General features: G+C 42.9%; 4 protein-coding genes across 16 annotated transcripts in view; 1 reads left to right on the top strand and 3 right to left on the bottom strand.

Annotated features, from left to right (window-relative positions):
* Positions 1 to 36,387, bottom strand: part of LOC135242604 (diacylglycerol kinase zeta-like) — a 152,977-nt gene extending 116,590 nt beyond the window's left edge. Inside the window, exons 1-3 of the mRNA XM_064313754.1 lie at positions 36,161 to 36,387; positions 8,689 to 9,775; positions 6,516 to 6,624 (exon numbers count right to left, since the gene is read on the bottom strand). Of these exons, the coding sequence (XP_064169824.1) occupies positions 6,516 to 6,624; positions 8,689 to 9,719 (1,140 nt within the window). The 5' untranslated portion in view covers positions 9,720 to 9,775; positions 36,161 to 36,387. The remainder of the gene's footprint in view (positions 1 to 6,515; positions 6,625 to 8,688; positions 9,776 to 36,160) is intronic.
* A 30,996-nt stretch (positions 36,388 to 67,383) lies between these two features.
* LOC135242406 (NACHT, LRR and PYD domains-containing protein 3-like) lies at positions 67,384 to 117,630 on the bottom strand. 11 transcript variants are annotated; one of them, XM_064313468.1, is made up of 16 exons: positions 117,426 to 117,630; positions 115,583 to 115,728; positions 115,234 to 115,344; positions 114,608 to 114,718; positions 113,836 to 113,946; positions 113,000 to 113,110; positions 112,735 to 112,801; positions 110,589 to 110,928; positions 107,999 to 109,853; positions 104,219 to 104,392; positions 101,240 to 101,413; positions 85,387 to 85,560; positions 81,804 to 81,977; positions 70,393 to 70,554; positions 69,399 to 69,445; positions 67,384 to 69,122 (listed from the first exon to the last, which is right to left on the bottom strand). In XM_064313468.1, exons 2-16 carry the CDS (start codon positions 115,639 to 115,641, stop codon positions 68,524 to 68,526), a joined length of 4,269 nt encoding a protein of 1,422 aa, XP_064169538.1. In that variant the 5' UTR covers positions 115,642 to 115,728; positions 117,426 to 117,630; the 3' UTR covers positions 67,384 to 68,523. The 11 variants fall into 11 exon arrangements, with proteins under 11 accessions (XP_064169538.1, XP_064169539.1, XP_064169537.1 ...); XM_064313469.1 differs by having other exon boundaries at positions 115,583 to 115,671; XM_064313467.1 differs by lacking the exon at positions 117,426 to 117,630 and adding an exon at positions 117,121 to 117,417.
* Positions 117,631 to 130,445: 12,815 nt separating this feature from the next.
* On the top strand, positions 130,446 to 240,819 carry LOC135242603 (SH3 and multiple ankyrin repeat domains protein 2-like). The gene is made up of 12 exons (XM_064313753.1): positions 130,446 to 130,808; positions 146,472 to 146,553; positions 159,345 to 159,427; positions 163,478 to 163,602; positions 170,989 to 171,124; positions 183,578 to 183,720; positions 193,633 to 193,639; positions 194,201 to 194,325; positions 196,357 to 196,398; positions 198,436 to 198,550; positions 200,538 to 202,950; positions 237,385 to 240,819. The coding sequence occupies exons 1-12, from the start codon at positions 130,502 to 130,504 to the stop codon at positions 237,890 to 237,892; spliced, it is 4,086 nt and encodes a 1,361-aa protein (XP_064169823.1). The 5' UTR covers positions 130,446 to 130,501; the 3' UTR covers positions 237,893 to 240,819.
* Positions 240,820 to 257,918: 17,099 nt separating this feature from the next.
* LOC135242422 (src substrate protein p85-like) lies at positions 257,919 to 283,848 on the bottom strand. 3 transcript variants are annotated; one of them, XM_064313504.1, is made up of 17 exons: positions 283,688 to 283,848; positions 282,029 to 282,112; positions 281,496 to 281,569; positions 278,375 to 278,504; positions 275,714 to 275,824; positions 275,392 to 275,446; positions 272,984 to 273,094; positions 272,082 to 272,192; positions 271,271 to 271,381; positions 268,772 to 268,882; positions 267,384 to 267,439; positions 265,995 to 266,064; positions 264,732 to 264,880; positions 263,365 to 263,460; positions 262,118 to 262,259; positions 261,477 to 261,548; positions 257,919 to 259,994 (listed from the first exon to the last, which is right to left on the bottom strand). In XM_064313504.1, the coding sequence occupies exons 2-17, from the start codon at positions 282,110 to 282,112 to the stop codon at positions 259,858 to 259,860; spliced, it is 1,620 nt and encodes a 539-aa protein (XP_064169574.1). In that variant the 5' UTR covers positions 283,688 to 283,848; the 3' UTR covers positions 257,919 to 259,857. The 3 variants fall into 3 exon arrangements, with proteins under 3 accessions (XP_064169574.1, XP_064169575.1, XP_064169576.1); XM_064313505.1 differs by lacking the exons at positions 268,772 to 268,882; positions 283,688 to 283,848; XM_064313506.1 differs by lacking the exons at positions 272,984 to 273,094; positions 283,688 to 283,848.
* Between the last annotated feature and the right edge of the window lie 4,510 nt (positions 283,849 to 288,358).

The following is a 288,358-nucleotide window of genomic DNA, read 5'->3' as shown; positions in this document are numbered from 1 at the left end:
TATGAATAGCCATCTTGGTATATGCTGCAGAATCTTGTGCAACAAAAATAGATTTTTTCCATATATGGAAATCCAATATAGCGGAAAGTCTTAATTTGTCTTTTCTTCTGACAAGGGAGGGCTGTTCTGATAAAAATTTTCAGGATTGAGCTACATAGGCCAATATTGACATGACACTGAAATACTTCAATTAAACTGAATTACTGAAATTTAAAAAATTAACATAGTATTTATTGCTGCTTTGGTGTCAGTGGCTTGTGTTTGAATATAACCAACAGAATATATTATTGAACAGAAATGACTGAATTTTGGCATGCATTTATTGAATTAGTCAATATATTACAGTATATTATTAGTATGTGTGAGGTAAAGAGAGGCTCAAACCACTAAGGTCCGAATGACAGAAGATATTTCCCCTCTGTCACCACGTCCACTCTGTCAGTCTCATTTACATTACATTACATTACAGGCATTTAGCAGATGCTCTTATCCAGAGCGATTTACATTGTATCCAATTATACAGCTGGATATATACTGGAGCGATGCAGGTTAAGTACCTTGCTCAAGGGTACAACGGCAGTGTCCTACCGAGGAATCGAACCTGCAAACCAACTCCTTAGCTATTATACTACACTGCCACCCGCCTGCTTGCATTGACTTGTTTGCATTTTACTTTTATTTTCTGATGTCTTTTTACTCCACTGACAAGCACTTTGAGCTGCTTTTTACATAATGACAAAGTGTGTTGTAGCTGCTGATGATTTATTTATTTATTTATTTATTTTAAACACAGAATGTGTGTTTAAGCAGTAGTTAGCCAACATGGGCACACAGGGTTAAGTGTATCGTGTTTAGCTGGAGTTTAAACTTCAGGTTGAAACCCCTAGGCCACAGAATTGCAATACAACTCGAACAGTTGTTTCCTTTTGTCACAGATTTGGATAGCCGTTCCAGTTGTGCTGCAGTTCTGTGGTCTAGGGGGTTTAAACGTGAGGGTTAAACTCCAGCTAAGCACGCTGCAAATCACCCAGAGTTTTAGCACATTTAGAAAAATCACTTTCCTGAATGATGTGTCATCACATTACTATCTAAGCAGTGTTTCACAGCAAATTCTGAGTTTTCTGAACATCTACATATGGTTTACAAAGGTCAGGAAGCTGCTTAATCTGGATTACGTCAATTCTAATCTTGGAACTCAGAGACTGTGTCTCAGGACTCTGTTTTCCAGAATCAATGGTGATTGGCGTATTAAGCACAGTCAATGGTGCAGTACGTGGGTGTACAGGGCGTGGCTAATGAATGTCGAAAATTTCATTTACATGCATACAGTGAGCTCCATAATGTTTGGGACAAAGACATATTTTTATTGATTTGGCTAGGTACTCCACAATTTTAGATTTGTAATTATGCAAATCACATGTGGTTAAAGTGCAGATTCTCAGCTTTGTTAAAATGTATTTTTATACATTTTGGTTTCACTGTGAAGAAATTACAGCACTTTTATACATAGCCCCCCATTTCAAGCTATCATAATGTTTGGAACAAATGGATTTCACAGGTGTTTCTGAATAATCAGGTGTGTTCAACTGCTTCCTTAGTGCAGGTATAAGAGACCTTTCAGTATCTTGTCTTGATTCTTGGCTTTTGGAAGTCTGTTATTGGTGTTTGCCAACAAGAGGACCAGAGTTAGTAAAGTCAAGGAAGCCATTAAGAGGCTGAGGAATAAAAAATGAACAGTCAGAGACACAGGCCAAACCTTAGGCTCACCAAAACAAACTGTTTGGAACATCATTAAGAAAGAGAGCATCAGTGAGTTCAGAAATCGCAAAGGGCCTGGTAGACTAAGGAAGACCTCTACAGTTGATAACTGAAGAATTCTCACCATAATGAAGAAAAACACCCAAACGCCTGTCCGATAGATCAGAACACTCTTCAGAAGGCAGGCATGGATGTGTCCATGACTACTGTCTGCAGAAGACTTCACAAACAGAACTACAGAGGCTACACTGCAAGATGCAAACCACAAGTTAGTGGCAAAAACAGGATGGCCAGGTTAAGAAGAACCTAAAAGAGTCTGCAGAGTTATGGAAAAAGGTTTAGTGGACCGATGAGAACAAGATTCACTTGTATCAGAGCGATGGAAAGAGTAAAGTGTGGAGGCCAAAAGGAACTGCCCAACATCCAAACCAATCCACTTTTCTGTGAAACATGGTGATGGGAGTGTTATGGTTTGGGCATGTATGGCTGCCACAGGTACTGGCTTACCTGTCTTCATTGATTATATAACTGCTGATAGCAGCAGCAGAATGAATTCTGAAGTGTACAGAAGCATCTTATTTGTTCAGGTTCAACCAAATACCTCTAGACTGATTGGACGGTGGTTAATCCTGCAGCAAGACAATGATCCCAAACATACCGCTAAAGCAACAAAGGAGTTTTTCAAAGCCAAATACATGAAAATTCATCCCTGGCTAAGCCATTCACCCAATCTGAATCAAACAGAAAGTTTGTGTTTCATATGCTGAAGAGAAAGGGTAAGGCAACTAGCCCCCGAAACAAACATGAACTGAAGATGGCTACAGTACAGGCCTGGCAGAGCATCACTAGAGGAGATGCTCAGCACCTGGTGATGTGCAGAGCATCACTAGAGGAGATACACAGCACCTGGTGATGTGCTGAGCATCACTAGAGGAGATACACAGCACCTGGTGATGTGCTGAGCATCACTAGAGGAGATGCTCAGCACCTGGTGATGTGCAGAGCATCACTAGAGGAGATACACAGCACCTGGTGATGTGCTGAGCATCACTAGAGGAGATACTCAGCACCTGATGATGTGCAGAGCATCACTAGAGGAGATACTCAGCACCTGGTGATGTGCTGAGCATCACTAGAGGAGATACTCAGCACCTGGTGATGTGCTGAGCATCACTAGAGGAGATACTCAGCACCTGGTGATGTGCTGAGCATCACTAGAGGAGATGCTCAGCACATGGTGATGTGCTGAGCATCACTAGAGGAGATACTCAGCACCTGGTGATGTGCTGAGCATCACTAGAGGAGATACTCAGTACCTGGTGATGTGCTGAGCATCACTAGAGGAGATACTCAGCACCTGGTGATGTCTATGGGCAAGTTGTGAGGGTGAAAGGTATAGACACAGATGAACTTGTAATGGGAGAATGCCACAGAGTGTCTGAAGGTAAAACTGCATCCACAATTTACTATATACCCTACTTGAACGCATACACACAGCAATTGTTTCAATACAGAACTGTGTTTTTCTGCTAACTTCTAGCTGATGACTTCAATAGAAGTCTTGTGTCCTTTCAATAAAACGACCAGAATTTCATATTAAATCTGAAAATAAATAAAACGTAATTATTAGAAACGTGTGTGAAACATATTTTCAATCCCGTCTCCTTTCCAGAGTGCTATGCTACTATACCCCATGTAGCCCACAAGGGAAAATGATTTGACTGCCAAGGATGTGCATACAGACTGACAACCTTCTCCGTCATCCAGTGCTTGAGCTATAGGCCATATCAGCACAGACAAATTACCACCCGTTTTCAGGAGTTCTAAAAATTCTCACGCAAAGAGGGGAGTTGCAATGAATGCATGTTTTATTAAATTAGACAGAATACCTAATTGGACTAATTTACATAATCTCCACCCTGTTTTAGCACATTCACTGAACATGAACACATTTAACTATGCATCAAAAGTAAAGTCACAGAGTGACATAATTCCTGGAAATTACATCCTAATAGCAATTAGTACCCATTCCAACAACAGATAATGCAGTCTTGCAGAAACTGCTTCTGTGTTGGAAAACAGTGGCAATCCTTCAGTAAAACTGGCCCTGACTCTGAATGTGAACAATCCATGCAAAAGGAAACCTGAACAACAGTTAACACCTCTCAGTCATCCGTTAACTTAATTTTGCACCGGGACTCAACACAAAAACAGCTGGTTCTGTACAATGGTAAAACATACACATGTCAATACCTTGAAATAAAAGCTGATTGATTGTACTTTAGCCTCATATTCATCTGAGCATCACTAGAGGAGATACTCAGCACCTGGTGATGTGCTGAGCACCACTAGAGGAGATACTCAGCACCTGGTGATGTGCCGAGCATCACTAGAGGAGATACTCAGCACCTGGTGATGTGCTGAGCATCACTAGAGGAGATACTCAGTACCTGGTGATGTGCTGAGCATCACTAGAGGAGATACTCAGCACCTGGTGATGTCTATGGGCAAGTTGTGAGGGTGAAAGGTATAGACACAGATGAACTTGTAATGGGAGTGTCTGAAGGTAAAACTGCATCCACAATTTACTATATACCCTACTTGAACGCATACACACAGCAATTGTTTCAATACAGAACTGTGTTTTTCTGCTAACTTCTAGCTGATGACTTCAATAGAAGTCTTGTGTCCTTTCAATAAAACGACCAGAATTTCATATTAAATCTGAAAATAAATAAGACGTAATTATTAGAAACGTGTGTGAAACATATTTTCAATCCCGTCTCCTTTCCAGAGTGCTATGCTACTATACCCCATGTAGCCCACAAGGGAAAATGATTTGACTGCCAAGGATGTGCATACAGACTGACAACCTTCTCCGTCATCCAGTGCTTGAGCTATAGGCCATATCAGCACAGACAAATTACCACCCGTTTTCAGGAGTTCTAAAAATTCTCACGCAAAGAGGGGAGTTGCAATGAATGCATGTTTTATTAAATTAGACAGAATACCTAATTGGACTAATTTACATAATCTCCACCCTGTTTTAGCACATTCACTGAACATGAACACATTTAACTATGCATCAAAAGTAAAGTCACAGAGTGACATAATTTCTGGAAATTACATCCTAATAGCAATTAGTACCCATTCCAACAACAGATAATGCAGTCTTGCAGAAACTGCTTCTGTGTTGGAAAACAGTGGCAATCCTTCAGTAAAACTGGCCCTGACTCTGAATGTGAACAATCCATGCAAAAGGAAACCTGAACAACAGTTAACACCTCTCAGTCATCCGTTAACTTAATTTTGCACCGGGACTCAACACAAAAACAGCTGGTTCTGTACAATGGTAAAACATACACATGTCAATACCTTGAAATAAAAGCTGATTGATTGTACTTTAGCCTCATATTCATCTGCTGATCGTGAGTCCAAGTATATAGCAAAAAACCAACCAAATTTCACTCTACTGTTAACATACTTGTGGAGGGCATTGTACATCGGTAATTGTTATCACCTCTGCAGACGTTGCAATGATGTTCTGCAATGCAGGTTTTGAGGCATCCGTGAGTTTTGCCCATGTACACAAGTCCACAAGGACATTTCATCCCATAGGTCACATTTGTGGTCTTGCAGGTGATCTCACCGTTCATTTTCATATTTCTGACCAGAACTTTGGATGAAAATAGTTGCATTCAGATGTAAAGCTGCATGGTGCACAATCTTCGTATCTGTAGTTACCTGCTGGAATATTGCACAGAAAGTTCTGGTGGTGTTTCTGCTTCAACAAGCATATCTGTTAGATTAAGAGGATATTTATAGACCGGAGTCAGAGTGGACGATTTGCCAGTGTTTATTATCTGTGGGAAGTGTATACCAAGAGGAGAATATTGAATGATGCATTTTGGATTTTTAAAATTCATTAAATACTGCATGCTGAATAAGATGTTGGACATCGTTTGACTGTCTTTTGTGATTGTGAGCCACTCCACTGGCTATCGGTTGCTGCAAGTATCAGGTTCCAAGTCTTGACCCTAGCCACTGCAGCCAACAGGATGGCCCCCGCCTACTTACAGGACATGATTCAATCCTACATGCCTGCTCAACCACTCCGCTCTGCTGCAGCAGGGCGACTTGAACTCCCCACCATCGGGGTGAATGGTTCTCGCTCATCCCAACCACGGAGGTATTCCACCCCAGTCTACACGGCTGCATATCTGTTGGTCAGGGGCAGAATTATTCACACTCCTGTCCATACAGATCCATATCTGTCAGTCAGGGGCAGAATTATTCACACTCCAATCCATACAGACCCATATCTGTCGGTCAGGGGCAAATTGACTCACACTCCAGTCCATACAGACCCATATCTGTCGGTAAGGGGCAGATTTACTCACACTCCAGTCCATACAGACACGTATCTGGTAGTCGGGGGCAGATTTACTCACACTCCAGTCCATACAGACACGTATCTGGTAGTCCAGGGCAAATTTACTCACACTCCAGTCCATACAGACCCATATCTGTCGGTCAGGGGCAAATTGACTCACACTCCAGTCCATACAGACCCATATCTGTCGGTCAGGGGCAGATTTACTCACACTCCAGTCCATACAGACATGTATCTGGTAGTCCGGGGCAAATTTACTCACAGTCCAGTCCATACAGACCCATATCTGTCGGTCAGGGGCATATTTGCTGACACTCCAGTCCACACAGACCCATATCTGTTAGTCAGGGGCAGAATTACTCACACTCCAGTCCACACAGCTGGGTATCTCCCGGTCAGGGTTGTGCTTAGCAGTGGCCAAGGCACTGGGCTGGGCAACTAGGTGATGTAGACCTGACTTTGCGATGGCTTTCCTGAAAAGACAAAAACACAAAACCATTTAACCCCTAATACAGCTGAAAAATGATCATTTAAACCCAGTAGCAACCACAAAGCCATTTAAACCAAAACACAACCTCAATTTAGAGCTGGCTGATAAATCATTACACTAATTACTGAATTTACTTTGAGTCAGATAACGATCATCGCCACATTGTGGCATGTTGACTTTATTTGTCTTCTTTCCTGTAATCACACCTGGCGGCATAGAGGACTAGAGGGCACGGGAGACACTTTCGAAGGAAAAATGTGATTGGAAAAGACTCATCACATGATCACGTTGAAGCTTTGTGTCCCTTCTGATGACTGGATGTCATATCAACACCCAACAGACATGAATGGGGATATTTTTCCTGGAAGAATTTCAGGTGGCCTCTGAAGTTCGGGGTTTTGCTCAAGTTTTACACTTTTTCATAATGCGTCTCAGCCTTAACGAATGGTATCATTTGGACGTGGGTGTACAATTGTTGGTCAGATAATCAGTGTTTTGAGTGACTCATTTTGCTCATAACAGTGTCTACCTGCTAACAGAGATGTCCGACAAGGGCACAGTCTTAACCTAAGGAGATGCACGTGCATGGTTACCCAGGGAAACGGAATCCGAGACTGCCATGCTACAAAGCCCAGAGAAAAGGAAGGATCTGGAACACACATTTAACACCTGGTGCGTTCTGGGTAACCTTCTGTGTTCTTTGGGGTGCAGAACCTGTACCATTTGTTCCAGAACGAATCAGCTGTTTTCAAACTTTCACCTGAATGGTGCTTCACCTGAAACACTTGTCTTTCCTCAAACTATCTCTATACACAAACATTTCTAAATGGCATAGTAATGACAAAAAGTTAAAACTGATCTTAAGATCTGCTTTGCCAACCAATTTTTTTTCTTTGATTTATTATTAAATAAATCCAACTGACATATAATAAAGAAAATTTTGAAAATAAAAATTCACATTTGATCAAAAGGCACCTGTTCTTTGAAAGAATGAAATCAATCATTTATTACAATTACACAGTTAAACACATCACTTGAAATTGAAAATGGGTGTAAACAGTTTCTGAGCTAAAGTCCGCACAAATTTGGGAAGAAAAAAAAAAACACTGGATAAGCCAAGGACCCAGTAAGTAAGGTTCTTTCACCATGCATTCCAATGTGCCTGTTAAAGACTACAGACTCAGAGAGAAAATGCACGGACTGCAACGGGCTCCTGTTTAACATTAAAGTTTCACAGCAAAACTCTCAGGTGATAAAACTATTTCGTAACCGGAGGCAAAACTCTACACTCCATTCAGAACAACAGTTTTTCTTTGAGTTGAAGACGTGCTAGAATGGGTTACCTGCTTCCACACCCTCTTCAAAGTACTCTTTGTGTTCCTGAAGAACACTCATCTCAGCTAAACTGGGTCCATTACTGTCGTGGTAGAGACTGCTCCAACAGCTGAGTATATGCGCCAAGCAGTGGGAGAAATCAGGACCACACTTTCTTTGAAGGGTTCTTCATGAGAGCTACATCGATCATTTATAAATACTTCACAGCAGCTTCTTAGCACTCCATAGACAGTCCTGACAAAAGCACTAATGAATTTGTATGCAGTTTTTATGTAGAGGCTATATCCTGCTCATCTGTAAACTCTAGGTGCATCTAAAGAAAGCAATGGCTTCCATCTCATAGCTCTAGGTTCATTTGCCCCTACGGTGCAGTCAGAGCTGTCGATATGTCCTTTTCCCACAAGAGAGACAATGTAGAAATGTCATGCTAAATTTAGCCTAAAGACATTCCTCCAGGGAAATGGATTGCTCTAAGACTACATACTGCATGTTGTATTACATCAGGGTGTTAACTATAATTTTAAGGTCTGCAACTTGGCAACTTGCAGCCGAGACACCAATGACAGCTCTGTACCCGCACACTTCCCTAGCCGGAGCACCCGATTGGACTACTCTAAGTGCACATCCACAGACCCAGGCACACCGCTTCCTGCGCCCAGCGGGTGATGGGACTTCTGCTAACCACCCCTTAAGGAAGTAAGGGTGTACATACGAGAGGAACCCACTCCATGTTTCCAGCTGGGGGTCGTAGTAGGTTCCCTGCAGGGGGCTCAGGGACCCCCGTCTGGGGGAGCCCAGCCTCCAGCAGGCTGAGCAGGTCTGGTACGGGGACAGCGAGGGACGCCTACGGCTGGGCCCCCCCCTGCTGGGCCAGGGCCCGCGGGCCTTTGAGATCGGCGTGGCGCGGTGCCGTTGGGCACGGCGGTGCCCTGCGTACGGGGCGCTGGAGAGGAAGGCCTCGGCCAGCTGCGGGTGGGAGGAGTTTCGGCGGAGGCAGCGAGGGGTGCGGATCAAGGCCCGGGAGTGTGGGTGCTTGCTCTCCTTCTCCTCCTCCCGTGCCTCCTCCTCCTCTTTCTCGGGAGTGGCGCCCCGGTCCCTCGTGGCAGAGCCGTCCTCTGGCGATGATTGGCAATCGAGGGCGCTCGCTCGGCCCAAGTCGCTCGGCTCTGGCGGTCCGCCCTCGCTCGCCGCCTCCTCCTCTTCTCCAGAACATTCGGTTTTGCCGTCGTCCTCATTGCTGCTGTCCCAGTCCCCGCCGCTGTCGCCGTCCGAGTCGGACAGGGACGGAGCGTCCCTGCAGCCCTCTGTCGGCTCCCCCAGCAGCGTACGCACGTTCCCGCCATCCTCCTCCTCCTCCGTCATGCGGACGAGGCTGGCCAGCAGCAGGGACGAGCCCAGCAGGTGGGCGTCAATGGTTCGCGGCCTGCCCGGTCTTCGGCGGCGGACGGCGAAGCGGGGTTGGAGCCTGGGCGCGGTGGTGCTGGAGCGGCGGCGGCCATGGCAGGCCCCGCCCCCCAAGCAGCAGCCCACCGGGGCATGGTGCAGTGCCTGCAGCTGGACGCTGGAGCGCCGCCGCTGGGCCAGCATGGATGACGGCAAGCCGGCGCTGGACCGCCGGCGGGCCTTGCTGGTGGCTACGGCGACGGCGGGCCGCTTGTGCCGGCAGCACTCGGCTCCACCCCCTCCTGCTGGCGCCCTGCCCACTTTCTTCCTCTTAAAGTGCCGTCTGAAAAAGGTGTCCATGGCGACCGCAGGAATCGGCTAAAGGCACCACCTGTATCGCACCTCCACAGTGGCTGCTGGGAAGAAAATGAGCCGTGTTAAGATGGGTGCTACACAGAATAAGTTGGGCTGTCTCAGAGAATGCAGTACTGTTCTTTTCACCTCATGTAGCGAGACCTGGAGCAGACACTTTTTCAACAGCTGGACGATTTTTAATTAGCTTGACTGTAGTCCCTGTTTCAGGTACCTCGAAAGAACAACTGACTCTACATTTCTGGAGTTCACATACAGTAGTTTCTGAAGATAACTGCCACTGTTTTAACTGTTAACATGGAGGTAAAAGGCATTCTCACAATGTTGGATTTTTACATTGTCCTGCAGTCTATGAACCTTTGACTCATAAAATCCTTAACAATCCGACCTGCCATTTCGGGCAATGGAAAGAAACAGCTCATGACCTCTGACTCCAGCCTTGCTTAGTTTGTGTAACTATTGTGAGGTGACCAGAAGCAGTTAATCCCTAACACAGTGGAGCGTCTAAAGGATGAGTAATGAAAAATGTAAAACAGCCGTCACATGCAGATGACATCACAGTGGTGATCGCCATGGCAGGTTTAACTGTATTGTGTAGGACCGACACCCTTTTCCTCTGCACTTCTCCAAGTGATTTTGCTTTTATCAACTTTTCTCATTTTATGATCACTTTGATTATCTTGTGGAGAGTCAGTTTAACTGGTTTAGGAGGAACCATTTTAAAACCAATACTAGTAACTTATACTGTATATCTACAATACAACAATGATAATGCAGCATGCCCTTAAAGTGACAATCTGGAAGATTTCAGTTTCATTCCCTATGGCGGTGCAGTAATTGCAGGTGTGTTTTTGGACCTCGCTTCTCATAGATCCAACCGGATCCAACCAGTGTCGCCTGTGTGACGTCAGTCAGTTGGCACGCCAACTATAACACTTACTATTTACTGAATTAAAAAACGGTTGTTATAAAAGTAACGTTATGTACATACTCATTCATTGTCTAACATTAGGCTAACTCAAGATGTCTTTACACTGCCGAGCCGGGTTAAAATGCCGTAGCAAACCTGGGGTAGAATTAGTGATGATCAATTTCTGCAAACGTTCTTTATCCACCTTTTGCCCGGTATGAACATCTTTAAACTGCAGAGAAGAATTTGCGGGATTCGGTGTGGCTTGTGCAATTATGTACCTCGTGCACAATAAGCAGTCTTTTCGTGAATGATTGTCGTCTGGTATTTTTGAAACAACTGCCTTGCAAAATGTTACCCCTGGTGTTCCTGGTTTTGCTAGCTAAACTGTTTGAGAATAAAGCTGAGCTGGGTGTTAAATTAGCAATCAGAACAAGAAGAATAAAACAAAACCAAAGGAGATTTCATCAAAAAGGGCATAAAGACTGAAGGAACATATGAGGAAGCGTAATAAAATAACAATGCTAATCCATACTGCCGTATTCTTTTATTTAGTTTTCTCCTGCATGACGTCTTCAGAAATCAGACCCGGCTCTGCTCCACATACCCCGGCTTTATTCCGATCATTATAATATATTGATGAACTTGATGGCAATGTAAATAGCGGTAACGTTAAGGCCAGTTCAGATCAATGATTCGCAACGAGGCGAAACGGTTTTAGAATGTTGCAGAGAAAATTGCAGCGGTGTGAACTGGCTAGTAGCAGAGCCGTTGCCTGCCCTGAGGTTTTAAAAGACCGTCCTTGTCAAATCGCCAAGTGCAGTTTTAGAACGTTTACAATCAGACGTCTTGGAATTTTGCAAGTTGCACCCAGTCTCGTTGCGAATCATTGATCTGAACTGGCCTTAAGTTAGCTACACTACAACGTTGCAACAAGGTAGCATTGCATTCGAGAGACGGTTTGCGAGGTCGGTACCGGTCGGTAGCTAGCGTTTTTTTCTAATTGTTAGCCGACATTAGGTTGTGTTAATTACATTAGCTAGCTAGCTAACGCAACATTACCTGATATGAGAGATGGATACCTTGCGCAACGTTGTCTAAACTAATGTTGTCTTTCTTGACATGGTCTGGTAGCTAGCGTTAGCTGTGCAAATAGCTATGTAATTTAGTAAAGTTACATTGTCATTAAATTTAATATGAATTCTACATCAACAAATAATATGATCTCTCATGTTACACAAAAACATTTTAGGGTTCCATAACTCCCCCAACACCCCCCCCCCCCCCCTTCTCTGTTATTGTATTGTAATGCATGCAGACAACGGAAAAAACAGTAGGCCGCTCACACACAAGTGAATTGAAGAGCGAGCCTGTTGCGTTAGTTCCGCCTACCCTCTCTGGCGGACCATGAAAAATCGGTGATGAAAAACGCGTCACTAACTGTGCGCCGCTTGTGATTTTTTCCCGGGAATGTCGCCACAGACACCAAGTTTTTTAATCATGAATTATAATAATAATAATAGATTATTAAATATATAAATTAATATAAAAATAGGCTCAATCACCATTGTGTTACCCAATGCAGTGATAGATAGTGACTTAAAAGACATTTATTTTAATGAAAATCTTTGAGATTATTACTTTAAATACTGTAGCAATGTAATACTCTAGCAAAATACTGTAGCAAATTAATACTGTAGCAAAATACTGCAGTGATTTAATACTTTAGCTAAATATTGTAGCGATTTAATACTGTAGCGATTTAATAATGTAACGATTTAATACTTTAGCAAAATACTGCAGCGATTTAATACTGTAGCAAAATACTCTAGTGATTTAATACTGTAGCGATTTAGTACTGTAGCAAAATACTGGAGCGATTTAATATTGTAGCAAAATACTGTAGTGATTTAAAACTGTAGCAAAATACTGGAGTAATTTAATACTATAGCGAATTAATACTGTAGCAAAATACTGGAGTGATTTAATACTGTAGCAATTTAATACTGTAGAAAAATACTGTAGCGATTTAAATACTGTAGTGATTTAATACTGTAGAAAAATACTGTAGCAATTTAATGCTGTAGCAAAATACTGTAGCGACTGAGAGAAAGCAGATCTGGGATAACACTCGTGCAGATTCAGACCAGAATACAAGCTTTTTAAAATTTGAATTGTATCCCTGATCTTATCCCATTTTTCCAAACCCCTACCTCAACCAAATTGTGCCACTTCCTGCCAACACCAGGAGGATATGGCAGACACATGACTCAAATTCATGTGATGTCCATTCTTACTATTTTCCACATGGCAGACGCACCTTCAGTCATATCTTGCCCATATGGTCAGAGATTAACGAGGTCAGCATATTCTCTGTTTGTGCCTCGTGGGCGCCTGGTCTGACCAGTAGCGTCCGCTACAGAGTGATGAGACCAACAGAACTAGCTGGTTTACCCCGAGCGTCTTACCCATGAGCGTCTTTGCAGTGTGAGCCACCCACAGGTCCCAGAGTACCGGTTTAACAAACGTCTACCCATGCAATCCCATCTACAGTTACAGCCACAAAACACACAAAGGGGCATCAGACAAAACATCAGAGCCCATAACTGCAATCCGGAAACCACAACTGCCAGCTTCTGGTAGTTCCAATAAAACCTTTTAAAGGTCAAGCATTCAACAACAGTTAGCTTAGCTAAAGCTCATGCGAAGGCTTTGCTATTGCTAATGCACATGGCCCAAATATTAGCTTTGCTAATGCTTCAATGTATGGGCAACATGTTAGCTTTGCTAATACTCAAACACATTGTCCATAAGTTAGCTTGCTATTGCTCATATGAAAAGAAGATGCATTAACTTGGCTGAAGCTTATTCATGCATCCTGCACATTAGCTGTCTAAGCTAACGTTCGTTGGCTATGTAGTTAGCAGCTGGGGACTGTGAAACAGGGCTGCTGAGGCCAGGCACTGCCCAAGTGCTGAAACCGCAACCACCGTCTCCCAGAGTCCTCCTGCCCAAGTAAAGGTTAATTACATAACTACAGATTCAGTTCCTGAGACAAAGCAGACATCCAGCTACAAAAGAGACGCCACCAGCTTCCTGGGCTAACGTGCTAAACTCTGACAGCCCAGCTGTGAGGCCAAGTACACAGTGCATAACTCATAAGAATAAATAAAAAATATGATCCAACCCCTCATAGCATAGGGGTGATGTCATAGTGTAAAGAAGTTCAGCTTTGCTCAACAAATCCCTACTGCCATAGCATAGAAATTCACGATAGTCCTAAATGTTGGAGACACAATGCCACCTACATGCAGCCACTGGTCAGATGTTCTTATCCAGAGCGACTTGTATAAGTACATATTTTTTTTCAGATGTCTAGTTTTGGAGCAGAATGTCCGCTTTTCAAATAATTTGTACAGGTTCGGTTTGCATTATTGTATTATTTGTACAAATAACTCCGGTCTGAATAACTGATTAAAATTTGACCGCTGGTTTGTAATTAATTTCTTCTGTCCCCATCCAATCAGAGAGAAGCCAGAGCTATTCTACAGTAATTTAGAATCCAATTAGAGAGAAGCCTTATATCAGAGCTATTCTACAGTCATTCAGCATCCAATCAGAGAGAAGCCGCATATCAGAGCTATTCTACAGTCATTCAGAATCCAATTAGAGAGAAGCCTTATATCAGAGCTATTCTACAGTCATTCAGCATCCAATGAGAGAGAAGCCTTATATCAGAGCTATTCTATAGTCCTTCAGCATCCGATACCAGAATACTGAGAGGGCAAAAGCAAATTGTGATACAGACTTAAACTGTTCCCACTTTAGTGGTGTGATGGTATGCCACAATACTCAAATATGAAATAGTGCTACTATAAACTAAATGGTACACCAGAATTTTAATTTACTGCATGTCTGAAAAATTCCAGTCATTATAATAGAAATAGCCATAGAAGAGAAAGAGTTAATGAATGAAACAATGCAACCGCAGAGCAGAAACGGTGATATGGTCCAGCCAGGAGACTGGGAGGGTGGCGGCACACCCAGGCCTTGGCAGTTATTAGCCAAATTCGGTGTGGTTTACCGTGGTAGACCAGACTGAAGGGTCTCTCTCATTTCTCAGCCTCATAATGACTTGCTTGGCTTTCATTGGCACAACTCTGGTCCTAATGTTGACAAATGCCAATAACAGACTCCAAAGGAAATCAAAGGCCTAGAATGAAGACTGGATACTGAAAGCTGCCTTATACCTGCGCTGAGGACACAAGTGAATACACCTGATTATTCAGAAACATCTGTGAAGCCATTTGTCCCAAACATTATGGTGCCCAGAAATAGGAGAACTGTGAATAAATAGTGCTGTAATTTACACACAGTGAAGCCAAAATGAATTAAGAATATGTAAACCACATGTGAAATGTTTGATCACAAATCAAAAAATGTGGCGTATAGACCCAAATCAAGAAAAAAAAACATCTTTGTCCCAAATATTATGGAAGACGTGTTGTATTAGGAAAGACGAAATCAAAATTTTGACGGAATCTAAATTTTGTTGTTGTTTAATTCTGTATTCTATGTTTCATCAAATGGCTCAATTTATCTTGTAAACATACGATAATCTGCTGACCTGGGGAGTATTTCATGAAGCAGGATTACTGTGTTTGGTGGATAACTGTGCTGAGTAAAACCTGGAACAGCTCTTCTTACTTCCACCCGTGTTCCAGATTTGGGGGTTACTCAGTGCAGTCATCCAGTTTACCCGTTCATCCTGCTTTGTAAAAAAAAAAAAACCAGGGGTCCTGGTTTTAGTTTTTATTTAATATTTGCATTAAGAAGAATGATATTTAAATCCCTAGCTACATGTAAAATATTTTAGTCCTTTCCATCACATTTTAAATGCAAATTTCTTTCATTTGAAGTATTGTAGCTAAATGGTGGTTAGCTGCTAGCTTGCAAAGCATAAAATACTCTGGTGATGGTCCCATTTTACTGCAATGTATGACTGGGATTCCAGTGTCTGTAATTGCAAATATTGAGAGCAAAATTACACATTTAAAGCAGATTATAATTTTTTTCCTTAATAAAGTAATGAGTCTCAGTGCTGCCCCAGGCTGTGAATCTCGAGCACCTAGAGACCCACATTACACTGCACTCCTTCTATAGGCGTCACCATAGAGACCCACATTACACTGCACTCCTTCTGTAGGCATCGCCATAGAGACCCACATTACACTGCACTCCTTCTGTAGGCATCGCCATAGAGACCCACATTACACTGCACTCCTTCTGTAGGCATCGCCATAGAGACCCACATTACACTGCACTCCTTCTGTAGGCATCGCCATGGAGACCCACATTACACTGCACTCCATCTGTAGGCATCGCCATAGAGACCCACATTACACTGCACTCCTCTGTAGCATCGCCATAGAGACCCACATTACACTGCACTCCTTCTGTAGGCATCGCCATGGAGACCCACATTACACTGCACTCCATCTGTAGGCATCGCCATAGAGACCCACATTACACTGCACTCCTCTGTAGACATCACCACAGAGACCCACATTACACTGCACTCCTTCTGTAGGCATCGCCATAGAGACCCACATTACACTGCACTCCTCTGTAGACATCACCACAGAGACCCACATTACACTGCACTCCTTCTGTAGGCATCGCCATAGAGACCCACATTACACTGCACTCCTTCTGTAGGCATCGCCATAGAGACCCACATTACACTGCACTCCTTCTGTAGGCATCACCATAGAGACCCACATTACACTGCACTCCTCTGTAGACATCACCATAGAGACACACATTACACTGCATTCCTTCTGTAGGCATCACCATTTACAGCCCTGGATTATAATTGTAAAAATAGTGAGCGCTGTGACATCATCCGTCTGCACCGCGTGCGAGAGACCTGCGAGCGCTGTGACATCATCCCTCTGCACCACGAGCAGGAGACCTGCGAGCGCTGTGACATCATCCCTCTGCACCGCGAGCGGGAGACCTGCGAACGCTGTGACATCATCCCTGTGCACCGCGAGCAGGAGACCTGCGAGCGCTGTGACATCATCCCTGTGCACCGCGAGCAGGAGACCTGCGAGCGCTGTGACATCATTTCCGGCTCAGCGTCGACTTTTAATGCCAATTGCAGAGCATACTGGCAGGAGAGAGAGGGAGGGGATTACGCACTAATCTCCTGCTAAAGAGCTGCTCTAGCACAGAGTGCATTCACAGAACCAGCGCTACGGTATGCAAAGGATTAACCCCAGATTAAATAAGATTATACGAGGCATATATGTTTTTTTTTTTTTTTTTTATAAATGTAGAAAACTATTACATCACATGAATGCATTACGTTTTTCTTCACTGATCACTTTTTTCAAGACATTTTTCAAGCTAGAGAACTGGAAGTTAGGACTGCACTAGGGGTCATGCAATGTTTAAACCAAGATTTAACCCTTGACCCTCAGGTCTGTCTTTCTGGAACACAGCAGTTATCCACAGGCCAGGAGAAAGCTTGTGAATTTTTTGTGCAGCTCTTATTTATGCAAACACACGTGACTGCGCTCGTGCAAACACACGCACACACAGGCAAACACGTGCACACACAGGCAAACACACAGCAACACGCAACACAGGCAAAACCGCACACGCAACACCGCAGGCAAACACACGGCACACGCCCAGGCAAACACACGCACACCGCAACGGCACATACAGCACACGCACACCAGGCAAACGCACACACACAAACACGCAGGCAAACACACGCACACACAGGCAAACACACGCACACGCAGGCAAACACACGCACAAGCAGGCAAACACACGCACACGCAGGCAAACACGCGCACACACAGGCAAACACACGCACACACAGGCAAACACACGCACACACAGGCAACCACACGCACACACAGGCAAACGCACTCAGTCTGCACTCAGCCTCAGTCTGCACTCATCTGCACTCAGCCTCAGTCTGCTCTCAGTTTGCACTCAGTCTCAGTCTGCTCTCAGTCTGTACTCAGCCTTAGTCTGCTCTCAGTCTGTACTGAGCCTTAGTCTGCTCTCAGTCTGCACTCAGTCTCAGTCTGCTCTCAGTCTGCACTCAGTCTCAGTCTGCTCTCAGTCTGCACTCAGTCTCAGTCTGCTCTCAGCCTCAGTCTGCACTCAGTCTCAGTCTGCACTCAGCCATATTACACTACATTTGTTTAGCAAGCGCTTTTATCCAAAGTCTCCAGTAAACTTCCCCACAGTGGGCAGCATGCCCTGTGACAGATTTGTTTCACCAGCAAACCTGCAGCAATGAGAAAACCCCAGCTCTGGGGCCGTATGTATCAAACATCTTAATAATTACACTTAAGAATCTCATGAGAGCTTACTTTGGAGTGAAATAATTCTTCGCTTAAAGTGGTCGGTAAAACATAGTTATCAAGCAGCTCACTTTCTCATAGATAAGTCTTGAGAAATTCTCAAGAGTAACGCTTAAGTATGTTTCTGCGACAATCACAGGTGCTGCAAACAAAAGGATTAAGATGATGTCATCAATTGCCGAAATTGCTAAGAGACAAGAACCAATTAGCTTTTGGGAAATCTGTGTTCTATTGATGGGTCAACACAAGTTTTCAATAAAGTTAAACACACCCTCGTTATGAAAGCTGCCTTGTTGTCTAATGTTAGTCTAAGCAAAATGGATGTGAAAAGAAAGCCGAATTGGACTGTGGAAAAAATGGTGATGTTGGTAAAGAAGTGGAGGCAAAGAAGGAAATAATTAAGGGAAAATTTAGCCCCACACTTACAAGTCAACACAAAAAAAGAAGTTTGGAAGCAGATCCCAGACTGCATTAATGTAAGCTCCTCCACCATTCGCAGTCCAGAGGAATGCAAAAAGAAATGGCACAATATTTTATCCAAAGGGCGTCAGGAAATCTCCGCTTTCAAGAAGCCAACATCTGGCACTGGTTCGTAGTCTACGTTATTTATTTATTTATTTATTTATAAGACACATTTGTTACATATTGCTGATGAACATTAATGTAGTTATATTTTTTTATTCAGGTGGAGGTCCTGCACCTAAACCTTTAAGCGCAGTGGCAGAAGTAGTTCTCTGCATTCTTGGAGAAAATAATGCCACAATCAGTGGAGTGGGCGACTGTCAGGATGCTGCACTACTCAAACTGAAAACTAGTAAGGTTGGCATGCCATTATAAAAGAACTGTAGCTCAATACTCAATACTTATTTTATTGATACAAATGCATATTCACAAGAATCAACTAACTTAACAAAATGAATTCTGTTTTTCAGTAATGCAGATGAAAACACCATCTCGTCCCCTCATGAGCTGCCTTTAGAGGAACTCCCAGCTGCAGCAGCACTGCTTCCAGGCCCATCTTGCATTCCCTCTCCAGTATGAGGCCCAGAGCCCCTGCTCCCTGAGCCCCCACTGGCCACTGCCACTCCACGGCTCAACCCGGATGAGGTGGAGGATATAGATTGACTGCAGAGAGAAGAGTTGCGGATGAGCATAAGTTTTAAGGATGAAGGAGCATTATTATGAACTAAAAATAAAAAATATGAAATCTTGACTATTGCTGTCTTTTTTTTTTAATCCACTCAGCATTTATAATCAATAGATTCGGGGCTGGAGTGTGACAGGAGCAAAATAATAAAGTGGTTCTTACCCAAAATTAAGGTTGGCAAAGTGCTGCCTAAACACAGTGGCATCAGAGGTAAATGGGATGCTAGGCGGGTGGTCGTCATCATCATCATCATTATTATGATCTCCCTCATCAGGGGGGAGAGGAATGTTGCACATTTTGCATATGTTATGCGAGACTGCACATGCCATAATAATATTGCTGGCCTTCTGTGGTGTTTGGCGGATTTCCCCATGAAGGACATGGAACTGGAGTTTCCATTGGCCGATGCCCCTCTCCACAATGCTTTGGGTGCATTGGTGAGCCCTGAAAAGTTCAATTATGTTTAGATGACCATCAAACATAATTGACCTGGTTGTGGTCTTGGGAATGGTGTGAGAAGTCAGCATAATTATGGGTAGCCTTTATCTCCAAGGAGATGGCACCCGGATGGAACAATGTTCCTGTCAAACAGCTGTTGCAATCCACTTTCATTCAGGATGCGTGCATCATGGGTAGATCCTGGCCACTTGGACACAACATTGAAAATGTTGTAATCTGCGTCAAAGACTACCTGGGTGTTGATGCTGTGGTACCTCTTCCTGTTTACAAAAGTCTCTTCATCTACGCTTGGAGCAATTATACGAATGCGGATGCCATCAATTACTCCAACCACCCCCGGGAAGCCCGCTAGATGCATAAATGCACCTTGCTTCTGGTGGATTAACTGATGAGAGGCTGGAAATTTTATAAACCTCCTCACTATGTGAGGTGCTTCAAGGGCTGACACAGTTTTTGCCACCACCCTGCTGATGGTGAATTGTGATGGTCCCAAATCATCAACATTACATAACTGCATAACTGCAACTACATTTTCCCTGTGGCTAGGAAGTGCAGCGTTAAAATGACTTGCATCTCTGCCGGTGTTGCGCTACTTCTCAAAGTTGATGGTGATATTACATCCCGCACAAGATCGGTGACAGATGATTCCCTGATGATCTAAGCAATAATGTTTGATTAATTGTGCATAATCAAACATTTGTAAAACATTCTTCCTGTCTCGGAAGGTGCGTGCGTGTCTCCGTCTTCGCAGCTCTGCCATCTTGCCTACTCCTAGCCAAATTAAGAGAGCCCCAGAGGTCTCTTAAATACCTGACAGGTTAAGAGTATTCTTAAGTCAAGAGAAATTTGATAAATCACTTTTATTCTTAAATGTGAGTGTAGGAGTAAAAGTCACCAATTCTTACACTTAAGTTACACTTGAGACTAATTTTTTACTTTGAGCGGCTTGATATATACGGCCGCTGAGCTCCCCATTTACCACAATCACATGACTGTGACTTGGCTGGAGGTTTTATCACAAATTCTGACAGTGTAGCAAAATGTGCTTATTTGTAAAACAAAAAGTTCCATCATGCTTGCCTGTTATTTTGAGGCTGACATGTGCTATGTGCACGTTTCAGCAAAGGAGACAGATAGCTGGGAAGAAGACATTCGGCTGTGACATGTACACCCACACACACCCACACACATGCACACACACACCCACACACACCTACACACACTGTGATGACCCTCCCCTACACTGCTTGCTTTGCTTGTTGCTGGTTCCTTGTCTCTATGTTGCAGGATTGGTGGGCGGAGCCCGCAGGGCAGAGCTGGGGAGGGCCATCAGTGCAAATGGCGCACAGCTGGGCCTGGTGTGTCCCAGGCCTTAAAGTGCTATGGCTCCTTCCAGTCTGGTCTTCCTCTCTCTACCTGGTTGTTCTTTTGTTTGAAAGCCTTTCTTTGCTTTACACCTTACAACATTCATGCTGCACATACACTGTCATCCATGCACTGCTTACATACTGATACTCATCCATATTAGTTGGTATGTTTGTTCTTTTCTACTTAGCATATTCTTTAATAAATATCTATTTTGTTATTCCTTCAATTGTGCCTGTGTCTCCCCTTTGTTGCAAGCCTGAGCCAGTTTGTAACAAATGGGGTCTCATCCGGGACTCTTTTGGGGAAGCCCTGGAATTGTTTGAAATAGTTTGTTAGCACTTTGGTTCATCTGTACTCCCTGCATTGGGCCCTGTGTGGGAGTTGATCTATGCTGGACTGGTTTCCAGTGTGGTAAGTACCTGGAAATGCTACATAATAAGTGTGGTGTTATCTGAAACTCAATTTGATAAGTGTTAATTTGTGGGAGATTCAGGTGCAAATCAGAAATTTGAGTTGTCAATTTGGTTACATACTTAAAGTAGGCTTTAAGATTGTTTGGTTTTGCCCTCTTTCGGTTGTTACTTTATTGTTGTGAAATACATTTCTTTTGTTTGTTTTTCGGTGGAGAGAGGACTATGTTGGTCTCTGGCTATAGCTCATGTCAGAGACACTTCAGTCTGCTTGCTACCGGATTAAGGATGATAAGTGCCTGTCTCCTGGTGTGTACAAGGAGGGATAGTCAGAGCCAAAAATATTCCCCAGGTAGGTATAAGCAATGTGTCCTCCATAGGTGTACTCTTTGGTTTGTTGTTTTGTAGCTGGTTTATTGTTTTTCAGGGACACCGCCGTAGCCTGGGTGAAGCAGTCAGTTTCTCCCAGTGCAAGCAGTATACTGGTGTATAAGTATCCACTGCCAGTATACACATGAAGACTAGGGTTAAGTTAGCCAGTTAGTTGATGGGTTAAGTAAGTAGCCAGGTGGGGAAGCTCCACCTCTGTAATTGGGCCGTCTTGTTTGCACCAAGGGGTTAGGTACAGGTCAATTTTGTTTCCTGGTCTGGTGTGCTCAGCCGGGGGGAGAGCGAGGTAAGTATGCTGCAAATTGGCCTTCAGGTTATCATTGATCCTTGCCAGAAGTCAATTTGGTGAAGCTATGGCTTTGGTAGAAGATTTTTACCATTTTTGACTCCATCTGAGAAGCTGTTAGACTGCTACACTAAAGATCAGTTGCTAAAAATTGTAGAGCATTATGGGGTAGAGATTCCTGATAAACGGCTTAAGGATAGTATTAAGTCCATGTTAAAGGCACGATTAGTGGATTTGGATATTATTCCTGCTAAAGAGGAGCCTGCTAGTGCTGTCAGTGACACATTGAGGGCTGAGTCAATACTAAGAATGAGTTCACCCATGCATTCCGTCTCTACCTGGCCATAGTGTTGGGCTAAATTTTGAACAGCAGAAAGAGCTAATGATGATACAATATCAACAGGAACATGAACGTGAAGAACGAGAATAATTACGTGCACTCGAGTCAGAAAAACTCAGATAGAATGCTCATCTGCATGAAGTTGAATTGGCACATGAGCAAGATTTGCAAAAGATAGAATTGCAGCGGTATCGTTTAGATCTAATTAGAGATGGTAAACTTCCGGTTGAATACTCGCTTGATGAGAAGTCAGAGGCCCAAAGGGCAGTGGTATTTCCCTCGTTTGATGTTTCTGCTAACCTGCGCCAAGTTCCCAAATTCAATTAAAAAGATCCAGACACCTTTTTCTTGTTGTTTAAGTGTTTGGCAAATTCTCGTAAATGGTCAGATTCTGACCAAACTTTGCTGTCACAATGTGTCTTGACGGGTAAAGCTCAAGAGGCTGTTTCCGCCTCTGATGAGAGTGGAAACTATCTGACTGTTAAAAGTGCAGTATTGAAAGTGTATGAATTGGTTCCAGAAGCTTACCGTCAATGCTTCAGAAACTTCAAAAAAGGGGGTAAACAAACCCATGTTGAATTCGCCAGAGAGTTAATAACCCAGTTTAATCGCTGGTGTGTTGCGTCTGAGGTTGAAAATCTGGAGTTACGAGAACTTGTCATTCTGGTACAGTTTAAAAATACCCTCCCTAAACGTGTAGCCACATATTTCAATGAGCAATGAGCGGAACGTGCAAACTGCCTCTGAGGCTGCCATGATGGCAGATGAGTATGTTCTAACTCACAAGGGAAACTTCGGAGATCGTGCGCGGGGTGATTGGGGTCGCAGAGAGAATTATTTTGGTAATCGCCAAAATAAAATGTCTGGGGGTGAGGTAGAGGCCTGTTCATACAAATGTGACCTGGGCTCACATGGTAAAATGGACTCTAGTCAGGTTTGTCATTACTGTTTGGGGAAAGATCATTGGAAGAATGAATGCCCTGTTCTTAGAGCAAAACAGAAGTCTCCTAATGATAATCGCCAGGTGAAGCCTGCCGCGTTGGCCATACCCGCTCCTATCGGTATTAAGGCTGATGCTATTGCTGCAGTTCAGTTTCATACCAAACCTGCTGTGTTAGCTGCCCCAATATCACCCCTCACTAATTGTGTTACCCCTGCTGAAGTGCAGGCGCAGCCAGAGTTGTGTTTGGAAAGTGACTCTGGTTATTCGCCTTACATTCCAAGGTACCTGAGAAAATCTTGTGCGATACAGGTGCATTGGATTTATTCATTTTGGAATCTGTATTGCCTTTTTCCTCTGAGTCAGATACTGGTCGTAGTGTGCTGATTCAGGGGATGGGGCTGCAGGTTCTGTCAGTCCCTCTTCATAAACTCATGTTCTCCTCAGATCTGGTGCAAGGTGAAGTGTCCATGGGAGTTTTCCTTCTCTGCCTGTTGAAGGAGTGGTTGTGATTTTTGGGAAAAACCTGGCTGATAAGCGTGTCTGGCCTGACGTGCCGCCTTCAATGGTGGTTACTTCAACAGCTCTTGTGAGGGAGCCCAGCAAGAGTGAGCAGAGTAACCCAGAAGTGTTTTCAGTCTGCGCTGTGACGCGAGCTATGTGCCATGCCAAAATTGATCCAGGTAAAGCTATGAGTAAGAACACAGGAAATGTTGCTTTCCCTGTGCCTGCTTTCCCTTTGTTTGTTTCTCGTAGCGAGTTGGTGAAGGAACAAAAGGATGACCCCACATTGCAGGAGTTGTTTGACCGGGTTCTCCCTGCTGATGAGATGGAGAGTGCCGCTCAGGGGTATTTTATCCAGGAGGGTCTGTTGGTGAGAAAATGGCTGCCTCAGGGTGATCAGTTTGTTTGAGATGCTATCTTTTAAATTGTGATGCCACTTAAGTTCCGAGATGTTTTGCAGACTGCACATGATGACATTGCAGGACACCTAGGGGTTAAGAAAACGTATGACAGGGTCTTGTGGTATTTCTATTGGCCCCGTTTGAAGAGGGACATTTATCACAAGACCTGCCATACTTGCCAACTGACTGGTAAGCCTAACCAGCCCATAAAGCCTGCCCTCCTGTATCCTATCCCAGCAGTCAGTCAACCCTTTGAGCATTTGATTATTGATTGTGTTGGTCCCCTGCCCCGGCCCAAAGCTGGTAGTGTCATGGTTCTGTGTTCCTGTCTGTGTTTTCCTTGTTGGGCCACCAGATGGCGGCACTTCTGTTTTGTGTCCTGCTCCCCCTGTTTAATTGTATTATTGTTTTCAATTGTCCAATCATTGTTTTCTGGCTGTCTCGTTTTCCCTTCCCCTTCCATGGCCTGATTGTTCATGGTGCCCTCCTGTGTCTCATCAGTGTCTGTCTATTTAAGTTCCCTTCTCCTGGACGCAGGTGCTGGATCCTTGTTGATAGTGTCGGTTGTGTCTGGTTGTGTTTGGTTGCTTGTCTCTGATTGTGTTCCTGCTCTGTGTGTTCCTGCTATGTTCTGTTTCCCACGTCCTTTGGACTTTTGGTTTTCCTGTGTACCCTGTGTTTCTGAAGTTTTCCTTTGTTTTGAAGAGTTGCCCAGCAAGGCCTTTTGTTCCCTTTTTGTTTAGTAAAGTCTTTTGTTCTTACCTTTTTGGAGTTTGAGTTTTTCCCCCTCCACATTTGGGTCCTAACCCTCCACTGCACCCTGACAGGCAGTACATATCTGTTGATGGTAATGTGTCAATCAACCTGATACCCTGCTGCTTATCCACTCCGCAACATCACTACTAAATCTGTTGTGAAAGCTTTAGCACAGTTTACTTCTCGCATGTTTGCAGAGATTTTGAAGCAGGTCCGAGTTAAACATGCTCAGGCTAGTGCCTACCATGCACAAAGTCAGGGGGCCCTAGAGTGCTTCCATTTCACACTGGAATCACTGTTGCGTGCCTGTTGTACAGAATTGGATTGTGACTGGGAAGAAGGGTTGCCATGGTTAATGTTAGCTGCTAGAGAGGTGACCCAAGAGAGCACTGGATTTAGTCCAAATGATTTGGTGTTTGGACATGCTGTACGTGGTTCATTGGCAGGATGATTGGAAAAGCATCTGCACCCCCAGTCAACCTGTCAGACTATGTAAACGGTTTCAGGCGGAGGCTGTATGAAGCCAGTAAGATGGCAAAAGAGAAGTTAGAAACTTCTCAAAGTAAGATGAAGCGCCTGTTTGATCGCCGGGCTGAACGCCAAGATTTTAGCCCAGGTGATCAGGTTCTTGCAGTTCTGCCAATTGTTGGTTCTGCCTTTCAGGCAAAATATACTGGACCTTACTCTGTTGTTCGACAAGTGTCTGATCAGAATTACTTGATTGCTCCTCCAAATCGAAGGAGGTCCACCCAATTGTGTCATATCAATCTGTTGAAATCCTATTATGTCCATCCTTCTGCTTTAGACTCCATACCAGAGGTGAAACCCGTGGCTTTGGATGCTGACGTGGGGTGTTCTCCTCCATTCCTGGTGGCAGCCGGTGTTGAGGAGGAGCTGACTGCACCTGATGACTGTACGTTAAGAGGTAGATTGAGAAACTCTGAGTCACTGGGTAAGCTGGACACTATTCTAGGACATTTGCCTGACTCCAAGCTTAGAGAGTTAGTGGGTATCATAAGGCAGTTTCCATGTTTGTTTACAGATGCACCTTCTCGCACACCTGATTCAGCATGATTTTGATGTAGGGGATGCTGAGCCTATACGCCAGCAGTTCTACTGTGTCTCCCCTGAGAAACGTGAGAAGTTAGATTCAGAGGTCAAATATATGCTGGATAACAACATTGCCGAACCTTCCAGTTCCAGCTGGGCTTCGCCATGTCTGTTGGTGAAGAAGCCAGATACTACCTTTAGACCCTGTACAGATTACCGCAAAGTCAACACAGTTACTAAAGCTGACTCCTATCCACTTCCTTGCATGGAGGATTGTGTGGACCAGGTTGGCTCAGCAAAGTTTGTAAGAAAATTTGACCTCCTAAAAGGGAGTCCCTTTAACCCCACGAGCACAAGAGATTGCTTTATTCATCACTCCTTCAGGACTGTATTCTTACACTGTTATGCCATTTGGTTTATGGAGTGCACCAGTGACATTCCAGCGTCTTATGAATAAGGTAGTATCTGGGTTGGAAGGATGTGCAGTATATTTAGGTGATGTGGTAATCTATAGTGACACTTGGGAAGATCATTTGCAGGGTATTCAGGCTCTGTTCAGCCACTTAGCCCGGGCGTGTCTCACCGTCAATCTGGCCAAGTGCGAATTCGCTAAGGCAACGGTGACATACCTGGGTGTAACGGTGACAAGGTGGTTGGCTAGGGTCAGGTACGCCCTGTAAGAGCAAAAGTGTTGGCTATGGGTCAGTTTCCCCCTCCATCCACCAAGAAAGAGCTTGCAAGGTTCTTGGGTATGGCCAGGTATTACCAAAGTTTCTGTGAAAACTTTGCCCCTTACTGACCTCCTCAGCTCAAAGGCTAGGTTTGATTGGTGCCCCAGATGTCAGAGAGCTTTTGAGGATGTGGAGGCTCTGCTCTGCTCGGCACCTGTGTTAGCTGCTCCACAGATGGGTCAGCCTATTAAGCTGTATGTTGACGCCAGCAGGAGCTGTGCTTTTACAAGCTGGTCCCGATGACATTGAGCATCCTGTTAGCTTCTACTCAAAAAACTTTAATTCGTACCAGTTGAACTATTCTGTAGTAGACAAAGAGGCATTATCATTGATCGGGGCACTGCAGCATTTTGAGGTCTATGTTGGGGTCTACACTAACCACAACCCCCTTACCTTTTTACACTCGCTGCAGAACCCAAATCAGCATCTTATAAGATGGTGTCTGTTCTTGCAGCCTTACCATCTTGATGTCCAGCATGTGAAAGGCTCATAATGTCATGGCAGATGCGCTGTCCTGTGCGCTTTCCCCATGAGTCCTGTTCTTCTCACCCATGTCTGTCTTCTTCCCATTCTAGTTTGTTCAATCCTTTTCTCTTAAAGTGCTTCTCAAAGGCACCTGAGTTGCTGGGGCTGAGCTGGCTGGATAAGGAGTTGACAGGCACGTCTGTTGTGAGTGAGACAACTAGTCAGGTACAGTTGAGTGGGGTTAGTGAAATAAGTGGGAAAAGTAAGCTGGTAGTATATCTGTAGCTCAGATGGGTCAAATGTTAATAAATGTTAATGTATTGTGATTATTTAAGATTGTAGTAAAAGAACATTTTCTTGAAGGGAAATCTATTTCTTTATTTGTTATTGATTGTTTACTTGAGTTAGTGGTAAGTATTTTGGTTTTGAGGAGAGGTTGTCCCAGTGACCCTAGGGTCCCTGTTTTATGGGAGACACACATGCACACACACACAAAGCACACGCACACACAATCCTCTCCATCAGAGCACATCTCACACGAACAGCGGATGTTCTGAGATCTATCTGCATCAGCCCAGGCCCTTGGGGATTACTGCTGCTCACCCTGGGGTCTACACCAAACTGCAACTGGCGATTACGTAACCAATTAACCCTCACACTCCCAAGCTCAGTGTGGACTTATCAGCTGCAGTTGAGGAAAGTCTACCAGAATTACATTTTTAAAAATGTTCCCGAGTAAAAAAATACACAGTCCACATCAAATTGACAGCTACAAAATTAAGTGTCCATCTGCATTACAATGAATTATTACATTTTTGAGCAGATGTATGCTGTCTTTAACTTTGACATGCTGAATCTTGGACATCACAGGAGCAGCCCAGCAGATATTCTAAAAACTGTGAGCTTGCAAACATTCTTTTAAAAGCACTATAACTGCTTTTAAAAGAATAGAAACACTATAACACCAACATCACGGTTAATGTGTGCTTTCAACCACAATTTACAACCATATTTACTGATGTGTTTCATAGTCCTAAATGCAAATGTCACTTTAGTCACTGCTCCTATTGACACACTAACCAATTGAGCAGTTTTTTGTAACTGAAGCTCCTTCCATCTGCGCCCCAATAATGAACCCTCTTCAAAAGTCACTTGGATCTTTTCCTCTTGCCATCTTTATCCAAACTCGACGTCAACAGGGCCTGCTCAGCATTTTCATATATGCCACAGAGCATGATAGGATGTTAGCTGCTTCATTGCATCGTGCAGTACACATGTATGGAAGCATCTGCATTCGTTATGTTTCTCCACTCATTTATTAAGGTTTTTCCTTCAATTTGTAACCTGTCTGTATATCTATTTACGGCAGTATTATAACAAAGTTGTTGTACAGCATCATATGGATTTGCATACTCAAATATTTCCATGGCATTATACTGTACAACATGAACACACTGCAGGCAGGTCACAACATGAATGCAAAAATGGGATGGATATTTCCATAATGACCAGAGTGAAAACCAGAATTTGCATTGGACTGTCTTTGCTCCATTCGTACTCTGTCTGGTGCTGAAAAGCCAGTCTGTGTAAAGATGCTCCTTACTGTCCCATGACTCACTTCAGGCAAAGGGACACAGGGCCTACATTAGTGGGTCCCCCTCTCGTGTAGCCTGTCAGGCTGCAAGCTAACAGCTTCAGCATCCTGTTCCTATTGTGGCCCAGCACTCTTCAGAGACTGGACACTGAGCTAATGCTAACATTTGCCAAATGTGGCCAAGCTGTGCCAAAATGTTTCAAGGACATTGAAACTGGTCGGCTGTGTAAACTGGTGGTGGCTTTTCATTAAGGAGTGAAGTGAAGGAGGGAGGAACAGTGATTAGTGGGACCCGTTTTACCCAGGACAGTTCACTATTTTTAGCCACTCCATAGACAGCAGCATTTGTTTCCTTAGCAACCAGCATTAAATCCGTGCTTGGGTAGGGGAAGTGGGGCAGGGTATCCCTTAATACTTGATAGGGCCTGGGAATTGCCACAGTGAGAGTCGGTTCATCCAGCAACAAAGCACTCATATTAGTGTGTCATAGGTCTGCTATTACCAGTGCTGGTGCAGCCTGGCTGAAATCGATGTGTGTGGACCTCAGGATGAGGGGCCTCCACACTCTGCCTCTCTGAGAGGGAGTGAGAGAGAGGCTTGGCGGGGTAAACACACACCATGTCCTGTGGAAGCACTGCCATACCGCCTGGCAATAGTGTGTTTTCATGCTGCAGGGCCAGAGCAGCAGAACACTTTCTAGAAATTTCCTCAAACACATGATGTCCAAACCAAGAACCTCTTTTTGACAAACTATAATCTGGATACAGTTTATCAGACCGGGGTGTACCTGAAGGGGAACATCACCCTAAAGTAAATTAATTAAATAGTGATTAACAACATAACTACTATTTATAAATCAGATTTATACAACACTTTAATCCTGATTATTGACCATGCAGTTTTCTGATGAATCTTTTGAAATAATTTAGTTATTTGACCCACACATATGCATCTGCAGTGATCTGCAGACCCTTGCTGTGCCAACATGGGCCCTGTGTCCACTGAACAGTGAGGATTCAGCATTAAAAATCCCTGTGCAGTAGTAATCCAGGACAATCATGCTTATTATTTGGAGAAAGATGTAGAAAGGGCTTCAGTCTGGAAACAAAACAAGACTGAGTGACATACTGGTTGATGACCATCATACGCATGTTCTAAGTTGAGTGACATACTGGTTGATGACCATCATAAGCATGTTCTAAGATATTCTCTTTGTTCCCTGGGACCAAAGAAGCAGGGATAAATGCTGTTTAAGTAGTTTGGTGCACTAACTTCATGAAATGAAGTCTGGTTAGTGGATAGTGGACTTGAAGCAGTCTGGAAAAAAGAAGCTATTCTTCCAGTGGAGGCTGCACCCATTCAGCCACGAGAAAAATCCAATTTTAAAAAATGATCAAAGAATCTTCTCCTTAATGGTTTTAACTTTAACAGCAGTCAGGCCTTTTAGCATCAAAGGTTAAATTAAATCCTTTGCAGTGCCACAGGAAGAGAAGCATTAATCTGGACACAAACAGATTAAACTCCAAACCCCTGCACTTCACACAGTGAACCCTGTCATTCCAGGAACACAAGGCTGACTTTATGACTTTGGAATCTGTCCCAAATCAGCTCTTACCCGAATTCTCACTCTCCTGAGATCCCTGAGATTTATCATGTCAAACTGCTGAAGTTAAGCAGCAATACCACCATGTACCCTTCTCACGGCTAACTGCTGAAGCTAAGCAGCCATACCACCCTGTACCCTTCTCATGTTAAACTGCTGAATCTAAGCAGCCATACCACCCTGTACCCTTCTAATGTTAAACTGCTGAATCTAAGCAGCCATACCACCCTGTACCCTTCTCATGTCAAACTGTAAAAGCTGGAGCTAATCAGGTTGGTGCTCGGCTCAAATTTGGATGGGAAGCCTTCAGGAAAAGCTGTTGCTGCTGTGCTGTCGAAAGTACCAGCCTTCGGATGAAATGCTACACCTAGGACTTGTCTCACTGTCTCACTAATCATTCCCTACATCTGACTGGCTGCATCATCCCTGGCATTCCTTTACCCAGATTCCCAGCACAGTACCTGGCATTCCGTTACCCAGATTCCCAGCACAATACTTGGCATTCCTTTACCCAGATTCCCAGAGTTGCCGCTGTGAGAGAATTGCACTCTCAGCCGGTAAAAACAATAAATAAACGTAACAAAATAAAATAAGCCTGTCAGGTTATGTAGTAGAGGCAGCGACCCTTGGGGTGGTAAAAGCTTGACACAGTGCTGGATACTGCGTAGTCTGCAGGCAAATTAATGGATTGTCATTCTCGTTATGTATTCTTATGTTCTATATGGGCTGAGTGGCCTGTTCTCTTCATTATGTTTTCTTCAGTCTGTGCAAGGGGACTGGGATGTGACCCAGATGTCCGTGTGATTAGTTGTCATGTCCCCAGGGAGCCTAGAGGAGCATGGGAAAGCCAGCATCTTGCATACACATACAGGCAGTGTGCAGAAACAGAGTCCCATCACCCCTGCACATACAGGCAGTGTGCAGATACAGAGTCCCATCACCCCTGCACATACAGGCAGTGTGCAGAAACAGAGTCCCATCACCCCTGCACATACAGGCAGTGTGCAGAAACATCGTCCATCACCCCTGTACCCCAAAACACAGCCATCAGCAGACACAGTGCAAGAACTCCAAATCTTACAACTAGCATTATTTGACATGCTTATCATTCATTTCATTGTATTTTTAAAAATGATTTGTAAATTGTTCATTTATAATTGTCTCTTTTCAGCACTGTACATTTGACACTAGTTTAATTTAATGCTTATTTCATGCTTTTATTGAGCTTTCTCTACTGCAATAATAATAATAATAATAATAAAAATAACAATAATAAAGTAGGGATGGGATTTTGTGGTAAAAAAAAGAATATGTCTAGATAGGAAAGTCATAAGACATCATTTTAACTAAATTCCATATTATATTTAAAGAATTAAAATGGTTCATTTTGTATTTTCTGACTTGGCCACCACATTTGTTTGAGGCATTTTCTTCTTGTTTATCACTGAATTTGAGGAGCAGGACAACTATCGCGCTAAAGCCCTAGGCTTTGATGAGCAGGACAGCTATCGTGCTAATGCACTAGGCTTTGAGGAGCAGGACAGCTATCGGCTAAAGCGCTAGGCTTTGAGGAGCAGGACAGCTATCGGCTAAAGCGCTAGGCTTTGAGGAGCTGGACAGCTATTGCGCTAAAGCACTAGGCTTTGTCAACAGAACTCTGAGGCGCTAACCACACTTTCTGTCCCCCGATGAATTAAATCACGGATACGTTAAGAGCAAGCGTAGGGTAAGAAGCTAACATGCCGGATCCTTCGCGATCGTACGGCAAGCCTGGATTCAGGCGACGGGGTGACGCCATGGCATGAAGCTGTTTATGCTGGGGTTTTTCCATGGGAAAAACACAGACAGACAACTCCCAAGATGGACCACTCCCCCACAGCCCACCGGCAACAGAAGAAACGCCGTCCGTTAGCGGTCGAGTAAATATTTACACAAAAAGCAGACTGGAGAAATGAAAAGGCCAGTGCACTGCTGCCATTCACCTCAGTGACGAGATAACAAGCTCCTCCTGAGCTGTGAATGTTGGTTTCCAATTCAGATCAATCACACGTGGCATACCTCACTGCAAATGTGACTTCTTATTGCCCAGTATCTCCCTCCAAATCTCCAAATGCGGAAGTATTTTACTGGAACGAAACGCAGCACCCGCTGCGGTGTGCTGTTTTATTCTCTGAGTAGTGCTGCGATCAGGGGGCCGTGGTGAAGAGCTTTAGAGACAGAGTCCCTCCTCAGTGATGTATCTCTGTCATTCTCCAAGGCCCACAGAGCTGCCCCACAGGAACACACCCAACCAACTCACTCCCAGTCCACAGTAACCATGTCACATATGACAGCTATTCAGAGTCAGGGGAAGTGAGGCCTCGAGAGAGCTAAAGTGGGTATAGCTTCCACATGCAGCCAGTAACTCAGAGATTTGATCCAAATGAGAACCAAATGCGAAAACTAGCTTTCCAAAACTACGCAAGGAAAGAAAAAAATAAAAATAAGCTGCCTTGTCGCCACATAATACAACATTAACCAACCTGCTAAACTCTACTGACCATTTCTCCCCATTATGTGTTCTTATGGTCTTATATTTTATATGGAATGAATGGCCCATTCTTATTATGTACATTCACTGTTTGAGTCCCTGTTGTTTGAGATTCTGGATGACTGATGATTCTTATCCTTATGATTCCACTGTGGACTCTTACAGACTGTAATCCTGTCCATACTCAGACAGCAAAAAGCTTGCAAATTAATTTTGGACAGTTAAATATGAACTCCACCCAAAAAACATAATTTGGTGTATTCTATTTTATCCTCATGATTGATTATCCTGGTGTGACCTACACTTTGTGTGTCAGAACCAAATGTTTAATCTGTATCTGTAAAAGACCATGATGATGCCCGCAGAATATAACTCCTCCACTTCTTATTGAAGTGAATGGAGGTGTCTTTTAAATTGGACAGCACTGTCCAATGGCAACATTTTTTTCTCTATATTTCTGAAATCTGATTTCTGATTTAGTACAATCTAAACAGCAGCCGACACTGAATTTTTTTAATTTACTTTTTTCTTTCATTTGACATGTCATATGTGACATGCTGGAAATGAGAGATAAATTATTCTTAAGGTGAAGGCCAGCATTTTAAATAATGACTTGGGGATGGTATCATTAGGATTTTATCGATACCAATAGTTATCGATACTCTTATTATTGATACTACTCTCCATAATTTGGTGCAAAAAAATGACATGTTTCAAAAAGACTTAAAAGGTATTTTAATATTATTGTATGATTGATTATTGTATTATTGTTTTTGAGCTTCTCACAAGCAAACGTGTCCCTGGAATGGGGGTGGTAACTGGGGTTCAGGGCCATGGTCATCTCCTTTCAGGTTTCCAGGACAGGGTTGCACCAGCTCATAAGTCCAAACTTTGCATGGTTAAGTGTTTCCCCAACAGAAAGGCTGCTGCCTTTTTTTAAAGCTATGCTCTGAGACATGGGTCATTTGGCACAGAATATCTTTGTTAAAATAAATGAGTAAAACGGCAGCCTGTGTTATTGTGTAAAAAAATTCCTGGACACTACTATCATTAGAACTTGAATCTTGTGCCATGCTGTTCATATTCAAGGATGACATTTGCATAAATGGTTGCGTGAGTTTACTTTCGCTTTTAAGTCAGCTTGCAATATGCAACATCTTCAGCTTTATTGGTTGTTTCAGGGGGCGTTACGGGTTCCTCTTGCAGTGTTGTTCATTACACAAACTCATCCGTACCGAGTGGATGACTGGCTTTATGGTACGCGTGAACGGGATGCAAGCCTGAACATCGATAAATCAACTGAGAGGTACAAATCAGCTGTAGTAAAGGTGTGTGCACGCTTTGCATCACACTTGCTTTGTGTTTCACTAGATTGCTGGTGAAAATAAAGCTACATTACCTCCGTCACACGGAACAGCTTTTTGACATAAATTGCGTGTAGCTTTATTTTCATCGTCTTTTTTAAAGTGGGCCCACACTTTCCAGCGTTTTAACCTGTCCACTTTGACTGGATTGCACAATACATAAACAGGCAATGAACGTAGTAGTGTAGGCCATTCGAACGTCGTCATTATGGTCAATAATAGGCTTCCAGCTATTCTTTAAAATAGTAAATGTTTTATGGAAAGATTAACTTTTTACAATAAAAGAACATTTTCAATGCACTTTTCAGCTATGTTAGAACTAATTAAAGTGGATGTAATGAATACATCACGTGGTGTAAATACCGATAGCAGCACAGTTTGACCAGGACCTTATTGGTATTTCAGTTCTGACCAATCAGCAACCAGTACTAATTATATATACTAATTATATATATATATTATATATACCGGCTCCCGATATCCATCCCTATAATAACTACTGTTCAGCCTGCAGTGGCAGCGGCGAGAGCAGCAGGAGGCAGTCTGTCTTTTACACATATAAAAAATGAACACAAGAAAATCTGTTTCTCCATTCAGCTCAAAATGGGTAAGGTCAGGTTACAGGTAGGACGAACCTGAACAGACATCAGCATTCCTACTCCTACACGTTGGGTCTGGAGGTGACCCTGGACTGACTACTCACAGGCTGCGTACAAAAATTTGCGCCCCTCTCTTAAAAGCAGATGCTTCTAGCCTTTCGTGATTGTAAAAAGCTACGGATCACACGTGAGTCTTCGTTCAAATAAATAATAACTTCATTGTGATTCTCAGAGGGAATACTGTTGTTACAATTCCGAGTGGCCCTTGTATGGAAATAGTAAAAATAAATAAACAACTCTACAGCAACCTTGAAGCAATGTCTCTCACCACCTCTGAAAGGTCCAAAGTAAACACAGGCAGACATTTTCCCCAAGGGTAGATTTTAAAAACAAATAAATAAAAACTCACACTGTTGTAATAAAGTCTTTACTTGGCTCTCTATAACATGCCCCACACCAAACAAGGATCTTGGCTTCTCGCCCTAAAATGTGTGTGCTGGACAGCATCTCTGTCCATGTGTCCGATTTTGTTTGTTTCTTTGCTGGTGTGTCCAACGTGTTTTTCAGCTTATAAACGCAAGAAGCGTGAAGCAGCATGATACAAGTGCAAACGACCTGTATGCTCAGCACATAACCTGCCTTAATTCCTTAATATAAACTCTGCTGGATACTTCCTGCAACCCCAGTTTATAAATGCTAGTTGTAAGTTTGGCAGTTATTCTTGCATGTCAAAGTCAAAAGTGCATACGCATTTTGATCATTTTGTAACCCTTGTAGTTTTGTTGCTTTTAAACAATGGTCATCAAGTTCTGGTTAAAATTAGAACTTGAAAATAAAACACTGTCTTCTGGCAGAATTTTTAAAGTAAAGCCAACGACCTCTAAAAAAGGACATATTTCATTGTTACTTAAAACAACCTTGTTTTGCCAGTGAGGTGCTCCTGTTGTGGCAACAAACCTGACCTACAGTTGAGCTACTTTCTCAGGGACTTCTACAGCCGCTCTGGAATCTCGCAACATTTCGGTACTCGCCACTCGCAAACATTACTCAGACATTAGATAAGTTATGCGTCAACCCCCAAGCCTTTCCACCAGTAGATTAAAAGATACAGGACTGCATTCTGGGCAGCACCTAACATCACAATATGAAGTGACAGTGACAGAAAAGAATTAAAAGTGATAGTTCATATACAACCTGCGCGATGAGAGTAGCGGCTCATCCGAGCTTTGCTCTGTGCGTTTACTGGAGCTGCAGACTCCGCTCGCGGTTTAGAAAGGATGCAGGTGGAGCGCGACACGCACAATCAGACCACTGTAACAGACTAGCTGGAGAGAGAGAGCAGGGGGAGGGGAGGCTCTGCGACAGTATTAAAATAACCCTTCCTCTATAAGCTAGCGAGCTCGCTGGATCACACGCACACACGCATGCTTATCTGTGCTCTAAGGACAACCCACAGATTAACTCTGACCTGACACCTTTCTTCCAGTCTCATACACATAAATTTTGCTCTTTCTTTCACCTTCTGACTCTTCCACAATGTTGCACATGTTCACTCTGGCACATTAAGTACCCTCTGTTTACCACACACTTAATGTACATGTACTGTATGGAACACTATCTACACAAAGACACTTTGCACTGAACACTATCTGCACAAACACTCTGCACTGAACACTATCTGCACAAACACTCTGCACTGAACACTATCTACACAAAGACACTTTGCACTGAACACTATCTGCACAAACACACTCTGTACTGAACACTATCTGCACAAAGACACTTTGCACTGAACACTATCTGCACAAACACTCTGCACTGAACACTATCTACACAAAGACACTTTGCACTGAACACTATCTGCACAAACACTTTGCACTGAACACTATCTGCACAAACACTCTGCACTGAACACTATCTGCACAAACACACTCTGTACTGAACACTATCTGCACAAAGACACTTTGCACTGAACACTATCTGCACAAACACTTTGCACTGAACACTATCTGCACTAACACTCTGCACTGAACACTATCTACACAAAGACACTTTGCACTGAACACTATCTGCACAAAGACACTCTGCACTGAACACTATCTGCATAAACTCATACTGCGCACTAGGGCTATCAAAGGAAGGTTTGATATTCAAATGCTATATTCTAATTGTAAAAAAAATAATTGAATGTGACATTCTCACATGAAAATGAACATTTGAAAATGAAAGAAAAGAAATGCAGCATGTCTTTATTGCAGTTGGTTGCATTAAACCATTTGTGCCTCCTCTGTTGATCATGGACGTGGTCGGATTCTACAGGTTATTCCTATCATGCTGTTACTTCACAGACACGGCCCTGGTTCCTCAGTGTGATCGGAATGTGCCTTTTCCTCAAATAACCTTTAGACTTGACATTGGCATAAAATGCTAAACCAGTAAAGTTAATTTTACCTTTTTTTCCGGGCTAGTGTTTTCGGAGTTTTAGCATTTTGGGAGGGCAATGTGAAAACTATACTGATCATAAGACTTTTCCCAAAAGGTCCAAGAAAGTAATTTTTAGTTTTTAATAGCACTCTATTGTAAATTATCCTTCAGGATCAAAATTCTTTTAGTAGGATTTCTCAAAATTGTGTATCAAAACAATTATTAAAACAAAAGCATTCTAAATTGACTTTTCCAAACTGACTGCTTTGTTTATGTTTGAATAAAATGTACCTGTGCTAGTTATGTCTCTTTTTTCATTGGTTTGCAGTCTTTTGGACATAACACGCAATAACACAGTCCAAAATGTGGTCAAATTCTGACATGTAATTCAACTTTTAAAACTGTAATATATATTAGAATATAATAGAACTCGTGTTTTTTAGAAGGAATATTCAAACATCATTTTTAGCCATAGCCATGCTGCATATAACCTGCAGAAATACTGTACTGAAGACGACCTGCACAAACACACACTGTACTGAACACACCCAGCAAAAGCGCACACTGTACTAAATACACCCTACACAAACACACACTGTACTGCACGCACCCTGCACAAATACACACTGTACTGAACACTGCCTACACAAACACACTGTACTGAACACTCCCTGCACAAACACACATTGTACTGAAAACTACTTACACAACCACACACTGTACTGAACACTGCCTGCACAAACACACATTGTACTGAACATTGCCTGCACAAACACACACTGTACTGAACACTGCCTGCACAAACACACATTGTACTGAACACTGCCTGCACAAACACACATCATACTGAACACTGCCTGCACAAACCCACACTGCACTGAACATTGCTTGCACAAACACACACTGTACTGCACGCACCCTGCACAAACACACAATGTACTGAACACTGCCTGCACAAACACACATTGTACTGAACACTGCCTGCACAAACACACATCATACTAAACACTGCCTGCACAAACCCACACTGCACTGAACATTGCCTGCACGAACACACACTGTACTGCACGAACCCTGCACAAACACACACTGTACTGAACACTGCCTGCACAAACACGCACGCTACTGAATACTCTCAGTCACTGACTGATTAATACTCAATATGAAATATGGAGGCTCTTTCTCTCTCTCTCTTGATCTCCCTGTCTCATCCCCATATCCCTCCAGCAAACACACACACACACACACATACAGGTGCTGGTGGGATAAATAATGTATATCACTTCACTGAACATTTTCACAGTGAATGAGGTATAATCAAATATGTGCAGCACCAGCCAGATATCAGATGAAAGTAAATGAATGCCCTTATCATCAATGCTGATCTGTAGCCCATCTTTATGGCTCCCTCTGAAGGTGACAGCTCCGAGCCCCTTTGCCTTTTGATTGAATTAACCTCTTAATAGCACACAGCCTCAAAAGCAGAAAACACAAAACAGTCATTCATGACTACAAATATGAAATCAAAACTGTCGTGTTTTTCAGTGTAGAGACCGAGAAACTTTGCTCTCATGCTTGGGGACAGCCAGTCAGGGAAATACACACAGGTTTGTGTGGTGTGCCATTACAGCTAAATTACATTGCATTACATTACAGGCATTTAGCAGACGCTGTTATCCAGAGCGACTTACACAACTTTTACATAGCATTTATACAGCATCCATTTGTACAGCTGTATGTATACTGAAGCAATGCAGATTAAGTACCTTGCTCAAGGGTACAACGGCAGTGTCCTACCCAGGAATCAAACATATGACTTTTCGGTTACAAGCCCAGTTCCTTACCCACTGTGCTACACTGCCGCCTATATACAGTACAAAACCCCATAATAATTATTTGTGTATTTATCCATATATTGTAAAATTTTGCAGTATCTTGATTATATATTTTCTCAGTATATTTGTAGTATATTCCATTTCCATAAGGCTCTCTTAGCTATTGGCTGGCATTTTGATAGACAAGCATGTAACTTCTGGAAATGACCAATTTCTAGGACCATCTGAACAATCCTCAAAAGCTGACCTGGGATCAGCCAACTCAACCCTAATCCCATTTTGCAGCAAAAGCATAGACTGATCTAATCCCAACCCCTTCCATTTTGCAGCAAAAGCTTAGACTGATCTTAGGTGAGCTCTTAAGGGTTTAATCTACCTGTGTGAGTTTTACACAGGAAGCATTACGAGTTTGTTGTCACGATGTAATGGAAAGAGAGAGGGATAAAGAAAGGTATTAGGGTGAGGGAGAACAGACAAAGATGGCCACAGGTGACCTATATCCACTATAAAAAGGGGTCAGAAGTTGTCCATTCAGTGTAGGGGCTACAGAGCTCTAGAGGCTTCTAGACTCCATAAACCAGCAGTCAACAAAGTCACTCCCATCTCAATTTAGTCAATTCAGGAAAATTCAGAGAGTAGAAAAAAATTCCACTGGTCCTCATTTTGGTGACATCGGAGAATCGCCAACAGACCTGCATGCATTTCCCCTGCTGCAAACTCTGTGCATCTCACCTCTGCCCTGTCTGGCCATTTGGCTGTCTGAAATACAGGCCTAGGTGCCAGTATGGCTTGGACAGAACACAGGGGTGTGTCAAAAACATGGTGCTCGGGAGATCTGGTGGGGAATAATTTGCGCTTTAACACACCCAAATGAGCTTTGGACTCAAACACAGGCACTCTGTTCAATGCTGATGACATCACCAATGAGCACATATAAACACTGAACATATGGGACCGACAGGAGATCATGGAAGACTGTGGATATTGAGAGACAGAGAGAGAGATGGGGGAAGAGGGAGAGAATGAGAGGGGGTGGGAGAGAAAGTGAGAGAGAGCCTCACTACACCCATCAAACTGTGTAAGATTGACTTTTGTTGAGTAAATATACCACACGTATGTACAGAAGAACCATGCACAAACCGGTGTGATGCCCCTAGGAGGGAGATGTGACAGTTCTGGGTGTGCAAAGTACCCACACCCTCATCCTTCCCCCTCAGGCTCTGGGCAAAAACAATTAAAACAACAAACTAAAATTACAAAGACAAAAGAAAGCAAAACCCAGTGACAGCTTTTCAGTTTCTTTCTCAATCTTTTTTTGCTCAGACAAACAAACTCAAAGACTAGCTCTCTGTGTTTACTCCCAGTCTTGGCCCCGAACTGTGGAGAGGATCACACCTTTAAGCACCTGGGCGTTAGTGGCATTGCAAAGACCAATCCACTTCTCCCAGACTGAATGCTACAAACATCTAATATAAAGTACATAAACATGCTTTACATCCTTTAATAAAAATGACATGCATTACTATTACCGTATTTTTAAATAGGCAATTCCAATTTTGTAGACATAAATCAATATTTAAACCAGCTGTAATCAGGATCTCATTAGAGCAGTTTTTTGTCCACCTGTTTTCTAAACACACATTTTTCAGCCACCTGAAATCTTTTGTTTTCTTTGTGAACTGTTTGATTTTATCTTATTCTTTTTATCGGCAAGTTATCCAGTATCTAGCTAACCCTCCTTTCTGGGGCTTCTTTCTGCAACAGTCTGGGAGAATGGTCTGTCTGATAGTACAATAAGGCTATGAGCAGCCTGGTCAGGTTCATACTGCAGGAAGGCTATGAGCAGCCTGGTCAGGCTCATAGTGCAGGAAGGGTATGAGCTGCTTGGTCAGGTTGATACTGCAGTAAGGTTATGAGCAGCCTGGTCAGGCTCATAGGACCATAAGGCTATGAGCAGCCTGGTCAGGCTCATAGTACCATAAGGTAATGAGCAGCCTGGTCAGGCTCATAGCACTGTAAGGTTATGAGCAGCATGGTCAGGCTCATAGTACTATAAGGTTATGAGCAGCCTGGTCAGGCTCATAATGCTTTTAGGTTATGAGCAGCTTGATCAGGCTCATAGTGCTGTAAGGTTATGAGCAGCCTGGTCAGGCTCATAGTACTGTAAGGTGATGAGCAGCCTAGTCAGGCTCATAGTACCATAAGGCTATGAGCAGCCTGGTCAGGCTCATAGTACCATAAGGTAATGAGCAGCCTGGTCATGCTCTTAGTGCTGTAAGGTTATGAGCAGCCTGGTCAGGCTCATAGTACTGTAAGGTTATGAGCAGCCTGGTCAGGCTCATAGTGCTGTAAGGTTATGAGCAGCCTGGTCAGGCTCATAGTGCTGTAAGGTAATGAGCAGTCTGGTCAGGCTCATAGTGCTGTAAGGTTATGAAAAGCCTGGTCAGGCTCATAGTGCTGTAAGGTTATGAGCAGCTTGGTCAGGCTCATAGTGCTGTAAGGTTATGAGCAGCCTGGTCAGGCTTATAATGCTGTAAGGTTATGAGCAGCCCGGTCAGGCTCATAGTGCTGTAAGGTGATGAGCAGTCTGGTCAGGCTCATAGTGCTGTAAGGTTATGAACAGCCTGGTCAGGCTCATAGTGCTGTAAGGTTATGAGCAGCTTGGTCAGGCTCATAGTGCTGTAAGGTTATGAGCAGCCTGGTCAGGCTCATAGTGCTGTAAGGTTATGAGCAGCTTGGTCAGGCTCATAGTGCTGTAAGGTTATGAGCAGCTTGGTCAGGCTCATAGTGCTGTAAGGTTATGAGCAGCCTGGTCAGGCTGACAGTACATTTAGAGTTTGAAGAACCTGGCCTGGCTCATAGCACTGTAAGTTTATAATCCTGACAAGTAAGGCTGTAACTCAACAAACAGATCCATAAATTATGAAGACTATAGCTCCACTGTTGGGTGCTCTGAATACCACTGTAAAACATATCAAAAAGAAAGTAACCAGACTCCTGCGAGCAAGCTTGGAAAAGCTCTGTCATTTGGTGTACCCTAGCAGAAGATTCCAACAGTAACCGGGTCACTTTACCCAAATTAAACCAACAAGTGAACTATGCATCCACTGTCGTCTATTAGTAGTGTTGACATATCTTTCTAGTTGGAAGTGGCACACACTCAGAAGCATATTTCTGTATTTTGAGACTGCAAAACTATTTCATGGGAGGGCAAGTAAGTAGGGCAGCAGTGCCAGCCTCGTTCATCATGCGCAGCGGGACGTTTGGGTGTACTTCTGCACAGAGAAAGCTTGAGACTGCACTGCTGTAGGAGACAGCGACACAGAAAGCATATACTCATTCATTAACAGCATGAGGCCATGATATAAGGACACCAACGGATTGAGAGCATTTTCTTCTTTTATTATTACATATATACATTTTAAATTTTAAATTGTTATTATTATTATTATTATTATTATTATTATTATTATTATTATTATTGGAGGCTGAGAATTCACATGGCAAATACCAGCAGGCCAGGGTTTCAGCATGGCGATCGAGTGCATACGGGGCCACTGTGAAACTGTGTGATCGTCACACAACACAATCTTAAGCGGACACTTGGCCATTTGTAGCGGCTTTTCCTTTGCCCAGACAGAGTCTTTAATGCTCATAGAGGCCAGCGGACATTTCAGTGATGATCAGTCCTTTCCATGGACATGTGGGACACATTATAACAGTGTGGGCAGGACGGAAGCACTCCCCAGCGAGACCCATAAAATGTATGTTCTGATGGATGCGCAGTTGCTCTTCCTAAATAAGGACTTTGCAAGGGACAGTTTTCCTGTTGCTTAACCAGACCTCACATGACCCAAAGAAGAACAGGAACCTTCAAGTTTTCCTAAGGTCAAAGGTCGACAGGGGTTATAGCACATGGAACTCGTTGTACTTTAGAAATGAAAGAAACATGAGGAAAATGTCTTTTGTTGGGGTGAATAGAGAGGGGAGAGAGAGCTGAATGGATAGAGAGGAGAGAGAGAGAACAGGATGGATAGAGAGGAGAGAGAGACAGAGAGAGCACAGGCTCAGTGACCACAACCTAGCCATTGAAAAAGGCAGGCATAGAACATAATGCTTGCCAAAAGAACTGAGAATACGTGATCACAGTACAACAGGGAAGTTTGAAACTGATGTGTAATCTAAAATGTCATAGATATGACAAAATTATGGAAAAAGAGTTTAATTGAAAAAACATATCCTCAACTTCCTGAATCTAGAGGAGAGCAACAAATTGCTAGTAGTCCTGTGGGAGGGGGACCAACCATATATATATATATATATGTATATACATGTATGTGTATACATATATATACGATTACATTATTCTGTTATTACGGTTTGTGATCTGACGTAGAGGGTGAACAGGAGAGAGAAAGAGCACCGGGTGAATCTACACTCCAACCCTAGCAGCGCACGCCTCATTCACCAGCAAGAGAGCTCATTGAGCTGCTAGTTACTAAATTCAGGTGTGCCAAATTATGGTTGGAATGAAAACCTACAGGACAGTAGATCTCCAGGAACAGGGTTGGGCAGCCCTAGATTAGTGTCTGTCAATTCAATTTTTTTAAATGTTGGATCTCCAAACAAAACAATAAATCAATCAATAAATAAATAAATAAATACACGCTGCTTCTGATTAAATAAAATAGCCTAAAAAAATTTAATTGACAGTGCCAATACTGCTCCTAGATCACCACTTCAAAGGTTTGATCAGCCAGGCCTTGCAACAGGATTTAAGTTATACAATTTTAATAAAGTCTTCTACACACAAGCAGACGTTTATAGGCTGAAATATTTCTAGCTTGGCGCCAGGCCTATGCGAGAGGGGAAGAGGCTCGGTGAGCTCTGCTTTTAATCCATTGCCATGGCACGTGGGCACCAGCACTAATTAATTAAGGCTCCATTTCAGTTGCGATGACCTTGGCCTAATTATTCCTCCCGGCTGTGAGATGAAAAGATCGCGTGTGGTAATAGTGATAAATCAAATGAATGTGAAGCAGGATATCTATTCCTCTGGGAAATGGGACAGTCGGCTACAGACCCCTCGCTCTCACACTGCGATGTAGTGATATTTCAATCACAAGAGAAGACCTGTTGCTGTAGAAAAAACTCTGGTTCCAAATAAAATTTAAAAAGCTGGTCACATGTAGGCTAGTTATTTGAATGAATTCAGGAAATGTGTGTGTGTGTGACAGGTGGGGTACATGTAGTGTGTGTGTGTGTGTGTGTGTGTGTGAGTGGAATTCAAGGGAATTCACGCCAAGATAGAGATACTATAACACACACCATAACATATTTTAGGAATCCTTGTTGTAAGTAACCACGTTGTAAATAACATACTAATCTTGTAAATAAAAAATAAAATTGGCAAAAGTATCCATTAACAATGTCAAAGAGAATATTTCTGATCCCTCACATCATTATATTTGGAGGTACGCACTCCATATATGAATGAAAGTTAAGCAGTGTTGTCATCTGATTTACATGTGGTGACTAGATATTCAAAACATTTAACCAAACATAAACAATCCAGCCATTTTCCACTGGCAAAAACCCAAATGCAAGATTTAAATACACACACTCTATCAAAGTATAAAGGGAGGCCTTAGCAAGCATAGACTAGCAGGACAGTATACACACACACACACACTGCATCACAGTATAAAGGGAAGCCTTAGCAAGCATAGACTAGCAGCACAGTATACACACACACACACACACACACAAATGTATATATATATATATATATATATATATATATGCACTCACTGGCCACTTCATTAGTGGCACCCGGTGTGGTCTTCTGCTGCTGTAGCCCTGCTTCAAGGTTTGACATGGTGTGCATTCACAGATGCTCTCCTTGGTTGTAACGTGTGGTTATTTGAGTTACTGTTGCCTTTCTATCAGCTCGAACCAGTCTGGCCATTCTCCTCTAACCTCTGCCGTCAACAAGGCATTTTCGCCCAGAGAACTGCCGCTCACTGGATATTTTCTCTTTTTCTGACCATTCTCTGTAAACCCTAGAGATGGTTGTGTGTGAAAATACCAGTAGTAACAATTCAGTTTGTTACTTTTGACATGCTGAAGAAATGCATTTTGCCAGAAACATTTGTGCAAATTATATTACATTACAGGCATTTAGCAATGTAATGTAATGTACAAGCATTTTACACAATTACAGCTGAAGCAATGCAGGTTAGGTACCTCGCTCAAGGGTACAACGACAGTGTCCTAGCGGGGACTCAAACCTGCGACATTTAGGTTACAAGACCAACTCCTTACCCATTATACTACACTGCCACCCAAGCTTCCCAATAATAAAAGATATATAAAAATATTTTATGGTAGTGCAGTCCTTATCTCATTTTTACGGTTCCACTTCCAAATCAGGGCGGTACAGTGTAATGTTTTTACACAAGAATGCAACCCACAAATGTAGAACAGCAAGTCTTATCGTGGTCATGTTCGAAGACTGTAAATTTCTGCCAGTTTGCAGACACTAGAATATTTTTTAAATGTTTGTGTAACCCGTTAGAAAAATAGCAACGCTTTAAAGGAGTCCTGTAGCTTTAAGAAAGGGAGGCTCCCTACCTAACTTGTTAGGAGGACTTGTTTTGCATCTCTAATTAGTTTTATTGGCTGTAACAGGCAGTAATGTTTTAAGATTATTCTGGAAAATAGTTAGCCCCGCCCACTCTCAGGGACTTGGTTGAGACTGTTTGTCGCACAGGAGAGTGCATAGCAAGAGGGGAGAACGGGAGAGAGGAAAAGACGATCAGAAACACAAAATCATAATCGTTAATTTATGCAGTAAACCTAAAGAGTAGCTCCGTAAATGACCCAGGGACCAAATATTTCCCAGATCGCACACTTCAATCTCTTTCCTTGGGATCTTGGTGAGTTTAAATTTGAAATTTAGCTAAAGTATCGTAACTGTAGCAGCAACACGTGTGCTATTAACTCTGTGTTTCCTTGAAAATAGCATTAGCCACACGTGGCGTTTAATATTTTTCAGTTTGCACACTTCAGTTTCTTCCTTTGGGATTTTGGTGAGTTTAAATTTGAAATTTAGCTAAAGTATCACCATTGTAGCAGCAACACGTGTGTTATTAACTCCCGTGTTTCCTTGAAAATAGCATTAGCCACACGTGGTATGTATAGCTATTGAATTTCTCTCATATAAAGTTGAATGTTGCTATTTGAAAGCGTGAATGGCACTGTTATAGTAGTTCTATCATACGTGTATGAATGTGCCATGCAATAACCTTGTGTTGATTTTAAGTAGGCTATAGCTCATTCAAGGTAGCTATTAGTTGAGCCTGTGCACTTTAATGAAGTTAGCTAATGCCTAGAAACCATGCACTAGCACTTAGCAAGTGCACTACAGTGGGGTAGCCTATATGATGTAGCCATATCTTCTATTGTTCATGACAATGCAAGAGTGTTAGTTCACATGCATTTAAATGATTTTACAATCAACTAATGATTTACCTGATTATTAAAGGTTTATTGCCATGTATTTGTATTGAGTTCATGGTTTAAAAATTATTTGCTATAGTTACATGGAAAATACCTTGATCATAATTCATGATTAATGGTTAAAGAGTGATAGAATATTTGAAAAAATGAAACTGTACAGTTGAACATTTATAAAGTGTACTATTTGGTTTATTAGTAACACTTTTACACTTTTGAGGTTACAATGATGCCTTAAAGAAAAAACTAAGATTGAGAAAAGTATTCAGTTGTTATAATAGCCTGTTGTCATACAGGCTGGGTTTTTTGGATACCCGAGAAGAAACCTGTGAACCTAGGATTCTCTCCCTGACGAGGGAAATGGCGAGCCAACCAACTTGATCAACTTGATTCATCTTCATCCATTTGAGGAAGAACCCCCTGATACCCCTTGTTTCTCCCAACCCCACTCCGGTGTGGTAGGATTGTGACTGAGCAATTACATTTTATTTGATACTTTATTTTTTGTAAAAAGGGTGCACCCAACCAACAAAACTGACTTGAAACTAACTAAATTGAACTTGACCAATTGAACTGAACCAGACTGAACAGAAGACATTCAGAACTTAATGGACAGTGAATACAGTTACAACACTCAGGACATTGATATGAAAACAAATTAATGTGTTTGAATGTGATAAGTAAATGGCGACTTTACCTGTTGTCATTACATTTTCTTTAATACTGTTCTAACCATTTTGCACTTACTTTCTGGCTCCGGTTGTTCATTGTGTCCATCTCTTCATTCATAACCTCTCCTTACGAACCTAGCTTTAACCTGAAAATATTTACCTACTGTTAACTGACCCTTTAGGTGGGTTACATTTGCAAATGAAAAGGTTATGAGGAATACATAATGAACATTCATGGGCATGTACAACAATATTGGCTATGTGCTGGAAAGCTGAACATGACAGAATGGCGTAGGGTGCAGGAAGTTACTGGGATTATGTATCGTACCACCGATCATATTTACACCCTACACACCCTAATAAATAAACACGTCCACCAAACAAAAAATGGAAAAATCTTTGCATGCTTCATTGATTTCAAGAAAGCATTTGACTCGATTTGGCATAACGGATTATTCTACAAAATTCTCCAAAGTGGTGTAGGGGGTAAAGTTTATGATATAATTAAATCAATGTACTCAGAAAATAAATGTGGAGTGAAAATTGGCGACCAAATAACAGAGTTCTTCACACCAAAACAGGGAGTGAGGCAGGGCTGAACCTGAGCCCAACACTGTTCAATATGTACATCAATGAGTTAGCGGTGCAGTTGGAACAGTCTACAGCCCCGGGCCTCCTCCTACATGACATGGAAGTAAAATTCTTACTCTGCGCAGATGACCTGGTTCTGCTTTCTTCCACTGAAGAAGGGTTACAGCAGAACCTAGCTCTGGTAGAAGATTTCTGTCAGAACTGGGCACAGACAGTAAACTTAAAAAAGACAAAAATAATGATCTTCCGGAAAAAAGTCAGATGTCAGGAAACCAGGTTCCAGTTTTTTCTAGACAGCACTGCCCTAGAACACACTCTAAATTATACCTACCTTGGCCTGAAAATTACAGCATCAGGGAGTTTTAGCAATAAATGCTTTAAAAGAAAAAGCTTGAAGATCACTCTATGCTATAAAAAGAAAACTTCAAAAAATTGTTATACCAATTAAAATATGGTTAAAAATATTTGATAAAGTTATTCAGCCCACTGCGCTGTATGGAAGTGAGGTATGGGGTCCACTCAGCCAGCAGAACTATTCCAAATGGGACAAGCATCCAATAGAGACCCTGCATGTAGAATTTTGTGGAAACCTCCTACAGGTACAAAGGAAAACACCAAATAATGCATGCAGGGCAGAATTAGGCCATTATCCGTTAATGATTCACATCTAAGAAAGAGCATTAAAATTCTGGATGCACCTCGATTCAAGTCCTCAAGACACATTTCAATTTAAGGCAATGAAAGCCCAAGAGCTCAGTCATGAAAGGAGTCCCCTCAGTCAGCTGGTAATGAAGCTAACTAACCCATTAACCCAAATAACACAAATCACAGACCAGCTTCATACCAGCACTGCTTACCAACAAATCAAAGTAAACCAAGGAATGAAACAGACCAAAATCTCTTATCTGGAATATTGGGATAATGCAACCAAAACACAAAACAAACTAGATTGTTATCGGACCCTAAAAAGAGACAAATTGGCTGAGTATCTGTTCTCTGTCAGAGATACAAAGCAGAGGCAGATCCTGACCAAGTACAGGCTCAGTGACCACACACTTGCAATTGAAAAAGGCAGACATCGGAATACATGGTTCCCAAAAGAACAACGCATATGTGGTCACTGTAAGACAGGAGAGGTGGGAACAGAGATGCACTTTCTCCTACATTGTGAAAAATATTCAAAAATTAGAACACATTACTTCAACAAATCTCTAATTATAAACGACTTCCTTTCCCAAACAAATGAGAAAAAATGCTAATACTGATAGGAGAAAGGCCAACAGCTCCACTAGCAGCAAAGTACATCTCGGCCTGCCATAATCTGAGGGACACTGGTTGACCATCAAAAATATATTTATTTAAATTATTAATTAATTTTACATTACATTACAGGCATTTAGCAGACGCTCTTATCCAGAGCGACTTACACAACTTTTTACATAGCATTTTACATTGTATCCATTTATACAGCTGGATATATACTGAAGCAATGCAGGTTAAGTACCTTGCTCAAGGGTACAACGGCAGTGTCCTACTCGGGAATCGAACCTGCAACCTTTCGGTTACAAGCCCAGTTCCTTACCCACTGTGCTACACTCCGTCCACTAATTTATATTTCTTTTTTCTATTTTCTTTTTTCTACATTATTATTATTATATAGTCTAATCACTGTGGCCATTACCACACTGTTGTTTGCATTGTTGTTGTTACCACAATGTTGTTTGTATTTCATGTTGTTCGTATTCCTATTCCTGTTTCTGTGTGTATGCTTTGGCAATATCTATAGATGTATTCCATGCCAATAAAGCATTTTGAATTTGAATTTTGAGAGAGGGGGAGAGAGAGAGAGAGAGAGCAGAACACAGAGAAGAGTCCCCTCAGCCAACTAGTCCTGGAGCTCACTGAACAGATCAACACCACCATCAGTCAGCTTCAGGACAACACCTCAAGCACACCTTCAATAATAGTGAACCAAATTATCAATCACCTCAAAAGTTCTTATTTGGACCATTGGCATGCAACTATTAAAACTCAAAACAAACTGGAATGCTAGCAAGGCAAGGCAGCTTTATTTGTATAGCACATTTCATTCAAAGTGCTTTACAGAGTAAAAAAAAAAAAAATACAGTAAAGGTAAAAGATTTACATTTAAAAATGACAAGACAAGAGATACAAAAAAATAAAATACTTAACAAGTAAACTAGTGTAGTTCAAATCAAGTAAAAAGATAAAAGAGTTTGGATCCTGAAACAATTTAAAAGTTTAAAAACAAGTTTAAAAACTATTTAAAATGAAGGCTATTTAAAAGCTAAGCTGAAAAGTTTTTAGCCATTACAGGGTAGAGTAGGCAGTGTAAAATAGGAAAGTTTTTAGCTTTGACTTAAAAGCTGGCCAGTCAAAAGTCAGTCAGGGCCTGTCTAATATCATCTGGGAGGTTATTCCAGGTCTGTGATGCATGATAACAAACGCTGCTTCACCGTGTTTTGTTGTAACTCTCGGGACAGCCAGTAGGCCAGCCCCAGATGTCCTAAGGGTCCTAGAAGGTTCATATGGCACAAGTATGTCAGAGATTTGGGCCCAGAGCCACGGAGTGATTTGTAGACAAGCAGTAAAAATTTTGTAATCAATTCTCTGAGTGACTGGTAGCCAGTTTAAGGATTTTAGAACTGGTGCAATGTGGTCATATTTCCTAGTTTTCATCAGGACCCTGGCAGCGGCGTTCTGAATAAGCTTTTTTTGAAAGCCCTGTAAATAGACCATTGCAGTAATCCAATCTACTGGAAATAAACTCACGGGTAAGCCTTACTAGGTCTTGCTTGGACAATATTCCTCTGACTCTTGCGATATTTTTTCGATGTTAGTAAGCTAACGAAGTTAGCGATTTGATGTGGCTATTGAAATTTAAATCTGAGTCCAGGATAACGCCAAGATTTCTGGCTTGACTCTTAAGTTATGAGAGACAAGGAGTCAAGGTGGGAGCCAACATTCGGTCTTTCTTTCTGTGCTCCAAAGACAATTATCTTGGTCTTATCTCTATTTAGGCTAATTGGAGAAAATTTTGCCGCATACAGTCATTGATTTGTTTGATGCAGTGACAAAGAGATTCAACAGGTCCATAATTACCTGATGTAAGTGATATGTAGATTTGCGTGTCATCTGCGTAATTATGGTAGGCTTTATTATTTTGTATGATTTGGCCTAAAGGAAGCATAAACAGAGCCCTAAACAGAAAATATAAATAGTCAGAATATCTAGTCACCATTAAAAATTCTAAACAGAGGGAGATCCTGAGAAAATATGGTGTCAGTGACCACAGCCTGGCCATTGAAAAGGGCCGGCATAGGCAAACCTGGCTAGCCAGGGAGGACAGGCTGAGGGGTCCGTGCACATAAACAAAGAGATAGAGACAGAAATTAATTTATTTTGTATTGTACCTACTATGATCAAAAAAGGGAGGGGTTCCTTAAAAATGTAAACAATATGTTCCCCAACATTCAAAATAAGAGTGACAATGAAAAATTATCAGCAATTTTAGAAGGGCCTACAGCAACCCCAAGCAGCCAAATATGCAGATCACAAGCCACTAGATGTGGGACATGAAGAGAACGCTCTCTGCATCGAATATATATATTCAACAATAAATATTTTAAAAGGTAATTTACCATAATTGCTATTTTAAAAAAAAAGCCTGTACTATAAATATTTGTTTGTTAGAATAAATGCAATATCATTTTCATGTTCTTTTTTACACTATGTGACTATTATTATTATTATTATTATTATTATTATTATTATTATTATAGTGTTTTCGGGTTCATACTTATTCATGTGATATCCATGTTTCTCTGTGTTGCTTTGGCAATATGACTGTAGTTTTCCTGCCAATAAAGCAAATTGAAAATCACACTTCACCATAAAAAAAAAAAAATTGCTATGGCTAAGTTCATACTGCCTTGGTAAAAGTGACCCAATTCCAATTTTTCCCTCACATGTGGCACAGATCGGATATGTACTATGAACCTGTAAATATGAGAGAAGCAAATGGATTCGGATATTTGCTTTGGGCCAGATTCATATTTGGACGTAAATCAGATAAAAATCTGATATCTGCCAATGTGACTGTCATCTAAAATGCAGAGGTTGGAGTTTCCCAGGCATTGCGATTTGCACATCACTCGTACTTCTTTCGCATGTGAATTACGTTTAACATAATTACATGCAGGTAACGTGTAACATAATTACATGCAGGTCCACTCTCTGCTGGTAATGTTAAATGTTAAAAGAAGTTAAATGGAGGACGTAGGCTCAGGCCCCTGAACCAATACAAAGATTACATGCCTTTTAACCCGTTCATTAGAATCAAGTTTTTTTTTTTTTTTTTTGTTCCTGGAAGGCTATAGAGTCTGCAGGTTTAACTCCAGTCCTGGAGGGTCACAGTGTCTGCAGGTTTAACTCCAGTCCTGGAGGGTCACGGTGTCTGCATGTTTAACTCTAGTCATGGAAGGCTATAGAGTCTGCAGGTTTAACTCCAGTCCTGGAGGGTCACGGTGTCTGCAGGTTTAACTCTAGTCCTGGAGGAGCCACAGTGTCTGCAGGTTTAACTCCAGTCCTGGAGGGTCACAGTGTCTGCAGGTTTTTGCGGATTCCTTTCAATCAGCAGGCAAGTTAGGCCTCAGGAACAAGTTGTGGCATCCTATTAACCAAACAATGGATTAAACAGTGCTTAAGTCCTGAAACACTCTGAAAACCAGAAAACCCTACAGCCCTGCAGAGTTTGAAGCCCCTGACCTGTACCTAATTTAACAGACTAACAGTGTGGAACTGGGGTATGTAAGTACTTTATGCGGGTTTTTGTGCTAACCAGTTATTCAAATTGTTGTTTGTATTTCATGTTTCCTATTCCTGTTTCTATGTGTACGCTTTGGCAATAAGTACAAGTGTATTTCATGCCAATAAAGCATTTTGAATTTGAATTTGAATTTATTCTGTCTAAACAGTGCTATACACCAGAGCTGTCTCTCTCTTTCACCACAGAGACACACGCAGTCTACAGCTATAGCTCACAGCTTCACCCAAACTCAGATAAAATACACTTTTTGGCTAATTAAATAACTGAAAGCAGTCAAAAACTAAGCCATCAAAAACAAAACACAAACACAGATGTTGTGAAGAGCTTATTTTGTGCACTGCTGCCCTCTACCTGCAACTGATGACAATTACACCCACAAGTCTAGTTAACACGTTAGACAGCTGGTATAGTTTGCACTGCAGACAACATGCATTTCACTAAAACCAGCCAACAGGGACCATAATGTAAGTGATGTAAATATATTACAGCACAAACAGAGCCTTTTAAATCTTTCAGGTGTGTTAGGAGTGGAGCGTCGGATGAGGCGGTGCTGCTGTTCACTGCACAGCTGTGTGTCCTTTGCTTTCCCTGCACTGAGAGGCAGTTTCTCAAGCACAACAGCAACCACGCCTTTAAAACGGTTCACAGACCCATCAAGAACACACAAGGAAGTCCACGTTCACAGACCCATCAAGAACACACAAGGAAGTCCACGTTCACAGATCCATCAAGAACACACAAGAAAGTCCACGTTCACAGACCCATCAAGAACACACAAGGAAGTCCACGTTCACAGACCCATCAAGAACACACAAGGAGGAATGCAAAATCAAATAAACGGACACCTTCACCCTTCCCCCTCATGGATTCCAGGCAAAAACAATTAGCTAAAATAACAAGCTAAAATAAAGACAAAAGAAAGCAAAACAGAGCAGCAACTTTTCAGTTTGCCTGCTCTGTTGCTGACCCGCCTTCCTGGCCAGGTCCAGCTCCTCCAGCATCCCAGTTGAGGATTGCTTTATTGGTCTTCAGTGATCAAACAAAAATAAAACGAAACTCATAATTGTGCTCTCGGTGTGAGCTCCCGGTCTCGGCCCCGAACTGTGGAGAGCAGCACACCTTTAAGCACATGGGCTGATTAGCCAACAAAGCCCAGGTGCGTGTGCTCTCTCCACCAGCCGGCACAGCTGAGACTAATCCGTCTTTCAGGCGGACTGACTGCCACAGTAGCTAATAGACGTTTTGTATTGTAAATGGTACAAGCTAATAGCTGCTATAACATTTTTAGGAGGAGAAGCTCGCTGCTCTGTGCATCTGTATGTGTTCAGTGCCTCGGACACAGGGACCAGCCCTAATTCCGAAACTGCTCGTCCCGTCCCTATTCCCCTCCGCCCTGCTCTGTCCAATCAGTGTCCCCCTGCTCTAACTAAAAACGCAATGAGCCACAGGAGAGACAGCCACTGAAACGGTATCTGGGCCACCTCGGGTCCTAGTGCGTCAGCCGCGCATGGGGGGTCATCAGTGTCAGACGCCGCTCACCTGCGACAGGTCACCCGAGATGCCCACACACACAAAGCTTAGCGTTTAAAAAAATAACTGTGTGGATAAGCTACAGTAACTGGAACAATTAAACAATATTGTCCTCCCATGTGCAGAGATGATAATCTGTTTAAATGCACATTCGAGGGAAGATGGCTAACTTGGCAGACTATGACTAAACTCGGTTGACAACTTTGTTCTGACTGCAATTTTAATCCAGTCAGAATACAGTCATGACCTAATGGAAACTAAACTTGCAACAAACAGCTAGTGACTTTGGCTGAGCACAGTCAAAGCGAATTAACTTTCTGAGCCAATCTGCTTTAGGTTCTCTGCAGGTTACTGTGGGGGCGGGGGCAGTCTGCTTTAGGTTCTCTACAGGTTACTGTGAAGGGGGCAGTCTGCTTTAGGTTCTCTACAGGTTACTATGGGAGGGGCAGTCTGCTTTAGGTTCTCTGCAGGTTACTGTGGGAGGGGCAGTCTGCTTTTGGTTCTCTACAGGTTACTGTGGGAGGGGCAGTCTGCTTTTGGTTCTCTGCAGGTTACTGTGGGGGCGGGGGCAGTCTGCTTTAGGTTCTCTGCAGGTTACTGTGGGAGGGGCAGTCTGCTTTAGGTTCTCTGCAGGTTACTGTGGGAGGGCAGTCTGCTTTAGGTTCTCTGCAGGTTACTGTGGGGGGGGCAGTCTGCTTTAGGTTCTCTGCAGGTTACTGTGGGGGGGGAAGTCTGTTTTTGGTTCTCTGCAGGTTACTGTGGGGGGGAAGTCTGTTTTTGGTCCTCTGCAGGTTACTGTGGGGGGGTAAGTCTGCTTTAGGTTCTCTGCAGGTTACTGTGGGGGGGTCAGTCTGCTTTAGGTTCTCTGCAGGTTACTGTGGGGGGAAGTCTGTTTTTGGTCCTCTGCAGGTTACTGTGGGGGGTAAGTCTGCTTTAGGTTCTCTGCAGGTTACTGTGGGGGGGGTCAGTCTGCTTTAGGTTCTCTGCAGGTTACTGTGGGGGGGGGGGGAGTCTGCTTTAGGTTCTCTGCAGGTTACTGTGGGGGGGGGGGGGGTCAGTCTGCTTTAGGTTCTCTGCAGGTTGCTGTGGGGGGGGGGTCAGTCTGCTTTAGGTTCTCTGCAGGTTACTGTGGGGGGGGGCAGTCTGCTTTAGGTTCTCTGCAGGTTACTGTGGGGGGGAGGGGTCTGTCTGCTTTAGGTTCTCTGAAGGTTACTGGGGGGGTTGTGTGCACATGATCCTGTGAGCAGACAGCCTGGAAGCCTGGAAACATTCAATTGCAACAATCTCCAGCTGCATCAGGAATCATTACCTTGCTGCACAAAGAAATTAAACAATATCAGAAGAGAGTACGTTAACTTTAGTGCACCAGGAAATGCTCAGAGTGATCTGCTACGTTATGCTGAGAGAAAATTTTGCAATGATGAAAATATACATTGAAGGGGGGTGTTAACCTGAATTAACCGGAATTCATTGTCTAATTTGTTGCCTTTGGGCAAGTGTGAATTATGAATAAAAAGAAAGCACTTTACATGTTTATTGTGTGCATGTTAAATGGAAAATATGTTTGAGTGTGTACAACCCTGGGCCTTGCTATACTGGCATGTGTCTGCCTGCAGGTGGGTGACGGTGTTTAGTCCCTACAGCAACATTATCAAAACCGAGATGGGAAAGACAATGCAATATTACATCACAGACAGAGGCCTTTTAGAAACATGCATAAGTCACTGTCAGAAGCATGTATAATCACTCTCAGAAGCATGTATGAATCACTATCAGAAGCATGCATAAGTCACTGTCAGAAGCATGTATGAGTCACTGTCAGAAGCATGCTTACAGTAAGTCAATGTCAGAAGCATGTATGAGTCACTGTCAGAAGCATGTATACAGTAAGTCACTGTCAGAAGCATGCATGAGTCACTATCAGAAGCATGTATAATCACTCTCAGAAGCATGTATAAGTCACTCTCAGAAGCATGTATACAGTAAGCCACTGTCAGAAGCATGTATGAGTCACTATCAGAACCATGTATAATCACTCTCAGAAGCATGTATACAGTAAGTCACTGTCAGAAGCATGTATAAGTCACTGTCAGAAGCATGTATAAGTCACTGTCAGAAGCATGTATACAGTAAGTCACTGTCAGAAGCATGTAAACAGTAAGTCACTGTCAGAAGCATGTATACAGTAAGTCACTGTCAGAAGCATGTATGCAGTAAGTCACTGTCAGAAGCATGTATGAATCACTGTCAGAAGCATGTATGAATCACTGTCAGAAGCATGTATGCAGTAAGTCACTGTCAGAAGCATGTATGAATCACTGTCAGAAGCATGTATGAATCACTGTCAGAAGCATGTATGCAGTAAGTCACTGTCAGAAGCATGTATGAATCACTGTCAGAAGCATGTATGCAGTAAGTCACTGTCAGAAGCATGTATGAATCACTGTCAGAAGCATGTATGAATCACTGTCAGAAGCATGTATGCAGTAAGTCACTGTCAGAAGCATGCATTAGTCACTGTCAGAAGCATGTATGCAGTAAGTCACTGTCAGAAGCATGTATACAGCAAGTCACTGTCAGAAGCATGTAAACAGTAAGTCACTGTCAGAAGCATGCATAAGTCACTGTCAGAAGGATGTATACAGTAAGTCTAGTTAACATGGTGCCTAATTCATACAAAGCAAATATTTACATACAGCATTTAACACATTAGAAATACTATTATTATTATTGTTGTTGTTGTTGTTGTTGTTGTTGTTGTTGTTAGTAGTAGTAGTAGTCCTTAGAAGTATGAAAGTAATCATAAACAGAAAAATAATTTAAGATAATATAAAATAATAATAATAGCTTTATTTGTATAGCACTTTTCAATACAGGAGACAAAGTGCTTCACAATAGTCGATACAAAACACAGAAACAAATACAAATAATAAAATAACATTAAAAAATAAATAAATAAATAAATAAATAAATAAATAAAATAAAAAATCACCCAATAAATGCTTTATTATAGAAATATGTCTTAAGAAGTGAAATAAAATAGGGAACTGACTCTGCAATCCTGATATTTTCTGGCAGATTGTTCCAAAGCCTAGGGGCTCTGACAGCAAAGGCCCTGTCGCCTTTGGTTTTCAGCCTTGACTTTGGAATGGCTAGCAGCGCCTTACCCGAGGATCTCAGTCTGCGTCCTGGCTCATAGGGGGATAAAAGATCAGAAATATAGGGAGGGGCCATCCCATGCCTGGCCTTTAAAGTAATTAAAATAATTTTAAAATCAATCCTAAAATAAACTGGCAGCCAATGCAAGGATGCTAAGACAGGGGTGATAGGATCACATTTTCTGGAATTAAATGCTGAAAAACCAGAGGTACTTCTAGTGGGCCATAAGTCAAAAAGAGAAACGCTGCAAGCAAAGATGGGAAGCCTGGCTGAACAGGCTAAATCTGAGGTCAGAAACCTGGGAGTGATCTTGGATGCTCACCTCAATTTAAAATCTCACAGACAAGGTGACCAAGACTGCATTTTTTCACCTCAAAAACATAGCCACAGTAAGACCCTTTTTAACTCACCAAGATGCTAAAAAACTTTTTCAAGCACTTTTAGCTGCAGTATATTTGAAAGGTGCCATACAAATAAAGTTATTATTATTATTATTATTATTATTATTATTAATAACATGTACCGTATGTTGTTCAAGACACAAAGTTTTTTTGAACGTATTGTTTGTGTTTGTTGCAGATACACCACGAAATGAGGCTGCGTTTCGGCCAGGACTTGGAGCTAAACCTTCAGGATGCTCTAAAAGTGATGACGCCCCACATCATAAGGTTGGCTCATAGTGGGAGTCAGAGGGGCCTCCTATCAAACCTACTGGGAACTGAGGGTAACAAAGATGGTATGTTACACACACGCACTTGCACTCTCACACAAACACCTATTCCTGTGGTTGCAGTTCCTCTATAAATTGTATTGATAAAACCTCAAGGTTTTATAGTTTTATGCAGGGATAAGTTATTATTTCTTCTGATATTTCAGATCTGGAAAGGAGCGCAGCAATACTGACTCTCACTGCTTTATTCAGAGAGAGCTCCATGTTCCTCTACTGTTTAGATGAGGTATGTGTTGAATCTCCACATAGTCACCGACATTTTCTTTGTATTGTCAATTTTTTATAGATTGAATAGCCTACTGCCAGGAGGTTGCTTACATATGTTTCCCTTGTATAGAAATCAACAAGCTCATGTCCAACCATCATCTTCCATGATGCAGCGATTCCCCTCCTTGCTGTGAAAGCAACCATAAAGATGGATGGAGTCACCATCACGAGTGGCGAAATTGATGTGGCACAGGCTCTGCAGTGTCTGCTTGGAGTATATTTCCTGTTTAGTCTGGAGTACCCCAAACAGATAACACACACATTGTCATTCATAGAACATCATTTGTTCAAACTGGGAAATGGTAAGAGTAGAGTGTCTATTCCTGTGCTCAAAATGTACAATCAACTTTCACAACACACTGCATGAATTGATGGAAATAGTTATTTTTAAGAAAATGTTTTCCAGTGCTAGATATCTTTACTATTCTTTTGTTGGTTGAATTTAATCCAACCATCGCTACTTGGAATATTCATTGGTCCAATTCAAATGTTGAGGACTGTCCAGTGATACTTTTGTTTTTAAATGATTACAACTGGCTTTGAATATTTAAAATCCTCACTGAAATTGTATTTGCATTTTATTTGTGGTGCTGGTGTATTTTATGTGTTTTAAATACTGTGTATGCATGTAATATTTTGTTGACTGGAATTTCATTTTATAATACAGTCCATTTGACACCACCTCTCTCTCTCTCTCTGTTTCCTGAATCTACAATAGTGTGGTGGGGTAAAGGTGTTATGTTAAGATTGCTCCTCTCTGGAGCATCACCATGCAACTGAAATCTGCTGAACCACTCTGAATCAAACTTTCCATATTCTGCCAAAACTTAATTCTGTCTATGATGTTTTTCTGAGACAGCAATGGCTTTTTAACATATCTTCTAGGCACAAAACCTGCATTAGATAACCTTCTGGTTATTGTTCTTCTCAAAAGAGTCTTGTTTTCCAAGGTCTTGAATTCTGCTGACAGTTTTTGTAAGCTTTTTTTTCCTGTCTTTGAGAACTGTAAATTTCAGCAGGTGGTCATCCCTGCATAATGAGTCTTTGGGTCTTCCAGATCCTTTCTTTCTGGCAACATTACCTGTTGTTTCTTTTAATAGCTGGTAGAGAAATAGGGATTTCCTCTGCCTTTAGGGTCTTGTAAATTTCAGAATAGCTACAGTTGGCCTGACGAAGACCAGCTATGCGGTTTCTGACAACATCCCAACAACAAAAATAAAAATTGGTTTGATATTGAATGCAAAAATATTCGAAAAAACCTAAGAAAAGTATCAAACCAAAAACATAACCAACCATAAAATTCTGATTTACGCCTCAGAGTCAAACTCTTAAAGAATATAAAAACACCCTAAAACAGAAAAAACAAAAATACATAAATACAACTCTGAGTGATATTGAAGAATCAGTTAATCAAAACCAGCACAGCACAGCAAAACAACACAAATTAGCCATTAATGATGGAGCCATCTGGAAACAATATTTTGTGAAATCAGTCAAAAACGCACCATACTGTTATTAATGAACACTAAACAAATTGGAATCAACCATCAAGGATAATCAAAACCCACTGGATAAACCAATCTCCCACAAAGAACTAACCGAAAAGCTCCAGTCTCTAAAATAAAAAAAAATCATGTGATCTTGATGGCAGTGAATGCTTTAAAAGAAGAAGCCCGAAGAGCACTCTATGCTATAAAAAGAAAACTTCAAAAAATTGTTATACCAATTAAAATCTGGTAAAAAATCGTTGGTAGTGTTATTCAGCCAATTGTACTGTATGGAAGTAAGGTATGGGGTCCACTCAGCCAGTAGAACTATTCCAAATGGGACAAGCATCCAATAGAGACCCTGCATGTAGAATTTTGTGGAAACATCCTACAGGTACAAAGGAAAACACCAAATAATGCATGCAGGGCAGAATTAGGGCATTATCCGTTAATGATTCACAGCCAAAAAAGAGCATTAAATTCTGGATGCACCTCAATTCAAGTCCTCAAGACACATTGAAATCTAAGGCAATGAAAGCCCAAGAGCTAAGTCATGAAAAGAGTCCCCTCAGTCAGCTGGTAATGAAGCTGACTAACCCATTACATTACAGGCATTTAGCAGACGCTTTTATCCAGAGCGACTTACACAACTTTTACATAGCATTTTACATTGTATCCATTTATACTGAAGCAATTCTGGGTAAGTACCTTGCTCAAGGGTACAACGGCAGTGTCCTTACCTGGGAATCGAACCTGCGACCTTTTGGTTACAAACCCAGTTCCTTACCCACTGTGCTACACTCCGTCCTGTGCTACACTCCATTAACCCAACTAACGCAAATCACAGACCAGCTTCATACCAGCACTGCTTACCAACAAATCAAAGTAAACCAAGGAATAAAACAGACCAAAATCTCTTATCTGGAATATTGGGATAATGTAACCAAAACACAAAACAAACTAGATTGTTATCGGACCCTAAAAAGAGACTACAAATTGGCTGAGTATCTCTTCTCTGTCAGAGATACAAAGGAGAGGCAGATCCTGACCAAGTACAGGTTCAGTGACAAGGTATATGTGGTCACTAAGACAGGAGAGGTGGAAACAGAGATGCACTTTCTCCTACATTGTGAAAAATATTCAGAAATTAGGACACATTACTTCAAAAAATGTTCTCTAATTATAAAGGACTTCCTTTCCCAAACAAATGAGAAAAAAATGCAAATCCTGCTAGGAGAAAGGCCAACAGCTCCACTTGCAGCAAAGTACATCTCGGCCTGCCATAATCTGAGGGACACTGGTTGACAACCACAAATATATTTATTTCAATTATGAATGAATTTATATATTTTTTTCCCCATTTTCTTTTTTCTACATTTTATTATATAGCCTACTCACTGTGGCCATTACCACACTGTTAATTGCATCGTTGTCGTTACCACAATGTTGTTTGTATTTCATGTTGTTTGTATTCCTATTCCTGTTTCTGTATGTACGCTTTGGCAATATGTACAAATGTATTTCATGCCAATAAAGCATTTTGAATTTGAATTTGAATTTGAGTCCTTTAGGTGCCTTTTTGCAAACTTCAAGCAGGCTGTCATGTGCCTTTTACTGAGGAGTGGCTTCCATCTGGCCACTCTACCATAAAGGCCTGATTGGTGGAGTGCTGCAGAGATGGTTGTCCTAATGGAAGGTTCTCCCATATCCACAGAGGAACTCTGGAGCTCTTTCAGAGTGACCATCGGGTTCTTGGTCACCTCCCTGATCAAGGCCCTTCTCCCCAGACTGCTCAGTTTGGCAGGGACAGCCGGCTCTAAGAAAAGTCCTGGTGGTTCCAAACCTCTTTTATTTAAGAATGATGGAGGCCACTGTGTTCTTCAGGACCTTCAATGCTGTTGAAATGGTTTTGTACCCTTCCCCAGATCTGAACCTCGACACAATCCTGTCTCAGAGGTCCACGGACAATTGATTCAACTTCATGGCTTGGTTTTTGCTCTGACATGCACTTGCCAACTGTGGGACCTTATATAGAGAGGAGTGTGCCTTTCCAAATAATGTCCAATCAACTGAATTTACCACAGGTGTACTCCAAGCCAGTTGTAAAAACATCTCAAGTATGATCCATCTAGACAGGATGCAGCTGAGCTCAATTTTAAGTGTCATAGCAAAGGTCTGAATATTTATGTAAATGTGAAATTTCAGTTTTTTATTTTTAATAAATTTGCAAAAAATTTCTAAAAACCTGTTTTCACTGTCATTATGGGGTATTATGTGTAGATTGATGAGAATAGCAATTCATTTTATCAATTTTAGAATAAGGATGTAACATAACACAATGTGGAAAAAGTGAAAGGGTCTGAATACTTTCCAAAGGCACTGTATTTCTGGTATCATAGCGACAAGTTTCCCAGGCAACAAACAACAAAGAGGTTGACTTGTGTTTCAGAACAGCGTCCAGCAGGGGCATCCAAGCACAAATGATTGTTGATTCTCAAATGTTATTTTTGGCATTAAAAAAAGAGAAGATTTTGTCAGTCTGCTAGCAATTATACAAAAAACACTGAACATGGAAAACAAAGTGCAATTATATTGTATCTGACAGGCAAATGAAAACCAGTTATTTGAATACAAATAAGCAATAGACATTTTCCTTCTGATTGATAGGATAAAATCGAAGCTGACCATTAGTGGTTCTTATTGGCTAATTCATTGGCAGATGCCGATGGTTGGCCGATACATAGGTGCATCCTTAACTAATTTGATAATGGCTTTAAAAAGAATCAGTATAAATCAGTATAAAATATCAGCCAAGCATTTTGAGATGGTATTCATTACACTGACAGTGGAAAACATTGGATAATTTTGTAAATTACTGGTTTTGCACTTTGCACTTTGATTTACCGGACTAGCACAGGTTACCTGAGAAGGTGAGACGTGTCACTGTGAGCTCCCGCGGTTTCCCGCAGTTTTATCTATTTTACCTATTCTATTTTACTTCTTTTTTTCATTTTATCATTTTATTTAATTTTTATTTTCTTAGCCTTTTCAGTCTTTTACTCGTACATTCTACGGATTGCCGTAAATTCAAGTTCGAGAGAAACGAGCGCAGAGACTGGTTTGCATCGGGTAAAACACCCTTTTTCAGCCAGAAAGAAGCAGGTCTGTCATGCCAACACTCACCTCCCCTCCGGAATGTGCGAACTGTTCCAAGCTGAGCCAAAAGATCGCTGAGCTCGAGGGTAGAGTATCTGTCCTCCATCAAATAAGGGATGACAAACAGCTGCTTGACTCCTGGGTAGCGGCTGCTGCTCCCATGATCACTGGAGGATTAGAGACCACTACACTGGATCCTGGGCCGTGCACTGCCCCATCCCAAACAGCAGAGTCCTGGCTGCATCTGAACCCTGGACTGTAGCCCGTGGGTCAAAAGGCGGTCGAAAAGCGCCCCTCCATTTCCCCTCCACCAAACTTTATCCAGCTAGTACATGCTTTTATTAATAGCAGGCTTGATTATAGTAATGCTTTTTTTTCTGGTCTCCCCAAAAAAACTATTGGTCGATTACAACTCATACAAAATGCAGCAGCACGAGTTCTGACCAGGACTAGGAAGACAGCACATTACACCTATTTTTAAATCTTTACATTGGCATCCTGTCAGTTTTAGAATTGATTTTAAAATTATTTTATTAGTTTACAAATCCCTAAATGGTTCAGCACCTAAGTTCATGTCTGACATGCTTCAGAAGTATGAACCCACCAGGTCCCTCAGATCCTCTGGTACCAGCCTTCTGGTTGTTCCAAAAGTAAGGACTAAAAAGGCTGGGGAACACAGAAACAGTAGATGGTTTTAAAAACATACCTCTTTAGCATGGCCTTCACATAGAATGCTCTTATATGCCCCCGATTTTTAAACTTTTAAAATTTTAAATTTAACATTTTGAATTTTACATTTTTAAATTTAATTTAATTTATTTTATTTTGTTTTATTTAGCTCTCTCAGTATAATGTTTTTGGTATCTCTATTTGTATTGTTTTCTATTTTTTCCACTGTAACACCAATTACTTCTTTCTTATTTTTATGTACAGCACATTGAGCTGCACCACTTGTATGAAATGTGCTCTATAAATAAAATTTGTTTTTGTTCTTGAACTGCACAGACCATAGTTGTGTTCTTTGATAAAACAGTTTTCCCAATTCAAAGATTATCATATAAACCTTGATGTTCAAGGAATTATTGTGCTACAACCCTGCGTTGTATGTTAGGTACTGTAAAAAACCATGTTGGACAACGTCAAACTGACATCGAACTGAAATGTTTTGGCTTTAAGCTAGTGATGAATACCATTTCATAGCCAAAAGCAAGTAGATTATCAGAAAATATTTTGCTTATTATGATAGCAATTTCTTATGTCATAAACCCTCTCCAGACAACTGTGCACAAGGTTAAATACATGCAATGGAGTCTATCATAATACAAGAAAGACACAAAAAGCAAGACCGTGTGTCTATAAAATTGGTGTGTGGGATATCTAGTTTCTAGATTGCTGCCTTTGAGAAACAGACAATATAATTTGAGCAGGCAATATAACCAGCTCTGTGACCATAAGCAGGTGTCTGTCTTCCTTACCCTCACAGACAGGGAAAGGAATGTATTTGGGGCATTAGGGCCACGCTGGAGCTAGTTTAAATGTAAATAAACCAGGGGTGTTCTGAAGAGTTTCCTCTCCTTAGAAAGTTTTATGACTTTACCCCCCTCCAGAAGAGACACAGGACATCCAAACTATGGACTCAGAAACCCAGGTGGCGAAGGAATGCTAAAAACATCACATTCCTTTTTTGAATGTGATCTGTAACAGTTAATCAAAATCCTTGATTGAAAATCTTAAGTTATATATGGATAATGGTTGTTGAGACCCAATAGTTGAAATCTACATTTTTAGAACCAGTTCCAGTTCAAGGAGAAACCAACATAGTATGATTTGGTTTTGTTACATGGAAAATAAGTAAGTTTTTACTTTTGATACATTTTTGACTACACTCAGTATTCAGAGTTCTGGAAGTTAAAATGAGGGTGTTATCTGGTTAAAACTGCTGGATTCAGAACTTAAAAAGTTTACTCAATCCTCACTGTTTTGACATGAGCTTCAGCATTGATCACTGTCATTCTCTGCAATAAAGACACATGAGGATTACTAGGACCCATTATTTGCAGTATGTACTCTATATGCAAAAACACTGCTACTTAGGTGCATCATATTCATATCACTACTGTAACATCTCACTGTAATACTGTAATGATATAAAATTACACCAACATGAATGGTAAATGGACTGCATTTATATAGCGCTTCACAATTGATGCCTCTCATTCGCCAGAGCAGTTAGGGGTCTTGCTCAAGGACACTTCGACACGCCCAGGGCAGGGTTTGAACCGGCAACCCTCCGACTGCCAGCCAATCGGTCTTACCTCCTGAGCTATGTCGCCCCCTATGACATGACATTGCCGTAATGTCATTAAAATATGTTTTGCAGTAAATTATCGACTTATCTCTGTTCAGACCAAAAACTCTTATTAGAGGCCACTGTTGACCTTTTTAAGTTTGGCTGTACAATCCTTCCAGCTTCTCCCATTGTTATGCCTGGATTTATGACATGGTCAATCACCGTGGCTCCAATTTACTTAGACACAGTAGTATTTTTGCTACAGTACCTGCTTGATCACAACCTCAGCCACAACCCGTCCATCAATGCCAACTGCTCATTGCTCCAGGTTGTCAGAAACTGCCATACAGGCTTTCTAACAGCCTTTTATTCAGTGCTGAAGGGATTACCAATCGTGTTATAATGCGACTCACCTGGGCAATGTTGTTTGAAGTGATGAGACAGGTTTGCAAACATGCTGACTTTATTTAATAATCAACATGTCGAGCAATAAGCATTGGAACATTGTACATGAGGTGACTGTATTAGAAAACTTAGTGTATGATTTAGAGTTTTGCACTTTGTATGTTGGTAGAGCAATTTGTGACCCTGATTTTGGCTAGTGGTCTAATCCATTCAACTGACGTGCAGCAGATCCAGGTTCAAACCTACAGGAAAACCATTTCTGTGAGAGGTAACATAAACATACCAGCTCAATAGAAAAGCAGTGACAAAATGTACTGAATTGTGGTTAAACTACAGTAACAGAAGCAGCTACTCACACGCATAACTTGTGTTTCTTATAATGGATTTAATTTGCACTAATGTAGATGAATGTCACTGCTTCAGCCGTGAAGATAAACATAATCCCATATGGAATATGAAATAAGTACTATTGTGTCACAGGAGTTCAATACATCACACAATAATAAATCAGAACAGCAAATCATTTTATATTTGTAGAATTCAGGTTTAATCGCTGAAGATATTTTTTTTTTAAAACAGCAACAGGATCAAACAAAGCAATTATGACACAATAAATAAGGGAACTCAACCTATTGTTTATAATAATGAAAAGAAATGACACTGCAGTGATCATACTGCATTCTCCCTATCAGCTGTATTTTCCCATAGAAAATTTCACATTGCAACTCTGAAAGCAGCTGTAAAAGCAGCTGTAAAAACTAGTAAAATTAACTGGAGGAGTTTGACACTGGCTTTTTTTATACAAACATGCAGATACAGGAAACTGAAGTATTACTTCAATAGCATTTTACCCTGCCGTCAACATGACACTCTTATTATTATTTTCATGTTTTAATAATTAAAAGTACATAAATACATCTTGAATATTCACTATATAGTTTAAAATATACCTTATAATATATTATAATTTTGTATGTGCATGTGTGAGTGCACTGCTGTGTGTGTACAGTACGTGTGGGTGAATATGAGAGTGTGGGTGTGTGAGACAGTGGGCTCTGTTTTCAGGCTGGCGCATGGCATGCTGCGAGCCATCGTACTGACGGAATGGTATTTTGACGTGCCTGAGCAGTTCGGTAATTTCGGGACTTGCCGTGCACCGAAGTGGGAGGGGAGCGGCTGTCGGGGGTGTGCCGGTCAATTTCAGTCAATTTCAGTCCATTTCAGTCAATTTCAGCCTGACGTTTGTGCCATTCGCCACCCGCCTGCCCAGACCATGTCTATGGAGTATGACGCAGGCCATCGTCCAGCGGATTGCTAATTTACCATGCAATGCGAGCATGTTTTACAATCTATTCAAAAGCCAATCAACAGTATTCATGGATCATATGCTGTCTAATTTGATTTTGATATAAATCCTAGAAGCTGGAAAAATGCATACTTTTAATTTATTGTTCATTGTCTTTTTTTCTATTTTTATAATTTTAACTGCTGTATTTAAAAAAAAAAATTAGTTACTGCAGTTCTTATACTGCGTTGTGCGCCTGTATTTCATTCTTTTTCTTACACCCATCTGTAATGAGAAGAATGACACTAAACTCAACAATCTTTGACAGCAACAGTACTGGTACAAATTCTGGACTGGCTGCCTTTATAAACAGAGTTTGATTATTAATGCAATATTTTACAACAATCTCTCTTTTTGCCATAATAAATGTAATATGTATCAAACATAAAATCAACATAACACAAAAATGTAGAAATAATTATCATTTGCGTGAAACAAGTATTAATCATTACTAATATCTATGTATATGTATTAATTCACACCAACATAATTGAGCGATTGCAAGTCTAACATATCTAATGTATCTTACTGGTGAACATTTTTTAATCAGCTTGTACATGTACTGCTTTGTCCAGTATTTTGATACATAAAATAATATTCACAGAATGTCATTACCACTTGATTTTGAGAGAGAGTGCGTGTGTGTGTGCATGTGTGGGTGAATATGAGAGAGTGTGTGTGTGTGTGTGTGCATGTGTGTGCGTGTGTGTGTGTGTGTGGATGAATGAGAGAGAGAGAGTGTGTGTGTGAATGTGAGAGAGTGTGTGTGTGTGTGTGCATGTGTGTGTGTGTGTGTGAATATGAGAGAGTGTGTGCATGTGTGTGTAGGTGCGTGTGTGTGTAGGTGTGTGTGCATGTGTGTGTATGTGGGTGAATATGAGAGAGTGTGTGTGTGTGTGGATGTGTGTGTAGGTGTGTGTGTGTGGGTGAATATGAGAGAGTGTGTGTGTGTGTGCATGTGTGTGCGTGTGTGTGTGTGTGTGTGGGTGAATATGAGAGTGTGTGTGTGTGTATGTGAGAGAGTGTGTGTGTGTGTGTGTGTGTGTGTGTGTGTGAATATGAGAGACTGTGTGCGTGTGTGTGTGTGTGTGTGTGTGTGTGTGTGCATGTGTGTGTAGGTGCGTGTGTGTGCATGTGTGTGTATGTGGGTGAATATGAGAGTGTGTGTGTAGGTGTGTGTGCATGTCCGTGTATGTGGGTGAATATGAGAGTGTGTGTGTGTGTGTGCATGTGTGCGTAGGTGTGTGTGTGCGTGTGTGTGTGTGTGTGTGCGAATATGACAGAGTGTGTGTGTGTTTTTCTACTCCACATGGCAGAGGGACACTGAAGAGCCACACACTCTGAATCCAGCACAGAGGAATGTGTGTTGAGTGAAATGTGTGCGGAATCTGTGCAGGAGGGTCAGTGTGTCAGAGTCAGAGATGCTGTAGAAGGACAGAGTGCCGGTCGGACAGTCCAAACACGCTCCTACCCTGTACAGACACACATTTTTACCAGCACCATCATCACCCACTCCTGCTCTGCGATAGGGGGAGGGGGGGGCAGGTATGAGTGTTTGGTTTTTATTGTGCCAGACAGAGTAACTGCGTTTATTGCACTCAAGACTCCAGGAGTTTTTATTCCATCCAAACATACAGTCAGAATCCCGTCCTTTCCTGCTGATTCCTTTGTATGTCACTGCTACTGAAACTTTTCCCCACTCACTCAACTCAGCCTCCCAGTAACAGCGCTCACACACACTGTCTCTGCATAAAACCTGTGGCTCGTATGCAAATCTCTCCGGATGATCAGGAAATGGCTGCTCCCCTATCTCCCATGCGTATGTCGCCTTCCTGTTCCCCTCAGACAGAGACAGGTATCTGTTCGCAGTGTCTGGATCCAGTGTGAGCTGACAGCCGTCTGCACACCAGGGACATTAATGAGATCAATTATCATTATTAATATTCACCTCATTATATGTGAGACAGAGAGAGAGAGCTGTGATAGTACCTGAGAGTTTGTGTATGTGAGATTCTTTCTTACACACACACACACAGTAAAGTGTGTATCTATGTAAAGTGTCCTGTGTTGATACAGACTCACATTTCCTGGGTGCTGGTTTGTTCCTGTTCTTACACACACACATACACAAGAAAGTGTATCTATGGAAAGTGTTTTGTGTTGATATGGACTCACATTTCCTGGGTCCTGGTTTGGTCCTGTTCTGTCCTCCATGGTCCACACTGAAGGAACAGCAGAACAGAGTGAGTGTGAGTGTGTGTGCTATGATCCCCATTGTAAGTTTGTTTACATTGGTCTTAGTCGCGTGTGTTTCGTCCTTCCAGTTCGTCATCTGATTGGTAGTTTGCGGCTCCGGTTACTCTGTTAGAAAAAGCTGCCAATGGAGACTAGCTCTTTGAACTTGTGCTGGGAGTGTTGTGTATAGTGATTGCTTCATTTGAGTGTATTTGACCCTATTTTGTTTGATTCCGATTTCTAGCCCTTCTAGTAGTTTGCTGATTAGATCTCATGTATGACCACTGATTCATTCCCTTCAACACCGATTTTGCCTCAGCCTTTCTAGTTTGTTTTCCCCGTGATTTTTGTGTGTTTGACCATTCACTCTCGTATCCGACTCCGATTCTCGCCTAGCCCCTCTGCTTTGTTTGCTCCTCATGTTTGACGATTTACTCATTCTCGACCTCGACTCCTTTTCTCCTCCGATCACCATGTAGCTACTCAGGTTAGTTTGTGTGTTCCCAGCTGGACTAAAAATCCTTCCATCAGGATACTACTTTGTTATTTTTCCTTTATTATTTCTGAAGGTACTCTGGGTGGATATTGTACATTACGTTTGGGGTAAGCTATTTAGACTTCAGGTTCCAGACGATCGGCTAACTGTCTGAAGCTCAGCGTTCAAAGCTGCCCCGTGCCCAGTACCCTTCAAAGACTTGCCAGCTTTCAGTTAGATTTGCATAGGCAGATAGGTACTTGAGTTACTGGTCAGTCTGCAGTACATTTCTGTTACACATACCCCACTCATTTCCCTTATCATTAAAACATTCAATTGTAACAGTGTGTGTGTTTGTGTGCATGTGTGCTTGTGTGGTGGAGTAACTGTACTTACAACAGTGTGAGTGTGTGTGTGTGTGTGTGCGTGAGGTGCAGTGTGGAAACTCTCTGTACTTACAGCAGTGTGAGTGTGTCCAGTTTAGCAGCAGACAGTGCTCTCACTCCTGAGTCTCCTGGGTGATTGTATCTCAGATCCAGCTCTCTCAGGTGTGAGGGGTTTGAACACAGAGCTGAAGCCAGAGAATCACAGCCTCTCTGTGTGACTCTACAGCCTGACAGCCTGCAGAGAGAAAGACACACACACCTTACATTAATATAAACTAACAAGGCTGTGTGTCAAACACATAGCAGTGTGTTAAAAACCATCTACAGCTCAATATAGAATAATAAAACCATTGAATATTAAATATCACTGTTATGCCGACGACACACAACTCTTTCTCTCCTTCTCCCCATCGGACACACAGGTCCCTGCCCGCATCTCCGCTTGCCTGAAGGACATCCAGAGCTGGACGGACAATCAGCACCTGAAGCTCAACCCAGGAAAGATGGAGCTAATCTTCATTCCTGCTCTAACCTCTCCCCTCCTTAATTTTTCCATTTCCCTAGGGGACACCTTAGTGACATCATCACCCTGTGCCAAGAATCTCAGAGTGGTGATGGACAGCAGGTTGTCCCTCTCCAAGAACATTGCAGCGGTAAGCCGGGAGTGCAGATTTTTCCTGTACAACATCCGGAGAATCCACCCCCTTCTCACGACCTACTCAACCCAGCTCCTGGTACAAGCAATGGTACTATCCCGCCTGGACTACTGCAACTCTCTTCTGGCTGGTCTACTGGCATCTGCCATCAGACCCCTGCAACTCATTCAGAATGCTGCAGTTCGACTGGTTTTCAACCTCCCCAGACACTACCATGTCACTCCCCCGCTCACTACCCTCCACTGGCTGCCTGTTATGGCTCGCATCAAATTTAAAACATTGGTCCTAGTTGGTCCTGGTTATGGTTATACACTTTGTTGTACATCGCTCTAGATAAGAGCGTCTGCCAGCATCTGTACAAAAATGCCAAGTTACTCACACATACAAGACATACACTGTCTATAACTCATTCATTCAGACTGCCAAAATCCAGGCCTGCCATTAAAAGTATTGATATCAAAATGACGCCAAGTTATGGTACTACAAACAATATAGGCTATCTTGCTTCACCCAAATTAAATAAGATGTATTCCAAAGCAATGCTACCCAATATTTAAAGTTAAATATTTAAATATCTACTTCAAAGTTACTGCTAGCCGAGCAGCGAAGTGTGCCCTCCAGATGCGAACCATGCACCATAAATTAGCCCATAGTCTTCCTGGTCTTTTTGTGGAATTGAAGAATGGCAGAGTAAAATTATGGCAGTCTGAAAAAGCAAAAGGGACGATTACTAGAATTAACCTGTTATTTTACCCTGACAAAAAGTGCGGAAGGTGATTTCCAGTTTGCTTTTACTGTATCACCAATATAAATTATGCAGAACTACCGCATAGGCCTACCTCACATAACTGTATCAAACGTTTTGAGTCAATTACAACGGGCTAACAAAGAAAATCCGGAAGAAAATATTCAGCAACCGAATTAAACCGTTCAAATGTTTTGGTACGTAATATGCTGTCCCAGCACGATTGCTGAACATTTTATAAAACGAATACTAAAGCAAGAAAAGAACAGAAAAGCACACATGATATAATTCCAAGACGTTGGCAGGCTATAACCAAAAGTAGGCTACTGAGCCGCATAACATACAAGTTTGATTTCAAGTTATTATGAAAATAAATTGGTTTGCGGCTGCAGATTTTTAAAAATGGTGGTTGAAATAAAACACTGCGAGTAGTCGACTAATCGGAAATTTTCAGCACTTGCGCCCCACCCCAAAAGTTCCGGTACTTTTGGAAAGTACTACCCCCCGAGCAGGGACTATAAAATAAAGTTCCTGGAACTTAATTTAGACCCTAGTTCCTGTGGTCGAAATGCACTGAGTTTCTCAAAAGGTTCCTAGTTCCGGGGTAAAGTTCCTGCGGTGGAAACGCGGCTTCCATGTTTGCACCACAGTGGATAAAGTAGGCTGTCCTAGAGTAACTGCAAACAGACTATCAGTGGAAAATGTGGAAGAACTACTGCTGAAACAATACAATCAGGACTTCTCTGAAAGATTCTATGAGGATAAAAGGGAAACGTCACAGGAAGACTGCTAGTTCATGGCCATCGCATCCAGCGCTATAACTTTCAAAAATGGTCATTACTACCTACCACTGCCTTTTCGTAATAAGGATGTCTGAGACATGGATCACCCCAGAGAACACTGCAACCCCTGCTGCCCTCTCCTCTTTCTTTTCATTCTCCCACACTCCCCGACCATCAGGCCGTGGTGGTGGCACTGGTCTTCTAATCTCTCCCTCCTGGAAATACTCAGCCCTATCTCTCTCTGACCTACCCCGATTCAGTTTTGAATACCATTCTGTTTCAATCACCTGTCCAACTAATCTATACATTGTTGTCATTTATCGCCCCCCAGGTCCACTGGGAAACTTCATCGATGAGCTGGATATCCTACTCAGCTCTTTCCCTGAGGACGGCACCCCACTGATCCTGCTTGGAGATTTCAACCTCCACCTGGAAACATCTCAGTCTTCAGCTGTCCTACATCTCCTCCACTCCTTTGACCTCTCCCTACAGTCATCTCCCCCTACCCACAAGGCGGGCAACCTCCTCAACCTGGTTTTTCTGAGGAATAGCCCTTGCACCGATATCACTGTAACCCCTCTGCACACCTCTGACCACCACTTCGTTTCCTTCTCCCTCCCCCTTGCTCCCTCTCACCCTCCTTCTCCCCCCACACCCACTGTATCTGTCCGCCGCAATCTCTGCTCCCTCTCAACCTCCTCTCTTGCTTCATCTGTCACTGCTGCCCTCCCTCCTCTCGAATCCTTCACTACCCTCCCCACTGATTCTGCATCCACCTCCCTACTTTCCTCCCTTACATCTGCTCTTGACTCCCTCTGCCCCACTGTCTCTAGGCCAACACGTCCATCTCCTCCCCGCCCGTGGATGTCCAATGCCATACGCACCTCCAGGGTTGGACTCCGTGCAGCAGAGAGGAAGTGGAGGACATCCAGAGATGCTTCAGACCTCTCTGCCTACCAATCCCTCCTTGCAGCGTTCTCCTCCACGGTGACTGCTGCCAAGGTAAACTACTATCAAACCAAAATCCATAACTACCGTTCTAACCCTCGGCAACTGTTTTCTGTTTTTTCCTCTCTCCTCAGCCAGCCATCTGCACGCCCTCAGTCCTCGCTCACTGCTGACGACTTTGCAACCTTCTTTGACGAGAAGATTGCAGTCATCCGCAACTCCTTCTGCACTCCACCTCACCCTATGCTCCCCTCCCCCTGTCTCTCCACTCCTCTGCTTACGGTCACTGGCTCCCAACTCCCCACCCCTCAACCTGTACTCTCCCCTCCCTCACCATTTCCCCTTGTTTCTCCGACTTCTCTCCCCTCACCGATTCTGAGGTTTCACAACTCCTACTTTCCCATCGCCCCACAACCTGCGCCCTTGACCCCATTCCCTCACCACTCCTCCAGGCAATCTCACCCGAGATTCTCCCATTCATCACCTCCCTGGTTAACTCCTCCCTGACATCCGGCTGCTTCCCGTCAACCTTCAAGAAGGCCCTCATCTCCCCCCTCCTGAAAAAGACTACACTAGACCCCTCCATCATTGGGAACTACAGACCGGTATCTCTCTTCCATTTCTGTCAAAAACCATTGAACGTGCTGCATCAAATCAACTCTCTGTGTTTCTTTCACAGAATGAGCTCCTCGATCCCCATCAGTCTGGATTCAGACCAGGCCACTCGACAGAGACCGCACTCCTCTCTGTCAACGAAGCTCTCCACGCAGCCCGAGCAGCCTCCCTCTCCTCCGTCTTATTACTTCTGGACCTATCGGCAGCCTTCGACACAGTCGACCACCCCACCCTCCTGTCCTCCCTATCTGCAATGGGGATCTGTGGCACAGTCCTCAATTGGATTGAGTCTTACCTCTCAGATCGCTCCTTCCAGGTAGCCTGGGCTGGTAAAGTATCTGCGCCACACCCCCTCACCACCGGAGTCCCACAGGGCTCGGTCCTTGGTCCTCTCCTCTTCTCTCTCTACACCCAGTCCCTTGGCCCTGTCATCACAGCTCATGGTATGTCTTACCATTGCTATGCTGATGACACACAACTGTTTCTCTCCTTCCCACCCTCTGACACACAGGTCTCAGCCCGCATCACTGCCTGCCTGAGTGATATTCAGAGCTGGATGGTCCGCCACCATCTCAAGCTCAATCCAGGTAAGACAGAGCTCATTTATATTCCGGCTCTTAACTCCCTCTCTCTGATCTCTCTATCTCCCTAGGTAATACCATCCTCACACCATCACCCTCAACTAGAAACCTTGGCGTGGTGATGGACAACAGACTGTCCCTCACCGAGCACATTTCAGCAGTGACACGTTCATGCAGGTTCTTCCTGTATAACATCCGGAGGATCCGCCCCTTCCTCACAACTTACTCGACCCAACTCCTCGTCCAGGCAGTGGTCCTGTCCCGCCTGGACTACTGTAACTCCCTGCTTGCTGGCCTCCCAGCATCATCTATCAGACCCCTGCAACTCATCCAGAACGCAGCAGCGCGTCTGGTCTTCAACCTCCCCAGACATTCCCACGTTACCCCCTGCTCACCACCCTCCACTGGCTCCCCGTGATGGCTCGCATCAAATTTAAAACATTAGTGCTTGCCTTCAAAGCAGCCAGGGGGTCAGCCCCTCCCTATCTACGTCAACTCATCAGACCCTACACCCCAGCTAGACCTCTCCGTTCTGCTGCCACATGTCGCCTGGTCCCTGCCCCGGCTCGCACCAGCACCCGGTCACGCCTCCTGTCTGTTCTAGCCCCACGGTGGTGGAATGACCTTCCTGTGCAAGTCAGAACAGCAGAGACCCTGGCCGTCTTCAAACGTAGACTGAAGACTCACCTCTTCAAGCTACATCTCACCTCATCACCCCCCATACCCTCTAACATCCATTAAACCTCAACTGAGTAACCACACGTCATGTTATTTTCATGTAACTAGGTTCATCTACAACTAGGTGGGTGGGGGGTGGGAATTTATATATATTTAGAAAAAAAAAAAAAAAAAAAGGGTACAATTCACACTTTTTGCAAAGTTATACCTATTGTAGCTCTCTTGCAGGAATGTTGTAAAGCGCTTGTCTCTGAGTTTTGTAATGCACTTGTTGTAAGTCGCTCTGGATAAGAGCGTCTGCTAAGAATCTATAATGTAATGTAATGTAATGTCATGATGCCTAACAATCAACAAATGGCAGTGCAGCGTGCTCTAAGCCTCCTTAAAAAATTTAAAAAGGATGAAGCCTATTACAAGGACTACAAAGGCTTCATGAGAGAAATGATTAAGAAGGGTTATGCAGAAAGGGTGCCACAAGATCAACTGCATAAGGAAAATGGAAAAGTTTATTTTGGAAGGTACCCAGGTATCACAAATGCGCATATATTTCACAAACGGACTGTCCAAGACAATATATGACCACTCAGTCTCAAAAGGGGCATCTCTACACGTAAAACCAACAGTAAGGTTGTATATTTATTCAATATTTAGTCCCAGATGTTGACTGTAGAATGACATGGTATCATTTTTTAAAAATGTGTCTCGTTTATTTTGTTATTCAGTGAGCAGCGTTTTCACTGCTGTTGGCATATCTTAGGGCTATTGTTGATTTATCTTGTTGCTATGATGGAATACGATTTTTGAGTGGCATTTTTATTTATATTAGCTTCTCTACCGACCTATCTTACGGAAGAGGATGTGAAGAGACTGTAAAGGTACGGTGGCTCACAGCAAACAAACAGGACAATCATTCAACCAAATGATATACATCCCTTTTCTTTAGCTCACACCTCACATACAGTCCCCTCCAAAAGTATTGTAACAGCAAGGCCAATTCCTTTGTTTTTGCAATACACTGAATACATTTGGGGTTGAGATAAAAAGATGAACATGAGACAAGAGTTCAGGATTTCAGCTTTTATTTCCTGGTATTTACACCTAGATGTGTTAAACTACTTAGAACATAGCACCTTTGGTATCAAACCATCCAATTTTTAGGTGAGCAAAAGTATTGGAACAGAGAGCATTTAAGTAAATGAAAGCAAATAACACTTAATATTTGCTTGCAATAACTGCATCAAGCCTGCGACCCATTGACATCACCAAACTGTTGCATTCTTCTTTTGTGATACTTTTCCAGGATTTTACTGCAGCCTCTTTCAGTTGTTGTTTGTTTCGGGGGGGTTTTCCCTTCAATCTCCTCTTCAGGAGGTGAAATGCATGCTCAGTTGGCTTAAGGTCTGGTGATTGACTTAGCCAGTCTAAAACCTTCCACTTTTTCTCCCTAATGAAATCCTTTGTTGTGTTGGCAGTGTGTTTTGGGTCATTGTCTTGCTGTATGATGAAGTTCCTCCCAATTAGTTTGGACGCATTTCTCCATATGTTTGCAGAAAGAATGTTTTTGTAGACTTCTGAATTCATCCTGCTGCTACCATCATGAGTTACATCATCAATAAAGATGAGTGAGCCCACTCCAGAAGCAGCCATGCAAGCCCAAGCCATGACACTTCCTTCACAGATGAGCTTATATGTTTTGGATCATGAGCAGATCCCTTCTTTCTCCACACTTTGGCCTTTCCATCACTTTGGTAGAGGTTATCCTTGGTTTCATCAGTCCATAAAGCTTTGTTCCAGAACTTTTGTGGCTCATCTCTGTACTTCTCTGCAAATTGTAATCTCGTCTTCCGATTCTTACTACTGATGAGTGGTTTGCATCTTGTGGTATAGCCTCTATATTGCTGTTCTCTAAATCTTCTTCGAACAGTTGATTGAGATACCTTCACCCCTGTCCTGTGGAGACTGATGTCACTGACTGATGTTTTGAGGTTTTTCTTCACAGCTTTCACAATGTTTCTGTCATCAACTGCTGTTGTTTTCCTTGGTCGACCTGTTCGATATCTGTTGCTCAGTACGCCAGCGGTTTCTTTCTTTTTCAGGAGATTCCAAGTTGTCGTACAAGCTATCCCCAATGCTTGTGCAATGGCTCTGATTGATTTCCCCTCTTTTCTAAGCTTGCTTTTCTCCCAGACAGCTCTCTGGTCTTCATGTTAGTTTATCTTTTATAACACAAATGCAGTTTTCACAGGCAAAACCCAAGGCTAAAACCAAGAGTAGACATTCAGAACTATTTATTGTTTAAGCAATCAATCTAACAGGACACATCTGGGCAACAAGAAACATCTGTCAGTCACATGTTCCAATACTTTTGCTCACCTAAAAATTGGGTTGTCTGATACAAAAGGTGATATGTTCTAAGTTGTTTAACAAATCTAGATAAAAAATACCAGGAAATAAAAGCTGAAATTCGGATCTGTCATCTCATGTACATCTTTTGACCTCAAACTCAATTGTCTTCAGTGTATAGCAAAAACAAAGGAATTGACCTTGCTGTTCCAATACTTTTGGAGGGGACTGCATGAAACAAATTATTTACTTAAACCACATTATACACAGGAAAGTATAGCAGCCCATAGATTTTTTTATTTTTATTTTTTTACTGCATATATTTGGGGTTTAGTCTGCAGGTGCATTGTTGGCCGGAGAGGGGACGCGTGTTGTGATTGCATGTCGTTTGGCTCTGGTGTTTGTGGTGCGGTGGGAACACTGTCCATCGTGGAGGGGCTGGTGTTCTGGGAGTCTGGGTCCTCTGCGTGGAGCTGTGGCGGCAGCAGCTCTGCAACAGGAAGGATGTGGCGGCGATTCCTCCTGTATGTTCCTCCTTGCTCATCTCCTTCACAGTCCCAAGTTGGTCGTATCCTTTGGGGGTCTGCATTCGGACCACTTGTCCCTCTGCTAAAGGCTGTAGTGGGCAACGTGACTTATTGTAGTGGCGCTTTAGAGTGAGCCTTTTGTTGAGGAGTTGGGCGTTGACTTGCTGGGCGTTCTTCAGGGCTGGTTCCAGTAGTTTGGTACTCACCGAATGGCTGCGTGTGTCTGTCGTGACATCAGACGTTCAGCGGGGGAGCCTAATGTTGGATCATGGGGAATGTTTCTGAGGTTCAGGAGATTGAGGAAGACGTTAGTTCCATCTCTGTGAGATTTCTCCATCAGCTGCTTGGCACTGCGAACCGCTCTCTCCGCAAGCCCATTTGACTGGTGAAACTCAGGGCTGCTGGTGGCATGCATGAAATCCCATTGTTCAGCAAAATCTTTGAAATGCTGACTGGTGTATTGCCTAACATTGTCAGAGAAGAGTGTGTGCGGTGTACCATGGACCGAGAAGTGTCTCTTCAATTTGGAGATCACAGCTGATGATGTCATGTCACGGAGAAGGTCGATTTCAAACCATCCGGAATATGAATCCACAAGCACTTGGTAATGTTTGCCACGCCAGTCGAAGATGTCTGTGGTCACTGTGGACCATGGGAGGTCTGGAACTGGGTGAAGTTGAAGAGGTTCTTTTTGCTGGTGAGACTTGGTGCTGTTGCACGCTGCATATGAGAGCGGTGATGTCGTTTGACATTGTCAGCCAAAAGATTATGCTTCTAGCTCAGCGCTTGGTTGCTTCAGCACCTGGGTGGCCTTTGTGCACAATGTTGCTCATGATACTCTCAGAGACTAGGGGATGACTGCTTTGTGGCCTTTCATGACGATCCCGTCCTCCACTGCAAGTTTGTCCCTGTAAGGGAAGGAGAGATTTACAGCAGGCTGGAGCTGGATTTTCCTGGTGAGCCATCCTCATTGAATGACTGCACTGAGGGTTTGTAGCACCTCATCCTCTGCTGTGTGCTTTCTGAGTTCCTCGAGATGGGCTGTGGAGATGTAACTCATCAGCATGACTTCAAAAGCGTAATTTTCAGCAGGGTTCTGGGAGACTTGTGTGTTTGGAGCTCTTGAAAGAGTATCCGCCAGATGCATGTATTTACCCTTTTTGTACACCAAGCTGATGTCGTAGCTCTGCAGCCGGAGCAACATTCTCTGGAGACAGGCAGGGGCAATGTGAATGGGCTTCTTGAGGATAGTCACCAGAGGTTGGTGATCAGTTTCCACGATTGTGGGCTTTCTGTATACGTAGTCCTTGAATTTTGTGCAGGCAAACACGACAGCTAGAAGCTCCTTCTCTATTTGAGCATATCGTGTCTCTGTGTCCGTGAGGGTACGCGACGCAAACGCTACTGGTCTGCTGATTTGCATGCATGCAGCTCCAAGTCCACAGCATGACGCATCACAGGTAAGCGTGACTGGCTCCCTGACATCGTAGTATGCCAATACTGGTGGGGTGGACAGGCATGACTTGAGGCAGTCAAATGCCCCCTGGTGCTGTTGGAACCAGCACCATGCAGTCTCCTTGTGGGTCAGTTTCCTCAGTGGCACTGCGATGTCACTGAAGTTCTGGATGAACTTGCCAAGGTAATTAACCATACCAAGGAAATGCTGTAGTGAAGTGACGTCTGTGGGGACTGGCATGTCAGTGATTGCTGCAGTTTTAGAAGGGTCAGCTTTTAGGCCTTCGCTTGTGAAGATGTGGCCTACATAGCCTACTTAGTCTAGGCAAAATTTGTACTTATCCGGATTTAACCTGAGGTTAACCTCTCTCAGTCGTTTGAGCACCCTCTTCAAGTTGTCGTCGTGTTCAGCTACTCCACGGCCTCCGATGATGATGTCATCGACGATGACTGAGCATGGATAACCTGCAAACAGCTGTTCCATAGAGCGCTGAAACACATCACTTGCGGAGTTAATGCCGAAAGGCATCCATAGAAATCTGTAGCGCCCAAATGGAGTGCTGAATGTTCTCAACATTGAGGATTTCTTGTTGAGAGGTATCTGCCAGAAAGAGTTTTTCGCATCCAGGACAGAGAACACTGTTCCCCCTGACATCTGTGCTGCCACCTCCTCAACACTGCGTATGGGGTGATGGGGCCTTTTCAATGCTGTGTTGAGGTCTTTTGGATTGATGCAATCTGATTTCTTGCTCATCCTTCTTATGTGCTGCTACCATGGAAGAGACCCAGTCTGTAGGCTCAGTGACTGGTGTTATGACACCTATGCTTTGCATGCGTTCAAGTTCAGCTTTGACTCTTTCTTGCATCGCGACAGGGATGCGGTGGACTGGCCAGACCACAGGCTGTATGCTGGGATCCACCGTCATGGAATATGTGACTGGGAGTTCTCCAAGCTCGTCACTGAATTGGTCTTTGTACTGTGTGAGAATCTGTGTGCTGAAGTCTGTGTTGCTCTCCATGGTGACTTGATGGACATAAGGACTCATTTTGACGATTCCCATGTTCATGCACGCACAAAATCCTAGCAGTGGTTGCACCTCTCTGTCCACTATGAAGAAAGTAACAAGTGGTGCTGCGCCTTTAAGCAGCATGACAGTGTAACCAATTGGTCTCAATCCTGGTGCCCCCATAAGCAACAAGGTTTGCAGCTTTCTTCTGCTGCTCAAGTTGCGCGTGCAATACAAAATAAGTTATGTCAGATTGTTTAAATATGTAAATGTATTAAATCTTTAGACTGTCAAGCTCATGAAGCTGATAGCATCTGCTACCAATGTGCAAGATGATAGATGTTGATAGATAGATGATAGACTAGCTAGATGTGTCAAGCTAGTGATCTAATTTATCTATCTATGTAAATATCCAAACACTAAATGTATCTTGCACAATTAACTTTTTTAAATGTTATGACAGTTGGTAATTAATTGTTGATGTTGCACATATATTCATCGTTGTAGTATGTGGACTTTTTGTAGTTCAATGTAATCATATATTTTTAGTTTTCCAGTACATAAGTCTTTGTCCCAAAAACATCCAGGGCTGTGGATTCTTACAGGTCAGCGAGATCTGGCTAAATAACAGCGTTTCAGCACGGTAGTACAAAGAAGGTCCTCTTGCTACGAGCTCTTGACTACGGTTCTGTGGTTGCACCATAGACCGTATTAAAATAGCTAGGTTACTGACATAACATTCAAATGAGTGTTCGGGTAACATTTTTCACCTAAAATTACCGCTGGTCTGTGTGGATACCATCAATACAAGTCAGCGAGATCTGGCAAAATATCAGCATTTCAGCACGGATGTACTAGGAGAATCCTCTCTCAATGAGCTGTTGATTACAGTTCTGTGGTTGCCCGGACACGCTCGTATTTCAGACGTGAGCGTGTCTAATTACCATGTAAGGTAGTTGGGGTGGAATTTCCCCGTAGTCATGGACTCCACTCTTTTGCTCCACTGCGCTTGCATTGGTTGCAACGGGCAATGGCTGCACCCTAGTTTGGGCTTCATGCACCAGTGAGCACTAACCATTGCAAATCAGTGGGTGACATCATGAAGCACTTCCTCCATATCTTTATACGGTCTATGGTTTGTACTCACCCCAGTCTGTGCAGTTTACAGTGTGGGTCCTTCAGTCCAGCAGAGAGCGCTCTCACTCCTGAATCCTGCAGCTCATTGTCCCTGAGCTCCAAATCTCTCAGCTTTGAGGGAGGAGAACACAGGACTGAGGCCAGAACATCACAGCAGCCCTCTGTGAGTTTACACCAACCCAGCCTGTAGACAGACCACACACATAAACACCAACACACACACACTGTGCATCAGCATTGTGTTTGCAGCCTACTGCAAGGATTTCTCTGCCAAACCCTTTCCATATAATGATCTGATGATATGGGACACAATCTGATTTGCAAACATATTAATTCCATTTGCAAACATAAAAGCAGCATTAGTATGCTCACTGTGGTACCTCACCTGAAATGTTCTTTATTCCACAAACATAAATACATTTTTAAAACATTCAACAGTCATCACTATGAATTGATAAATAGAAATGTTAGATTGTACACGTAAAACCCTTCAGCTAAATGTAACACTGTTATTATGAAATAGTTTTCTTCCAAATCTTGTAACCATCACGTTATCAAATAATTTCAGTACAACTAATTATAAATTATGTTTGTATTCTTGCCATTCATTTTTAAATATTTATTAAAGTGAACTGAAAAGCATTCAATACAAAATCTTGCTCTTCCTTCTTTACCTTTCGCCAAAGGAATGCGGTGGTAACCATGACAACACTGTTTACAATGTGCCAGTTAGTAGAGTCATTTGGATACCATGGCTATGGCAGCTCACGCCATTTACGGTTACTTCAGCTAGTTCATTCTTAGAAAATATATTTATAATTACACAGCTGCAAAACACAATTACCTGACAATAACTATTAACACTCAGCTAATATATGTTTAACCTAACCTAACTTAACATTACCTAACCCATAAACCAACATGGCTAGCAGAGCTAGCCTAAGACTAACTGTAACCTGCTTAACCCATTTTATCTGCAGTGATAGATCCCTTGTAGCATTTCTGCTACATTCCATTCTACTGTTACTTTACACCAGGCTGGCCAGTGGAGGATGGGCTCCCCCTCTATAGTGGGGTTCCACCGTTTGAGTGTTCTTCCCCCACACTGGGAGTTTATTTACCTTATGTACTTGCTATTTGGGTGTTCAGGCCGGGTGTTTGCTCTGCGTGCTCTTTTCCCTACTCTGTAAAGTGTCCTTGTGACAGTTTTCTGTAAAAAGCGCTATACAAATACATTTTTTATTGAATTGAAATAGTTATTACACGCTGCGCAGTATTCCATTCTGATTGATCAGTTGAGCCAACTGTTTCAAAACAAGACCACTGTTGATAGATGGTCTGAATTCTTTACTGTATAAAAATGCCTAATAACGAGGAGCAGACGTGGGGTCACAGCTGAATCGTCTAATCAGCTTTACCTATCATTAATATTAACCTGTCATTGACTACTGGATTGACAAGTGCGACCAATAAAGAATACAAAAACACAGATGCACGCTGCTTTGTGTAACAGCAAATTTGATTGGACCAGTTTCCATCCTCCTCTCACAGTCTCCCTTTCCCTTGTAGATAGTAACTGTTCGGACCTTTTTAGCAGCAATAACCTCCAACAAATGTTTCCTATTGTAGGATATGTAGTGTTTAGATTTTGGCCTTAGAGAGGGAAACAGTGAATAAGAATGTGGCCTGGTCTCCCTGTCACAAGCATCAAAGCAAATGTGATTGGGGCAAATTTAAATTCCACTGATACCCTAATCTAGGCAGACAATCTATGGGTCTCACCTCCTCAGAAGAGACAAACCAGATGACACCGGACACCATATTGGGGGTTGGAGACCCTAACATTTCCCATTACTTTTAGTTTGAATGCAATTTTTTCTCCTAAACCTTAACCCGGCATCACTCAATCAGGGCAAACATCCTCAAGCCATGCTGGGTAAGGTATTTAAGATTGCCAAAGGAAAAAGGTTGTTGTGCCTTGAAGAAGAGTTTTCCTCTTTTTATTTTGGTGGTGGTTCATTGGTTGTGTGTTTTTAGCTGGTTTCCTTTCATCCTGTGGCACTTGTACTGGAAGTGGGTGATACCTTGGCAAGGTCTGGCTTATCTGTCTCTCTCTCTTTTTTCTGGTATTTTATAATCAACTGTTTAATGTTTTGTTGTATATCTTCTGTTTTGTAATTTAGAAGTAGTGTGCCTGCATTCAATAAAGAATGTATGATTTCAATTAATTAATCTAATTGATTGCTTCTTACTAAATTCAATTATTTAGTCTTGAAACCAGATATACAGCTTGTTTTGACTTGTTGGTTGATTCTACCAGTGCACTGTAGACTGACCTATCAATGAATTTGGCGATTTAATTAATAATTCTAATTTTAAACATAATTATTAAATTAAATCAAATAAAATATATTTTACATGTAGGTTAAGTGAGGGGCTCTAGCACGCAATATCGCTTGTATTCAGTATTCAGAGTGCTGAACATTTTAGCAAGTGCATTTACTGTTGGAGCCGCTGGATTCAGAAAATAAACATATTCTTAATTAATCCTTGCTTGTCCATCACTATAGCTGTCAATCAGACATCCACAATGGTTAAGAGCAATTCTAAACCATTCCTCTTCACAAAACTGCTTCAGTTCCTTCATGTTTCTTGGATTTTTTTTCATGAGCAGCCTTCTTCAGGTTATGCCACAACATATAATTTGGATTAAGGTCTCGACTCTGAATGGGCCATTCTAAAACAGAACAATTTTCTCCCCCCAAGCTGTACACACAGACACTGTCACCAAGAGTTGATGTCTGGATTTACCAGCAGAATAAAATCCCATTTTATTCACAGTCCTTTCAGAAACAGCACAATCCTGCAGCGCACACAAGTGCTATGGGGCGACACAGCTCAGGAGGTAAGAGTGGTTGTCTGGCAGTCGGAGGGTTGCCGGTTCGATCCCCCGCCCTGGGTGTGTCGAAGTGTCCCTGAGCAAGACACCTAACCCCTAATTGCTCCCAACGAACTGATTGGTACCTTGCATGGCAGCCTTTCACCATTGGTGTGTGTGTGTGAATGAGAGGCATCAATTGTAAACAACTTTGGATAAAAGCGCTACATAAATAAAGTCCATTTACCATTTACACAGGTATGTGATGAAGGAGTAAAACTCACCTTTGACCTCAAAAGGTCAGGGTGTGAAAGAGAATGGGATAAATGTATGGAGTTCATAGCAGGTAGTGAATAATGGAGATGGATGAAGACTGCAATGTGTGACAGACTTGAAACATTTTACAATACAGGTGGTCAATCTTATACCATGTCAATCAGACATTCAGCATCCAGTCATCACCTGTGATTGGATCCTACAGACTCCATTGACACCTTACATTCTGCTCAGAAATCACAAACCTGGCAACCCTCATAAGGTTTTATCCTGCTTTTATTTGCTTGTTGTGATAGAGGAATAAGGTATATATGGGCAAAGAAAGAATGCTGCTGGACAGAGGAGTAAACTGAGAAACAGCTTTTTAATATTTCACTGTATAGAACCATAATTACAAATTCTATTTAGTTAAGATCACACAATACATATCACTACTCACCCCAGTCTCTGTAGTTCACAGTTTGGACTCATCAGTCCAGCATAGAGCAGCTCCACCCCTGAATCTCCTAGGTTATTGTAGCTGAGGTCCAGATCTGTCAGGGGTGAGTTTGATGACTGGAGAGCTGAGGCCACAATATCACAGGACTTCTGTGTGAGGCCAAAGCTGTTCAGTCTGCAAAGAATAGTTGAAGTATCATGATATAATTATATTAGGTACACATAAAACATACGATGTTAAATGTAACTATGAAAGTGTTCAGTGATGAAGAGTGAAATTGAGGATTTAAAGGTTGATGATGTTCTGTGGAAGATGTCTGTGCTACACTCTCCAACTGCAGTATTTAGACATCCTGCTGGACTGAACTCTGACAGTTCTACAGATGCAATTCTGACCCAAATGGCCCCTTTTGTTATACTGTAAGTTATCTGAATTGGGGCAAAGGGCCCATCTACCTTTTCTATGCTTTTTTCTCTGGGCTAAACACTCCCATCAGAGTGGACAGTGAGTTTGCTTCTTAGTTTTATTTTTCTGTGACAAGCTTCCCACAGCATTGCAAGCTAGCACACAGCTAAAGGCAGATTGGGATGGCAGGTATGCCATCCCGCCAAGTTACGCCCCATACCTATACAGCACCGAGAGTTTGGCACTTTTCAGGGTTCCCCACAGAAATAACCACAACAGCCACAGACACTCAGCCCTTAAAAACAGTAAATTCTGTACATTCTGACCCCATTTCAACAGACAGAATTCATAAACAACTTCACATGTCCACACAATAAAGCCCCAAATTAAGGGGATTTTGCGTTTTCTCCTTCTCCTTCTTCTTCTTCTCATTCTTATTTTTCCTGCCGCCTATCCCACTAACAACTAATAGTGTTATGTCTCCCCATTGGACATTTTACCGACATCAGCCAAATCCTCACCCTCACGACCCAATCAAAAACTTGCATACACACGCAAAATACCCATACCTTCTTACTCTGAAACATTTCCACTTCAAACAGTTAATCTGCCTGTGGCCTAGTGGGTAAGGTTGCAGTCTTGGGGCCATGGGGTCTTAAGTTCAAACCCAGCTAGGGACACATTTCTTTAACCTGCTTTTACCCTCACTAATAATTGTCTACTACTTCTCAATTATTGCTTTTGCACCATATCTACCCGCCGTTCACCGAACGTATACACTGCATTATGACGTACCGTCTGCACGTTCAGTTATTAAATGGCTACAATATTGCAAAGCCATATGGATTCAACGGGAGCTCTTCTGTGCTTACTGGCCTGTGTTCTTCTTTAAAACCACGGACAGGTTTGCTAATGATATTTCACGCATTGCATAGCTATGTCATGGTGCTGCACTAACAAAGTCACAGACTGGTAAACCTCCGGTTTAAGGATTGAATCCCGCCTCGCCCTCAGGCAGATAATTTCCTCCTTTACACTAACGTTTTCTTACGCTTTTATATTTTCTTTACCAAAACTCACTCACGGCCACCCATATGCATTTCATGACGGCAAATGTATTTATTTTATTTAAAAGTTACACCGGTTCACCACTCTGCCATTTCTACTAACTATATTTCTTCACTTGGCTACCGTACAAAACCTTCTTATCAGCAAACGCCACATTTCTACATTCATGTTACCTCGCCCTGTTCTCTATCTAGCCACATACAAACAATTACTACGTATGTACGTTCTGCAACTCCCCATTAAAACATTACATTTAAAAACATGATTCTCTCATAATTATAACTACTAGTACTGAACATGAAAAAAACACAGCAGTGCAATAGATTTCACACGTTACTTAACCCTCCACTTTAACAGCTGGTGTTTTATAGCGACTGTTATATATACCGTTAGATAAGGAATATAAGCTCGCTCATGGTCACTCCATTTACTTCGCACTATACTCCATGATCATGTCAACCTTCACCTACATGCCCATTCTGCTAAAAACATATTGTTTCAACTACGCAATTTCATAATTTCATCCTAATTTCTCTCACACTGTTGTTATTTCCTCATATGCAAAGCCTGCTGGGACATATGCGTCTGCTCCTATTCTCCACTATCATGTTTTCCGGTTCTAGTTTAGCAAAACAGCGAAGAGGATTCCTACCTGCAGATAAGCCTATCAAAATGCCTTACAAACCTTACAAACACTAAAAGTGCATCCCCACGAAATAACAGACAACGGAGCAGGACAGGAGGGTACACAAGTTGCGACCTCTAATTCTACGGGCTTGCTGATTCTTTTCTCAATCAAGGCTCGTTGGATGGCCGTCAAATCCGTAGTACATACATACACTGGCCATATTTCACCTGCGTTTCTGTTGCGTTTATGCTTACGCCACCACACCCTTTGTCACAGCCACTGTTTTACATATATAGCAAACCGAAACTGCTAAGCAGTACACGCTCATCATACTGTACAAATTCACACAAGGATAGCCATAATCCACAACCGTTTCTTACAGGGTCACTTCGCATTTCTCACTCTCATAATAAAACGCTTTGCAAAAAGAAATGATATCTCATAAAAAACACGTTTTCAACGTACAAAAATGCCAAGTTACTCACACATACAAAACATACACCGTCTATAACTCATTCATTCAGACTGCCAAAATCCAGACCTGCCATTAGAAGTTTTGATATCAAAATGACGCCAAGTTACGGTACTACAAACAATACAGGCTATCTTGCCTCACCGAAATTAAATACGATGTATTCCAAAGCATTGCTACCCAATATTTCCACAATTCTTTCAAGTCACTTGGCCTTGTTATGTAACTTGGCGTAACAAATGTAAAAACACAAAAAACGGGACATCAGCAAAGCAGAGGTGGCAATGGAGTATGGTAAATGGACTGCATTTATATATAGTAAATGGACTGCATTTATATAGCGCTTTTATCCAAAGCGCTTTACAATTGATACCTCTCATTCGCCAGAGCAGTTAGGGGTTAGGTGTCTTGCTCAAGGACACTTCGACACGCCCAGGGCGGGGTTTGAACCGGCAACCCTCCGACTGCCAGACAATCGGTCTTACCTCCTGAGCTAGTATGCCTTGGAGTGCTTAAAAAGACAAGAACAGAAGCCGGAGACAGTACATGCAGGATTTTTTAAATATTTAGATGAATGTCTGCAAGAGGTGCCGGTGGAGAAACTAAGGAGTGTGAAGAGGAAGATTATTGAAGTTGTACATACCAATATAGAAGAGTAATCTCAGATAGAACTAGTTAACCAATGAGTTTTTTTTTATTACACATTTTATTTAAGTAATAACATACAAGAGGAAAGACTATACTGTAATTAATGTTCAATAAAATCTAAAAAAAAATTCAGTTTATAATCACCTGTTTACTTGTTTTCATTACTTTTCTATGTGTAGTGAGAATTTGAATTAAAAAATATTTTGAATAAATGTGTAATGAATTAACTGAATAAATATAAATACATACGTGCTGCGTCTAACCAACTTTCCTCTTTTCTTTCTAAGCATAACCTCCAAGACCCTCAGCAGTCTGGTTTCAGACCCGGTCACTCGACGGAGACTGCCCTGCTCTCCGTCACTGAGTCTCTCCACGCAGCACACGCAGTATCCCGTTCATCTGTCCTAATTCTTCTTGACCTCTCAGCTGCCTTCGACACCGTTGACCATCCTACACTTCTGTCTTCCCTGACAGAATTGGGAATTTGCGGACCAGCCCTCAACTGGATTGCGTCCTATCTCTCCGGCCGCTCCTTCCAGGTTGCCTGGGCCGGTGCAGTATCAGCTCCTCGTCCCCTCACAACTGGGGTCCCTCAGGGCTCTGTCCTTGGTCCCCTCCTCTTTTCTCTGTATACTAGGTCCCTTGGCCCTGTTATTGCCGCCCATGGCATGTCATATCATCTCTATGCAGATGATATTCAACTTTTCTACTCTTTCTCTCCCACAGACACTCAGGTCTCCGATCGCATATCCGCCTGCCTGAGTGACATCCAGAGCTGGATGACCAAACACCAGCTCAAACTCAACACAAGCAAAACGGAACTTCTCCATATTCCTTCTCTTACCTCTCCCACTTCTCATCTGCCCATTTCTTTAGGAGACACTCCCCTACACCCTTCGCAGAGTGCCCGAAATCTTGGAGTTGTGCTGGACAACAGGCTGGCACTCTCTGAGAATATCGCGGCAACCACCCGGTCGTGCAGGTTCATCCTGTACAATATCCGCAGAATAAGACCACTCCTCACCAATTATTCCACACAGCTCCTGGTCCAGGCCATGATACTGTCACGTCTGGACTACTACAACTCCCTCCTGGCTGGCCTCCCAGCATCAGCCACCAGACCCCTTCAGCTCATCCAGAATGCAGCAGCACGTCTGGTTTACAACCTCCCTCGTGACTCCCACGTCACTCCCCTCCTCATCTCCCTCCACTGGCTACCAGTGCAAGCTCGCATCCGGTTTAAGACACTGGTGCTTGCTTTCCAAGCAGTCAAGGGGTCAGCTCCTGGTTATCTGCAGAAGATGATCAGACCCTACAAGCCGGCCAGATCGCTCCGATCGGCTACTACAGGGCGGCTGATTCCTCCCCCTACACGAGCAGCAACAAGGTCTCGACTCTTTGCAGTTCTGGCCCCACGATGGTGGAACGATCTTCCAGTGGAGGTCAGAACAGCAGAGTGTCTGAGCACCTTCAAACGGAAACTCAAGACGCACCTCTTCTCTGTGTACCTCTCTCCTCTTCCCTAAACCCCCTCCCATAACTATTAAAAAAAAAAAAAAAAAAAAAAAAAAAAAAATTTTTGGTTCAGACTATCTTGTTTCTCCTTACTGTATGCTACCATAGTAAAGGCTTTTTATCTGCATTTTGTTCAATGGACTTAAGTGGACTTGATCCTGAGTTTGGTTACACTGTTGTAAGTCGCTCTGGATAAGAGCGTCAGCTAAATGCCTATAATGTAATGTAATGTAATATAAATTAATTCAAATTAATTTAACAAATACACTTAATTCCCCTTCCTTAATTTGAATTTGGTAAATAAGTTTTACTTCTAAAATCTATAGTATGTTGAGGAACATCATGCACTACAAGGAAATGGCACTGTTCTGCCAACTGACTGCTCCATTTGTATAGAAGTAGGAGGTAAACTCTTGTTTGATAGTTTTGGCATCTGTAGTTGGGTTTCTGTCATGAGTAGGTTCCAGCTGAAATAGGCACTCTGGTTCTTCTCTCCAGGATCCTGGAATTACATCTCCGGTTTCCTGGTCCACCTGATCTACTAAGGTGTTTGGGGAGTACACCTGTCGTGTGGCATAATGTGTGCGAAGGTAGTTATGCAGTGCACAGGCTGCCTTGGTGATACACACCACTTTTTGAGGTGCAATCCCAATGGGCTGTTTGAAGACTCGCAACCTGTTGGACAAAACCCCAAAGGCGTTCTCCACACATCTTCTTGCCCGAGAGAGAAGGTAATTAAATATCCTCTTATCATTGTCCAGTTGAGTGCTTGGATATAGCCTCATGAGGTGTAAGGTTTCCCATCTAAAGCCTCGATGCAATTGGTAAAATCCCATCTTCGTTCAAACTTCTGGGCTACAGCCTCCCATTCCTTTGCTGTTGATGGTAATTTCATAAATTCAGGCTGGAGGCTTTGATAAAATGCCTTGCAGGTATCCATGACAATATGCCAAATGCTGTGACAGCTGATCCTGAACAGGTACTCCATGGAGGAAAAAGTTTCAGGTCCTCCATTTTTATGCTTAACGCCTCCAAGATAATATCCCCCAGGTAACAGAATATTATGTTCTGACAGGTCCAGGTAAGGTTTCAGAGGCATGAATGTGCAATTTGAATGGTTATTGGTTACCGAACATTCTTTTTCAGTTACGTTGCCCATTGCCCGTTGCCACTCCATTGCCACCAGTGTATCCGGGCAACTTGAGTTGCCGGCAATATTGCCGGTAAAATTGCCCAAAGAAGTTGCCCATGTATCATGGCCTTTAGAGTCAGTGTTTAGATGAATCCTGACGTTGTTTCATCAAATTATTGAGAATTCTGGTCTATGAAGTACCAAAAATTCCAAAATTATAAATCAATAAATGAAGGAATGAATAAATAAAAATGCAAGGATTAATCTGAAATGTACACAAATAAATGAAGAGATAATTTCTTGATTCCTTCAAGTACAGTACTATGCAAAAGTCTTAGGCACCCTAGATTTTTAAATATAATATATAGTATATATTTGGTCTTAGATGTTTACTTTTTGTTTTCTGCATTAGTGTGTCAGTAGAAAAAAGCAAAAATTGAGATTTCCAAACATGAATTTTCCAAAAAATGAAATTTTACAGATACATTTTTGTAATATTTTAAGTAATAGACTACTTTTCAGATACAAACTTGATCAAGGGTCTCTGGGATTACCTGGAGAGCCAGAAGCAAGCGAAGCAGCCAAAATCTGCAGAAGAACTGTGGCAAGTTCTCCAAAATGAAACAACCTACCAGCTGATTTTCATATAAAACTGCAGGACAGTGTACCTAAGAGAATTGATGTAGTTATAAAGGCAAAGGGTGGTCACACCAAACATTAATTTTATTTAGTTTTTATTTAGTCTTTATATTTATATTATTTTTCGATATTTATAACCTTTAATTTCATTATTTTTGAAAGCATCTTAGCTGTACAGCATTTTTTTACAGGTGCCTAAGACTTTGGCACAGTACTGTATATGTATTTCTATATTTATTTACTTCTGTATTTATTTATTTCTGTATGCCTTCATGCATATGATAATGAGGGGGCTTGGCGTTTACATTCAGGCATAACAATCATGTCCCGAGTAGCAGAGTAGGAGGCTGGATATGTAATCTACCAGAACAACAGTCTGTGGCCCAAACTTGAGCAGTGCACCATACTACAGTAGCTTAAATCCAGTACATACATCTAGGCTCGCTTGTTGCCCCCTGATCTCAGACTGATCTTATGCCATGCTCTGCCAGTCTACGCTGAACTGTTCTCTCACCCACCCTAAAAAGAGCTGCAAGGTCGCAGACAGACAAACCAGCTAATAAATAACTCCCCACTGCTTCCTCAGGCAGTGCGTGACAAGGGCATCTCACTGAACTGGCATTAGGGGTGTAAGAAAATATTGATACACTTGAGTATCGCGATATTATGTTTTGCGATACTGTATCAATTCTCAAAAACACTGTATCGATTTTTAATTAATAGTTCACATGCAAAGATTCGTGGCAGTGGTTCATTTTGTGTTGTGTTTAAACCCCCAACCGCTAGATAGCAGTGTTGTAATCTATCTTCAGCCATTTGACTCTTCCACTCCAACGTAACAACGTAAACTGAGACAGGGGTCTCAGCCATAGACATGTATAGAGGGTATGCATTGACGTCACTTTCCCACCGGAATATGCCCCCTCAGTCGGGACTGAGTGGCAAAACATGCTGTAACACCGCTGCCTTTAGTAGAGGAAACTGCAAAACCATGAGTAAAACAAACGATTATCTGCTTAAATTAAAGGCAGCTGGACTCGACAGTGATCCTTACAACTTACCAAAGAACCAGTGGTCCATGGACATTCAACAAGAAATCGGAGCTATCTTTTTACAGACTGCCGAAAGCTAAAGAAAAGAGAAGCAAATGGATCGCTGCAATTTGCAAAAACAACTTGAATCCAGGCACCGAAACGTGGCATGTTGGATTTTTGGGTAAAATCATACCCAAATCATTCAGTTGAATTCCTTCAAAATCAAAACACGACTTGCAAGAAAACATTGGTAGGTAGCAAACAAGCAAAGCTAGCCTTACAATCAAGGTTATTTGATGCTTACAATCCTACTCAAATTAGCTAGCAAGCGAATAGCAAGAAATCAAGTAATGTTAAATTTATTGTGGTTATGTCCACTGCAGCGTCAAATATCGTGTGTCGACGCGTCGCTTCACATTGCCTGGCTGCTTGGGGGCGTGTCAAAAAAAAATGTGATGGGCGCTGGTGGGTGTTACAAAGTCCTGCTGAAAACAGCAACACAGCCTTCACCTGATTTGCTCAATGAAACGCACTCGACGGATTCATTTGCATAAAGTTCAGCTCTGCTCAACTTTTTCGTCGCGCTGCTACCAAGCGGCCAAAACCAGACTTCGTTTTTGAAGCTCATTTCCTGGTGTTGTAGTTCCTGGTTGCTCACTAGCGCCACTACGGATGGCTCCAGTATAGGTGTTTTCATATCCGGTTTCCATGTAAGTCTACGGTACAAATGCGATCAAAATACAAAGTCAATAATTTTTTCTCACAAGAACAAATAGTCATAATATGTGTATTTTATTCGTCTTATGACTGTCCATGGGTCGATTTCATGATTTATTGCGTCATTTGGGCACAGTGCCAATATTTGTTCTGGACCAATGAGGTACAGCTTGCGTCACTTCCGGATTACTGCGGAGGACTGAGCTACAGTTGGGGCTACAGTCTATGGTCACTGGGGTGGGCGGTGGCGCTTCTTGGCCTTGACATTACGGCTCCGGCCACGGTCCACCTGTGCGAAGTCAGAAAATGCAGGCATCCCATTTCGTGGTGATTTCATTATGGCGTGTTATTTACAGCTGCACTAGATGACCATAAAATAATCCTCCTCTTAAGTTTTTCGGTAGCCGAGTCATTTTTACTATTTCCTTTAGCCTACTTAACCAAATAATTAGTTGGCAGAAAGCGTAATCAGCTTGCTATATTTGGTAGTCTAGTAGCCTATGCTAAAACAGTTCACAACTTCGGCTACTAAGCCATTTGACTAGCTAGCTAACCTTAACTGGCAAACATTCAATCTGTCAGACGTGTTTGACGGCTTGTCAGTCGTGTACATTCCGTAAATGTCTACCTGGGCCATGCTTCATGCATGTGACAAAGCTACTATAATCCCGATTTTGGGATAAACACTTTTTGAGTTTCACGAAGCGAATTAAGAGTCTCAAGGTTCATTTGCTGAATAACATACAACACACGATGAAATCACACACAGTATTTAACGAAATTAACCATCTTGGCATTTAGAAAGGAACATGTTTTTAGCATTTAAGAGACCGACAAGCTAGGCATTTAAGACAGCGGTTCTCAGAATCGGTCCTGGGGGCCTTGCGTATATTGGCTTTTCTCCATTGGTTTTGATGATTTACAAGAAAAAAATAATAGCCTAATAATAATTAGAAATTCAGTGTAGGCTACATTATTTTTGTCTTCATGCAACAGGTGGAAAACTTGCTGTACAAATTGCGTTGTCATATTTACACGCCTGCAGATCAGTTATTAAAATACTTGGTAGATTTGTTAATCACCGCTGACAGTGTTCATTTTTATTCGGTACAAAGTGATTTGCGAACGATCGGTCAGCTAGCGTCACCCAGCAAGTGAACACCACAAACGACGATGGAGTAGCTAGTAGCAGTTACTGACTCATTAACTGACTGTGGCGAAAACCTACGACGATAACTTGCTCGGTTAACAGCAGGTCTACCAGACAGTTATACGAAAATGAGCCTATCGATGTTCTTCCCCTGTGGTTCATATTGCTAATGCGTGAGCTAACCACGGATAGCCTACCTAGCTCACTGGCAAGCTGATATGTTAGATAAGCATATTCGCTTTGCTGAGAAACATAAATTGAAGATAACTGAACATAATTGTATTTTTAATGCCATACATATAACGTGATTACATGACACAGTACAGTCACGGATGGAAATTAAACTGCGTAAACATCTGATAATATATTTTAAAACATAACAGCAGACAGTCAGCTAGCCTCAGGTTCGTTCTGCAATCGTTCGTTCAGGTTGATGGGCTTTTCCGCACCGGACTGTCAATCACATTGTAAAAATCACAGAGCCGCCTAACTCTATGGTTTTGGCTCCAAATCGACAACATGGCCGCGCCCGCCATTGAGCTTCAAAACGTGTTTTAGAGACCCACGGAGAGTCAATGGGTGACGTCACAGTAGCTTTGTCCATATTTTTTACAGTCTCTGGCTGCTACACGTCGCTTCAGCGTGCCGCTACCAGAATGCACTGCGGGGCAGATTGAAGGTTGTCCCATAGGAAATTAATGGGAGGCGTCTAATTGCGCTGCTTTAGACGCTGCAGTGGACATGCACCATGAGGTAAAGAGGAATTCTGCTAGCGTGTCGCGATTATACGTCTTAAAATCTTTACTTTTGTAACTTTATCGGGAACTATGGGGAAGTGTAAGTTTAACAATACGTGGTTGGAGAAAAGCACGTTTAGTGCTTGGTTGAAACCAGTAGAGGGGAACATTTTTGAAGCCCAGTGCACCTTATGAAAGAAAAGTTAAACTAGGAACATTGGGGGCTTTAGAATCGCATGGTCAGTCAGAGAAACACAAGACCCAAGTGAAAAACCAACAACAAACACCTGCCATCTCTTCTGTGTTCACCCCTGCTTTGGGAGCATCAAGTGTGTCCAATGTAGTGTCGTCATAAAATTTTCCCGACCGTGAAGAATGCCTTACTTGTTTACATTTTGAACAGATATGGCTCCTGGGTAAATCTATTGTTGTTTTCATCGCAGCACTTTCGACACAAGCAATATCGGAAAACAATTCTTACCGTGAAAAGTGCCTGACCCGCAACCGTAGAAACACGGCGAGACAATTACATCGAGAAATACCATTTTTGGAAAAAAGCGCTGTATTCTGTAACTGAATTTAGATCAAACCTACCATGCACAAAAATGTAAAAAATAAAATAAAAACTGTAGGCTACTCGTTAACTTTAAATATAGGCCAACTAGTCTGATTTTGACAACTTTGTGATTTAACTGATTCACGTTTTAGTGTATAAAACTCAGAAGTAACTTAAACATCCACTGAGCATTGTGTCTCACTACTAGTTAAGCATTTTAGTATAAATTCTGCAGCCTGCTTGAGAATACTTGGTGTACTAAATGTTGCAAAGAAGTATAATCTTGAGTATTTTCCCCTGATGTGTAGGCCTATACTTGTTCAAAAGTGAACGAAATAGGCTTCCTTAGTTTAAGAAAGAATGCTATATTAGTGTGCTTATAAAACTTTATGGGGTCCAACTAGTCAAAGTTTCTTTACTCAAGTAGTAGGATGATAGGACAGCACCTTATTCCCAAATTCCCCTCCTCAGTCTGTGAGAACTATTTTAAGAGCTCCAATCCTGTAGAAAAATTCCACAATGCATTATGCTACATCTTCAGCTTGGTTAGACTTTAGTGGATATCCCTTGACCCACATGGTTTTGTGGGTTTTCTTCTTTGATAGTAATTTTCCTTCATACTTTTCTGCCAATATGGCGTGAAATAGGTATTAAATTCTATTCAATGTGGTCTTAAAAAGGTCTTCAAAAGTCTTAAATTTAACTTGTTGAAACCTGCAGGAACCCTGCTGAGACAGGAAGTAGCGTAAGGGCGCACAGCTAATATTAGCATTAGAAAAAAGTCGTAATATATCTCCTTGGTTACAGTATCGCAATATCTAGCAAAATAATGAATCGTAACCCCTTTATCGTGATACGTATCCTATCGCCAGATTCTTACCAATGCACAGCCCTATCTGGCATAATATTAATTGTGGAGTAAAACATTCAGGCGATGACCCACTTACTCCAAATCGCTGAACACTACAGGATCAACCTCTGAGACGCAGCTAACTGGAACAGACCATCAAAGCATCTACACGAAATAGTAAATAATCAGCGCTAGCATGTTTAGCTATGTTAGCCAGTCTCAAATCTCTGGCTATCTCTTGCCAGTTTTCATTCCCATCATTCCAAAAACCTCCCTAAAGACCCATTAATGGTTCTCTTTCTATTTATTATTTTCCCCAAACAAATACAGAGCACTGTTTTAAGTTACCTATTCTGCACTGTGTAGCTATGTGTTTGTGTGTCTTTCATGCTACTATGTGCATTGTAGGGTATGTAGATGCTTAACAGATTTCATCATAGAGTCTATTAAAAACACTTCAACTGGCCTACTATATTCTGTCATTGGCAGCATAATATTTATTAGTAGAACACTCTGCTACAACTGGTACGTTCTATCACTGGTGGCATATGAAACACAGCATTGGGTTTAACCCGTCTGGGGTGTGTCTGCACTTTTGACTGGCTAGCAATCCCAACAGGCTAACATGCTATATCAAAACTATAAAACTATAAACTGTTTGTCACTAAATAACTGTTTATGATTAGCTACATACATTTGAATTCCTTGAAATACATACACAGTACAGCACCCGAAAAATACTTTGAATCGCGTACGCTCTGTTGGAGCAAAGTGACCATTGCAAAGGTGACTATAGACTAACATAGCAAATAATTCCCATTATTGCAGCCAGTCACCCGACCAGCCTTGTAGTTAGAAAATAATCATGACGTCAGATGACGAGGATACTAACAAGGAGAGAGAGAGAGCAGCAGACCTACTAAAAAGAAGCGAGTCCATGCCCCCCAGAAGTTCCTCGCAAAATATCAGGAGCAATGGCTGTGCCTCCGCCCCTCAAAACGTCCGTTTTGCACATTGTGCAATTATGATTTTGACTTTAGCCACCAAGGAGCTTCAGGTAATAATTTAGCTAAACCTCTAGTTACAAAGGCCTACATTCCTAGATAAGTTTTCAACTGAATACTTTTTCCCCCATTAGGCCTATATGATGTGTGCCAATATAAGCTGATTCAATTAGTTAATTATTAAATAAAAATGGAAATCATGAACAGAAACTTTATTCATAATTAACAGTGTTTTACATCGCAACATAAGTTTTTTTTTTTTTTACATTACAACATAATTTTCTGTAAATACTTGAAAATGAAAACATGTTACGATGTACAAAATAAATAATTTCTATTTTTATAAAATAATTGAATGCAATTCACTTAACTGATGGTTATAAATTTGTATATGCACACATATCATATAATTAAATATTAATCATGAAAAAATTGTTCTAAGCAGGTGTACTCAAACTTTTGACTTGCAAGTGAATCATAATATAGCCCAGTGCAGTGCAAGTGATATTTTTGAATTATTTTTTCAAATTATACAATTTTGCCTGATCACTTCAACAGTCAAAACTAGAATTATTAAGAAAGGCTTGTGTGTGCGTGTGTGCGTGCAAAGCGAAGTGGTGCGAAATCACGTGAACTACGCGTTAAACTGACTATTGTGGTACTCAAAATATTTTCCTAAGATTGGCAGGTCTGAAATAGGCATAGTACACTAGAGGAGGCTGGTCCATAGGGGCAGAGGAGGTTGCTTCGCCTCTATTTTTGAGAGGCATGAGGGAGATCAAAATATTAAAAAAAGAATAATTGGTTGAAATAAACCATTACCAAATCTCAGTATCATTTATAAAATATTTTTTCTCTCTTCTTGGGAAAAAATCCATTATTGAAATTCTGATTAAAATGCTTCAACAGTGACACCTGCAGGGCACGCAAGAAGGCAAATGGCAGTCCCTGTGAAGTGGTGGTAGTGGGCAGAGGAGGACGGGGTTCTGCTGTCCTCCTTAGGGCGGGATCTCATATCAATTTAATGTACTTCATTATTTTTCATGCTAATCTGTTATTGGCCAAAACACATAAAATGATGCTCCAACGGAGGATGTAGTCCCTAACCAATCAACAACCAGAATACAATATTGACATTGCGTTGGTCCAATGATAATTTCATCTTCAATTCTCTACTATTGTATTGTATTGTATTATAATGTGGAAATTGCAAACTACTTTTAAACACATCACTAAAAAAGTACATTTTATTTAAGCTTTTTTAACCAGAGGAGGCTGGTCCATAGAGGCAGAGGAGGTTGTCCAGATTTCCTTTTTTCAGATTTCCCTTTTTTTATCGAGCAGTAGCTAGCTACTTGCGTTAGCCAATGCAACAGTTAGCTTGTTGTAGCAGCCCTGAAGGACTGCTAAAGAGCATCTTGCAGGTTAAATTTGTTATTAAATGTATACTTTTCAAATGACTATTTGAAAAGTTAATGCAGGATCTAATTTTTTTTTTTTACAGGACATAAGGGTACAAATTTGTAACAGAAGGGAGTCTGCCTGCCTTAGCCCAGTGTGCAGTAGTAGATGGTAGTGAGTCTGAGTGGTCGTGATATAGTGAGTTAGTCTTTTTACAGTAGTTTTACATTTTTACATTTCCTCAATAATAATAGTCTTTTACTGCTACCACAGTGAATGCAATGATGAGAAAACTTTTGGTTACGCTGACCTCTAAAATGCTATTCCAAAAGAAAAATCAGACATGTTATACATCGTTAGAAAGCTTATACTCTCACCTACTGAATAAATGAATTGTCAATAAAGCCAGACTGTACTAAAAAGGGCAACAACGCCGTAAACAACACGTGTGGTATTACGCACAGCTATTTTGGAAGGTACCCAGGCGTCACAAATGCGCGTATATTTCACAAACGGATTGTAATACAATATATGACCACTCAGTCTCAAAACGGATATCGCTATGCGTAAAACCAATGGTAAGGTTGTATATTTATAAAATATTTAGTCCCGGATATTGGCTGTAGAATGGCATGGTAATGGTATAATAATCTTCTTATTGTTCAGCAACTCGACCGCAGAATAGAGGGTTTCTCACTGTATCAATATTGCTTGTGTCTAAAGTGCTGCAATGGAAACAACGATAGATTTACTCCAGAATGTAAACAAGTCAGGCAGTTTTCACAGTCGGGAAAAATTTTATGACAATGTGGTCATGCAACTAACTTAACTAGCTAGCCAAACAGTCAGTAACACAGATACTTCCTTTGTGCCATTTAAGGATAATGTCAAGGAGGAAAGGTAGGAAAGGCACATTGGACACAGTAGTGAATAGGTAAGCCTAAAATAAATAAAGCTGCATTAAATGTGATTTAATTCATATCGTGGAAAAGTCAGCACTCCTTGGCCAGAACTGGTACGGACCTGGTCTGGCGCTGGCTATCTGGGTAGCCTGATAGCTAAGTGAGTAGCTATTGAAATGTACACTTGCTTTAGCTAACTACTAAGCTTGCGGTGCTTTAGCAAGCAGGCTAATAAAGCCAGTTTTCACGGTCGGGAAAATTTTTATGACAACGTGGTCATGTAACTAACTTAACTAGCTAGCCAAACAGTCAGTAACACAGATACTTCCTTTGTGCCATTTAGGGATAATGTCAAGGAGGAAAGGTAGCCTACTGTAAAAGCCAAAAAAAACAAAAAAAAAAACTGCCTGGCTTGTTTACATTTTGGACAGATGTGGCTACTGAGTAAATCTATCGTTTTTTCCATCGCAGCACTTTCGACACAAGTAATATCGGAAAAATCCTAAAATTTCTTCTTACCATGAAGAGTGCCTGACCAGCAAACGTAGAAGTGGCAAAATTAGGCTATATCTAGAAATACCATCTTTGGGGAAAAAAACGCTACAGTTTGGACCTTCTGGGACTATTTTTAGGGGAAACAAGCTGTGATTAGGAATTTCCTTTCATTTAATTCCTTCTGTGGCTGTGAGGCAACAGTGCTACCCACTGCACCACTGTGCTGCCGTATATTTGATCATTTTTAACAAATTAGACCGATTATCAATTTAATTTCCACTCGATAGGTCTTTCCGCCCATCATTTCATATGAATGTGCTCATACAGTGTGTAAACTTATATTCACACATAAACATTCATTTTACTGATTTAGAAAATGAATGAATAGAAAATTAATGGAGTCAGTAATTTTGTAAAAAATGAAAAAAATTCAAAACCTTACACAGCCATGATCACTAATTATATCCATTTAAAGTCACACAGTACAGAGCGCTACTCACCCCAGTCTCTGTAGTTTACAGTTTGGACTCATCAGTCCAGCACCGAGCAGCTTCACTCCTGAATCTCCCAGGTTATTGTAGCTGAGGTCCAGATCTCTCAGGGGTGAGTTTGATGATTGGAGAGCTGAGGCCACAATAGCACAGGACTCCTCTGTGAGGTCACAGCTGTTCAGTCTGCAAAGAGATAATGCATTATAGTATAACTACATTATACTGTTATCATGACCAGGGGCATTTTTACATTTGGGGCATGTGGGGCAGTGCCCCACCAAAGATGGCGCTGTGGTGCAAGATTCTCATAACATCTTAACGTTGTGGCATAATGGATTTTATATTTAATACAAAATAGTGATTCAGTGGTGAAATTGGCATGTATAAATATGATACACTTGACACACAATCCTTATAGTGCTGTTTTGGAGTAATTTCCTTTGTGTGTATGTGTGTGTGCTCGCACTGTGGACTGCGCTCCCTGTCCTATCTCTCTGCTGTGGGGCAGCGGAGCACTCTGCCCCATCGTTGCTAGGGGAACAACGTGACCGTGATCTGCGTAAGCAGGGAAAACCTCCCGCAAATTACGCTGGGCGGAGGGGCAGAAACTGCCCCTACGAACTCTGCCTAGCAACAGGTGAGCCACCTCAGGTGGCGAAAAAATAATAAACGTAACCGTTAATCGGTTGATGTACGTCTATCGCTAATGCTAGAGTGAGAGTACCTTAGACAGACAAGAAAACGTAAATAGATTTGAACTATATATGAAATAGGTGAAATATCGGTAACAACCTGTACCTAGTTATGTAGGAAAAAATGTCCTTGTTATCCTTCAGTGGTTATTTTTTCAGTACTTTAGCAATTTTTTTTCTGTGCCGGAAAATAAGTCAGAGGTGGTCCAGCGCTAGCTATGGGGACGTGTATCGACTACCCCATATAAATGAATGGAACTTCACATAAATTTTCTAGCATACTGTATAAGTGTCCTATCTTGCGTATTTGAGGTTAATATGAGAAAGGGTGGTAGCTATCAGCACGTTTAGGAATCTGTACATATTCACTGTTGTAACCCAAGTCGCAAAATGCAAAATAGCCGTTAGGAAAGCAGTTTGAAATTATGAAGCAACCTCTGCGCCTTTGCATTTAATGGGTCGCAATGAGATAATTCCGAGCGTGTTGCTTATCTTAAAGTTGATATTGTAAATAAGGCTGTATTAATATAACTAAATGTATATGTATGAAGTTAGTTTTTTTACATTTAGACAGTAAATACACTAGCGGTTAGGGTGGTCGATACACGTTCCCCCCCCCCACCCGTCCCCTCGGGTGGTCGATAATAGGTGCTCTCACTCTAGCCAGCTAAAGTTTTCAATTTCAAGGCAAGTGTGATTTTATTTTAATTTTGAAGTTTCTTAAGTTCAAGTTTGAATGAGTCTTTATTTTATTATTCATTTTGTAAATCTTTCTGCTCCCTGGTACTTACAGAGCAGTCCATATAATAGAATAGGCCTACCATAGACTAATTGGCTACCTTTATTTTTTGTGATGGTGACGTCATACAAAACTGCCCCACCAGAAATGCTATGCTAAAATCGCGACTGATCATGACTCCTAGTGTGATTTTCGAGTGCTCATGGCCATTGATAACTGTTACATAATGAGCATTGTACCTTATTGGACTTGTGTATTGTAGTTGTTCCAATGAATTTCAGTATGCACTTATTGCACGTCACTCTGGATAAAAGCGTTTGTCAAATAAATGTAATGTAATCTAATATTAGGTAAATAAAAAAACATGCAATGTTAAATGTAACAATGGACCTGTTCAGTGATGCAGAGTGAAATCGAGGATTTTAAGCTTGTTGATGCTCTGGGAAAGATGTCTGTGCTACACTCTCCAACTGCAGCACTTTGGAGCTGAGAATTAGACGTCCTGTTGGACTGAACTCAGACAGTTGCACAGATGTCATTCTGATCCAAACGGTCCAATTTCTTATATTGTAAGTTGTGAGGTGGTGGCACCTCTCACTCTGATTTCTGTGGGTTAATTGACCCTGAGGAGGGGCAGGTGTGTGAGTGCTATGGTGAGGTGATGGCACCTCACAGGCATTTGCTCTGAGCTAATTGTCCCTGATGATGGTCAGGTGTGGGAGGCCTATATCTAGCCCCTGATTTCTGGGGTTCAGCGCAGACTCATTGTTTGTCATGCTCTTGGTGTGTAGGGGTGTAAGAATCGGCAGAAGTTACCATATTGATCCTATCTGCCAGATTTGATCACCATTTAGTTTCTTCTCGAGCTGATTATCTCTTTGCACTGTGGAGGACATTTTGCCCTCTTCTCTTTAGCTTTCCTTTTGTTTTCTACCTGCCAGGCTGCGAGTGTCCTTTTTCTTTTGTAAGTGACTCCACTCTGTTTTTCTAGTGGGGTTTTTCTTTCTGGGTAGCTACGCTGCGGCAGTGTTTCATTTCTTTTAGTTTTCTGAGCCCACTGACAGAAGTTTCAGTGAGTGGAGGGAGCAATTATCTAGCTCTTTATTTGGTATTTCCCCTGTCCCTTTCTATCGCTCGGCGATTTTGTGGTTACCCCTCAGGGTTAACTTTTTTTAGATCCCCTTGGTCCGCAATTGCGTCCCACCCTCCTCAACCGTGACAGTACGTACTCTGAAATGGGACTAACGCCTCTTTTCTATGATTTTCTCTGGGCTTAACCCTCCCATCCCATCCCAGAACTGCAGCTACCATCTTACAGAGTGGACAATCAGTTTGTACAGCTACCAACAAAATGGAAAGATGTAAAAGATAACACATAAGAGTGAACAGTGAGTTTGCTTTTTTACTTTTGGTTTTAGCTGCACACAATTCCCACAGTATTGCAAGCAAACACACAGCTAAAGGTGGATTCCCTTTAGAAACAGGAAGCGATACATTACAAAACCAGGATCACTAATTCTATTTATATAAAGTCACACAGTACACAGCGCAACTCACCTCAGTCTCTGTAGTTTACAGTTTGGACTCATCAGTCCAGCATAGAGCAGCTTCACTCCTGAATCTCCCAGGTTATTGTAGCTGAGGTCCAGATCTCTCAGGGGTGAGTTTGATGACTGGAGAGCTGAGGCCACAATATCACAGGACTTCTCTGTGAGGCCACAGCTGTTCAGTCTGCAAAGAAGAGTTCATACATTCAACTCGCTGAATTATTGGCACCTTTCATAATATTATAATTATAATTTTATAAAATAAATAGAGCTAAAGATTCAAATTTTCTGATCAAACATTTGGAGAAACTGCTTACTTTGACTCTAATAAACAATTTTTTTTTAATTGTTTATTAGAGTTTTTGAGAATTGTGTATTTTAAGTTTGAAGATGTTCTGTGCTACACTCTCCAACTGCAGTGCTTTGGATCTGATAATTAGATGTGCTGCTGGACTGAACTCTGACAGTTCTACAGATTAAATTCTGACCCTTTTCTTATACTGTAAGTTCTATGAATTGGGGCAAATGGGCTCATACTTTTTCTATGATCTTATCTCTGGGCGTAACCCTCCCTCCCATCCCATCCCAAAAGTCCAGCCACCCATCTTTCAGAGTGGACAGTGAGTTAGTTTGCAATACTGTGGGACTTTTGGCACAGCTACCACCAAAAGAAAAGATGTAAAACACATATCTTTCACAGTGGACAATGAGTTTACATCTTTAGTTTTGGTTTTAACTGTGTTCCCACAGCATTGCAACCTGAATAACTAAAGATAGACTGACTTTAGAAACAGGAACTAGTACACCATACAGAAGAGGAAGGAAATGGAATTGTTAGTTAGAAAACCACATTTAGAAGGATCATCACCATAGACCCTTGCAGGAGGACATGAAACATTTATAGAACTGATAGATTTGGTCATAAGGGCACGCCAGTCAGACAAAGTCCCTTGTTTAGAGCCTGCGGGAGAACTAGAAAATGTAAAGTAGTGTGGAATATGGGATGGCACTTAAGGGAATCTCAAACAATGTACTTAATTATCCTCATACCAGGGTGGCACGGTGGGGAAGAGAGTAGCACTGTCTGGTGCAGTTGGTAGTACTGTTGCCTCACAGCAAGAAGGTCGTGGGTTTGAATCCTGGGACTTTCTGGGTGAAGTTCACATGTCCCTGTGTCTGTGTGGGTTTCCTCCAGGTACTCCGGTTTCCTCCCACAATCCAAAGACATGTAAGTAGGCTAATTGGAGACTCTAAATTGCCCATAGGTGTGAGTGCATGAGTGAATGGTGTATGTGACCTGTGATATATTGGTGACCTGTCCACGGTGTATTCCTGTCTCTTGTCCAATGCATGCTGGGATAGGCTCCAGTACCTCCCCTAATCAGGAATAAGTGGGTATAGATTATACTTGTTTCATATGAGCATTTTGGGTATGGATTACATTGTCAGGGTGGACATTGAGTTTGCAGTTTTGTACAGCTACCAACCAAAGGGAAGATGGAAAAGGTCTTTCAGATTCATTTTTCTCCTTTACTTGCGGTTTTCTGTGACAAACATCCCACAGCACTGCAAGCTAACACACTAAAGCTGGACACACATTACATCCTGGATGGCAAGGAGGTGATCTGTTTACATATAACATAGGTCTGCTGGTGTTACATGTAACCAAGAATTCCAAAGGTCTGTAGGAACTCAAATCCTGCTTTACCCTGAGATAAGCCTCAAGAACTCAAGAACAGGCACTGGGTGCAGAGGTCATTTTAACAGTTCCCTGAGTAGACCTCACTCTGGCACCCATTATACCCTACAATTCCTCAACCTTCCTATTTTCACTCTATCAACAAGAACTATGTTGGAGATTCTGGGTCAGGCCATATCAGAATAAAGCAGAGACCAGAGTGGTACTACACTGCTTCACATGTGCAAACAGCAATGTCCAGCTGCAGTGTAAACATTACTGTCACAAATCAGCTTTACTTTATGAAGACAAAAGAGACATTAAAGATTAATATAAAACATGAATTTGTTTTAACTAAAAAACAGAGCTTTTGTTGATTAAACTTTGTTGATTAAAATAAATATACGTAATTGTACAATGTACAGTTGAGGCTAAAGGTTTAAATACGCCTAGGCTAAAGACATTTAAACTGAATTTTTGACAACTGCACACATTTCATGTTACCATACATCTCCTGTGTTAACTCAATTAGGGCATCTACTTTTATTTCCATAAGATCTCATTTCAAAACAATAACTAAGAGAGATTTATTTAAGCTTTTTTATACTCTATCAGATTTTACACTTTGTTAGTATTTGGTGGCATTGCCATTTTATTGCTTAACTTGAATCAAATGCTTGGAGTAGCCTTCCACAAGCTTCTCACAATACTTTGCTGGAATTTTTGCCCATTCCTTCTGACAGAACTGGTGTAACTCAGTCAGGTTTGTGGGCCTCCTTGCTCGGACGCGCTTTTTCAGTTCAGTCCACAAATTTTCTATGGGATTCAGGTCAGGGCTTTGTGATGACCACTCCAATACTATCACTTTGTTGTCTTTAAGGCATTTTGTTACAACTTTGGAAGTATTCTTCGGATCATTGTTCTGCTAGAAGACCCAGTTCTGACCAAATTTTAACTTTCTAGATGTCTTGAGGTGTTGCTTCAGTATTTCTAGATAATCCTCCTCCTTCATGATGCCATCTATTTTCTGAAATGCACCAGTCCCTTTTTCAGTAAAACACCCCCACAATACAATGCTCCCACCCCCATGATTCACAGTTGGGATGGTGTTCTTCAGATTAAAAGCCTCAACCTTTTCCTCCATACATAGCGCTGATCATTATGGCCAAACAGTTCAATTTGTTTGTGTTTGATGCTGCAATCATTGTCACTGCTGTCTTTTCAGAACCGGAAAATATGAATCTACGCTCTCCCCTGCCGTAGTGTCACTAACCGAATACTTTGAAGCCACAATAAGAAAATGTACACACATTTTTGGATGATGCGCCGTGTTTGGATGTTTGATTTTGGCCTTATTCACCTTCTCCCACTGAGGGGAAGGCGAGAGTGAGAGGGTAAAGTGCAGGGTCAATGGGATGAGCACACACTATCCACACAGTGGTCATGGGAGTTGTAGTATCATGTAGTATTACCATGAAGAGACTGAACTATTTCATCATAATTTTAGTTTTTAATTTTAATTTTGTTTGTTGCTCCCCCCCCTTATTATTGTGTTCATGGCCAAATTTCGCTGGTCTGTTTTAACCGCTCTTGTATTAACACAAAAACCATAAATCATCACCAAATTTTGTTTAACAGTGGGGGGCACGGGGGGGGGGGGATGAAAGGGTGGGGTGCAGATGGGTGGGGGTGAGGGGGTTGTGGTTGTGGATGTGTGGGTGAGTGGGTGTGTGTATGGGGATGTTTTCCATCTGCTGGATGAACATAATGTAGTCTTACCCATTCATTTCCTATGGCAGTCATTTTAGACCCGGAACACCACAGGTGTGACAAAGTTGACTAAACCACTCAAAATTCAATGAAAGTGGTGATCAGCAATTTTATATGTTCAAATACCTAGTGTGGAGGGAAACATAAGGTCTTGAGGCAATGAAAACAAAAGTTGTAAATCGGTCAGATTTGACCCAAAAACTGGAGGAAGGTTAAGCAATGATTTCTTTTTAAACCAAATTTTCACTTACCCGACAATTGATTGCACTTTATTCTGACCAGGAATATAAAGGGTGAAAATATGCAGTCAGACATCTATATTATTAATGGTGTAATACTCACATGGCCTTCCTGCAGCTCCTGACTACTGGTACCAGTCTCTGATGACCTGCTGCTGATGTGTTGTAGGTCTTCAAGTCAAACTCATCCAGGATCTTCTCTGACATCAGTAACACAAAGGCCAGAGCTGAACATTGGTGTGGTTCCAGCTCTTTATCAGAAAGTTTTCCTGATGCCTGGGCATTCATGATTTCCTCCACAAGAGAGTTGTCATTCAGTTCATTGAGACAGTGGAACAGATTGATGATCCTCTCGGCTGAAGATTCCTCCCTGATCTTCTCCTGAATGTATTGGACTGTTATGTCAATGCTCAATGATCTGCTTTCAGACCATAGACTGAGAAATAAACTGGGCCTCGTTTTGTATCTTCCTCCATCAGATTTGCTTCCTGTCTGTGTCAGTAGACCTCCTAAAAGAGTCTGAATGGAGTCCAGTGAGAGGCCAAGAAGGAATCGGATGAAAAGGTCCAGGTGTCCATTCTTACTCTCTAAGGCCTGATCCACTGCACTCCTGTGTAACTCAGACAGCTCAACTCTCTCACTGAGAGATTTTGATTCTTCTGTTCTAAATACATTTCTGTTCTCATTTACACATGAATGAAACACAAACAAGGCAGCCAGATACTCCTGAATGCTCAGATGCACAAAGCAGTAGACCTTCTCCTGATCCAACCCACACTCCTCTTTAAAGATCTCTGTGCACACCCCAGAGTACACTGAAGCTTCACTGACATCAATGCCGCTCTCTCTCAGGTCCTCTTCATAGAATATCAGATTGCCCTTTTCCAGCTGTAGAAAAGCCAGCTGTCCCAGTTTCAGGATTATTTCTGTATCTGATGCTGACATCTTCTTTGAGTTTGTCTCATTGGTGCCATGATACTTCTGTTTCTTCACATTAGTCTGAATGAGTAGAACGTGTGTGTACATTTCAGTAAGTGTTTTGGGCAGATCTCCACTCTCTACTTTACCCAACATTGTCTCCAAAACAGTAGCAGAAATGCAGCAGAAGACTGGTATGTGACACATGATGTAGAGACTCCTGGATGACTTTATGTGTGAGATAATTCTGCTGGCCTGGTTCTGATCTCTGATTCTCTTCCTGAAGTACTCCTCCTTCTGTGGGTCATTGAACCCTCGTATCTCTGTCATTCGTTGGACGCAGTCAGGAAGGATCTGACTGGCTGCTGCTGGTCGGGAGGTGATCCAGAGGAGAGCAAAGGGAAGCAGATTTCCCTTAATGAGGTTGGTCAGCCACACATCCACTGATGATGATTCTGTTATATCACAGCAGAACTTATTGCTTTGGAAATGAAGAGGAAGTCGACACTCATCCAAACCATCAAAGATAAACACAACTTTGACTTTATCACCTTCAATACTTTTTATCTCTTTCAGTTGTGGAAAATAGTGATGCAGAAGTTGCATCAGACTGAATGCTCTTTCCTTCTTCAAATTCAGATCTCGGAAAGGAAGAGTGAAGATGAAATCAACATCCTGATTGGCTTTTCCTTCTGCCCAGTCCAGAATGAACTTCTGCACAGAAATAGTTTTCCCAATGCCAGCAATGCCCTTTGTAAGCACAGTTCTAATGGGTTTCTTTTGTCCAGGTAAAGGCTTAAAGATGTCATTGCAGAGGATTGCAGTCTCCTGTGTGGTTTGTCTCTTGGATGCTGTCTCAATCTGTCTGACCTCGTGTTCATTATTAACCCCCCCACTTCCCCCCTCTGTGATGTAGAGCTCTGTATAGATATCATTCAAAGGGGTTTGGTTGGCCTGCTTTGCTAAACCTTCAAATATGCATTCAAACTGCTTCTTCAGATGAGTTTTCAGTTCCTGCTGGGCTCTTTTTATGGGTTCATCTGAAAAGGGAAATATAATTAATTACCTTTAAAATATGGTAAACATTTCCCACTCAATAACAGATTTTAAGATGGAACGGTCAATAAAAGTGTTAATGCACTCAGTTCTCTCAGTATTTTACATGTATCAAAATGCTAAATACCTCTAACAGTATGTTACACACCTCACACAGCGATGCACACCTCTGTCAAAGTGTGTAACACACCTCACACACAGTATTGCATACCTCTGAATTGTAATCCATAATAAATCCAACATCAGCGAAAAACAGAAATGCATGCATTTGTACAATAACGATGAAGGAAAAACTTAAGCTCAATCGTCCTTTTACATTTCTTTTTTTTGGGTTTATAATGTAGATTTGTCTTTGTGGTAAATACTGTCTTCAAAGGTCACATGGTTATTTTACAATCTAATATTTTTTTATCCTGAGAGCTCTTTAGCCCTGGATGCTAACTCAAATTTATGGGACAGCGTTGTACTTACCAGCTTTCGAGCACAAGGTTCCTGTTTTGAATCCCCCTCAGGGACATTTAATCTCATGTACATTTGCTTACCCCCATAATCACTGCTTCATTACATAGTTTGATTTTAAATGCCTTCGTGTGCGCATTGCTTGTGACGTTTTCTATTTGTAATATTGTAAATGTAAAACACTGTTATGGATGTGTAGATGCTATAACTAATTTCAATATTTGAATGGACACACATTAGCAATGAGAGAGAACTCTTACTGTGCTGCTCATCTCTCTCCAGTGAGTCGGCGATATCCTTCTGCTTCATGTTCTTCAGGATGTGGAGGGTGATCTTGAGAGACCTCTCATTGCCACAGGTCTCCAGCAACTTCTCAACTATGTACAGGGCCTCAGGAACCTCTTGCTCTCTCTCAGTGCATTCAGGGTAACCTTCAATTCGATGACTTTTGAATAATTCCTTCATCTTCATAAACTTAACCAGGACAGAAGAATCTTCAGACAGACTCTTAAAGCATTCTGGGCAATCCTGACTCAGATGGCTCTGAAACAGTTTCAACTTTCCATCCTTCTTCAGCTTCATCAGAGTGCGCAGGAGAGACTGAAATAAACACAGTAAGAAGTGTGCTGTATCAGAGTGAAATAAACACATGAAGAGGTGTGCTGTATCGGAGTGAAATAAACGCATAAAGAGGTGTGCTGTATTAGTGTGAAATAAATGCAAGAAGAGGTGTGCAGTATCAGTGTGAAATAAACACAAGAAGAAGTGTGCAGTATCAGTGTGATTAAGGTCAGGGTTTCCGCCAGTGTATTGCAAGCCCGGTGGCCCGCCGGGCCTAAGTTGACCCCCCGCCGGGCCTGAGCATCAGGGAATTTTTTTTTTTTTTTTTTTTAATGTATTTTTAAGATGTTTTTTAAACTACAGTTACAGTGGGGAGGCTCAGTTGAAAAGCTCACCAGCGACATCTGTTGGTTAAAATATGAACGCACAATAGGAAAACAGCAGGTCTGAGATCAGTGTTCTTTACCCTCATTGTGACGTTCAACACTTGATGCTTCCAACTATCACAAGCTAACGTTACCTAGCAAGCCACCATTTATTATTTAGTTGTCATAACATTTTTCCCGACCGTGAAAACTGTCTGACTTGTTTACATTTTGGACAGATTTTGACACAAGTAATATCGGAAAAATCCTAAAATTTCTTCTTATGGTGAAGAGTGCCTGACTGGCAACCGTAGAAATGTGTTAACACAGCGGCAAAATTAGGCTATATCTAGAAATACTATCTTTGGGGAAAACAACGCTACGGTTGAGGGTCAGGCACTCTTCACGGTAAGAAGAAATTTCAGGATTTTTTCGATATTGCTTGTGTCTAAAGTGCTGCAACGGAAACAATGATAGATTTACTCAGGAGCCACGTCTGGGCAAAATAAACCAGTCAGGCAGTTTTCACGGTCGGGAAAAATTTTATGACAACGTGGTCATGTAACTAACTTAACTAGCTAGCCAAACAGTCAGTAACACAGATACTTCCTTTGTGCCATTTAGGGATAATGTCAAGGAGGAAAGGTAGCCTAGTGCAAAAGCCAAAAACCTTAGAGAGTTTTTTAAATGTTTAAATGTGCACAGCATTCCAAGGCTTGTTGTCAGATTCAGTAGCCAATCAGGACTTGAATACAAGTTTTTGTAGAGTGCAAAATACTTGATATTATTTATTTTAATATAATTTATTTTGTTGTTGTTGAAATGTGCCCAGCATTCCAAGGCTGTAAGAATCAGTAGCCAATCAGGACTTCTTTCAAGTTTTTTGTTCAGCGCAAAAACTTTGATATTATTGAATTTAATTGAATTTAATTTGTTGTTGTTGTTGAAAATACAGCATTCCAAGACTGTACATGGTTGTCAGATTCTTTGTAAGACTTTGTTATGCTGTAAATAGTTGTTGGTTTTTTAAAAATGTGTGTAGAATAAATGACTTATTTATAACAACATTCACATTATGTAGTCATATTTTCAAATCTCCAGTCAGCTTTTAGCACTGACTTAATGTAGGGCCCTATGGAATCTATAGCTTTTTTAAATTCTTAATTCCGTGATTCCGTCCGTGATTCTGTTATCAAAGAAACTATAGGGCCCTACCTTAATGCTGCCATCAGTCTGTCGCTGGCCCGCGTCGACCCCCATCAAAAAAGACGCTTGGCCGCTGGGCCGCGCTGGGCCCTGTCAAAGGATACCTCCTACCGGGCCTAACAACTTATCTGGCGGAAACCCTGAAGGTTATGTGCCACATTAGGCACTTGAAAACATCTATGTATTGCATATTACATACACATTATATAAATTTACTGTACGAATAAACCTATAATTAATTACAAACAATGAGATAAAAAATCAGATCTCACACCTGTTTTGCGGAAAATGATTTCACTGAACTCTTATCTAAAGAGTGGGACTCCAGTGACTGCTGGATACTGTGAATAAAACATGGAGAAAGAGGTTCCAGTTAAACTCGACTGCTTACTGCAGGCCTGTAACTCACAGCATATCTGAATATCTCATAATACACCCCACTTAGGAGTTGAATATGATATAATACACCGACTTACACCTGGAATGTGCCAGTGACATATAATAAAGGAACAGTGTCAACATAAATATGTTTGATTAACCTTTGATCAACAGTGGACTCTCCTTTGAAGTTGATTAAATGACCCAATGATTCTTCACTCTTCATAGACAGACAGCTGGGTGCAGGTGACCCTGCTCTTTCTGCCTGGACCCTGTGAACAAAACATGGAGACAGAACTTCCAGTTAAACTCATCCTCGTACTGCAGTTCTAACTCACAGCACATGGAGACAGAGCTTCCAGTTAAACTCATTCTCTTACCGCAGCTCTAACTCACAGTACATGGAAACAGAGCTTGCAGTTAAACTCATCCTCTTACTGCAGCTGCAACTCAGTTAAACTCATCCTCTTACTGCAGCTCTAACTTACAGCACATGGAGACAGAACTTGCAGTTAAACTCATCCTCTTACTGCAGCTCTAACTCACAGCACATGGAGACAGAGCGTCCAGTTAAACTCATCCTCTTACTGCAGCTCTAACTCACAGCACATGGAGACAGAGCTTCCAGTTAAACTCATCCTCTTACTGCAGCTCTAACTCACAGCACATGGAGACAGAGCTTCCAGTTAAACTCATCCTCTTACTGCAGCTCTAACTCACAGCACATGGAGACAGAGCTTCCAGTTAAACTCACCTTCTTACTGCAGCTCCAACTCAGTTAAATGCATCCTCTTACTGCAGCTCTAACTCACAATTGGAGACAGAACTTCCAGTTAAACTCATCTGCTTACTGTAGCTCTAACTCACAGCATATCTGAATATCTCATAATACACCCCAATTACGAGCTGAATATGATATAATACACCGACTTACACCTGAAATGTGCCAGTGACATATAATAAAGGAACAGTGTCAACATAAATATGTTTGATTAACCTTTGATCAACAGTGGACTGTCCTCTGAAGTTGATTAAATGACCCAATGATTCTTCACTCTTCATAGACAGACAGCTGGGTGCAGGTGACCCTGCTCTTTCTGCCTGGACCCTGTGAACAAAACATGGAGACAGAGCTTCCAGTTAAACTCATCCTCTTACTGCAGCTGCAACTCAGTTAAACTCATCCTCTTACTGCAGTTCTAACTCACAGCACATGGAGACAGAGCTTCCAGTTAAACTCATCCTCTTACTGCAGCTCTAACTCACAGCACATGGAACAGAGCTTCAAGTTAAACTCATCTTCTTACTGCAGCTCCAACTCAGTTAAATGCATCCTCTTACTGCAGCTTTAACTCAAAATTGGAGACAGAACTTCCAGTTAAACTCATCCTCTTACTGCAGCTCTAACTCACAGCACATGGAGACAGAGCTTCCAGTTAAAATCACCTTCTTACTGCAGCTCTAACTCACAGCACATGGAGACAGAGCTTCCAGTTAAACTCATCCTCTTACTGCAGCTCTAACTCACAGCACATGGAGACCGATGTTCCAGTTAAACTCATCCTCTTACTGCAGCTCTAACTCACAATTGGAGACAGAACTTCCAGTTAAACTCATCTGCTTACTGCAGCTAACTCACAGCATATCTGAATATCTCATAATACACCCCACTTACGAGTTGAATATGATATAATACACCGACTTACACCTGAAATGTGCCAGTGACATATGATAAAGGAACAGTGTCAACATAAATATGTTTGATTAACCTTTGATCAACAGCGGACTCTCCTTTGAAGTTGGTTAAATGACCCAATGATTCTTCACTCTTCATAGACAGACAGCTGGGTGCAGGTGACCCTGCTCTTTCTGTCTGGACCCTGTGAACAAAACATGGAGACAGAGCTTCCAGTTAAACTCATGCTCTCACTGCAGCTCTAACTCACAGCACATGGAGACAGAGCTTCCAGTTAAACTCATCTTCTTACTGCAGTTCTAACTCACAGCACATGGAGACACAGCGTCCAGTTAAACTCATCTTCTTACTGCAGCTCCAACTCAGTTAAATGCATCCTCTTACTGCAGCTCTAACTTACAGCACATGGAGACATAGCTTCCAGTTAAACTCATCCTCTTACTGCAGCTCTAACTCACAGCACATGGAGACATAGCTTCAAGTTAAACTCATCCTCTTACTGCAGCTCTAACTCACAATTGGAGACAGAACTTCCAGTTAAACTCATGCTGTGAGTTAGCTGCAGTAAGCAGATATCTGAATATCTCATAATACACCCCACTTACGAGTTGAATATGATATAATACACCGACTTACACCTGAAATGTGCCAGTGACATATAATAAAGGAACAGTGTCAACAGAAATATGTTTGATTAACCTTTGATCAACAGTGGACTCTCCTTTGAAGTTGATTAAATGACCCAAAGATTCTTCACTCTTCATAGACAGACAGCTGGGTGCAGGTGACCCTGCTCTTTCTGCCTGGACTCTGTGAACAAAACATGGAGACAGAGCATCCAGTTAAACTCATTCTCTTACTGCAGCTCTAACTCACAGCACATGGAGACAGAGCTTCCAGTTAAACTCATCCTCTTACTGCAGCTCTAACTCACAGCACATGGAGACAGAGCTTCCAGTTAAACTCATCCTTTTACTACAGTTAAACTCATCCTTGTACTGCAGCACTATCTCATATCACATTGCATATCTGATTCAAGCATGTATACCTCTTTCTGTCAGTGCTGAGGATCTCTTCTTTGGTCTCTGGCTCCCCTGAGAGGCTCATTTTGGAAACAGTTCCCCCTATCTAAGGAGACTGGAATACATCAGACCAGGTTAGACCACATGTGGGTCTTTACTTAAAATAGGCAATCTGAAAACACACAAAATGAGAACACATTTAACACACACACACTAATCCAAACAGAAACACATATTTAAAGAGTATATTTACTGTTGACTGGAAATTAATTAGGCTCTATTTCCAGAAATTATTTGCCACAATTCTTGCCCCTCCCTGTAGTCAGGACTTTGTGCACCCTCCCCTTGCAGGAATAATGGAGTCTTTTTATATCGAGTTTTATTAGACTGGAGAACACATTGGGAGAGATCTTAAACCCTTCCTACAACTAGAATCTTTCCATATACTTAGTATTTTTTTAACTGTGTTTATGTACTGTCCTCTTCAATTAAAACCACAAGTGTTGAATGGACTTCAAATCTGGAGACTCCAGCCATTTCTAAATGATGTTTCTTTGGTGGTTTAAGCATTTATTTGTAAATTGTACTCTGTGCTTGTCACTGTCTTGCTGGAAGATCTATAGTACTTGCAGCTTTCAGTCTGCTGACAGAGGCAACCAGATTTTTGGCTAAAATGTCCTGGTACTCGGGCAGCGTTCATGATGCCGTTGTCCTTAACAAGGGCCCCAGGACCAGTGGGAGCAGAACAGCCCCATAACACTGAAGATTCCCCACTGTATTTCACAGTTCGTACAAGCCTATAATCTGTCTATGCATTTTAAACAATGTCATTTAGAGAATTCTAGGTGCTTGTTCTGAATAAAGCCATTTTGACTGAAATCATTCTAAACAGACATTTGTTATAGTGGTAGGATCCAACTGTAAATATGGAGCTTCTATTTGTCGATTTTGAAACTTCGGTGTACAGTGGCTATGAAGTGCAAAACACAAAAACAAATAGAAAACGCAAAAACAAAAGCTTTCGGCCCTGAGGTGCAGATGCAACATACAAAAACAAAAAGCCCTGAGGTGCAAATGTTTTGCACTTCTGGACCACTCCTTTTTGTTTTTGTAACAGGTCAAGTTCAGAACATTCTGCCTATATTCTACATTTAATCAAACCCAAACTGACGATGGAACAAAAATCTAATTTTGACTTTTTTGTCCACACAAGATTCATACAAGTATTTGATGTGCCCATCAAACTGTTATTATATCCATCAATCTTAATTAAAGATAAATAGGCTTATATTGACCTATTATTAATGTGTCGGAAAAGCTATTCGTTTCAAATGCGTCTGTTAAAAATAAAAAGTTCAAAATAAAATAAATAAAAATAGGAAAAAAACATTTCCTACAAAACCATGACGTTAAACACACGTAATGTCTGATTTAATATAAACGTTTAATAATTACAAAAGTAAGAGGCCTACGTCCACGAACGTATCCACGTAATACAAATTAATGCTGAACCGTAACTTCGATTTTTTGTTTACCCACGTTTCTTCTATGTATTTATGTTTACCTGTATTGATACCAAGTGATAGCTTGGTTATCGTCTTCTTGATATAAAGTCATCAGACCAATAAGCACTGAATGTATGCTGGATTCAAATCTGATTTCATTGCAAAGTCGATGCCTGTTCGATACTGTCTGGCAAAATGTTCGATCTGTTTTTCTGCTGCAGTAGCAGCTGACAACATATAGCCTACCCTACACTATTTTCATCAAACATCAGGGCCTGTGACTTCCGTCATATCCAACGAGGCAAAAATTGTAATAAGATATCAAAAATACTGAAATTAAAGTGAAAATTTTTTTTTTAATTACCTTTTGATTCCCAAAATGGGACATTGGTGACTAGCGTAATACACCTTGGCAAAATTGCGTCAGGTCTGCGTTTTACTGAATTAAGCTTGTAAACGCGACTTATAGTACAAGATTCTCATTCTTTCCCACACCCCTTCAGCTATACCTTCCTTCTTCTACTCCTTCCTGTTTTCTTCCGTCTTTAAAATGGAGAGGAGTAGCCCATCCCCCGTCTTACTTTCAGTTTCTCGTTTGGACTTTTTTTTTACTGGCTCAAGCGGTTTTTATTTACTTTTTATTGGCTGAAACATTCATTGTATTTAATTCGCAAAACAGTCAGCTAAAGGCGAAATCACCCCTAGCCAAGGGCAATGGCGTTACTTTATAGTTTAAGGGTTGCATCACTGTTATCTGCTACAAGACTGTTGCTTTACCAAACCTTTACTGTGCTTCACTAGCAAACTACCCGAGCTAAGTTAACTGAACATTGTGGTGCTGATGTAAAAATCACTGCTGGTAATTGAGTACAAATGAGTTTTATAACACAGACTTTTTGAAGAAAAAAAACATTCAAAAACATACTCTTCAAAAGGTTTTAAAAAGCTATGTCGTTGAGAATAAAAAGCAAGAACCGTGGCCTTGTTGCCTTCAAGAATTCATCAGTTAACAGTAAACAGCAGCTAGTAACTCCAAGTACTTAACTGACCATTATTCAAGTAAACAATATTGTGCTTGCATTCAATAATATAGGCCAATGCAGGGTAGTGTGTGCATAGTAGTGTATGCATGTGAGCTCGACAATGCATTTCTCGCAGAAAATGCTGTTTTACTACACTGCAGTGGTGATAAAACTTACGAGTAGGCCTAAGTGCGTGTGTGTTGTTAGCCTTTCTTGCACACTGCATGAGGTAGTATGATGTAGCCAACACAAGCCAATAGCCCTAACCCACAAAATTGATTTTTAAAAGTGAAAGCGTTCAATTATGGTCAGCGTCACCAAAAAGTTTCCACAGCCTGAACAAATGGCAAAAGCCGCAGTAGCAGATGGAATTAAATTAATATTGAAACTCATATTTTCTGAACCCACATGGAAATTTATTTTTGCAATACATATAAATATAATATATGTAAATATACTTGTAATGTACAAATTCACTGCAAAAGGACTCTCACAAAAATTCATTGTAAAAGGTCGCGTCTGGTTTCTACTTGTGTTCCACTGCTACACACAAGTGGGGGGCCATAAATGCCTACAGGATGAGATCAGCAGCTAGGAAAACCATCAAGGCATCCTGCATGGGACTGGTCACGACACCGTTTATTGCACGAGAGAAATCTTCTGCATCCTTCAGACATCTTGCCCTTTTGAAGGTAGGGCTATGGACATACCAACTGGGGGATCAGTTGACATACAGCTCACCCCCCTGCTGGTTGGACATGCCAGGCGGACAACGCGAGGCTGGACACCACTCATGGACAGTGCCACAGCGCCTCCATGTGGCATCATTGGGTCAGGTCACCCTCAAACAGAATCCTTAATAACTCTGGGGCATGACGTTCTGTAGTTAAATAAAGTGTGAGCTTTTATTAAAACATTTGAGGCAATGTAAAATGTAATGAGGTGGAGATCGCGCGCAGTCATACAAAGTATCTTAATACTATCATTTGGATAATGGCTCCCCTGTATCTACAGGGGAAGAAGGGGAAGGGGATCTCTGGTTGGTGGCACCACAGTGTTCTGTTCGGCCTTATTTGGGCAAATTAAGGGAAATATGGAGTTTGGGAGGTGTGGTCGGGATGTCATTTAAGGGGAGCAAGGAAGCAGATCTGGGAGAAGCCTGCTTATCAGATTCTCTTGTCTGTACGGAAACATCTTGGTATGTTGCTCTCATTTAATTTTGTCACGTTGTGACTTATGTATGTGTTTATTAGGATGTATCTATGTTGGAACTTATATGTGTGTAAAGACTCTTATGTTTCTGTTTTTTTTATATATAGCGTGACAATAAACCATTATGTTTCAGCATGACCCATAATTTCTTTAATAACCTCACTTTGTCCAAAGCACCACCAGCCATATGCTAACCAGTGGCGGTTCCTTAATGCGGGGCACTGGGGCGCCGCCCCCCTAAATGCGAAATAATTATTAAATACATTTTTTTTACTCGTACAATGCGCCGGGTAGTCTGTCAGCGCCTGTCAGCATTCATTAAAAATTGGTTCCAAAATCAAATTGTATTTGGTTAATTTCTGTGTGAATACATATACTTCCTGGGTGAAGGGCGCCGGCCAAATGAGTGTGTATGTAAGGCTGCGTCCGAATAGTCTTTTTTGCTTAGGAAGGTTCCTAACTGAGTGAAATGACCCAAAAGTATTTAAGTGGCAGCCATGATACGAGCTGTTCAAATTCTCTAAATGCTAAGGAAAGGTGTTTCAATGCTTCCTATCTTATCTCATTTAGCATAGGGCACACTGGACCATCCTTTACGAAAGGAAAGGAGATAATGCCGTCCCACAATTCCTTACGGCAGCAACATTTAAAGCGAAGCACAATTCGGCCGTTCACGAAAACGAACGATCAACATGACTGAGTTGTGTGGTGGTTCTTTAAGCTATTCTATGCATAGGCTTATAATCAGATAATAATCAGCATATTAACCATAACACGGAAGTCTGTGTTTCAAGAAAAAAGGGATATGAGACGTTTTAGCCAGATTATGTTTTTAATTCCTCATGTTTAAAACTTACGAATGATAATATGTACAGTAGTACATTTGTAGGCCTAACATGTTATGACTATCTTGCATTACATTTAATGAATTATTTTCATACAATCATACTAATTGGGATTCATGTCGATAAATATGAGTGGACAGGAGGGTGAGCGTGAGCAACCATCTCAATGTGACAACCATTTAGTTTCACTTTTGTGACTGTTAGCCTATATTCCTTTTTTATTTCAATTCCAACCATGGTAATGAAGTAATACTTTCCACCAGGTTGTCCACGTTTAGAGGGTATGCATTGACGTCACTTTCCCAGGGGAATACGTCCTCTCAGTCTCGACTGAGTGGCAAAACATGCTGCCACATGGCTGCATTTAATAGAGGAAACTGCAAAACCGGGAGTAAAACAAATGATTATCTGCTTAAATTAAAGGCAGTTGGACTCGACAGTGATCCTTACAACTTACCAAAGAACCAGTGGTCCATGGACATTCAACAAGGAATCGGAGCCATCTTTTTACATTCAGCCAGAAGCTAAAGAAAATAGAAGCAAATGCATCGCTGCAGTTCGCAGAAACAACTCGAATCCAGGCACCGAAACATGGATTTGCGGTTGTTATTTTGTGTCAGGTGTGTTGGATTTTTGGGTAAAATCATACCTTAGTGTTGGCTAGCCAAGCATATAAATTATCTAACCATCTCCCCTTTGTTTGTAGAACACAAGGCTCATCATCATGGATGTTTTTCAATAAATCCTGACAAAAACTTTACAGTTACACAGAATATAAATGAAAGATGCTCAATATTTAATTGATGAGTAGTCAATACAGTATAACAATCTCAAAGATTTCCGTTTTTTTCTCTTTGGCGGTACCAATGGCGAGAAGCGGTAATTGCATGTGTGTTTTTGGACCTCACTTCCCAACTTCCAAACAGTGTCGCCTGTGTGTGACGTCAGTCAGTTGGCACCTGGACCACGGTAACGATAACACTTGCAATTTACTGAATTAAACATGGTTGTTATAAAAGTAACGTTATGTACACATTCATTCATTGTCTAACATTAGGCTAACTTAAGCTGTCTTTACACTGCCGAGCCGGGTTAAAATGCTGTAGCAGACCTGGGGTAGAATTAGTGATAATCAAGTTCCACAGACGTCTTTATCCACCTTTTGCCCGGTATGAACATCTTTACACTGCAGAGAAGAATCCGCGGGATTTGCTGTGGCTTGTGCAATTATGTATCTCGTGCACAATAAACATTGTCTTCCTCGTGAATGATTGTTGTGTGATATTTGTGAAACAACTACCTTGCAAAATGTTGCCCCTGGTGTTTCTGGTTTTGCTAGCTAAACTGTTTGAGAACTGTTAAAGCTGAGCTGGGTGTTAAATTAGCAACCAGAACAAGAAGAATAAAACAAAAACAAAGGTGATTTCATCAAAAAGAGCATCAAGGCTGAAGGAACATAATGAGGAAGCGTAATAAAATAACAACGCTAATCCATACTGCCGTATTTTTTTATTTTGTTTTCTCCAGCTTGACATCTTTACACAGAAATCAGAACCGGCTCTGCTCCACCTATACCCCGGCTCTGTGAAAATACGGCTTTATTCCGATCATTATAATATGTTAATGAACTTGATGTCAATGTAAATAACGGTAACGTTAAGGCCAGTTCAGATCGATAATTCGCAACGAGACAAACCGGTTTTAGAATGTTGCAGAGAAAATTGCAGCGGTGTGAACTGGTTAGTTGCAGAGCGTCTGAAGCCTTTGTCTGGGGTCTCAAAAGACTCACCTTGTCAAATCGCCAAGTGCCGTTTTTAGAACGTTTACAATCAGACGCCTTGGAATTTTGTAAGTTGCATCCAGTCTCGTTGCGAATCATTGTTCTGAGGTGGCCTTTAGTTAGCTACATTGCAGCGTTGCATTCGAGAGACGTTTGCGAGGTCGGTACCGGTCGGTAGCGTTAGCTACATTAGACATGAGCTGGCATTAGATTATGTTAATTACATTAGCTAGCTAGCTAACGCAACGTTGCCTGATATGAGATGGCTACTGTGCACAACGTTGTCTAAACTAATGTTGCCTTTATTGACATGGTCCGGTAGCTAGCGTTAGCTGTGCAAATAGCTATGTAATTTAGTAACGTTACATTGTCATCAAATGTAATACGAGATCTACATCAACAAATAATATGGCCTCTCATGTTACACAAAAAACGTTTTATGGTTCCATAACGTTAGCAGACATCGGAAAAAACAGTAGCATACGCCGCTCTTCTTCGGTGTTGTTTACCGGCAGCTTGCATCCTTGAAAGTTGCATTACTGCCATCTCTCAGAGTAAGTTAACGCCTACAGTTTATTGACTGTAATGCTTAATCTTAAATAATTCCAGATCTACCCCCACACTTTCTAACTCCCAGACAGGTCTAACAGGCCACACCACAGTTTCGCCAAACTCTTTATCATAGACTCCCATATCTCTTGCCACTTGATCTCCTGCCCATCCGAAACTTGATTTTTCCATCCTCTCCTTCTCCTAGCTTGTCTGCAGTACCCTTTTTGTTGGATGACTATCTCCATGCCCCCTTAGATTAACCCAGTAGTTAGCCACCAGCTGTTTCCGACGCAACCACAGTGGCATTTCACCTGCTTCCACTTGGAGTGCACACACTGGGAAAGTTTTAACTGCTCCTAAACACACTCGTAAAGCCCGAGATTGTATAACATCTAGGTCCGCCAGCACAGATTTTGCTGCTGATCCATATACGATACTTCCATAGTCTAATCTTGATCTAATTAAGGCTACATAAATATATTTCAGAGATGCTATATCAGCTCCCCACTCCAATCCTGCAAGACACCTCATGACATTTATCACTTTTTTACATCTACTAACAACATATCTAATATGCTTCCTCCATGTTAACCTCATATCAAAATATACTCCCAAAAAACGAAAACTCACAACTTTCTCTAAATTATTTCCATACAATTTCAAATTGCATTCCCTGAGTCTCTTTCTTGTAAAGAGCATCTCATAAAAAACACGTTTTCAACGTACAAAAATGCCAAGTTACTCACACATACAAGACCTATCCCGTCTGTAACTCATTCATTCAGACCAAAATCCAGGTGTGTTTACCCAATATTATTGAGGAAATATTGGGTAGCATTGCTTTGGAATACATCTTATGTCATTTCGGTGAGGCAAGATAGCCTATATTGTTTGTAGTACCGTAACGTCATTTTGATATCAATACTTTTGAGTAACTTGGCATTTTTGTACGTTGAAAAAGTGTTTTTTTTATGAGATATCATTTCTTTTTGCAAAGCGTTTTATTATGAGAGTGAGAAATGCAAAGTGACCCTGTAAGAAACGGTTGTGGATTATGGCTGTCCTTATGTGAATTTGTACAGTCTGAGCGTGTAGGCTACGGTTTAGCAGTTTCGGTTTGCTATATAGCCTATGTAAAACAGTGGCTGTGACAAAGGGTGCGGTGGCGTATAAGTGTAAAATGTATCAGAAACGCATATGAAATATGGCCAGTGTATGTACTCACGGATTTGACGTCCATCCAACGAGCCTTGACTGACAAAAGAATCAGCAAGCCCATAGAATTATAACTCCCTAGGTCGCAACTTGTGTAGCCTTCTGTCCTGCTCCGTTGTCTGTTATTTCGTGGAGATGCACTTTTAGTGTTTGTAAAAAACATGATAGTGGAGAATAGGAGCAGACGCATATGTCCCAGCAGGCTTTGCATATGAGGAAATAACAACAGTGTGAGAGAAATTAGGATGAAATTATGAAATTGCGTAGTTGAAACAATATGTTTTTAGCAGAATGGGCATGTAGGTGAAGGTTGACATGATCATGGAGTATAGTGCGAAGTAAATGGAGTGACCATGAGCGAGCTTATATTCCTTATCAAACGGTATATATAACAGTCGCTATAAAACATCAGCTGTTAAAGTGGAGGGTTAAGTAACGTGTGAAGTCTATTGCACTGCTGTGTTTTTTTCATGTTCAGTACTAGTAGTTATAATTATGAGTGAATCATGTTTTTAAATGTAATGTTTTAATGGGGAGTTGCAGAACGTACATACGTAGTAATTGTTTGTATGTGGCTAGATAGAGAACAGGGTGAGGTAACATGAATGTAGAAACGTGGCGTTTGCTGATAAGAAGGTTTTGTACAGTAGCCAAGTGAAGAAATGTAGTAATGGCACAGCTGTGAACCGGTGTAACTTTTTAATAAAAGGAATACATTTGCCATCATGAAATGCATATGGGTGGCCATGAGTGAGTTTTGGTAAAGAAAATATAAAAGCGTAAGAAAACGTTAGTGTAAAAGAGGGAATTATCTGCCTGAGGGCGAGGCGGTATTCAGTCCTTCAACAGGAGGTTTACCAGTCTGGGACTTTGTTAGTGCAGCACCATGACATAGCTATGCAATGCGTGAAATATCATTAGCAAACCTGTCCGTGGTTTTAAAGAACACAGGCCAGTAAGCACAGAAGAGCTCCCGTTGAATCCATATGGCTTTGCAATATTGTAGCCGGTTAATAACTGAACGTGCAGACAGTACGTCATAATGCAGTGTATACGTTCGGTGAACGGTGGGTAGATATGGTGCAAAAGCAATAATTGAGAAGTAGTAGACAATTATTAGTGAGGGTAAAAGCAGGTTAAAGAAACGTGTTCCTAGCTGGGCTTGAACCTGGGACCCTGTGTTCCCAAGACTGTAACCTTACCCACTAGGCCACAGGCAGACTAGCTGTTTGTACTGAAAATGTTTCAGAGTAAAAAGGTATGGGTATTTTGTGTGTGTATGCGAGTTTTTCATTGGGTCGTGTAGGTGAAGATTTGGCGGGTGTCGGTAAAATGTCCAATGGGGAGACATGTTATTAGTGGGATAGGCGACAGGAAAAATAAGAATGAGAAGAAGAAAGAGAAGAAGAAGAAGATGAAGGAGAAAACGCAAAATCCCCTTAGTTTGGGGCTTTATTGTGTGGACATGTGAAGTTGTTTATGAATTCTGTCTGTTGAAATTGGGTCAGAATGTACAGAATTTAATGTTTTTAAGGGCTGAGTGTCTGTGGTTATTTCTGTGGGGAACCCTGAAAAGTGCCAAACTCTCGGTGCTGTATAGGTATGGGGCATGCCCCCGCCAAGGCGTAACTTGGCAGGATGGCATACCTGCCATCCCAATAGATTTTGTTTTTTCAACTGAAAATTTAACTCCCCACTTTGTTCCCCACTTTTCAACTTGATTAATTCCATCTTGCACTTTCTTCACTATGTGTTCAACATTTCTCCCTCTTTTCCACAAAGCCCCGTCATCTGCGAACAATGACTTCCCCATATCCATAGGGATATTCATAAATATGCCGTTTATCATGATGGAAAATAAAGTTGGACTTACTACACTTCCCTGAGGTGTCCCGTTTTTCACAACATATTGGGTTGATAACTCTGAACCTGTCTTCACCTGAATAGTCCTTCCATCTAAAAAGTCCATAACCTAATTAAACATTTTCCCTCAGACTCCCATTAAGTGCAGTTTGATTAGAAGTCCCTCTCTCCATAGCATATCATAAGCTTTCTCAACATCAAAAAACACTGCTACCACTGTCTCTTTATTTACTTGCGCTTTCCTTATTTCATTCTCCAGACACAACATTGGATCCATAGTATTCCTTCCTCTCCTGAATCCACTTTGATATGACGCCACCTCCTTTTTCCAAAAAATACATTAACCTCTCATTTATCATATGTTCCATTAACTTACAAATGTGAGATGTCAAGGCAATTGGTCTATAGTTTCCAGGCCTGCTGGCATCTTTTCCAGGTTTCCTTATTGGAATAATTATCGCCTCCTTCCAGCTCCTTGGCATTCTTCCCTCTTCCCATGCTTTATTATACAGTGTTACGCCCCTCCGCGTCAGGTGGGGGCACTGGCCGTTTGGAGGCCTGTGTTTTTTTGTTTCAGATAATTGGAAGCACCTGTGGTGGTGCCCATAAAAGGAAGCCTGGAGTCGGCTTCTCGGGAGGGGGCTTGATTTTCTCCTCGCCGTTGGACCAAGGCCGTGTCGGGATTTTCACCTTATGTTGTATAGTTATTTTGTCCTTACGTATGGTGTCTAATAATAAAAAGTATTGGTTATTATTGGGAAACCTTGGTGTCGGCATCGCTTATGTTTGCGGGTGTGGAGAGCAACCGTAACATAATTGGGGGCTCGTCCGGGATCTGCTGATCCGGTAGGTATTCTGTAGCTTATCTCGCTGTGGCACAATTTGTCAGTAAATTTGACCTCCTCAAGGGTTACTGGCAAGTCCCGTTGACGCAGAGAGCGAAGGAGATTTCTGCGTTTGTAACCCCACAGGGTTTATACTCTTATTCCGTCATGGCTTTTGGTATGCGTAACGCCCCCGCAACTTTTCAGCGGTTAATGAACTGCGTGCTGTCTGGTCTCGAGGGGTGCGCTGCATATCTAGATGACGTCATTGTGTTCAGTGACATTTGGCCTCAACATCTGGCGCGGATCAGAGCCTTGTTTGCTCGTCTCATAGATGCAAACCTTACTGTTAACCTGGCTAAATGTGAGTTTGGACAAGCCACGGTCACATACCTTGGCAAGGTGGTTGGCCGTGGTGAGGTCTGGCCCGTGCGCGCCAAAGTCGAGGCTATTGACCGTTTTCCGGCTCCGACTAGTAAAAAGGAAGTGATGAGATTTTTAGGAATGACTGGTTATTATCGTGGGTTTTGCCCAAATTTCTCTGCTGTAGTCGCCCCCTTGACTGACCTCCTCGGGGGTAAGGTCCCGTTTCATTGGTCCCTCGCTTGTCAGATCGCTTTTGAAAATGCCAAAGCCCTTTTATGTAATGCTCCCGTTTTGTCAGCCCCTCATTTTGACAAGCCGTTTAAGCTCGCCATTGATGCTAGCGACGTAGGTGCTGGTGCAGTCTTGTTACAGGAGGATGAGCTGACCATTGATCACCCGGTGTGTTTCTTTTCCCGTTGTGGTGTGGGGATGGCTGGTTTAAGCAGCCACACCTGCCCTGGGTCAAGCTAATTAGACCTGGCCAGTTGGATGATTGGTTGAGAATGAGAGAATTGGCCAGGCTAATTGGACCCAGGAACAGGAGTGGCTGCACCTGTGCATAGTGAGGTAATCAGTGCACACAGGTTAAATCTGCCATCCCCACCCACACAAGGGAGCCTCTCTGTCATGACAGTTTTAACATCTGCTCCTTGGCAGTAACATCTTGCCAACCCTTGTAAATAAATCTGGACTGCTTGAACATCATCTCCCTGTGTCTCTGTGCTGGAGGGCCCCAAGGAAAGCCACTTTGGTGGCCTGTGGCAGGCGTGTTTGCCACAGTCAGTCACCCCCTGCAATAAACGCGCAAACTTTACGAGTGCTCCAGTATCTTACTTCAGGTAGTTTATTTGAAGTGCCCAGGTAAAAAGCCTTGCTTACATATATATATTGTCCTCTACTGTCAAGCACCTAAAAACTACCTTTTCATTGGAAACTTGGCTGAAGCGTGTTGGACTTTACTTTTGGGTTTTCTGCTTTTATTGTTGTTTCAGTACAGTAAATCGAAGGGTAGGAACTGTCCAGCTCGGCAGTTTAGGGTTGGGGAATGGTGTCCCGCCCTGACGGAGGAGCGTAAGCCCTTTCCCTGAGGTGGGTATAACTGTCGAAGAGATACTCATGGCAGTGGGAGAACAAGTAGGGCATAATAGTATCGACTCGGCGTCGAGGATGAATAAGGCTGTCCTGTTTCTAAAAAACAAATATCTTGTCGGTCAGCTGATTGAAAATGGTCTCTGGGTGAAGGAAATGTTTGTGCAAATAACACCACTGTCAGCACCGGCCACAAAAATAGCCATTTCAATTGTTCCACCCTTCATTAAGAATGGGGTGATGGAGAAGGAACTGAGTAGATTTGGCAAGTTTTCAAGCGCAATAACAATGATTCCACACAGGTGTAAAAATGCTACGCTAAAACTTGTAATAATTAAGTTTTCTAATAATAATAATAATAATAATAATAATAGCTTTATTTGTATAGCACTTTTCAATACAGGAAACAAAGTGCTTCACAATAGTCAATACAAAACACAAAAACAAATAAAAATAATGCAATAACAAATTTATTTTAAAATTTATTTATTTCTAAATTTTTGTCTTTTCTCAGGCAATTATTTATGTTTTTAAGTTCGTCCACAAAACGTAGATGTTTCATTCTGTGTAAGTCACAGAGAAATATCATATATGATATTTATATGATATAAATAAAGCGCAAAGCATTATGATTGATGGCATCCAGTGTCTTAAGAGCAGAGGTGTGAGCATGCAAATGAATCACCATAATCTAGCACTGGCATGATTGTGGCTTTATGATCATCTTTCTGTTCTCCATAAATAAACAAGACCTGCACGTTTTTGTTGCTTTAAATTTGACTTGGTTGTGATTTCCCCCTTTTTGCATGCAACTTTAAAATTGTTCTAATAGGAACCACTAATGAATATAAACAAGAATGTTTTAATGCGGACATATATTGCAGGGACTACTAGATGCATCAAAGGGTTAAATCGAGTATTTATGAAGTACATTAGAGGAGATTTCAAAATATTGAGATATATATCGTGTATCACGATATAGCCTAAAATATCAGAATATTATTTATAGGCCAAATCGCCCATCCCTACGTACAGGCGTACCTGGCCATGTTTGAGGGTACAGCGGCTGCCTGCGGGTGGGCTACAGAGGAGTGGGCTGAGCGTTTGCTTCCCCTTCCCACCAGGGAAGCTCAGCAAGCTGCGCACAGCCTGCCGGCGTCCTCGAGATCCATCTATGAGGACCTGAAGTGGGCAATTTTAGACTGAGTAGGTCAAACGACAGAGGATCACTGTCGCCACTTCAGGTCTCTTCAATATGAGGACACCGGCCACCCCTTTGCTCTGGCTCAGCAGCTCACTAGATGCTAACTAGTGGCTCCAGCCAGCAGTACACTTGGCAGTGGAGAACAGCACACCATGCTCTGTTTACAGAATAATAAATTATTATTATGAATAATAATAATAATAATAATAATAATAATACATTTATTTTATACAGCGCTTTTCATGAACTCAAAGACACTTTACAATAAGTGGTACAAAGTGGTGTTTACAAAGCGATCAGGCCCAGAACAGCACACCATGCTCTGTTCACAGAGCGCTCAGACCCAGAACAGCACACCATGCTCTGTTCACAGAGCGATCCGTCTGGTTCCCAGAACAGCACACCATGCTTAGTTTACAGAGCGCTCAGACCCAGAACAGCACACCATGCTCTGTTTACAGAGCGCTCAGGCCAAGAACAGCACACCCTGCTCTGTTTACAGAGCGCTCAGACCCAGAACAGCACACCTTGTTCTGTTTACAGAGCGCTCAGACCCAGAACAGCACACCCTGCTCTGTTTACAGAGCGCTCAGGCCCAGAACAGCACACCCTGTTCTGTTTACAAAGCGATCAGGCCCAGAACAACACACCCTGCTCTGTTACAGTGTGCTGTGCTCAATGCAGCATGCCTGTGTATATGTAGTACAGGTCAAACATAGGTGCAGGCTTCTCATGTTCTGCCGGAGAGCAACTGCCTCTCTGCCCAGACCCTCATGAATTCTGAGGGGGAGAAATAATTATATAATAAACTGTATATGAATATATTTACTTGTTGTTTTTAATAATTTTACACTGGAGGAAAATGTAGCTTTGTTTGTACATACTTTGCATTTATACACTGGGTATTCTTTAATGACAACTATTACTATTTGCATCAATCAAAGGATTTTTCATCTCAGATTAATTTAATCTTTTTTTAGGATGTTGTATTTATTGTCCTAGTTGCAATTCTGTGGTGCCTCATATAGGTTTGTTCATATAGGTCGAAAACAGCACTGCACCCACTAAATCCTTACAGTCAGAAAGTATATCAGTGTGGCTGGCTAGCGTAGAACACATGCAGTACTGTGGATTTCTGTCATCTGGTCGACCTCATTGTGAAGTCCACACGCACGTGTGCATTCAGGTTTCCAAAGATTATCACTGACATGAAAATGACACTGGCCAAATCCAAATGGGAGAGCATAAATGGGGAGTGGTGGGATGGTTATGGGGTGGAGGGAGCAGGTCTCTCCCCCCTACCCCCCCACCCCCCCCCGGCTGGGTGTTCGTAGTGTGCACAAGTGCCCCCCTCCCCCGTCTCTCCAGACCCCTTCAGCACAGCACTAACCCACATTCTAGATTGATGCATTTCCATGGAAACATCCTGGACACCGTGCAGCACGGTTGCTATGGCGTGGGCCTTAGCATGCCGGTTCCTTTCTCTGCCATTGCGCTGTATCCTCTGTTCCATCTCTCCTGGAGTGCAGAGCTGTGTTTCCTCCTTCCAGGCGTCTGTCATTGCAACACTTCATGCCGCGGAACATGGCTGCTCACCCACAGCTTTCAGGACGCTTTGTGGGAGCTTCTCAGCGGGCATTGTAGTCCCGGGGGTGTAGTGGGGAGAAGGGGGAGCATCTGGGATTCCGGAAAATTCCAGTCAGCCCACGGGGAGGCACACTCGCAGGACCAAATGGAAGAGACTCCCAGAACCAGGAAGAAAGTTCACTTCAGAGGTAACATGAGTTTGGGGACTGGGAAACAGAGGGAGGGTGAGGGAGGAGCCAGTGATGTGATTGACAGGGGTTGTGTTTTAATATCAGAGCCAACAGACTGAATGTGTTGTTTTGGCTGGCTGGGTTTCTGCTGGTTGTACTAGCTGTGGCTATCTGTAGGTGGATTGGTGCACAGCATACTTTAGCTTGGTATTGCTGCGCTCTGTACCTTCCCTCTTCTCATTTGTATAGGGGCTGCCTTGCCGTGGCTGTTATATTTAACCTGAATAAAATGTCTGAGTGTACACGTGGGTACAAAATGTGAGATGATATATATAGAAACATTCAAATAATTTATCCTTTATCATTTTAAGAAACAGTAGTATTCCTTGGCAATGGGTATATGATAAATATGTGAGCTTTTTGATTTATCCATGAAAATTTCAGAGCTAGCTAGATCTGATGGTGTTAGCATTCATTGCTAGCTGTCCAACGCTACATCCACTTGAGTCAAGCAGTTTTTTCTGTTCTGTACATAGCTGTCTATGTGCTCTCCCTTGCTTTTATAGGCAAGCTGCTGTAGTCATAACCAGTGTAGGGAATCTGACAAGTCTTGTTATGGCTGCACACTGCCACTGTAAACAAAGAGAAGCCAACACCTGGTTTATACGAAGATTAAATTTTATTTACAAAAAAAAATTGTTACAATGGCGGCACAGTGGTGCAGTGGGTTGCACTGTCGCATCACAGCAGGAAGGCTGTGGATTTGAATCTCAGCTTGGGCCTTTCTGTGGGGAGTTTTGATGTTCTCCCCGTGTCTGTGTGGGTTCCCTCTGATTTCCTCCCATGGAGAAAGAGAACCGGGACTCCTTCTGGAGAGCTCCTAATGCAGGGAGAGCATCACGTTAGTCAGAGCTCCTAATGCAGGGAGAGCATCACCTCAGTCAGAGCTCCTAATGCAGGGAGAGCATCACCTCATTCAGAGCTCCTAATGCAGGGAGAGCATCACCTCATTCAGAGCTCCTAATGCAGGGAGAGCATCACTCATCAGGCTCCAATGCAGGGAGAGCATCACCTCAGTCAGAGCTCCTAATGCAGGGAGAGCATCACCTCAGTCAGAGCTCCTAATGCAGGGAGAGCATCACCTCAGTCAGAGCTCCTAATGCAGGGAGAGCATCACCTCAGTCAGAGCTCCTAATGCAGGGAGAACATCACCTCAGTCAGAGCTCCTTATGCAGGGAGAGCATCACCTCAGTCAGAGCTCCTAATGCAGGGAGAGCATCACCTCAGTCAGAGCTCCTAATGCAGGGAGAGCATCACCTCAGTCAGAGCTCCTAATGCAGGGAGAGCATCACCTCAGTCAGAGCTCCTTATGCAGGGAGAACATCACCTCAGAGCTCCTTGAAGGCCTAAGCAGGAGACATCACCTCATTCAAGCTCCTATGCAGGGAATCTCAGTCAGAGCTCCTAATGCAGGGAGAGCATCACCTCAGAACTCCTTACTGAGTATCCCACAGGTGAGCAGAGTTCCCTGGAAAGAGATCAATACAGCTGTAGGAGACCAGTGCCCCCATTTGGGGCAGAAGGATGTAACACCTGCACCACCAGCTGGGGGCACCAGTCTCCACAATTCTTAAGCAGGTGCATAGCAAACATAATATTCCATAGCATGGCATTTTTGTACAATATTCCATTTTCATGACTTAGCACAGTGCCACTCCAACCATCCAGATTGTAGCCAGTCATAGATGGCAGGGTACACCATCTAAGAAAAAAACAGGCTCCAGGTCTCAGACAGCCCAGCACTCCACTACATCACTAGACTAGCTGATGCCCAAAAAAAGGGGGAGTGAAAAAGGGGAAACAGACTGGGGGACAGATAGGAAGAACACTAAAAACATATCGCCCTGTCAATTCAGGTCATCAATTTACAAACCGAAGTCCAGGCACATGCACAGGACAATGCAAATGCCAATGCATTCTCTTTTCACCGGATGTGCCCAACGCACAAGGTATTGATTCTTGTCCTGCATGTTCTGCAAAACACCAGTGGGCTATGATCCATAAGTACTACCACGGGCATATGAACAGACCCAGGATACAAATCAAAAATTTGAACTGCCCATATGAGAGCTAGTGTTTCTTTCTTAGTGGCTGAATAGTCATGTTGATGTTTTTTGAACTTGTGAGAAAAAAACACACTGGATGATCAATTTGCATATCTTCTTCCTGCAACAAAACTGGACCAGCTCCCACGTCACTAGCATCAATACCAGTTTAAGTGGCTTATTGAAACGAGAGGCTGACAGAACGGGAGCACTACACAAAAGGGCCTTAATGCTCTCTAATGCTAGTCAACAAGTAGGGGACCAGTGGAAGGAGACCTTTGTTCTTAGGAGTCAATCATGGGAGTCACGACGGTAGAGAAATTAGGGCAGAAACCACAATAACAGCCTCCATTCTTCAGCCTCCAGTGGATAGCAGTTGGCTTTAGTGACAGCATTAACTTTGCAGTCTGTACAGAACTGATAGGAACCATCCAGTTTTCTAATTAATAAGCATGGGCTAGACCAGTTGCAAGAGCTGGGTTGTGTACTGTTATTTATGAGCATGTAATTCAGCTCTTTACAAAGATGTTCTTTTTGAAGATGTTCTTTCTGGAGAAACACTGTGAAAGTGCTGATTAATAAGCTGTGTCACCAACATCAAAATTGTGCTTCACGAACGTTGTCTGGGAGGGAACATCGCGGCACAGACACCAAATGGGTTTTGTTCAGATGGACAAGATCAGACTGCTGGGCACTAGACAAATGTGAAAAATGTGTTTTGAGATGTCTTGGAAATTCTGAATTGTTTAACCTAGCCTCACATACTGTCTACCGGCAGAGTCTCGCCTTCTTTTTTTACCCCAAGACAAACTGACCCAAGAACACAATCGTAGGTTTTATTTACTCCTGCCCTGCAACACCATCATGAGAGATTGCTCAGAATCTGCTGTTATTATTATTATTTAATCTTATTTACTTCATTTTATCTTGTTTGTATTACTTTTATGATTGTCTATTGTCATAATGGTGCTGGTGTTTGGTATTATCGTGTGATGATAATGATAATAATATTAGTATTGTTGTCATCTTCGTCGTCATCATCGTCATCATCATTATTTTAATATTATGGTCTTCTTTTCTTCAAATTAAATCATTCTACATACAGTCTTGATTTAGTCCATCATATGATGAACCTGTGGGTGGCGGTATTCTGGCCAGTTTTTATTTGTTTTTCTTTTTTTCTTTTTTTTGGTCGGCATGATGGGGCAATGCGCTTACCAATGGGAAAGTAGGTACAATACAAGGAAAATGTATAATGGAATTTATTTTGGTAATGGGAGGTTGTCACATAGTTAATTCAGATGGCACAGATGCTTTGAGACATTTGTCTACCTGGCGCTCCCCAACAATGTTGCACCGGGAGTTGACCGGTCCATCGCCACCCTATGGGACTTTAGGGGATGGGCCACCATTTGTAGCTATGCTGCAACCCTGCGATAGTTATGCAGGGTGGGGAGGATTTGCTGGGAGGGACACCAATCACCATTATATTTATGTACTTTTTTATTCCTATTTTTTAGTTGGGTTACTTTGGGCGTGGACCAAGGGGTGGTACTTATTATGGCCCTTTTTGTTTGTTTTGAATTTAGGATCCTTATTAACAAAGAAAGAAATATTTAATCTATACTTTACTCCTCTAAATGAAATGTCCTCATTAACTATTTTTTCATGGAACCTTAAAGGTCTTAACAGTGCTATTAAATGGGCTAGCTGTCTGGACATTTTAGCAAGAAATGGAATTGAGATTGCCATGTTACAAGAAACTCACTTACGTGAAAGAGATGTACATAGAAGTACATAGAAAATCACAGCTATGAATTAGCTGGTTTCGCCTCACCCCCAAACAAAACTAAGGGAGTCGCTATAATCATTGACAAGAAGCTAATTGCAGACAAAGGTAATGATCAGGAGGGCAGAACTGCTTTTCTTAAATGTATTTATAATGGTATAAAAATTGTTTTTGTTAGTGTGTATGCACCTGATTCCTATGAACCAAATTTCTTTCAATCGTTGACCAATATATTGATGGATCTAACTGAATTTCAACAGGTTATTGGGTCAGACATGAATGCTGTTGTAGATCATATGTGGGATAAATCTAAGGCATTCAACCATCATTCTCGGTCTACAAATGCATTAAGACATTTGCTATCTGATTTTAACCTTATTGATACCTGGCGTGCTCATAATCCAGGCACCAGGGAATTTAACTTTTATTCTAATAGACATAGATCATTCTCCCGGATTGATTTTATTTTAATATCTTCACCATTATTTTCCTCTGTTAAAAAAATAGAAATTCGACCCATGAGTCTATCAGATCATCATGCCTATTTCTGTTAATTTCAATTTTCCAAGTTTAAGAAAAAAAGAGCCACCAGATGACGCTTTAACTGTACATTATTGGGCAACCAAACATTCTGTGAACAATTTCAATCTGAGTTAAGTCATTTCTTAATGATCAATAAAAATTCAGTTGATGATTTTTAGATACTTTGGGATGTCATTAAAGGCTATATAAGAAATAATGCAACTGCATTTGCTTCAGGTCACAACAGAATAAAATATCTGAATTAGAACACCAGTTATCTGTCTTAGAGCTCTCTCAACAAAGAAATTATTCTCAACATGTAGCCTCCACACTGGCCAAGGTTAAGACTGAACTAAATAACCTGATCAGGAAAAGAGCTGAATTTGCTATCCACAGAGTTCGAGTCAACTATTACTTCCATGGCAGTCGACCTAGTCAGTTATTGGCTAATAAATTACGTAATAGTGACCATTATTACTTATTACTTGAGATGATTAATACAGCCATCTCTAAAGGTTCATTTGAGAGAGATGTGAATATGTCATTAATCTCGCTTCTGTTAAAAAAAAGACTAGGAGCCGAACCAATGTTCCAATTTCCGCCCCCAGTCTTTGATTAATTCCAATGTCAAATTATTCTCTAAAGTTTTATCTCATCATCTGGAATAGTTTTTCCCTAAACTGATTCACCCAGACCAAAGCAGTTTTGTGATGAAAAGGGTCTCTTCAGATAATCTACGCCGTCTCCTTCATATTGTTAATTCTTCCTCTAATGCTAAGGTTTCTTCAGCTGTTCTTTCTGTTGACGCTGAAAAGGCTTTTGATCGTCTAGAATGGCCATATCTCTGGTCTGTCTTAAAATATATGGGACTAGGTGCAACGTTTATAAACATGATTTAAAACATATGCTAATCCGTCAGCTAGTGTTATAACAGGTAATATCTGCTCTCCTTCATTTAAAATTACCCGTGGCAGTAGGCAAGGCGATCCAATCTCACCTATACAGTTTATTTTCTCCATGGACCCATTAGCTCAGACTATCCATCAATCTAAAACTATCAAACCAATTACTGTTAATTTTTCTGACCATCATATTTCTCTTTACGCTGATGACATTTTGTTGTACCTTGAGGATATCGCTCGATCTCTCTCTTGATATTTTTAACAATTTTAGCTCAATCTCAAATTATAAAATAAATTGGTCCAAGTCATCATTAATGTAGCTTAAAACCCCTTCCAAAGATATCCCCACTCATGAGATCCCTACTGTATCTCACTTTAAATATTTGGGCATAGATATATTTCCTTCTATTGAAAAAATTGTATCAGTAAATTATAATAGAACTCTTGAGGTCATCTAGAAGTCAATCCTAGATGACCTCAATAGATGGTGTAATATACCTGTCTCTTTATCCGGAAGAATCTCTATCATTAAAATGAATATATTACCTATTACCTAATATATTATAAGTTAATTTTTGTAGTTCTATGATTCCCATTGCTCCACCCAGTGGTTACTGGGATAAGTTGCATAGAAGTATATCAAAATTCATATGGAAAGGTAAGCGAGCTCGTATAAAACTATCAACTTTGCAGAATGGAAAACAATCTGGTGGACTTGCTGTACCAGATTTTAAACTGTATTTTCAAGCTTTATCATTTCGTCCTTTAGCAAGTTGGTTTGATTCAGATTGTGAGCCCCCCTGGATAAACATGGAGAGAAATATGGTTGCTCCTACCCCCCTACAGGACATAATTTTCATAGATATCTCATTGAAACAGTGTAGATTACATTTTGGCCCAATAATTGCTCACGCAGTATCAATCTGGCGTAAATACGAAAAACTACTTAATTGGGATACTAAGTGGCATGCCCAGACTCCCTTATTCCACAATCCCTCATTATGTAAAGGAGGCATCTGTTTTGTGGCTCATCAGTGGGCCAATTCTGGTATACATGCTGGTCATGGATGCACTTTCTTTTATTTTATTTATTTATTTATTTATTTATTTATTTATTTATTTATTTATTGTCTTTAATGGTGGCTGGTGATGGGATACAGGGGTTGATGGGAAGGGAGAAGGGGTTGGTGATTTGATACGATTGAAGAGTTAAAGAGGGGGGGTTGTATAAGGAGATGTGTAGAGGGAGGGGGGGTAATGGGTATGTGTACATGTATGTGTATGTATGTGTGTATGCATATATATGTATATATGTATATATATATATATATATATATATATATACTGGCCTTTTGTTTTATTTTTATTTGCTATTTGCAAGGTAACAATATTATGTATAATGTGCAATAATATGCAAATATGCGCAAGAAGCTATATGTGTATGTGCATGTTACATTATTATTATTATTATTTATTTTATTTTTTTACATTATGCTATATGGAGTGGCAGCCAGCAGGTACATTCAGATATCATTTCTCCTTACACGTGAATGAATGTAACTTTTTGGGTTTGTACCTGCAACCTTCCTCATAAAAATTAAAAAACGGGGTAACCACCTGCTAAACCACATCATCTGTTTTGCCACTAGACCTCCATTTCCTCATTAACAAATAATCTTCTTTTTTTGCCGTTTTTTCCCCCCATTTTCTGGTCGTTAGTCGTTATACCAATTCCCCGTGTGGACCAGCCACAGTCCTGGTCGATGCGTTATCCTGTGTTGGTCTGGGGAGGGTGTAGACTGCCACATGCCTCTTCTGATACATGTGTCACCAGCCGCTTGTTTTCACCTGACAGCGAAGCAGAGGTGTTACTAGGATGTCATCTTTGGGTGGGCATTTAGATTATTTGGGTGGGCAACAACAAAAATGTTGCTTTTCCTAAATAGGGTATGTAAACACGGGCATAGTTTAATTTTGAGAAGGGGGGGGGGCAAAAGGAATACAATTACAGCATCCAATTTTTGTAATAATAATAATAAACTTCATTTGTATAGCACATTTTTTAAACAAAGTTTACAAAGTGCTTTACAGAAAATAGCACAAAAAACTGTAATTAATTATTATTAAAAAACACTGCTGACAGTGTTGATGGCTGTGGCAAACACGCCTGCCACAGGCCACTGAAGTGGCTTTCTTTGGGGCCCTCCAGCACAGAGACACAGGGAGAAGATGTTCAAACAGTCCAGATTTATTTCACGAGGGTTTGGCAAGATGGTAACAGCCAAAGTGAGCAGATGTAACCCAGTCATGACCGAAGCTCCCTGGTGTGGGTGGGGATGGCAGATTTAACCTGTGCGCAGTGATTACCTCACTACGCACAGGTGCAGCCACTCCTGTTCCTGGGTCCAATTAGCCTGGCCAATTATCTAATTCTTAACCAATTATCCAATTGGCCAGGTCTAATTAGCTTGACCCAGGGCAGGTGTGGCTGCTTAAACCAGCCATCCCCACACCACATACCCCCAACGCCAAACTGAGGCCAGGGAGAATCACTGGCCAAAGCCTACCCCCCGCCACCCCCGCACTCCCAACAAAGCGAAAGACAACAAATAAATAAAAACACTCTAAACACGCTAAAAAAAAGTCAGGGTGGGTGGCCCCGGAACAGTCCAGTACATGCTGACCCTCCCCCGGACGACAAGGCGGCCCTTCTTCCTCCTCCCTCCCGGAGCACGGGAAGTCCTGGGCTGCTCTGCTGGCTGGTGGGGGCGTCACCGGCTTGGGCTGTTCCAGGGGCTGTGGTGGGGTGGCTGGGCTGGTGGGCTGGTGGGCTGGTGGGCTGGCCTTCTTGTGGCACTGGGGACCAGGAACCCTCGTGGCTGTGGTGGCCGCCAGTTGGCTCTGCTGGTGGGCGGCTGCAGGCTTATCCCCTCATGGGCTCCGGGCAAACCAACCAGGCCAAACAAAGAACTAAAAACAACCAAACGGACGAGAAAGGAAGCAAAACGGCGCGGCCACCGCTCGTGCGCCGCACGTAGCTGACCCGCCTTCCCGGCCAGGTGCAGCTCCTCAGCATCCCAGCTGAGGGTCGCTTCCTTCCCCTCCCTGGTCATCTTCCGCTCCCTGTTTTTGGCCTGGAGGATCCGCCCGAAGCCCTGTCGGGAACACCTCAGCCGCCCTTCCTCCAGTGTGCTTCCTGGCTGGCCCTCCTGTGCCTCTTTCCTGTGCCGGAGAAGCCCCACGTTGGGCGCCACTGTGGCAAACATGCCTGCCACAGGCCACCGAAGTGGCTTTCTTTGGGGCCCTCCAGCACAGAGACACAGGGAGAAGATGTTCAAACAGTCCAGATTTATTTCACGAGGGTTTGGCAAGATGGTAACAGCCAAAGTGAGCAGATGTAACCCAGTCATGACCGAAGCTCCCTGGTGTGGGTGGGGATGGCAGATTTAACCTGTGCGCAGTGATTACCTCACTACGCACAGGTGCAGCCACTCCTGTTCCTGGGTCCAATTAGCCTGGCCAATTATCTAATTCTTAACCAATTATCCAATTGGCCAGGTCTAATTAGCTTGACCCAGGGCAGGTGTGGCTGCTTAAACCAGCCATCCCCACCCCACAATGGCTCTAAGGTTTTCTGGGAGAAAATTCCAGAGTTTGTGGCCATAGGAACTAAAAGCAGATTCCCCACTTTCCATCTGGGTTCTAGAAGGGGGGTCTGAGACCATTACCCCATGAAAAAGAAAAAATTATCAAACTCTGTGACACTAAACAAATGTTTCATTTGGTCACTGGCTACAAACAGGTTTTGCAGTTCACTTAATCATGTCTGTACTGTGACGAAGTGTTGTGGTTTGGTGATAATAAGGAGCAGCACTGACTAAGCACACCCACACCTTCAAAATTGTCAGTAGGAAAGCAGTGCATTTTGTATGACCAATGACAAAATTACCGAAAACTATGAATGCTAAAAAAATAGCTATAACGGTGATTTTTTCAGAGTTTTCATTGGATGGGCAGATGATTCCTCTGGGTGGGCAAGGCTTATCTCTGGGTGGGCAATGCCCACCCCAGCCCACCCATAGACACGCCCCTGCAACAAGGAGTTTCATTGGAGAGCATAACACGCGCGGAGGTTCATGCTGTCTCCCCCGGATCCCCTCCCCGCTGGACAGGCACCCCGACCAACCAGCAGGAGTCGCTAATGCAGCGATCAGGACTCATACCTTCACCGGCTTCCCACCCGCGAACACTGCCAATTGTGTTCGTAGGAACATCTGACCAACAGGAAGTACCACTTCCGGGGATTGAACATTACATTACATTACATTAAATTTATTTGGCAGACTCTTTTATCCAAAGCGATGTACAAAAAGTGCATTTCATGGTCACGGACATGACAACTACAAAACACAGGTGTGCACTGGGGCGTACATCCTCTGAACCCGGGTCTCTGCAGTGGTAGGCGAGTGATTATACCTCCACATGACTCAGACGGCCTCATTAACAAATAATCTTTAAGAAAATCTAATCAATCAGTCTAGCTCACTATTAGAAGGAATAGTGAGTTGGAATCAGACAGGGAAAGATCAGCCTTCTGAACTGAAATCAGTTTCTCTCAGGACACCAGCAAACCGCTTAACGCACCCAAAATTTTTTCCTCTGGATTTTAGCTGTTCGGAAATCTTGGGGTGGAACACATGCTTCAGGATTTAGCATAAACATGTTCCTGAGATTATAGCTGCAGGGTGAATCAGGCAAAAGCAAAACTGAGACTGGATCTCTCTTGCGACTCATCGCTCAAGTATCGCCACTGGAAAAGCATCGGGGAATATCTGTGCTGACAAATCCGGCTCAGTGGACAAGTTGCCCCAGGCCCAAGCCTACTTTAAGATCTTATCAAACCAGTCTCCCCCAGATTTACTATATATCAGCTATTTGTTGTGGTTTGTATTACTTGCCCTAATCAGACTGGAACTCCTTCAGATGAGGTCCTTATGTAGAAAAAAGATCACCTCAGATCTCCTTACATGGGTCTCCTGCAGGTGAGCACATTTCCCTAAAAGCTGACAGATCGACCATATAGCTCTCGGAAGCCAGCGCCCTATTTGGGCAGAAGGATGTAACAAACAAAAATAAAAAACTGCTTTATTTCTGTCAGTGTTGGCGATTACATTATTGCACTGTGTGCTGAAGGAAATAAAATGAAGTTTACTGGCTACATGGCATGTGTGTCATATCCAATTGGAGAACAGAAAATGGTGGATCCGAATAGTGGCTTCCAGACAGTGAATGGTTAAAGCAGGTCGGAAGGAGGTGGCAAATCCCACGCAGCCTTCTAAGAGTTCATATCATCACACATCCGCAGCAGAGAGGCAGGATGCCAGTGGGAAGCCATCTCAGCATCTCTGTAGTGCTGCACCGAAGTGCTGTCAGATCAATGCCCCAAGAACATCATACGTTAGCCTAGCGCACATGAGCAGGGTGAAGTTTCTCCAGCTCGGCATACATCCTCTGGGGGAGTACATGCACTGGGGGTGTACGTCCTCTGGGGGAGTACATGCACTGGGGTGTACGTCTTCTGAGGGAGTACATGCACTGGGGGTGTACGTCCTCTGGGGGAGTACATGCACTGGGGGTGTACGTTCTCTGGGGGAGTACATGCACTGGGGGTGTACGTCCTCAGGGGGAGTACATGCACTGGGGGTGTACGTCCTCTGGGGGAGTACATGCACTGGGGGTGTACGTCCTCTGGGGGAGTACATGCACTGGGGGTGTACGTCCTCTGGGGGAGTACATGCACTGGGGGTGTACGTCCTCTGGGGGAGTACATGCACTGGGGTGTACGACCTCTGGGGGAGTACATGCACTGGGGTGTACGTCCTCTGGGGGAGTACATGCACTGGGGTGTACGTCCTCTGGGGGAGTACATGCACTGAGGGTGTACGTCCTCTGGGGGAGTACATGCACTGGGAGGTTACATCATCTGGGGGAGTATATGCACTGGGAGGTTACATCTGCTGGGGCGTACATGCACTGATGGTGTACTGTACATCCACTAGGGGAGTACATGCACTGGTGGGCTACGCTTCAGATACTTCAGCGTAAAGTCATTTCACACTTCCAAGCTTTCCAACTGCTTGTAATTATTTACCGCCTTGGAGGTCACCTAGGCCAAGCCACTCCCTGACTCCCAACCGTCAACTGGGTCCTTCGCTACTTCTTCGCTCAGACCTTGTGAGGCAGTACAGTAAACTTAATGGTTTTCAGTTAAGTTTACTTTTTAGACAATGCGACTTTGCAGTAGTGAGGCAAATTTTATGGGTTTATATCAGCAAAGGAAGGAATTTTTTTGCCTACCACAAGATGAGGGTAAGACAAAACAATGGCTGACTGAAATTGGCAAGGCCAAATATCCTCCGGATACACCTGAGACGAATTGCAGAAGTGACTACTGAAGACTACTGAACGAAGTAAGAAATTGTCTGTTGGCCCGGTCAACCCCTCCTTTGCCTAGCATGGGATGTTGGGGGGAGGTATTTCCAAATTCAAATTACCCGCCCATTGTAGTTTTTCAAAAATGAGAAAGGGTGCAGTGATTGCTTGAGCTAGCCACCAAGAGAGACTTAATCAGTTATCACCTGTAGGTGATAACTTATTAAGATGTTTGTGGAATAGACAGAGTGTTCTTTAAAATGTTCAATGAGTGCATATCTGATCTCATAACAAACTTAAACAGATAATGTAGGGGTCTTCCCAAGGGCATGGAAGATAGCCATAATAACACCCATCTTTAAAACAGGTGACCCATTAGATGTGTGCAACTACAGACCAATTAGTATACTCCCTGTGGTGTCAAAGGTCATAGAAAAATATATGGCAGAGCAACCTACTGCCCATCTCAACAACAGCCCCTTCAGATTGCATCCTATGCAATTTGGCTTCAGAGCCAACCACTCAACGGAAACAGCTAACTGCTATTTCCTGGAGAGTATTAAGTCCAAACAGGATAAAGGGGGGATTGTTGGGGCCATATTTTTAGATCTAAGGAAGGCCTTTGACACTGTCACTCATGGGGTCCTTGTTGCAAAGCTGTCCTTATTCAATTTTTCCCCTGATGCCATATCTGGACGGCAAGGCTCAGAGGGTTAAGGTGAATAGAGAGTTGTCATCTGCCCTTAGCTGTGATGTGGGCATACCTCAGGGATCCGTTTTGGGTCCTCTCTTATTCAGTCTTTATATAAATGACCTGCCCACTGTTTGCAGTGAGTCTGAGGTGTCATGGTTCTTCCTTTTCTGTTCCGGTTATTCCTTTTTTGGCCGCCCGTTGGTGGCAATCTTTGTACTGTGGTTCATTTGTCTCCTGTGTTGATTCTATTATTGGTGTCTCGTTATTCAATCATTGTGCCCACCTATGTCTAGTTATCCCTCTCGTTATCCCTCTCCTCCCTGTGTTTTGTGTATTTTGAGGATTTTGAATTCCCCTGCTTGTTTTCTTGTTTCAAGTTTTTTCAAGTGTTTTGAGTTCTTTGTGTTTTTCTGTTACAAGCATTTTTGGAGTTTTTTGGAATTTCCGGTCGTGGCTTTATTTCGGTTCCATGTTTGTTATCTTGTCAAGTAAAGGTTTGGTTTAAAATTTACCTTTTGGACTGTCCATGTTTTTACTCTGCGCTTGGGTCCTACCTCAACAAACCATGACACTGAAGTACATATGTATGCAGATGATACTGTGATTTATGTACATGCAATGACCAAACAGCAAGCTGCACATAAGTTATCTGCAATGATAGTCCATGTCACACAGTGACTCACTGACTCTTATCTTCATCTCAATGTAAAGAAAACAGTTTGTATGTTCTTCACAAAAAGAACAACCGATGATTCTGTATCAGATATCTATGTATCAGGGGAAAAGCTGAAGGAAGTGTCGGACTTCAGTTGCCTTTGCATTACAATTGATTCTAATCTCACCTTCAAAAAGCAAATCAAGAAGTTAACGAATAGTAGAATGTAATTTGTCCGATTTCCATTATATTACAAATTCTTTAATCACTAAGGCAGCCATATTAAATTTTAATGCATTGATCATTCCACACTTAACATACTGTCTGACAACCTGGGCTTAAGCCACTGAAACCTGTACAGTCAGCTTACCACCAGGCTCTTAAGGTGCTTGACAGGAAGCCCAATAGTTACCACCACTGGCACTGCTTAAGAAATCTGAATTTATTGAGCTGGGACAACTTAATAAAATTCACAGTTGTCTGTTTTGAATTCAATATTTTGCTATATATGGCTTGGCTCCCCCCCTCCCCTCAACTAGATCTGTTGTCAAGGGGGGTTGTATTATTCCTATGAGGAGGACTGCTTTTGGACAGTCAGCTTTTTCAGTGAGGGCAGCTCATATATGGAAAAATCTTATACACATATACACATGAGAAACTGCAACACATATCGTTCATTCACAACTTACCTGAAAGTATGGTTAAAAGACAACGAGGTGTGTTACCATGCTCTGTAATATCCCAAAATATGTGCTGTCTGTTTTATGCATAACAATCTTTGTTTTAACTTATTTGTATTATGTCTGAATTTGTATTTTGTATTTGTTGTTTTTAATGTACCTGCCCAGGGACTACAGTTGAAAATTAGCCATGCTGGCTAAACTGGTACATTTACAGAAATGTTCATTAATGTGCACTGTCCCTGTAAAAATAAACTGAATAAAATAAAGTAAATAAACTATGTGGCCCGTAGGTCCAGGGTTGGGCAGAATTGACCTGCAGTATCTCGCCTGTAGGTCCAGGGTTGGGCAGCTTTGACCTGCAGTATCTCGCCTGTATGTCCAGGGTTGGGCAGAATTTATATACAGTATGTGGCTCGTAGGTCCAGGGCCCCATGTGCAGGGTGTGGCAGACAGTCAGGCTCCTGTGGGCCCCGTGTGCAGGGTGTGGCAGACAGGCCCCGCCCCTGTGGGCCCCGTGTGCAGGGTGTGGCAGACAGTCAGGCTCCTGTGGGCCCCGTGTGCAGGGTGTGGCAAACAGGCCCCGCCCCTGTCGGCCCCGTGTGCAGGGTGTGGCAGACAGTCAGGCCCCTGTGGGCCCCGTGTGCAGGGTGTGACAGACAGGCAGGCCCCTGTGGGCCCTGTGTGCAGGGTGTGGCAGACAGTCAGGCTCCTGTGGGCCCCGTGTGCAGGGTGTGGCAAACAGGCCCGCCCTGTCGGCCCGTGTGCAGGGTGTGGCAGACAGTCAGGCCCCTGTGGGCCCGTGTGCAGGGTGTGACAGACAGGCAGGCCCCTGTGGGCCCTGTGTGCAGGGTGTGGCAGACAGTCAGGCTCCTGTGGACCCCGTGTGCAGGGTGTGGCAAACAGGCCCCGCCCCTGTGGGCCCCGTGTGCAGGGTGTGGCAGACAGTCAGGCCCCTGTGGGCCCCGTGTGCAGGGTGTGACAGACAGGCAGGCCCCTGTGGGCCCTGTGTGCAGGGTGTGGCAGACAGTCAGGCTCCTGTGGGGCATCGCGTGCAGGGTGTGACAGACAGGCAGGCCACTGTGGGCCCTGTGTGCAGGGTGTGGCAGACAGTCAGGCCCCTGTGGGCCCCGTGTGCAGGGTGTGACAGACAGTCAGGCTCCTGTGGGGCCCCGCGTGCAGGGTGTGGCAGACAGTCAGGCCCCGCCCCTCTGGGCCCTGTGTGCAGGGTGTGGCAGACAGTCAGGCTCCTGTGGGGCCCTGCGTGCAGGGTGCGGCAGACAGTTAGGCCCTGCCCCTCTGGGCCCCATGTGCAGGGTGTGGCAGACAGTCAGGCTCCTGTGGGGCCCCGCGTGCAGGGTGTGGCAGACAGTCAGGCCCCGCCCCTGTGGGCCCCCGTGTGCAGGGTGTGGCAGACAGTCAGGCCCCTGTGGGCCCCGTGTGCAGGGTGTGACAGACAGGCAGGCCCCTGTGGGCCCTGTGTGCAGGGTGTGGCAGACAGTCAGGCCCCTGTGGGCCCCGTGTGCAGGGTGTGGCAGACAGTCAGGCTCCTGTGGGGCCCCGCGTGCAGGGTGTGGCAGACAGTCAGGCTCCTGTGGAACCCATGGGCAGGGTGTGGCAGACAGTCAGGCCCCCTATGTGCAGGGTGTGGCAGATAGGCAGGCCCCACCCCTGTAAGCCCCATGTGCAGATTCTGGCAGACAGAGTCTGTGGGGCCCCCTTCATCTGGAAAGGTAGTGGCAGGGAAGGAAGCTCTTTTCTTTGCCAAAGGGAATAATTACAGTGCTCGACGCCCTGGAGAACGATTCTTGGAAACTGTCTATGGCTCTGGCTTGCTTGCGTCTCACAGAAACGTGATTTTTTTCTGTCAGTGAATGATCCTTGATGCTCTCCCATCTGCAGAAACACGAGTGGACAGATTGGACCGAAGGAAGCTCTTTCGACATTACACCGTGGGGTCCTATGACAGCTTTGATGCTTCCAGGTAGGGGCAGTCTACTTGTAGATCTGGGATATGAGCTCTCTTCTGTGCTGTGTACAGGATGTTAACCCTAGGCAGTCTTTCTATTTGCGGACAGCACAAAATCAAACCCCCTGCATTTCACTGACTTTGGCATTGATTCATGTAGAATCTTGTGGTCATTTTTATTCTGAGATTCCCACGTAGAGTTGCACGTACAGTTGAGGCCAAAAGTTTACATACACCTAGGCTAAAGCCATTCAGACTCAATTTTTCACAACTCCTCACATTTCATATTACAATACATTTCCTGTGTTAAATAAATTAGGTTATCTACTTTATTTCCATAAGAAGTCATTTCAAAATAATAACTGATTTATTTCAGCTTTTATGTTCTATTTCAGATTTTCAGAGGGTCAAAACTTTACATACACTTTGTTAGTATTTGGTGGCATTGTCTTTTAATCGCTTAACTTGAATCATTTGGGGTAGCCTTCCACAAGCTTCTCACAATACTGTGCCAGAATTTTTGCCCATTCCTTCTGACAGAACTGGTGTAACTCAGTCAGGTTCGTGGGCCCCCTTGCTCGGACACGCTTTTTCAGTTCAGTCCACAAATTTTCTATGGGATTCAGGTCAGGTCAGCACTCCAATGCTTTCACTTTGTTGTCTTTCAGCCATTTTGTTGCAACTTTGGAGGTATGCTTAAGATCATTGTCCTGCTGGAAGACCCAGTTGCAAGCAAGTTTTAACTTTCTATCTGATGTCTTGAGATGTTCCTTCAGTATTTCTAGATAACCCTCCTTCCTCATGATTTTCTGAAGTGCACCAGTCCCTTTTCCAGCATGATGCCCCCACAATATGATGCTTCCACCCCTTGCTTCACAGTTGGGATGGTGTTGTTAGGATTAAAAGTCTCACCCCTTTTCCACCATACGTAGCACTGATCATTACGGCCAAACAGCTTTATTTTTGTTTGATCTGACCAGAGAACTCTCCTCCACAAGGCTAGGTCTTCATGCTGGTGATTACCTGCAAACTTCATTCTGGCTCTTCTATGCAGTCTTGAAGTAGGGGCTTCTTCCTTGTGTGAAAGTCTTTCATGCCATGGCGATGTAGGATTCTCTTAATGGTGGATGTAGATACTTTGGTACCTGATGCCTCCAACTCCTCCACCAGTTCCTTTTGTTGTTGTCTTTGGGTTCAATTTAATCTTTTGGATTAAAGTTCATTCATTCCTGGGAGTTAATTTGTGCCTCCTTCCTGAATGATGCAGTGTCAGTGTGGTTCCAATATTTTTATATTTGCATACAATTGTTTGTACAGATGCTCCTGGCACCTTCAGTTGTTTGGAAATTGCAGACTTGTGGAGGTCCCTAGTTTCTTTTTCTGAGGTCTTGGCTGAGTTGCTTGGATTTTCCCATGGCATCAAGGGCAAATATGCAGTGGCTCTAAAAGTAGGCTCTTAAATACAGCCACAGGTGCCAATTAACTCCCAATTAACTCCAAATTAACTGCTAATTATGATAACTGGCCAATCAGAAGCTTCTAAAAAGTAATTACATCAGTTTTTGGAATCTTCCATACTGATTTAGTCACAGGGAGGAAAACATGTTTATCTAACTCCATTAACTTCAAATCCTGTAAAGTGAAGATGTATGTGAATACAGGTTTGTGTATACGTGTATTGGTTGTTCTGAAAAAGGGAAAAAACTGTTTATTATGACACAATATGACCGTTGGCAATAACCGAGGATAGGCAGTTTTATTGATGGAAAAGGTGAACATTTTATTTTACAAAGCAAGACAAAAGACTGCTATGAAAAGAAAAGACATACAAACTAACAAACTAGGACAAAGAAAAGGAACACAAAGTGAGTGTTGATGGATGCCCAAATATTCTGTACAGCAAAGACTATGGTACCAGGAGAACTTAAGCAGATTCTCCCCGAATGTTTCTTTGGACTTCCCTTAAATCCAATCCTGAGAAAGCCTTCCACACCCCACAGCTCCTTTGGTTTGCCCAAATAAGATCTGGACACAAATAGGCCGGTAACATCTGCCCAACCAAGAGACCCCACTCCTACTCCTCCAGGAAGAGAGAAACTGCACTTCTCCCCTCCTCTGTAGACACAGGAGAAGCATCAAAATCCAGTGACAGTAATAAGATACTTTGCACGATGGTACGTGATCCTATGATTTTACCTATCAATTCTCCAAATACTTCTCTATGGGAGTCCATGGTGGTGACCCATCTGTGACCCAGACAATTATGTAGCTATACCTGTGCATAAATATACTCTGCTTTACATATACCATTTCATACCTGTTCAGTGTGCTTGTCTATGTATGATATTATTCACAGTCCCCCACATTTATCATATCATCCTTAGTTATCTGCATGCAAATACATATGATGCATTCTTTCAGTCCATGGTAGTAGGTTTGCCTGACCCAGGACAGCCTAGGCCATTGTACATGGATTGCAGAGCAGCAGTTTATGGCCCCAAATTGAAGTTCTTCTTGACCCTCCACCTGGTATGGCCATAGCTCCAAGAGGGTAATATCCTGTCATCTGATTCCTCCAACTCTTCCAGGAGGATAAGCCATTTGAAGATTGCTTCCCCTCAATAAATGGGGCCACAAAGGACAGTCCCATGCAGCTTTCAGCTGCTCTCCCCATCCTGGGGCATTTTATGGCTCCATTCAGCTCCACTCGTACGGCAGTGCAATTTTACAACTCCACCAGTGTGCGCACCATGGAAGAATATGTCCCGTTGTCAAGGGACAACAGAGTTGATTGGGAAAATTGAAATTTTACCTTACACTGTTCAAAGGGACAGTCAACTTGGTGTATGTAAACTTTTGACCCACTGGAATTCTGATATAGTGAATTAAAGCTGAAATAAATATGTCTATAATCGGTTGTTTTAAAATGACGTCTGATGTGAACAAAGTACATGCCCTAATTGACTTGCCAAAAGTAATGCATGGTAACATGAAATGTGCGGAGTTGTGAATAACTGAGTTTTAATATCTTTAGCCTCGGTGTATGTAAACTTTTGGCCTCAACTGTAGGGCTGTGCTCAGAGCATTTCTAGACCAATCAGGGGCTTTGCCGTGTACTGGCCAATCGGAGGCAGGCTGTGTACATTACAGTGCAACCGACATCATTATCATATGGCAGAGGCTCTAATCCAGAGTGATGAACAGTAGTAGAGAACATCAGTGTGTAACTCTCAAATATGCGCATCATATCAGTGTGTAAGGTCAAATAGGCAGATTCCCCATTTATCATCACTGAGTGTAATGTACACCTAGTAAACCACAATGTGCAGTGTAACAGGAAGGTACAACTAGAGAGAGAACTTATGAGTTCTGAGATCTCAGGGGAGCCAAGTTCCTGCCGTTCAGACTGCAGTGGGAAACTCATTCCACCACCAGGGGGCATAACAGACAGGAGATGTGATCTGGCTCATCTTTTAAAGATATAACAGAGCTATCCTATTAGCTGCCTGACAGGCTAGCACACAGTAGGTTTGAATTTGAAGTACTTACAGCCCCTGGTATTCCCAGGTGGTCTCCTGTTCAATTACTAACCAAGCTTGATCCTGCTTAGTTTCCCAGATCAGATGAAATCAAGTACATGCAGGGTGGTCTGGCCCTAACCAGTCTGGGCATTAATTGCTTTGTAACACACTGGACAGACTGTATTGCCATGCCATTCACCTATCACGTCTATTGTGTATACAATAATACAGTGAGCTCTGTAATGTTTGGGAAAAATACATTTTTTCTACAGTGTATCAAGAATAATAATACCTCAGTAGGAGAAATCAATTTTAATGTTCTGGTCATTTCCAGTACCATATTTTTAGATTATTTGCTGAAGTCAGCCTATTACGTTCAATGTACCTTCTACACAAAAATATAAACATGCTTTTTGTTGCTCTTTTTCTTCTGTGTCAGTGTCCATTATGGTAGTGCTCCAATTAAAAGTTCTGAACTAGCTAGCTACCATTCTGAACGAATGCAAAACATTTAATGCTGTGACATAGCTACCATTCTGAGCTAATGAAAAACATTTCATGCTGAGAGATATCTACCATTCTGAGCTAATGAAAAACATTTAATGCCCAGAGATAGCTACCATTCTGAACGAATGCAAAACATTTAATTCAGAGAGACAGCTGCCATTCTGAACGCATACAAAACATTTCATGCTGAGAGATATCTACCATTCTGAGCTAATGCAAAACATTTAATGCTGAGAGACAGCTGCCATTCTGAACTAATGCAAAACATTTAATCCTGGGGGATAGCTTGCATTCTGAACTAATGCAAAACATTTAATGCTGAGAGATATCTACCATTCTGAACTAATATAAAACATTTAATGCTGAGAGATAGCTACCATTCTGAATTAATGCAAAACATTTAATGCTAAGAGATAGCTTGCATGCTGAACTAATGTAAAACATTTAATACCGAGAGATATCTTGCATTCTGAACTAATGCACAACATTTAATGCCAAGAGATAGCTTGTATTCTGAACTAAAGCAAAAAACGTAAAGGTCAAGGAAACTGACATCTGTGACTTATTTGCTATTGTGTTTTTTTTTTTTTTTAATCCTTTTTTGCACTCATAAATGGCCCAGAAGAAAACCTTGAAAAGCCTGTGCTAAAATTGGTTTGCTTTACCCCATGGCTAAATGCCAGGTTTTCAGTAGGTGGGGTCGGCTGGGTATAACAAGACCAGTGAAATCCTTTCTACTTGTAATATGTAAATGATGCACTTTTCACTTTTGTGCGACCAAGCTAAGTTGCGAATGCTGAAGTATTGCGCTTTCTCTGGATGAAGAAACACCTTTTTTGTTTTTCCAAGAAATGAAGTCATTTCTTGCAATAACCCCAACATTTAATATTTGTAGTTCCCATTTTTGCAAGAAAGATTTCACCAACTATCTACAAAAATAGTGTGGCTTTGCTAATAAGCTAGCACTGGTGCATGGTCTACTGCCTTCCCTCCCTTCACCCCCCTCCCAAATATTGCTGCTAGTGACACCCCCGTTTGTCATAGAAAAGACTTGTGATTGATCAATAAATAGGCCTATTGTTAGCTAGCAATAATTAAATACCTTGAAGCATAGAAATGTGGTATCAAAGCCTTTCTTTATTTGGGTGTGATGTCCGGAGTTGGAAACTGCTGTTGGAGTCTATTGTTAAAGTACAGTAGCACAATGTGACAATGTTATTTCACATTGAATGACCTGCACGTTTAACTGTATGTCACGGATTGGGGGGTTAGGACCCAGGCACAGAGTGAAAACACACAAAACTCAAAAGGTTTCAAATAAAGATTCAAACAAAGACTTTTCTTTCAAAAAGGGAGGCCACGAAGGGCAATTATCAAAAACACAAAAAAAATAAATGCCGGGCAGACAACAGAACTCGGTAGACACAGACAGGCAGAACATTGGCAGGTCAAAACACACATGCAGGCGGAACACAAAAACACAACATGGGCAGGACAGGACAAAGGCAGGTCACAGGCAATCAGATACATACAGAGGCAGAAACACATAGGAATGCAAACACACAAGGAACCAGCACGCGAGTCAGGGGAACAAAGAAATTAAATAAACTAGACAATAACCAGACACAGGTGAACTCAATTCATAATCAGACCAGAGAGGGAAGGGATAACGAGACAAACCCAAAAAACAGTAGAATAATTGAAAACAATCATACAATTAACACAGGGAAAAGCAATAATGGAAAATGAACTGAACTACAAAACTGAAGTGCCGCCATCTGGCGGCCCTAAAAAAGGAAAATCAGAAACAGAAACACAGAACCATGATAGTATATGATAGTAAAGCCTAGCTTATGTTGCTGTCTTGCATGAGGAAATAATACCAATACCAAATGATGCCAAATCACATGGGTTATTATTATACTGCAGTGCAAGAGAGTCCACAGTAAACGAACAGTCAAAAAATTATAATCAAATGAAATAGTAATAAAATAAAATAAAACTCCCCACAGCAGCCATGGGTAGCAGCTGGGCTAACGGCAGTGAGCCTCTGCTGCCACGCTGCCTGTGAGTCGGGCTGGCGCTGCCCCCAGGTGGACAGCATGCCATTTCCCTTCCTGGCACCATAAAACATACTCATACCCATTAGAGTCTAACATGCATTATGTAAAAAAAACTGTTCTCTAAAAAAACAAAATATAAAGTGTCAATATAAAGTGTTTTGCCACATGACATAATTGTGATGATTCAGTACTCTGCACTTCCTGGCCTACTTGTTCTGATTTGCAGTCCCGAAAGAATAGTTCACTTAAAACAGGGGTGCCCAACACGATGATCGCAAAGGTCATGCTGGTAGATTGCATGTAATTTTTGAAAATGCCTCAGTTAAAATTCTAATTCTTCCTGTTTTCATCCCCCTTTCACGTGGCTTCTGCCTGAGAGACAGATACACTTTATTGACAATAAATGTGGCCAATCTGCTGCTGTTGAGATCTTTGTTACATTAATCCCTTTGAGCAATCCCCCTAATGGTCAGGACACTGGTGTCCTGAGATTGCTCAACTCAGGCATTCACTGCTTCTGCAAACAAACTATGAGTGGAAACAACAAGTTCTGTGCTCTAGCTTTATTAGTAGATGATACAAGAACACAATGCCAAATACAGAGTTTCTTAGTGCCCCCATTGTTGCGTAGGTCGTCCATTTAACAACCCCCTCCCTGCAGTCTCATCTGCAACTAAACCCCTAAGCATGATACTCTGGACAATTTCTACCTTGGTGTTCATAAAAATATTCTTTCACCACCAAAAATTTGTGTTCTGTCAGCAACAAGATAAAACTAACAATGATCTCGAAGGTATGCCGATACAATGGTGAAAAACGCTGCTCACTGTATAGCAATAATAAAAAAACACAGTAATGTTAAGTTGATGTGCTAGCTTGCAGTGCATCTCTCTCTAGTCTGTCTGTCTTGCTAACCTACCTGGAAATAATGTACGATGGGGGTGGTGGTGCGGCCGAGGTGAAGACAAGGGTCGCTTAACCTGCCCCAAAGTACATTATTTTCCAATAACGGGACAGCCCGGAGGGGTTTATTCCACTTATAGGCTACAACGGGTTACCAACAATGACTATAAACGGTTACTTTAATATTTATTGATTTCACCTGAAATTGAAATATTCTTCCGTGGCCGTTGGGGCATCTTGTTTTACCGTTGTCAAGCAAAACTCTCGTTGGTAGTTATATTTGGACCGGTGTTATGCAAAAACTCTGGTTGGTAGTTCTATTTGCGCCGTTGTTAAGCAAAAACCTCCGGTCGTTAATTCTATGAAAACAACAATTCTATCAAGAAAAAATAGATCCTTCTTGTTTTATACCATAATTAGCATCAATTTTGGTCATTTTTGTCATTACATTATTCAAGAAAACTGCATGAAACCATAACTCAATCAAATTCATCTCCCTACCTCTGTCTTGCTTTTTAAAATGGTGCGGTCACGCAGTGTAGACATAGTGTCATTCTAAAACCCTCTGAAACTGGGTTTGAATGCTAGTTAGCGTTATGATAGGTTCACCATCACTGGTAACCTAGCTAATATTAAAATTCTGGGTTTTAGGTCAGAATCGTCTCACGGCATGCTTGTTACCCTGGCTAGCTAGCTAGCTAAGTATTGAACTGTATTCAAAACAGCGGTTACTATAAACGCAATCATTCACAAAGATGCAGATGAAAATGCGTCCCGTAGCCATGAGTTAAATACAAAACGCCTAGTCTACTGTCCAAGGGACGATTCCATATTTTGTGGGATGTTGCCACATCTTTGAAATATTTGCTATATCTGGTTGCTAGGTTACCATGGCAGCACAGCGCTTTAACGGGAAGTGAGAGAGGGCATTAATCTACTGGATAACGTTGCTCCTGTGCTTCAGCCTCAACCTGCTCAGGATCAGCTGAAGGGTGTGCATCCCTCAAGTACTCAATAACCGCCCCTTCTCACGAGGGACAGTGCTGCCCCCATAGGTATAGAAAGATGCATCTGACAGTGCGTGAATGTGGTGCAGTTCGTCCATCAACTGCGTGCTTCCGCAGGACTGAAACTTGAAATGGACGGAGGACGGAGTGTAGCACAGTGGGTAAGGAACTGGGCTTGTAACCGAAAGGTCGCAGGTTCGATTCCCGGGTAAGGACACTGCCTTTGTACCCTTGAGCAAGGTACTTAACCTGCATTGCTTCAGTATATATCCAGCTGTATAAATGGATACAATGTAAAATGCTATGTAAAAAAGTTGTGTAAGTCGCTCTGGATAAGAGCGTCTGCTAAATGCCTGTAATGTAATGAAATACTGTATCATTGTGTATATTCTATACCATTGCAAAATTATTTTTAAATGGTTTTAAAATGTTTTTTTTTTAATGATAAAAATGTATCCTTTTGGATATATCACAAAAATGTTACTATCATGTTACTATGAAGATCGGATACTGTGTGGGCGGGGTAGAGGGTGTACTCCTTGCGTTTTGAGTGACAGCTAGTGGGCGGACCATCTGAGGCTGAGATTACAGAGTGACAGCCGGTTTTTCCCAGGGCGCACAGAAAAATACTTTAAAAATACATTTTAAAAGGACAGGAAAGTAGACAGCTGAAGTCAGCATTCCCTCACAGTAGGCTAGTACAATGAACTTGGGCAAATTCAAATTACGATTTTTTGAATTTTTAAAACACAAATTTTTATAATTCAAAACAAAAAATTATAAATTGTAAATGATTTGATAATACAACTGACACTGCCTATTTTACCACCCAGGGTAGTACAAAATATAAGCGAAGCAATTTCAGTCCGACTTTAAATGAGGATTGGGATATAGATCGATCGTCCACACCGAGCAAATTCAAAAACATGGAAGTACAAGTATAAAAATGCACTATGCTCAGAAATTGTGTTCACTAGTCTATTTTCAGGATTTGGATGTTTAATCTGACTTCAACTCAAATTTGCTATTTTGATGATTTATTGAGTTTGAACAAGCCTTTATACATCTGCAGGTGGGCTGGGGTCAGCTACGTGCAGACTTTCAAAATTTCAAACTTTTTTTCCTTTGAATTCAAGCTTGAATTATACAAGAAGCGAGCGAGCTAGGTGCTGCTATTTTCACCTTAAATTTATCATGTTTTAGCAAAATGTATATATACACTATATATTTGTGTTTACAGAAATATGATTTAAAACATATTTTTCCAAAACACTATTAAATGATAGGCTACTAGACACAGCACAAGTTTTAAAGCAAGTCTGATGATTATATGCAAACCCATAGTAGGCTACCACCTTAGAATTTCCAGTAGGGACCATGTGCATGCTGAGTCGATTTAGAACTGCATAATTTACTTCTACTAATTCTACGTTTCTGCAACAGTATTGCTGTTGGCGCTTCAAACATTAATAAGTTGGCTATCGTATGTTTTAATATACAGAAGGTTTCCATGAATCTATCGTGAGGGCCGGGGCAAACTTTCAGAGACAATTTGTTAGTAAATAGAGTGTGGCAGTCGTTAGGATGAGGACTCAATGTCGGTCTGTGTAAATGCCAGAGGGACGAATATTCTGAGGCTGCATGTGCGTGACACTGAAGCAAGTTTAATATAGTACAATCTACAGGTGAATGAGAGGGGTGGCTGAACCACAAACAATGTAGCAGGTTACATAATAATAATAATAATAATAATAATAATAATAATAATAATAATAATAAATATAGCTGCAAGCAGCAATGCGGGACCCTACGAACATGTCCAATCTGGGTAAATACAAGGCGAAGGAGAAAAGAGTCAAAGCAGCATAGATTTCAAAAGTTTGGACGATCTACATACCCGTGCGTGAAACGATCCAACTTTCGGTTCATGAGAAACATTACTTCGAAATATGAATGTGCATTAGCATAAAGTGCTAACTTTGTCACGCCACAAATCACCCAATTTTTAATGAAACAACTTTTCCTTATCACCCTTGATGGAGAGAATACCCAAGAGTACACATGTGTGATGGTGATGGAATCAGGTAAAGCGTTCATCAGAAGATGAGTTTTAAAGCGTTATATTGGCGTTAGCTTCCTGCCAAAATTTCCTTTTTTTGTTGCTGAGATATCTGCAACTTCATCGACATGGTACAACATGGTAGTGCCCTCTTCATGCCGAGTCCGTTTCAAGTCCCTAGATTATTGTTGTAGAAACTTATTAGCATTTGAAATATGTGGCCAAATTTTTCTTTTTTTTTAAAATACCAGTTTCTCCGCCATCTTAGAATGGATCTCTTAGCTGTTAACACCCTATAGGGAGACATGCACCATACACGTTCATGGGCTATTTTGGACCAACCCGACTTACAGTTTATTAGAAGAAATTTTCCATCATGGCGGACTTTATGGGTTCTTGAGACATATTTGTTCCTCATGAGGAATGACACAAGTACACCTGGTTTCATGAATTTTCATCAAACGGGGTGGAAATGCCAGCATTGTGAAACTTGCTTTTTGAATCGGTTACTATAGCGCCACCTATGGACGAATCGTGGTAATTCCTACTGGCATAGTTACTCATGGTCTCTAGTTTCGACCTGGCAATTTATATCATTTTTGGTCAAGGTTGTTTTGAGTTATTTGACCATTTCCAGGAAAATAATAATAATAATAATAATAATAATAATAATAATAACAAAAACAATAGGGTTCCTACTTCGTAGGACCCCTAATAACAAAAACAATAGGGTTCCTACTTCATAGGACCCCTAATAATACTAACAAAAACAATAGGGTTCATACTTCGTAGGACCCCTAATACTAATAATAATAATAATAATAATAATAATAATAACAACAAAAACAATAGGGTTCCTACTTCGTAGGACCCCTAATAACAAAAACAATAGGGTTCCTACTTCATAGGACCCATAATAATAATAATAATAATAATACTAACAGACACAATAGGTTTCCTACTACGTAGGACCCCTAATAATAATAATAATAATAATAATAATAATAATAATAATAATAATAACGAAAACAATAGGGTTCCTACTTCGTAGGACCCCTAATAATACTAACAAAAACAATAGGGTCCCTACTTCGTAAAACCCCTAATAATCGAATTCGGTTATCAGCAGGCTGAGATTTTAATAACCTTGCTCTGACGAATCCATGGCGTCCTCTAAAAACAGATTGCGTTACTACGGCAACCCGGCATGCAGCTATGCTGTGTCCTGCGCTGTATGATGCATTTCCTTTCCAGTCCAGGTTTTTCGGCATTGGGATATTGCCAGAAGCATGCCCCAAATTCCCACGCGCACGTTTTTCCCTGTTGCACACTTAAACGCGGAGAATGTTTGAGTGAGAAGTAGATCACAGCTAGCTGCCGTAAGCCCCGTGAGCCGTCTGTATTCACTTTAAATTTAATATAGGCTAGGGGATGTGTTTAAAATGGTGTGATTGTGTCACGTCGTATTGGTTTGTATTCTGATTCTACATCGCAGATGAACTGTTCAATTTCATTTTAGTTCAAATATTATTCTCTATAAAAAATAATGTGCGGATTGCTGTCTATTAGAACCTAGCCACCGAACATTCCGCTGCCATACTCGGTTTAATTCCTTTACAGTTACATTTACCGCATAGTTCAATACTCATGGGGACATAGGCTAGGTATTTGCGTTGCAATACAGGCTTACTGGCAGTGATTTCGCGGAAAGAATGGTTAAATTATACCGTGATCACCTCGTAGATTTGGTGGCGGCAGGTTACTGGTAGTTTTCCACTTAAGTTTTTCGCGTCTGTTCCTCGGTTAGTTGGGTTATGTAAATGTTTAGCGCTGGAGACTAGGCTAATGCTTGGCTTCTAACGCTGATACAAGATGCACCCTAATAGCTGAGTGGGCTGTCAAAGCGATCATATGGGCTGCAAACAGCGTGTAGAAGTGAATCGAGAGAGAGAGAGGGAGAGAGAGAGAGCGAGAGAGAGAGATTTGTAACCGAACCTAGGTTTCTCTGAAAATTTCTAAAACTGTGACTGGAACTGGAGCAAAGGGGTCGAAGATAATGGATTAATGGAATCATCACAAGCAATGATATGGAACAAGTTCATTTATCAGAAAAAAACAGTGTAATCCTACAGCAACAAGATCATCGGCTAATAATTACCGGATTTTTTTCTTTTGGTAATTCATTCTCAGATTGCGCCCTTGGCTCGGGTAGCCTAAAGCACCAGCTTCTGTAGCTGCGAAAGATTTAATGAATGAAGATGCCGTTCCGTTCGCTACAGATTTCTCCCTTCCACGTCGCTCCGCCACCAAGCTGGTGACGGGAGGACTCGCTTCCATTCAGCCGTTCGCGCACGGCCTTCCAGCCAGCTCGAGAGCGCGCTAATGCTGCCTGTGACTCCCTCAGGTGCCGGCGCCTTTCCACGGGATTCTGTTTTGCTACTCGGTTTCTTCCCGTTGGTTTCATCTTTAATTTAGTCGGTAATGCTTCTCTTCAACGTCTCAGACTCCCGCAGGCCCGGGCCTCTTCGTGTCATTTCCCCGGTGACAGCTCTGTCTTCAGTAGCAGTGGTGGTGTCTTTCTTAGGACGTTCTCAGGCTGGCGGCGTTTTCTCACTGTTCATTTGAATCAATTCCCCAGTCACTCGGTGCCTATCATGATGAACCTCCACTCCAGTCGAGCGGCAGTGGCCATGATGAGGATGATGGGGTGTAATAACGGGCGTTATGCGCGGAATTTTCTCCACAGTGACTGCGTTATTGACGAGAAGACGGTGGTTATGCAGAAGCGGGACAATGAGGGATTCGGGTTTGTGCTGCGAGGGGCCAAAGGTAGGAGAAGCAGACCCGTCTGCTGTGCAGTTTGTGTGTGAGTGTGTGTGCCGGTGTGCATGTGCATATGAGCATGTGTGTATTTGAGAATGCTCGCCTTAATCAACCTCCTATCTCCTCTGGTTGTTATAGCATCCCGCTGGCTATTTGTTTACATTTGTTTCTGGTGCTAAAGATCTAAGGCACAGTTTTGACAGAGCACAAACCCCACCTCTACCCTGACTGTCCCGTACTACCCTATCACACACGTCCACCCTCACACTCCTGTGCTACCCCATCACTCACCTCCACCCTCACACCCCTGTACTACCCCATCACTCACCTCTACCCTGACCCTGTTCTAGCCCATCACTCACCTCCACCCTCACACTCCTGTACTACCCCATCACTCACCTGCACCCTGACACTCCTGTGCTACCTCATCACGCACCTACACCCTGACACTCCTGTGCTACTTCATCACTCACTTGCACTCTGACACTCCTGTATTACACCCTTTGATTCACCTCCACCCTGACACTGATGTACTACCTCATCACTCACCTCCACCCTGACACTCCTGTGCTACTTCATCACTCACCCCTACCCTGACACTCCTGTACTACCCCATCCTTCACCTCCACCCTCACACTCCTGTACTACCCCATCACTCACCTCCACCCTGACACTCCTGTACTACCTCATCCCTCACCTCCACCCTTACGCATCTCTACTACCCCATCACTCACCTCCAACCTCACACTCCTGTACTACAACATCACTCACCTCCTCCCTGACACTCCTGTACTACCTCATCACTCACCTATACCCTGACACTCCTGTACTACCTCATCACTCACCTATACCCTGACACTCCTGTGCTACTTCATCACTCACCCCTACCCTGACACTCCTGCACTATCCTATCACTCACCTGCACCCTGAAACTCCTGTACTACCTCATCACTCACCTCCACCCTGACACTCCTGTACTACCCCATCCCTCACCTCCACCCTCACACTCGTGTACTACCCCATCACTCACCTCCACCCTGACACCCCTCTACTACCCCATCACTCACCTCCACCCTGACACCCCTCTACTAACCCATCACTCAACCCCAAACTGACACTCCTGTACTACCCCATCACTCAACTCCACCTTCACACTGCTGTACTACCCCATCACTCACCTCCACCCTGACACCCCTCTGCTGCCCCATCACTCACCCCCACACTACACTCCTGTACTACCCCATCACTCACCCCCACCCTGACACTCCTCTACTACCCCATCACTGACCCCCACACTGACAGTCCTGTACTACCCCATCACTCACCTGCACCCTGGCACTCCTGTATTACCCCATGATTGACCTCCACCCTGACACCCCTCTACTACCCCATCACTCACCCCCACACTGACACTCCTGTAGTACTTCATCACTCAGCCCCACCGTCACACTCCTGTACCACCTCATCACTCACCTCCACCCTGACACCCCTCTACTACCCCATCACTCACCTCACCACACTCCTGTACACCACACTCCTACACTTACTACCCATCACTCACCCCCACACTGACACTCCTGTACTACCCCATCACTCACTCACCTGACCTCTGTACTCCTATCACTCACTCACCCTGACACTCCTGTACTACCCCATCACTCACCTCCACCCTCACACTCCTGTACTACCCCATCACTCACCCCCACCCTGACACTCCCGTACTACCACATCACTCACCCCCACACTGACACTCCTGTACTACCCCATCACTCACCTCCACCCTGACACTGCTGTACTTCCTGATCACTCATCTTCACCCTGACACTCCTGTACTACCCCATCACTCACCTCCATTCTCACACTCCTGCACTACCTCATCACTCACCTCCACCTTCACTCTGACACTGCCATACTCCCCCATCACTCACCTCCACCCTCACACTCCTGTACTACCCCATCACTCAGCTCCACCCTCACACTCCTGTACTACCCCATCACTCAGCTCCACCCTCACACTCCTGTACTACCCCGTCACTCACCTCCATTCTCACACTCCTGTACTACCCCATCACTCAACTCCACCCTCACACTCCTGTACTACCCCATCACTCACCTCCACCCTGACACTCCTGTACTACCCCATCACTCACCTCCACCCTGACACTGCTGTACTTCCTCATCACTTATCTTCACCCTGACACTCCTGTACTACCCCATCACTCACCTCCATTCTCACACTCCTGTACTACCTCATCACTCACCTCCACCTTCACTCTGACACTGCCATACTCCCCCATCACTCACCTCCACCCTCACACTCCTGTGCTACCCCATCACTCACCTCCACCCTCACACCCCTGTACTACCCCATCACTCACTTCCAACCTAACACTTCTGTACTACCCTACCACTCACCTCCACCTTCACACTCCCGTACTACCCCATCATTCACCTTCAACCTGACACTGCCATACTCCCTCATCACTCACCTTCACCCTGACACTCCTGTAATATCCCATCACTCACCTCCACCCTCACACTCCTGTACTACCCCATCACTCACCTCCACCCTGACACTCCTGTACTACCCCATCACTCACCTCCACCCTGACACTCCTGTACTACCCCATCACTCAGCTCCACCCTCACACTCCTGTACTACCCCATCACTCACCTCCACCCTCACACTCCTGTACTACCCCATCACTCAGCTCCACCCTCACACTCCTGTACTACCCCATCACTCACCTCCATTCTCACACTCCTGTACTACCCCATCACTCAACTCCACCTTCACACTTGTGTGCTACCCCATCACTCACCTCCACCCTGACACTCCTGTACTACCCCATCACTCACCTCCACCCTGACACTGCTGTACTTCCTGATCACTCATCTTCACCCTGACACTCCTGTACTACCCCATCACTCACCTCCACCCTGACACTCCTGTACTACCCCATCACTCACCTGTACCCTGACACTCCTGTAATATCCCATCACTCACCTCCACCCTCACACTCCTGTGCTACCCCATCACTCACCTCCACCCTGACACTTCTGTACTGCCCCATCACTCACCTTCACCCTCACACTCCTGTACTACCCCATCACTCACCCCCGCTCATATAGCCCCCACACATATACCCCTGCTCACATACCCGCCACTCACATACCCCCACTCACGTATCCCCCTCCTCACATATCCCCCACTCACATACCCCCAATGCTCACATACCCCCCACATTCCCTTAGAGAGGGACATGTCCTGTATTTCTATGGGTATAGGGTACATAGTCTCCCACAGAGGGGGACATGTCCTATATTCCTATGGGTGTAGGGTACACATTCTCCCTTAGAGAGGCACACGTCCTGTTTTCGGGTATAGGGTATATGGTCTCCCATAGAGAGGGACATCTCCTGCATTCTTATGGGTGTAGGTTACATGGCCTCCCTTACAGAGGCACACATGCTGTATTCTTATGGGCGTAGGGTACACGTTCTCCTATAGAGAAGGACATGTCCTGTATTCCTATGGGGGTAGGGTACACGTTGTCCCTTATAGAGACACACGTCCTGTATTCCTATGGGTGTAGGGTACACGTCATCCCATATAGAGGCACACGTCCGGTATTCCTATGGGTGTAGGGTACACATTCTCCCATAGAGAGCCACATGTCCTGTATTCCTATGGGTGTTTTACCCACAACATTAATGTTTGATGAACACTGAGCTCTGGTTGGTTTTTACATGATTGTGTCCATACAGTGCTTTACGCAGTTTGGCCTAATGGGTTTTGTGGCCATTTTACACACCCAGAGACTTCACTGCACCCCTTTCTGTCTTACTGACCAGCCACTGCCAGGTCATCAGAGTGTTAGACAGCAGAGCCGTGTGGTCCCTTAGCAACTCTTTCACAGATGCATCCACTTTGGGACCGTTTTTACTGCTGTAAGAAGGCACAGGTGTTGCTATGAAGATTGCAGACATTAATTGTGTGATTCTACCTTTCATCTTTTGCTTGAACACCCCCTCCCTCCTGCTCCCCCCCCCCAGCCAACACACCCATCGAGGAGTTCACGCCTACCCCAGTGTTCCCCGCTCTGCAGTACCTGGAGTCCGTTGACGAGGGTGGAGTGGCCTGGCAGGCGGGACTGAGGACCGGAGACTTCCTGATCGAGGTAGGGAGGAGGGCAGTTTCCTGTCTGGGCTGAACCTCTGTTCTTCCGTTCCTGCCCAGTGTGAGGGCAAAATGGGTGTTTAAATGTTCTGTATAAACATGGAGGATGGATGCTTCCACAAAGTGCACTGGAGATTTTTAATTAATGTTCAGGGGCTGTGAATTTTCTAAGCTGTTCGAAGTTATCTGTGAAGCACACCAAACTGAAACTTTTATGGCAGTGATTTGTGATGTAAATTATTTTAGTGCACATGCTGGTCCAGGCTGGGTTTGTATGTAATGAGAGTGCACAGCTGAATTTGGTTCCATTTATGATAAATGTCACTAAAACGTGAAAATAATCTGGCAGGTAGTGCCTGCACTCACATTAACCTATACTAAATGAGATTTACATTCAACAGTTTCTTGAGGTCATGCTCCTACAGGACCTGAAGGCAAATACAGTGTCTTACCTAATATGGCAGACAGAAGGTTCATCTGCTGTTCAACAGTGAGTAGATAGTGTGAGTTCCTGCTGAGCATAGGCAGCAAACATTTACCAGTGTCTCAACTCCATCTGAAAAAAACATTGTCCAGTGTGGTATGAGTATTACGGTATGATTTCCGACGTCATCAGTGTCAAAACCAGGAATACATTCTATGAACACAAACAACAGTAGTTATTTTCCATTTTCAACCCATGTCAGCAAAGACAAGCCAGATTGTTTGTGCAGAATATTCATCGTCATTTCAGGAAATATGAAATCCTCAATACAGACTTGCATAGGTTTCCTGCTTGTGAGTGACATGCAGAAATAAAAGCTGATTGGAAACATAATATTTATTGTTTGAAAACACCTGAGTTTAACATAAAAATATACTGTGCTACGTGTGTCCAAGTGTTTGGCAGCAGTTACACAGATACAACCATCAAATGAATGTCTATTGTGTTGTAGTCTGTAAGTCCCGGTCACTTGTCTCCCCAGTACTGTCTCTGTGTCTGTGTTCCCTGAGCTGCTTCACTCCCCTGTACTTGTGTGATTTCACTATTCGGGTGGTTCCGGGTTTTCGTGGTTTCCCCCCCTTCCTTCCAGTCTCGTTTTTACTTACTTCCTACTTATTTCTAGTTTTACTAATTTCTACTAATCCTTACTAACTTATAGATTGTAAAGTACTAACCTCATTAATATACTAACATGTGAATATTACTAATGGACTAACACACACTAGTTTTGGGTTTTTGATAGTTTAGATCACTATACTAATACATTAACCAGTCTCTCCTTTTCCATGCTGCGCTGTAGCTCCGCCCCTTTTCTTTCTAGCCTGCTCTAACGCTGAGTTCTGCAATTGCCTGCACCTGTCTCTTGCTCTGACTGCACCTCTCTCTCTCTGCACGCGTTTGTACCTGCTCAACCCAGGCCGTCTATTATCATTGTGGTCTATGTGATTCCAGTCCGCGTTTTGTCAGTCCCCTGTCATTTAATTAGTTTTCCTAATGTTCTTCACCTGGATGTTGTTTGTTACTCCTCCCTCACTCACTTAACCCCTCCTTGATTGTTATCTTCCCCAGTGTATAAATGTCAGTCTTTTCCACCTGTTCAGTGTCAGAACGTTGATCGAATTCATTGTGCCGATTGTTAGTAAGCCTTTGTATATCGAGATTCCTGAGACACCCCTTTGTACGACTTTGAGTTTGCCTGCCCCTTTTGGTTTTGTTTGCTTCTGGTTTGACCTTCGCTTTGCCTTGACTTCTCTTTTGCCTGTCCCTTTGTACCTTCACTGCTCTGATCTCCTGGTTTTTGATTTTTTGCCTGTTTTTTCACTATTCTTTTGGAAACTCGATTCGGCACCGTACTCTCTCTGATTACCTGGCTTTGAACCTCGGACTGAATAAAGACAACGTTTTTTGGATTTCCCTGGTCTGCGTGTGGGTCCTTGCACAGAACATCACATATTGAGCAGGTGTTCGCAATTGAAAGTAATAGATTGTAGATGCAGTTGAGGCCAAAATTTTACATACACCTAGGCTAAAGACATTCAAACTCAGTTTTTCACAACTCTACCCATTTCATGTTACCATACATTTCCTGTGTTAAGTCAATCAGGGTAACTATTTCCAAGAGTCATATCAAAATAACTAAGAGACAGATTTATTTCAGCTTGTTTGTACTATATCATGTACTATATATTTTCAGTGGGTCAAAACTTTACAAACACTTTAGTATTTGCTGGAATTTTTGCCCATTCCTCCTGACAGAACTGGTGTAACTCAGTCAGGTGTGTGGGCCTCCTTGTTCAGACACGCTTTTTCAGTTCAGTCCACAGAGAACTGACCAGAGAACACTCCTCCAAAAGACTCATTTATAAAACAGACTTAGGATCAATTTTAATTATAAGTATGACTTACACCAGAAAATCATGTGTAAGTAGTTATTTATAAAACCTTACTTTGATGTGGAAATGATCTTATCTCTACGCAAAGTCTAGACTTGACGTGATTTTCCTGCTGGCTATGTAGAGGTATTGCAGTTTGGGACGCATATGCGCCCAAGCCTGTGGTGAACTTTGCATTAGCTTTATGAACAATTTGTTTACTGCAGCAGCAACACACTACCAATCTACCTGTTTGGCTTTGTTTGCCAACCCACTATTTAGTCCACCGAATAATATGTGTTGCCTGTCTTCAATCTCCTCTACCATCGCCGTGATCTCGTCTTCTTTTGGTCCATGGTTATTCCTGACTAAACCCTCATTCTGTACTAGCATTATATAAGGGGAAATCGCTGATTGTAAGGCACGTTCAGGTGTCGTCAGTTTTAAGTTAATTTGAGATTTATAGATCATAGGTGTGTAAGTTACAAATGGGCTTCTCAGATCTTGCATAAGCAAGGTTTTTTATGCTCAGTATCTTTTATGAATCAAACGTAAGCACACAGTCAGAAATTATCTTAAGACTAAGTTCACAAATAAATCTGAGAACATTTTTATAAATGAGGCCCTGGTGATCACCTGTGAACTTCATTCTGGCTGTTTTATGTCGGTCTTGGAGTAGGGGCTTCTTCCTTGTGTGACAGCCTTTCAGGGTATGGTGATGTAAGATCCTCTTAATGGTGATTATAGACACTTTGGTACCTGATGCCTCCAACTCTTACAATAGTTCCTTTGTTGTTGTCTTGGGGTTCAGTTGGACCTTTCGGACCCAAGTTTGTTCAGCCCTGGGAGTTAATTTGTGCCTCCTTCCTGAACAATGCAGTGTCTATGTGGTCCCAAGATTTTTATATTTGCATACAATTGTTTGTATAGATGCTCGTGGTATCTTCATTTGTTTGGAAATTGCACCTAAGGAGGAACCAGACTTCTGGAGGTCCACAATTTTTTTCAGAGATCGTAGCTGAGTTGCTTGGATTTTCCAATTGGTATCATGGGCAAAAAGGCAGTGGCTCTGAAGGTAGGCCATTAAATACAGCCACAGGTGCCAATTAACTCCCAGTTAACTCCTAATTATGACAATTTGCCAACCAGAAGCTTCAAAAAATTTATTACATAAATTTCTGGAATCTTCCAGATTGTTTAAAGAGACAGCCAACTTGGTATAGGTAAACTTTTGACCCACTGGAATTCTGATATAGTGAATTAAAGCTGAAAAACATCAGTTTCTAATCGATTATTTTAACATTACCTCTAATGTGAACAAAGTAGGTGCCCTACAGGGTTTCCCCCAGAAAAGTTGGTAGGCCCGGTGGCAGGTATCTTTTGACGGGGTGTCTGTGGCGACATTCCCGGGAAAAAAATCCCGGGAAAAAAATAAGCGGTGCATAGTTAGTAACGCGTTTTCCATCACCCATCAGTGGTTGGTCCGCCAGAGAGGGTAGGCGGAGCTAACACAACAGGCTCGCTCTTCAACTCACTTGTGTGTGAGCGGCATACTGTTTTTTCCGGTGTCTGCTGGTGTTACAATAACACAGAAAGGGGGCGGGGGGGGTTATGGAACCCTAAAAAGTATTTGTGTAACATGAGAGGTCATATTATTTGTTGATGTAGATTTCATATTACATTTGATGACAATGTAACGTTACTAAATTACATAGCTATTTGCACAGCTAACGCTAGCTACCGGACCATGTCAAGAAAGGTAACATTAGTTCAGACAACATTGCGCACAGTATCCAATCTCTCATATCAGGTAACATTGCGTTAGCTAACTAGCTAGCTAGCTAATGTAATTAACACAATCTAATGTCAGCTAACAATTAGAAAAAACACTAGCTATCGCTACCGACCGATACCGACCTTGCAAACAGTCTCTCAAATGCAATGCTACCTTGTTGCAATGTAGCTAACTAAAGGTCAGTTCAGATCAATGATTCGCAACGAGACTGGGTGCAACTTGCAAAATTCCAAGATGTCTGATTATAAACATTCTCAAACTGCACTTGGCGATTTGACAAAGTGGGTCTTTTGAGACCCCAGGCAACTACTTCAGACGCTCTGCAACTAACCAGTTCACACCGGTGCAATTTTCTCTGCAACATTCTAAAACTTTTTCGTTTCGTTGCGAATCATTGATCTGAACTGGCCTTAACGTTACCGTTATTTACATTGCCATCAAGTTCATCAGTATATTATAATGATCAGAATAGATCTCTGGGAAGTGAGGTCCAAAAACACACCTGCAATTACCGCTTCTCGCCATTGGTGCTGCCAAAGAGAACGAAACAGAAATCTTCAAGATTGTAACTTTTTAAAAAAATCTTGTGTTTGTGTGTGTGTTCCTCCTGTGTATCGGAACTCGTGCCCGTGTCAGTTACTCCAGCGCAGTACGTCCTGTGTATCGGAACTCGTGCCCGTGTCAGTTACTCCAGCGCAGTACGTCCTGTGTATCGGAACTCGTGCCCGTGTCAGTTACTCCAGCACAGTACCTCCTGAGGTAAGACTGATTGTCTGGCAGCCGGAGGGTTGCCGGTTCAAACCCCGCCCTGGGCATGTCGAAGTGTCCTTGAGCAAGACACCTAACCCCTAACTGCTCTGGCAAATGAGAGGCATCAACTGTAAAGCGCTTTGGATAAAAGCGCTATATAAATGCAGTCCATTTACCATTTACCATTTACCTCCTGCGTATCGAAACTTGTGCCCGTGTCAGTTACTCCAGCGCAGTACCTCCTGTGTATCGGAACTCGTGCCCGTGTCAGTTACTCCAGCGCAGTACCACCTGTGTATCGGAACTTGTGCCCGTGTCAGTTACTCCAGCGCAGTACCTCCTGTGTATCGGAACTCGTGCCCGTGTCAGTTGCTCCAGCGCAGTACCTCCTGCGTATCGAAACTTGTGCGTGTGTCAGTTACTCCAGCGCAGTACCTCCTGCGTATCGAAACTTGTGCCCGTGTCAGTTACTCCAGCGCAGTACCTCTTGTGTATCGGAACTCGTGCCCGTGTCAGTTGCTCCAGCGCAGTACCTCCTGCATATCGAAACTTATGCATATTGGAAGCCCAGGTGCTCTACCTGTGGGAATGGGCTTGTCCAGGTAAAGGGCAGGGTAGTGGGTGTATAGAGCTCAGGTGCTCTACCTGTGGGAATGGGTTGGTCCAGGTAAAGGGCGGGGCTGTGGGTGTATAAAGCCCAAGTGCTCTACCTGTGGGAATGGGTTGGTTCAGGTAAGGGGTGGGGCTGTGGGTCTTTTATCCCAGGTGCTCTACCTGTGGGAATAGGTTGGTTCAGGTAAAGGGTGGGGCTATGGTTTTTTTAGCCCAGGTGCTCTACCTGTGAGAATGGGTTGGTCCAGGTAAAGGGCAGGGCTGTGTGTGTTTTAGCCCAGGTGATTTACCTGTGGGGATGGGCATTTGGTGCGCTCTGTGGTAGCACTGGACTGCTGAGGTGCTGCCATGTCTCCTATCCAGTGGTGGCACCACCCACCTCAGGAGGTAAGGAGCTGCTCTTGTAACCTAATGGTTCAATTCCCAGGTTAGGCACTGCTGTTGTACTCTTGAGCAAGATACATAACCTGCATTGTTTCAGTGTATATCCAGCTGTATAAATGGAAAAGTTGTAAAAGTTGTGTAAGTCGCTCTGCATACGCGTGTCTGCTAAATTCCTGTAATGTAATGTTAATGTTTTGTTTTCTGGTGAGGTCAGATGTCTCCCCTTAACCCACTTAGCTGGTCCAGTGAAAGCATTAGAGCAGTATTGCTGTATATTCCTGGTATTGCCCATTCTTATCTGAGGACGATAAACTCAGTTTGCTGTATCACAATTACCAAGTTATGCAGTCTGACACAAACACTAACTCCAATACGAGTTCCCTAAACAATGTTATTAATTTCTTCCTGTCTCCACTTAAGGATGGGGTCAAATAAGCAGACTGTTCCTTGAATCAAACTTCCTTACAAACAGCTTTACTGGCTTCCAGCTGATGTTCATGTTTGTGTGTAAACTGTGGAGAGATATCAGCCTGTGTTACGATGCGTCTGTGTGTTAAAAACACTGTGGAGAGATATCAGTCTGTGTTACGATGCGTTTGTGTGTTTAAAATGCTGTGGAGAGATATCAGTCTGTGTTACGATGCGTTTGTGTTAAAAACGCTGTGGAGAGATATCAGCCTGTGTTACGATGCGTTTGTGTGTTTAAAACACTGTGGAGAGATATCAATCTGTGTTACGATGCGTTTGTGTGTTTAAAATGCTGTGGAGAGATATCAGTTTGTGTTACGATGCATTTGTGTGTTTAAAACGCTGTGGAGAGATATCAGCCTGTGTTACGATGCGTTTGTGTTAAAAACGCTGTGGAGAGATATCAGTCTGTGTTATGATGCGTTTGTGTGTTTAAAACGCTGTGGAGAGATATCAGTCTGTGTTACGATGCGTTTGTGTGTTAGAAACGCTGTGTAGAGATATCGGTCTGTGTTACAATGCGTTTGTGTGTTTAAAACACTGTGGAGAGATATCAATCTGTGTTACGATGCGTTTGTGTGTTTAAAATTCTGTGGAGAGATATCAGTCTGTGTTATAATGCGTTTGTGTGTTAAAAATGCTGTGGAGAGATATCAGTCTGTGTTACGATGCGTTTTTGTGTTAAAAACGCTGTGGAGAGATATCAGTCTGTGTTATGATGCGTTTGTGTGTTAGAAACACTGTGGAGAGATATCAGTCTGTGTTACGATGCGTTTGTGTGTTTAAAATGCTGTGGAGAGATATCAGTCTGTGTTACGATGCGTTTTTGTGTTAAAAACGCTGTGGAGAGATATCAGTCTGTGTTACGATGCGTTTGTGTGTTAAAAACACTGTGGAGAGATATCAGTCTGTGTTACGATGCGTCTGTTTTAAAAACGCTGTGGAGAGATTGCGTTTGTGTGTTAAAAACACTGTGAAGAGATATGTAGAGAGATATGTGTCACTCTCTGTTTCACTCTGTAGGTTAACCAGGGCAGCGTGGTGAAAGTAGGCCACAGACAGGTGGTCAACATGATCCGGCAGGGTGGCAACCATCTGGTGATCAAGGTGGTAACTGTCAGCAGGAATATGGACCTGGGGGATACTGCTCGTAAAATAGGTACCTCCGCCTCCTAATCCAGACTCCACCCCCCATTCACATGATTTGCCCCCCCCACACACAAGCACACAGGCTCCACCTCCCCCCACAGGCTCCATCCCCCTTTCACAGGCTCTGCCCCCCTACACACACGCACACATTGTTGAGTTTAATGGTAGTGTACAGTAATGCAGTGTTACAACATTGTCACTGAATGATCTTCAGGTTGAACTATATGATGGTAGTGTGAGAGCACCCTGTAACAGGTTCTGTCAGCCCCCCGCCTATGGATCACCTTGAACTTATACGGTTGTAATGCCAGATTCCGACAAGTGATTTGCACATTGGCATCTTTCATGTGGTGGAGCCATTGAAGGGGCATGTGGTTCGAACAGAGGGTGAAAGGGTGTCCCAGGAGATAATAGCGGAGAGCGCCAACCACCCACTTGATGGCCAGACACTCTTTCTCCACTGTGCTCTACTTCGCTTCCTGCTGTGACAGTTTTCGGCTAATGTACAGCACCGGCCGGTTGACCCCCTCAACCTCCTGGGACAAAATGGCCCCCAGCCCGCTGTTCGATGCGTCTGTCTGCAGACAAAACGGGAGAGCAAAGTTAGGTATATAAAGGAGTGGTTCACCACAGAAATCATGTTTTACCTTCTCAAATGCCTGCTGGCACCGTTCTGTCCACTGGACTGGATCTGAGGCACCCTTTCGGGTCAGATCGGTCAGAGGACTAGTCAGCTCAGAGAATGCTGGAATAAATCTCTTATAGTAGCCAGGCCGCAGTAGCTGCTGTCTTATCAACCTGGGAATGCTCCTGCCCAATGCCCAAGTGGTACCCTAGATACCATTCCTCCCTCTGTCCAACTGCACACTACTTTGGGCTAGCTATAAGTCCCACACACCTCAGAAACCCAAGCACGACCCCCACATGCTCCACATACCACTCCCAGGTGTCACTATAAATGATTATATCATTACATTACATTACATTACAGGCATTTAGCAGACGCTGTTATCCAGAGCGACGTACAACATATCATCCAGGTAGGTTGCAGCATCTGGAGAGTGGCAGCCCGAGTAGAAGTGTGACAAATTTATTTAACGTATAGGGAGTGGAGATGGCAGTTTTATCCATAGACTCTGGAGACAAGGGAATCTGCCAGTAGCCCTTAGTTAAATACAGTTAAACGAGCAGTGCCCAACCGGTCCAGGAGGTCGTCAACCCTAGGCATAGGATAAGCATCGAAACGTGAGATGTCATTCACCTTGTGATAATCAACACAGAAGCGCACAAACCCATCCTGCTTAGGCACAGTCACAATGGGGCTGCTCCAAACTGTTTGATTCTTCTATCACTCACATCTGTTACATAGTCTGCAATTCAGCCTGCACAGTTTTCTTTTTGTGTTCAGGCAATCTAAAGGGCCGAGAATCCCTGGAGATGTTTCAGTGTGGTGGTGGACTGGGCCAAATCTGCTCTCTGGCATAGGGAGAGATGATCATCACTAAGGGCGGGGGTTGAATTGGCTGGTTTTGTCACCTCCGGACCTGACTCTCACTGAGTGTGGTAACCAGAGAAACAGGAGCTGCCTCTCTCCAAGCGTATAGGAGCTTGAGGTGGTATATCTGTGTTGCCCCACCCCTGTAAGCCTGTACAAGTTTATAATCAACATTGTAGGGCAGTTGAAAGTTGTTTCTCTACAGTCCTCTCTCTGAGGGCTCAAATGCTTTATTTCTGCATAAGCTCCCAAATGAGCCTGTGTCTGTTACTTTCAACATTCAGGGTTCGTACGGTCATGAAAAACCTGGAAAAGTCATTGAAATTTAAAATGCAATTTCCAGGCCCTTGAAAAGTTATGGAAAATAATATATTTTTGAAAGGTTTTGGAAAAGTAATGGAAATATAGCTAAAGTTGCATCATAGTGTGTATAGTAATAAAACGTAAATTGACCAGTAACCTTCGCGGTATTTTGGTGGTGTGAGAAGTTAATTTGGTCCGGCTCAGTCTGTTTACAGGCACGCCTCTGCTGAAGAAGCAGTTAGTAAACGTAGTCCCTACTGTGCCGACAATATGCCAGGGAAGTGCAGCTTCAATAATATATCAGGGCTCGAAATTAACTTTTTTACTTGGTAGCACTGGTGCTCCCAACTTCAAAAACTTAGGAACACCCACCGAATTGTAAGGAGCACCAACAATATACGCAATAGATTTTTTATTGATAAAAAACGACAATATAACAGTACGGTTTACAAGTAACAGTTAAACTGTCACGCATAAAATGTGTCGACTCTTCAAGGAATTGCGTGTTATGCATTCAAACGACAAAGCGCGTCACATTAATACCGCTAATTAAATCAACCGCCAGTAAACTGCATCGGAGAAATTAGCTGGGTCGCTACACAAAACGTCCGCTTCAACTTTTCAGCTTTCGATAACGCCAATAAATTGAACATACACTTTTGTCTTCAGGTAACATTAGTTAACGCGTTAGCTCTCTGTGTCGCGTGACAGTGGAGTGCAGCGAAAGGGAGTGATTGAAGGCTAATATTAACCAATTTTAAATCAGCATTAAAGGTAAGAATGTCAAGCTCGCGATTGGTTAGAAGGGTCACCCTCAGCTCACAAGGGACATGCTGAGTGTACTAACTAGCGAATGTACAGAGAAAGAGATGTTCGACTGGAAAAAAAAAAGAAAAAAAAAAAGGTCGCACCAGAACAATTATTTGCACTCGCACAAATGCTCCCAATTATATTTTGAGGTCGCACAGATTAAATTTCGGGAGCAATTTCGATCCCTGTTTGAGACCTGTATCTAAGTCTGGTGTTTAGTTTTTTTTGTATTGCTAAGACACATTTAATGAAACAATTCCCCTTTTTCTCAGAACTATTAACACAATCCCAAAACTACACATCAATCAGCACAAACCTCAAACATCCATGCCAAACTCAAATTATCTTCTCAAAAACATATACTCTTCCATCAAAATTAAACTTTGCCTTCAAATGGCACACACAAGCCATCGAAAACACAGACAATGTAGATTACCCATAACACACCAGTGAGATAAATTCAAAGCACTAATGCAAAAACCTTTTATAGCAGTGCGTCAGGAGTTATTTTCTCCTGGTTATTCTACTTATTTCATGGTTTTCAGATTTTGATCTTTGTAATGCTACACTCCTAACAAATGAGGGAGTGTGCAAATTTCCAAATATTTTATTTGTAGTACTGAAAAGTGATGCTGAGTGAAAAGTACTGTACAGTAACCACAACACAGTTGAAGGAACAAAAAAAGTAGTATTTTCAAAGGAGAGTAGCATTCATAAAAATAATGCATATGCAAAAAAATAATGTATATGCAGCACTATAAACAAAAAAAGCAATAAAATCTAAAGAACATATAGTCTGTAAATACACTTCAACATTACATAGCATATCCTCTCACAGTAGTACAGCAGATACAATATGTAACATTACAGTAAATTATAGTACCTGTTTTCTTGTCTGAAAGTATGGACAATGGATGCCCCTGTGAAATGATTCAAGTTTGGCTGAACTCTCTGTCCAGCTTCCCTCATCATCATACCATGTACCAGCACATGGTCAATCAAGGTGGCACGTATTTCGTCTGGGACAAATTGTCTCCTGCCTCTTCGTCTCCTTTGTCTTCCTGATCTTTGGACAGCTTGTCCATTTTGAGGATCCATTGTTCAAAAGCACACAGACACAAACTGTGGCCCTATTTATTGATCCAGAGATTGTGACCGGTGTGTAAACAATTTTGCTGCCAAGTGTTTGCACCTAGAGAAAGGTGTGTTACCTGAGTTTAGGTTGTGATGACTTGAGTTAACTGTTTTGACTACTAGTGTTTTTTGCATGAGCACAGTGTGTAACCAGTGATTCATGAGAGCATTTGTTTGTAGAGATTTGCAGAAAAAGTTCAACAATTTGCAGCATGTGTTAAAACAAGTGAAAAGTGTTTATAGTTTTGAGAGATGTGTTGGTCCTCTGAGAACTGAAGTAATAATTTGGGAGTTTTTGCTAAAAGAACCAGTTTTAGTGTGTTAGCAATCGAGAAAAACTGTATTTGTTTTAGAGAGGCACCATATGTTTCAGATGCAGACCTAATTTTACTTAATGTTATTTATTTATTTATTGACCTTTCAGCATGATTACAGGTTCATAAAGACAGTTGTCATTAAAAACACTGAATTATTTTGCTGTTACAATAAAACATCAATACTAAGTAGACAAAAGATTTTAAATATTGCAATTATCTAAGTTAAGATCTAATCTCGTATCCAAAATTAAAATTTAAAATCCGCTGTCATTTAGGAGTCTGCACATATAGGGGATTCGTGATCTCCTGTATCTCTCAGTTCGACATCTTGGGATGGCCAGTTTGTTTGAGTTCCTTGTCTGACGACCTGTGAGCTCCTCCCTGAGGGGGGTAGCCAGTCACTGAAGTTGGACTTTAGCAGCTTTCTGGCAAAGCCAAGACACAGTTGAGTGCATCTCTCTGATAGAGTGCACAATCCGAGAGTGCAGAGAGCCTCTGGGTACCCTGAGTACCTCTGGCCAAGTATGATTTTACAAGCCCGTTTCTGCGTGCTTTCCAGCCTTTTAGCCTGGTCTGTAGTCAGGGAACTGTGCCAGACAGGGACTGCATACTCCAGCACTGGGCGTAAGTAGCCTGTGTAGATGGAAACCAGTTCTGGGTCTTGGACACCAAATTTCTTCAGGCGACGCAGAGCAAAAAGCTTCCTGTTCGCTGAGGTCAGCATGTGGTCCACCTGACTGTCCCAATGCAAATTACTCTGGATGGTGACCCCCAGGACCTTGACAGTGTCACAGACTTCCAGGATGTTCTGGTCAATGGAGAGAGTCGGCAGGGCGGGTGGATGCCTCATGTGGGTGACATGTAAAACTTACATTACATGGAGGGTCCAGGGTAATTGGAGCTGTTACAATAAATAATTCTAAATCGTCCCACTGAGATAAAGTTATTTGTTTTGGTCATGGAAATTCAGTTAAAGGTTGTGGAGAAGTCATGGAAAAGTCATTGAAAATCATTGGTGAAAAAGTGTATGAACCCTGAACATTCCAACACTATCTTCCACTTCCCTTCAGGATCTCCAGACCCCTCATACCAGATACTCATAATTCTAAAATCAAAGCTATAGATGACACTGGGGGGGATTAACAACCTCCTTGCACCTAGAGGAGGCATAGTAATGAACGTTCATTCGCTGTTAACCACGCTTGCGGTGTGAACCCCCCACGGTGTGATATCTCTGGACTGCGTCAACTCGGCACCTAGATAATTGCTGCATATATTGTGGGACCCCAAGCTCAACAATGACCAACAGACCGGACTGTCACACGATTTTAGTGCTCAAAACCAAGGTTGTCATTTATTAATTACCGGGACGGGTACAGGAACGAGGAATATGGAAACTAAGGTCGCAATTCTTCTGAGGAATCACCACTTCCGTCAGGCTTCAGGGGCTGGCTCTGTGGCAACCAGCGAGACAGAGAGAGAGAGAGACAAGGGGAGCGAGACAAAACAAAACAAACATGCTAGAGGTGCCCAGCTTCCAACTTCGGCTAAGCAGTCCTTCTCTTGCTTCGGGTCTGTGGTTGAGAACACAGGAACAGAAAGTTGCCTTGCGGTTCTGTCCCCTCGTTCCTTTCCCTCCACTCCTGCTTTCTCTGGTCTTTTTAAACTCTCCTGGCTTGTTCTGTTAACGCAGCTCCGCTGCTCGTAGGGCATGGTAGGGTGGTGTCAAGGGTCCACAGGTGTGGAGAGTTAATCCTGTCAATGATTGAATAAGGGGCCTCACCTGTGCTCTCCTTGCCTGGTCGTCTCCCCCAGGGTCCTAATGCTCTCCAGGATTTCCCTTGGCTGATATTTCCCCTCTACTACCTGGTCTAGAGGCCTTCTCTAGCGCTGTGCTCTTGTGCTGACTGCGGCACATCCAGTGGGACACAGAGTGTGGCTTGTGGTACCACAATACCCATAGAGCACCATCGATGACTAGCGAGCACCCTCGGTGTTTCAAGGCTGCTCCATTCACACCGAATGGAGGAAAGTCTAATTTAATAATTAGTAAATACAATTCCAATATCCAACAGGTCTGAAAAACTCAAAGTGAGTGCAGGCTATTAGAATTTTACAGCATCGTGTTTCTGAGTTCCTCAGCCTGCACGACTAAGAAATAATTCTTCATCTTCTCATAACCTGAACCAAATGTAATCATGTTTGGTATGGGTATATTTTAATACTCACAACGAAGGTTGGGGTACAAAATTCACCTTCCTGGCATTGCTAAATAATTATGCAATTAGATCAAAATTGAATAAATATTTAAACCCGCCCCACAATGGGAGAGGCAGATGTGATATGAAGGTGTGCCCTCCAAACAGCTAATGACAGCTTAGACCGCTCTCTCCTGGTTCAGTTTTTAAGTCAATGACCACCGAAGCTAGCCCTCTTCTTCCTTTTTCTTTTTTCAAATTTTACCTTTTTCTCCGTACCCGAGCCGTGGCTCACGTTGATTTTTAGGAAGCTACCTGAGCCTCGATGTCCCCGCCGAATAAACCTGGATCGCTGTACCGTTGGACTTTGAAACGCTTTGAAAACCGTGTTTCTACGCCTTGGAGTACTGACGGGCTTGTGTTAGGAGTCCGGTGTCGCTGATCAAGCTGGCCTGTCTCAAGCTGCATTTTCTGGCTTTGAACTTAGCGCGTGCTGCCTCAGCTGGGTCTCGGGGATCACTTTCTCCTCCCTCTTTCCTCTCTTCCTGTCCTCTCCACACTCCGACTTGTAACACCATAATTGGAAGTTTAACCTACTGTTAGCTATTTGTGTACATCCGTATGGAGCCAGTAGTAGCAAGACAGCTGCTAGACTGTAAACCTAATTGTATGGTTAAAGACCTTTGTGTTATGAGTCGAGTGTAACTGATTTTTGTCTGTCTCATACTAATCATAGGCTACATGTGTAGAATTGTATTATATTCATAGTGAGCTTCTGTGTAGCGGTACCCAGCAACCTTGTTGAGATAGCGTATCACTTATGAACCATAATACTAATACTGTAACGTCTGACTCATCACTACATTCTACATTATATGTATGGAGTTTTGTTTTGCTATACTGTGCCAGTATCCTATCCCATATTACAATCAAACTGCTTAATTTTTGGAATGATTTGTCATAAAGCTTATATTTTTGGTATATCTGTGATTGTGTTTCCTCTCTCATACTGATGGAATGATGCACCAACAAAGTAAAATAGAGACATGTGAATTCATAAGTGCCGAGGGTCAATTCCCTCTAAATAATTTTAAGTGTTGAGGTTGATAAATGGTGATCTACAGTTATTCTGGGTTCAGAATTCAGAGTGCTGTTCCATTAACAGGGTAGCTGAGTGTAACCCCCTGAACAGTGATTCTTGAACACTGAACTGTAATTAAATTTGAAATAATACAATAAAATATAGCTGCAAGCAGCAATGCGGGGCCCTACGGACATGTCCAAGCCAGGTAAATACAAGGCGAAGGAGAAAAGAGTCCAAGCGTGTCCAAATTTCAGGATTTTGGACACTCTACATACCCATGCATGAGATGATCCAACTTCCGGTTCATGAGAAACATTACTTTGAAATATGAATGTGCATTAGCATAAAGTGTTAACCTTGTCACACCACAAATCATGCAATTCTTTACGAAACGACTTGTCCTTATCACCCTTGTGACCAAATTTTTTTTTTTTAAATACCAGTTTCTTCACCATCTTGGAATGGATCTCTTAGCTGTTAACACCCTATAGGGAGACATGCACCATACATGTACATGGGCAATTTCGGAGCAATCAGGCTTACAGTTTAATAGAAGAAACTTTTTATAGGTTTTGCCAAATTTTCAATCTGCAGAAAAATCCATCATGGTGGACTTTATGGGTTCTTGAGACATATTTGTTCCTCATGAGGAATGACACAAGTACTCCTGGTTTCATGAATTTTCATCAAACGGGGTGGAAATGCCAGCATTTTGAAATTTCCGTTTTGAATCGGTTACTATAGCGCCACCTATGGACGAATCATGGTCATTCTTTCTGGCATAGTTACTCATGGTCTCTAGTTTTGATCTGGTAATTTATATCATTTTTGGTCAAGGATTTTTTGAGTTATTTGACCAGGAAAAGAATAATAATAATAATAATACCAACAAGAACAATAAGGGTTTCTACATCGTATGACTCCTAATTCATTTAAAATTAACCCCTTGCCAAAGCGCACATGCCAAATCTGGCCAATCCTTGCCCATTTAGGGGTACCCTATTTTAAAGCTTTATAACTCCAGATGTGAACACCACAGAGACTTGAAAATGGCTTAAATGAAGCAAGACATTTGTACAATTTACAATACTAGGGCAGATTAGTTTATATTTTTGGAATAAATGCCACAAATGCAATTGTCTAGACAAAAAATCAAAAATTTGCACTTTTTTAGTTTGCAATGAAATACTGAGAGATTGCATATATACAGCAGGTTAAACTATACATGTGCTGGATCAAAAACGTCTTGACCACAAGTTCATAAAACGTAAGGGTGGATATGTAGAACTACTATAGATCTATGAAGCAAAAACTAAGCAGTGTACCCAGAATCTCCAAATCTATCCAAAATGTCTAAATTATGCATTGCTGTAAATCACAACATATTCACATATTTCACTATAAATCAACTGTTTTGACTCAAGAAACTCACTGTTGCATCATTTCAAGTGGGAATTACAAGGTGTCCATCAGTACAGTGGTCTAAAATATCTAGGGGTCCAGAAACATATCCAAAATCTCTCCAAAAATGAATAAAATGCTTTTTGTCCATTATAAAGCATATCAACGAGCCCCTTATGAAGGTTTAAGACAAAACATTGATATCAGATTAAAAAAATAATGCAAAAACATTTTCACACAACGCAGTACAGTACCTAAATGTTTAATGATTAACTCTTGTATGCATTTCTGTACTCTGTACTCTCATATTTTTTCTTATATGTGGATGGGACGACATGAAAACAATATACAACCGTCCACCACGTTTTGGCAATGTTCCAACTCTGACGTCATAACTGGTGCACACAAAAACTACTAAGCTACCAACAAACGCTTACATTACAGTGTGAAATAACCTCATTATAAAATACCACTAACCTATTTAAAGTCAAAAATAATGTATATAACCGAAATATTTTGAGCAGTAATACTTACTTTTTCAATAGATAGAGACTGAGACAGTAAATCAATGCTCTCTCCTCTCTTGTTTTACTTCTGTTTTACTTCAGAAAACTATGTCAGCTAGGTCTATTAGCAAATATATGGCTTCGCTATGCTCAGAAGTCCTCAATAATAATAATATTTTCCAATTAATTACGAAAATCATTGATTATGTTTCGTCGGGGGCATTGTCTTTTACTGCTAACACAGAGTGAATGCGTAAGTGAATGCGATTATGAGAAAATGTTTGGTTACGCTACGCTATATAACACTAATCTGAAAACAAAATTAGGCATGTTATACATTATTAGAATGATATTTCTGTCACCTATTGGATCAATTGACTGTTGATCACGCCATGCTGTACTAAAAACAGGCGACAACACCGTAAACAACGTGTGGTATTACGCACAGCTATTTGGGAGGTACACGATATTGACTGTAGAATGACATAGTATATATATATTTTTTTATTTGTCTTGTTTATTTTGTTATTCACTGAGTTTCGTTTTCACTACTGTATTGACATATTTTAGGGCTATTGTTCCATTTATCTTGTTGCTATGACAGAATACGATTTTTGCGTGGCGAAAGAATATTTCTGTGAATGCCCAGATAGACACTATTGTCCATTATGTCATGGGTGGTGGGTGTAGTTGCAGATGAGACTGCAGGGAGGGGGTTCTTGTTAAATAAATGACCAGCACGACAATGGTGGTGCTGCAAAACTCTGTATTCGGCACAGTTGTCATGTATCATCTACTAATGAAACTAGAAAACAGAGTTTCTGTTTTCAACTCATACTTTGGTTGCTGGAGTAATGAATGTCTGAGTTGAGCAATCTAGGCAGACCGGCGTGCCGACCACAAGGGAGATTATGCTTTAAGTGGATAAATCAATGGCGGTGGGCGGTGAGCCGATCTGGGTGGAGGTGGGAGGTGAGCCGGTCCGAGTGGAGTTGGGCGGTGAGCCAATCTGGGTGGAGGTGGGAGGTGAGCCAGTCCGGGTGGAGATGGGCGGCGAGCCGGTCCGAGTGGAGGTGGGCGGTGAGCCGATCTGGGTGGAGGTGGGAGGTGGGCCGGTCCAGGTGGAGATGGGTGGTGAGCTGGTCCAGGTGGAGGTGGGCGGTGAGCTGGTCCGGGTGGAGGTGAGCGGTGAATCGATCCGGGTGGAGGTGGGAGGTGGGCAGGTCTGGGTGGAGGTGGGTGGTGAGCTGGTCCGAGTGGAGGTGGGCGGTGAGCCGATCTGGGTGGAGGTGGGAGGTGGGCTGGTCCAGGTGGAGGTGGGTGGTGAGCTGGACCGGGTGGAGGTGGGCGGTGAGCTGGTCCGGGTGGAGGTGAGCGGTGAATCGATCCGGGTGGAGGTGAGAGGTGGGCCGGTCTGGGTGGAGGTGGGTGGTGAGCTGGTCCGGGTGGAGGTGGGAGGTGAGCTGGTCTGGATGGAGGTGGGCGGTGAGCTGGTCCAGGTGGAGGTGGGAGGTGAGCTGGTCTGGGTGGAGGTGGGCGGTGAGCCAATCCGGGTGGGGGTGGGCGGTGAGCTGATCCGGGTGGAGGTGGTCGGTGAGCCGATCTGGGTGGAGGTGGGAGGTGAGCTGATCCGGGTGGAGGTGGGCGGTGAGCCAATCCGGGTGGAGGTGGTAGGTGAGCCGATCTGGGTGGAGGTGGGCGGTGAGCCGTTCCAGGTGGTGGTGGGCGGTGAGCCGATCCGGGTGGGGGTGGGCGGGAGCCGATCCGGGTGGAGGTGGGCGGTGAGCCGATCTGGGTGGAGGTGGGAGGTGAGCTGGTCCAGGTGGAGGTGGGAGGTGGGCCAGTCTGGGTGGAGGTGGGAGGTGAGCCGATCCGGGTGGAGGTGGGAGGTGAGCCGATCCGGGTGGGGGTGGGAGGTGAGCTGGTCCAGGTGGGGGTGGGAGGTGAGCTGGTCCGGGTGGAGGTGGGCGGTGGGCCAGTTCGGGTGGAGGTGGGAGGTGAGCCGATCCAGATGATGGTGGGCGGTGAGCTTGTCTGGGTGTAGGTGGGAGGTGAGCTGGTCCGGGTGGGGGGGGGGCAATGGGCCAGTCCGGGTGGTAGTGGGCGGTGAGCAAATTAGTAATTACATCTTTTCCCTTAATTTGACTGCAGTCAAAACAGGGTCACTGGGTTCGCTCTCTGGATTTTTTGCTTATATTTAATTCTGCCACTCTGTATGGATCTCTTGTGCAAACGTAAAGGGGTGGCTGGCTATAGCTGCTGCTCCTGCCATTTTGTTACAATGTATCAGTTAAGAAAAAAATACAAGCAGGTCAACTATCCAATCAGAAGAAGAGGCAATAGCTGATTAGCTAGCTGTCCTGGGTAAAATCTGGATTTGTATTAGCTATCAACGTATGGATGTATTCATTAATATAACTGATTCTCTCAGGATCTTTTGGCTTTTGGTTGCCTACCTCCAATGTGGGGCGGTACACAGATCTGCCTTGGATTATTTTTTTTATAAACAAAATTATTTTAGAAGTTCGGGAGCTCATTTTAGTATGACTCTCAATGTGTGTCTCTCTCTCCCTCTCCCTCTCTGTCCCTCTCTGTCTGTTCCTCCCATTCTCTCTCTCTCTCTCTCATTCTGCCTCTCCCTCTGTCCCTCTCACTCTCCCTCTCTCTGTCCCTCTCTCTGTTCCTCTCATTCTCTCTCTCTCTCATTCTGCCTCTCCCTCTGTCCCTCTCATTTTCCCTCTCTCTCGCTCTATCCCTCTCTCTCTGTTTCTCTCGCTAAGTGTCTCATATACAAAAGAAATCAATCAGTTAAGAATTCACGAAGTCAGTTACAGATTACATGGAAGCACAGTCACAAAGAGAAATATCTTCATTTGCTTTGCTAAAGCAGTCATTGTCTCAGTAGTAAATACACCTGCACACAGCTCCACTCTACAGCAGTGATGTGACCCAGCACACAAATCACCCTCTTAGTGTAATAATATGCAAATTACTTTCTTGGGTTTCAATCTGTGTATGGATTTAGCTCTGTTCTCTAAGAAGGGCTGAGTGGCTGAGGTCCCTCAGCACGCTCTTCAGGAATGGTAACATGGAATTACCCAGGGTGCTTTGCACTGTGTTACAGTCAAACTTGAACTCAGACCATTAAACTGGAATAATAACTTAGAGTCTTCCCACTTCTCCCTCTGTCTATGGTATGCTGTACATGACTGAAGCCCCACCCGCTCCAAAGCGGGCCCCTTCCACCGCACTTTCCAGGCGCTCCAAGTCTATGACATCAGAGCTCGAGGAGTTAGGTAAGCACTGCATCAGGGGTAAAAAAATGACAGTCACTGGAAAAGTGCATGTTTTGCATTATGTTTAATTATGCATATGGTGTTGCACTGTGTGTTGATTCTTTGTTTCACAGAGGAGGTAAATCAGCCATAAATAATACAGACCTCTCTGACATTTGTGGTTATTTCCTCTTTAATGCTCATTCCTTTGCTTCCTTTTTTAAAATGGGCGAGAGCAGTGGATAAAGGTAAGTGGTGGTACCAAGTTTTTATTCTTAAGAACAGATTTCTCTTTCTCTTTTCATTTCATCTGCCTTTTCGCTGTCCACTGCCCCCAGTTGTACATGTGTTCTGAGTATGCTGTCATAGTTACATCTCTCTTCTGCCTTGATTTTTCCTGTCATTTTGTTTTCCTTCTAAATTATATGCAAAGTGTAGCTTCAGTCACCAGTGTCAGAATTCACAAAATACATCAACCCCTCATGTGAAAAATATACACAAAATATTTGGAAGTACACAACTTTCAGATGAGCTGGGCTTCAGAATGTCAAGGAGGTGTCACTGTTATACAAGAGATGCTGAGCATTAATATTGTGATTTGTGAGATGGATTGGCAACTTATGAAGCAGATGAGTGTTAATGAGGCGGCTTGTGAAGCAGATGAGTGTTAATGAGGCAGCTTGTGAAGCGGATGAATGTTAATGAGGTGATTTGTGAGGTGGATTAGTGTTAATGTGTTGATTTGTGAGGAGGATGAGTGTTAATATGCTGAATTGTGAAGCGGATGAGAGTCATTCCAGAATGTGCCAAATGTTAATAATTATTGTTAAATAAACATGATTATATATAAAGAAATAATGAAACCAAGAACATGATTACGTATATAGGAAATAATTAATTTTCCCAAAATATTCTTAACAAGATAAATGGCTCCAACATGGTCACTTTCAGGTTGATTAGTGTTAATGTGGTGACTTGCCGGTGGATTAGTGTTAATGTGGTGACTTGCTTGTGGATTAGTGTTAATGTGGTGACTTGCTTGTGGATTAGTGTTAATGTGGTGACTTGCAAGGAGGATTAGTGTTAATGTGGTGACTTGCAGGTGCATTACTGTTAATGTGGTGACTTGCAGGAAGGATTAGTGTTAATGTGGTGACTTGCAGGTGCATTACTGTTAATGTGGTGACTTGCAGAGTAAGGATTAGTGTTAATGTGGTGACTTGCAGTAGGATTAGTGTTAATGTGGTGACTTGCAGGGATTAGTGTTAATGTGGTGACTTGCAAGAGGATTTGTGTTAATGTGGTGACTTCGGTGGATAGTTCATGTGTGACTGCGGTGATTAGTGTTAATGTAGTGACTTGCGGGTGGATTAGTGTTAATGTGGTGACTTGCAGGTGGATTACTGTTAATGTGGTGACTTTCATGTGAATTAGTGTTAATGTGGTGACTTGCGAGGAGGATTAGTGTTAATGTGGTGACTTGCAGGAGGATTAGTTTAATGTGGTGACTTGCAGGAGGATTAGTGTTAATGTGGTGACTTGCAGGTGGATTAGTGTTAATGTGGTGACTTGCAAGTAGGATTAGTGTTAATGTGGTGACTTGCAGGTGGATTAGTGTTAATGTGGTGACTTGCATGTGGATTAGTGTTAATGTGCTGATTTGCGGGTGGATTAGTGTTAATATGGTGACTTGCGGGTGGATTAGTGTCAATTGGTGGCTTGCAGGTGGATCAGTGTTAATGTGGTGACTTGCGGGTGGATTAGTGTTAATGTGGTGACTTGCAGGTGGATTACTGTTAATGTGGTGACTTGCGAGGAGGATTAGTGTTAATGTGGTGACTTGCAAGGAGGATTAGTGTTAATGTGGTGACTTGCAGGAGGATTAGTGTTAATATGGTGACTTGCAAGGAGGATTAGTGTTAATGTAGTGACTTGCAGGTGGATTAGTGTTAATGTGGTGACTTGCATGGAGGATTAGTGTCACTATGGTGACTTGCGGGTGGATCAGTGTTAATGTGGTAACTTGCAGGTGGATTAGTGTTAATGTGGTGACTTGCAAGGAGGTTTAGTGTTAATGTGGTGACTTGCAAGCAGGATTAGTGTTAATGTGGTGATTTGCAAGGAGGATTAGTGTTAATGTGGTGACTTGTGGGTAGATTAGTGTTAATGTGGTGACTTGCAGGAGGATTAGTGTTAATATGGTGAATTGCGGGTGGATTAGTGTTAATGTGGTGACTTGCAAGGAGGATTAGTGTTAATGTGGTGACTTGCAGGTGCATTACTGTTAATGTGGTGACTTGCAAGAAGGATTAGGGTTAATGTGGTGACTTGCAGGAGGATTAGTGTTAATGTGGTGACTTTCATGTGAATTTGTGTTAATGTGGTGACTTGCGAGGAGGATTAGTGTTAATGTGGTGATTTGCAGGTGGATTATTGTTAATTTCGTGACTTGCATGTGGATTAGTGTTAATGTGGTGACTTGCAAGTAGGATTAGTGTTAATGTGGTGACTTGCAGGTGGATTAGTGTTAATGTGGTGACTTGCATGTGGATTAGTGTTAATGTGCTGATTTGCGGGTGGATTAGTGTTAATGTGGTGACTTGCGGGTGGATTAGTGTTAATATGGTGACTTGTGGGAGAATTAGTGTCAATATGGTGACTTGCGGGTGGATCAGTGTTAATGTGGTGACTTGTGGGTGGATTAGTGTTAATATGGTGACTTGCATGGAGGATTAGTGTCAATGTGTGACTTTGCGGTGGATTAGTGTTTATATGGTGACTTGCGGGAGGATTAGTGTTAATGTGGTGACTTGCGGGTGGATTAGTGTTAATGTGGTGATTTGCAGGTGGATTAGTTTTAATATGGTGACTTGCAAGGAGGATTAGTGTTAATGTGGTGAATTGCAGGAGGATTAGTGTTAATGTGGTGACTTGCTGGAAGGATTAGTGTTTATATGGTGACTTGCGGTGATTATGTTATGTGGTGACTTGCAGGGAATTAGTGTTAATGTGGTGACTTGCATGTGGATTAGTGTTAATGTGGTGACTTGCAAGTAGGATTAGTGTTAATGTGGTGACTTGCGGGTGGATTAGTGTTAATGTGGTGACTTGCAGGGAGAATTAGTGTTAATGTGGTGACTTGTGGGTAGATTAGTGTTAATGTGGTGACTTGCAAGGAGAATTAGTGTTAATGTGGTGACTTGCATGGAGGATTAGTGTCAATATGGTGACTTGCGGGTGGATCAGTGTTAATGTGGTGACTTGTGGGTTGATTAGTGTTAATGTGGTGATTTGCAAGGAGGATTAGTGTTAATGTGGTGACTTGCAGGAGGATTAGTGTTAATGTGGTGACTTACAGGAGGATTAGTGTTAATGTGGTGACTTGTAAGAAGGATTAGTGTTATTGTGGTAACTTGCGGGTGGATTAGTGTTAATGTGGTGACTTGCAGGGAGGATTAGTGTTAATGTGGTGACTTTGAAGGAGGTTTAGTGTTAATGTGGTGACTTGTGGATAGATTAGTGTTAATGTGGTGACTTGTAAGGAGAATTAGTGTCAATGTGGTGACTTTGAAGGAGGATTAGTGTTAATGTGGTGACTTGCGGATGGATTAGTGTTAATGTGGTGACTTGCGGGTGGATGAGTGTTAATATTTGGCGTTTAAGCTTGACCGATGGCGCTCACCGGCTGGCCTTCAGGAATCCATTCCCTGACTTTTCTAATCAGGCTCTGCAGATGGGAGATGGGTATTAACAGTGGGAAAAGATCTTGTACCGCATTTCAGGGAACGAGCTTCGAGCTGAAATAGCCATGTGGATTTGAGTTTTTGAAATATTAGTTCAGATTTAATTTTTTTAAAGATTTTTGTTTTTTTTTACAATTTGCCTGCACAGTTTTTGATTGCAATGAAGAATATTTTTGATATTAACAAGTATCTGATGGTCTGATGACCTGATAACCTGAATATAGATGAGGGGGGTGGGGGGTCGGGAACTGTACAGGCTGCCATGCAGTTACATTATTTTTTTGCTGATCTAAAATTCCACAATTACCCGTTTCAGCCATTGGAAATCTGGCTGAGCATCAGAAGCTTTGGTAAATATCTAGAAGGGGGGTCTCTCCTTGGAGAGCACTCGCTTCCTGGAGCAGCACGCTGACACAGTCACATGACTACGGTCAGGCTAACTCATCAGTGCTAAATGGCACATAGCGATCGGATGAGGCTAGCTAACCAGCCAAGCCATCTGTGCAAGAGAACATTCAGTGATTAAAGGCTGGTAGTTTGTCTTTACGTTCAACAGCTCTGGTTTGATTATATGAACACAGTACATGGTCCATTCTGGAGAATGTTTTATGGAGTATTGAAAATCAAGTATAACCTCTGCTGCTGTAGTTGTGGACACACCAGACATACATAATTATTTACTCCAAGCTTAACGTCAGCTACCTTGCTAATGACAAGACAGGCCAAGTGTAAACATTAGAACACCACACATCAGACAGGTCTTTGGTGAAATTATTCAAAGCAGTAGAGGCCAACTGTTGTGAGGCTGTAAAAGTTGGCGTGGATCTATCTTTGCAAGTCGAAAACCACATTCATGTCTCCTCCTATTACAAGGCCAACAATTCTTTTCCTAACCATGGAAAAAAGGAAGGGTCAAAGATGGAGGGGGTGTATGCTGAAACAAAGGCGATTTTCTTTCCTTGCAGATGTGTACATTGTGGCAGTTTCACCAAAAAAGAAACAGCCAAAAGCGGTGTTCCAGTGCAAAACTCAAATGTTTTTTAATAAAGGGTGGGAAAAAAGGACTGGGAGAATACTACAACCAAGCTTCTTCCTTCCTGGGTTTGTTATGGCTGCACCGGCCCCTCCTCCTGGGGAGAGTGGGGAGAGGAGAAAGGGGTGAGACGGGGTGTGAAAAGGTTGCAGGCGATCTGGGGTTGTCCTTTGTCCTTTTGCAGATCCTTTGTTCCGTTCCCAATTCTGGGGAATCCACAAAATACCAGTCAAACAGTATAACTCCTTGCTCCTCAATGCTCTCCTCTCCTGAGGCCCTATCTTACTCCTCCTTTGTGGCTCCTCTGCACCCACTTAAGTGTGCTGCAGGCTGATTGGGGATGCAGAACACCTGCAGCTCCTGCGTTTGGGGCAGATTCCTCTGCTCCCACTTAAGTGTGCTGCAGGCGCATTGTGTCATCACAATGTCATGCACACTTTGTGTCAGATCAAAGTGTCGAATATTTCGAATTGCCTCATGGAACACATTGAAATTCATGTAGAAAACTGCTGGTCAGTAACTACAGGAAGCATATTTCCCCCGGAAAACATATGTCTACATATTAAAATACATATTGTACATACATACATAGAGAACTTCTTTATCCCCATGGGGACATTTTCCTCGCAGCATGTTACATTCACATTTATGAACAGACATTTATACCAAGAAACATACAATCATTCACGCAACAGAAAGGCTGGGCAGCGAAATACATATATACCAATACAAATTGGACATATAGACGCCTATTCAATCAATCTTGACTTTGAGAAAGCCATCCACACATATGTTTAGCCTGTCCATGTACTGCATGCGTATACACACAGGGCCAAGTGACTTGAAAGAATTGAGGAAATATTGGGTAGCATTGCTTTGGAATACATCTTATTTAAGTTTGGTGAGGCAAGATAGCCTATATTGTTTGTAGTACCATAGCTTGGCGTCATTTGGATATCAATACTTTTAATGGCAGGCCTGGATTTTGGCAGTCTGAATGAATGAGTTATAGACGGTGTATGTCTTGTATGTGTGACTAACTTGCCATTTTTGTACGTTGAAAACGTGTTTTTTATGAGATATCATTTCTTTTTGCAAAGCGTTTTATTATGAGAGTGAGAAATGCGAAGTGACCCTGTAAGAAACAGTTGTGGATTATGGCTATCCTTGTGTGAAGTTGTACAGTCTGATGAGCGTGTACCGTTTAGCAGTTTCGGTTTGCTATGTATGTAAAAGAGTGGCTGTGAGAAAGGGTGCGGTGGCGTAAGCGTAAACGCATGAGAAACGCAGGTGAAATATGGCCAGTGTATGTACTCACGGCCATCCAACGAGCCTTGATTGACAAAAGAATCAGCAAGCTCGTAAAATTTGAGCTCCCTAGGTCGCAACTTGTGTAGCCTTCTGTCCTGCTCCATTGTCTTTTATTTCGTGGAGATGCACTTTTAGTGTTTGTAAGGTTTATAAGGCATTTTGATAGGCTTATCTGCAGGTGGGAATCCTCTTCGCTGTTTTGCTAAGCTAGAACCGGAAAACTTGATAGTGGAGAATAGGAGCAGACGCATATGTCCCAGCAGGCTTTGCATATGAGAAAATAACAACAGTGTGAGATAAATTAGGAGAAATTATGAAATTGCTGAAACAATATGTTTTTAGCAGAATGGGCATGTAGGTGAAGGTTGACATGATCACAGACTATAGTGCGGAGTAAATGAAGTGACCATGAGCGAGCTTAGTTTCCTTATCGAATGGTATATATAACAGTCTGTATAAAACATTAGTTCTTGAAGTGGAGGGTTAAGTAACGTGTAATCTATTGCACTGATGTGCTTTTGTCATGTTCAGTAGTAGTTATAATTATGAGTGAGTCATGATTTTAAATGTGATGTTTTAATGTGGAGTTGCAGAACATACATACATAGTAATTGTTTGTATGTGGCTAGATAGAGAACAGGGTGAGGTAACATGAATGTAGAAACGTGGTGTTTGCTGATAAGAAGGTTTTGTACGGTAGCCAAGTGAAGAAATATAGTTAGTAGAAATGGCACAGTAGTGAACTGGTGTAACCTTTTAATAAAAGGAATACATTTGCCGCCATGAAATGCATAAGGGTGGCTGTGAGTGAGTTTTGGTAAAGCAAATATAAGCGTAAGAAAACGTTAGTGTAAAAGAGGAAACTATCTGCCTGAGGGCGAGGCGGGATTCAATCCTTCAACCGGAGATTTACCAGTCTGTGACTTTGTTAGTGCAGCACCGTGACATAGCTATGCATTGCGTGAAATATCATTAGCAAACGTGTCCATGGTTTTACAGAAGAACACAGGCCAGTAAGCACAGAAGAGCTCCCATTGAATCCATATGGCTTTGCAATATTGTAGCCGGTTAATAACTGAACGTGCAGACGGTACGTCATAATGCAGTTCAGTTCGGTATACGTTCGGTGAACGGCGGGTAGATATTGTGCAAAAGCAATAATTGAGAAGTAGTAGACAATTATTAATGAGGGTAAAAGCAGGTTAAGAAACATGTTCCTAGCTGGGCTTGAACCTACAACCCCATGTTCCCAAGACTATAATCTTGCCCAGTAGGCCACAGGCAGGCTAGCTGTTTAAACTGAAAATGTTTCAGAGTAAAAAGGTATGGGTATTTTGTGTGTGTATGCAAGTTTTTGATTGGGTCGTGTAGGTGAAGATTTGGCTGGTGTCTGTAAAATGTCCAATGGGGAGACATGTTGTTAGTGGGATAGGCGGCAGGAAAAATAAGAATGAGAAGAAGAAGAAGAAGAAAGAGAAGAAGAAGAACGCAAAATCCCCTTAGTTTGGGGCTTTATTGTGTGGACATGTGAAGTTGTTTATGAAATCTGTCTGTTGAAATGGGGTCAGAATGTACAGAATTTAATGTTTTTAAGGGCTGAGTGTCTGTGGCTGTTGTGGTTATTTCGTTATTCTACCTGGATCACATAAAATTCTCCTGCGAGAGGAACGGGGCTGCTGAAATTTGACTGCACAATATGTAGCTAGCTGTCACAGCCTGAGGGACAGTTGTGACCCTTAATGTTCATAAGTCATAATGAATTGTCATTTGTTGTTTTATTCATATTATTCTTCAGTTCATGTATTTCCATGTTTTTCTGTTCATTTGTTTATGACTGATAACATTACACTGTACTTTATGCACATTGCAATGTGTTTTATAAAGCTTTGACAACACATATACTGGAAAATGTTGTGCAAATAAGGCATTTTGAATTGAGTTGATCTCTAGTTTCATGACTCACTTAAAAAAGGTTTTAGTTGTTGTTCATTATCTGGGGATGTTGCCTCTTGCTGGGCCACCCATCTTGTGGTGATGGTTTTGTGTCTCTGAGAGTGTGTGTATTTGTACTCTAAAGCCAGAATTGTACATTGTTCTCTTTTTTATTCCCAAGCCACTTTGAGGAAAAAGAAGGGCGGTAAGTTTAACAGGCATGTTTTATACACTGTCTCCTTTTCAGTTATTTATCTATCAGTTATGTATTTATTAAGTCTCCTGTGTCAGAATTAAAATTACTTTTACTAAAGCTCTATCCACTTTTAAAAGTGTCATGCGATTTGGTTAGGAAAGGAACACTAACAAACACACATCTATTGACTGTGGGGACTTTTTTGTTTGTGCAGAGGAATTCTCAGCAGCCCTACATTTTGGGTGGTTTTTGCAGTTTTAAAGAGAGACTCCTGTCTCCGTGAAGGCTTCAGTATCTTGGCCAACTCACGACTTTGGCTAACTCAGACACAAGCCGTTACTATGGAAACAATGCTGCATTTGTCCAGTATACAAACATTCCACCTGGATGCCAGCTTTCCCTCAGTGTCGCCGTTCATTTACAGAGCTTGATGCCAGCTTTCCCTCGGTGCTCAGTGCCACCGTTCATTTGCAGAGCCTGATGCCATCTTTCCCTCAGTGCAGCCCTTCATTTGTAGAGCCCGATGCCAGCTTTCCCTCAGTGCTGCTGTTCATTTACAGAGCCCTATGCCAGCTTTCCCTCAGTGCTGCCGTTTTTTGCAAAGCCCGATGCCATCTTTCCCTCAGTGCTGCCCTTCATTTGTAGAGCCCGACGACATCTTTCCCTCACTGCTCAGTGCCACCATTCATTTACAGAGCCCTATGCCAGCTTTCCCTCAGTGCAGCCGTTTTTTGCAAAGCCCGATGCCATCTTTCCCTCAGTGCTGCCCTTCATTTGCAGAGCCCGATGGCAGCTTTCCCTCAGTGCTGCCCTTCGTTTGCAGAGCCCGATGGCAGCTTTCCCTCAGTGCTCAGTACCACCGTTTGTTTGCAGAGCCTGATGCCATCTTTCCCTCAGTGCTGCTGTTCGTTTGTAGAGCCCGATGCTAGCTTTCCCTCAGTGCTGCCCTTCATTTGCAGAGCCCGATGCCATCTTTCTCTCAGTTCTGCTGTTCATTTGCAGAGCCTGATGCCAGCTTTCCCTCAGTGCTGCCGTTCGTTTGTAGAGCCCGATGCCAGCTTTCCCTCAGTGCTCAGTGCCACCGTTTGTTTGCAGAGCCCGATGCCATCTTTTCCTCAGTGCTGCTGTTTGTTTGTAGAGCCCGATGTCAGCTTTCCATCAGTGCTCAGTGCTGCCACTCGTTTGGAGAGCCCGATACCAGCTTTCCCTCAGTGCTGCTGCTTGTTTGCAGAGCCCGATGCCAGCTTTCCCAGAGTGCTCAGTGCTTCCACTCGTTTGTAGAGCCCGATGCCAGATTTCCCTCTGTGTAACTGTTAGACCTGTGTAATTGTGTTAGGCTGCTGTTCTGTGTAACTGTTAGACCTGTGTAACTGTATTAGATCTCTGTCCTGTGTAACTGTGTTGGATCGGTGTCCTGTGTAACTGTGTTAAGCTGCTGTTCTGTGTAACTGTTAGACCTGCGTAACTGTGTTAGGCTGCTGTTCTGTGTAACTGTTTTTTTTTTTCCTCAGTGCTGCTGTTAATTTACAGAGCCCTATGCCAGCTTTCCCTCAGTGCTGCCGTTTTTTGCAAAGCCTGCTGCTGTTCTGTGCACCTGTTAGACCTGCGTAACTGTGTTAGCTTGCTGTTCTGTGTAACTGTGTAAATCAGGGCACTGTAATCGCCATCTGTTGGAACTGACAGCCAGGTGTGTGTGTGTGTGTGTGTTCCTTGGGAGTAGGGGTGGTTGTAGTAGTTCTCCTTATGGCTTCACCTGGTGTATATCTCTGTGTTACTAAAGGAGCACAGTAACAGAGCCCACTTCCAAGTTCTGGTTCTGTCATCTCCTTCATCTACAAAGTCTGCATTCTGCTCAGGTGGTGTTGCATAAACGATGGCTTGCTTTTAGGAATTTACACCTGTAGGTTCCTGTTCTCCACCTGTGTGATCCTAATCAGGGCCATCTCATTCTCTGCAGTCTGCCTGCCCAGCACTGAATCTTCTTCTCTTCTGTTTCTGTGTAGATGCTCAGCCTTCAAATATTGAAGGTCTGAGGAAGAGGATTGTTTTTCAAGTCACACTAAGTAATCTCTCAACCAATGCATGGTAGCTTTTCCAAAGCAAACTGCTAGCATGTTGCGCGGCCGCTAACAATAGATCCAGGAGCCTAATCCTAAGAACCTATGGCATAAGCAGTCTGACCTACAGAATCGTGAGCTTGCACGGCTTTGACTTGAACACAAATCACTTTTTTTTTAAATTATGTTTCATCTTCATTTTTGAGCCATTTTCTCAATGGCTCATAGAGAGTGTTTTCAGGCCACAGAAGTGCTGTTCTCAACTGGCTCAATGGGGGCTGTGTTTTGCAGATAAGGTGGACGAAGTTACCCCCTCCCAGAAACCACTGTGGGACGACATGTCAACAGACATGAGGGTGGCCGCCATTAAGCCACGCCCATCCAGCAGGTGTTTGGCCACGCCCAAGGAGATGAACGTACGGCAGGTCTTTTCCATCCTGTTTGGGTGGAGGGCTGGGGGCGGGGGGGGGGGGAGGTTGAGCTCCATCCAATTTATGTGGGTGCAATGTTTTGGCTGTTAATACTTTGGTGATGGGTAATCCATCTCCTCTAAAATGTGGAAGGGGAGGACAGGGATTTCTGTTGGGGTGGGGAATAGGAATATCGGGTAGAGAGAGGGGAATAATGTGAGAATGGGAATATCGGGTAGAGAGAGGGGAATGATGTGAGAATGGGAATATCAGGTAAAGAGGGGAATGGTGTGAGAATGGGAATATCAGGGAGAGAGGGGGAATGATGTGAGAATGGGAATATTGGGTAAAAAGAGGGGAATGATGTGAGAATGGGAATATCGGGTAGAGAGAGGGGAATGATGTGAGCATGGGAATATCAGGTATAGATAGGGAAATGATGTGAGCATGGGAATATCAGGGAGAGAGAGTGGAGTGATGTGAGAATGGGAATATCGGGTAGAAAGAGGGGAATGATGTGAGATTGGGAATATCGGGTAGAGCGAGGGGAATGATGTAAGAATAGGAGAATGTGTGTAGTTTCTTTGTCTAAAGTCAGGTATAATTGTAAGCAAGCTGTATTGGCAAAAAAGTAAAATCATAGACCAGCATCATATGTGGACAAAGAAAATCCCAGTTTAGATTTAAAACACCATTATCCATTGGATATTGAAAGCAAAACCTAAAATGGACCAGATTGAGTCACAACCACGATTTGCCAGCTGCATTGTCAAAGTTTGTTACTATCACATGAAAATGTAAGCCAAATTGTATAGATACCTGTATTGGCATCAAAGTCAATGTATTAGATCGGTATCACATCTGGACAAAATCCCAGATTTTACATTCACACCGTTATTTGTCGGATATTTAAAGCAAAATTACCTGCCTAAAATGGACCTGATTTATCGTGTCACCGCAGCTTCTCTGCTCCATATAAAATGCAACTTATCATGTTGTTGCTATTATGTAATATTGGACATTTAAGTAATCGTACCACAAATTAATGGACATGCGTAATGTAACATAGTTCTCAACTACTGCAGGTTGGCCACATTGCACGTCAATCCAATATACCTGTCTGTCAGGCAGAAGCCATAGGGATAAGGAATGAAAGCTAATGCTTTTTTAAAAGGACATGACATTCAACCAAAGGCAAATGTGATTTCAGTGCTAGTTTGTACTTGGCAGGATTGTTTGTTTGCTGAACAGGTTACTCTACAGGGTTGGAGTCCTGATCTATGTGGTCAGTTCTGGCACTACGATATTTACTTAACTCTAGTATGTTTCTTCTGCACCTCTGCACCTTGAACTAATGCACTTGTTGTAAGTCGCTCTGGATAAGAGCGTCTGCTAAATGCCTGTAATGTAATGTAATGTAACCAGCATGGCCTCTGCAATCGACTGGTCGATCAGGATCAATGTATTGGGCATCCTGCTGTGTGTCTGAGCGCGGCTGGGTTTTCTCACCTCTGAAAGCATACTATACACTCACCGGCCACTTCATTAGTTGACAGGAGAAGCACCCGGTGTGGTCTTCTGCTGCTGTAGCCCATCTGCTTCAAGGTTTGATGTGGTGTACGTTCAGAGATGCTCTTCTGCATACCTCGGTTGTAACGAGTGGTTATTTGACTTACTGTTGCCTTTCTATCAGCTTGAACCAGTCTGGCTATTCTCCTCTGACCTCTGCCATCAGTAAGGCATTTTCACCCAGATAACTGCCGCTCACTGGATATTTTCTCTTTTTCAGACCATTCTCTGTAAACCCTAGAGAGGGTTGTGCGTGAAAATCCCAGTAGATCAGCAGTTTCTGAAATACTCGAACCAGCCGGTCTGGCACTAACAACCATGCCACATTCACAAAGTCACTTAAATCACCTTTCTTCCCCATTATGATGCTTGGTTTGAACTTCAGCAGATCGTCTTGACCATGTCTTCATGCCTAAATGCATTTAGTTGCTGCCACATGTTTGGCTGATTAGATATTTGCGTTAACAGGTGCAGTTTGCAGTTGAGCAGGTGGACCTAATGAAGTGGCCGGTGAGTGTATATTGTACAATCATGTGCACATCGCCACAGCAATGTCATCATTCACTATCACATCATCACTCATTTTTATGCACTTCACACCAAGATGTCTCAATCAAAACAATTAGAAAAATACAAAAGCATACCACACAGTGAGAAAGTTATATCCCCAGGCATTTTGTGCTATAATCTGTGCCACTCAGACCCAACTCTCAGACCTTTACAGTCACACAGTAAAAAGAAAGGCAGACTCCATGTTAGGGTTTTGGCGGGTTGGACCCAAAGGCAGAGTAAGAAAGAAAAGAGACTTAAAAGGTATATAAAACAAAGACTTTACTACTTATAACAATAAACAAAACAGGGAACCAAAAAGAGGCCACGACAGGCAAAACCAAAAAATCTCAAACACATGAAAAAAATTGGAACAAGAAAACAAACAACGAGGACAGAAACAGTGAACGAAAACAGGCAGGCAGAATACAAGCAGGTCAGAACACAGGCAGGCAGAAACACAAGCAGAACACACAGGCAGAAATACAAAGGCAGAAAGACATCAAGAAACACGCAGAAACAAAGTCAGAAACACAAGCAGGTTAAAATGCAGGCAGAAAAACACATGAACGCAGGCAGAAACAAAGTCAGAAACACAAGGAAGGAGCACTCGAGTCAGGGAGACAAAGGACTTAAATAGACTCAAAACCAACAAGGCACAGGAGGGTACAATTAAAAATCAAAACAAGACAGAGTGGGAACAACGAGACACAATCAGAAACAATAATAAAATAATTGAAAGCAATAATGCAATTAACAGGGGAACGAGCAGGACACAAATCAGAAGTGCCGCCATCTGGCGGCCCAACAAGGAAAGACTGAGACAGAAACACAGAACCATGACACTCCATCACTAAGGACCCTTCACACCCCCTTCACCCCTCCTTTCAGTGACTCCCGTTAGGCCGCCGCTTCAGAGTACCTCTGGCCAAAATGTAATTGTTTGTGTTGTAACCCACAGAATGAACGGAGTTCCATCAATTAGCAGGGCCTGTAAACTCTCCCCTCTCTCTTGATTGCGATACCTTTACACCACCAGGAGACAGGAAGTGGGTGTGCTAGAGAGATGACAAAGGAAAAAATGTTTGGTGGAGTGAGGAGGAAAACTAGGTGCATGGTTTTGGCTAGTGAGAGTATTTTGGTCACTTTAAAACAAGTAAAAGGAGTCTTTTGGGCTTATTTTCTATATCACTGCTCATATAGTTCAGGCAATCTCTCTGTTTGCTTTGCTGGACTGCTTGAACCATTGGGATTAAGAAAGACAAAGGCCCAACGGATTCCGAAGACCTTTTTTCTTTTGCTCTCATGGATTACTGGAGTTTATGAACTGAAATGATGGATTTCTATACAACAGAGTAGTGAGATCTATCCTATTTCTTTTTTTGTTCCTCATATTTTGGATTTTTTCATCTTTTTTTTTTGTGAACTTCTTCAGCTGTGGACTGTGACTTTATCAGTAGAGCAAATTGATAACTAGACTTCTAGCCTTTAACATCTTGTATTGATTCTATCTACTGTTTCACTGAGTTGCATAGATTAATACAACTATCTTCTTGAGCATGACCCATGTTCCTTCTTATTATTATTATTATTGTTATTATTATCAATGTCATTAACGGTCTTGGTCATTGTACAAAGCAACCGTTATAGGGTTTTTAATGTAATTTTGTGAGCCTTTCATGGGTGTATGTTTTTATGTTGTTTGTGAGCCCCTAACCTAAGACAATTTTCTAACACTATGTGATAGACAATACAGATTTTTGAATCTTGAATCTTGTCAGTGTCAGTGCTGAAGTAATGAAATATATATATCATTTATAAAATATTTTGTAACTGCAGTAATAAATGAATGATAATAATAAATGGATCAGTTAGGACTGGAAAAAACACCACAGCAGTGTGTGACAGTTCTTGCAAATTTATTCAGGCAGTGCTGTTGCATCAGCTAGCTCTGAGTCACCCTCCCCCCTCTCTCTCTCACTCTCTCTCTCTTTGCAGTCCCTGTACGAGCGCCAGGGCATTGCCGTAGTGTCCCCCACAGTGCCAGGGACCCCTGCCGGGGGGTCCCACCTGGGGGTGTCAAAGGGAACCATGAGGAGGCAGAAGTCAATAGGTAACCATGAGTAACCATGGTGAAGCAGTCTCCGCAGCACCTGGAGACCAGGCCTCTTTTACATTCAGACATTTCTCCAGTCAGTCATGGAGTCTCAGGGCCCATGGCATCTGCATTACAGCACATTGTCTAGCGCTCTGGCCCAGGCCAATATGTCACCTTGACCTGGCCCAGACCTCAATCAACACGTGACCTTGACCTGGCCCAGGCTTCAATCAACACATGACCTTGACCTGCCCAGGCCTCAATCATTACCTGACCTTGACCTGGCCCAGGCCTCAATCATCACGTGACCTTGACCTGGCCCAGGCTTCAATCAACACATGACCTTGACCTGGCCCAGGCCTCAGTCAACATGTCCCCTTGACCTGGCCCAGGCCTCAATCATCACGTGACCTTGACCTGGCCCAGGCCTCAATCATCACATGACCTTGACCTGGCCCAGGCCTCAGTCAACATGTCACCTTGACCTGGCCCAGGCCTCAATCATCACGTGACCTTGACCTGGCCCAGGCCTCAATCATCACATGACCTTGACCTGGCCCAGGCCTCAATCATCACATGACCTTGACCTGGCCCAGGCCTCAGTCATCACATGACCTTGACCTGGCCCAGGCCTCAATCAACACGTGTCCTTGACCTGGCCCAGGCCTCCATCAACACGTGACCTTGACCTGACCCAGGCCTCAATCATCACATGGCCTTGACTAGACTGCAGTTAAGTGCAAGCACAGGATTATGTTCACAAAACTTTTTTTTTTTTTCCCCTTAATAAATAATAGAGTGACTGCTTTACTTAAGCAAACATTTCTTTATAAATTAAACATGAGAACAAAGCTCAATTGAATCCAGGCCTTTGTCTTTAATAATTTACAACATATTAACATAACAAAAATATAGAGTACTGTGCAAACTTTTGACTGTATATTTACTTTCCAGTGAAAACAGCCATTGCATGCATGCAAGATATTTATTTTTCAGTGTCAGAAAAAAATACATTAAACGTATAACTAACACAAAATTACACAAGAACCTCCACAACAGTTTTTCAAAGAAATCTTCTGGGATATTTTTCCATGCTTCTTGTAAACAACTTCAACGTTCAGTGTTAAAAGTTGGTTGAATTTTCTGCATTTCTCAATCCAAGTAATTTCAAAAGAGTCCCATGTTCTCTGTATCTAGCAACAATCTTTTGAACAGTTTTGTAAACTCCTGTTTTTTAATTTGACTTTCACCTTCCTTATGCAATTGAATTATCTTATATCTAATCTCATCAGAAATGTCGCTTTTAGCCATTTCATTTTAAATGCACATGACAAACAAATCTGCAGGATAGCTAAAGTGTGTTTGTGGAGTTGTTTGAACGCTAGAGTCACTTTTGATGATTCACTTTTAAGGATTCTAACATAACATAATTTACATTTTTGATAACAATGTGAATTGTGAGCCAGATATATTTAAACTATAACTATAAACTACTATCATAACCATGGGTCAAAAAAATAAATAAATAAATAATAAATAAATTATAGCCACTATCTTTCTGGTTTTTCAGTGATGCCACAGTCCTTTTTTCAACAAACCCTAACCCTAACCCAAGGACATTTGCAGCTGCTGCCACCTCCCCATCATGCACAACAAAAAAATATTTTTAATTGAATGGAGATACATTGAGACAATGAAAGGCTGTTCTGATTATATTTTAAGCATTTAATTACGCATTCCAACAATATCAATTTGTCAAAGAAAAAACTGTTATTTGACACACACAGTACATTGTATTATTATTAAATATATTGTATAGGTACATATATTGTAGTGCCTCCATAAGGTCAGATGTATTATTCAATGTATTATAACATACTTTTAAAAATAAATATTTTTTTCAGCCTTTCTAGTGTGCTCATACTATCAGGTCCAGGAGGGCACCATAGCTTCACTGCTGTTTTGAATTTCTTGAAGCAAGTAACTGACATCTCTTTCACAGGAGTAACAGAAGAAGAAAGGCAGTTCCTGACCCCTCCACTGCTGAAATTCTCCAGGAGCCTCTCTGTGCCTGACACATACCAGGACATCCCGCCTCCACCCGCAATCTCCCCTCCAGCCCCCCCTTACAACAGCCCCAAACCACCTGTGGTCGGGGGGGACAGTGGCACCATCCGGCCAGGCTTCACCCCCAACTCCGCAGCCAAAGACACTGGCTCCCTGACTCGGGGTGACTCCAACATGGGCACCATGAGGAGGCACAAGGGCATGTACTGCCGGCAGAGCTCTGAGCATTTTGACTCCGTAAATCCTTACAAAACCAACGTCTTGAGCCTGCAGAACGTGCACAACCACAGGTCCAGCGTGCTTGAGAATCCCTACTCAAAAACGGGGAAGCCAGGTGTCAAGGCTCTGTATGTGCCCGCCAAGCCTGCCAGGAGGAAGGGCATGCTGGTGAAACAGCTCAACGTAGAGGACAGCCCAGAGAAGACCTGCTCCATCCCAATCCCCACCATCATCATCAAGGAGCCATCCATCAGCAGCAGCGGGAAGAGCAGCCAGGGCAGCAGCATGGAGATCGACACGTCAGCGTCCGACCACCCAGGCCAGCTGCGGCCCGATGGCAGCCACAGAAAGATCTGCAACCGCCAGAAACGGCTAGAGGCCCACCGCTGCTCCTCGGCCTTCATCTCCACTGACCTGGGAGATGAGGACGTAGGGCTTGTACCCGTCCCCGCCCCCCGTCTCCGCCAGTCCAAGTCCATTGATGAAGGCATGTTCAGGAATGATGAGCATCTGCACAAGCTCATGGACCCACCTTCCTCACTCCTGGTTATCCCCCAGGGAGAGAGAGGTGGCAGTGGAAATGTGACGGACTTCACTTCCCATGAATCTACGCTTGTGAGGGTCCCCCTGAGCACGTGCACTGGGAACAGCCCCCACCTGGACAGCCCTCTCAGCCTGCCCGTGACCGTGGGCAAGACCTATAGCAGCAGCAACGGGGGCACCTATGTGCACCCAGTTACAGGGAAAGTGCTGGACCCCAGCTCTCCGCTGGCCCTGGCTCTGGCGGCCAGAGACCGAGCCATGAAGGAACAGCAGGTGTACCAGCCACCACCTCCACAGCAGTCCAAGACTGACCCCCCCAAGCCTGATCTCAACAAGCCCCTCTTTATTGACACCAAGCTGCGCCCCAACACGGTCACTGCCACGGGCCGGCCAGGCAGGGGGGGGCTGCGGAGGCAAATGACAGGGGCTAAGTACGAGACAAATTTGGCAAAGGATGAATCTGAAAAGGTTGAGAGGACAAACATGTTGATTGACATTGTGGACACGTCACAGCACAAGTCAGCCGGTCTCCTCATGGTGCACATGGTTGGCAGAACCACACCTGATGTGAACAGCCCATCAGTGGGGGAAAGAGAGAATACCATCACCGAGGGCCCAGACAGCACCCCATCTGAACTGCGGGACTCCAACCAGCCAGTCATCCCCGCTGGCAAGCCTCAGACCCCTAACACGCATGATCCTGCTGCCACCACATCACATAGCAAGGCCTTCATCTCTGTCAGCTCAGTGGATGACTCATTCCAAAAGCTACCCTTCCACATCCCCCCACCACCGCTGGCCTCTGTCGACATCACTGAGGAGTTTGTGTTCTCTGAGCCCCTACCGCCACCGCTGGAGTTCGCCAACAGCTTTGACATCCCAGAGGACCAGGCTGGGGTCATCGTCAAGCTGGTCAAACAGCATAATACTGGGATGGGGGCATCCTCTCTTGCCCCTTACCACCACCCTCACCAGGGGGTGGGGACTGCAGATGTGCGGAAGTCGCCAGCAAGCCTGACAAGCTGTGTGCCCCCTGAGAGTTTAGAGCCTGTCAACGATTCAGGAATTGAGGAGGCAGACAGCCGGAGCAGCGGTGACCCCCGCCTGGAGACCACCAGCACCGTCTCAACCGTGTCCAGCATCTCCACCCTGTCCTCGGAAGGCGGGGAGCCCTTGGATACATGCACCATCTATGCAGATGGGCAGGCATTTGTGACGGATCGGCCCCCGGTCCCACCTAAGCCAAAAATGAAGCCTATCATCAACAAATCCAATACAATTTACAAGGACGCTCTGATTGAGGAAGACCTGGACACCTTTGGGATGCCTCTGCCCCCTGCTCCTGCCCTTCCCCCTCCCTCAGGTGGTAGCACCCCCCCTTTGGACCCTCCCAAAACCCCCACACAAAGGACCTCAAAGCTCTGGGGCAACCCACCAGAGCTCACAAGCCCACCCCTGCCCAACCCCAAAACCAACATGATGAGTGAACACAACTCCGTGCTGCAACAGATGAACAGAGATAGAACAGCCAAGCCTGGGGAAACACTGGACTCTCCCACAGGATCTAGAGCTAACTCTGGAGCAAGGTAATCCTTCCCTGTTTTTACACATGCTCTTTCACTCCTCATTGTTTTCAGTCCATGCAGACTTGGCCCTAGGGTTTTGGTGGCCCTAAACAAGATTGTTGTCGCTGAAAAGTATTTTTAAAAAGGGGTGGTTGTGGCCCTAAAGTGCTGCATAGAATGTTGTTATGCCAGCAACCAGCTCTAAGACTTTAGTTGTGATCTCTCACTAGAGTACCAATAACCCGCCCCCAACCAACCTTCTTTGAAATAGCATTCTCAACAAACTGACATTGTCCCGCAAGCTGGAACAGAGGTTTAACAGGACTGGAATATAATTTGACTGCCATGGTTATGACTGTCATTATTTGACTGCTATTATATAGATTGGGGTTGCATCAGCCAGGGTCACTCAGCCGGAAACAGCCAGGACTGATGTACAGGGATGTGATTAATCAGCTAATACTGATTTTCAGCCCTTAAATGTCCCTGGGGGCCCTAGGCTTTACTCCATTCTTTGACAGTGATTAGCAGTCGTGAACAATCAACTAATTTCTAATGCCTTTCTTGCTTTTTCCTAATGAATCAGGAAATATTAATTTAATTGCCTAAATGTCAACCAGAGGCAGGGGATTTGGGTATGCCATATATGCACACACACACACTCTCTCACGCACATGCACACACTCACAAAAACAAACACACACACACAGACACACACAGACTCACCCACGCACAGAGACACACCTGTATACACACACAAACACACACATGCACACGCACAGATTCTTAGACACACTCTCACTCGCACACACACACAGGCACACATACACACGCACACACATCACACTGTGATAACTGATAGCAGGAGAGCAATTCAACTATGAAGCCTTGCGGCTCCAGATGTATATTGGGGCAGAAAATCTGTATTTACTGTGTTAGGATTCTGTGTATACTTCCTTGAATGTAGAATGAATATTTAGATATGTATGTCTGAGACAGTCATTTATATTTTCTCTTCTCCTGGTGTGAGAGGGTGATGTAAGAACTTGAAGTGAGGGAGGTGTCAGAGAACCCTAACTCTAACCCTAACCCTAACAAAGTACTGCAGATCCCAGGAATCGAACACGTAGACCACAGTAATCTACAGGTAGCATGGATGTTTTTACAGTCAGGCTGTCCAGAAATTACAACTTTACAACTGATGCACAGTGTCACCCCATGGTACAGGATAAAAGCTATGTGTTGAATATGTGCACAACATTGTCTCTGCAGTTGTACATGAAAGGCTAATTTGTGCATATTTAAGCATCAATCTGAAATGGGAAAATGCTCAGAAATAAAGTATCTGCCCCAATGCATAGTTAAGATTCTGTGTGCTGTCAGGAGCTTTCGAGCTGGGTCCCTTAGATTTATGATGTTATTGGTGTGTCAGTGTATGGCAGAGTATCCCTCTCAAGCCCCATGTTTATAATTTTCAGTGTAGATTGTGCAGCATACTCTGTGTGTTTATAATGTTCAATCAATCAATAAATCCATTTTATTTTTATAGCGCTTTTAACAAAGGAGCTTTGTCACAAAGCAGCTTTACAGAGAACCGGTCCCCAAAGAGTAAGCCTAGGGCAACAGTGGCAAGGAAAACAGGAAGAAACCTTGAGCAGAACCAGAATCAGAGGGGGAACCCCCCTCTATAACTGATAAAGTCTCTTAGAGCAATCTCTCCACAGACAGAATGACAGGGACCTATAGAGATGTACATCATAATAATGTCTACCCATGTTCGTTTCAATTTGGAAATATCGACCCGAACCTCGCGTATTAGGTTAAGCATTGGCCGAGCGAGCAAAGGCTCGCTAGGTATGCTCAGAAGCCCCACCTGAATGTTCACCTGAAAATCAACTGAGCTGAAGTTCCTGCTACTCACTCACACATTCTTTAGCTGCCTCAGGAGTATTTGAAGGATTTTTAGCCTTACCAATTTCAGTCAGCCATTGTTTTCTCTCTATCTTGTAAAAATTGATCTCATAAAAAAACACGTTTTCAACGTACAAAAATGCCAAGTTACTAAAAAGTATTGATATCAAAATGACGCCAAGTTACGATACTACAAACAATATAGGCTATCTTGCCTCACCGAAATGACATAAGATGTATCTCAAAGCAATGCTACCCAATATTTCCTCAGTTCTTTCAAGTCACTTGGCCCTGTGTATAAGCATGCACTACATGAACAGGCCAAACATATGTGTGGATGGCTCTCTCACAGTCAAGATTGATTGAATAGGTGTGTGTATGTCCAATTTGTATTGGTATGTAGGCCTATGTATTTCACTGCCCAGGCTTTCTGTTGCGTGAATGATAGTATGTTTATTGGTACAAGTGTGTTCGTGAATGTGAATGTAAGATGCTGCCAGGGAAATGTCCCCATGCGGATAAAGAAGTTCTCTATGTATGTATGTACAATATGTGTTTTACATGCAGTATTTATTGTACGTAGCAAATATACAATAACTTGCACATGTACTCAAATTCAGTTCAAAAGCAAGTATAAACATGTTTTCTGGAGAAATGTGCTTCCTGTCGTTGCTCAGCAGCAGTTCTGTACATTAATGAATTTATACATTAATTTCAATGTACAATGTTCAATGTGTTCCATGACGCAATTCAAAATATTTGTCTCTTTGATCTGACAGAAAGTTTGCATGACATTGTGAAATGGTAAGATAAGAAAACACAGGGCCAAGTGACTTGAAAGGCAAGATAGCCTATATTGTTTGTAGTATCGTAACTTGGCGTCATTTTGATATCAATACTTTTTAGTAACTTGGCATTTTTGTACGTTGAAAACGTGTTTTTTTATGAGATATCAGTTCTTTTTGCAAAGCGTTTTATTATGAGAGTGAGAAATGCGACCCTGCAAGAAACGGTTGTGGATTATGGCTATCGTTGTGTGAATCTGTACAGCCTGATGAGCGTGTACCGTTCAGCAGTTTCGGTTTGCTATATATGTAAAACAGTGGCTGTGAGAAAGGATGCAGTGGCGTAAGCGTAAACGCATCAGGAACGCAGATGGAATATGGTATGTACTCACGGATTTGACGTCCATCCAACGAGCCTTGACTGACAAAATAATCAACACGCCCGTAGAATTATAACTCCCTAGGTCGCAACTTGTGTAGCCTTCTGTCCTGCTCCGTTGTCTGTTATTTCGTGGAGATGCACTTTTAGTGTTTGTAAGGTTTATCCTTCTGTCCTGCTCCATTGTCTGTTATTTCGTGGAGATGCACTTTTAGTGTTTGTAAGGTTTATAAGGCATTTTGATAGGCTTATCTGCAGGTAGGAATCCTCTTCGCTGTTTTGCTAAACTAGAACCGGAAAACATGATAGTGGAGAATAGGAGCAGACGCATATGTCCCAGCAGGCTTTGCATATGAGAGAATAACAACAGTGTGAGAGAAATTAAAATGAAATTACGAAATTCCGTAGTTGAAACAATATGTTTTTAGCAGAATGGGCATGTAGGTGAAGGTTGACATGATCACGGAGTATAGTGCGAAGTAAATGGAGTGACCATGAGCGAGGTTATATTCCTTATCAAATGGTATATATAACAGTCGGTATTGAACGTTAATTGTTGAAGTGGAGGGTTAAATAACATTGCACACATTATTTGCCTGTAATGTAATCTATTGCACAAATGTGTTTTTCTCATGTTCAGTGCTAGTAGTTATACTTATGAGTGAATCATGATTTTAAATGTAATGTTTTAATGCGGAGTTGCAGAACGTACATACGTAGTAATTGTGTGTAGCCTATGTGGCTAGATAGAGAACAGGGCGAGGTAACATGAATGTAGAAACGTGGCGTTTGCTGATATTAAGGTTTTGTACGGTAGCCAAGTGAAGAAATATAGTTAGTAGAAATGGCACAGTGGTGAACTGGTGTAACTTTTAAATAAAAGGAATACATTTGCGTGGCATGAAATGCATATGGGTGGCCGTGAGTGAGTGAGGTTTACCAGTCTGTGACTTCGTTAGCTAATGCCATAGCTATGCAATGCGTGAAATATCATTAGCGAACCTGCCGGTGGTTTTAAAGAAGAACACAAGCCAGTAAGCACAGAAGAGCTTCCGTTGAATCCATATGGCTTAGCAATATTGTAGCCGGTCAATAACTGAACGTACAGACGGTAAGTCATAATGCATATATCTTAGCAATATTGTAGCCGGTTAATAACTGAACGGTGAACGGCGGGTAGATATGGTGCAAAAGCAATAATTAAGAAGTAGTAGACAATTATTAGTGAGGGTCGAAGCAAGTTAAAGAAACGTGTTCCAAGCTGTGCTTGAACCTACGACCCCATGTTCCCAAGACTGTAACCTTACCCACTAGGCCACAGGCGGACTAGCTGTTTGAACAGGAAATGTTTCAGAGTAAAAATGTATGGGTATTTTGCGTGTGTATGCGCGTTTTTGATTGGGTCGTGTAGGTGCAGATTTGGCTGGTGTCAGTGAAATGTCCAATGGGGAGACATGTTGTTAGTGGGATAGGCGGCAGGAAAAATAAGAATGAGAAGAAGAAGAAGAAGGAGAAAACGCAAAATCCCCTTAGTTTGGGGCTTTATTGTGTGGACATGTGAAGTTGTTTATGAATTCTGTCTGTTGAAATGGGGTCAGAATGTACAGAATTTAATGTTTTTAAGGGCTGAGTGTCTGTGGCTGTTGTGGTTATTTCTGTGGGGAACCCTGAAAAGTGCCAAACTCTCGGTGCTGTATAGGTATGGGGCATGCCCCCGCCAAGGCGTAACTTGGCGGGATGGCATACCTGCCATCCCAATTTCTTCATTCAGAATTTTCTTTTCACTAGAACTTAAGCACAAAAGTAAACTGAACACCATAAACCTAAATTTTCTTTTTTCAGTGCCTAGCTTGTTAGTGGGTAACCTGTACCTGCTCTTGAAGAAAGGCTTCCAGGTCAAGTTAAGCCCAGCCCCACTGTAGGAGTGGCAACCTGTGCCTGGCGCTCTTTGTCGCCCGCCCATGGACTGTAAGTGCCCATCTGTTGTAGTCTTTCTTAAAGCAGGCAACTGGGGCATCGTAGTTTGGGGCTGTATTTCTACAGGTAGAGAATTGGCTGAGAGCTCATTTTAATGATTAAGTGCCTGCAACGTCTCAAGCAATTTAGTTGGGCACATTTCACCCTCAGAGTTAGACATGAAAGACTTGAATTGGATGAGTTCGTTGGCAAAGTTCATGTCCAGGTCTGATGTGTAACTGTGCACAGGAACTTTGGGGCCTCTGGCTCATTGACCATGGGATTGACGCTGCTGAGTCAGATTCATCATTAACTTTCTGGTCAACCAAGTGCCTGTCCCCTTCCTCTTGTGACCCTGCAATAAACTCTCTGCGTGAACAATTGAGCATCAGCTTGGGGCAAGGAACACCCCCCTTTTGAAGGAATGGGGGGCCCAATTTAACAAGCTTAAACATGACAGTTTTTCTCGATTGCTAACACACTAAAAGCACACTGGTTCTTTTAGCAAAAACTCCAAAATGATTACTTCAGCTCTCAGAGCACCAGCACATCTCTCAAAACTAAAAACACTTTTCACTTGTTTTAACACATGCTGCAAATTGTCAATCTTTTTTTGCAAATCTCTACAAACAAATGCCCTCATGAATCACTGGTTACACACTGTGCTTATGCAACAAACACTAGCAGTCAAAAGATTTAACTCAAGTCATCACAACCTAAACTCAGGTAACACAACTTTCTCTAGGTGCAAACACTTGGCAGCAAAATTGTTAACACACCAGACACAATCTCGGGATCAATAAATAGGGCCACAGTTTGCATCTGTGTGCTTTTGAACAATGGATCCTCAAAATGGACGACAAAGGACGACAGGAAGACAAAGAGGAAGACAAACTGGAAGAGGCAGGAGACCATTTGTCCCAGATAAAATATGTGCCACCTTGATTGACCATGTGCTGGTGCATGGTATGAAGATGAGGGAAGCTGGACAGAGAGTTCAGCCAAACTTGAACCGTTTCACAGTGGCTTCCATTGTCCATACTTTCAGACAAGAAAACAGGTACTGTAATTTACTGTACTGTTACATATTGTATCTGCTGTACTATTGTGAGATGATATGCTGTCTATGTAAATGTTGAAGTGTATTTATAGACTATGTTCTTTAGATTTCATTGTAAAAATGGATGACTCAGTAATCATCAGTAATTGTTTTCTCACATTGTGTTTTTGCAGAACTGAGAGGTAGCCACAAGCAGGAGGCAGGCAACGGCTATTGTCAGATGACCAAGAGACGGCAGTAGTGAACATGGTCATTGCAAACAATACCATACGCCGGCGTGAAATTCAGACGAGGATCATTCAAGATCAGGGCATTTTTGGAGGGATTGACCATATTGCCATATCAACCATACAGTGCGTACGTCACCGCAATAGGCTGAGGATGAAGCAAGTTTACAGAGTACCTTTTGAAAGGAATGCAATCAGGGTGAAGAACCGACGGTTTCAATATGTGCAGATAAGCCCAATATGGTACACTATTTTTAGGTACATGTACAGTACTATATTTGTAGAGTATACTATGATGGTCTACTTCTCCAGTACAACAGTACTGTATGGTAATGTAATGTGCATACTGTAGTGCCTTACTGTAAATTACTGTATGCAAGGCATATCTTTCATTGTGGCAAAGTGTGTGTACACTGCATACCTTACTGTATTTACAATATATGTATATACAATGTTTTTATAGAGAATTTTTGAGCTTCATGCTCTGGCCAAACCCCACAAATATGTCTTTTCTGATGAGGTGGGGTTTAACCTGACAAAAAGGCGGAGAAGAGGAAGAAATATCATTGGCCATTGTTAAGGTGCCAGGACAACAAGGAGGCAACATGACCCTGTGTGCCGCCATCAGCCAGCAGGGCGTCCTCCACCACCATGCTACCCTGGGGCCTTACAACACGGCACACCTCATTGCATTCCTAAATAATATGGAAAACAACATACATCAAGAGGAAGAAGGGGATCCAGGGCGGCCAGAGCAGTCCCACTATGTTGTCATTTGGGACAACGTCATTGTCCATCATGCTGCTCTGGTTATTTCTGCCTGCATATTCACCATTCCTCAACCCTATTGAGGAATTTTTCTCTGCATGGCGATGGAGGGTGTACGATCGCAACTGTTAAGGTGCCAGGACAACAAGGAGGCAACATGACCCTGTGTGCCGCCATCAGCCAGCAGGGCGTCCTCCACCACCATGCTACCCTGGGGCCTTACAACACGGCACACCTCATTGCATTCCTAAATAATATGGAAAACAACATACATCAAGAGGAAGAAGGGGAGCCAGGGCGGCCAGAGCAGTCCCACTATGTTGTCATTTGGGACAACGTCAGTGTCCATCATGCTGCTCTGGTTATTTCTGCCTGCATATTCACCATTCCTCAACCCTATTGAGGAATTTTTCTCTGCATGGCGATGGAGGGTGTACGATCGCAACCCTTATGTGCAGGAAAATCTCATGCCATGGCTCTACAGGCCTCGTCCATGTAGAGCCATGGAGGAGGCCTGTACAAATGTTGCGCTTGAATCCATCCAAGGGTGGATCAGGCATACCAGGGCATATTTCCCACGCTGCCTTGCAAGAGCTAACATCATGTGTGATGTGGATGAAATTTTGTGGCCTGACCCAGCCCAGAGACGAGACGGCGATCAAGCTGACGATGCTGAGTAATGTGTAAACTATTCTCTAAATTGCTGTTTTTTATTGTGCTACACATACTTTTTTTAGTTCCTTTTTTGAATGCTACTCTCTTTTGAAATTACTACATTTTTGTCTTCCTTCAACTGTGTTGTTTACTGTATAGTTCTTTTCACTTTTCAGTACTGCAAATAAAATATCTGGAAAGTTGGAACTCCTGACTCACTGCTACTTTTGCAGTAGTGCTTTGAATTTAACTTACTGGTGTGTTACAGGTAATCTACATTGTCTGTGATTTTGATGGCTTGAGTGTGCCATATGAAGTCAGTTTAATTTTGATGGAAGAGTTCATTTTTTTGAGAAGAGAATTTGAGTTTGGCATGGATGTTGATGGATACTGATTGATGTGTCGTTTTGGGATTGTGTTAATAGATTTGAGAAAAAGGGGAACTGTTTCATAAAATGTGTCTTAGCAATCAAAAAAAATTGTAACACAGTCATCAATGGTCTATCTACTCATGTTTCATTGACCACTCCAATAGCACAAGCCAATTAAATGGTCTCTCTGTCCGGCCCCAAAATCCTTCAACAAAGACAAAAGCTGTGCTGCTACAGAGATGTCAATGTCACCTTTCTGTAGGTGCATGCTTGTAGCGTGGAACCGGTCAAGTATGACGTCCCAGAAATGTGCCAGGAACCCTGTCTCTAAGGTGTCCAATTTAGTCCAGCGGCCTCAATTCGAGTATCTCTTTTCTCGTTATCATCATTGAGCATACCACCGAAGGCCTCTCTAATGTGGGTGTGACAGGTCTGGGGTGGAGTCAATAATTATTGAAAAATATTTGGCAGCCCGAATCTCATCTGCTATTGTTTGGTGAGTTTTCTGACCCATTAGCTCAATGAGTTCTTCACATATTGTCAATGACAAATATGACACTGTGCCTCTTCCTTTTCCGCCAAACTTTTTAATATGTTCAGCTAAGAATGGGTCAAATTGTGATAGCAATTCTAGGATGCCAAGGAAATTACCGTTATGGGTTGACCCAAACCGTTCATCATCTCCCCTATAAACGTAAGTCCTCTTTCACCCAAGAACCTGATCACTGCTACTACTCTTTTCAAAATGTCCCTCCAGTATTTACGTTCCCCATCAAGTTGCTGCATGAGATCTGCATGAGCACTGCCCTTTTCCGCTGGTGCAAGGCAAGCATGCATGATCTGTGTTCTGCACTCTTTCTGTGTTCCCCTATTCTTTCAGAGTACTTCCAGTCACTAAACCCCTGACCAAAGCCACCGTGCTTGCTGGAGAACAGTTTGCATGCAAAACAGTACACACAACCTGTTGAGGGTGAGTAGAGTAGTCACTGTCTAGAAACCTTCTGCCCATTTGGCAATATACAGTATAGAAGTTCATTGTTGAAACTTCTAGTCTTTCCATCAAGCGCTCATCTCACACTGAAGCTGGGTATTTTTCAATGCGGTTTTGGAAGGGGACTGCTCCTCTTTCAATAAGCACTGACTTAACAATGTCACTGGAAGTGCTTTGCCATAATGCAGGGTCAGTGGCCTCATAGCACCAGTAATGGCTTGGTTGCTGATTTGATTCTTTTGAACTGCCAAATTGCTCCTTAGGTGGAAATGATGGTTCTTGTATACCATTAGCTGTTGAGGGTTTGCCTTCAAAGGATGGCTCTGGGGGAGTGACAACATTACTGGAAACTGAACTAGTGCTAGTTCCTTCCTCTCAGCTGACAATAGTGCTGCGGTCATCATTATTACTATCAGAGGGTTTTTGAAAGAAGTTGACAATGAGTGGAACACTTTGAAGCAAAACTGCCTCTCTTGCCTTCTTTTCTTTTTTGGCTTTCCTTTGGAAGCACCACTATTCCAACATTTGTGGTCCATATTTCAGAACTAGTATGCTATTTATATGAATATATTTATAGCATGTCAATACTTATTAAATAATAATTGAATGAATATATATTAATAATGACAACACCCTTCTAATACTGTTGTTGGAAAATATAATCAAGTGGTAGTATTTTATAGTCTACTTGTACCTAAAGGCAGCTTTGAGTACATAGAAGATATAAAAAATAGAAAAGCACATAAAAGAAAATAACCCTAACCCTTTAAAAAGGCTGTTAGAAAATAGCCCTTAGGAGGGATTGTTGAAATAATAGCCTCTAAAAACTGTTGTTTTAGAAAAAGATGAAAAAAGTCTCTGAATATATTATTGTGGCTTACCAAGCAAGAAAACATCTGTCTGTGGCTTGTTCTACCAAGAAATGTCTTATATACCTGCCTGACACAGAGAGAATTATTTTGCTTGAAATTCAAAAACGTTTTTTCATTGGCTGAAAAACCAACAAAGGTTTCTGATAAGTCAGTGAAATTACTTGGTGGAGACTAGGCACATAGGCCACACCCCATCGATGGGGAGGGGAAAAAAAGACCTTGTAAGAGCTGTCAACATTTTCATGTCAATGTTAGCATTATCTACTTCCGTGGATCTAAAAACAGACGGTCTATGGAAAAAATGAATGGGGTTTTCCTTAATCTTTAAGTATGGATTGTGTCTCTTATATATGCATTAATGTATGAAAAATATAGCTTTTGGCATATTAATGTTTCACAAAACTGCAGTGTATTTTTCAAAAAGAAGCTATTTCATTTATTCCCTTTAATATTTATTTTGCTTAATCTTGCCTTCTGTATTTTTGTTTTGCTCTGTCAAGTGAATATAAAAAATCTGTCCGCAATTAGAATCAGATTACTTAAAGATTAGACAATTTTACATACAGTATGAACAACAATATTAAATGATAGCCACTAAACAGTGTGCTAGTGTGTAACAACACCACAATGTGCATTTAGTACACTTGTTCATTTGGGCTAGCTAATAAGCTCTCAATTAGGTTTTTATTCCCATTCCCTGTGGGGAGGGGTAGGACCCGGGCAGCATTCAACCAATGACAAGGATGCAGTGCTTTGTTTAGATTTTGCAAGATACCGGTAGATGCATGCACGATTGGAAAAAAGAATTCATGTAATTTCAATGTCCGTAAGTCCACCACTAACGTTTTCATCTTGTCTCGTCTCGCTAACATAACATCATATTTAACATAACATTTCAACATATATTACTCACTGTCAACATTTACACACATTTTACTAACTCTCCCATACCATTTCCACACATTTTACTCACTCTCGACATACAATTTACAAACATTTTACTCACTCTCAACATTTTCACACATTTTACTCACTTTTTCATAACATGTATGCACATATTACTCTGTCTCAACATTTCCACACAATTTACTGCCTCTCGTAACATTTACACACATTTTACTCACTCTCTCATCACATGTACAAACGTTTTACTCTTGACATAACATTTACACACATTTTACTCACTCTCGTAACATTTACACACATTTTACTCACTCTCATAACATTTACACATTTTCCTCACTCTTGATGTAACATCAAGAGTGAGTAACATTTACACACATTCTACTAACTCACAATATTTCCACAAACTTTACTCACTCTCTCAACATATCCACACATTTTACTCACTTTCTCATGACATGTACACACATGTTACTCTCTCTTTACGTTTACACATATTTTACTCACTCTTTATGCAATTTTAACGCATATTTTACTCATTCTGTCATAACATTTCCACACATTTTACTCACTCTCTCAACATTTACACAAATTTTCCTCTCTTGACATAACATTTTCAAACATTTTACTCACTCTCTCATAACATTTACACACATTTTAATCACTCTCATAACATTTACAAACATTTTTTCCAAACAATTTACAAACATTTTACTTTACATACACTTTACTCACTCTTGATATAACATTTACACACATTAACTTTTGACATTTACACACATTTTACTCACTCTCAATATTTACACACATTTTTCTCATTTTCTCATAACATTTAGACACACTACTCACTACTTTTTTTTAAAACCATTTTTATCCCCATTTTCTCTCCAATTTAGTCGTTACACCAATTCCCCATGTGCATCACATTTCTGATCGATGCGCTATCCTGTCGGTCTGGGGAGGGTGTAGACTGCCACATGCCTCCTCCAATACTCATTCATAACATTTACACACATTTTACTCACTCTTTCATAACATTTACACACATGTTGCTTACTCTCCCATACCATTTCTTCACCTTTTACTCATTCTCCCATACCATTTACACACATTTTACTCACTCTTGATGTAACATTTGCATGTATTTTACTCATTCATAACATTTACACACATTTTACATTTTACTCACTCCTGACATAACAATTACACACACATTACTCACTTTTGAAAAGGGCCTAACTGTGCAGTTTATGGAACACAGCAGGCGGAACTGAACATTCCCAGTTACTTGCCGGGTGGGGGGGTTTGGTGGGGTGGTGTGGAGCAGCCAGGGTCACCCAGAGTTTGCATTCCTTATTTTAATGGTTTTTAGCTATCAGTGATAATCACTATCCTAACCAAAGGAGTTTTTTTTTGGTACACAGATGAAGTGCATGTTGCCCAGGAATGAAACATGAAACAGCAGCCATACCACCACATACTCTGCTCCTGCCGACTGGGTGAAGCTAAGCAAGTGTGGGCTTGGTTTGTATTTGGATGGGAGACCACCAGGGAATACTGAGCTGGAAGTGGTGTTGGTGGGCCAGCAGGGGGCAATCTTCCCTCTGGTCAAACAAACCCCAATGCCCCAGTGCAGTGACGGGGACATTGTGCTGTAGGAGATGAGACATTAAACCAAGGTCCTGACTCACTGTTGTCGTTAAAGATCCCATGACACTTATTGCAAAGAGTAGGGGTTCCCTGGTGTCCTGGCTAAAATCCCAGATCTGGCTCTCACAAAAACTTACTACCTAATCATCCCCTGATTCAATTGGCTAAAAAAATGTCCTCTCCCTCCAGTGGAGCTGCTCAGTGGCCAACAATAGAGGATTGTGGTTGTGCTGGGCAGCTCCCAGGTGTGAGAGACACACTTCTGTCTGTTAGGCAGAGTCCAACGAACTGGTCAATCAGAGACACAGCTGCTATCTGTCAGGTGTAGTCCCGTGAGCTGACCAATCAGGGACCTGTGCCCATTTGTATGGTAATGTGTATGTTCTTGATACTTGGCACATATGGTTAAATACAAAAGTATTGGGACAGTGACGCTATTTTTGTTGTTTTGACTTTGCTGTTTTGGCTCTGTAAAAATGGCTGTAATTGTAAGAATATGTAAATACTCCGCTCTTTAATCATAAATTCATTGTTTTATTTTAAAATCCAATGTGCTGGAGTACAGAGATAAAACAACAAAAACTGTGTCACTGTACTTTTGCATCGAACTGTGTATTTTACATACAATTGTATTTTTCCTTTTCTTCCTTTTCCTTTTCATGGTAACCAAAAGTGAATCCACACTCTGGGATGTGCTCAGTGTGAACATTGACAGGACTATTTCACCCCTTAGCACCTTTCATACATGAGAAGGGACAGTAATCTTCTGAATATTTTACCCTCTAAATGTTTTTTAACCTCTTCGCACGCATACCAAATCTGGCCAATCCTTGTCCATTTAGGTGGTACCCTATTTATAACTTTATTACTCCTAATTTGAGCATCACATAGACTTGAAAAATGGCTTACATGAAGCAAGACATTTGTACCATTTACAATACTTAGATTAGTTTATATTTATAATTTAGGAAAAAATGAAGTGCCAGAAATGCAATTGTCTGGGCAACAAATCAAAAATGAATTTGCTTTTTTTTAGTTTGCATATACAGTATAAACAGGTTAAACTATACCAGGGGCATTTCTAGGATTCAAAGACATCAGGGGCTTATCCCCAAGGGAAGTTTTAGTTTGGCGCGTGCACAACACGTATGCCAGAGTATTGTTCCTTTAGTAGTTTGTGCAACTTTCTTGCACCAGACCCTTTCATCTCATGCAGACCTCTTTTCACAATTTGTCTGATGGCACACTTCTTAGCTACCAGTTTTTCAGTGCATGTTATTGCCTGTCTATCTTCACTGAGAGCCTAACGGTCTCTATTCCTCCACAATCAAACAAGAGCAGCATGTTGGGTTCTTGATCTCTCTGCTACAGGGACACTGAATTCCCCCTTCAGTGCCTTGAAAGTATGTGATTCATTGTCAGTGTTGGAGAGTAGTGAACTACATGTAATTAAACTAGTAGTTTAACAACATTTTGCAGTAGCTTGCTGGTAGTTCAATGTGGCAAGCGAGTGCCACCCCTCCTGTTTAAACACACACTCACGGGAGACAGTTGTTTCCGTAATCAGCACTGCCGTGCTCTTTTATTTACAGATGCGTCTTTTACAGACAATTTTCACACAAACACGACGGTTCCGCAGCCGTCTTGTCATCAGCCCCTCCCTCGCTCCAGCTTCCGGTCTTCCTTTTAAAAACCCCAGGCTCACTGTTGAAAGCAATCAGAGGCAATCAGCGCAATTAAACAATTAACAATTATCGGCGCTGATTACCTCCAGCTGACAGTTGTGACGAAGGATCCGAGAGACGCTCCTCTCACACTCTCTCTCTGCAGCCAACGCTCAAACCACGCCCACCCCACCACATTCAACTACATTCATATTTGCATAGTGATTCAAGTAGTTAAATTACTTTTTTGCCATTTTTTGTGTAGTTAACTACTGAAACTACAAACTATTTTGGGCCGTAAAAGGAAAGGAATGATTTTTTTAAATTTATTTTACCATTGCTTCTCTACTGTAATTGAACCCCTTTTGATCAGCCCCTGTTTCTTTCATCCTGACCGCTGTGAAGGCATGCCCAGGCAATGCATTCGTCAGGCAGCCACCACCACACACTTGACCTTTGTGTAGTGCATGTGCAAAAGGGCGGGCGTTGCTCAGTGCTCACACAGCGACAGCCTCATCATGGATAAACCTCCCAAATCTCAGCCTGAGGAAGAATCACCATGGCCATACTTGACAAAGCAAATACATGACACTGACTAGCTCCACGGTCAAAACCTACGTTTTTACTTATGAGCTATGCAAGCTGAGATTAAATACATTCTCTACTGTCAAACACAAATCTAAGAACACATATAAAGATGAGTGTATTAACATTGACTTTGCGGACCAATTTAGCGAAGTTTAGATAAGTTAGCCACATTGTAATGTTACATACAGGCAAGCGATTTAATTCAGTGAACGTTAACGTTAGTCTAATTAAATAAAGTCTGTAGCGTTAGTTCGTCTGACAAAACTTCCGACACAGCATAAAATGGAACACAGCCCGGAGCATGACGAAACTTCACAACCTGTGGTAGCGCTGGCCAGGATGCTGGAGGGGACGGCAGCCATGCAAGAGAGGCAGGCTGCGGCACACGCGGAGCAATTGGAGGCTTTGTGTGCCCAGTCTTCCCTCCAGACTCAGGCGCTGCTGCAGCCAGCTGCTGCGGGAGAAACTAGCCCCTGAGAGCGACAGACACGGCCCCAAGTGCATCTTCCAAAAATGACCCAGGATGACGACTCCGAGACATTTTTGGATAGTTTTAAATTACTCGCCAAGTGGCAAGTGGCGTTTGTGGTCACATAGCGGGTTGGGGAGGTGGACTATGAGGTAGAGCATTCTGATAGAGAGGGAGCAAAACAGATTTATCACCTCAATCTCCTGAAAGCATGGAAGGAGGTGGTGGCTGGCTCTCTGGTTACGGTGGATAAGGAGAGAGATGAGCTGGGCCCGGAGGTACCAAATTCATCCAATCAAATCTCACCCCTTTTAGATGACCATCTCTCACCAAATCAGAGAGCAGACCTTGTCTTGTTGCAAAAGCATTTGCTGATGTGTTTTCCCCCATACCAGGATGCACGCACCTCATACATCACCACATTGAAACTTCCCCGGGGGTGACAGTGCTGACTTGCCCCTATAGGTTGCCTGAACACAAAAAGAAATTGGTTCAGGCAGAGATAAATGCAATGCTAGAGCTGGGGGTAATAGAGGAAAACCACAGTCCCTGGAGTAGGCCCATTGTGCTGGTAGGTAAGCCTGATGGGTCTATTCGCTTCTGTGTGGATTATAGGAAAGTAAATGAAGTGGTTTGATGCTTATCCAATGCCTCAGGTTGACGAGCTCTTGGATCGGCTTTTGCACGGCTCGTTTTTTATAGAACACTTCCGTTTGGGTTATTCGGAGCCCCTGCCACCTTCCAGCACCTGATGGATCGAGTATTGCGTCCATATGCTGAATATGCTGCTGCCTATCTGGATGACGTAATCATCTATACCAGCAGTTGGGAGCAGCATTTGCAGCATGTGGGAGCGGTGCTTGAATCCTTAAGGCAGGTGGGGTTCACGGCTAACCCAAAGAAGTGTGCTATTGGCTGGGCGGAGGTTCGGTATTTGGGGTACCACTTGGGAAGTGGACAGGTGCAGCCTCTAGTGGACAAAACCACTGCAATTGCAACCTGTACCTGACCCAAGTCAAAAAAAGTGGTAAGGAGGTTCTTAGGGCTGGCCGGCTATTACAAACGGTTCAGCTGTCAGGTGGAGGTAGTCGGCGCCAATAATTGCTAATTATTTGATTGCGCTGATTGCATCTGATTGTTCAACAGTGAGCCTGGGATTTTAAAAGCGGAGACCGGGAGCCTTAAAAGGGAGAAGCTGCACGCGGAGAAAGGACCTGCATCGGTTGTATGCATAAAAGACGTATGTTCGTTATATAAAACAGAACAACGGAGAGAAAAACCGTGTCCTGAGTATGTGTAAAAAAAAAGCCAGATCGGCAGAAATAAATGAGCACGTAAGTGCGGAAAGAACTTGTGGTTTCCCGTGTTTCTGTGTGTTGGAAGTTCAGAGGGGTGGCACTCGTCTTGCCACACCAGTTTACTCCAGAGTAATGAATGAAGATCCAAGAGAGGTGTTGAATTGGATGTCTCCTTTTGAGGTATATTATGGAAGAAAAAGTCACAGGATAACCAATCCCTTAACATGTTCTCCATCCAAGATCAGTAATGAACACCCCGCACAAGATCCACAGGCCAATCTACCCTCCCTAAAACAAAGACTTCAGTTTGAGGATAAATGTTGTAAACTAAGAAAAAGGGCACAGAAGGCCACTGAGCATTGCAACAGACAAATGATTCGGAATGCATCAGGAAAACATCCACCTTCTGTTTACAAGGTAACAGACAAAGTATTGGTCAAGATTAAGGATAGTACACACACAGTTTCAAAAATACATCTGGTATTGCCAGGTATAATAATCAAGAGAAATTTAAAGGTATCAAAATACAAGGTCCAGTTTCAGATACCAGGCAAATTCGCTGTGACAGAACAATGGTTTTCTGTATCTGATGTGACCAGTGTGACAAAAAAGATAGAAAAACTATGTCTAACTAAGTCTTCTCTGTCTGCAAAAAAATCCCCAAAGCCAGTTACTAATGCCTTACACACACGAGGAGAGATTGGAGTCTTATGAATCCTCAGACCTTACCATAAGTTTTGACCCAGACCCAGATGGTAATTTCCAGTTTGAAGCCATGGCTGATCAGTTGGCCACTAGGAATTTTCCACTCAGCGACATCCCTGAGAGAGGAAATTGTGGGAGATCTAACAAGTGATCCACATACAGGTCATGGTACACCACTGCCAAACTATGTGGAAGGCAACAACTGGAGTGCATACTTGCAAAGTATGGCACAACAGGGAACATATGGATATCATATAACACTTCAGAGAGTCTCTCAGATTTTCCATGTTCAATTTCTGGTTGTGTCCACTCTAGGAATTGATGCAACCTGTGTTATAACGCCGTCCAATAGGTATTGTGATACCTTGTCTCTTTTGGTTCTTGGCCACATCGCTGAGCGACATGGGGATCATTATTAAAGTCTTGGAGGTCCAGTTAGTCATTATATCCAGGCCATTCAGGAGGCTGAGTGTGAAAGGATGTATTTTAATGGAGAAGTTCAAGCAGGTTATGGAGCAGACCAGAGTGCTGACAATAAAACAAACCAGGAATCAGACAGTGGAGCAGACCAGGAATCAAACAGTGGAGCAGACCAGGAATCAAACAGTGGTGCAGAACAAAGAGCAGACCAGGAATCAGACCAGGGAGATGATAGAGAAACCTTTGTGGAAAAGAAGCTTATGGAACAGACCCATGTTAAGACCAGGAAGCAGACAAAAGAGCAGACCAGGAAGCAGGCAATGGAGCAGACTGGAGTTCAGACCAGGAAGCAGACCATGAAGAACACCAGGAAGCAGACCAGAAAGAAGGTAATGGAGCAGACCAATGTTAAGACCAGGAAGCAGGCAACAGATCAGACTGGAGTTCAGACCAGGAAGCAGGCAACGGAACAGACTGGAGTTCAGACCAGGAAGCAGACCACGAAGAACACCAGGAAGCAGACCAGAAAGAAGGTAATGGAGCAGACTAATGTTAAGACCAGGAAGCAGGCAACAGAGCAGACTGGAGTTCAGACCAGGAAGCAGGCAATGGAACAGACTGAAGTTCAGACCAGGAAGCAGACCATGAAGAACACCAGAAAGAAGGTAATGGAGCAGACCAGGGAGCAGGTGATGCAGTAGACCAAAGCAGCAGATCAGAGAACAAACCAAGGAGGAGATACAGAAAACATGGCACTCTTAGCACTGCCCAAAGAAATCTTGTCAATAATAATCAAGTTAACCCTTGAACTGGACATGTCTATGATTTGAACATTCAACACCTTTTCAGAGAACTGCCTAAGCCATATCTACCCTGGATCTATGTGAGAGGTTCTTAAGCTGAAAGTCTTTGATTAGATAATGTCAGTGGCTGTTCAGTTAGTATTATGACGCTGTACAAAGCTGCCGGATGTAGCAGTGGTCTTGCCAAATGAATCAGGGAACTTTTTTATAAAGGTAATTGGTGGATGAAGGCCTGGATTGTGCTTAGACACATAGGATACGAGCGGTATAAGGTCATCTTCCAAAGACATCTTTTGGAAAAAGACTACTTTTTAAAAATGGGCAGCAACAGTTTTGCAGCAGCTATAGCTCTATTTGTCAGTCGGCCGGTCAGTTAGTTGGTCCACAGAAAGTGTCCCACCCCGTAGCAGCCCCAGGAGGCTGAAATTTGGCATGGACATTAGTCATGCCCGGAAGGTAGAGCTGAGTAACTTTCAGGCTGATTGACCAAGAGGGGACATGGTGATGGGCGTGGCCTATCACAAAAAGGCGCATAACTCCCAAATGGATTCACAGATTTACACAAGATTTTGTGGAAAGGTTGGTCATGAGCCAAAGAAGAGGTCACGTGTTTGTGTGAGGGTGTGTGAGGGGACATGGTGATGGGCGTTGGCCTATCACAAAAAGCTGCATTACTCCTGAATGGATTCATACCTTTGCAGAAGATTTTGTGGAAAGGTTGGTCATGAGCCAAAGAGGTCACATGTTTGTGTGAGGGTGTGTGAGGGGCCGTGGTGATGGGCGTGGCCTATCACAAAAAGGCGCATAACTCCTGAATGGATTCAGAAATAGAAAGTACACACATGGTAATGGAAAACGTAGGCTAGTTAAGATAGTAGCTCTGGCCAACAGTAGCCTACATATAGAAATGTAGCATACACACGCAGACACAGACACACAAAATGCTAAGTAGACTGAAGGAAGAATTTAGTAAATTAATACAATTTTTGGGCGTCACCAAGCCACTCCAGATGTTTTTAAGACCAGTCTGGTAAAACCACTACTCAAGAAATCTAATCTGGATACTTCTGTTCAGAAAAATTCCAGACCAATATCAAACGTGCCGTTTGTGTGAGGGTGTGTGAGGGGGCATGGTGATGGGCGTGGCCTATCACAAAAAGGCACATAACTCCTGAATGGATTCACAGATTTGCACAAGAGGTTGTGGAAAGGTTGGTCATGAACCAAAGAAGAGGTCAGGTGTTTGTGTTTTCTATTGCTGCTGGCCTCTGAGAGGTACCAAACACAATTTCATTGTATGCCTACAATGGCAAATATAGTGTCTCTCTCAAGAGTACAATGGCAGTGTCCTACCTAGGAATCGAACCTATGACCTTTTGATTACAAGCCCAGTTCCTTTTTTTTTTTTTTTTAAGTTTTGTTACAGGGCTGAACATTAACTGTAACACCAAGTGACCAATCCATGAGCAGTTCCAATTTTTTTTTTTAGGCCTATAGAGCTCAATGAAGAGACCCCAAACAGGCAGGTCAGTTAGAGGGCAGCGCAGATATGAAGGCATTTTCACGCTTGTGTTTAAAATGTTGGGCATGTGACGCTATACAATTGTGCACCTGTTCTTCACTAACCTAAATGCAGGCGTAGCATCTAAAAATGCAGCTAAAAGAGTAAAAGGCACAATTAGCCTACTTCAGCAATTAATCACCATTTCTGTTTTGAGTATGTAACGCGGTTGCTAGAGTGATTAAACAAACAAACAAAAACGACTTCACACTTCTCTCACACTTCTGGGCTATTGTCACCAGCCGTGTTTAGTCTGTGGCCATCTTGGCAGGGTTCTGCATTGTTAACCATTACAGGACTATGGGTGACACCTATAATTTGGTGCGTCAGAAACTTTTTTGTTGGCCTAACCAATTTGTGATATAGCTTTGCTGTGGGATTCCAGTGGTCATAGCCTATGAGATATTTTTCTGTAACAAAGTGTGATATGCTGATACATACATGCATCATTGGGTCACCACAATATTTCTAAAATAATGGGTCATATGGCCCTCCTAAACTGGCCCCGCACTCCCCGTCCTAATACCCAAGCTCTGCCACTGTGGTCAAAGATAACGTGTTTTCACTTGTGCCATGATTTAAATGGTAAAAATCATTAAGCCTATCTTGTCTCTTTGTTTTCTTTTTTGAATCAGTTAAGAATTACAGGCAGTTTTTTTGTTACAAAATACATCAAGCAGGTTCCTTTTGTTTCGCAAATGAGTAGTCTAATTGGAGGTGTAAATCGGACAATCGGTCATCAAAGAAACTGATTAAAAGTGTTATGTTAGGCCATCTATTGCTTGAACAGATACAGATAATCAGGCATAGTAGTAGGGAGGGCAAAACGAAGCTTTAGAATGTCTCCAGCAGTGTATGCGCGTGAGCTTGACAATACATTTCTCACAGAAATGTCGTTTGTTACCTTTTTTTAGTTCATTACAGTGGTGATAGAAGTTACTAGAATTAAGTGGTACTGTGCTGTTAGCCTTTATTGATCGCTGTACAAGGTTAATGTGAAGTAGCTAGCACAATCTGACAGTACTAACCCATAAAAATGTACTTTGAATGGTACTTGGTCAATCGAACGGTAAATGTGAAAAACATTCGATTATAGTCAGCGGCACCGAAATTTTCTGTCACACCCTCGATAAACAGCAAAAGTCCCAGTAGAAGATTGAATTAAATCTTTTAAAGTTATATATTTTCTGAAACCTTATCGATTCCGCTTAGCCGTAGTGAGTGAAACTAGGCGATCTGAGCATATAGTCGCTATATAAATTACGTCAGAAGGATTCAGCCTTGTTGTTTGCTACCTAAACTTCACAGCACACTCAAATCCCTTAGCATGCTTGTAGCATGAAGTGTCTACTTTCAAAATCCATTTAAACCATTCACAAATGACTTGGGACTTTGAAGTTATAAGTCGGGATGTATCAAGTGTCCAGTGAAAATACTGACCTGGCTATCAGTCAGAATTCTGAGAGAACCAACTGCCATAAATGCCCGCGTAAAATCAACCAGTAAGAGTTATTATGATGTCACTGGTTCAGAACCCCATAAATGTAAACAGTCGAATGTTCAGTGAAATCTATCGGTTTTCGGTGCCGTCGGAGTCCCGATCTTATCATTGATGGAATTTTGGGAAAGTGCGAGCTAAAAGGCCACAAAAACAGCCAATATATCACATTAATATTCCATATATGTACGATCGCTGTTCACAATACGTTAATTTAAGGCTAAACTGGTATTTTAACCACAATACTTATGTTAATTTCCGGAAATAAATTTTTCGGTTGTCCTCCCTAAGAGTAGTGTGATGTAGTGTAGTGTAGTGCTCATTATCCAAGATCTTTTCTACAGTGTGGTATAAAGCATTTTATTTTTCAAAAATGGGTGGGTTTGTTTTGACAGTTTATTTTTCATGCATAATGGCATAAATGCTACAGTGTAATCAACTAACAATATATAAATCGCTGACTTTCCAGAAACAAATAGTTGCTTCCTTTTTTTTTTTTGAAAGATGATTGCATACATCTTTCGATGCTGATAGAACCTGGGGTCATTGGGTGTTTCGGGTCTTTCAACATCAGACACCCTCTTCCAGGCGACCCAGCCACGGTTGATCAGACCACGACTTGTGTTCAGGTGGCATTTGCTCCTCCCCATGGACCTCCTCTCCTGATCCAGAGCCATCTCGATGCCTTCTCCGCTGCCTCTGTGATGTTCCTGATGGCCGTTCTCCCCATTCCAGTGATGCCCAGTGCACTCAAGACTTTGTAGAGTGATTGCCCCACAAAACCTCTACAGCCAACCTCGGTAGGCATACACTTAGCCCTCCAGCCCTGCTTACGGCAGTCAATGGCAAGGTCTCCGTACTTGGTCCTTTTCCTCTCACGGGCCTCCTCCAGGCGGTCGTCCCACGGCACTGTTAAAAAAAAAGGATGACGTTGGCCACTTCTGACACCAGGAGGATGTGTGGCCTTAGGGTGGTTGTGGCAATGTGCCGTGGAAACTTCAGCTGTTTTTCCAGGTCCACCAAAAGCTGCCAGTCTTGCACAGTTTCCAGGATTCCTACAGGCTTCTTAGTTCCTGTGGGCAGCCGCTCTCCAGCCTTCACAAAGGTGATCATCTGGGTGGTTGGGCGTGCTCGTCTGCAGCTGTTGATTCCCATGCTGATGGCTTCTGCAATATGTTTCAGCACCTGATCATGGTGCCAGGTGTACTGCCCGTGCCCCAGAGCTTTTGGACAGCAGCTCAAGATGTGCTCCAAGGTGCTCAGCCTGGGCATTGCAGGCAGTCCGGAGACTCAACTTTGCCCCAGCTAAAGAGGTTTGATGGGCTGGGCAGGACGTCGTACACCACCTGGATCAGGAGCTTGATGAGCTGCGGTTCTGCCTGCCAGAGATCTGTCCATGTGACTTTCCAGTCCATGGCATGCTCCCACCTTGTCCAGGCCCCCTGCTGTCTCATGCCTACAGCTCTGCTGGACCTCTCATTCTCCACCGCTGCCCTCACTTCCTCCTGGACCAGCCTGCGCCTCTCCTTCCCCTTAGCCTTGTCATACTGGGGAGTTGAGAATGTTCCCAGGCCAGCCCTTCCCTGGGTCACTGCTCAGTTCTTTAATAGGCTATGACATTAAAAATGAGCCGCTTCCCTCGGCATGTAATCACTGTCATTACAGGGAAAGGCACAATCTTCTGTGCAACATTTGAAGAGGGGTTATCTTTTTTAGAATTCTAAGTTCCTCAGGACGCTAGCAGTGTAACATTTAGGGACACCTAAATATAAGAAAGTATGTATACATAACTGACTTCTCAAGAAAAAAATAACATCATTTAACTGCAATTTAAAAAAAATATGTAGCTTTATCTACTCTAATTTAATATATTTGTTAAATGACCTGCTAAAGTGAGCCAAGATACACATTTTGTTTTAATGTGTGTACATGGAACACACGTGAATACGTTGTGAACAGAAAGTGTCACCTCCCTCTGCAACTAGAGTGATTTCACAGGAAGTGGGAAGCAGCTCATTTAAAATCATTTTAAAGGAAACAGCTGTTATTTTCTGACAAGTTAGGTATTTTTAATGTTGATTTCTGAGTAGCATTTATGACATTGTGAAAAATAAACTCAAAATATGATATTTTTAAATATTTGAATGGCTTCTATGCTGATATATTAGCTGGTATTAGGGCTCTATTTTTTCCCAAATACTAATGTTATCTTAAAATCACAGAGCTTTAGCAGTCATCTTAAGATAGCGAATCACCCCGAAATGCAACGTGGCATGATGTCAAGTTCAATGCAGAATTATAGAAGCTGTCCTTGTGATGAAAAATGACTTACTGCTGTCCCTAACTGTCATAACCCTTCAACAATTTCCCTCTGGCCGGCAGCACCTTTCCCGCAGAGGCAAATGCGTCAAATGAGACCCTAAACCACTGTAAGTAGACCTAGTCATTCCAGACTTAATTATATTTTAACATGAAACTTACTCTGTTATTTGAGTCATTAAAATAGAAATAAAAATGTACTGTATGGGCCACCACAGTTGGGCAGCAGTGTGGCTCTGTGTCCTGTCACATGGCCTGGGTGAGGTCAAACTGAAGCTCCATCAACATGACTGACTGCACAAAATAGCAAATTGGCCTCACTCACTTCATAAGACAAAAAACAGATTGCCGTGTCAGCAATCAACCAGCAAGAATGCAGAATTCTTGCCATTTCATCCCATTCCCAACGGCTTCTGTGTGACAGACAGGTACGCTTGATTGACGTGAAATGTGGCCAACCTGCTGCTGTTGAGAACTTTGTTACATTAAGCGTGTGCATTCATTCATGGTATGGTAACTTAAATGTGCAATGACATGACAGCAACATGATTACTTGCGTTTTATATGGGGCAGAGGCGTTGTAGTAACTGGATAAAAACCTGTCCATTTTAGGCAGGGACTTTCACTGTAAATATCCGACGGAAAATGGTGTGAATGTACAAGCTGGGATTTTGTCCAGACATGACATTGGTGTAATGAATTAACTTTTATGGCAATACAGGTTGCCATACAATTTGGCTTACATTGAACCTGATAGTAACAAATGTTGGCAGTGCAACTGGTGCAAACAATTTTAGGATTTGCTTTCAATATCCGATGGACAATGGAGTTTTAAATGTAAGCTGGGATTGTCTTAGTGAAGAAATGATGCTGGTCTAACAAAGGCACTTTTATGACAATACAGCTAGCCTGCATTGTAGGTACTTGATTCTAGAAATAGAAAGTACACACATGGTAATGGAAAACGTAGGCTAGTTAAGATAGTAGCTCTGGCCAACAGTAGCCTACATATAGAAATGTAGCATACACACGCAGACACAGACACACAAAATGCTAAGTAGACTGAAGGAAGAATTTAGTAAATTAATACAATTTCTGGGCGTCACCAAGCCACTCCAGATGTTTTTAAGACCAGTCTGGTAAAACCACTACTCTAGAAATCTAATCTGGATACTTCTGTTCAGAAAAATTCCAGACCAATATCAAACGTGCCGTTTGTGAGCAAAATTATAGAAAAAGTAGTTTTTAAACAAATTAATTCTTATCTTGTCTAAAAAAATATTCTTGAAAATTTCCAGTCAGAATTCCGTGCTAATCATAGCACTGAAACCACTTTAGGGATAGTAGTAAATGATTTACGGTTAAGTGTTGATAGTAACAATGTTTCAGTTCTTGTCCTGCTTGATTTGAGTGCCGCTTTCGATACTATACACCATAGCATTGAAAGGTGGGTCAGTGTTAGGGAAATTACCATTTTTACCGTTTTCCTTCCCAACATAACCAGAGGTGAGATCCTTCCTTGATAACACAGGGTCACAGCACTTTCAAAGATCAATAAGAATTTATTCAACTTGCAAGAAGAAAGAATGAGAGAGTCTCACAAAACTCTCTGAAGTTTCAGATGCATAGGCCGTTCCTTATACCCACAATCACAGTAACTTTCCACTGTGCACACAAACTCCTTCTCCTTCTCACACAAACAATTGCCCTCTGACCTAATTAATCTTCCACCATTCTTAGTAGTGGACACCCCGTCGAACAACCTTGGTCTTCTAGATTTATTTAATCTTCTGATAAGGTTGACCTTACAATATGGTATAACAATAATCAAGACAGTAATAAAGGATACATTTAATCATGTGATCGTCTCTATGTTAACAAACGTATACTGTCAATCAGAAAATTACTCTTACAGTCGGTCTCTCTGGTAATGTGCTATAATGGTTCCGTACCTATGTAATGGATAGAAAGTGTTTAGTGAAACTTGGTGACAATGTCTCTAAGCTTGTAGATGCAAACTGTGGCATAACGCAGGGGAGCATTCTTGGACTGCTGTTATTCTCCTTGTACATGCTTCCTTTAGGCAAGATCAGCTTCACCATGTGAATTTCCATGGTTATGCAGATGATACGCAGTTATATGTCTCTGTTGAGCCAAATGACCCAAATGCCATGAGCGTTCTTGCAGCCTGTCTAGCCGACATAAATAAATGGATGAACAAAAATGTCTTGAAATTAAATGAAGGAAAGACAGATGTACTTCTAGCGGGCATAAGTCAAAAAGATACCTGCTGCAGGCAAAGATGGGAAGCCTGGCTCAACAGACAAAATCTGAGGTCAGAAACCTGGGAGTGATCTTGGATGCTGACCTCAACTTAAAAATCGCACAAGGTGACCATTTTTTCACCTCAGAAACATAGCCAAAGTAAGACCCTTTTTACTGACCAAGATGCTGAAAAGCTTGGTTTTATTTCTAGCTGCTTGGACTACTGTAATTAACTTTTTACCGGCCTGCCCAAGAAGTCTATTGATAAACTCCAAGTTATCCAGAATGCGGCTGCTAGAATCCTAAGAAAAACCAAGAAAAGAGAACATATTACACCCGTCCCTGCTGCTCTGCACTGGCTTACAGTTTCTATTAGAGTTGATTTTAAAGTCTTGTTACTTGTATATAAAGCTTTAAATGGCCTTGCACCTTTTTATATCAAAGATAGCCTATCACCTTATGTACCAACTCGAGCACTTAGATCATCCACAGTGGGCTTACTTAATGTACTTGTGGTTAAACAGAATAAAAGTGGTGAAGGTGCTTTCTGCTATTATTCAGCAAAACTCTGGAACACTCTCCCACAAAACATTAGAACAGCAGACTCAGTTGCCAATTTTAAAAAGCAGCTCAAAACCTTCCTTTTTAATTTGGCTTTTAATTCATTTTTATTCTGTCCATCGATACTTATTCATATTTTTATTTCTTGTTTTATAAAATTTTTATTGTTATCTTTTATCTTTTATTTTACTCATTTATTTCACTCATTACTCATTGACTCTTTCATATTAAATATATTTTATTCATGTTTCTATTTCAATATACACTGTTTTATTCTTTATGTTTTAAACCCTTATAACTGGTTTGCTGAGCTTTTCCCTGTTTTTGCCTTTTGTTTTTATTTTTCCTGTTAAGCACTTTGAGCTGCAGTCTGCATGAAAGGTGCTGTACAAATAAAGTTATTATTATTATTATTATTATTATTATTATTATTATTATTATTATAATATTATCTTGCCGCAGTTTATATACGACTAGTAACGTTACCTACCGTACCGAAGTCCAACGCAGAATTTAGTGCTTGTTAATTTCACAGTCGTCTGCAGTAGTAATGCAAGTCAGTCTGTTGTGTCTTAAGCAAGGTATAGCGGACGTGAAACTGCAGAACTGTGTTAAGTGAGGGTGTTTTGTACATGTATTTCAGAAATATTAGTTTCTTGCAGAGATTACACAGATGCAAAAGTGTTAATGTTTCATTTTGAGTCACGCAGCAAGGCTGTCTAATGAGTGAAATAAAAGTTTTCATGAGTCTGAACAGGACTTGAACCTCGCCTGTCAGTCATGCAAAAATGTCGCAGGCAGATGTTCTACCTGTTTTAAATGAGTGCACTAGTATGTATGTAATTTTGCGTGAGTAGTTGAAGTCGGTGAAAATGCCAAATGCAGAACTGTGTAAAGGGTTTAGTGGTAATGAACTGCCGTTATGCAGCCAGTCTGTGTTGTCGTTAACAACAAGGTAGCTGACGTAAAACTCAGTGAAAATGGTGAAAGCAGAACTGTGTAAAGTGAGGGTGTATTTTATATGTATTTGAGAAATAAATGAGTTTCCCGCAGAGATTATACAGATGCAACAGCAGAAGTGATAATGTTATATTTTGAGTTAGCCAGACTGTCTAATGAGTGAAAAGAAAGAGTTTCGCTTTGCAAGCGTGCGAAAATGTAGGCAGATGCAGTACCTGGTGAGCTAACACAGAAGATGTAGGAATATCAAAATGTGGCTTTTTAAATAAGTGCACTGGTATATATGTAATTTTGCATCTGCATCCGATGTATTGAATAGTTGACATACCCGAAATGTCCAATTTGTGGGCTTGGAGCATTGATGATGTAATCTGGCAGGAAAAATAAGAAGAAGAAGGCGAAAAAGGGTAACTTTGAATCCTTAAGTCAATGGTTGGAAATGGTAAACGTCCAGATTCATATTCTGTGCCAGCAGTATAGCTCCTATAGTACAACTAACATCAAAGAAGTAGTCCAGATTCTAGAAAAAGGGGTATCGAACATGAGATTCACTTCAACATAGATTCTGCTAATGTAACACTGCTTCAGAAAAGGAAACTGGAGCTCAGCTCCTTTATGTAGGAGGGGACACTAGTCACAGCTTGTTTTATTTCAGTAAAGGACATGAATGCCCCAAGTTCATTCTTCTTCAATCTGGAGAAGAATACAGCAAGTAGATGTTCTGCCTCATGCTGCCAGATGTAAGGGTCACTACAGACCCTGTCGAGATGAGGAGACATGCTTTTCATTTCTACACTAACCTTTTTTGCAGTAGAGGACTGTAATGAACAGTGTACAGCAGAGCTCCGGGAGGGACTACCTCAGCTATGTCCCAGAGAAAAAGTTGCTCTAAACAAGGACCTTGGAGGAGTTGACCACGGTGGTGGAACAGCTGGCCTTGGGGCCTGAACCAGTGATAGATAGGCTGCCCATTGTATTTTATAAGTTTTGGGATTGCCTGGGAGCTGATTTTCATGAATGCAATCGTGGAATGCTTTCACAAAGGCTTAGTACCATCATCATACAGGAGGGCTATCCTCACACTTCTTCCGAAAAAGGGGGGACCTGACCCTTTTAAAAAACTGGAGACTTGTTGCACTTCTTTGCACAGATTACAAAGTGCTTTCCAGGGCACTTTCAAATAGACTGATGAATCTAGAGGAGGTGGACATCACAGGGCTGACACCATTCTACACATCAGTTCTTCACTCATGGCAGGTCTTTTGGGCCTCCAGAGACGCTGGTGAGCCATCTGGAATGTGAGGAGCCACTGTCTTTAAACAACTTACTACAGACTGAAACTGTCTTTAGCCAGTTTACGAGCTGCTCTACATGAAGCTGGGACACATCATGAAGGCCAGAAAAAGAAATGTGCATGTTTTGCTAAACTTCTTATTAGGAATGGCTAAGCTTGCCATCTGGATTACTAAAAAATAATAAAATTAAGGGTTTTGCAGACCCAGTGCAGGTGGCAACAGGGCTAATAGCTGCCTGACTCAGAGTTGACCATGTCATACAATAAGCTTGAGAAATAACTTTAGGAGGTTTTCAGTCACATCTGGGCTATGGGGGGGGGGGGGGGCATGTTGTGTATAGCATAAGCAGAGAGCTTTTTTCTTTTTGATGCTAATTTTTTGTGTTTTGTAAATATTATAAACTAACCTCTCGTACACATTATAACTGATCTTTGCACTGGTGGTTTAATAAAGGTATCCCTATGCATAGATCAGTTATAATTCTCCAGTCCATGTGTTCCCTCTAGCCAATTACTCGCTCAACCAATAAAAAATCAGAAGAAAAAAAAAACTCAGTCATCTAGGCTATATAGACGGGCACAGAAAGAAAAATATTGTTGATTGTCTTGATTGTTTGGAAGTGGACGCGGTAGGGAATTTCATTAACAAGTAATTTCATCTATGGAACATTTTAAAGAAAGATGAATAAACAGCCCCCACGAACGCCAGCTATTATTAACAGCAACTTTGATTGCTTGAGCAAAATCAACAGGTTGCTGCTCAGCAGCTAAACTAGGATTGAATATTTCCCACATAGGCTACATAACGTTTTATTCAGCGGCGACTGATGAGCTGAAAATTGGTGGGGTGCAAAACTTTCCTTTAAACTAATCATTGATCTCAACCTGTTTTCACTAGTAATTTTCCTTTATTATCAAGCGTGCCAACAATCGGACTAATCAAATGGCAAGTAGCCTAACACACAGCGTCCAATCCCCCTAACCGTGTTAGGGGGATTAAATCATAAATTCAATTTATCCGTTAAAAATCAGTTTTAATCACCAAGTAGTCTACACTTAACAAACAAGATACACCGGTCTGTTATCTACCATGTTAGCTATCAGAATAACCAGCAAAAACAAAGCCTGCACTTCAATTTTGTTTACAATCAACGCATTGCAGATATTTTCCATGAATACGAGTGCGGAGAAAGAAGTGCATGTATCCGCAAATGATGTTGATTAAAAATGTGCACAATTTCATAGGCTACTGCAAATGAAAATAAATGTATGCTATAAGGCCTAGGCTACTCGCTAATACTGCCTGTTTGGGGAGAGCTGGCTATATATGATAGTATTGAGTGGCCTATTTTGTGGATTAATTGTATTGATACTCAAGGGGGAAAATCAGGGGAAGATTCCGCCACTACTTAGTGATTAAAACTGATTTTTCTAAATCGCATTTATCATTTAATCTCCCTAACACAATGCGAAGAAGCTGTGTGTCCCTTTCCAATTGATTAGTCAGATGTTTGCATGCTTGATAATCACTGAAATTAATTAAAACAGTTTGAAATCAATGATTAGTTTAAAGGAAAGTTTTGCGCCGCACCAGATTAAGAAAGATGGATAATGGAGGAAGTAAGTGAGGACAAAAGAGGAGGATGACCGATTATTTTCGTGGGTAAAAAAAAATTCTCAGCATTAATGACACTCAATAAACTTGAAATATTTCATGTAAAAGCTTGGATCAATAGTATGCATTCTTTTTAAAACATTGTTTTCTTTAATTACAATTATGTGCACAATACATTAATACAACTATTTTGAGCTGAGACACTCATTGGTGTGTACCTTTTTTCACCCACCTCCCACCGGATCTCAGGGTCCACCCACCTCCCAAATCCCAATTTAACCCCTGGGTAACACCTTTTAGTTTTGTGGAAGGGACTACTAATTCCCTGTAGTCTGGGGGACAACCAGTGGGTGTGTCTCCTCTGCACCATGTCTCCTGTAAAATGAGAACATCAACATCTCCTATCTCTTTAATGAATTCTTGGTTTTTGCTCTTTAAACCAAATACAGAAGCGCTCAAACCCTGAATATTCCATGAAGAAATTCTGAAAGATTTAATTTTTAAACTATTTGTTAGAATAATTTTTGTTTTTGCTCGTCATTTAAAAAACAAGAAAGTTTTACATGAAATAATATTAACATTGGTTTTGAACCTTATTCAGAAAAGATTATTGAACATTATTATTATTATTATTATTATTATTATTATTATTATTATTGTTGTTATTGTTATTATGGTTGGTTGTATTATTTGTACCACAGTGGTATAGCACTGCACTGGAGCTATGCATACTCAGTGGTTCATGCCACTGTCTGTGGACCATGAGTGAGCAGATAAGGCTTAGCATCTGCTGGATGTCCCTGAGCTGGTTTGTGGCTGGGCCTGCTACTCCACTTACAACCTGAGCGAAGCTGGGTGCTCCTGGCTGAGGTTCCTGCTGGGGTACTGATGCAAGGCTGGGGGGCAGTGCTGGTTCCGGTCTGGCTGTGTGCTGGTCTGGTGGAAAGTGTCCAGGGATTTCCTGTCGGCCTGGTTGTGGTGGATAGCCTGGGTGAGGGTGCTGACGTCTGGGTTGGGGGGTCCTGCTTGGTGCTGTGTGTCCTGGTCCAGGCGTGTCTCCCTGGCGGTGCTGTGTGTCCTGGTGCTGGGGCGTGTCTCCCTGGCGGTGCTGTGTGTCCTGGTCCGGGCGTGTCTCCCTGGCGGTGCTGTGTGTCCTGGTACTAGGGGGCGTGTCTCCCTGGCGGTGCTGTGTGTCCTGGTCCAGGCGTGTCTCCCTGGCGATGCTGTGTGTCCTGGTCCTGGGGTGTGTCTCCCTGGCGGTGCTGTGTGTCCTGGTGCTGGGGCGTGTCTCCCTGGCGGTGCTTTGTGTCCTGGTGCTGGGGCGTGTCTCCCTGGCGGTGCTGTGTGTCCTGGTGCTAGGGTGTGTCTCCTTGGCGGTGCTGTGTGTCCTGGTACTAGGGGTGTGTCTCCCTGGCGGTGCTGTGTGTCCTGGTCCAGGCGTGTCTCCCTGGCGATGCTGTGTGTCCTGGTGCTGGGGCGTGTCTCCCTGGCGGTGCTGTGTGTCCTGGTCTTGGGGTGTGTCTACCTGGCGGTGCTGTGTGTCCTGGTCCTGGGGTGTGTCTCCTTGGCGGTGCTGTGTGTCCTGGTGCTGGGGCGTGTCTTGCTGTTCTCAGAGGACTGGGGGCGTGTCTGTTTGTCCTGTAGCTGAAGGTAGTCTCATGGTTAAAAGCAACATCCTTCAGTGTTTTGGCAAAGGTAGGGACAGCTTGCTTGTACAGATGTATGTGGTTGTACAGACTGTCTATGCCGAGTGTAGGGTGGTGGGCCAGGTGGACATCAAGGTCCCTTGAGATGCTGGCGTTGATCTTGTTTATTGTGAGAGGGTGGGTCCTTTCTTGGCAGCAAAGTGGACATCACAATTTTAGAGCTTGGGAAAGTGTGGCTAGCCTTCTCTGTAACTGCCCTCAGTGATGTTGCTACTCTCTCTTGCTCAGCCCTCAGGTTGTTGGTTTCTGTATGGATTGGGATGTGGCTGGGGCAGCTGAGCTGGGACTCAGATAGCAGCTCCAAAGCCGTTTGGGTGGTTGGACACCAGACCACTTTGTGTCTGGGGAAGAGCTTTTTCTCTTCAATAAATTTTCTGTTCGAATCAATTAGCAGCACAATGTCTGCTTTCCCATTTGAGTGGGTGCTGGGCTCTGGCGATGACTCTTGGTTGGGGGGTGCATCTGCGCTGATGGGAGTTGAGGGTGTTTGCAGAGTTTGGTGGTCCGGGCTGATCTAGGTGGAGCTCACTGTCGTGTGGAGGTTTGGGTCAATGGAGTGGCTCTGTTCCCTCATGCCCTCTGCTGTATTCCCTCTGTCCTGTAGGTCCTGAGTGCTGCCAGCTCTGTCTTGTAGTTCTCCCTGTCCTGCAGTTCCTCTCTGAGTGCTGCCAGCTCTGTCCTGCTGCAGCTCTCTGACCTGCTCAGCCAGTGCTACTAGCTGCTCCATGTAGCTGTCCCTGTTCTGCTGTAGCTCCCTCACCTGCCCTCTCAGTCCTGCCAGCTCTGACCTGTGGTTCTCCCTGTCCTGGTGCAGCTCTGATAGCGTGCCATTCTGCTGGTCTGTGTCTCTGTCTGTCTGTTGTTTAAGGACCCTCTCCCTCAGCTGCACTAGCTCTATTTCCAGCTGTGTGAAAATTGTCCTTTATTTTGGTCAGAGCTCTGTTGGCTAGGAGGGATTGGGCCTGATCTGAGTTTGGGAGTTCACTCTCCTCCTGGCCCTGCTCCTCTGTCTGGCTGCTGACTGTACCTGCAACATCGGGGTCTGTGGGGGGGGGGGGGGGGGCTAGACTAGCAGAGGCCTTTTCCCTTGTAACTATTTCTTTCAGAGCCAGGAAAGCTGTTTGGAATTCTCTGAGGTTGCCCTGCACCATTATTGTTCCATTTTTATATAAATTGACTGTCATCATAATGCAGTCAAGTTCATCAGGTTCCTTTATTTTTACTTTCAACCCATTGCAAATTCCCTCTTTTTTACTCGAAGGATAGTGGATCAGAAGGGCTTTAGGCTGGTCAGAGTACAGAATGAGGTTGCTAACTTCTCCGTTTTTATAACAGTCAACAAACACAGTCTCTTCTGGCTTCTCCCTCAGAAGCTGTTGTTTAAACTGTTTTATGTTGCTCTCATTTGTGATTTCTGGGGGATAGTGAATTGGTCTGCAGTGTGGGTAGATTGTATCACTGAGTGGATTTTCTTTGCTGCGCAGTGGGGGAGGGGCTGCTGCTCTTCTGATTGGCTCATTTATGCAGCTAGTTTAAATTGTTACATTTAAACAGAGTGTAGCTGGAGTTCAACTACTGGTAGCCCAAATCTCATTTTTTTAAAGTTTTTTTTCTTAGCCCACTTTGTTAGCCCTTTAGCTTATTACTTAGCGCTTAGCAATAGCTTGTAATTTAAAAATCACAAAAATTTAAACATAAAAAACAACAGTTATATAGATTAGGTTCTTCTGTACTTGAATAGGTTTTTCTGTTGGTTACTAATGTACTCACTCCTGCTTTTTGTGTCAGATTTTCCTCCTGATTTCTTTTGCTGTCCTGTTTGCTAGGTCTGTTGCTGTATCTCCTCCCTCTCCTGTGATTAGGGTGTTGTTTCTTCAGATTGTCCTTTCTTTTTATGAATTTGTTGCTTTTCCTTATCTACATGATTAACTATCTTTGTTGTAATTAAATTTAAAAATACAGTTTTAGAATGACAAACATTTTTGGTTTTGTTTGTCATTTTAAAACTGTATTTTAAAATGTAATTATAACAAAGATAGCAGAGCATGACATGACATTCTCTCTCTCTCTCTCTCTCTCTCCCTCCCTCTCTCTCTCTCTCTCTCTCTCTCTCTCTCTCTCTCTCTCTCTCTCTCTCTCTCTCTCTCTCTCTCTCTCTCTCTCTCTCTCTCTCTCTCTCTCTCTCTCGCTCTCGCTCTCCAGGGCTCTGGAGGTCTCAGTCTCAGGTACACAGCGAAACACCACAGTCACCTTCCCCACACAGCCTGGTGCCCATCAGGCGAACAGCGAGCCCCACCCCCTCACCTCCCCTCCGGACTCCAGCCCAACCCCCAGCCACGCGTCCTCCCTGTCCCACTCTCCCTCTCCCACGCTGACGGAAGTGTTCAGCCTGCCCACACCCCCCCTGTGTTCCGGGCCGTGCAGCCTGGGGTCGGGGGGGAGCCGGTCCTCGTCCCCTCTCACCCTCGCCCAGGCTGTCTCTGACAAGCCGTTTGCCTCCAAGCCTGTCCCGCTGTGGACCAAGCAGGATGTAGCGGACTGGCTGGAGAATCTCAACCTGGCTGAGCACAGGGACGCCTTTATGTACAACGACATTGAGGGAGCTCACCTGCCCAACCTGCAGAAGGAGGACCTGATTGATTTGGGTGTGACTCGAGTGGGCCACAGAATGAACATAGAGAGAGCTTTGAAACTGCTGATGGACAGATAAGGAAGGCCTCCTTTCCTACCATAGGATCACTTCTGTCACACCCCCCCCCCCAAAAAAAAACTCCCTGTTCAGCGGCTAAATGAATGTTCCCATTGGGATTCATGATCAACTGCGAATTTGAATGAGAATCAGTTTTTGAATGAAGCACAATCACGGCGAATGTGGGTGAGACCACGGGCGCCAGGGTTTGATTTTTATGTGAGACACACAAGGGACAAATCACCTTGGAATATGACTATTTCTTTACAACAAAGACGCTCAAAGAATGTGTTGCTTCTCACCTATTTGTCTGGAGAGGACATGAAGCTGACATCAAAATCACTTTGTTTGTGCACACACAATAGAATCCCAGAATTAGTGTTTTTACACAAGACAATCAACTTCAATGTTTTTACACCTCTTTCAAATCAGTAGGGACACAATTATAGCAAACAATTTCATTGAGTTTTGCTTTCATTTGCTTTCTTGTTCTTTCTTAGGGCCTGGTTTAGATTTCCTTTTAAACTTCAGTATATCTATTTTAGTTGTCCAAAAGTTGTAAAATGTGTATTAGTCCTGGCTGTCTTCCACACCCATACAACTGATCATTCCCACCTCATTCTGGAAAAAGTGCCAGATGAGAAATGTCATTTGTCCATTCAGAATAATTTCATAACCCATTTCCTCATTTTAGTCTGATCCCTAAATGGCAAATCTTATAATCGACCAACACAGGCTACCACCTCTCGAAATAAAGAAACATTTGCTTTATCATTCCAACTTCAGTGTGTGCACATGCAGATTTGTAGAAGGGGTAGTGAAATCAAAGGAAAAACCTGTGCACATCAATGTTGGAGCACGGAACTTGGTAAATGCTGAAGATTTAGACAGTAAAGAGAGGATCTCTTTGCGCTAGCTGTGGGAGACGCCTGTACTGTTCAATCTTTCCTATACAAGGAAGCACTCATGGCACAGTGTGCTGCTACCCAGACAATTACAAAAGATGTGTAATTCAGATTCTGAAAACCATCAGTAAAGAAATGTATTTGTATATTCAGTAACTCCAATTTAGAAAATCAGTATTCGTTGTCTCTCCAATAAGGTTCTACCATCAGTATTTTGGAGTGGTTGAGATTGGAAATCTGATTGGAGATCTGTCATTATTCCAGGGGGATAAAAATAGATATAACATAGATATAGCCCAGTTTTGCCTTTGTCTACTTTGAAACCTTGGTTGGTATTATAGTCCTTTTATTAACTGTTAGGAGGCAAGGTGGCGGATTCAGCTACACTTGAGGCCAAAAGTTTACATACACCTAAGCTAAAGATATTCAAAATAAGGTTTTTCACAACTACACACACATTTCATGTCACCATACATTTTCTGTGTTAAGTCAATTAGGGTATCTACTTTATTTCCATAAGAGGTCATTTCAAAATAATAGCTCAGAGACAGATTTATTTCAGCTTTTATGTACTATATCAGATTTTCAGTGGGTCAAAAGTTTACATACACTTTGTTAGTATTTGGTGGCATTGCCTTTTAATAGCTTAACCCTTTGATGCACAAAAGCTATGCAAACCCCTTCTAATGCACAACATGGGTCAAAAATTACCCATATTCATTTCCTATGTTATTTCATGCATGGCTGAGTGTTTCTTTGCTATATCTTTTGAAATCAATTTATTTCATCATTTAATATTCCAAGTATTCATTACAAATCTTGTTTTTGATTACCAAATCATTATTTTCATTTTTCCTTTCTTACTTTATGAACAAAAATAGCTTTTGTATTCCTACATCAAGTTTACACACACAGGTAAAAAATGACCCATCTATGTAAGTGTGATTTTAAAAAATAAAGATATACTATAATAATAATTTTGTTAAAATAATTATTTTAGCAGTGATTTGGACCAAACAATAGTACATTTAATATTTGAAATATGTTTATTTGTCACTTTGTCACACATAACATACACATATCACTGAAAACCAGTAACACTGATATTGAACTGTAGTGTATCTGTAGTGTAACTGTAGTGAACTGTGGTGAATGTGACCGAATAAAAGAAAATAAAACTGATTAAATAAAATCACATGGGTACAGCGCAAATTGCCATCTCAGTGCTTACATGCCTCACAAATGGCACAAATGACAACTACATGCTTGTGCTCCTTGCACACAGGCCTGGTGCACTGGGAACACCAGCTGCTGACTTTCCTGCCTTTGGCAGCTGGGCAGATCTTGCACCTCTTCCTCTTCACTTGGCTCTCCTGTCCTATGTCCTCCTCTGGCTGGGTGGTGGCTGCGTTTTGTTTTTTTATCCCACATCTTCCCATTGCCTTTGTAATATTTTTGGAGGTGGGGCGTGCCCTCCATTCACCTCTTCATATGTGGCATGACAAGCTCTTTACCCAGCTCCTTGATGAATAGCCACCATGCATTGATCACACCACCCATGTAATCAGGGTGTTGTGCAGTGAAGTTGGTGTAGGCATTGAGGGTGGCAACATCCAGCACATTGTGCCAGTGCACCATGGGCCACCTCCGTGTTCTCCGCTTACATGAGTAGGTGCGAACCATCTGATCCATTGTGTCCACTCCTCCTTTTGTTTTGTTATAGTACTGGATCACATCTGTTTTCTTCTTCACCTGTTGTCATCCACTGCTTTGTCATCATGCATGGTGCTCAGGAGGATAACAGCCTTTCCCTTCTTCGGCAGATAGCTCACCATGGTCATGTTGCCATTGAATCCAAATTCTGAGCAATGCATCTCCCTCAATTTGGATGGCTTCATGGCAGGCGGTATGTCTGGCTTGTTCTGGCGAAGAGTCCCCACAATGGTCAGGTTCTTCTCAAGGAGCTTCTCAGCCAGAGGGACAATGGTGAATAAGTTGTCCATTGTGATGTTGTGACCTATGATTTAAAAAATAAAAAATAAATTTTAAAAACAATGGTTTACTCAACATGGAATTCTTTAAATTGTAACACTAAAATAAACAGAATGCATTATCTATTGTATTGTATTGCATTGCATTTTATTCCATTCTACTTTTTTGCTTATTAAAAATAAAATACACACTATGAAAGATTGGAAAAATGATCTAGGTATTACGTTAGAACTTCAAGAGTATATTCACTTCTGTATTCTATATTCACCTGTCTGTCTGATTCTGCTGCACAACTGTTGGACGATATTCTCTCCAAGGTTCCTCTGAACCTCCTCTCCTGGCTGTCTCCCTGTGTAGACCATTCCATTGCATAAGGGATCCTCATCGCACATCCAGAAGATTTTTATTCTGTATTTTGCAGGCTTGCTGGGCATGTATTGCAAGAACTTGCACCTGCCCCGGAATGGCACAAGCTGCTCATCTATGGTGACACAGTCACAGGGGATGAACCGTCTTCTGCCATTGGCCAGGAAACAGTCCCACACATACCTGAACACCGCCATGTGGTCTGTTTCCAGTCGCAAAGCCCTGGTCCTCTTGTCATCAAACTGTCTGAAGACTTACATGTATCCATGTATCAGATGTGCAAAAGCAGCCGTGTTGAGTTGTGAAATGTGTGGCAGTTGTCCGCAGTAAATATGTTCCTAATTGCAAACATTTACAAATATCAAAAGTTCCTATCAAATTCCATAGTGAATACATATGGATCATTTTTGACCCAAACTTGATGCAGAAATGCAAAAACTATTTTTGTTCATAAAGTAAGAAAGGAAAAATAAAAATAATGATTTGTGGTAATCAAAAACAAGATATTTAATGAATACTTGGCATATTAAATTATACAATACATTTATTTCAAAGATATAGCAAATAAACACTCAGTCATGCATGAAATAACATAGGAAATTAATACTGGTCATTTTTGACCCATGTTGTGCATTAGAAGGGTAGTGATACAAAAAAGATTTTTATTCAAAAAGTAAGGAAAAATTAAAATAAGAATTTGTGATGATCAAAAACAAGTTAATTGAGGAATACCTGGAATACTGAATGATGAAATGAATTTATTGCAAAGATATAGAAAATAAAAAGTCAGTCGGGTCACTTTTGACCCATGTTGTGCATCAAAGAGTTAACCGGAATTTTTACCCATTCCTCCTGACAGAACTGGTGTAACAAAGGCCAAAGTTCGTTCAGCCCTGGGATTTAATTTGTGCCTCCTTCCTGAATGATGCAGTGCCTGTGTTGTCCCAAGATTTTTATATTTGCATACAATTTTGTTTGTACAGTTGCTAGTGGTACCTTCGGTTGTTTGGAAAATGCTCCTAAGGAGGAACCAGACTTGTGGAGGTCCACAGTTTTTTTCTGAGGTCTTGGCTGAGTTGCTTGGATTTTCCCATGGGCTACCAGAAATAGAAACGAGTAATCAAGGATGACCCTGCTACAATATGGGTTCGAATACACCGCAAATTGCATTTTTTTTTTAACGCACGGAAATAAACGCAGTTAAAAAGTTAACAAACAATGTCAGAGGCATAAAACTATTAATATAACAGTTTGGCACGAGTAAAACCATCATATATTAAAAGTGTTAATGTGCATATATAATATAAAGTTTTATTGTGCAATCTTGTTTGTTTCTTTAGTCCTTCAAAATGTTTTTTTTTTCAAATATTCTAATTCAGTGTTCAAGAACTTCATTGCTTTCAATCACAAGTAGTGATTGTTACATGAATGTTCATCTTCTACATTCTAATTACATATAAATATTAATCAATCATGACTGTGTGCTTGTAAAAGAGTTTATTTTCATTGTTTACAGTAGTACTGATTACAGTACAGGAAGGATAATTGCTAAAATCTGGTTTCCAGCTTTTGTGCACTTATGTACATTTCTATTTTGAAACATTTCTGTCATGGTTCTGTGTTTTCCTGTCTGTGTTTCCCTTGTTGGGCCGCCAGATGGCGGCACTTCTGTTTTGTGTCCTGCTCCCCCCTGTTAATTGTATTATTGTTTGTCTCGTTATTCCATCATTGTTCCCACCTGTGTCTTGTTATCCCCTCCTCCTGGTTTGATTGTTTTTTGAGTTCACCTGTGTCTTGTTTCCCCCTGTCTATTTACGTTCTTTGTGCCCATGACTCGGGTGCTGGTTCCTTGTGTTTGTTCCTGACTTGTGTTTGTTTGACCTACCTGTTTGTTTGAATTGCCCTTGTGCTCTGCCTGCCTGCGTTCTGCCCTGACCGTGTTCTGCCCTGCCTGTGTTTGCGAGTTCCTCTTGTTTTCTGTTTTGTTTAGATATTTTTTGAGTTTGTGTTTTTGCCCATCGTGGCCTTTTCTGTTCCCTGTTTGCCTTTTCGTCAGTAAAGTCTTTTGTTCCCCTCCCATTTTGGATTTGTGTTTTCTTTTCCCTCTGCGTTTGGGTCCCCCCTACCCGTACCGTGACACATTTCTATCTTAAGCATTAAATACAACAGATAGCATCTGTTATGCCATCTTTTAAACAGTACCATAGCAGTCTAAAATGCTTTACAAAGGAACATGACAACAATTATTATGCATTAACAGAACAGTAATAAATGAAAGACTAGATTAAATTTATGGCATCTGTCATAACATCTGAATGGCATCTTGTATACAGTGCTACAGCAGTTTAAAATTATTTGCAAAAAACGCTACTATGTCTATTTAATGAAATAATCAAGAATGTTGATTTTGGATAGACTTGCCCTAGATGTGAAAGCACAAATAGGGGTGTTCAGATCTATTAGAGTGGATCCGACAAGTATACAAAGGTAAAAATGGCCATTCGGTTAGCTGATAAATTATTGGTAGATTTTGTTCAGGAATATGGGTGCAAAGCAGGGGCTTGAATAACACTATTATAATTGTAAATGTCCAGCTTTTACCTGGTATGTTTCATGCTGTAAAGGAGACTAGTATGGCTTTGTTAATAAACTGTAATTGACTTAAACTTGGAAGAACAAATTACAAATAACTTTACAAAGGACCAAATTCCCACAAGGCTTTCTGAATTTCAGCAAATGATACTGAGCATTTAATGTACAGTAGCATGAAATAACATCAACACAAATGATAGTTGCAATCATATCACGTACTGCCCCTGCACAGTGAAAACTGTGATAGGTTTCTTTTATGATAGGATGCTTTAGTGTTTAATTTTTTGGCATATTAACCCCTTAACGCACATGCCAAATCTGGCCAATCTTGCCTATTTAGGGACTACCCTATTTAAATCTTTATAACACCAGATGTGAGCATCACAGAGACTTTTAGATTAGTTTAAAATCATAACTTAGGAAGAAATAAAGTGCCACAAATGCAATTGTCTGGGCAAAACAATCTAAAATGAATTTGTTCTTTTTTAGTTTGCAGTGAAATACTGAGAGATTGCAAATACACAGAAGGTTAAACTACACATGCCAAGTGCATCAAATCTAAGGGTGTATATGCAGAACTACTAAAGGTCTATGAATCAAAAGGTAAGCAGTGTACCCAGTGTCTCCAAATGTATCCAAAATGTCTAAATTATGCATTGCTGTAAATCACAACATAATCATGTATTTCACTACAAATCAACTTTTTCGACTCAAGAAACACTGTTGCATCATTTTAAAGTGGCAATTACAAGCTTTCTGTCAGTCTAGGGGTCCTGAAACATATCCAAAAACTCTTCAAAAATGAATAAAATGCTTTTTGTCCATTAAAAAGCCATATATGTGTGCCCCTTATGAAGGTTTAAGGATGAAAGCATTAATATCAGATTTTTTTTAAATGCAAAAACATTATCACACTATGTGTACAGGTCCTAAATGTGTAATCATTAACCCTCCTGTGTTTTTCTGTACTCTACAGTATGTGATGTTTTCTTGTATGGGGATGGGGCAACATTAAAACAATATTCAACCTTCCATGTTTTGGCAATGTTCCAGTTGAGGTCACATACAGTGTATTAAACACAAACACAATTAGCAAACCATCGAACGCTTATGTTAGGGTGAAATCCTCATTATAAAATACCACTAACATATTTAAAGAATAACGTATATAACCAAAATATTTTCAGCAGTAACACTTACATTTGGATGATAAAATCTTATCTGTGTCCAGTTGATGGAGACAGAGACAGAATCAATGTCGTCGTTCCCCAAGTTCTAACCCAGAAAACAATCAGCTAGATCTAGCCATGCTCAGAATTTATCAAGAATTGTAATATTTTCCAAGTCATCGATAAAATTTCACCAGGTGCAGTGTTTTTTTTTTTACTGTTACCACAGACTGAATGCTTAATGCAGCTATAATGAAACAAAACATTTGGTTACGCTGAGCTATAAAACACTATTCCAAAAGTAAAATTAGACATATTGATACATAGTTAGAAAGCTTATTCTGTCACCTATTTGATTGATTAAATACAATTGATCAAGCCAGATTGTACTGCGGATGACAACACCGTAAACAACGTGTGGTATTACGCACAGCTATTTTGGAAGGTACCCAGGCGTCACAAATGACCGTATATTTCACAAACGGATTTTACAAGACAATATGTGGCCTCTCCATATCGAAAGGGACATCCCTACGCATAAAACCAATGAATAAATAAATAAATAAATAAATAAATAAATAAACTCAATTAAAAGCCAGACTAAAAAGGTAGGTCTTGAGTTTACTTTTAAAAATATCAACATTCTCTGCTACCCTCAGGTCTGGATGCCTCACCTTGGGTTTTTGTTCTGACTTTAGAAATGATTAAAAGGCCACTACCAGGAGACCTGAGGGTTCTAGAGTGTTTGTAAGCTAAAAGCGAATCTGATAAATAGACAGGACCAAGACCATTAAGAGCTTTATAAACCAATAAAAGGACTTTAAAATCAATTCTGAAGCAAACTGGTAGCCAGTGCAGAGACTTTAAAATTGGTGCAATGTGTGCTCTCTTTCTGGTCCTAGTCAACACATGTGCAGCTGAGTTTTGCAGTACTTGTAATTGAGCTGTATTCTTTTTAGGGAGACCAGAAAGTAGAGCATTACAGTAGTCAATTCTGCAGGTAATAAAGGCGTGCATTAATGTCTCTGTATTGGCTCGAGAGAGAAATGGTCGCACTCTGGCAATGTTCTTAAGATGGTAGAATGCATTCTTAGTTATGTTTCTAATGTGAGGTACAAAACTAAGATTTGAATCAAAGATAACTCCTAGGTTTTTTACTTGTTGACTGGGGTTTAATGCCAGTGCTTGCAGTTTCACATTGAGTTTGTCTCTCTGAGCTTCAGTACAAATAACCAAGACTTCAGTTTTGTCCTGGTTGAGCTGTAGAAAATGATCTGCCATCCATAACCTGACATCTAAAATGCAGTTAAAAAGGGCATCTATTGGCCCTGAGTCATCGGGAGACATGGCAATGTAAAGCTGTGTGTCATCATCATCGCTATGGAAATTTATGCTGTGCCTCCTGATGACGTTTCCAAGTGGAAGCATGTAAAGTAAAAAAGTTTAGGACCTAAAATTGAACCTTGGGGAACACCACAATTCATTTTACAGCTTTTAAATGAACATTCATCCATGCTCACAAAACATTCTCTGTCAGTAAGATAAGATTTGAACCAGTTAAAAACAATACCAGAGAGGCCAATCAGACTGTGAAGTCTACCTAGAAGAACTGAGTGATCTATCGTATCAAAGGCAGCGCTTAAGTCAAGTAGTACTAATATAGAACGTTTTTTCATATCCATATTGGACCTGAGGTCGTTTACAACCTTGACTAGTGCTGTCTCAGTGCTATGATTGGCCCGAAAACATTACATTACATTACATTACATTCATTTGGCAGACGCTTTTATCCAAAGCGACGTACAAAAAAGTGCATTTTTCAACTGCTGAACACGGGTTCAGTAAGGTACAATTACTTATTTTGTACAGCTATTTCTAGCCGAGAACAATGAACACTATTCTGGTCTAACATCTGCAAAGCCAACTAGGCAGAAGAATAAGCTAAAGTATCAGGACAAATACAAATTACCAAGAAGTGCAGGGATGGGGCAACATGTAACAAGTGACAGGAAAAAGGGTTTTTTTTTTTTTTTTTAAATACAGCGTGGTGGTGGTTAGTCTAGGTAACCACCAGATTGGTATTTTTCTAAAATATTGTAGGAGTTCATAAAATCATTTAGCTGATTAAAAACAAGCTTCTCTAAAATTTTACTTAAAAATGAAAGATTTGATACTGGTCTGTAGTTATTAAAGATTGAGGCATCTAAATTGTTTCGCTTCAGGAGAGGTTTAACAATGGCGGTCTTTAGAGTAGTAGGGAAGACATCCATCTGAAGAGAATAGTTTACAATGTTAAGTAAATCTTCATCAAAAAAGCTATAAACTGTTTTAAAAAAGGATGTGAGAATGGGGTCTAAAAAGCAGGTTGCAGGTTTTAATTGGGAAATAACTTTACCAAGCATCTCAGCATCAACCAGGACAAATCTCTCCAGCGTTTCCTCAGGTAAAAACAAGGGTTCTGGGGTATTAAGATTCATAGGCTGAGATTGACATAGGTTTGATCTAATAGTGTCTATTTTATCTCTGAAGTGGACTGCAAATTCTTCATATTTGGAGTTAGTAAACATACTGCTAGACTTCCTGAAAACAGGGTTAATTAAATGGTCAGTGGTTGAGAAGAGGATTTGGGGGTTATTCCGGTTATCGGTTATCAATTTTGAGGTGTGCTTGTCTTGCATGTTTAATTGCCTTATTATAAATAGTCAGGTGCATCGACCAGGATGGTAATACACGCCGGGGAAATTGGTATAACGAGAAAATACGTACAGGGAATTGGTATAACGAGAAAATGGGAGGAAAATGGCAAAAAAAAGTTTTTTAAATTTTCAACCTTGTAGAGAGGTCCTGTGGATGTCAACATTGAACGTTCAGAAGACGTCATAAAAAGACATCATAAAAACTTTCATTCCAGCTCTTCAACATGCGACAAAGATGTTGAAAAGCCGTCTTTTGGACGTATCTTTGCTCAGTGGGTTTACCGGAATTTAAACCGGTGAACTTTAGTTGGCGACCTTGTTTGAAGCTGACAGTATTAAATATAATAATTAATAATTAAGTAACTAGCTAGCTAAAACAATGTTAAAATTTATATCTTTTTTACATTTGGTAACGTTACCGTACTTATCCGTAACTAGCCAGCAAGTACTTATCCGTAGCCAAATCCGCTTGTTGTAACTTTTTCCCTGTTATCATTGTTATATTTGCAGTTATCTTTCCCTACCGAAGCAGGAAAATAAAAGTGATTTACCTCATTTAAGATTTGCGCGTCTCTCAGCCCAAGACAGTTGAGCAAGTGATTGGTTATTTCTTGATAAATTCTTGGTAGATATACGCGCCCTGATTGGCCATGATTGTTTCCAATTGTCTAATCTTTGTTTTCTGGCTGTCTCGTTTTCCCTTCCCCTTCCGTGGCCTGATTGTTCATGGTGCCCTCCTGTGTCTCGTCAGTGTGTTCTATTTAAGTTGCCCTCTTCCTTGACTCAGGTGCTGGATTCTTGCGGTATGTCTGGTTGTTCTGTGCTCCCCTCCCTAAGTACCTGCTCCTTGTGTTCTAGCCCATGTTCTGGTTCCCTTGTGTTTTTCGGATTTCTGCATTTTCTTTGTTCCTGTCGTTTTTAATTTTCCTTCGTTTGTTGAGGGTCACCCTGCGAGGTTTTTGTTCCCTTTTGTTCCCGTGTGCAGTAAAGTCTTTTGTTCCCTTCATTTTGAGTTTTTGCATTTTTGCCTCTGTATTTGGGTCCAAACCCCCCCACGCAGCCTGACAGAAGAATCCAGCCAGTGCTGGACCCAGCGGAGTTTTTTTCTTCCCCCCTCTTCCCTTTTGAAGTGTTTTTTTTCATGCCACCAGTCTGGAGCAAGCCAGTGGTCGCTGGGGGGGCCTCTGAGGTCAGCCCTGCCGTCGGACAGGCCCTCTTGTCCAGTGGACATGAGGCGGACCAGCTGACGAGCATACGCCAGGGGTCGCGGTCGTTCATAGAATACGCGACCGAGTTTTGCTCGTTGGCTGCGCAGAGCGATTTGGCCCAGGCTGATCTGTGCCAGTTGTTTCTGGACGGGGTGAAGGACTCCCTCCATGGTGGCCTGGCCTACTCCGGGCTTATCGGGTCATCTGACCTAGGAGCCCTGATGACCACGGCCCTCCAGTGGGAGGCTTACCTCCAGGGGCGCACAGGGATGCCCCCACTGGCCCAGAAGTACGCCCAGCCCTGTCTCCCACAGGGGTCTCCGCTGCCTGCTCGGCCCGCCGCTCCGCAGGAGCTGCCTGCTCGGCCCGCCGCTCCGCAGGAGCTGCCTGCTCTGCCCCGCGCCCCAGAGAATCCGTCTGTTCTGCAGGGTCCACGGCCGCCTGCTCCGTCTGTTCCGCAGGGTCCACGGCTGCCTGCTCCGTCTGTTCCGCAGGGGCCACGGCCGCCTGCTCCGTCGGTTCCGCAGGGGCCACGGCCGCCTGCTCCGTCGGTTCCGCAGGGGCCACGGCCGCCTGCACCGCCCCAAGTCCCAGAGGGGCCTGCTCGGCCTGCTCGGCCTGCTCGGCCTGCTCCGCCCCAAGTCCCGGAGGGGGGGCCTTCACGGCCTGCTCCGCCTCACGTCCCGGAGGGGCCTTCCCGGCCTGCTCCGCCCCACGTCCCGGAGGGGCCCTCACGGCCCGCGCCCAGGAGCTGCCTCCTGCTTTGCCCCGTGCCCAGGAGCTGCCTCCTGCTTTGCCCTGCGCCCAGGAGCAGCCTCTTCGCCCCGCGCCCTGGAGAAGCCTCCTGCTTCGCCCCACGCCCTGGAGAAGCCTCCGAAGCTGCCCAGTGCTCCTGCGCTGCCCAATGCTCCTGCCCTGTGTTCCTGCCCTGCACAGTGCTCCTGCGTCCCTTGGTGTTCCCTCGTCCCTTGGTGTTCTCGCTCCCCCTAATGTCCGTCCTTTCCCCAGTGTTGTTGCTCCCCCCGGTGGCCGTCCTTCCCCCGGTGTCGTCGCTCCCTCCAGTGGTCGTCCCTTCCCGAGTGTTGTCGCTCCCCCCAGTGGTCGTCCCTCCCCTGGTGTGGTCGCTCCCTCCAGTGTCCAGTCTCCCTTTAGTGTTTTCGCTCCCCCCGGTGTCCGTCCTTCCCCCAGTGTAGTCGCGCCCCCTAGTGTCCGTGCTCCACCCAATGTTCTCGCACCCCCCAGTGTTCCCAACCGTGCGTCCGTGTGTTCTCCGGCCCCCCTGTCTAGTTGTCTGCCCGCCTGTTTGTCTGCCAGTTTACCCGTATGTGTGTCAGCCAGTTTGTTAGCCTGTTTGTCTGCCCCCCAGGCCGTCGGCCCATCGGCCAATGTGTTCTCCCGCCTGTCTGCCTGTCTGTCTGTGTGTCAATCTGCATGTCTCTTGTCTTGTCTGCCTATTTGTCAGTCCATGTGCCAGTTGTTGGGTTCCCCCCTCTCCTTCCATGTCTGTCTGTCCCTTTGTGTGTCGGTTAGTCTAGCAGTGTGCCTCCCCGCCTGCTTGTCCCTTTGTCTGTCCATGTAGATCTCCTGGTGTTGTTCCTGTGTCTGTCAGTCCATTTTGTCAGTCCTGGTCCACCCCTGTGTGGTGTCCTTGCCCGTCTAGTTCCTTGTAGTTTCTTGTTCCGCTCTGTGTTTGTCTTGTACCCAGTCCTGTGTTGTGTGGATATCTGTTATGTAGGGTCTTGGTGTTGTCTGTTCTTGTCTTGAGTCTTGTCCCTTCCTGTCATAGGTCCAGTCCGGTGTTCAGTCTTGAGTCTTTACCCAGTCCAGTGTTCCGTCTCGTCTCGTCATGTACTAGTCCGGTGTTTGTCGCATTTTCCTGTCCAGTGTTTCTGTCTAGTCACGCCCCAGCCCAGTCCAGTCCTGCCTCGCCCCAGTCTGAGTCCCTGTCCAGCCCTGAGTCCCTGTCCAGCCCAGTCCAGCCCTGAGTCCCCTGTCCTGTCTAGTCCAGCCCTGAGTCCTTGTCCTGTCTAGTCCAGCCCTGAGTCCCCTGTCCTGTCTAGTCCAGCCCTGAGTCCCTGTTCTGTGTCCAGTCCCTGTTCCTGTCTGAGTCCTGTTGCCCCGTCAGAGTCCGGTCCAGAGTCATTTTCTTGTGTTCTGTCCCTGTTCTTGTCAAGTCCAGTCCTGAGTCCTGTCTCCAGCCCCCACCCTCTGTTCACTCCCTCCCCGGGTCGGCCTCCTGGGACATCAGGAGCCGTCCCTTGGGGGGGGGGGGTACTGTCATTGTCCTGTGTTCCTGTCTGTGTTTTCCCTGTTGGGCCGCCAGATGGCGGCACTTCTGTTTTGTGTCCTGCTCCCCCTGTGTTAATTGTATAATTGTTTCCAATTGTCTAATCATTGTTTTCTGGCTGTCTCGTTTTCCCTTCCCCTTCCGTGGCCTGATTGTTCATGGTGCCCTCCTGTGTCTCGTCAGTGTGTTCTATTTAAGTTGCCCTCTTCCTTGACTCAGGTGCTGGATTCTTGCGGTATGTCTGGTTGTTCTGTGCTCCCCTCCCTAAGTACCTCCTCCTTGTGTTCTAGCCCATGTTCTAGTTCCCTTGTGTTTTTCGGATTTCTGCATTTTCTTTGTTCCTGTCTTGTTTTTAATTTTCCTTCGTTTGTTGAAGGTCACCCTGCGAGGTTTTTGTTCCCTTTTGTTCCTGTGTGCAGTTAAGTCTTTTGTTCCCTTCATTTTGAGTTTTTGCATTTTTGCCTCTGCATTTGGGTCCAAACCCCCCCACGCAGCCTGACAATAAAGGCCCTTATATACAGCTACAGCTGCCAATTAATGCCCAATTACCTCGTAATTATGACAATTGGCGAATCAGAAGCTTCTAAAAAGTCATTACATGATTACATCAATTTATGGAATCTTCCAGACTTTAAAGAGACAGTCAACTTGCGTATGTAAACTTTTGACCCACTGGAATTCTGAATTAAAGCTGAAATAAATCTGTCTAATCGATTGTGTTAAAAATGACCTCTGAACAAAGTAGATGCCCTAATTGCCAAATGAAATGTATCTTAACAGGAAATCTGATATAGTACATAAAAGCTGAAATAAATCTGTCTCTGAGCTAGTATTTTTAAATGACCTCTTATGGAAATAAAAGATATACCCTAATTGACTTAACACAGGAAATGTATGGTGACATGAAATCTGCAGAGTTGTGAAAAACTGAGTTTGAATATCTTTAGCCTAGGTGTATGTAAACTTTTGGCCCCAACTGTAGCTGAGCCCGCTACCTCACCTCCTAACAGTTAATAAGTGACCTATACTACCAACCAAGGTTTAAAAGAGGACAAAGACAAAACTGGGCTGTTTGGTCAGCTGATGGCACTGCCTTCTAGTACGTGCTGTTGCAAAATAGAACTTGCAGGACTAGAAATGACCACCGTTTGATTATCATTCTAGAGCTCAGTTGAAAGTCCTTTTCCACTTTCCGACTGTGTAGGAAACACTTTAGCTAAAAAAGGGGAGAAATAGTTTGAGATAAGGAAAGACATATTTCTTTATCCCAAAAAAAAGATGTAAAAAAAAAAGATACAGAGATTTTTCTTTCCTTCAGGTAGCCACAATTTCAGATTCGTAAGGAAACAATTCGCACAAGGGTAAAGTGCAGATTCACGGTTTTTATTAAAAGGTATTTATTATACATCAGGAAATTCTCAACATAATAAAAAAAAAAAAACCCAAACACCTGTCCAGCAGGTCAGAAACACTCTTCAGGAGGCAGACGTGGATGTGTGACTACTGCCTGCCGAAGACTTGATCGGAACAGAATAACAGGAACATCCTGTTTTTGCAGCTAACAAGTGGTTTGCATCTTAGTGTAGATGTAGCAGTGTAGCCTCTGATTGCCAAGACATACGAAAAAGAAAAGGAGTTAGAGAAAAAGGTCTTGTGGACAGATGAGGCCAAGATTCATTTGTCAGAGCGATGGTAAGAGCAAAGCATGGAGGCCAAAAGGAACTGTCTAAGATCTAAAGCACCCCCTCATCTGAAACATAGTGGTGAGAGTGTTATTGTTTGGGCATGTTTGGGCACAGCACCTTTGTATCCAAGCAGTCATTGGATACAAAGTATATGCAACAAAGTAATAAAAATGACTACTTTCACAAAACCCTATATGTCCCAAACATTATGTTGCCCTGAAATGGGGGCTATGCATAAAAAAGTGCTATAATGTCTACATGATGAAACCAAAGTGCATAAAAACACCCTTGAATAGTTAGTTTATTTTAAAATAAATTTAATAAAACTATAAGTGCTTCTACACTGAACAAAAATATGCATGCAACACTTATCAATTTCGAAGACTTTATTAAGTTCAAAGGTAATAAACGTAAATCAGCCAACTGAAATAGATTCATTTATCACTTTCTATTGATTTCATGTGATTGGGGATACAGATATGCAATTGTTAGACACAGGTTCCCAAAAAGAAGATACCATGAAATTAACAGAATACCGATCAGTATCTTGTGTGACCACCATTTGCCTCATGCATGTAGCCTGTGGAATACTGTCCCACTCCTCTTCAATAGCTGTACGAAGTTGTTGGATATTGGTGGGAACTAGAACATGCTGTTGTTTGCACCGGTCCAGTGCATCCCAAACATGCTCAATGGGTGACATGTCTGGTGAGTATGCAGGCCATGGAAGAACTGGGACATTTTCAGCTTGGAGGGCTTTTCAGCATTTTCAGAGGAATTGTGTACAGATCCTGCAACATGGGGCTGTGCATTTTCATGCTGAAACATGAGGTGATGGTGGTGGATGAAAGGCACAGCAATGGGCCTCAGGATCTCATCACAATATCTCTTGTGCATTCAAATTACCATGGATAAAATGCACTTGAGTTCTCTGCCCATAGGATATGCCTGCCCATACCAACACCCCACCACCACCACCATGGGCCACTCTGTTCACAATATTGACATCAGCAAACCGCTCACCCACCCAGCGCCATACACGCTGCCTGCCATCTGTCCTGTACAGTTGAAATCGTGATTCATCAGTGAAGAGGACCATTCTCCAGCGTGCCAGGGGCCATAGTGATTGTGGCGCCAAGCTGCAAACAAATCAAGACCCTGGTGAGGATGTCGAACACCTCATTGGTGAATTTAGACTCTTTTTACGGGTGCTCAAGCACACCCTAAATTAAATGCTTAAAATTAAAGGCTTAAATGCTTGTAAATAGAAAATCAGCACCATTCTACACTTCCTACCCACCCCACCCCTAGTTTCAAACTGAGCTCGCGAGATGTTGCTAGGTAGTGAATTCAGGATTTCATGGCGCAGAAAAACAGAAATTGAAACATTAGCAAATAAAATTGCAGAATGTTCTGACAGAGAACGTTGGGTGAAATCAATATTACTGTGCAGTTGATTCAATGTGTTTGGATATATCAATGTAATTTTAGCGAATTCACAAGCTAGCTAGCTAGCTAGCTAACAGCTAATGTTAGATCACCTCTGAACTTGTAAATTTGCTAATTTCAGATTTTAAACATGGCAGTGTGTGAATGTAATTTGTGTGGGTACTGTTAAAATTAGTTAACGTTGTTTGTGTGGGTCATAGAGTCATAGTAAAGTCGATTTAAGACTTAGAAAGTCTCTGGTTATAGTTCCATGGTGAGCTGACGTTGTTCGCTAGCTAGATTAGCTCTCTGAGCGAGTCTGCTTGCATTGCACACTTGCCAGCTAACAAGCTAACTGATGCACTTTATTATTTTAAAGTAGTCTTTTATTTACTTTGGAAAGTTATGGTCATTATGATTGAGTCTTGGCCTCAGGTTTCATTAACTGACTGTGGGTCCTCTCTAAAACATGTATATTATATTGAAACCTGTGATTGTTCATTCTGGACCATTATTATTATACACTACAATAGACCACCCAACTAATTAGGTTGCTTCTAAAGGAAACATTGTGTACCCTAATTGAATTGAGGTTTGCCAAAGTGAAAGGGGTTGAATATTTTTGCTAACAGCATATTCAATTTTTCATTTTCTTAAAAAATATTTTGTGGTGTAAAACTCATGTTACTTACTAGTAATTAATTAAAAGTGTTGTAAATTAAATATCATATATAGAAAAATATTAATGTATTAATTGTTATCCAATGAAATGAGTGTTTTAGCAGGGGGTTAAACACTTTTGCAAGGCATTGTATGCATGTCACATTCTCATTAGGGGCTGAGCCCCCCTAAAGGTCTGATCCTAGAATTGCTCCTGGAGCATGCAGATGAGCTTCCCTGAGGCGATTTCTAACAGTTTGTGCAGAAATTCTATGGTTATGTAAACCGTTTCATCAGACGATCCCGCAGGTGAAGAAGTCGGATGTGGCGGTCCTGGGTTGGTGTGGTTACACATGGTCTGCAGTTGTGAGGCCTGCTGGACGAACTTCCAAAATCTCTGAAACGACACTGGAGGTGGCTTATGGTGGAGAAATGACACCCATTACTCTGGCAACAGCTCTACAGGACATTCCTGCAGTCAGTATGCCAACTGCATGATCTCTTAACTCATGAGGCATCTGTGACATGGTGTTGAGCAACAAAAAAACTCAACATTTTAGGGTGGCCTTTTATTGACCCCATCATAAGGAACACCTGTGTAGTATGGGGCGACATAGCTCAGGAGGTAAGAGCGGTTGTCTGGCAGTTGGAGGGTTGCCGGTTTGATCCCCGGCCTGGGCTTGTCGAAGTGTCCCTGAGCAAGACACCTAACCCCTAACTGCTCTGGTGAATGCGAGGCATCAATTGCAAAACGCTTTGGATAAAAGCGCTATATAAATGCAGTCCATTTACCACAGTGATCATGGCTTTTAATCAGCATCTTGATATGCCACACCTGTGTAGGAAATAGATTATCTTGACAAAGGAGAAATTCTAACTAACAGTGATATAAACACATTTGTGGGCAACATTTTAGAGAAATAAGATCTTGTGCATATAGAACAAATCTTTGAGGTATTATTTAAACGCATTAAGAATAGCTGCAAAAATGAAAGTGTTGCGTTTATATTTTTGTTCAGTATATAAATAGTGGCAAGACGCCTGGGCCCAATAAAAGTCTCAAATAGACTTCCTCTGACAGATCAGCTTCAGTTTGTTCTTGGTTTCTTTATTAAATTCTTCATGTAAGAGGTAAATTCTTTGTGTAAAGGCTTGTGTTCATGTTATCTGTTTCTGTAATTTTGTGCTACAGAATCCTATTTAAAGTTAATTATTGACATATAAAAAAACCAAGCTCAGGCACCTTAGATTGCTGTGCTCCTGCAACCAAACTAGGAAAGGAAACAACAAGCTGTGTTCTAACTTTATTAGTAGATAATACACTACAACTATGTAGTCTCATCTGAAAGTACACCCCCCATGCATGACACACTGAACAATAACATCTCTGGCATCTATATAGCATAAAAATATTCTTTCATCACCAAAAATATGGGCTCTGTCATAGCAGCAAGATAAAGCCAACAATAGCCCTAAGGTATGCCAATATAGTGAATGTTGAATAACGCTGGTCACTGAATATCAAAATAAACAAGAATGCTGTGTGCTTACATCATCATCATCAGTGAGATTCTAACATGACTTTAGCGCAAACACCAGAGAGATTCTACCATGACTTTAGCACAAACACCAGTGAGATTCTACCATGACTTTAGCACAAACACCAGTGAGATTCTACATGACTTTACAAAAACACCAGAGATCTACCATGACTTTGCCACACCAAGAACTACAATGAAACAACAAGTGGTTCAAACCTTATTTAGACAATACACATGAGATTCTACCATGCTGAAAACACCATGCAGACACATGACAGCACAAACACCGTGAATTCTACCATACTTTCAACACCAAAATTATGATAGCGCAACTGATCATAGCACATGACTTAGCACAACAATGAGATTCCTACAGTTTGCCAAACACCAGTGAGATTCACGACTTCAGCACAAACACAGTGAGATTCACTGAACTTCACAACAAACACAGAGAGATTCTACCATGACTTAGCGCAACACCAGTGAGATTCTAACATGACTTTAGCGCAAACACCAGAGAGATTCTACCATGACTTTAGCACAAACACCAGTGAGATTCTACCATGACTTTAGCACAAACACCAGTGAGATTCTACCATGACTTTAGCGCAAACACCAGTGAGATTCTACCATGACTTCAGCACAAACACCAGTGAGATTCTACCATGACTTCAGCACAAACACCAGTGAGATTCTACCATGACTTCAGCACAAACACCAGTGAGATTCTACCATGACTTTAGCACAAACACCAGTGAGATTCTACCATGACTTTAGCGCAAACACCAGTGAGAACATCAATTTCACTAAATGCATACGGGGCTTATAGTTCAAAGATCGAATGAATTGCTATATATAAATTCAAACTCAAATCTCAATCCGGTTGCATCTCGCAACAAAGGCTTCTTCATTCATAACTATAGGTCCTGCTTTCCCACCAATTTTTAATCGGCAAGAAAGGCTTCACGATGTTTGCGAGAATTCAGGCCATTCGTTTAATTGTTCTAAATTCTAAAAAGATGACCAAAAGTGAAAGATTCTCTCTGGCACAGGAGACCTGACCTCTAGATCAAGCACTTACAACATCTACATATCTGGTTATTTACTGAATCCTTCCACAATCTAAAGACATGTAGGTAAGCTGATTGGAGGCTATAAATAAGTATGAGTGTGTGAGTGAATGGTGTGTGTGCCCTGCAATGGATTGGCGACCTGTCCATAGCGTATTCCTGCCTCTCACCCAATGCATGCTGGGATAGGCTCCAGCACCCTCCGCAACCCTAACCAGGAATAAGCGGGTATAGACAATGGATGGATCCTGACCAGGAATAAGCCTGGTATAGATAATGGATGAATCCTGACCAGGAAGAAGCCCAGTATAGATAATGGATGGATCCTGACCAGGAAGAAGCCCAGTATAGATAATGGATGGATCCTGACCAGGAAGAAGCTCAGTACAGATAATGGATGGATGGAAAAAGGAAACAAGCAAGGTAATTATGCAGGCTGATACAAAGGCAATGTTTCTGAAAAGGTCACTTTATTATAAAACCCAAACCCCAATCAGTTATTTAAACACTCAAAGTTCTCTACCGAGAAATCAATACAACTAGCCTGTGAGGAACAACATAGGTGAGATTTTACAGATCGTCTTCATCCAAAACCTCTTAAAATAATCAATTTAATATTAATTATCTCAGTCAGTGCTTTAAATGTCGTCTTATTTACTTTTTGATAAACTGTATTGATGGTAAGTTACATGGCCCCAATTTAGCACATCATTTAACACAGAAGATAAAACAGAATCAGCATGGCATGCCCATAAACATATATACACACTCCATCTTAATTGCTTTTGTTATTCTTCTTATTATACATTTTCAAACACCCAATCATAAAAATGTGTAATATTTCATTTACATAACCAAACACTCTGATGACATTCACTTAACCAGTGTTGTAAGGGGTCAAGTCAAGCTACCACAAACTGTTCAGCTACCAAAAATTTGCTTTTATTTGTAATGTACACTGAATTTGTAACCTAATCTTATAAATTTTTCAAAATGTTAATGTTGCAGTAAAGTGCCCTTAATTTGACGCTAGATTGTACTGTTTTTGCTTAACACTTTGTGATAGATTAAAAAGACCCCTAACCTACATTTAATTCCTCTAAAGTATGTTTGACAGGTCTGTAACACAATACATGATGTAATGCCTCATCTTAACTGCAAGTCGATTTTCTCCTTTCACTTTTCTGTCATCAAACAACAATCAGCGATTTGCATTCCAGTGTGTGAGGATAGAACAGGAGTGAATGCGAGCTGCAAGTGTAAATTATATCCCATGATGCTGTGTGGTGTCATGACACAAGTGAGAAAGCAAGCAGCAGTCTGCTCCGAGCAGCACAACAGTTCTAAAGCTCAGTGTGATGCATTCTTCCACACTACAAAAGCCTGGGCTCCTAGTACCCATACCAAACCAAACAGACTGCACTCATCTTTGGTCCTAAACTCAGAACTAGCAACAAGGTATTAATGCCTGATCAATACATTGGGGTGGGAAAAGTTATTTTCAGGTATATGCATATACAAAAAAAAAAAGAATTTAAGGGAAATACATAGGTGATCTGTTGCCCATAATGAAACTTCCTGTCTATGTTTCTCAAAGAGGAGGCAAATCAAGACTGCAAGTGTTCTGATTAGTCTCACTCTAAATGAAGCAGAGTTGGAGGACAGGAACAGATTCATTCCAACCCTAACGTACCAAATTAGGACTGAAATGAAAACCTACAGAATGGTAGATCTAGAACAAAGTGTGTGTGTGTGTGTGTGTGTGTGTGTGTGTGAGAGAGAGAAAGAGTGCGACAGAGAGAGAGAGCAAAAGTAAGAGAGAGAGAGGTAGAGTGAGCGTGAAAATACGAGAATGGGGTATAAGGTAGGGATTTTCAACCCTGGTCCTGGAGAGCTGTAGGTGTGCAAGTTTTGGTTGTTACTCAGGATTTATTTGATCAATAAAAGTGTGTGCGTGTGTATGTGTGTGTGCAGTGTGTGCGTGTGTATGTGTGTGTGCAGTGTGTGCATGTGTGTGTATGTATTTGTACGCGTATGCATGTGTAGGTGTGTGTGTGCGTGTTTGTGTGTGTTTGTATGTAACTGTGCATGTGTGTACGTGTGCATGTGTGTGTGCACGTGTGTGCATGTGTATGTGTGCATGTGTGTACGTGTGCATGTGTGTGTGCACATGTGTATGTGTGTGTATGTGTGTGTGTGTGTGTGTGTGTGTGCGGGTGGGTGGGTGTGTATGTGGGTGTGTATGTGTGTGTTTGTATGTATGTGTATGTGTGTGGTTGGGTGTGTATGTGTGCGGGTGCGTGTGTGGGTGAATGGGTGTGTATGTGTGTGTGTGGGTGGGTGTGTATGTGAGCAAGGCAGGGTGGCAGGTTCGAGGGCAGAACAGCTCACTGCCGGACCTCTACATAGTTTGCGGGGAAGAGCCCATAGGCCCCTTTGCACACGCCCCTCCACCAACCCTCGTCAATCATCTCTATGTTGGTAATGATGTCGTCGGGGTCGAAGGAGATCTCGTCATCGCCAGCTGGAACACATGAGCCAACTTAATAAATCAGCATTTTACAGCACATCTGGATTACATCTAACCCATACATGCACAACTGTTTTATTTTTATTTTTTTATACAAACAATCCATTTGAAGAGCTGGATATTACATAACAGGCTGTGTGCCAGCTGGTAACTGAACCTGCAACCTCATCCTGCACACCTGACCCTACCAACTAGCAGCTCAACAAGATCTTTAGCTGTTTAATGAGGTGTGCTTTGTTAGGTCTGGAATAAAAAGTGACAGGGTGGTCCAAGAATAGGGTTGGTTACCACTGCTCAAAGCCTAACCCCACAAAGAATCTCACAATGCAATGTTTTCTTGTTAACGCCCATGCTATATATTCAACAGCATTGATGCACATTCACCAAGTATCTACTGTTACTGGTAAATGGACTGCATTTATATAGCGCTTTTATCCAAAGCGCTTTACAATTGATGCCTCTCATTCGCCAGAGCAGTTAGGGGTTAGGTGTCTTGCTCAAGGACACTTCGACATGCCCAGGGCGGGGTTTGAACCGGCAACCCTCCGACTGCCAGACAATCGGTCTTACCTCCTGAGCTATGTTGCCCCACGATTGTAGAAATAAATTGTAGAACCTCTGACAAAATGTAATCTTTTAAGTTAGTCGTGTAATAAGCGGGATAATCCCCAACGAGGTGGTCCGGTATCGGGAAATAATGTCCGCCGCGCGGGTGAAGAACCCCCACGCAAAACGTGAGAGCTGACTACCTCTCGTCCCGGATTATCCCGCTTATTACACAGCTAATCAATCAATAATTTGTCAATTAATTATTTCTCATTGATAGGTTAATGAAGGCCTATTGGCTAACAGTAGTACTGGAGTAAGACGAGGCAACCAACAGTAGAAATAATATTTTAGTTGTGTTGGCCCAGTTCTAAGATATGAAAACTTATCCATGACCATGATATGAAAACAGTTGTAAGTTAAAGCGGTCTGTTACCCACAGCTGCAGTCATTATACCAAAATATTTGACAATTAGGATGTTATCAGTGTGGGTGAATATGCTAAGTTAATCTAAGAACTGGGTGTACAGGAGGCCGGTGAAGTATTTCTAAATACCAATTCATTAATATCTGCACATCAGCCGTGGTTTAATTTACAGCAGTTTGAGGTTACAGACCTCAAACGAGTCCTTTTCTTCACATAAAATGGCTGTCATTCCCTCATTTTTTCCCTTCTTGTGTGCAGAAGTTCTATTTTAATATATCTTTATTTGAAATACAGATGTAGGATCAAAAAGCATAGACTTTATTTACCTAATTTAATCTAATTAAGTGTAAAACCTTTTTTTTATATCAGAAAGCACTTAAGAGAGTAATTGCAGTGTTTTGGGGATGATTATAAGTGAAATTTTCATACTGCAGAATCTGTAGCTTCAGCGGGGGCAGGGGGTGGGAAATCACACAGAGGTAGGCGTACAGGCCAGAACTCACCTGCTTGGTAATCATAGAGAGCCACAGCCGTCACCCCCAAATCTTCCCCATACTCTGCATAGGCCTGGCCCTCTGGACACAAAAACATTAATAACATTCTTTTTAAAAGTTTAAATAGTTTCAAGGCACAAACTAACATCCATAAAGGGCACTAACATCAAAAGGTACCATATCTAATGCAGTTTATAGCTAGCTAAAGGAAAAAAAAGATCTGGCAAAATATTTTTATTAATTTAATTTAAATTATGTGATGTATCTTTGCACACGAAGACAGGGGCGTACGCATTAAAAATAATTTTAAAATTAAATTGTACGAGTCAAATTATAGCTGGATGTACTCCCATGCACAAGCCAATCTGAAAATAGTTTATCTATCTATAGTTAACCTAATCATGAAAACAGCTTATCGGCCCACAAAAAACAGATAACTTTAAATAATGTAGGGGGGTTGACCAATAGCACGTGGTAAATCTAGCTAAAAACAGAATTAAGCAAATTTAAAAAAATGAATACAGAAAAACGGAAAAAAGGCTGCAGAGCCTGCAGGACCAAAGCCGAGACAAGTCAGCAACAGCCACGTGCAACATGATGCCGGGTGAGGTGACCGCGTTGCCTTGGGAACAGTGCACCCACAGCCCCACCTGCACGGTCGGGGGCCTCCTCATCAGGGTCCTGGTAGAGCGGCTCCTCCTGCGGCTCCTCCCGCGGCTCCTCAGGGCCGCTGGGCTCCAGCTGGTGCGCATGGGACCCGTTCTCTACCGTGGTCTCGTAGGCGCCAGCGTCCTGTGAAAAAAAGCATGCACCGCTCAGTATCAACCCTCTGCCCCGTTTAGAATCAACCCGCTGCACCGCTCAGAATCACCCCTCTGCCCCGTTCAGAATCACCCCTCTTCCCCATTCAGAATCATCCCACTGCACCGCTCAGAATCACCCCTCTTCCCCACTCAGAATCACCCCTCTGCCCCACTCAGAATCACCCCTCTGCCCCGTTCAGAATCACCCCTCTTCCCCGTTCAGAATCACCCCTCTGCCCCGTTCAGAATCACCCCTCTGCCCCGTTCAGAATCACCCCTCTGCCCCGTTCAGAATCACCCCTCTTCCCCATTCAGAATCATCCCACTGCAACGCTCAGAATCACCCCTCTGCCCCACTCAGAATCACCCCTCTGCCCCACTCAGAATCACCCCTCTGCACCGTTCAGAATCACCCCTCTGCCCCGCTCAGAATCACCCCTCTGCCCCGTTCAGAATCACCCCTCTGCACCGTTCAGAATCACCCCTCTGCCCCGTTCAGAATCACCCCACTGCACCGCTCAGAATCACCCCTCTTCCCCACTCAGAATCACCCCTCTGCCCCACTCAGAATCACCCGCTGCACCGCTCAGAATCACCCCTCTGCCCCACTCAGAATCACCCCTCTGCACCGTTCAGAATCACCCCTCTGCACCGCTCAGAATTATCCCTCTGCCCCTCTCAGAATCATCCCACTGCACCGCTCAGAATCAACCCGCTGCACCGCTCAGAATCAACCCGCCAAGCAGTTCTGCATGAACCCGCTACGGTTGGGTGCATGTTTTTGATTTATCCCAGCACAAACACCTGATTCAACTTTTAACTGATTAATCACTGTCTTTCATCAAAATCGCACTAAGATCAGTGGTCTTGCTGCTGGACTAGAACAAAAACCTGCACCCAAACCAGCCCTTTGGAAAAGACTGGACGGACGGAGCCTGTTTACGGTGGAGCCTGATCGAAACCCTGAATGTTGGGAGACACAGCTTGGAACGTAAAGCTTCAGTCAGACCTGTGGCTCAAGACCAGTGCACTGACCAGGCCTCTTTAGTACAGATGCAGGGTTGCGAGATACTGCCAGGAAGTTCGGAGCTCACCTCATACTGGTGGCTGGTGGGCATATCCTGCTGCTGGGACTCTGCAGCCAGTGCAGGGCTGGGGTCCGGGGAGGGGGGCCTGGCTTTGGCCTGCTCCTGTGAGAAGCACACCGAGAAACATGCTTACCCATATGCACGCACATACACAGGCAAACGCACGCACACGCACACACAGGCAATCGCACGCACATACACAGGCAAACGCACGCACACGCACACACAGGCAAACGCACGCACACACGTACGCACAGACGCAGGCAATCACGCGCACGCACGCGCACGCACGCACGCACACGCACACACAGGCAATCGCACGCAAAGGCACCCACAGGCAATCTCACGCACACGCACACACAGGCAATCGCACGCACACGCACACACATGCGCCGGCAATCACACGCACACGCACACACAGGCAATCGCACGCACACGCACACACAGCCAATCGCACGCACACACAGGCAATCGCACGCACACGCACACACATGCACAGGCAATCACACGCACACACACACGCATGCACTCGTACATGCACGCACACACACACAAGCAATCACATGCACACACACATGCACACAGATGCAGGCAATAACATGCGCACATACGAGTGCACGAGGAACAGGACTCTTGGGAGGGGACAAGTGCACAGGGGGAACAGAGTGAGGGGACGAGAGCACAGGGGGAATAGAGTGAGGGGACAAGTGCACAGGGGGAACAGAAGGAGAGTGCACAGGGGGAACAGGACCCTGGTGAGGGGACAAGTGCGCAGGGGGAACAGGACCCTGGTGAGGGGACGAGTGCGCAGGGGGAACTAGGACCCTGTGAGGGGACAGTGCGCAGGGGAACAGGACCCTGTGAGGGACGAGAGCGCAGGGGGAACAGGACCCTGGTGAGGGGACGAGTGCGCAGGGGAACGAACGAGGGAACGACCCTGGTGAGGGGACAGTGCGCAGGGGAACGGGACCCTGGTGAGGGGACGAGTGCGCGGGACAGGACCGGTGAGGACAGTGCGCAGGGGAACAGGGACCCTGGTGAGGGGACGAGTGCGCAGGGGGACAACGGGGACCCTGGTGAGGGGACGAGTGCGCAGGGGGAACGGGATCCTGGTGAGGGGACGAGTGCGCAGGGGGAACAGGACCCTGGTGAGGGGACGAGTGCGCAGGGGGAACGGGACCCTGGTGAGGGGATGAGTGCGCAGGGGGAACGGGACCCTGGTGAGGGGATGAGTGCGCAGGGGGAACTGGATCCTGGTGAGGGGGGAACCCTTCCCCCCTCCCTCTCTCTTTCTCTCTGCCCCTCCCTCCCTCCCTTCTTCCCTCTCTCTCTCTGCCCCCCCTTCCCCCTCTCTCTCTCTCCCTCTCTCATACCTCAGTCTTCCTGCGGGCCGCCTCCTGCTCCTCCCTCTCCTTGGCCTGGCGGCGCAGCCTCTCCTCCTCCGCCCGCTTGCGGTCCTCCTCCTCCTTCTGTTTGGCGATGTTCTCAAAGCGTGCCTTGATGCTCCCCGTGCTGCTGCCAACTGTGGAGCCCACAACAACACACACACCTGACACTCTGAATGACTACTGTGGACCTCACAACAGCACACACACCTGACAATCTGAATGACTACTGTGGACCCCACAACAGCACACACACCTGACATTCAGAATGACTACTGTGGACCCCACAACAGCACACACACCTGACACTCAGAATGACTACTGTGGACCCCACAACAGCACACACACCTGACACTCAGAATGACCCATAACTGCAATTGCAGTGGTTTTCTTCTGCAAATAATTGCAGTTGAAAGTTCAAAAGAACAGCTTCTGTCAAATCTTAGAATTGAGTCCAGAGAGAGTGTTGTCAAGGGAGCAGACTTGCTTACAGCCTCAAGGGACTTGTGCTCTCCACCTTCTGAAGTGCATCAGGGTTGGAAAATTGTGTCAGGCAACTTTTTCAGTGGATACTCCCACATAAGCAGATCAGTAGGGCGGACCTACAGCGCATACTCCCACATAAGCAGATCAGTAGGGCGGACCTACAGCGCATACTCCCACATAAGCAGATCAGTAGGGCGGACCTACAGTGCATACTCCCACATAGGCAAGGCTGTAAAGTGGATCCACAGTGCATACTCCCACATAGGCAGATCAGTAGAGGGGATCCACAGTGCATACTGCCATATAAGCAGATCAGATTGAGGCTGACATCTACCCATCGCCCATTGCTCTCTGGTCTTGCTGAAAAATGATTCACCCTTACTGCTGGTCTCAGCACAATACCACAGTGGAGGGTTCATTAGCTGTAAATGTTGATCTATTGATGTTTTTACGTGCAATTCTCAACTGTGCAGAATTAATTGAATCTGTCTGTGTTCAATGTACCAGGAGCATACTACGAGGGTCAAAACGAACCATTATTAACCACAATTAATCATTAATCCAGTGCCTATGGAAAGGGGAATATAAACTGTGGTGTTAGTTTGTTCATTTCCTTCATGGAAAGTTCTTATCTAACATAGTCCAACAAACCATAAAAGGTCATTGCTGGAGCACAGAAAATCATTCTGTGCCTGGAGAAAAGTGATCACTGGATACAATCCCATTACTGTCAGGACATTTTTAACATTTTATCGTACAACTAACCTGCTTCAACAGGTTTAGTTTTTTGATAGGCGGGGGTTGGCTTTTCAACTTCTTCAAAAGTGCCAGCACTCTGAAAAGAAAATAAAAAAATAAGACAGCATGCACAGGAAAAACATAGTGAAGGATCATGTTAAAATATTGACTTAAATAAAGAATTATATAAGCAAATATATAAAATGTAATGTTTTGATATAGTTCACCAAGTGAGTACATTCAATAGTCAATGTATGTAATAGTATGTGGTTTCACCCCATACAATGTATCTGTCAGACTGCAAGTAAAAGGGTATGGACAGCAGCTGCAGTAGTTAAGTACATTAAGGGATTAAAGAACCTCTATTTATGTTTAACTGGCCACCATGGTCAGTTTTGGAATGGACTCCCTAACCAAAACTTGGCTATAGTTGGAAGTTTTCCATATGACGACTGAATGAATCTCATAGGCTGGACCAACAGTGCTTTGTCTCTAAAAACTATATGAACTCATGTATTTCCTTGACAAAATTGAATTTTCTCCTGTCAACTGAATTGTAATAAATGTATCCACTTCCAGGAAAATCTGTAATTTTACATTACATTAATGTTTATGAATAACACCAACATATGCATGTATGAAAAAAGGCTTGTTAGGGGTCCAAGCACTAAAGATTATTTAGTTTACAATTGTTTAATTTTTGAAATATATTTAATATATTTTTCTTTTGTTTAGTGTTGTAACACTATAGGCCTATGCTTATTAATATGTTGAACAGGCTTCGACTTAAAAGTTGTTAATAAACCAGGTTGTTAATAAACCGTGAATTCAAAAATCAGGTCAACCCTTGTGGACATTATGTTTCTGAACTATTAAGGTAATTTCAGTATCGTTAGGTACCGAGTATCAAATCAGTATCGTTTAAGTTTCAAGTATCGTTTCAGTATCGAGTATCGTGATACTAAACCTGGTATCGGTATCAAAGTCAAAATTTTGGTATCGTGACAACACTAGTCTGATGCCCTTTTTAGTTGTGGCATGGAAGCGCTGCAGCTCTACATACATGCCGGGCCATCTAAGTGTTACGATATGCCATCTAAGTGTTAAAACAAAAGTAAAGGCCTTTACAGCAAGCGGCTAGGACACATTCATGGCGATGCAACTAAGTAATCCGACAGGGTCTCTTAGCACAAAATTGGCCGCAAGTCATCAATATTTTTTATAATCTGATATTCAGTAGATATGATATTCAGTAGATATGTTCGGTGAAGGTATATTATCATGAGGACAAAATCATTTATAAAACGCTCCATAGGGGGCGCAATAGCGCCAATGCTTGGACCCCTCCCAACGCCACTTGCGGCTTTAACTGAATTTTCAACTGGAACTAAATGAAATATGCAGATTGAAAGATACCTTGTCCATTCGGTCCTGCTGGACGCCAAATTTCCCACCAAAGCCTTTGGCGTAGTCTGAAACAGCACAAAAGTCCACCAGTAATTACTATAAATATAATGACTACAAGATAAAAATCAGCTACATTCACTGAAAATGAGAGGTTAAGAAAGATGAAGCAACTCATGCAGAATCTCTATGAGCCGACAGATGAGCCAAAAAAAGAAACCTGAAGATGAACATTTCCTGAAATCTAATGAATGGCTAGTGGCACCATTTTGGCTCAAGCGCTGCAGCAGAAGCCACACAGGTAGTAAGCTGCGGCTCAGCAACTGCGCACGCATGCAGGCGACACTGCTGCATGGAGGCCCAAGAGCAGATGGGAGCCCAAATCAAGCGGAGCGTGATCACATTCATAAAGACAGATCCGAGAGAAACAGGAGAGGAGAACAGACAGTAACATACACACAGAAGAGGAAGAATTCCAAATCTGCCGCCCACCCCAGCACAGCTTGGCCCATTTCTACTCTCCTCCACCAAATGAGTGAACTAATGCCAAAATTCAATGGTGTCACAGACACAGCACTGGATAAAATTTCATTTTAAAATCTATGCATGGCATATAACATTCAGCATTTGAATATACGCCAATTTCGAAACTGGAGGGACATGGAGGGGAGCGGGCCCTATGCTGGTCTGTGCTGGAGGGACATGGTGGGGAGCCGGTCTGTGCTGGAGGGACATGGTGGGGAGCCGGTCTGTGCTGGAGGGACATGGTGGGGAGCCGGTCTGTGCTGAAGGGACATGGTGGGGAGCCGGTCTGTGCTGAAGGGACATAGTGGGGAGCCGGTCTGTGCTGGAGGGACATGGTGGGGAGCCGGTCTGTGCTGGAGGGACATGGTGGGGAGCCGGTCTGTGCTGGAGGGACATGGTGGGGAGCCGGTCTGTGCTGGAGGGACATGGTGGGGAGCCGGTCTGTGCTGGAGGGACATGGTGGGGAGCCGGTCTGTGCTGGAGGGACATGGTGGGGAGCCGGTCTGTGCTGGAGGGACATGGTGGGAAGCTAGTCTGTGCTGGCGGGACATGGTGGGGAGCCGGTCTGTGCTGGAGGGACATGGTGGGGAGCGGGCCCTATGCTGGTCTGTGCTGGAGGGACATGGTGGGGAGCGGGCCCTATGCTGGTCTGTGCTGGAGGGACATGGTGGGAAGCTGGCCTGTGCTGGAGGGACATGGTGGGAAGCTGGTCTGTGCTGGAGGGACATGGTGGGAAGCTAGTCTGTGCTGGAGGGACATGGTGAGGAGCGAGCCCTATGCTGGTCTGTGCTGGAGGGACATGGTGGGGAGCGGGCCCTTTGCTGGTCTGTGCTGGAGAGAGCAGCAGGTCTGGACTGTAGCTGAAGAGACAGTGCCTTGTTGTGACTCGTGCTTTGCCAGTTTCTCCTTGTACTCAAAGCCAAGTGCACATTTGTCCTGCTTCTCCAACTCTACCCCGTACTTCCCTCCGAAACCCCGCTTATAATCTGAAAGAGTCCATGAGGGACACAGGGAGGGGGGGGAGAATGTCGAAAAACAAAGACAACAGGACACAAACTCAGGGTTAAACAGACAGCATGAGGAGAGCATTGAATAGCATTCCTGTGTAGCTCTCCATTCCACCAGCAACTTCCTGCCAACAAAGCAAAGGCTCACCTCCACCAGGAACCACGACTACAGAACAGTATGTACGTGTATACATTTATACATCATCACATTATTCTGTTATTATTGTTTGTCATCTGATGTTTAATATGTTCCTTGTAATGCTTTGGCAATATAAATGAAAATTTCGTCATGCCAATGAAGCACTTTAAATAATTTTAACAAATATATACAGTGAGCACCATAATTCATTGGACAGTGACACATTTTTTGTCATTTTGGTTCTGTACTCTAGCACTTTGCATTTGAAAGGATACAATGACAATGAGGTTGTGCAGACTGTCAGCTTTAATTTGAGGGTATTTTCATACATATCGGATGAACTGTTTAGAAATTTTCGGGCATCAAAAAATATTGGACAGTTCAACACAATGTAGAATAAAGTAATTATTTTTAATATTTGGTCACATATCCTTTGCATGCAATGACTGCTTGAAGTCTGAAACGCACAGACATCATCAGACTCTGGGTATCTTCCCTGGTGATGCTCTGCCAGGCCTGTACTGCAGCCATCTTCAGTTCCTGCTTGTTTCGGGGACTTTTTGCCTTCAGTCTCCTCTTCAGCATGTAAAATGCATGTTCAGTTAGATTCAGATCTGGTGATGACTGACTCGTCCAGTCAAGGATTTTCCACTTTTTGGCTGTTAAAAACCCCTTTGTTGCTCTAGCAGTATGTTTCGGGTCATTGTCTTGTTGCATGGTGAAGTGCCATCCAATGAGTTTGGAGGCATTTGGTTTTATCTGAGCAGATAAAATACTTCTGTAGACTTCAGAATTCATTGTTCTAATTCTGTCTGCAGTCACATCATCGATGAAGACAAGTGAGACAGTTCCACTGGCAGCCATACAAGTCTAAGCCATAACACCCCCTCCACCATGTTTCACGGATGAGGTGGTATGCTTTGGATCACGGGCATTTCCTTTTTTTCACCACACTTTCCTCTTTCCATCACTCTGGTACATGTTAATGTTTGTCTCATCTGTCCACAAGACTTTGTTCCAGAACTCTTGAGGCTCTTTTAGGTGCTTTTTAGCAACCTGTAATCTCACCTTTTTGTTCTTCAGGCTTATCAGTGGTTTGCATCTTGTAGTGTACCCTCTGTAGTCCTACTGTCCTACTGGTGTAGTCTTCTATGTATGGTAGACTTTGACACATCTACACCTGCATCCAGGAGAGTGTTTTTGATCTGTTGGGCTGTTGTCAGGGGGGTTTTCTTCACCATAGAGAGTATTCTCCAGTCATCCACTACAGTGGTCTTCCTTGGTCTACCGGGTCTTTTGACATAATTGAGTTCACCAGTTGTTTTTTTTCTTGTAATGATGAACCAAACTGTTGACTTGGGCATGCCCAGGGTTTATGCAATGTTTCTGATTGATTCATTTCTGAGCCTTATGACGGCCAGCTTAATTTGCACCGACACTGCTGTCTTCCTCATGTTGTCACATCCCAACAACAATCTTCAAAGGCAATTGCAAAGTCTAGAATCAAGACTAGACATCAACAGCTCTCTTCTGCATTCACTAACGACACAAATGAATACACCTGCCAAACGAAACACATCTGTGAAGCCAATTCAACAAATACTTGTAGTACCTTAAAATGGGGGGACCATGTACTATGCTGTCATTTTTAAACTGTTCATCCGATATGGATGTAAATACCCTCAAATTAAAGCTGACAGTCTGCACTTCAACCTCATTGTCATTGTATCCTTTCAAACGCAAAGTGCTAGTGTACAGAACCAAAATAACAAAAAACGTGTCACTGTCCAATGAATTATGGTGCTCACTGTAGATTAAAGCAAAGGTAGAGCAGTAAGAGTCTGACCCTGCATCTCTCAGAGCAGTAAGGGTCTGACCCTGTAACTCTCAGAGCAGTAAGAGTCTGACCCTGTAGCTCTCAGAGCAGTAAGAGTCTGACCCTGTAACTCTCAGAGCAGTAAGAGTTTGACCCTGTAACTCTCAGAGCAGTAAGATTCTACTCCTTTATTTTTCCTGAATAAATCAGTAAGTAATGATTTCCCAGGCCGTAGAAAGTGTCATCCAGAGGTATAAGCTATGGGAAGGCATCTGTACTAGGACAGCTGACAGCAGGAGAGAATGTTGAGCAAACAGCGCTGAACACCAGGGGCCCCAGAGCCGATTAACCACTAAAAACACCCTCCCTGCTGGGAGCCTGAAGTTTTGGACAGACCGTCAGCAATGGGTACCTTTCTGGGACTCGTGGAGCTGGAGTTTCTCCTGGTGGTCCCAGCCCATGGCTGATTTGTCCTGCCGGTCAGTCTGAACTCCAAACTTCCCCCCAAAGCCCTTCACGTAATCTGAAATACCCAAAAACACACACTGGGTAAGAATACAGTCTTAACATAAAGACACCTTTCACCACATTACTATGACAGAAATTCCAGTCAAATACAATGCACAGGCAGTATGTTCAGTAACAAAAGATGATAAAGTTTATTAACTAAAAGCACATATTTCTTCCTTTTCCATGTTATTTATTATTTGAATAAATGCCAATGTAGCATTAAGCCATGCTTTTCCGTCTTCGTGAGCAACTGTCATGAGGCAACCGACTAACTGATAAGGCACTACAACACAATGAGTTTAAGTGTAGAAAGATCATGTGACCAAGCCAGAAAGAAAACTTCTCCACAGCATCGTGGGTAATGCAAGAACAACGTTCTAAATACAATCTAACAATGTCAGCTTTTGCTATTCCCAAAAGAAACCTTACGGTATAAAGGCTTGTACAAAAAAATGGACTGCTCCACTAGGAGTCTTAAAACATCTTCAGTGATCCGGGAATATTTTGGAATGTTTAGCAAAGGTTCCTCCCCTACATAACTTGTTCGGGCAGGACAGAGAGATACAGATTGCAGTCTGTACCCTCCAATACTTGAATGCATATTCAGATGGCCCTACATGTTCAAACGGCCGTAACCCAAACACCAAATGGAGCGACAGCACGGCTGAGAGCCGGACGGGGTGCTTTCGAGCAGAAGGGTTAGGGTGACCCACCTTTCTGAGACTCATGCTTTTCCGTTTTCCCCTGGTACTCAAAGCCCACCGCGCTCTTGTCCACCTTGTCCGTTTCCACACCGAACTTTCCCCCAAAGCCTTTGGCATAATCTGACAAGCCCACAGCAGAAGCATGTTACACTCACCAGGCAATGCTACACAGGTGATCGACAGCACGTTACACTCAGGCAGCAATACACAGGTGATCTACAGTATGTTACACTCAACAGGCAATGCTACACAGGTGATCTACAGTATGTTACACTCAACAGGCAATGCTACACAGGTGATCTACAGTACGTTACACTTAACAGGCAATGCTACACTGGTAATCTACATTATGTTACACTCACCAGGCAACACTACACAGGTAATCTACAGCATGTTGCACTTAGGCAGCAATACACAGGTAATCTACAGTATGTTACACTCAACAGGCAATGTTACACAGGTGATCTACGGCATATTACTAATGAGCGATGGCTGCATTTCACAATCCACAGTAATTACAAAGATATAATTAATCAGTAAAGAAGATAAAAGATGGTAGTTATTTCTAATTATCAGTAAGTGATATGCAAGTCTTCTGGGCCAAACAGCTGAGATAAAGCCTCTGCTTTGACACTGAAATAGTAGATAATGGACAGCCCTAATAACCATGACATTCTGGAGGCTCCTTTGACGTTGACAGCCTCATTTCCACACAACGTTGAAATCACCATTAAAATCCGGCACCGGCTAACCAACAGAAGCCAGGGCTACTGCACAGGCAGCAATAGTCAAACACAGATAAAAACAAAAGAGCACTTATGAAAGCTAGAATCAGCGTTGAAATTAAAGTTGGAAGCAGGGTAGGGGCGGGTGGGGGGTGGGGGGTGGGGGGGTGGAGGGGGCAGACAAACCTTTCTGGGACTCATGTTTTTCTGTTTTGCCCTGGTAATCGAAGCCTACTGCACTCTGGTCAACCCGGTCTGCTTGCACCCCGTACCGGCCCCCAAACCCCGTAGCATAGTCTACGTGATTAAAGAGTGACAGCACATCAGGCAAGCATGGCTACTGCAGCAAAGCCCCATGGGTAGATCTGCAGTCCGCACTGCACATCACATGGGAGGAGCAAAGGAACATTTAACCATAACATAATATTCAGGCACGAACACAAAACGGATGGTGTAGCAGGTGAGAATACGAGCAGTCAGCAAACTCACTCAAACAGCTGCAGATTTAACACTGGTGCATTAAGTAGGCGGTTTACTTAGTAAGAAGCAGAACCATTTGAGCAAAAAGACGCAATGGGAACAACTGAAGGACAAAAACACGCGACAGCCTCCAGGGAGAACTTTTAGAAAATGTCTTTCTTGTTCTCCGACCTCCCCCTCTCAGCTATTGGTCCAAATATCACATGGTTGGTTAAGTCACGGTTGAGAGTTCAGCGGGCAGACTTCAACTTTCTGGCTCATTCACTGCCTGTACTGTACTGCGGTAGAGGGCGAACTTACCATCTCCTTCGCCTTTTTTTCTTCTTTTGCATACCTAGATAAACTAAAGCCACTTTAAACTCCTCTCTCTGAATCTGTCGCATTTGTGCCTCTATCACCACCGCCATTGTTGTTTTGTGTTGTGATCTCGCGTAGCCCTTCTCATCCATGGCGTAGCCCTGAGACGGAGGTCTGGGCGAGATTCCAGCCCCGGTTAATAGCTGCCTTGTAATTATTCTGTGCCCCCCAGCGGCATGGAGTGACATTAAACTAGGGCTGCCCCCTAATATTCGACCAAACCGTTAGTCGATGAGAAGAGTCTTAGTCGACCAAGTTTTCATTGGTCGGTTAGTCGCAGGTAAAAAAAAATAATAATAATAAATTTTAAACCCTCAAACTCCATTCGGGAGCTGCGCCTTGTCATTAAAAAGTTATTAAACTATGTCGGGCAGGAAATCATCCAACATGTGGAATCATTTCGCGCATGGACCCCAAGAAGGCGACTTGCAAACTCTGCATGATGTGTTTGCAAGGTAGGTGTTTTTTACTCTCAGGCTCGTAGCTTTAGTTCGGTCCCTGGAGTCCGGTTTACTGGCGGACGTCCATTCGCCATACAAAGCATGCGTGCGCTTAACGTGGTAGTAGAACAAATTGAAAACGCTGTCATCTTCTGCACGGCCGTCTATACCACAAATGACGCCGAAGTTAGGGCTACGACCATGTGCTCTATTTATCTGACTTGATAGCCATTTCAAAGTCAGGGCCATAAACATGGAACGAATCATACACTGCAACATTGCTGCCGTTAAATGTGTTAACATTACATTTTTGTTTGCATCCTGACCTAAGAAAAAACTGAAAGTTTTCATTCCATGTTGAGGCTACTTCTCTGTAGGTCTGTTTATTTTTGCACTGATATTTCTCTTTCAAGTGTTTCAGTTTGCTGTACTATATTTTAAAAAGAAATGAAAATATTCATTCAATTTAGTTTTTTAACAAAAGGCTGTTTTTGTAAGTTATTGTGTTGGTGTTACAAGTTCATAAGTTGTGTGATGTTATACTGTGTTGAAATAAATTACCAAAATGTTCAGTCTCCTTGCTGGTTGTTCCGACACATTCAGAATCATCACTGCTTTTGCCGTTAGCATTGTCGTTAACAGGCGGCTCGCTTTTGTGCGTGCGCTTGTAAAATTTATTTTTAGCATAGTATTAACAATGTTACTTATAACATTCTTTCTCAGCCCTGGAACTCAAACCATTTTCTGATGCCCCAAAAAATATATATTTCAATAATTAAATTAATATCATAAACGTGCGACGACTAGTCAACTAATGGCATGGTCTAACGACTACTAGTCGACCAGGGAAATCTTTGGTCGGGGGCAGCCCTACATTAAACAGTGCAGTGTTCTCATTGAGTATACCGACAACGGTGTTTGTGGACATGTTCGCCGGTGGTTCTCAATCCTGAAGTTCTTTCTTCTTACTGAGTATACCGCCAGCTTTAGCGATCCTCAAAACATCTATTCAGTAAGCCTTCAAATTAATTAAAAGCAGGGGGAAAAAATCAAGCGGCTTACCATTTGAGGAAAGAACATTTACAACAAAAGCAGTAACCGAACAACTTTAAAAATGCGTGGCATGCATCTGCTGTATGAGCCAATCAGCAGGACAGTGAACTAGGGAGCAGGAATCGCTTATGATCCATTACCATTTGACAAGGCATTAAATGCAACCTACAGCTCCATTTCAGTTGAGAGTACAATACCGATGGTAGAAAAAGACTGAGTGGTTCTAGAAGTTAACTTTTTTTTCTGCTAAACAGAGTACAGCACCTTTCTGTGAAGCATGTTTCTCCGTCTTTCCAGCGTACTCAAATCCAACCGCAGACTGCAGGGCAACAGGAAGGAGAGTTCAGTTGGCTAACCAGATGCATAAAATCCATTTAATATTGTAGTATAAAACCACTATACTTGCACACCATGTGCAGATGGTTCTGGCTGTATAAATACTGCTAGTAGTTTTTACGGTTTAACATTTTACCAGGCCAGATTCAAAGCCGACTGACAGGCACAGATGTAAATAACATGTGGACACATTAAGAACACATTCAGTGCACATTCTGTGAAGGTCCCATCCAGGCGAGCAAGATTGTACCTGGTCCACACGGTCTGCCTGCACTCCAAACTTGCCTCCGAAGCCTTTGGACGTGTCCGTCTGGGAGCAGTGCTTGGACAGTTTGCTCTGGTACTCGTGGCCCACAGCAGACTGGGAGGGGGGGAGAGAAAACATTTATAAAAATAAGAGTCTGCAAATGACGTGTACAAAGTCTCCCAGGTCAGTGTCGTTGCCACAGAAGTGCAGAGTCGTGCAGTAACCCTTTAATACGGCTGACCTGGGCTGGACTATTAGACTGCAGCTCTTTCTCTGCCTCATTTGGCTGCTGCTGCCTCATCACATTCACAGTTCTCCCCAGGCAGAAAGCCCCGCCCCCATGGAGCTCTGACAGGCAGGCAGAAAGCCCCGCCCCCATGGAGCGCTGACAGGCAGGCAGAAAGCCGCGCCCCCGTGGAGCGCTGACAGGCAGGCAGAAAGCCGCGCCCCCGTGGAGCGCTGACAGGCAGGAAGAAAGCCCCGCCCCCGTGGAGTGCTGACAGGCTGGCAGAAAGCCCCGCCCCCATGGAGCGCTGACAGGCAGGCAGAAAGCCGCGCCCCTGTGACCTACAGCCGGCACAACACACCTCCATGGACCGAACACATGAGACAACACACACACACACACGTCTAGCGCAGACAGGCAGCAAAGCCGCCCACCTGCACGCTGAGCACAAACGACCTCCGCACCACCTGGAGCCGCTGAATCAGGAGAAAGCCCGAAACCGTGGAAACGCTTACAGTGCAGGAAGAAAAGCGCCCGCCCCGTGGAGTGCTGACAGGCTGGCAGAAAGCCCCGCCCCCATGGAGCGCTGACAGGCAGGCAGAAAGCCGCGCCCATGAATACACACACATACACACCAGCTCTCTCGTGCACACACACACACTCTCATGGACACACAAACACACACTCATGCAGACATATACACACACACACAAACACAAGTCTCGTGCAAACACTCATGCAAACTCGCACACACTCATGCACACTCATGCAAACAATCATGCACACACTCTCTCATGCACACACACTAGGGATGTATCCGAATCCGAATACGATATTCGGGAAAGCACGAATAATGCGATGGAAACAGATATTTCTTCTACCCGAAGTTGCTCGTTATTATTCGGATTCGGGGGGGGGGGAAAAAGTCAGCTCCATGTCATGTTCTCATAGCCTCTATCTAACCTATCTAACGTTAGAGGGGGGCACCAGTTACACACACCAACAAACATTGAGCCACTGCACTGCAAAACATTTACTAATTAAATTCTGTGCGTCAGCCATTATGTTTATTCACATCGATTCATATCATTGTGGATGGCCACTAGATAAAAATGCCCATTCTGTCTGCAACATAGGACTTTGATTTCATTAACTAGTCGCCTCATTTACTACACATTATTGAAAAGCGATTGCTATATTCTGTAGTCGCCCCCACCGAGTCAGCGCACAGCAGGCAGCGGGATAGCAGGTTCCGGGTTATCACTTAGGGAAACTCTCGCATCGAGGAGGAGGTGCAGGAGCTAGCGAGACACAAGCCTGGTGTGGCAGCTGGATTTCTTTCAAACCCCCGCAACCTATACATCAAAATGAAGCCTCCAATTTCCTCCATTCAAAAAAAAAAAAACCCAGTCGAAATATTGAAATTTCTTGTATTTCAGTCAATATTCATCCGTTTAATATGTAACATGATATATGTATCAGTCATAGGTCTTGGCTATAATGAACACGAAATCCATTCATGGTAACAGTTGCCACCAAGGGAAAATATGAGGACATCTGATGGTTTGCAGTCTATCCAAACTTAATTCAGTAGGGGAAAAAATAAAAAAATAAAAAATAAAAACAGGCAAGAAAAAGTTAATGTAGGCTATTACTGTTAAGTAATTACTGTTGTAAAGTAGAACTGCAGTAACGTTAACACATCAAGAAGCGCGAACGCAGCATCATTGGAATTTAAGATTATTCCCTTCAACTGAAGGATATGTTTCTATATATCTTTACTGAAAAACTGAATATTTCTGTTTATAAAACATTTTTTCCAGTTTCTGATTGTTCAATGTCCCCCAGTTAAAGGGGGGGGGGGGTGTTGGGGTTCAGACAGCTCATAAAACTTAGTTTAGTTAAAAAATAAAAAAAGAGAGAGAGATGAAAAGTACAGTATGAGGATGTGGAAATATATTTCATAATTAATTATATGCCAATATTCAATCAATTTGATGCTTTGAAGGCACAACAATTGCATTGCCAATGAATATTAGGTTAAAAAATACAACATTTGTCCAATTTAACGTGACTTATAAACCACGCCCACTTCCAGTCTTCTATCCAATACAGATACAGATAATTTTGTTGGTTGAACAGATAGACACAGATAATGAGGTCTCTGCACACCCCTAACACACACACACACACTCTCATACACACACTCACTCATGCACACACTCTCGCATACACACACACTTAAATAGGCTGCTGAAAATGTCTGGCACACCTACATTTCCTGGTTTTAAAATCTGGCCCAATTGAATTTGTAACTGAATAGCCCTGCCTTATGATCTCCATGCAGTACTGCCACAAGGCATCCACAATCACCATTGATCATTTGTCCACATCTGCATATGTGGAAGGCTCTGGAACAGTGTTCATCCTTTTCTTACCTTGTCCATACGGTCCTGCTGCACGCCGAACTTGCCCCCGTACCCATGGGAGGCCTTGGGCATGGTCTCCAGCTCCTGCTGCTTCAGGTGGCTGTGCTCAGTAGAGACGTTCTCACGCAGTGTGTGGATGCTGAGGAAGAGCATGTTAATCTCATTTTAGACATGCATCAGAGCATTTACAGCACTGGGCCTGAGTAGGACAACCAGGGCATTTAGAGTGCCTGAGGAGGACGCAGCAGGGCATTTAGAGCACCTGAGGAGGACACAGCGGGGCATTTAGACTGCCTGAGGAGGACACAGCGGGGCATTTAGAGCACCTGAGGAGGGCACAGTAGGCATTTAGACTGCCTGAGGAGGACACAGCAGGGCATTTAGAGCACCTGAGGAGGACACAGCGGGGCATTTAGAGCACCTGAGGAGGGCACAGTAGGCATTTAGACTGCCTGAGGAGGACACAGCAGGGCATTTAGAGCACCTGAGGAGGACACAGCGGGGCATTTAGAGCACCTGAGGAGGGCACAGCGGGGCATTTAGAGCACCTGAGGAGGACACAGCGGGGCATTTAGAGCTCCTGGCCTGAGGAGGACACAGCGGGGAATTTAGAGCACCTGAGGAGGACACAGCGGGGCATTTAGAGCTTCTGGCCTGAGGAGGACACAGCGGGGCATTTAGAGCTCCTGAGGAGGGCACAGTAGGCATTTAGACTGCCTGAGGAGGACACAGCGGGGCATTTAGACTGCCTGAGGAGGACACAGCGGGGCATTTAGAGCTCCTGCCCTGAGGAGGACACAGCGGGGCATTTAGAGCACCTGAGGAGGGCACAGTAGGCATTTAGACTGCCTGAGGAGGACACAGCGGGGCATTTAGACTGCCTGAGGAGGACACAGCGGGGCATTTAGAGCTCCTGCCCTGAGGAGGACACAGCGGGGCATTTAGACTGCCTGAGGAGGACACAGCGGGGCATTTAGAGCACCTGAGGAGGGCACAGCGGGGCATTTAGAGCACCTGAGGAGGGCACAGTAGGCATTTAGACTGCCTGAGGAGGACACAGCGGGGCATTTAGAGCACCTGAGGAGGGCACAGCGGGGCATTTAGACTGCGCCCTGAGGAGGACACAGCGGGGCATTTAGACGCCTGAGGAGGACACAGCGGGCATTTAGAGCCCTGAGGGGCACAGCGGGGCATTTAGAGCACCTGAGGAGGGCACAGTAGGCATTTAGACTGCCTGAGGAGGACACAGCGGGGCATTTAGACTGCCTGAGGAGGACACAGCGGGGCATTTAGAGCTCCTGAGGAGGGCACAGCAGGGCATTTAGAGCTCCTGGCCTGAGGAGGGCACAGTAGGCATTTAGACTGCCTGAGGAGGACACAGCGGGGCATTTAGAGCTCCTGAGAGGCACAGGGCTTAGACACCGAGGAGGACACAGGGCATTTAGAGCCCTGAGGAGGCCAGGGCATTTAGACTCCTGAGGAGGACACAGGGCATTTAGAGCACCTGAGGAGGACACAGCGGGGCATTTAGAGCTCTGGGAGGAGGGACAAGCGGGGCATTTAGAGCACCTGAGGAGGACACAGCGGGGCATTTAGAGCTCCTGAGGAGGACACACGGGCATTTAGACTGCCTGAGGAGGACACAGCGGGGCATTTAGAGCCCTGAGGAGGGCACAGCAGGCATTTAGACTGCCTGAGGAGGACACAGCGGGGCATTTAGAGCACCTGAGGAGGACACAGCGGGGCATTTAGAGCTCCTGAGGAGGACACAGGGGCATTTAGAGCTCCTGAGGAGGCACAGCAGGGGCATTTAGAGCACCTGAGGAGGGCACAGCGGGCATTTAGAGCCTGAGGAGGACACAGCGGGCATTTGAGCCTGAGGAGGCCGGCTTGAGCACTGAGAGGACACAGGGGCATTTAGACTGCCTGAGGAGGACACAGCGGGCATTGGTGAGAGCCCCGGGCATTAGACACTGAGGAGGCACGCATTTAGACTGCCTGAGGAGGACACAGCGGGGCATTTAGAGCACCTGAGGAGGGCACAGGGGGACATTTAGAGCTCCTGAGGAGGGCACAGTAGGCATTTAGACTGCCTGAGGAGGACACAGCAGGGCATTTAGAGCACCTGAGGAGGGCACAGCGGGGCATTTAGAGCACCTGAGGAGGACACAGCGAGGCATTTAGACTGCCTGAGGAGGACACAGCGGGGCATTTAGAGCACTAGGAGACCGGCATTTGAGCCCTGGCTGAGGAGTGGACCACAGCGGGGCATTTAGAGCACCTGAGGAGGACACAGCGGGGCATTTAGAGCTCCTGAGGAGGACACAGCGCGGCATTTAGACTGGCTGAGGAGGACACAGCGGGGCATTTAGAGTGCTGAGGAGGACACAGCGGGGTAATTTAGACTGCCTGAGGAGGACAGAGTGGGGCATTTAGACTGCCTGAGGAGGACACAGCGGGGCATTCAGAGTGCCTGAGGAGGACACAGCGGGGCATTTAGAGCACCTGAGGAGGACACAGCGGGGCATTTAGAGCACCTGAGGAGGACACAGCGGGGCATTTAGACCACCCCGGCCTTTTACAGCATATGTTCATGAACCTCGTATCACACCCTGTTAACTCCCATAATTAATCATAAACAGTTAATGGAATGCCCAGTGTGAATTTTGATATGCATATAAATCAGTTTCTCATTCCATTCAATTGTTTGGGACAATGAAGACGTCAGACCACAAAACAAAGAAGAGAAAGTTCACGGAGTGTGGATTGGAGACACTCTGCCCAGACAGGCTGTACTGTGGGGTGCAGGGTTACAGCATGGGGCATTAAAGTGGACGCACAAAGTGCACTGCAGGCACTGGCAACACTGGGGGGCAAAACTGTGATTACTCACTCAATGCATTCCTGATTCATTTGAGCGATTACTCACTCAATGTGTTCCTAATGTTTTTCCATGCCACTGTTGCCCTAGGCTTGCTCTTTGGGGGCCGGTTCTCTGTAAAGCTGCTTTGTGACAAAGCTCCTTTTTTAAAAGCGAGATATACAAATAAAAATTGATTGATTGATTTATTGATGCATTACAGTGATTAATCACTCAATGTGTTCCTGATGCATTACAGCGATTACTCACTTAATGTGTTCCTGATGTCCAGAACCCGCCACAGTCTTGGCACCCCAGCGCTGTTCCTTTTCTGTTACATCGTTCTGCAGAGAGAGGAAAAAGAATATTTCAAGAGGAAGGAGATGGAGCCCGTTAGACCTTCTCACCAATATCACAAGAGGGTCCTGTCGGTTTTTGTCAGGCATTTTTGGCCACTGAGTGACAACTCCTTACCATAGTCTCCTTTTTCATTCAGCATCCACTGATCAACAAGCTGTGAATTCAACCAATATTGGGTATATATTTTATATTGTCATAAAAGAGATATAATCTAAACAAAAGTCACAGGCACCATGTCTCAGAGAAATAGCTTCTTACCACATCTGCAGTTAGGACAGCAAAGAACCCTATCTCAAGTGTGTTAATGTTGCATATGTAAAGTACATTGGGAAGAATTTATTTGTATGAACTGTACTATAAAAATCAATAATTTCAGTTAACCCTCCTGCATTAGTAAAGAGGTTATTTCTCTTTCTAAGGCTTGGTGTGAAGTTGTTTCTTACCTCAAAGTCTGGATCCGTCTCCCAGTCGTCTCCACCGTCGGGAACGTCGACAGAGACGGGCTGGCCGGCCGCTGCTCGCCACATCTGAAGGACCCGTGTTAAAACGGAACTTTCGTTCAGAAATACACACGGCTACATCTTAAATAACCACACACAAGTGTCCTGTTTTGCCGTGTACGCATGGATACTGTATCACATACAAAACAATTAGATAGGTCCACAATTCTTCTCTGTAAATAAATAAATAAATAAATGGCTACAATAAAATGTGTCAAATTCGGGACCAATAATATCCTTTATAATAACCAAAAATGCGTTCATAATTATATTTTTTTTTTTGTTTTTTACCAAAGACAATAATTTGCGTAAAATTATAATACTAGTATCTCAACATTTATCGGCAATACTGCATAGCCAAACTATGGTATGAACAGTATTACGCACAGGGATATGTTTAAAAAGTAGAAATCTGAGCAGTAGGCCTACGTGAAAACAGAATGTAATAAAAGTGCCGTTAACTTTGATCCTTTTCACAGATAAAATGATTTTCTGCCCCGGAAAAGCAGGTAGGGGTGCTTCGGACATGCAGGCTCCCGACTGAAACATGGGCGAATGGCCTGACTCAGCCAGATCCAAAAAAGCAGCATCTGTCTCCAATGACCGGCCTGTAATAGTTTCTACGTGGCCATGAGTAAGTGAAACTTTTGTCCACTGCTCCCTCTACAGTACCTTAACGCCGTTTTGTTTACCAAAAGGTCAGTGGTAGGGGATTTGAACACCTTCCGCCAAATAGTTGCCAAACACCACACCCTGTTACAACTACTCTCCACTTTCTGTCCCACGGAGAAAGCCGATTAGTGCGCTACAACCTTGGAAACACCATTACAGCTAAACCAGCGTAACACCGGATCCAAAATAAACATGTTCTTAAGTTTTGTAGTATCTATTGTCTCAGCTATAGGATTCAAAATACTTCTGCTTCAAGACAGAACAAAAAGCAATATTGTGGGGTTGATGCCCACTTAAAAAGCAAGCGAGCAAGTGATAGCAGCTAAGCAAGCAATATGAAAAATGGAGTCTCATATCAAGTTCAATGAAATAGTTTAAACGTAGCTATTAGTAATACTTTTGTGGTCCTATTTCACGTCACTCAATAAAAAAATAATGTCTCTTATGAAAGTGGTATAACTAGGGCATCAACGATGGATAAATCAGACACAGATATGAAAATCTAATTTGAAATTTGGCGACCATGCAGGTATTGATTCCATATCATAAGTAAGGCAACAACCGCATTAATAAAATCGCATCGAACATTTTTTTAATCGTCCAAACGCTTAACCTGCCACAGAATGCTGGTTTCCCAATAGTTTGCTAGCTACAACCCACCACACGTCCAGCAGAACATTATGAGAAAGGTCACAAACTGTAGCCATCAGGCCTCCTTTCACAGAAAGACAGACTAATTCAGAAGAGCTATAAAAAAATTCACACACACGAAACGAATAAAGACGTTCATCTACACATTTCCTGCTCCATATCCCAACCCCACTCTCGCTCATTCCCTTCCAGGATTCTCTGCCTGTTCAACGGAATTTTCTACGGAGAAGCGAACTCCATCGTGGTTTCTTATGTGTGCCAGTGATCAAATCCACTTACTTTATCTGCAAATTCTGTTCCGGTGAAGTTCAGTTAAAAATAATAACAATAAAATAGCGTCGACAGAAGCTCTGCACTTAGAAAATACTGCTGTTTTTACTCCTAACAGATCCTCTTCCGGCTCTCCCTACATTCCAACTTCCTGCTACAAACTCAACAGCACCACCTGGGACAGCGAAAGGAGTGCGGACGGTGGCCCGCTGGAGAACCGTCCACCCGTCAGTAGAGCGCAACGCTGCGCATTGCAGTCGAAGCATCCTTCGAGTAAAATCATAAAATTGCCTTAACAATTTGGCCTGTTATCAAGCGTTAAACATAAACCTATAGCGACTGTTCCCTTAACTGTTCTTTGTTGGTTTCACTCCTGTGAATGGAATACTGAAGGCAATTAATGTGACCGATGAAATTATGTCTATATCCATATCTCTTTCTGCTAGCATGTGCCAATATGTTATGGGTATGAGTTAAAATATAATCCAATTTGATGGCATGTATTTCTATGCAATCTAATGACTTTTCTATGCAATGAAGTTATTAGGCTACATTAAATGCCAAACGCAAATGGCGGCAAGTGGTGAATCAGTCATGATAAATTCTGATGACCACGGGAGATCCAGAGTCTTGCAGTGGTCCGTAAAATGTTTGCCAAGAATGCTCAGAGGAGAGTGGCAGCTCTAAATGTGCAATTGTAACGGGTTGCAAATAGACAGTTCTATGGCAAGCCGTTTTACATTACATTACATTCCAGGCATTTAGCAGACGCTCTTATCCAGAGCGACTTACACAACTTTTACATAGCATTTTACATTGTATCCATGTATACGGCTGGATATATACTGAAGCAATTTCGGTTAAGTATCTTGCTCAAGGGTACAACGGCAGTGTCCTACCCGGGAATCTAACCTGCAACCTTTTGGTTACAAGTCCAGTTCCTTACCCACTGTGCTACACTCCGTTTTAGCTTTAATTCATTTCTTGAGGATATCGCAAATTCACATTCTAACTAGTTAGAATGCAAATTCTTGATATCAGATATCATAAATTCGATTTTAACTAGTTAAAATGGATATTATTGATATCGGAAATTAAATTTGAACTATTTAAAATTCCAATTCTTGATATCGGAAATTATTTTAACTAGTCAGATTTAGAACGTTTTTCTCATTCATTTCAATGGGATTTGGAATCCGACCTAGTTAAAATGCCAATTATCATTAATTCAATTTTAATTAGTTAAAATTGGAATTCTTGATATCAATAATATAATTTTAACTAGTTTTAATTAGAATGTCCAATTTTAACTAGTTAACATACAATTCTTGATATCAAGAATTCCTATTTTAACTAGTTGACATTCAATTCTTGATATCAAAAATGAAAGGTCCCATTGGAATGAGGAAAACGCTTGAATTATAACTAGTTAGAATTGTATTTGCGATATCCTCTAGAAATGAATTAAAGCTAAAACGGCTTGCCATATCAGCGACACCTATTGGTCTGGTAGAATATCTTATAGAAGCCGCTGAAAACCAGAAATCCACAGCTGATACGAAAATCCAGCGCTGTTGTAAGTCACGTTCCAGTAGTGCTCCGCAGAAGTAATATAATAACACATTTAAAATGAACCTCAACAAAGGACATTCCAACACATGATCAGCATAATTCACAACAGAAAATGCATGATGTCTCAACATAATTATGAATCAAGGCAAATATGCAAAATGGCTTCAACACTCCAGCCCCTAATTGACCATTATAAGGCAATTCATATATGTATACATTTGTAACATAGTCCTTGGTGACAACATTCAAGATTGTCAAGTGTCCATTTTTTCTCCTTCAAAGAAAAAAAGTCCTTCAAAATTTCAATAGTTCATTTTTGTCAAGAGTTCATAAAGAGTTCAACAACAAGCATATTCAAGACGGACATTAAAGAGTTAATTTCACAACTCATTTTCATTTCTTTTCAATTAATTTCATAAGTAAATCAGTGTCAACAATTCAAATAAATACACTTCATTCAATACTTCATACACCTTCATGAATATTTCATAGCTTTTATAGCTAGTCATTTAGAATCAAACTACCTTACAATTCAAAACAAAACAAAAAAAAGGGCTTAGGATTATCAAGGTAGGGATGTTAGGGTAGGAATGTTAGGGCAGTGGAAATGTACTGTAAGTACGTAGGTTAATAGGTTAGTAGGTCTGGTCCGTAGGTCAGGTCTGGCTTGTCAGGTCATGTCTTTCAGGAGACACAGCTATGTAATGGGCCTTTCAAATGTGCCATTTTTTGTCTTGATCTTGACGCGGTGTACATATCCTTTTTTGTCAGGAAAAGTATCTGTGATGCGTCCCATGGGCCAGGAGTTGCGTGGTGAGCTTTCATCAATGATCAGCACTATGTCTCCAGGCTTCAGATTTCCTTTTACCTCATTCCATTTCTGTACAGGAGTCTGTATCCAGGGAGTAGGCCATCTCCAGGTGTACAGCTCTACTGGCAAGGCACGTAAACAAGGCTCCATACCTCTTCACTTTGCTGCGGCCACGCTTGACTTCAATGGGACCAAAGTAGTCTAAACCAGTATGGGTGAAGGGTGGCAAATCAGGTGTTATACAGATTAGAGGTAGGTCGACCATATTTTGTTTCATTGCAGTACCATGCCATCGCTTGTAGAGTACACAATCACGGGTTATCTTTCTCACAGCCAAGTTGGCTTTGATAATCCAGTATTTTGTTTGGAGTTTGGAGAGCATTTGGTTTCTTCCACAATGACCCACCAAGATGTGAGTGTGGTTCAAGAGTAGTCTTGAGAAGTGGTTGTCATTGGGCAGAATGGCCAGATGTTTTTACTAATTTACTAATTTACTAATTTACTAATTACTAATTACATACCGCGTTAGATTTTAAACTTTTCCCTGTGTGGAAACTGGTCTTTGCTTTCAGGTTGCGTTAGGTGTCTTTGGTTTTAGGTGGCGTTAGGTGTCTTTGTGTTTTTAGGTTGTTTGATTCTTAGAATTGATAGATTGCGATTATTGCACTATCACAAACTGTTAACCTCTGTAATCAGTGCGTTATTCGACTCAGCTTTTCAGCTGCTAATTAGGTACATTCGGAGCGACGCTCCCTCCTAGTTTATGAGCCAGTTCCCCATTCCAGTCTGTGCTCTCCCCCTCAGAAGGCGCTTCCAGCGACGTGGCCCCCCTCGACAACGGAACCCCTCTAACCTCTGCTACCCCCCGCTGACCCCCTGTGAGACCTTCACGGTCACAGGGGGACTATGGAACTGCCAGTCTGCTACGCGCAAGGCAGACTTCATTTCCGCCTATGCCTCCCTCCAATCCCTGCAGTTCCTTGCCCTCACAGAGACCTGGATCACACCAGAAAACTCTGCCACTCCTGCTGCCCTCTCATCCTCCTACTCCTTCTCCCACACCCCCCGGCGATCTGGCCGTGGTGGTGGTACTGGTCTACTGATCTCCCCCACCTGGAAATTCTCTGTTCTCCCCCTCCCTGACCTGTCCATATCCACTTTTGAATTCCATCCTGTCTCTATCACCTACCCTGCTAACCTTTATATTGTTGTTATTTATCGCCCCCGGGGCCCCTGGGAAGCTTCCTGGATGAGCTAGACACCCTGCTCAGCTCCTTCCCTGAGGACGGCACCCCGCTGATCCTCCTTGGAGATTTTAACATCCACCTAGAAGCCTCCCAGTCTGCTGCCTTCCTACCACTACTTCACTCCTTTGACCTCTCCCTACAACACTCTCCTCCAACCCACAAGGCAGGCAACCTCCTAGACCTGATCTTCCTGAGGACCTGCTCCAGCTCCAATCTTACGGTTACCCCCCTGCATACGTCTGACCATCATTTCATCTCCTTCTCCCTCCCCTCTCTCCACACCCTCCCTCTCCCCCTCCCATCCCCACTGTCACTGTCCGCCGTAACCTCCGCTCCCTATCACCCTCTTCTCTTGCTCACAGAGTGACTGCTTCCCTCCCCACTCTTCAATCATTTTCCAAGCTCCCCACTAACTCTGCATCCTCCACCCTGACGTCATCTCTCTCCTCAGCACTCGACTCCCTATGCCCCTTCGTCCCTAGGCCAGCACGTTCATCCCCTCCCAGTCCATGGATGTCTGACATCCTGCGCACCTCCAGGGCCACCCTCCGCGCTGCTGAGAGGAAGTGGGCCAAATCCAAGGACCCATCTGACCTCTCAGCCTATCAGTCTCTCCTGAAAGAGTTCTCTTCTTCTGTCACTGCCGCTAAGGCAAAATTCTACCAAACCAAAATTCATAACTCCATTTCTAACCCTCGTCAACTTTTCTCTATTTTCTCTTCTCTCCTCAGCGTGCCACCTCCTCCACCCCAGTCTTCCTTCACTGCAGATGACTTTGCAGCATTCTTTGACGAAAAGATTGCAGACATCCGCAGCTCCTTTGCCCCCTCTGCGTCCTCCGCCCCCTCTGCGTCCTCCGCCCCCTCTGCGTCCTCTGCGTCCTCCGCCCCCTCTGCGTCCTCCGCCCCCTCTGCGTCCTCCGCCTCCTCTGCGTCCTCCGCCCCCTGTTTCTCCACATTTTCTCTCCTCTCAGACACTGAAGTCTCCCAGCTTCTGCTCACCCACCGCCCTACCACCTGCACCCTCGACCCTATCCCCTCATCTCTCCTT

This window comes from Anguilla rostrata, chromosome 16 (genome assembly GCF_018555375.3).
Source record: "Anguilla rostrata isolate EN2019 chromosome 16, ASM1855537v3, whole genome shotgun sequence".
Lineage (NCBI taxonomy): Eukaryota > Metazoa > Chordata > Actinopteri > Anguilliformes > Anguillidae > Anguilla > Anguilla rostrata.
This window is presented reverse-complemented; position numbering and strand designations above follow the sequence as displayed.

Bases quoted from the DNA above. Each gene is read 5' to 3' on its own strand.
- LOC135242406 (XM_064313468.1), bottom strand. From the start codon at position 115,641: ATGAGCCTCTCAGGGGAGCCAGAGACCAAAGAAGAGATCCTCAGCACT. The intron at 104,393-107,998 runs GTGAGTATTACA...TCTTCTTTGCAG, and splicing joins AGGAGCTGCAGGAAGGCCAT to ACTGAACAGCTGTGGCCTCA. The intron at 69,123-69,398 runs GTGAGTCCATAT...CCTGGTGTGCAG, and splicing joins CAAACCAGGACCCAGGAAAT to ACGGCTGTCAGCTCACACTG.
- LOC135242603 (XM_064313753.1), top strand. From the start codon at position 130,502: ATGCCGGTTCCTTTCTCTGCCATTGCGCTGTATCCTCTGTTCCATCTC. The intron at 194,326-196,356 runs GTACGGCAGGTC...TTGCGTTAACAG, and splicing joins CCACGCCCAAGGAGATGAAC to GTGCAGTTTGCAGTTGAGCA. The intron at 202,951-237,384 runs GTAATCCTTCCC...CTCGCTCTCCAG, and splicing joins AGAGCTAACTCTGGAGCAAG to GGCTCTGGAGGTCTCAGTCT.
- LOC135242422 (XM_064313504.1), bottom strand. From the start codon at position 282,112: ATGTGGCGAGCAGCGGCCGGCCAGCCCGTCTCTGTCGACGTTCCCGAC. The intron at 272,193-272,983 runs GTTTGTCTGCCC...TGGGCTTGTCAG, and splicing joins AAAACATGAGTCCCAGAAAG to ATTATGCCAAAGGCTTTGGG. The intron at 267,440-268,771 runs GCACTGTCTCTT...GTGCTGTTTCAG, and splicing joins AAAGCACGAGTCACAACAAG to ACTACGCCAAAGGCTTTGGT.